At 45.6% G+C, this 288,358-nt stretch overlaps 1 protein-coding gene and 1 pseudogene across 3 annotated transcripts; one reads left to right on the forward strand and one right to left on the reverse strand.

Annotated features, from left to right (window-relative positions):
• Nucleotides 1-38,576: 38,576 nt before the first annotated feature.
• ADCY8 (adenylate cyclase 8) lies at nt 38,577-175,326 on the reverse strand. Of its 2 annotated transcripts, XM_082235492.1 has the most exons (18): nt 173,535-175,326; nt 127,495-127,644; nt 123,061-123,191; nt 121,529-121,640; nt 114,716-114,843; nt 109,357-109,515; nt 101,110-101,380; nt 90,882-91,079; nt 81,876-81,976; nt 77,080-77,281; nt 73,546-73,635; nt 71,919-72,091; nt 66,108-66,189; nt 58,892-59,050; nt 54,773-54,919; nt 45,302-45,394; nt 44,159-44,273; nt 38,577-39,164 (listed from the first exon to the last, which is right to left on the reverse strand). In XM_082235492.1, exons 1-18 carry the CDS (start codon nt 174,405-174,407, stop codon nt 38,677-38,679), a joined length of 3,672 nt encoding a protein of 1,223 aa, XP_082091618.1. In that variant the 5' UTR covers nt 174,408-175,326; the 3' UTR covers nt 38,577-38,676. The 2 variants fall into 2 exon arrangements, with proteins under 2 accessions (XP_082091618.1, XP_082091619.1); XM_082235493.1 differs by lacking the exon at nt 90,882-91,079.
• A 10,627-nt stretch (nt 175,327-185,953) lies between these two features.
• LOC309539760 (zinc finger and BTB domain-containing protein 8A pseudogene) lies at nt 185,954-189,821 on the forward strand (annotated as a pseudogene). The gene is made up of 3 exons: nt 185,954-186,001; nt 188,129-188,291; nt 188,422-189,821. The product of its transcript is annotated as a zinc finger and BTB domain-containing protein 8A pseudogene (transcript).
• The last annotated feature ends 98,537 nt before the right edge of the window (nt 189,822-288,358 follow it).

Genomic DNA, 288,358 nt, shown 5'->3' on the forward strand with positions numbered 1-288,358 from the left:
ATGCAACAAAGAAAAAGAAAAAAGGGTGACAGAGATTAAGAGACTTTGTAGAGTTGGAAGGGACCACGAGGGTCATCTAGTCGAACCCCCTGCAAGGCAGTAATATTTTGTCCAAAGTGGAGTTTGAACCATGACCTTGAAATTAAGAGTCTCATGCTTTTCCTACTGAGCTATCCCAGCTGTCAAGGAAAGCTATCTCTGGAGGGGAGAGCTGGAAATAAATAAATAAATAAATAAATAAATAAATAAATAAATAATTAATACCGTCCTATACCTGGAGGTCTCAGGGCGGTTCACTGAATAAAATCAAGATATAAAACCATAAAATACCTAATAAAAATAAAAAACAACCACCCAATAGCCTCCCCCCCCCATTTTTTTTAAAAAAGGGCATATGATGTAAATCAGATCAACCAAAGGCCTGGTTGAAAAGGAACGTTTTTGCCTGGTTCCTGAAGGTGTGTAATGAAGGCACCAGGCGAACTTCCCTGGGGAGAGCATGCCACAGACAGGGAGCTACTGCAGAGAAGGCCCTGTTCTCGTGTTGCCACTCTCTGGACTTCCTGAGGAGGTGGCACACAAAAGAGGGCCTCAGAAGATGATCTCGGGATCTGGGTAGGTTCATATGGAAAGAGGCGGTCCTTGAGGTATTGTGGTCCTGAGATGTTTAAGGCTTAATAGGTCAAAATCAGCAGAAAACCAAAGAAAGGCAACACCTGAGAGACTTCAGTCTTGTGTTTTTCCCCTCCCACCCCTTAGGTATTTAGCTGGGAGCTAAAGGGCTTTTGACCATCAGACAAGTCAGAAGAACATAAAAGTCAGCTGAATCAGTCCAGAGACCAGCATTGAGTCCAGCACCCTGTTCTCACAGATGCTTGTGGGAAACCTGCAAACAGGTCCCAAGCACAATATCCTGTTCAAGTTAGCCTCTATGATTACCACACATCCCTTGCTCAAAACATGGGAATGTTTTTCGTGCTGTTATTAATGTTGGCTTGCTGGGGAGACCATGCATTAAAAAGGGTCTCAAAAATAACTTAAACAAGGTTTTAATAACAAAAACTCCTTATACACTAAATATATCAACAACAAACCAGACCCAACCACCAACCCCAGGGTAATGGGAGAGCTAGGCACTGCTCCTTATATACTATGCCCAAATGCTGACACAGCTTAATTAACACAACCTAGCAGCACCTGCTATGTTTCACAGCTGTAAGACTGGGTCTCGTTATTTGCCCTGGCCCTGGCCCTTAAGGACATACACAACTTGTGAAGCAATAATGAACCTTCACATTTTAAAGTGACCATTCAACAATTAATGGAAGTCCCTGATGCTGGTATTGTCCATTTAACGGAGCCTTACGACCTTCAACCAGTGATGGTAATGATTGCTTATTGCGTGACGAAGGCTCCTCCATTCATAACCACAGACCTTCAGCAACAAAGAAATAGCCATTTCTCTGTGCTTATGTTGCATTCTGCAGTTTATCTCATAAGCATGACAGGTGCTTTGCGATAAAACTCAGCTACATACAGAATTGTCGCCATTTTCTATCCATTTATCATATGGGACAATATCTCGGAAAACATGTGCGAGGACTTTCCATCTCGGGTTGACGTGCTGGAGGTAGGAAGAAGATATATGCCTGGAAGCCAACAGAAAGAAAGCTGATGCAATCAACATAAATTCTGGGGTTCTGGTTGCCTCAGCTCAGAAAGGATTTTGTAGAGTAGGAAAAGGTTCAGAAAAGGGGCAACTTCCCTATGAAGAATGCTTACCACATGGTATGTGACCACTTTGGCAAGAATTCTCTATGCACAGAAATGGAAGGAGAACACCTTCAAAGGAAGATGGTTGATGAAAACCTTGGAATACAGTGGTACCTCTGGTTACGTACTTAATTCGTTCTGAAGGTCCATTCTTAACCTGAAACTGTTCTTAACCTGAAGCACCACTTTAGCTAATGGGGCCTCCCATTGCCGCCACACGATTTCTGTTCTCATCCTGAAGCAAAGTTCTTATTCCGAGGTGCTATTTCTGGGTTAGCGGAGTCTGTAACCTGAAGCGTCTTTAACCCGAGGTACCACTGTATGCAGAAATGTTGACATTGACAGCAGTGATAAGAGACACAAATTTAGAATCTTTTAAAGAAGACTGGAAACCCATTTTCATTCGTGAAATCCACTCAACCTGGAGGGTAGGACTTGAAACCTCCAAGTTACAAGAAAGGCAATTCCAGCTAAGCAGACAGTAAGAGAAGTTTGACAGTGAAACAGACTCCCTCGGGAGGTGGTGGCCTCTCCTTCCTTGGAGGTTTTTAAGGAGAGGTTGGATGGCCATCTTATCAGGGATGCTTTAGTTGAGATTCCAGCATTGCAGGGGGATGGACTAGATCAGGGGTTGGCAACTTGCAGCCCATGGGCCGGATGTGGCCCACGAAGACCGTTTTACCGGCCCACAAGCTGCCCCCAAACCGAGCAGCCTGCTCAGCAAGTCGCCCCGCGTGCACGGGGACTCGCCCAGCAGCACCCAAAATTGTGTCTGTGCATGTGCAGATACCGGAAATCGCATCTGCGCATGGCCAGAGGCCGAAAATCGCACCTGCGCAGGTGCAATTTCCGGCATCACGCTGCGCCGGACCAGGGACAATCTCCGTGGAAGTGGTCCGGCCCATGGCCGGTAAGCCTTGCCAACCCCTGGACTAGATGACCCTCGGGTCCCTTCCAAGATTTTATGATTCTATGAGCCACCTTGGATAGACATGAATACTTTTTAAATTCTGCATCTCATACTTACCAATCCTTTCCCCCCGGTGAATCATTTCCCACTCACTTTTCTGCCTAGACAAAGGAAGTTCCTCCACTGCATTTAATATTTCATTTCATGTATGCATCGGAGCCTTTCTCTGACTGATGGCTTTAATATTCATCGTTCTCGCCTTTGCATATCTTTTGTCTTAGCTGGTTCACGTGGGACTTGTGTCAGGTGGCAGCAATTTCTCTCTTTGATACAGCTGTTGTTAAGTGACAGGACTTAATAAGATTTGATGAGTGGGTTTCATTTGTTTCAAAGAGCAACGGCGTGGTGATCGACTGCGCTCCCATTTCAACACCTCTGTTGGGTGGAGCGCATGTAAGATCTAATATTTAGGCTACTGGCAGGATGGAGGGCTCCGTCCCTCAGAAGGTATGAATTACTCCTTCTTCTCTTCTTAAAACATTCTCCTTTTCATCCTATCCAAATACGGCTGATTTCTAAGAGATTAATCACTGGTTTTATTTGCACTTAATGGGAAGCAGGCTGTCAGGATCAAGTATCTCAGATGCCTTCTAGGGTCTCTGACGAAACATGGCCAGCTCCATGGGGACATTGGTTTCCGGGCGGGAGTTGATCACGGTGTGGATTTGCCAAGCGTGCCTTCCTCTTAGCACATTTCTCCCTTGCACCCTGAGTTCAAGTATCTTCAAAGCCCAAGACACCTTTGGCAAAGGCTGTTCTCCAACCGGAGCGCTCGCAGGCCAGTGTTTCCCAGTTGTCAGTGTTTATACTACATTTTTTAAAGATTTGCCTTTAGACCTCTTTTGGATGTTGAGTGATAGGCCAAGCTTTTCGTAAGCTTCTGCAAAGATATTTAGGATGGTTTGGAGGTCATCCTCTGAGTGTGCACACACTACGTTGCCATCAGCATACTGAAACTCTATGACGGAAGTTACGGTAACCTTACTCTTTGCTTTCAGCCTGGTCAATCTCCTTCATTATACCTTTCCCAGCAATTCAAGGTCCTTTTTTGAGATCTCAGGCAGGCAGGGTCTCACAGGAAGGGATGTAGCTCAGTGGCAGAGCACCTCCGATTCCATGCAGATCGAAGGTCCCAAATTCAATCCAGGTAAGGCTGAGAGAAAGGGACGCGGGTGGCGCTGCGGGTTAAACCACAGAGCCTAGGACCTGCTGATCAGAAGGTTGGCAGTTTGAATCCCCATGACGGGGTGAGCTCCCATTGCTCGGTCCCTGGTCCTGTCCACCTAGCAGTTTGAAAGCACATCAAAGTGCAAGTAGATAAATAGGTACTGCTCAGGCAGGAAGTTAAATGGCATTTCCGTGCACTGCTCTGGTTTGCCAGAAGCGGCTTAGTCATGCTGGCCACATGACCCAGAAGCTGTACACCGGCTCCCTCAGCCAATAAAGTGAGATGAGCGCCACAACCCCAGAGTCGGTCACGACTGGACCTAATGGTCAGGGGTCCCTTTACCTTTTAAGGCTGACAGAGTCTCCTGCCCAAAATCCTGGAGAGCTGTTGCCAGCCAGTGTAGACAATAATGAGCTAGATGAACCATTGGTCTGATTTAGTATAAGGCAGCTTCCGATGTTGTTCAGTGTTCCAGGCAGTCCTCTCCTGATCCCTCTAACCCAGCACCTTCTGCATGCTACCTGCGATAGCTCAGCTGGTACAGCATGAGGCTGTTAATCTTAGGGTTATGGGTTCGAGTCCCACATTGGGTGAAAGATTCCTACATTGCAGGGGGTCGGACTAGATGATCCTCGTGGTCCCTTCCAACTCTACAATTCTATGATTCTGTGTGATGACCCTCCCCTGGATCTCTCCACAACATCTATCTAGTTGGGTAGGTCTAGACTTGAAACAAAGAAATATAGCTTGCAGCGAAGTTTACAGTAGAACCTCTTGCCACCATCCATTGTGGGCATCTTGGCAGCTCCACAGAACATGGAATTCTTTGCCCCATACAGAATTTCACACCAACAAAGAACCGCGAGATGAAGCTTCCCCCTCTTGAAGCTTCGGAGGTTTGTTTTAGATGTGAGACAAACACATAAATGGAAATACAATGGAATTGGCTTTGGTTTGGCCAATAAAAGGATGTCTGTGGCCTAAAAATTGCACACCGACTGCTTTTGGCTACTCTCCCAGGACTGCTCTTCACAGCACACCCAAAGCATTAGCGATTCCTGTAGAGACTCCATTTTTATTTCCTTGCACATAGTTGCATAGACTTCAACTCCACAAGCTCTGCCAGGGCACCTTCTGTATCCACAAGGGTGACCCACTCCTGTTCTGCACTCAGGTTCCATGAGGCATCTGCCTCGGGCAGCTGAAACTAAGTGTCCTGGAGCAGCAACAAATTGTAAATTATTATTGCGGCATATTTCCCTGTCTCCTCCCAAGACACGATGCTGAGACAAAGGAGGATAAAGTGGACAGCCAGGGCCACACCTTGCACTGATGTCAGGTGTGTGACAGGTGTTCATGGCTACTAATGAAAACACTTAGTGTGCTCCTGATTATGCATTGGCAAAGGAAAGCAAGCTTTGGCTCTCCTGCCCATCAGCTGATGCCCAGTCACTCCAAAGTCTCAGGTGTTTTAAAGTACCACACAGGGCAATTTGAAAACTGTGTGCTGCTTTGACATCCCAACCTCAGGACGTCAAGGCATCCAATCACCTGGCATCGTTGAGATGTCAGGTAACTGACAGCTGGGTGGGTGACAAACGATGGGCAGAGCTAACTAATTCCAGTGTTGTGCCCATCCTCCTCTCTGCTGAGTCCTTCAAGGAGCAGAGCTGAGGAGGAGGAAGCTGACAAGCAGGACCCCTCCCTTGTGTGGTTGTGTAAGCAAGATGGCAGACATGTGGGGGCTGGCTGGGAGCAGACTTGGGTTGGTCAGGCAGTACCCCATTTTCACCAATGGGCCAGCTTCCACTGAAGGTAACCTTGCTCAAATCATGGACCACTTATAAACGCCATCTCCAACTCCTGGAAAGATTCCATCAACGGTGTCTCCGAAAATTTTTACACATCACTTGGGAAGACACGCAAACTAATATCAGTGTACTGGAAGAAGCAAAGATCACCAGTGTCGGAGCAATGATTCTTCAACATCAACTTTGTTGGACTGGTCATGTTGTGCGGATGCCTGATGATAGTCTTCCAAAGCAACTACTCTACTCCAAACTTAAAAACGGAAAGCGTAATGCTGGTGGTCATCAAAAGAGGTTTAAAGACTGCCTCAAGGCAAATCTTTAAAAATATAGTATAAACATTGACAGCTGGGAAACACTGGCCTGCGAGCACTCCAGTTGGAGAACAGCCTTTACCAAAGGTGTCATGGGCTTTGAAGACACTCAAACTCAGGACGCAAGGGAGAAATGTGCTAAGAGGAAGGCACGCTTGGCAAATCTACACCGTGATCAACTCTCGCCTGGAAACCTATGTCCCCACTTTGGAAGGACGTGTGGATCCAGAATTGGCCTCCACAATCACTTACGGACTCATTGTTAAAACTGTGTTTATGGAAGACAATCTTACTTGGCTATGAGTGATCACCAAAGAAGAAGAATGAAGGAGAACCAAAATGATTGGGGAGTTGGGGTGGAGCAACTACAAGGAAAGGCTAGGACATTTGGGCCTTTTTTAGTTTAGACGAAAGGTGAGTGGGGAGGGGACATAGGAGAGGTGTATGAAATATGCATGGTGTAGAAAAAAATGGGTCTCCGTCTCCCATAATATTAGAACCTGGGGTCACCTAATGAAGGCCGTTACCCCCACACCTGGCTTGTGGCCTTCACAGAAGGATCTGGTGGGCCACTGTGAGAATTCTGGATGTATTAATATTGCACAGCATGAAGCAATTGGATGCATAAAAGTTGACTCCTTTTGGAATATAAATTGCACAGACCTGTAAGTATTCTTCAAAGCTTTACTAACCAAACCTTCAAAACAAAAGCATCCATGATACATCCGGAAGTTTTATAAATCATATTCCTATTCAAACATATGTTCTTCTTCTTACATTGTGATCAGAGCACAAATCCAAGCTCCGTGTCTCCCATAGCCTGCATTAGCTTGCATCTAGCCTAAGGCTGTGCAGCTCCTGTAGAGGCATCTTATTATATCCTTTTCTCACTGTGGCTCGGAACAAAAGACAAAGGCTACTCTCTTCACAATGGCAGATTTGCAATTTAATAACCTACTTACATGATCTAAGGTTAAACACTCACTTGAGGGCTAGCAGAGAATCACAACAGTTAATTATCAACGCAGCTAAATGCTCAGAGAGATTCCTTCTAGCTTAGTATACTCCAAAGGAGTTTCCCGATGTTAAATCCTTAGCAACATATATACAGGCATTCTCCGTTTCGGTGTGCAATTAAACAATTATATTTAACAAAATGGGCTATTAGTCTGATCCAGCAGAACTCTCCTCATGGAGTGATTTATTTATTTGTTGCATTTATATCGCACCTTCTCCAAGGAGCTTAATGTGGCTTACATGGTTCTCCTGCTTCTCACTGAATCTCCACAACAACCCTGTGAGGTCGGTTATACCGAGAGGCAGTGACTGGCTCAGGGTCACCCAGTGAGCTTCATGGTCCAGTGGGGATTTGAACCCTGCTCTCCCAGGTCCAAGTCCGACACTCTAACCACTACACCACACTGGTTCTCTTCTTTTCAGTACCACCTAAATCAGCCCATAGTTTCTACTGTGTTCGTCAAATGAAGACATTTCAAAATATTGCTTAGCAAAAACAAAACTCATTCAGCCTGACTTCTGAGATTCCTCTTGCCAGCACTGTCAAGCAGCAATTGTCACAATGCATTGGGTTATTTTGGGGTGGTTGGGTTAAATCTTCAAGGCACAGCAGAGAAAGACATTTTCTTTGCAGCACAAAGAGTGCGCTGGGATTTGCATGTGTTTTTTGTGGCAAGTACACTAAATCCACCAAGCTACTTTTGGAAATGTTTTCTGTTGTTCTTGGGGAAGAAAGGAGAAGGAAAAGACTGGCTTTTCTATCAAAGTTGGAGAATAATGGAGCTAATCAGTCCAGGGAGCCAATTTTGAATTTGGTGTTACGTTTTTGCATCAGGGGGAGGGTGTTGAAAGATACACCGGAAAGTGGTCTTGTCCGCAGAACCAATGCATTAGCAATTTCCCACTGTTCTGTTATTTTATTTCTGACACTAGCTGTGCATGGGTCCATTGATTCAAAACAGCAGAAAAACAGGAACATGATATGCTCATACCCATGATTATATCAATAATAATAATAATAATAATATGACATTATTAGAACTCAAAGCAACTTAGAAAAAAATAGCACATACATGAAAACTAACTTAAAACTGAAACAGAGTGAAAAATGAAAACACATCCGTATTCATAAATATGGCAGGACTAAGACATCCCGCCCTTGGAGCAAGTAATTAAAGGCTACGTAAATGCCTGGCAGAAAAGATAGTAAAGGTAAAGGGACCCCTGACCATTAGGTCCAGTCGTGACCAACTCTGGGGTTGCGGCGCTCATCTTGCTTTATTGGCTGAGGGAGCCGGCATACAGCTTCCGGATCATGTGGCCAGCATGACTAAGCCGCTTCTGGTGAACCAGAGCAGCGCACGGAAATGCCGTTTACCTTCCCGCTGGAGTGGTACCTATTTATCTACTTGCACTTTGACGTGCTTTCGAACTGCTAGGTTGGCAGGAGCAGGGACCGAGCAATGGGAGCTCACCCTGTCGTGGGGATTCGAACCGCCGACCTTCTGATCAGCAAGTCCTAGGCTCTGTGGTTTAACCCACAGAAAAGATACATAGTACTTAAATATAATGATGATGCCAGGTTTGCCTCTCTGGGGAGAGCATTCTGCAAGTGTGGGGCCACCACTGAGAAGGTTTTTTCTTATGTTGACACCACCTGTGCATCCCTCAGATGTTGAATGCAGGTTCCGGTTTTGTTTATCTAAGATATTATGAATGCGTACATTCAAAGGTGCAACTTCATAGAAGCAGCACAATGCCTCCTACTCTCATGTTTGTAAGGACAGTGAGCAAAATCACTAAATAACAATGAGCAAACCCTACTTGTTCCATAGGGAGGCAACCCCAAGACCCAATCCCCTCACAAACATATATATACACAGAATGGGATGTACTACGACATTCTACAGCCTTCACAACCTCCAAACAGATTGACGTCCAGATCTCTTGAGAGATACACTTGACCAATCTGTATAGAGTTCATCTATAGCAGGGGTCAGCAAACATTTTCAGCAGGGGGCCGGTCCACTGTCCTTCAGACCTTGTGGGGGCCGGACTATATTTTGAAAAGAAAGAACGAGTTCTTATGCCCCACAAATAACCCAGAGATGCATTTTAAATTAAAGGACACATTCTACTCATGTAAAAACATGCTGATTCCCAGACCGTCCGCGGGTTGGATTTAGAAGGCGATTGGGCCAGATCCAGCCCCCGGGCCTTAGTTTGCCTGCCCATGATCTAGAGCTTCTCCATCCATACTAGGCAGTGGATACACCTTTAAGCTTATCTTTGAATAAACTCTGAGCAAAAGGTTTGTTCTCTTGGTTCTGAGCAATTCCAAAGTCAGATTTGGAACAGGTTTGGTGTAGCGCAGCCAGCTTCTAAATTCTGTGGTCTTCCCAAATTCACTTCCCAACAGAGCGAGTGCTACAGGAGGGGAGACTGCAGTCTATCTTTCCCCAGCCTAATGTGGTAGGAACACTTGAAGATGGGTCATGCCAAGCTGGTGTTTTCCCTCGGTGATGGAGAGGATGAGCTGGCAATTTGTTGACTGAGGAGTTCTTTGCGGGGTACAAATGGACCTGATAGGTATTTCTAGGGGGTGAGATGCAAGCACAGTACATAATGGCACGACTTGCTTTGGAACCAGAGTGTTGCCTGCAAACCAGAAACAGTCCTTTCAGATAATTAGTTTCTGGAGATGTTGTCACTGATGCAGATAAGCACGGTTTCTCCTTTGCAATGTAATTGAAGTTGAAAAGGTGGCAGCGTACTTCTTTCCTTACCTTCATTAGTCCTAGAGAATTACCTGCTCAAACAGCACCGGTCATACGTTTACGGAGAATTCGGCAGCGGATCTTTGGAAAATATCAAAAGCCACTGCAGCAATGATGAGCTCATTCCAAACCACTCTGTGGAACCTGGCTCTGGCTGTAATTAATTGGATCTTTGCCATCACCTCTCATAGCAGCAAACCTGACGGCTGACTTTTCCCTGATGCACGAGACCTCAGATTTTTCCCTGATGCATGAGACCTCAGAAAATTCATGCTGAGGGAATGAAGAGAAAGTCCTGCTCTCCTGGATATGGAAACTGCCTGTAGACATAATATAATTACCAAACTTTTAGAAGACATCTGAACGCAGCCCTGTGTAGGAAAGCTTTTAATGTTTAATAGGTTATTGTATTTTAGTGTTTTGTTGGAAGCCGCCCAGAGTGGCTGGGGAAACCCAGCCAGATGGGCGGGGTATTAATAATAATAATAATAATAATAATAATAATAATAATAATAATAATAATTTACTCATCAGGTTTGTATTCAGTAGGGTTGCCATACGTCTGGAACTTCCCGGACACAGGCAGGATTAGGTAGTCAGAAACTGTGTCTGGGCAGAAATCACAGAAATGCCTGGGAAAATCCAGACATACAGCAATAATAATAATAATAATAATAATAATAATAATAATAATAATAATTTATTTATGCCCTGCCCACCCTGGGCGGCCTCCAACAGAATATTAAAATACAATAGTCTATTAACATTAAAAGCTTCCCTAAACAGGGCTGTCTTCTAACGGCAATGTTTTTGTGGTGGGCTTCTGGGCAAAGAGTATCTAGGTGGACCAAGGTGTGAAGCAACACACACTTCGCTTTTCTGTCAAATGCCCCAGAGACGGTCCACTACCCTTTCAAGGATTTTGTGCAAAGATCAGCCCCGACAGTAGCAGCTTTGCTTCATGCTGGTTAAAATTGTGCAGCGTTTTGGATGCTCCTGCTGCAATGAAATCCAGAACGAGTGACCTCTTGTGGCAGAACGCACACACAACAGGTGAGCCCAAAGTTCATCCAGAATCCATGACTATTTGTGCTCACAATGGTATTGGGGTGGTTATACGATTGCACATTCAATATTTGTGCCTGCAAAGGTTTTGAGCTGAACCTACTGCTTCGCTTCTGATCGGTGCATGTCTCATAAAGGTAAAGGGACCCCTGACTATTAGGTCCAGTCGTGGCCGACTCTGGGGTTGCGGCGCTCATCTCGCTTTATTGGCCGAGGAAGCCGGCGTACAGCTTCCGGGTCATGTGGCCAGCATGACTAAGCCGCTTCTGGTGAACCAGAGCAGCACACGGAAACGCCGTGTACCTTCCTGCCGGAGTGGTACCTATTTATCTACTTGTACTTTGACGTGCTTTCAAACTGCTAGGTTGGCAGGAGCAGGGACCGAGCAACAGGAGCTCACCCCGGTGCGGGGATTCAAACCACCGACCTACTGATCGGCAAGCCCTAGGCTTAGCATACCACAAATGTTCCCGGGGTGTGTGTGGCCCCACTTCTGTTGCTGTAGTGCAAAGAGTTCCCTTCCAAACAGCGGTAATGGAATAACAATGGGGAAGCATCTCAGAGAAACTGCTAAAAAAGAATGATATGTGGATGGTTCAGCATAAACTATGTGCTATTTTGTTGCATCAATGGTATGCATGCTGCAGAAAACACAATTCTGGAGGAACCCTAGCAGTGCTCTCCCTTCTTAAGGTTCTTTAAATTGGACCTGGACCAGGCATACCTTCAAATAGAGGACCGCCCACTGTAAAGGAGGACACAAGGCCACTCTCTTTGTTCTTCCACCTTCCCTGCCTATTTGCCCATCCAGCTCAGGGCATCTCCCTTGCCTGGCAGCAGTTCTCTAGTACCTTGGGCAGTAGGCCCTTCTCACCAGGCGCTCCCTGATCTTCTCAGGTGGAGACGTCAGGAATAATAATAATAATAATAATAATAATAATAATAATAATAATAATTTATTATTTGTACCCCACCCATCTGGCTGGGTATCCCCAGCCACTCTGGGCGGCTTCCACAGAGATCAAAAATACACTAAAATGTCACACACTGAAAACTTCCTGAACAGGGTTGCCTTCAGGTGTCTTATAAAAGTCATATAGTTGTTTATTTCCTTGACATCTGATGGGAGGGCATTCCCCAGAGCGGGCGCCACCACTGAGAAGGCCCTCTGCCTGGTTCCCTGTAGCTTCGCTTCTCGCAATGAGGGAACCACCAGAAGGCCCTCGGCGCTGGACCACAGTGTCTGGGCTGAAGGATGGGGGTGGAGATGATCCTTCAGGTATACTGGACCAAGGCCGTTTAGGGCTTTAAAGGTCAGCACCAACACTTTGAATTGTGCTCAGAAATGTACTATGAGCCGGAAATGTACTGTCAAGACTGGTGTTACATGGTCTCGGCAGCTGCTCCCAGTCACCAGTCTAGCTGCCGCATTCTGGATTTGTTGTAGTTTCCAGGTCACCTTCAAAGGTAGCCCCACATAGAGCGCATTGCAGTAGTCCAAGTGGGAGATAACTAGAGCATGCACCACTCTGGCAAGACAGTCCATGGGCTGAACCTGGGACCGTCTGCCTGCAAAGCAGAGACGGGGCTCTGCCACTGAGCCATGCGGTCCATTTCCCGTGACGCTGAGCTACCTAGACGCAACCAAGCAAAGGATGAGATATCATTGGGATGCGTTGTTTTCCTTCTGTCAGATGATGTGCTTGGATGGGATACAGTTCTAATTTCGGCTGCAGGTGATTAGTCTGGACTGTCTGCATTAAGAGAGCCTAGTTAAGGGATCCTTATATAACCTTAGCAGCTTTGATGTGGCTATGGTTTATTTATATCAGCTTGCTCTTTGTGAATAATAATTGCTGCTCCAGAGAGCATTTTTACAGCTTGCGGAACTTTCTCCTTCCTGTTCGTGTTTGCCCTTCGGAAACTGAGACAGTGGGGCAGTGGAGAGATGTATTGTTTGCTTGAGCTAGGCTTTGTTGAAAGGTTCTGGGAACAACTTCAGAGTGACAACAGCAGGTATCTCCCTCCTAGCTCGCTGGCTCGCTGTCCATTGGCCAAGGCTCTGAACAAGACAGCCAATCACTGGAGAAGCTCACAGCAGGCTGTTCCCTTATGAGGATGCGTCACTGATGTCCAGAATGACCTTTTCTGTTCTCTTCTGTATATTTTTAGTGGCTCTTCCTGACGGCGCTTGGGATGCGTTTATAGATGAATGTCATAGAATAGTAGAACCGTCGAGTTGGAAGAGACCCTTAAATGTCATCTAGTTCAAACCCCTGCAACTCAGGAATCTCAGCCCTGACAGACGGCCACCCAACTTCTGCTGAAAAGCTTCCAATTTGATGACTCCCTGCTAGGTAAAATGATTGAAGGGGAAAGCAAGACCCAAGTTAGTTTTACCAAAAAAGGAGGTGTAAGGGGCAGAACATTTCTGAATGCTAGTAGGGAGAGTAGCCCCGAGAATGTCGGTGAAGGCATCAGATGCTGAGGGTCTTGATGGTCTTCCCATCTTGGTTGGAGGGACTTTGAGGGTGGAAACTTTATACATGTTACTCTGCACTTTAAGCTCACATCCACTCACCCAAATGCATGCACAGGGACTGAAGAATGTGAGTGTTCAGGGTAGATCAGAGGCACAACCCAGCAAACACAATACCATAGTCACAACCTCATTCCCTCCAACATTTCTCTGATGAAAATAGGGGCGTCCTATTCCATAATAATAATCATAATTATATCCCGCCCATCTGAATGGGTTGCCCCAGCTACTCTGGACAGCTTCCAACATTTATAAAAACACAATAGAACATTAAATGTTTTTTTAAAAACTTCCCTACACAGGGCTGCCTTCAGATGAATTCTAAAGGTTGTATACTTACTTATCTCCTTGGTTCAGGGGCCGTATAACTCCATACCCTCCAACATGAGTCCAGTGAAAATAGGGTCGTACTAAGGAAAAATGGGACATTCCGGGATCAAATCAGAAACTGTGACAGTTTCTGTAAATCCGGGACTGTCCCTGGAGGGTCTGCAACCTTTGATTTAGCTCTGTGGTTGCATTCCACTATCAAAAGTATTCACCATACTATCCCTTCTTCAGCTTTGCTACAATACATTTTTAAAAAAAGAGGTCAGAATCTGACGTTATTGTCTTTGCTATAGGTCATGGGTAGGCAAACTAAGGCCCAGGGACCGGATCCGGCCCAATTGCCTTCTAAATCCAGCCTGCGTACGGTTTGGGAATCAGCGTGTTTTTGCATGAGTAGAATGTGTGCTTTTATTTAAAATGCATCTCTGGGTTATTTGTGGGGCATAGGAATTCGTTCACCCCCCCCCAATATAGTCCGGCCCCCCACAAGGTCTGAGGGACAGTGGACCGCCCCCCTGTTGAAAAAGTTTGCTGACCCCCGCTATAGGTCTTGCTTTCTCCTACATAGGCAGGTAGAAATTTGATTCCGTTTCCATTGAAAGGTGAGCTCACACTTTGCAGAACAGTATATGAACAAAGATGCCACCATTCTTCAAAATTCACGCTACTCTGAATTTTGCAGGGAAGGTAATTTTTACGGAAATGCACATACTTGAGCAAAGCGTACATGCAAATCCATGCATTGTTGAAGAGGAGATTTAGCCTTGACGACTGGTAAACATGGAGGAATTTACCCAGTTCTGGTTGGCCTAGCTAAGTCACATAATGCATGGAAATGACACGTCCCTAAGGGCAGAGATTGGCTTGGGAGCCTTGCTGGCGATGCTTTTATTAGAACACCCAGAGTTACATAAACGTATGCTTGCAGTTCATTGTGTTCGGTGTTAGGTAATGTATAAGAATAGTGACAAAGGGACTCACAGGACCAAGGTCTCTGCGTGAAATGAATTACCTGCACACTGAATCAGCACTTGCATAACAAGAACCACACTTTCCTTGCCCTCTAATCCAACGCAGGATGAGCAGAACGAGCCCAAAGTTCTGTTATGAAACATGGTGAAGCAATGAACAAATCCATGGAAAAAATCCCAGTGGATTGCAGTATCTGCTGCAGCACAAAGAGACCTAGTCTGGCCATTGTTAGAGGACTCCCTTATCAGTCCAGGCTGATAATGATATTGTTAGACCCTTGGGACAGTGGACAACTTGCTCCTTTAGGATATGCCATGGCTGGGCTTTTACTGTAGGAGGGCTCTGTTCCCTCACTTTTATGTGGAATTTGCATGTTGTCATAACCATTACCTCTGCCAATTAGTTTCTGGGTCCTGTTCAAAGTGCTGGTGCTGACCTATAAAGCCTTACATGGCTCAGGACCTCCATACCTTAAAGACCCTCTCCCCCCCTACAAACTGACCTGGACCCTGCGCTTGTCATCTGAGGTCCTTCTCCAAGCCCTCCCCCTACCCAAGAGGTTTGGAGGGTGGCAGCACAGAATGGGCCTTTTCTGTGGTGGCTCCCCACCTGTGGAACGCTCTCCCCAGAGAAACATGCATGGTGCTATCATTACAGGTCTTTAGGTGCCAGGAAAAAACAACAGCATTCTTCTTTATCCAGGCCTTTAAATAATATGTGGCCTGCTAAAGGTCTGTGTGTGTATGGGGGTGTTATTATGATTATTTTTCTTATTATGCTGTTCATTACTTTGCTTTGTTTTATGTTTTCATTGTGATGCTCTGTAAAATATGTTTTTAATGTTGTATACTGCCCTGACAGCTTTTGATAAAGGGTGGTATATAAATTGAAATCATCATTATCATCATCATCATCAAATAATATACTCCCCATGCCTCATTTAGCTTCTGTCCACCCTGTCCCTGAGCTCAGAAAATGCAACTCTTTATATATATAAAAAACCCATAATGAAATAACTGAGTTTATTCATTGATTTTTTAGATTTCTATTCCGCTCTTCTTCATAAGATCTGAGAGCAGTTCACAGAATAAAATACAGGATAAAAACAAATAATAACTAAAATGAAACAGCAACCGCTTCTCACAGACACACTTAAAAGGCTAGAGTATTAGTGAGCCAAAGGCCTGGTTGAAGAGGAATGCTTTTGCCTGGTGCCTAAAGATATATAATGAAGGCGCCAGGCACGCCTCCTTGAAGAGAACATTCTGCAAATGGGGAACCACTGCAGAAAAGGCCCAATCTCATGTTGCCACCCTCCGGACCTCTCCTGGAGGGGGCACACAAAGAAGGGCCTCAGAGGTGTGGGATGTGATACATAAGAACCAGTCAAGTTCAACATTCTTTGTTTTCCTAGAGTGGACATGCCGGGGAATGTTTGGTCCAGCCAGTCGAAAACTTCCTGTTTCCTCCTGGCTGGAGCATCCTTCCTTTGCATGTGATTGAATGTGGATGTGACCTTACCTGTCCAGGTAACAAGAGGACAAGACACGCAGCACATTCGCTCTCTTTTTGACTTCCTCCGTCGTTGGAGCAGCTTTTTAGCTAGAAATGCCCTGTTGGCTTCCAGCCAACAGAGGACACTGGGATTATCCCCATATGGGATAGATCCACATGTATATATCTGTAACTAAGTCTGCCTTCAGGGATCCCACTGTGAACTGATGTGAGTAAACTTCTTTTATATACTTTAAACAAGACTGTGGCATGTTTATTCTTTTAAGAGGGATATAAGGGAACTTACCGGGAACCTAATAGTGAGAGGCTTACACAAACCTGCAACCAGCTATCTGCTGTGCGTTTGAAAAGGGATTGTAAAACTCTGCTAAGTAAAAGAACTAGTGCAAGTTAGGAAGGATATTAATAAACAATATATCCTCTCTTGCCTCCCTGAACATTCCCACAAGAGGATGAACACAGAGCCTGGGATGTTTTATATGGGGAGAGGCAGTCCTTGAATTATTGAAGGATTTGCCCAGATGTAGATTTCAGGTTGCGTGGTGTTGTTCGGTAGTTTTCTTGGCCAGGTGTGGTGTGCATAGGTTGCTCTGGTCATTTCTGTGAGATCACCAAAGAGCCTTCAGGTGAAAGGCCTCTCTAATCCAGCACTCTGCTTTCAGGGTGGCCCACTAGATACCTATAGGATACCCATAAGCAACTGCACATCTCCCCCTTGTGATTCCCTGTCAGTGGAACGTTTAGATTGGTTAGGAACTGGGGATCGTTTGGCGCCAACAGAGATGGGTTTCACCTGAAGGAATAAGATCGTGCTGGCTTTTAACACAGAAAAAGGTTGTCAAGTGGCTTTTAAGATGGGTTCTGAGGAATGCCTTACAGGGGAGCAGCTAGTTCAGGATGACTCATCCCTTAGAGATGCCGGAATAAATGCTTCAGGTCAGCTGAGGTAGAACTTGAGGATGAGCAGGGAGAAACAAATGGTAGCAGATAAAGGAAGAAAATCACACAGAGGGAAGACGTTAGGAGAGGGATGAAAGGGATGCAGCCTGCAGTTTATCCGCCACGAGCTACAATTCCCAGCACCCTTAACAAACTACAGTTCCCAAGATTCTTTTGGGGGAAGTCACAGTGCTTTAAATGTGCACACAGCCCATACATGGATCAAACAGTCCTTCAAACAGAGGATACCATCCAAAAGAAGACTGTTTTCTGATAGCCCTTCAAACAGAGGACTGTTCTCTGTAAAGTAGGATTCACGGCCACCCTGTAGTTTGGGATGAGGGGCACTGGAGTCCAACGCATCTGGAGGGCCACAGGTTCCTCATCCCTGGTCCCCATCCTTCCATGATTTGGGGACACACACACACACACACACACACACACACACACAATGTCACAAGGGCAGTCAAAATCCAAGGTGTCTTTTGTTTGTAGAGAAAACAAAACAAGAACCCCCTATGTCCTATTTGGAGAGAGAATGAAGGCAGGGTCTTAGGGAAATGCCTGAGCTCTTTGAGTGCATTCGCTGCTGCGATACTTTCCTGAATTTGCAAGCAAATGATGTATCTTTGAAAGCCCGTGGGAAGGGGGAAATAGGCCAGGATGTAAGAAGACATGCCCCCTGGAGTTCTCTTTCTCCTTGGCTCCAAAGGGTGGTGAGTGAGAGTCTTCCGAAGCAGTGATTCAGGTGGCCTTAACCAACCAAGGCTTTGCTAAACGATGACATAACAGTGGCATGTTCATCTCTCCTGCAGTCCTCAGGATAATGGCCAGGACTGTCACAACGCATGTTCTAAAAATACTGGATCTGATCTCCCAGCTCCTTTGAGGAGACAGAAAAATTCCACTGCAGGAAGCAAGAGAAGAGAGTTGGATATCATCAAAAGAGGTTGGCTGAACGTTGTCCCTGTTCTCTGGCTCCCCACGTCGCTGGCTGATTTTCGATGTGGATGCAAATCAAAAGGCAGGACGAACTAATTTGTCCTTCCTGAAGGTGGGTGTAGATGAAAGAAAGAAAACAAAACAAAAGGCTCCTAGATTCTGCTGCCTCCTCATTTATGCAAACTTTGATCTCCTATCTGCCTTCTGATGCCCAAAGGCACAATCAACCAAGTGCTATTCCTCTACAGCTTAACTTCCATTTGCTTCAACACTGCTGTAAAGTCTGCAGCCTGAAAATTGCATCCAAAGAGTTTCCTTCCCTGGTTGGAACACCTACACACCTACACACACTTGTGTGCTTTTATAATCATCACCTGCTTTTCCTCCACGGAGCTCAGGGTGACATAGTAGTAGTAGTAGTAGTAATAATAATAATAATAATAATAATAATAATAATAATTTATTATGTATACCCTGCCCATCTGGCTAGGTTTCTCCAGCCACTCTGGCATCTCCCAACAGAATATTAAAAAGATGATAAAAGATCAAACCTTCCTAAGCAGGGCTGCCTTCAGATGTCTTCTATAAGTCAGATAGTCATTTATTTCCTTGACATTTGATGGGAGGGTGTTGCCACTACCTAGAAGGCCCTCTGCCTGGTTCCCTGTAACCTCACTTCTCTCAGTGAAGGAACCGCCAGAAGGCCCTTGGAGCTGGACCTCAATGTCCGGGCTGGATGATGGGGGTGGAGATGCTCCTTCAGGTTTACTCGGCCGAGGCCATTTAGGGCTTTAAAGGTCAGCACCAACACTTGGAATTGTTCTCCGAAACGTACTGGGAGCCAGTGCATGGTTGAGTGAGGACTTGAACCCTGACCTCCCAGGTCCCAGTCCCAAACCCTCACCACTTCACATCTGCAAACAGCCAGAAACAATTCCTTGTTTCCCAGCATGTATGACTTAGTGGTTAAGAGACTTGGAACCAGCAAGTTCCTGGATCAAATTTCTCTTCCACTACTGACTCAGTGGAAGTACTTTGCCAGGTAAGGAACTTCTCAGTCTTGTCCTCATCCCATCCATTAACACAGCTAGGGATGGGGGAAGAGATTTGGCTTGGTTTGCATTTTAACCTGAATTTACCTAATCTGCACTCCTTGAGACAATATGCAAACCAAAACACAGCTGTCATTCAAGTATATAGTATTCTGTGCATTTGGGGACAGTTTTCTACCCCCACAAAAAAAACCCCACCACCACATCGCTGTGTGTATTAGGGAAAACTGTGTACAAGAAAGCACATATTAGTGAAAACAGCATTGCGTTAGGACAGGTATCGCTTACCTTTTCAGTCTCAGGACCCACTTTTAACCCAAAACATGCCTTTGGGGACCCATTTCTCAATGTGGATACTGTTTGTTCTGTGAATGAATTCAGCCTGGAGGAAGAAAAACCAAAAGTGACAGATACATCCAACCCCACCAGCAGTATTATCCATATTCCTCCATCCAAACTTTCAGGTGAGGAGAACTTGGCAATAGTATCAACAAGCTTTCCTTCCTACAACGAATGATAGCTTTCCAAAAAAACATCCATGCTGAGGTTTTGGGCTGCAAATGTGTTTACATTGAGCCCGTTCATTATCAATTGACTAATCAGTTTAAAAGTTAATGGTTGTGCGAGGGCGAGGCGGCAGCTGGCTTTGTCCCAGCCAGATGTAAACACTGGTTGCAAACGATTAAATTTCCCTCTCCCCCTGAACCATGGTCATAGAATAATAGAATTGCACAGTTGGAAGGAATCTCAGGGGTCATCTAGTCCAACCCCCTGCAATGGTTCTGATTAGATTTGCCACCCATGGCTGCTATTTATTTATTTACTTTAACAGTGAGAGAACAGATTGCAATTCCAGTTTTGCCCTGTGTGCAGCTTTCCCCGGATCGAGATTCAGCAGTAAGGAAAGCTTTACCTGACCAACGTCTGCCTGTCAGATAGTCAGCAATAGCACAGGAGTCCGTCCATGGAAGAGAGAGAGAGAAAAAAAGGAGATGTCAACCCTAATCTGAAAGGGGAGGGGAAACGGAATGGAAAGTTCCACAACAGAACTAGTTTGCCATCTCTGAAAAATCACAGCGGCATTTAACATTCTGCAGCAACGGCAGATGTCAAGGTATTCTCTGAGAACAGGCGTGCTTTTGAAACATGCTTTTGAAAGCAGACTTTTGCGTCGGAACAATTTCTCCACGTCCTCTAAACCCTGCAGAAACCATCGCAGACGGAAATAACTGCAGATGTGCTTTTGCAAATGGCATCTGGCTCCCTCCCCCCATCCTTTCTCACTGTCCTAGGTACAATGTCAATTATTTTCATTGTTGATATTTTATTGGAAGGATTTCATTTACATATTAAAAAAAAAAGAATGATAAAGGGGGGGGGGACTGTGAATGAAAAGAAAAACACTCATTTCCATACATCTATACAAATGTTGGGATGCGGGTGGCGCTGTGGGTTAAACCACAGAGCCTAGGACTTGCCGATCAGAAGGTCGGCGGTTCGAATCCCCACGACAGGGTGAGCTCCCGTTGCTTGGTCACTGCTCCTGCCAGTTCGAAAGCACATCAAAGTGCAAGTAGATAAATAGGTACCACTCCAGCGGGAAGGTAAGCAGCGTTTCCGTGTGCTGCTCTGGTTTGCCAGTCATGCTGGCCACCGTCTCCCTCGGCCAATAAAGCGAGATGAGCACCGCAACCCCAGAGTCGGCCACAACTGGACCTAATGGCCAGGGGTCCCTTTACCTTTATACAAATGTTACAAATAAATACCTTTATCAATAACCTAATATATTCTCTTTAAAGTTACTCCAAATATAATTGTACTTGTCCAAAGAAAATCTGCATCTATTAGCAGTAAGTTCATATGTTGCTAATATTATCATGTTGCCAAGCAATGCATTAAGGGAAATCATATCTATGTCCTTCCAATTCATCAGTTTCAGCCTCTTAGCCACCATTGCGGCACGTAGAATCTATTTTTGCTGTCCCGTTAAATCAGACCTGCCAACGCACAGCTAAAAAAACGTCTTGACACTTCTTTCTGGGGTGCCAGCACCTTCAGTAGCTAAGGGTGGATAAGAGGCTCGCTTTCAGAATACATTTCCCCATGTTTTTCTAAAAATTCCCAGGCAGCTGAACTACCTAGCAATCTCAAGTCTCTTATTACAAACAAATGAAGCTCTTGGAGGGGACTTTTGCTTTTCAGTTGAAGAGGCACAACAGGTTTCGGGCATCCAACTTTTTCCCTGGGCAGGTATGTGTAAATATGCAATAAAATGCCAGGGACGGGGGAAAGAACCCTCCATAATTCCAGAGAAGATCTTAATCTGTCCCATATGAAGTAGAGGCAATGTAATTGAAGTTTTCTTGACTGGATAGGAAGAAGGTTAATTGCTGTGGAGTCTTTTTGTGTGAATGGCTGACTTTGCAGATGGCTGGAGTGAGTGTCTGAACAATATAGTGGTACCTTGGTTCTCTTCCTTCTGTTGCGGAAGTCTGTTCCAAAACCAAAGCGTTCCAAAACCAAGGCATGCTTTCCCATAGAAAGTAATGCAAAATGGATAAATCCGTTCCAGACAACAACAACAACAACTTCTTATTTATACCCCGCCCATCTGGCTGGGTTTCCCCAGCCACTCTGGGCAGTTTCCAACAGAATATTAAAATACAATCGTCTATTAAACATTAAAAGCTTCCCTAAACAGGGATGCCTTAAGACGTCTTCCAAAAGTCTGGTAGTTGTTTTTCTCTTTGACATCTGGTGGGAGGGCGTTCAACAGGGCGGGTGCCACTACCGAGAAGGCCCTCTGCCTGGTTCCCTGTAACTTGGCCTCTCGCAGTGAGGGAGCAGCCAGAAGGCCCTCGGCGCTGGACCTCAGTGTCCAGGCAGAACGATGGAGGTGGAGACGCTCCTTCAGGTATACTGGACCAAGGCCGTTTAGGGCTTTAAAGGTCAGCACCAACACTTTGAATTGTGCTCGGAAACGTACTGGGAGCCAATGCAGGTCTTTCAAGACCGGTGTTATGTGGTCTTGGCGGCTGCTCCCAGTCACCAGTCTAGCCAATCTCCAATTCTGGATTAGTTGTAGTTTCCAGGTCACCTTCAAACCCCCAAAACAGCAATTTAACAGGAATTTTACTACCTAACAAGACCATTGATCCATAAAATGAAATCAATAATCAATGTACTGAACTATAATATAAATAAGACAGTACTGTAGATGATAAAAATTAAAATTATTATTATTTTCTTACATGCACTGATGATAGTCCTTGTTTGGATGGGGGGGGGAGGCTTTTATCCATTTCTGCAGTCACATAATCAATCAGTAGCTGAACTGGGTTCCACACAGTCACAAAAACAAAGTCACAAGCCACAGTCACAAGTCAGTTCCATAAAATGAAGAACAAGTCACAGTAAAAAAACAGCCACATGAAACACACACACACACACAAAAAATAGCAAAAACGAAAGCTCCAAATATCACCTCTGTGTTGCGTGGGTGCTCAGGACACAACAGCCGACTGACTCAACATGAAGCCTCTGTTTAGCAGCGGGGGACTCAATTTATGAACCGACAGAAAGCGGAACATGTTCAGCTTCCAAGGCAAAGTTCACAAACCGGAACACCTACTTCCAGGTTTGCGGCATTCTATTTCCAAGTTGTTCAAAAACTAAGCTGTTCTAAAACCAGGGTACCACTGTACTCTCTAGACAACTTACCTTTTTTGCAGCTTTTGAACCTTCGGAGGAGAGAGGACTTTGTATCTTCTTAATTTTTGTAATGTAGTATGTTGAGGAGCACCAGCCCAGAGGTACAGTGGTACCTCAGGTTAAGTACTTAATTCGTTCCGGAGGTCCGTTCTTAACCTGAAACTGTTCTTAACCTGAAGCACCACTTTAGCTAATGGGGCCTCCTGCTGCCACTGCACCGCCGGAGCACGATTTCTGTTCTCATCCTGAATCAAAGTTCTTAACCCAAGGTACTATTTCTGGGTTAGTGGAGTCTGTAACCTGAAGCATCTGTAACCTGAAGCATCTGTAACCCGAGGTACCACTGTATCTGATTTAGAGTTCGTACTGTAGGCATTTTGTCGGGGATGCCACAAGATGGCAGTCAAGGAAAACCTAAAGCGCACACAAATAGGGCATTCGAGGATATAGAGCTTCCCAACTGTGATTAAGAAGCTGAAAATAGTGATGTATGAGAATCTGGCACACTTCCAAAAAGCCACCTGGTGAGAAAGGAATCCATATATATAAAAAAGGGCATTCTCAAGCTGTCATGAGTTTATGGGCAGCTTAATATAATTGAACGTATGATGTTGCTTCATCCGAAGTTAGTCCTTGGCTCTGGATTAGCTCTACAAGGTATCAGGCAGAGACCTTCAAACTAAAGATGCTGGATCATAGAATCATAGAACTGTAGAGTTGGAAGGGACCCTGGGGTCATCTAGTCCAACCCCACCCAATGCAGCTAAAGCACCCATGAAAAGATGGCCACCCAACCTCTGATGAACAACCTCCAAGGAAGGAAAGCCCACAACAGTGGCATGCGGTCCATGGACTAGTGGGACTAGCCTAGACCCCTTAATGTTCCCAGCAGGACTTTTCTGTGTACCTGCTTAGTCAGTGTCTCCAGGCTCCTTGTATGTGTGTGTCTGTCTGTCTGTCTCTGTCTGATTACCTTTGTAAAGGCTGCAAAACTCCACAAGTCACATGAGTAGAAAGCAGCTGCTTGAGGCAAAACTGTGGTCCCTTCTCCATTTTTATTTTTAAGGAAGAGCTGTCAGAAAGCCTGAAGAGCCTATGGGCTGGGGGACAAGATCTCTGCAACCTTAATAGCCTCCCTCCATCCTCTCCTTCAGCCACTGTGTGTGTTTTGAAAGTGTTACAGAAATTATGGGGGGGGGCACATCTTTAAAGTTGTGAAATGTTACAAATATTATGCATAAATGTATCCTTTCAACTTGACAGCTCAGGGAAGTTACCTAGCTTTAAAAATCGTATAAAATCAACTCCTTTGCCCGTTTCCTTCATTCCATCGCCAATTTGCTTCATTGGCCAAGGACTTGGAAACCACTTGGTCCCCGCCATAATCCCTCAAGCGGGAGGTCATGTATTCACAGGAAGGTACTCATAGGTGTCAATCGCTGGGCAAAGGCACTCCTCTGGACTTGCCCAGGTGCCAGACTATGCAAACCAAAGTTCTATTGTCCGTTTGTAGTAGGTGCTTAGAATGTACTTCCCAATACATATCCTGTATCCGCCTGTTGCCCCAACACATTCCTCCTGTGTTAATCATGTATAACCCTCCCCTTTTCTGATGTAGCAGTGATGTAGTGATGATGCTTAATGAACTGTATGCTGGGATAAGATAAAATAAAAAAATTCCTTCCAGTAGCACCTTAAAGACCAACTAAGTTAGTTCTTGGTATGAGCTTTCGTGTGCATGCACACTTCTTCAGATACCTGAAGAAGTATCTGAAGATACCTGAAGATACCTGAAGAATACCTGAAGATACCTGAAGAAGATACCTGAAGATACCTGAAGAAGATACCTGAAGAAGTATCTTCAGAGGTATCTGAAGAAGTGTGCATGCACACGAAAGCTCATACCAAGAACTAACTTAGTTGGTCTTTAAGGTGCTACTGGAAGGATTTTTTTTATTTTGACTATGGCAGACCAACACGGCTACCTATCTGTAACTTGGATAAGATAGAAACTTTTAAAAGTCCTTGTCACCCCATCCTTGGGGTTCAAAATTCCTCTTTGAACCTGTTGCACAATAAACTTTGGTCTACAGCTATTTGCTCCGGTTGGTGGCTGGACTCCTTCCTTTATTCTGCAGGGACCTGCCCAATGTTCTGGGCTCTGCCCAAGGAGCTGGGTGACTGAGCAGCCTCGCACCTAGATTTTTCCATAACAAAGCATGGTGCTTTAATAAGATAAACCCCCAGCCAGAACCTGAAGGATCAGCAGCAATATGCAACAGCCCACAATAACACGACAAGGGCCGGATTTAGATTTGATGAGGCCCTAAGCTACTGAAAGTAATGGGGCCCTTTATATGTCCAGCTGTCCTTTGTCAACAACAAATTGTTGCTTTTTTGTGTTGAATAGATGCTATATGGTAATTTATGGACCTAATAGGTATCTAAAACACTGTTGCTGTATGTAGGTGTTTTTTTTTAATCTTATATTTTGGAAATGTACATCCAGGTTTTTTTGCCTTTAAATATTTTTTTTTAAAATATTTGGGGCCTAAGCTATAGCTTGTTTAGCTTATATGTAAATCCGGCACTGAACACAATCATAGAAAGGGAGATGTTGAAGAAAGGTGTGTTTGTTAAAAATTGTTTTTTAATTGTGGGGGTTTGGGGAGGTCCACCCTTCTGCCTGGGCTTGTCTTTTTTTTTTTTTTTAACGCAAAGCCAAACTTTTCTTCTTTTTGCATGCTGCTAGGAACTGGTGGTGCTGTGGGTTAAACCACAGAGCCTAGGGCTTGCCGATCAGAAGGATTGCGGTTCAAATCCCTGCGACGAGGTGAGCTCCCGTTGCACGGTCCCTGCTCCTGCCAACCTAGCAGTTCGAAAGCATGTCAAAGTGCAAGTAGATAAATAGGTACCGGAGCGGGAAGGTAAACGGCGTTTCCGTGCGCTGCTCTGGTTCACCAGAAGCAGCTTCGTCATGCTGGCCACATGATCCAGAAGCTGTACGCTGGCTCCCTCGGCCAATAAAGCAAGATGAGCGCCGCAACCCCAGAGTCAGCCATGACTGGACCTAATGGTCAGGGGTCCCTTTACCTGTACCTTTAGGAACCGGCAAATTGACCGGGTGGGGAATAGACTTCCTTGGGAGGTTGTGAAAACTCCTTCATTGAAGGTGTTTTTTTTTTAAAAAATAATAATATACTTTTTAAAAATTAATTTTATTTTCTCATAACAAATATTATTTAACATCTATTTTCTAGTTTTCCTCCTCCCTGTTGACTTCCCCCAACTTCCATTTCTGGTTTGTTACACCAAATGTAACATTCTGCTGTTTATACATAATGTTCTGTTATCACTGCTATATTTCTTGTTCTCTGTAAATAAAGTTGTAAATGTTTATTTAAATACTGCCAGCGAGCCCATGTTTTTTTGTTTTGTTTCTGCAAAGAAGTTGTAAAAGGTTCTGATTCTTTTTCAAAACACTATTGTCCTTTTCACACAGTTTGTCCATTAACTTTGCCAACTCTGCATAGTTCATCAATTTTTCTTGCCAATGTTCTACTCCATTGAACGTTTTTAGTTTTTTGCCTTGCAGGTGTTTAGACTAGATGACTCTTGGGGTCCCCAAAACTACATACAGTGGTACCTCGGGTTAAGTACTTAATTTGTTCCGGAGGTCCGTTCTTAACCTGAAACTGTTCTTAACCTGAAGCACCACTTTAGCTAATGGGGCCTCCTGCTGCTGCCGTGCCGCCGGAGCACGATTTCTGTTCTCATCCTGAAGCAAAGTTCTTAACCTGAGGTACTATTTCTGGGTTAGCGGAGTCTGTAACCTGAAGTGTATGTAACCTGAAGCGTCTGTAACCCGAGGTACCACTGTGCAGCCCTAACTTTTCCCCTATGAAAAATTTCACCGCACGCCACTGGTCCACAGCCTCCTGAGGGAGCCCATTTCACTATTGAATAGCTCAGAAAGTTCTTCCTGACGTTTAGTCAGAATTTACTTTCTTCTAACTTGAATCCATTGGTTTGAGTCCTACCCTCTGGAGCAGGAGAAAACAAGCTTGCTCCATCTTCCATGTGACAGTCCTTGAGATATTAGGAGATGAACTCCTTTTGCCAGTCCACAATAGAAAGTGTCCTTTCATATTGTATTACAGTATGGTATGCTGGCTTGACAGCCACGGACAGAAAGTCTCTACAGAGGGTGGTGAATATAACATGTGATATCATGGGCTGTCCCTTGAGTCTGCTAGATGACATCGCAAGGGATCGTTGCCTTAGGGGAGCGAGAAAAATTCTCAGGGATGACTCACACCCCGGTCATCACCTCTTTAATCTTCTACCCTCGGGCTGGAAATATAGAAGTATAATTAGCCGTAAAGGTAAAGGGACCCCTGACCATTAGGTCCAGTCGTGACTGACTCTGGGGTTGCGGCGCTCATCTCGCTCTATAGGCCAAGGGAGCCGGCGTTTGTCCGCAGACAGCTTAGCTAAAATATAGCTTCTATCCGTGGGCTGTTAGGCTGTTGAATGGAAAATAACATAGCAAAATTGACTTGCGAGGTGGTGTGTTGTTTGATAAGAGATTGAGTGTTTGGGTGCAGGGGGGAATGAGGCTTGTTTGATTTCATTGTACACAGCTTGTACAATGACGATAAAGGTATTATTATTATTAATAATAATATTATGAGATGGCTATGATCAACTTGGTTGCCTTCCTCTGCACATGTTCCAGCTTGTCAACATCCTTCTTAAATTGTGGTGCCCAGAATTGGACACAGGACTCCAGGTGTGGTCTGACCAAGGCAGAATAGAGTAGAACTATTACTTTTCTTGATCTGGACTTCTGTTGATGCACCCGATTATAGCTTTAGCTTTTTTTTTGCTGCTGCATCACACTGTTGGCTCATGTTATGCTTGTGGCCCACCAAGACCACTAGATCCCTTTTCACATGTACTGCTAGTAAGCCTTTGACTAATCAGGGCTTGTAGCCTTAGTGAGAACACAAAGCTCTGAACAATTGATAATTTCCCATCAGCTGCACACCAAAGTGGGATGGGGGGGGAGGAGGAACCCCACACAATTTAAGTGTTCCTTGAGCAAGTCAAGTAGGCAGAAAAGGGAAAGGAAGGAAACAAATGCATAAACTGTTGCAACACACTTATAGTGAAGTGTTGCTGCAGCTCTCCGTTCTACAAAGGCTTTGACAAGGAGGCCTTTAATGGTGAAGTGGGAGTTCTGTTGTCTAGGCAAACAGGCACTAAGTGCCGCTCTCAGTTATCCAAGGCTTGTGAGATAATGAAGGAATCAATCAGATCTATATAAGGGTGACACAACATAGATAAATAGCCTTGAAACTGTGGGGGCTCTTTTTCATCTTCTGGGAATCTGGGAGGAAATAGACTCTTGAAGACAGGAAACTCTCTTTACAAAGACAAACCAAGCAAATGACAGGTGGAAATAATTAAGTGCATTTTACCCAAACAAAGCAGCATGCATGCATGAAAATAGGTAAACCCAGTGCTTCCCCCCCAAAAAAAAAATGTTTAGGGGTACTCTTCATAGCTGTCAACTTTCAGATTTGAAAATAAGGGATCAGCAGCCTCAAATATAAGGGATCAGCAGCCTCACCTGTCCGGGGGACAGTCTACGGGATATCTAACAATCTGGGATAACAGTGGGAAGCAGTGGAAAACAGCACTGGAATAAGGGAATTTCCCACAAAAAAATGGAAGGTTGACAGCTATGGTACTCTCATTTTCCTACTCATATTGAAATACTGCCGCTCAATGAGGCCAAACTTAGATTCATGTCCAGCAGTATACTATCATGTTGTTGTTGTTGTTTAGTCATGTCCGACTCTTCGTGACCCCATGGACCAGAGCACGCCAGGCACTCCTGTCTTCCACTGCCTCCCACAGCTTGGTCAAACTATCATACCCTCCAACATTTCTCCGATAAAAATAGGGATGTCCTATTCCATAATGATAATTTTACTATTTATGCCCCACACAACTTATTGTGTTGCCTCAGCCACTGTGGGCAGCTTCCAACGTATATAAAAACAATGAAACATTAAACAAACCTCCCTATACAAGCTTGCGGCTTGCGGGTCGGATATCTCCATACCCTCCAACATTTCTCCATACAGGGAATATGTACTGGAGATACAAAAGAAGAACAAACAAACTGTTTTGCATTCTAAAAATACATGGCCTTCAGGGGGACAGGTGATGTCAAAGGATTTGGGGGATGTGAAGTCCCCTCTCTCCTAAGCACAACCTGTCAGCTGACAGTGAAGGTGAGAGAAGGGGGAGAGAGATGTGTTAGTTTGGCAGCAGGAAAAGAGGACTCTACATTTTCACTGTTTGATGGTGAAAGATGAGAGGCCAGTAGCAGCCTCTGGGGCTCACTTGTTGATGCAAAAGTTATTATGGCTGTCACTCTTAAGCTCTGGCTTCTGAATGTGAAAAGTGCTTGGTGTTTGAATTTCTGGTTCCCTGTGCAAACATTTCACAGCTCTGTTGCTAAGGGGGAAAGTTAACTTTCGGGAACTTGAAATTACTGAATTCGGTGAGAGCTGTGCTATGAATGTTTTTTGGAAGCCCTTTCTTGTAGAACCAATGATGCTGACAATAAATATTATATGGTTATGTCATTATGTATTTTTCTATTTTACTTTTCTGGTAAATCTCTTAGGAGTGAGTTTTTGGTTCTGCGAAGCAATAAACACTTTTCATTTGAGAGGAGACTGAGGAGAGATATGATAGCCACCTTCAAAGATCTCAGTGGCTGCCACATGGAAGATGGAGCAAGCTTGTTTTCTCCCGCTCTGGAAAGGAGGACTCAAACCAAGTTATAAGAAAGGAGATTCTGGCTAAACACCAGGAAAAACTTTCTGAAAGTAAGAGCTGCTAGACAGTTGAATGCTTAATAATAATAGTGTTACAAGCCACCCCAATTTCTACCGTGTGGTAGCAAGATCCCAGGGATCTTGGCCCTTGACCAGGGTTTGTGTTCCTTTGAAGTGAGGCACTATGGAGACCGCAGTGTCTTTAATAAATATGGTTTATCCACACATATTTGCACTGCGGTTTTATGGAGTCAGAGTTCACAGCATTTACATCAGAGGATAATAATAATAATAATAATTTATTATTTATACCCCGCCCATCTGGCTGGGCCTCCCCAGCCACTCTGGGCGGCTTCCATAAAAACCAAAAATACAATAAAATATCACACGTTAGAAACTTCCCTGAACAGGGCTGCCTTAAGATGTCTTCTGAATGTCAGGTAGTTGTTTATCGCTTTGACATCTGCTGGAAGGGCGTTCCACAGGGCGGGCGCCACTACCGAGAAGGCCCTCTGCCTGGTTCCCTGTAGCTTTGCTTCTCGCAATGAGGGAACCGCCAGAAGGCCCTCGGCGCTGGACCTCAGTGTCTGGGCTGAACGATGGGGATGGAGACGCTCCTTCAGGTATACTGGACCGAGGCCGTTTAGGGCTTTAAAGGTCAGCACCAACACTTTGAATTGTGCTCGGAAACATACTGGGAGCCAATGTAGGGCTCTTCCTTCCCAGCAGCACAGTACTGGTTTCAGACGCATCCTAAGTGCCATCCCTATGTTTCTCTGTAACAGCATGCTTCTGCAAGCCAGCATTGCAGCTGCCCATCAAATCCTGCATGAAGTTCTGCTCCCTTCCTCCTCTTCCTTCCCAGCAGCCTTTGCAGAAAACAATTCTTCCCCTGCCACTTGCAACCCATCTCCCCCCTGCTGCCCTGTTGCATACATCAGGCCAACGGTAGTCCTATCCCAAAAGCTACTGGGCAGAGGGGCTTAAACTTGGCCAAAGTCTTTCCCTTATCAAACAACCAGGCCATTGTCAGCAAGCCTTTGCCAGGCTGGCCTCTTGAGGAAGCTATCTGGCCTCCATTTTCCAGCCCTCTCTAAATTCACAAGTTTATGTGTTTGCTCAAATTCTATCCCTTTGCTGAATGTAGAGATTATTGGGGGGGGTGTGTCTGCCCCCCACCAATCTCATAACATCAATAATAATAAATTGTAATTATATAGTGCATTTGAAGCATTCAAAATACCTCACCTGCGTACCTAAATCAGCACTGTCAGACAGCCCTGCGTTATTCTTACCGGAGACTGCAATTGCCTAGTCAACGGGAAAGAGAGTCAATTGAAATTTGGACCAGGGAACTCTTTCTTTAAGATTCATACACTGATTGCTGGTTTGCACATGCACTTACATATCATTTGGTTTGATCGTTGCTCATGTAATGACTGGCTTTCGAATGAACGGCACTGAAAACCCCTGCCTCAGGGGTTAGATGTTCCACCTGCGGTGTGTTATCTAGGACAGGGCCGTCTTAAGCATACCCGCCCCCCATTTCCCAGAGTTTTTTTAGGGAAGACAGCACTGACGGCGGGGCGGAGGAGGCGGGCAGTGGCTGGAGGGCGGCTCCTCTGGTGGGGAAGAGGCATAGGCTGGACGCAGCGCCTCCCAGCTCAGCTGGACGCTTTGTGCCACGGTGGCCACGGCAGATGGAGGCTCCGGGTGTGGCACTGCTTCGGCGTGGCATGACTGAGGCAGGCGAGGGTGGTGAGCTGATGCCGGGAGGCGTCCAGACTCCGCCTCTTCCCTGGCGCCCTCCAGAACTTGGTGTCCCGGCGCCCCGCACCACTAGCATCTATGGGTAAGACGCCCCTGATCTAGGATGGACAATTCACACACCCGTGAGTCCTCACTTGATTTTGACTCCCTTCCTTTATTTACCACATCCCACTTTTCCTCCAAGGAGCTCCAGGTGGCATTAGTGCCAACTCCCTGGGGCCCTGGGTGCCCTAGCACCCACAAAATGCCCCATTAAGGGGCCAGGCACCCAAAAATATCAGTGCCAGAGTACACTGAATGGCACCCATGGCCCTGGGCACTCATGGTTATGGGGCCAAGTTGGCACTCCTGCCAGGTGGCATACATAGTTCTCCCCCTCCCCATTTTATCCCCACAACATGGCACTCTGTCAGGAGCTCAGCCTGCACTCGAGTAGGACCCTGGCAGAGACACTTGCCCGACTGGCATGTTCTCTCCCTCCTGGTTGATCGTTCAGGAGCTTCAAAAGCTTTCTTCAGCTGAACATCACAGCGACTGATGCCAACAGACATCGGCACACTTAGGGATACGCAGAGTCTTCGCAGCTTGCGTGACAGACCTCAGCAACTCAGCATTTTGGCTAATCTACTTTTATTTACATATAAACACACACAGAGCGCTGCAACATGGCTCCCTCTCTCTCTAGCATCAGACAGCAAAGAGAAAAAGAACAAAGGACAATAATCCCACTTCATGGAACACAGTAACACAAACATCCTGTTTCCGTCACTTCCCACTTTGTGGAGTCAAAACATATACCATCATGTGATAGACAAAAATCCCATGACTGCAATCATGGAGCAGGAATTCTAACATATTCATGGTAACCCAGTGTGATTGAGCACTGGTCTCTCACATGCTAGCCTGATATTGGTCTATCTTCCAGGCTTGAAGGCATCTCCAGACCCTCCAAATGTCCCTATTTTCCAGGGACAGTCCCAGATTTACAGAATTCAACTCGGTTTCCGATTCGATCCTGGGATGTCCCAATTTTCCTCGGGACGTCCCGATTTTCATTGGAGAAATGTTGAAAGGTATGGAGTTATGTGACCCCCGCCCCCCAAGCCAAGTTGATAAGTAAGTAGAGTACACAACCTTTAGAAGACATCTGAAGGCAGCCTTGTAGAGGGAAGTGTTTTTTGTTTTTTTTTAACATTCAATGTTTTATTAGGATTTTGTATATGTTGGAAGTCACCCAGAGTGGCTGGGGCAACCCAGTCAGATAGGCGGGGTATGAATAATAAAATGCTGCTGCTGCTGGAATAGGATGTCCCTATTTTCTGTTGTTGTTGTTGTTGCTGCTGCTGCTGCTGCTGTTTTACAAATTTATTTATTTGGTTTTTCAAATTAAAATTTTATAGAGATATATCAAACATAAATAATAAAAACAAGATTCCAAGGAATCTCCTGGACTTACATCCTCCTCTATATGGGTCCTATTATTAATTATTTCCTCCTGCATCTTTTATGATACTCCAAATCCTTTACCTCTTCCATTATTTCCAGAATTCAACCTTAAACTACAAGTGATATTCCAATCCTACTAACGATTTTAATTGTTTACAATGGTCTTAAGATAAGTTATAAACTTCCCCCATTCCTTATTAAAATTTTGGTCTTCTTGATTTTTTACTCTTCTGGCCATTTTAGCCATTTCAGCATAGTCCATTAACTTCATCTGCCATTCTTCTCTGGTAGGGGCTTATCTTCTTTCCATCTCTGGGCTAGTAACATCCATGCAGCTGTGGTCACATACATCAATAGTCTTTTCTGCTCCTTTGGGATTTCGGCAACTAGAATTCCTAAAAGGAAGGCTTCAGGCTTTTTAACAAAGGTTGTTTAAAACATTTTTTTCAATTCATCATATATCATTTCCCCAAATCCTTTTACTACCTTACAATTCCACCACATATGATAATAGGTGCCTTCTTTTCCCTTACATTTCCAGCATACATTAGAGCATGTTTTATACATTTTTCCTAATTTACTAGGAGTAAATTACCAGGATTCCCTATTTTCACCGGAGAAATGTTGGAGGGTGCGCATCTCCGGACCCAGCAAATGCAGCCTTATGTTCTCACGCATCTTAGGTTTAGCTGTTACAGGATTACTGTAATTAAGGCAATTAAGTGGCCATGGAGACTGACAGCACCACCTCCGCTGGAATTTCACTTCCTTCCTTCCTTCTTGAGGAAGGCAAGGCAAAACAAATGTGTTTTATGTTGTGTGTTGAGATGATAACCTATTAATAATTCAAAGTAGTGGAGGCTTTTCGGCTGCTTCGCCCTGTTTCATCCATCAATAAAATATCCCGCCTTCATTGTTTGGCGGCTGCTGCTAAGCCAAGGGAAATATTAGGAGTTAGAAAAGGCAGCATCTGCCTTGAGACGGAAGCAGGCAGCCAATGCAGATCAGAAATTTGGAGGGGGAGATGAGGCCCTGAAGGGAAATAAATTCCCTTTTCCTCCTAATTAGTCTTCATCTAAAGCACAGGAAAGGCATTTTGACTTCTGTGCTGCTGTTGCATGATGCAGTTATTTCAGAACAGCCCGCCCAACATCTAAAAATAAATCTCTCTCAAATTTGAGACTGTGGCTCTCAATTTGTGTCAAACCAAAAGCACTGGAACTATGTGCGTGTGTATAAAGATAAAGGGACCCCTGATCATTAGGTCCAGTTGTGGACGACTCTGGGGTTGCGGTACTTATCTTGCTCTATAGGCCGAGGGAGCCGGCATTTGTCTGCAGACAGCTTCTGGGTCATGTGGCCAGCATGACTAAGCTGCTTATGGTGAACCAGAGCAGCACATGGAAACGCTGTTTACCTTCCCACCGGTGAGGTACCTATTCATCTACTTGCACTTGACGTGCTTTCAAACTGCTAGGTGGGCAGGAGCTGGGACTGAGCAACGGGAGCTCACCACCGATCTTCTGATTGGCAAGCCCTAGGCTCTGTGGTTTAGACCACAGCACCACCCGTGTCCCCTGTGTGTGTGTGTGTGTGTGTGTAGCCCTGTGCAAACTTCCATTCTATGTAGAACTGAATATGCATATATTGTACAGTGGTACCTCTGGTTATGTACTTACGGTAATTCGTTCCGGAGGTCTGTTCTTAACCTGAAGCACCATTTTAGCTAATGGGGCCTCCTGCTGCCGCTGCAGCACAATTTCTGTTCTCATCGTGAAGCAAAGTTCTTAACCTGAGGTTCCGCTTATAAACACCATCTCCAACTCCTCAAAAGAGGCTTGCTTAGCATCCTCATTTTGCATCCTTAGGCACCAGGCAAAAACCAGACCTTTGGCTTTTTCAATGCGTTTGTGGGAGAGGGGTTATTCTGATCCCAGAAGGAAGAGCAGCAAAAGAGGCTTGAGCCCTGGAGTCAGCCTCTTTTCCTTTGGCCTTAGGCCCACCCCCGGCCGGCTGTCCATTGTCCTCCCTGGCCGGGGGCGGGTCAAAGGCCAGCTCAGGCAGGTGGGTGGCACCCGCCCAGGTGAGCCTCGCTTGGTGCCGCAAACCCTGCCCACCTGTGGGGAAGGGAGGGCGGATATTGCTTTGTTTCTGTTTCATTGTGTATTTTGTGTTCTCATTTTTTGTTGCTATGTTGTGAACCACCCTACAATCTTCAGACGATGGGTGGTATAAAATTTTAATAAGTAAGAATAAAAATAAATGACCTGAGACTCAACCAGACCTGAGCTAGCTAGCTGGACCGATTTAAGACAGTTCTGTAGAATCGCGAAGAAATTTTCTCCCCGTGAAATCATCCCATGAAACAATTTTCACTTGCCTCTCTCCTTTCCCCAAGGAGAACTTCTCCTTTAAAAAAAAAAAAAGATTTCAGCAATATTCCCCCTCCAGCGCTTTCTCTCTCAAGGTGAAGTGGGGCTGAATCTCTTCTCCTTTAAGCTGAAGGTAGAGCTGCTTAGAAGTTCTTCAAAGGCGCGATACGCTGTAAATCGGCATGTCTGCCAATCCGTCAACATTAGCATATTTATTAGGCAGCCCCGGCTACCTCCAGCAGGATGAGAGATGCTAGGTCAGGAAGAGCAAAGCGTGAGAAGCATTCTCAAGGCAAGCTCCTGCCATGGGGATTCATAGTGGGCTGTTCCACACCATGGATTTGGATAAATGTAAGGTAAAAAATAGGGATGTGGGTGGCATTGTGGTGTAAACCACTGAGCCTTGGGCTTGCCGATCAGAAGGTCGGTGGTTTGAATCTTCTCGATGGCGTGAGCTCCCGTTGTTCGGTCCCAGCTCCTGCCAACCTAGCAGTTTGAAAGCACACCAGTGCAAGTAGATAAATAGGTACCGCTCCGGCGGGAGGGTAAATGGTGTTTCCATGTGCTGCTCTGGTTTTGCCTGAGTGGCTTAGTCATGCTGGCCACATGACCTGGAAAAACTGTCTCTGGACAAACGCCGGCTCCCTCGGCCAGTAAAGCAAGATGAGCGCCGCAACCCCAGAGTCGTTCGTGACTGGACTTAACTGTCAGGGGTCCTTTACCTTTTTTTAAAAAAAATGTAAAAAACGGGTAAAGGACCCCTGGACAGTTTAGTCCAGTCAAAGGTGACTCTGGGGTTGTGGTGCTCATCTCGCTTTCAGGCCGAGGGAGCCAGCATTTGTTCACAGACAGCTTTCTGGGTCATGTGGCCAGCATGACTAAACCGCTTCTGGTGCAACCAGACACCGTGACGGAAATCAGAGCGCATGGAAACATGGTTTACCTTCCCGCCACAGCGGTACCTGTGGCTGCAGCTACTGCCCAGCAAGGACTGGAGTATTTGGGTGGAAGTTTTGTTGGGAGTTTTTGCTGTTGTTACTGATATTAACTGATATTAACTTTTTGCATCTTTTTTATTTTTATTTGGAAATTGTTTAGTTTGGTTATGTAGTTTTTAATGTGTTTTATTTATTTTTGACTACTTTGCTATGTTTGTAATCATGTAAATCTTTTCATATTGTAAGCTGCCTTGAGCATTGTTGTAACTGTGGAAAGGTGGTATACAAATAAAAAATGATGATGTTGGTGGTACCTATTTATCTACTTGCACTAGTGTACTTTTGAACTGCTAGGTTGGCAGGAGCTGGGACAAAGCAACGGGAGCTCACCCTGTTGCTGGGATTCAAACCACCGACCCTCTGATCAGCAAGCCCAAGAGGCTCAGTAGTTTAGACCACAGCACCACCCATGTCCCTACACCCCGTAAGGAGCACTGGAATACAAGAAGCTGCAGTAGTGGCTGGCAGGGTAGTCTGACAGCACTTCCTTGACTTCCTTGCAGCGGAGTCACAGATGCTTAGCTGGAGAAGGAAGGACAAAGTGGTGGGGAGGTCAGCAGAGGGCAAAGGAACTCTGCTGGTGCACTTGCATGGTGCTGATGCCATGGACAGGCTGGATGCAGAAGAATGGTAGGAGGTACCAGCTGGGGAGTCCCCAAGGGAAGAAGGCTCAGAGCCCAGGGATTGGTGGTGGGATGATGATGAGTGGTCAGAGGGAGAAAGAAGCCTGGGAGGAAGCTGAAGCAGTGACAGGGTTTAGTGAACAGGGAGAATCTGTGGCAGAGAGAAGTCCAGAAGCAGAAGCAGGAGAGAAGGGAGGCCAAGAGGCGGAGATGAGTCAAGCTCAATCCAAGGTGTCTTCTCCTCCTGACGTGACAAGCTCTCCTCTCTGGTCTCCCAGAACCAAGAGAGGCATGAAGAAGGAAGAGCAAAGGCTGGTGTAGTCTCAGATTGCTTGGAAAGGACCTGGGGGAGAAGGAGATTTAGGCAGTTGTGAGAAGGTGGGGGCCTTCAGTCTCCACCACATAGGAGCAAGACCTACCGAGGAGAGTTGCTGTGCTCATTAGGCCTGGCATTCCTGAGCTGACTATGTTTCTCTAATAAAGAGCTAACTTCCCTCAGTGTGATTTATTTCTGACCTGTTCCTGTTGCTTACCTCCTACCAACTCACCTTTCTTGGTAAGCAGCCCAAGAACATAAAAAGAGTCCCACTGGATCAGACCAGTTACAGATAGGTAGTCGTGTTGGTCTGCCATAGTCAAAATAAAAAAATTCCTTCCAGTAGCACCTTAAAGACCAACTAAGTTAGTTCTTGGTATGAGCTTTCGTGTGCATGCACACTTCTTCAGATACACTGAAACAGAAGTTGCCAGATCCTTCTATATAGTGTGAAGGTGGGGAGGGGTATTACTCAGAAGGGTGGTGGGAATGGGAGATTGGCAGATAGCTGAGATGAGCCTGTTGACGACTCTTAATGACTGCAATAGGTATTACAGGAAAAGGCAAGGGGTGAGAAGGTGAAAAATGACTTAGTCATGTATAATGAGATAAGAATCCAATGTCTTTGTTCAGACCAGGTCTCTCCATGGTTTTAAGTTTGGTAATGAGTTGCAATTCAGCAGCTTCTCTTTCCAGTCTATTTCTGAAATTCCTTTGTAGTAAAACAGCTACTTTGAGATCTTGTATAGAATGTCCTGGGAGATTGAAGTGTTCTCCTACTGGTTTCTCTGTTTTACTAGAATCAGTAAAACAGTGCAAGGTAGAACATTGCCACCTTGTAGCCGGTTTCACCTGCCTCATCTTTGCACGTGAACAACATGCTGAAGGAGAGTGGAAGTGTTATGTACTGAGTTGAATAGGATCCAAAATGCAGCAGTCTGATTGGTCCTAGAACAATAGGATTCAGAATGCAGCAGCTTGATTGGTCCTAGAACAATAGGATCCAGAATGCAGCAGCCTGATTGGTCCACAGGAGCCACCCAATCCAGCTCCAGGTGGAACTGAATCCGCGACCTGATTGGTCTACAGGAGAATCCCGGAATTAGCCAATCACGTGGGGCCCATTGTGTAAATAATGTATATAAAGCAGACATTCTGGGGGAACTTCCATTCCTCCTCACCACTATGAGCTGAATAAAGAGCATGAAATCCACTCTCGACTTGGAGTATATTTCAGGAAGGTTTGAGTGTGTCTCTGTGCATGCCTGTGTCTAAAAATAAGCAAACAAAGCAGCCCCGATCTTAAAAAAAATTAAACCATATTTTTATTTATATATTTATTTTTTTTCATATAGAAAAAGAAATTAAAAAATGAAGAGGACGACAAAGAAAAAATGCAGGCTTATGGCAGTTCAGTCTTGTCGGCCCCCTCCGCTTGGGCCGCAGATTCCGATCCTCCGGAAGCGAGCAAAGTCCTCCGGTTGTAGTGTCCTTTGATGATCCCGGAATTGTTGTTCTCGTTCAAGATCTGCTTCTGTTTCTGCCTGTTGAGGGACTGCACCAGCCCCAACACGACAGCCGCCAAGGAATACTGCCCCGTCAGTTTTCTCGGTTGCAAGATCAAAGGGTTTGGCTGTACTCTTCCCAGAAGAAAATAGGTCTTGATCTTCCCTTCTTGTTCGCTGATGCCCTTGACGTAGATCTCCCCCCGGTAGTCGAAGGCAAACCCCCGGTCCTTGAGGATGAGATACGTTTCCTCGGGAACCTGCATTCGGCCGCTAATGCCGGTGCTGTCCATTCGGCTTGCTAAGTTGACTGTTTTGCCCCAGATATCGTACTGGGGTTTCTTAGCACCAATGACGCCCGCGACGACAGAGCCATGGCTGATCCCTAGGAAGGGGAAAAGAGAAAAGATCAGGCTAGAAGAATAGTCATGTTCGTCTGCTGCAGCACAAACAAAAAAGAATGACTGTTTTTGGATCTAACATGGCTGCGGTACCAGATATACTGGGGTCAGTATATCTGAAGGAGCGTCTCCACCCCCCATCGTTCTGCCTGGACACTGAGGTCCAGCGCCAAGGGCCGTCTGGTGGCTCCCTCACTGCGAGAAGCTAAGCTACAGGGAATCAGGCAGAGGGCCTTCTCAGTGGTGGCACCCGCCCTGTGGAACGCCCTCCCACCAGATGTCAAAGAGAAAAATAACTGAAGTGTATCTGAAGAAGTGTGCATGCACACGAAAGCTCATACCAAGAACTAACTTAGTTGGTCTTTAAGGTGCTACTGGAAGGAATTTTTTATTTAGAAAAATAACTACCAGACTTTTAGAAGACACTTGAAGGCAGTCTTGTTTAGGGAAGCTTTTAATGTTTGATGCATTACGGTATTTTAATATCTTCTTGGAAGCTGCCCAGAGTGGCTGGGGAAGCTCAGCCAAATTGCGGGGTATAAATAAATAAATTAATTATTATTTTCACCCCAATGATCACATTCCCCTTCAAAGGTCAGCCTTGCTTACTTGCAGGATGGACTTAAACCCATCCATGGCTGCTCAACTACTTCTGTCTGCAGAACTGTCTCATAATGCAGTCATACCTTGGATCCCAAACGTCTTGCGAGTCAGACGTTTTGGCTCCCGAACACCACAAAGTGACTGTTCCAGTTTGCAAACGTTCTTTGGAACCCGAACATCTGACAGGGCTTCTGCGGCTTCCGATTGGCTGCAGAAGCTTCCTGCAGCCAATCAGAAACTGTGCTTTGGTTTCTGAACGTTTTTTGGAAGTCGAATGGACTTCTGGAACGGATTCTGTTCGACTTCTGAGGTACGCCTTTCTCATTTCACACTTGTAAGAAATCAACCTTTTAGTGTAGCAGCAGCAATGCTCTGTCGATATGACACAGTGCCTTTCCTGTACTTTTTTCAGTGCTTGCTCAAAATGTTTTTGTTTACCTGACAAATACATGTAGTTTTGTGCGTTTTAGCTGCTCTTGATTTTAATAATCTTTTGAATGCTTTCAGCTGTTTTTTAATAAAGATTTTAAAAATATTTTATGTTGTCCTTCTGCAAAACCCTGCTTCGGAGTTTTGCTCCAACCAAAAAGTGTACAATTTATCAAATAAATAAATGCATTCTCACATGGGCAACCTTTGGCTGCGTCTGTGTCTCTTACCTCAGTACAGTAGGTTACTTTGGAACCAGAACAAAAATTAAAGAAGCCCATGTTGTACCACCCAAAAGGGCAGTGGAGATTCTTCAGCCTGCCAGGCCAACCCATTTGGCTAGTGTGTCCCATTTTGACTAAGCCACACTTATCTGCCCTACACCTGAGGTAATATGTGAAGTCAGGTGTCAAGCTGCCAGGGACTGGACTGAGTCACTGGCAGAGGAAGAGGAATGCGGGGGGAGCACACCACCCCTGGCAGCGCGATCCTGGTGGGGTGCCATTGTGGCTGACCCCTGCGGGCAGCGTGCCATGCCCCCAGGACACATGTCACACCCCTGTGGACGGTGCACCATGCCCCTGGGATGCACACCAGCCCCACCCCCACCTGCTCCCCCCCCACAGTGCCAGAGCATGAGGCTCTGCCACTGGACTGAGGAGGAATGGTGGAGACCACCCTCCCCTCCCCCTGAACCTTCCAGAGAAGAGGAAGGTAGTATAGATTTAAAACAGTAGCCTGCAGACAGTCACGGCTCATAGATAGAAGAGGGGCAAAGCTGGGAAATAATGTGTGAAGAGGAGGGGGAAGAAGCAGAGCATTCCAGACCTCCCCTTCTCCCAGAACCCAGTGAGCAGCGAAAGTAGGAGAGCAAAGAGCTATGAGGCAAATGCGGTGGGAGAAGACTGGAAGAAATTTAAAGACTATTTACAGAAATATTGTAAAATTAATGAATGATAGAATGATGTTGGATAGCAACTAAGGGGTTTCCAGCTGTAATGATTTAAGAAAATATGAAAAAAAGGGTTATAAATGGGTTAAAATCTAATGGTAAGGATTTGCTGAACCAATAAATTGAAGTGGAATACAAAAAAGGGAGGTATGAGGAGGTCCGGGAAATAAGTTAAAAGAAAATAAGTAAAAGAAAAAACGTATGTTTTTAAGTGTTTTTATTTTGTATTTTTCATTTTTCTTTTTCATTTTTTCGGTTATATTTCAAAAATTTTAATAAATATTTTATATAAAAAAAGAGCTATGAGGCAAATGGCCTTAAGCGGCCACTGTAAGGGTGGTGGTGCGGGAGACGAGTGAGAAGGGAAGGAGGGGTGGAGATTACTTGGAGCAATGTTATTACTCCAAGAGGCAGCATTCGTAAGCCTCTCTCTGTGAACATTGAATAAAAGACTTGGTAAGAGCTTTTTTTTGTCTAGTTATCCCTGGCAGCTTGCCAGGAGGTGAGGAGGATCAGATTCTCTGAATCAGGTGAAGAGGTAGTTGAAGAGTTTGGATTTGATATCCCACTTTATCACTATCCTAAGGAGTCTCAAAGTGGCTAACATTCTCCTTTCCCTTCCTCCCCCACAACAAACACTCTGTGAGGTGAGTGGGGCTGAGAGACTTCAGAGAAGTGTGACTGGCCCAAGGTCACCCAGCAGCTGCATGTGGAGGAGCGGAGATGCGAACCCGGTTCCCCAGATTACGAGTCTATCGCTCTTAACCACTACACCACACTGTTGAGTTGAAATGATGTTTGCAGGCACCAACAACCCAGGCCTGCATCTATACAGTTCTTTCAAATGGTGTGGTCCAAAATGGATCACCTGATGGAACTGAAAAAAAAAATCTAGGTCCATTGGGATGGTGTAGAAACAAAGTTTGGACTTGCTGGCCAGATCACATTTCTCCACCACAGATCTACAATTTTTAATGGCTCAGAAAGAATGCCCACAGTAATGTAACCATGTTATAGGTGACCTTAAGCACCTGCGGCGGACCTGTAATCAAGCTGTTTATATACCATTATACTGTATCATTATACTGAATACCATTACAGTGGTACCTCAGGTTACATACACTTCAGGTTACATACGCTTCAGGTTACAGACTCCGCTAACCCAGAAATAGTGCTTCAGGTTAAGAACTTTGCTTCAGGATGAGAACAGAAATTGTGCTCCAGCGGCGCGGTGGCAACAGGAGGTCCCATTAGCTAAAGTGGTACTTCAGGTTAAGAACAGTTTCAGGTTAAGAACGGACCTCCGGAACGAATTAAGTACTTAATCTGAGGTACCACTGTATACTGAATGGAAGATGGCAGGATCCCCAACAACGTGCTCTATGGGCAGTCGTCTGGCACTCGTCTGGTTGTGGCAGTAGCGGTTTAGCCATGCTGGCCACACAACCTAGAAACCTTAAGAACTTAATTCATTCTGGAGGTCCATTCTTAACCTGAAACTGTTCTTAAACTGAGGTGCCACTTTAGCTAATGGGGCCTCCCGCTGCCGCCACATGATTTCTGTTCTCATCCCGAGGTAAAGTTCTTAACCTGAGGTACTATTTCTGGGTTAGAGGAGTCTGTAACCTGAAGTGTCTGTAACCTGAAGCGTCTGTAACCCGAGGTAGCACTGTATATGGACAAATGGTATCTCCCTTGGCCTGAAAGATGACCACCGGACCCCATAGTTGCCTTTGACTGGAGTCCAAGGATCATTTACCTCTACCTCTACCTGGCTTTAGGCGCCAGGCCCGTTGACAGACTAACTCTGTGCTACAAAGATGTCAGCAAACATGATGTCAAGGCTGGCAACATCAACACCGCCATGTGGGAATGCCTTGCAGATGACCACAGTGTCTAGAAACAGACAAGTTGTGCATCCACAGCCATGACCAGAGGAGGAATGACCGCTGGGAGGGATGCAGAGAGAAGTAATGTCATGGTGCATTTACGCCAGCAGAACCGGACGCCTTCGTCTGCCCCCAGGCGCTGCAGCCTTCCAACAGTTTGACTTCACACCCAAAGGTGCACTCCTCCAATGTACCTGAGACAAATGGATGGCAGCTCCCAGCTCCCAGGATTATATTGCACATGGCTTCAGTGTAGAGATGCTTGCAAAGGCTTTCTCATTTCCTCCAGGGAAGAATCAGCCTCATGCCTTCAAAGAGAAGCCCATGCAGTGCTACCCTTTCTACTGATGTGAAGCCTACTCACCTGAGAGCTTTAAATGCATCTGAAACTCTACATTCGGGTGACTAATGTTAAAGGGCTCAAAAGGAATAAGAAATATGATTTGGGCTCCGATTTTGAATATGGAGGTCTGGTTGGAAGAAACACAGATCCCACTGGGACAGAGCTTCTCCGAGATTCGATGTCCAACATAAAGGATTACCAACAAAACCGGCAGAGAGGGACTGAGAGAGATTTGAGGGCCTCGGACGTGAGGAATCCAGGCTGAGAACTGATAGACTGATGGATATTTTGGGGGGATCGAAACCGGGAAAGGGGGGGGCGAGAGTTCTGGAATCCAAAGGGCGTATAAATATATTTTGTTTTATGTTATGATGTTCTTTTTTCTTTTAATTAGTTTAAAAATTGGGAAATTTGTGGAAGGGAATGTGGGTCGACCTTAGAAAAGGATTGAATTGATGAGTATCGTGGTTTAATTGAGGTCTATAACTTAAATCTGGTTAATTAAGAAGAATTAAGTAAAATATTAATAAGGTAAAAGTTGGAGATAAGAACTTGCTGAGTTAACTATTGGAATCAGGATGCAAGAAGGGGAGGTGTGGGGAAGTCATGGAAAGTGGTTAAGAAAATAAGGTTTTGAAATTATGCATGTTTGTCCTTGTGTTTGTGTGTTTGTGTGTTTGTGTTATGTCTATATAAACTATAAAAACCCAATAAAAATTTTATATATATAAAAAAATGTTAAAGGGCTCAGCCCATACGTACCAATGCGGAGTTCAAAGTTGTTGAACGAATGCTTGTTGATCTCTTGGATGCTTTCATTCAGCGCTATGGAGAAATCTGCTAGAGCACATAAGTGCCCCCATTTATCTTCGCATTGCTGGGGAGGGAATGAAAAGCAGAAAATTCATTGCACAAGTCAGGCATATAACACCAGTCCTGAGATGACCTGCATTGGCTCCCAGTATGTTTCCAAGCACAATTCAAAGTGTTGGTGCTGAGCTTTAAAGCCCTAAATGGCCTCAGTCCAGTATACCTGAAGGAGCGTCTCCATCCCCATCATTCAGCCCGGACACTGAGGTCCAGTGCCAAGGGCCTTCTGGAGGTTCCCTCCCTGCGAGAAATGAGGTTGCAGGGAACCAGGCAGAGGGACTTCTCAGTAGTGGCACCTGCCCTGTGGAATGCCCTCCCACCAGATGTCAAGGAAATAAACAACTACCTGACTTTTAGAAGACATCTGAAGGCAGCCCTGTTTAGGGAAGTTTTAAATGTTTGAAGTTTTATCATGTTTTTAATATTCTGTTGGGAGCTGCCCAGAATGGTTGGGAGGCCTGGCCAGATGGGCAGGGTATAAATAAAAAATTATTATTATTATTATTATTATTATTATTATTAGGCATAGGTCAGCTGCCCTCCACTCACATTTCATACAATCGGGATCTTGCTCCCTGTACCACTAGAGATTAATTTTATTTTTTATTTGTTTGCCACTTAATTGCAAATAAACACCCAGATAAAATGTTTCTATATCACCAGGCCTTGGGCTGATTAACATTCTAAAGCCTTTTAGATGCAATTGGGGGGGGTATTGTTTTTAAAAAAATGCATTTTGTGTTCTCAATTTGCATTTTTGTTGTTGTGAAGTACCCTGTGATCTTTGGATAAAAGGTATTATACATATACATATACATATATATATATTTATATACATATATATATATATTTGCACACATACACACACCAATATTGTTCAACCAGCATGTAGCCATGACAGGTGAGAACAAATATCTGTTATGTTCCAGGAAAGGCCAAACTGCATATATTTAAAAGCGACTCCAATGTCCTGTACTTTAGACTATGCATTAGAAAATACAAGCTCTCTTTGTTAGGCAACAGAAAACTCCTTACCTGTTTTTCAGGTGATAACCCGGACACAGCCATGTAGGTGCTGCCAATGGTTTTGATTTTTTCAATATCTTGAAACCTTTCTTCACCTAGCAACTAACAAAGAAAAGAGTTCATTGAATCGCATTTTATTGGATGCACAGCTCCCAAACGGGTTTTTATTTTTTATTTTTATTTTTCATCACGTGGAAGGTGTCAATTCAGTAGCACTTTGCAGAAGGGCTAATGACCTGTGTTTTTGTTTTTGTTTTAAAAAAGCATAACTGTTAGGAAACATTTAAGAATGTTAAATTCCATGGAATATGCTGCAACTCAACAGGTTTGCCCCAGTATGTGATTATCCAGATATGCATTTATGTGGTTGCGGATGGGACAGAATGAAGATGATGGTATTTTGTGTTAATGTTTGTGCATTTGCACACACCTGCACTACAGGTGAAGCTGAACTGGCCTTCCTTCCCTGGCAGATTGCGGAGGTTGGAACTCTCTGCTATTTACACAGAACATTCGTATCCTGACCCCATAACCAGAGTTCTCTGGGCATCCAGCTATGAAATTGGCAGCATGCAACCCAGGCATAAAAACACAAATACAGCATAAAACAAAATGACCAAAAAAAGCCTGTTTAGCCCATAACATCATGTTGGAAGATTGGGAAAGGTTATGGAAAATTGATTTACAACTCACAGATTGTTCTTTGTTGAAAGAAAACTATATGAAGATGATGTATAGATGGTATATAACACCAGTGAAGTTAGGAAGAATGTATAAAACCGGTTCAAATCTGTGTTGGAAATGTAAGGAAAAAGAAGGGACTTTTTATCATACGTGGTGGGATTGTAGTAAAAAAAGGGGGGAAAATGATATATAATGAGTTGAAGAAAATGTTCCAATGCTTTCTTGTTAGGGATTGTAGGAAAAGACCTGCCAAGGAAATTAAAAAACATTTTCATGTATGCGACAACGGCGGCAAGAGTCTTAATAGCACAAGGATGGAAGAATGAGGAAATCCTGACTAAAGAACTGTGGCAAGAGAAATTGATGGATTACGCGGAATTGGCAAAACTGACACATAAACTGTGACTTTAAAGAAGAATGGGAACATTTTACGAAGTACTTAAAGAAACAAATAAATGAACTGGACTCCTTGGCGGGTTTTGAATAAACATTCACAAACTCTTTATTGGTAATATACCAATAGAGAAATTGAGGATCTTTACAACTTTATAACATGCAGAGAATAATATGTGCTGGGAAACCAGAGAGAGGAGCTGAGGGAAGTGTGGGGGGTGGGTGGGGTGGGAGGGATGGGTTGTTCTTTTTAGGGGAGGGGGAAATGGGGGGGAGAAATGAGGATGATGGGTTTTTAATGAATTGTTATGTCAAAATTCCTCATTAAAAATACTTATAAAAAACCCTGTTTTTGCACAAACCAGCATACCCTAGCGACTGTTTCCTGACATGAGCCACACAAGGTTGCAGTCACTGCCCCTGCCAGCCCCCAAATATTCCTTTTCCCACTGTAATGGGAAACCTCTCCCAGCGACCAGTTGTGCTAGCAGAGGGGTTTCTATACATTTTATTGGGGTTTTTTTACATATAATTTCCAACAGTCATATAACATAACTTTTCATCTTATACAATGTTTTAGACTTTCATCAACACCTCTGATGATTTTTCGTTCTTTATCACTTATTCTGCATTTCACCATTACTCTTAATTGTCATTACCAGTGACTAATAATTCTCCTCATAGTCTTCCTTGCAATATTTTGAATACAGTGGTGCCTCGCAAGACGAAATTAATCTGTTCCGCGAGTCTCTTCGTCTAGCAGTTTTTTCGTCTTGTGAAGCAACCCTATTAGTGGCCTAGCGGCTATTAAAGGCTTAGCGGATTAGCGGCTAAAAGGCTATTAGCGGCTTAGCGGCTTAGAAAAAGGGGGGGGGGAGCAGAAAAAAATCGGAACAGTCGCAAGACGTTTTCGACTTGCAAAGCAAGCCCATAGGGAAAATCGTCTTGCGAAGCAGCTCAAAAACGGGAAACCCTTTCGTCTAGCGAGTTTTTCGTCTTGCGAAGCATTCGTCTATTAATCTCATCACCTACATTGCCAAGTAAAAATGCTTCTCGTTTCTTGACAAATGTATATTTCAACATATTTTTCATCTCATTATATATAATTTCCTAAGTCCTGTTTCATATTTTTAACTATCATTTTAGTTTTCTTTTTGTTCAATTTAAAACCTGCTACATGTCCGAATCTAATACTTCCTTGGCACTAATTAATGGTTCTTCTATTGTTAATACCAAGTCATCAGCAAAGGCTTTCGCTTTATGTTCCTATGGTATAGAATCATAGAATCATAGAGTTGGAAGAGACCACAAGGGCCACCGAGTCCAACCCCCTGCCAAGCAGGAAACACCATCAGAGCACTCCTGACATATGGTTGTCAAACCTCTGCTTAAAGACCTCCAAAGTAGGAGACTCCACCACACTCCTTGGCAGCAAATTCCACTGTCGAACAGCTCTTACTGTCAGGAAGTTCTTCCTAATGTTTAGGTGGAATCTTCTTTCTTGTAGTTTGGATCCATTGCTCCGTGTCCGCTTCTCTGGAGCAGCAGAAAACAACCTTTCTCCCTCCTCTATGTGACATCCTTTTATATATTTGAACATGGCTATCATATCACCCCTTAACCTCCTCTTCTCCAGGCTAAACATGCCCAGCTCCCTTAGCCGTTCCTCATAAGGCATCGTTTCCAGGCCTTTGACCATTTTGGTTGCCCTCCTCTGGACACGTTCCAGTTTGTCAGTGTCCTGAGGGGTTTCTGGCTTGAATTCTGTAGGGATTCAAGCCTCCCAGATGCCACCTCCCATGTTTGGGAAAAACGCCACACTCTGATTTTGCATGAAGTGAAAGATTGCATTTTTATGACTCTCTCGATCAGTTCGTCATCTCTGCACCCAACAGCAATTGATGACTAGATGACACACTGTTTGCCACACACTCTGTACATCCAAACTGTGCTTCGAAATCTTCTGTTAGCATGACACTGCAGTCCTGTCTACGCTCAAGGTCACTGCAGCCGTGCCCTGAATACAGGACCTGGGCTTCTTAAAGCGTGCTTTGCAGAACGGCATAAATCTACAGACTGCTTGGAAACTTTACATGCCCTGCAAATGAGGCTTAATTCCCCCCCAGTCTTTAATAATAATAATAATAATAATAATAATAATAATAATAAATGTTGCAATGGCCATAATCTGCATTTTGGACCAGGATAATAGATGCCGTGTAAAGCAATTTGATTTCACACTCCCTGCACACAAATCTTTGCAGGATCGAAAGGAGAGAGAGAAATGATCCCTGTAATGGGGGGAAAACTTAAAGCATTTCATGACAATATCAATATTGGTATTACCTGCACTGCAGGAGAGAGGAGGAAATGGAGCAATTAAGATTAGATTGGATAAGCTCAACAGACAAATGAGAGCAAGACTAGTGATGACTGCGTGTGAGTTTGAGAGAGAGGGTGCGAAGAAAGGGAGGGAGAGAAATCACACTGTTTGATTCTTAAGAAAGCCACTTCTGCCCTAAGGAGGAGGTGGGGTTGCAGGCTTCTCGGCCCCTCCATGCGTGCGGTGGGTGGAGGCCAGCCCACCGGCTGCGTCGCCCCCTGGCCCAGCCAATCAGCTGGCTCGGGGGCGTGACCTGCCCTATAAAGGCAGGATCTCCCTCTGTGCCGCCGGCCAGCTGTTCCTGCTTTTCCCACCCTCCCGCCCTATAAGGTTTTTCGTTCCTTGACCTTGCTATGGACCTTGGTTGGTCGCCGTTGAGGGGCCTGGTAGGAATTTTTCCACTTGGCAAATTGGCACCAGCCACTTGGTTTTCGCCTACCTCGTAGCAAATTGTCGCAACTGTCTGGGTATTGGCGGTTAGGCATTGGTATTGTTCTGTAGATGGAAGAGGGGAGGTAGCGCCATCACCTGCCCCACATATTGAAGGGTAGTCTGGTAAAGGATTCCCGGGGGCGTGGCCCTGTCCGAAGCCTAGGGATGCCCCCTAGCGCTGACCCCGGGGGGAGTTCCTAGTTGACGTGCATCAGCAGAACTCCCCCTACTGGTGGTTAACCCTTCCCGGACTTCGAGCGGACGGGCTGAAGTCGGATATGCACTGGTACCTCGGGTTAAGAACTTAATTCGTTCTGGAGGTCTGTTCTTAACCTGAAACTGTTCTTAACCTGAGGTACCACTTTAGCTAATGGGGCCTTCTGCTGCTGCTGCGCCGCCAGAGCACGATTTCTGTTTTTATCCTGAACCAAAGTTCTTAACCCAAGGTACTATTTCTGGGTTAGCGGAGTCTGTAACCTGAAGTGTATGTAACCCGAGGTACCACTGTAGTCGGTTAGGACCAGTGCCTAAGCCAATACAGCTCCTCACCTGTAACCAATAAAGTTGTGGCCTTTTTTTTTAGCCCATTAACCTTAATAATTGTGTCATGTACCATTATTTCCACCTGTGGGGGTGGGGGTGGGAACTCACCGCGCAAACATAAGCCCAGCTGGATCAGGCCAAAGTTCCACTTAGTTGAGCATCCTTATCTCACAGTGGCCAGGTAGATATCTATGGGAAGTTCACAAGCAGGACCTGGGTGCAACAACCATCTCCTATTTGTTTTGGAAGCAGCAAATGGTTCTGGATATAAGTTGCTGGAAACTGCAGGAGGGGAGGGGGGGGGCTTGTTCAGCAGCTAGACTGGTTCCTGGGAGCGGCCGCCGGGACCACATAACACCGGTCCTGAGAGATCTGCATTGGCTCCCATTACGTTTCCGAGCACAATTCAAAGTGTTGGTGCTGACCTTTAAAGCCCTAAACGGCCTCGGCCAAGTAGACCTGAAGGAGCGTCTCCACCCCCATCGTTCTGCCCGGACACTGAGGTCCAGCGCCGAGGGCCTTCTGGCGGTTCCCTCCCTGCGAGAAGTGAGGTTCTAGGGAACCAGACAGAGGGCCTTCTCGGTAGTGGTGCCCGCCCTGTGGAACGCCCTCCCTTCAGATGTGAAAGAAATAAGCAGCTATCTTCTTTTTAAAAGACATCTGAAGGCAGCCCTGTTTAAGGAAGTTTTTAATATTTAGTGCTGTGTTGTTTTAAACACTTGATTGGAAACCGTCCAGAGTGGCTGGGGAAACTCAGCCAGATGCGCAGGGTATAAATAATAAATTATTATTGTTGTTGTTGTTGCTGGTTCCCTGTAGGCATCTGGAAGAGGATGCTGGCTTAAATGGAACACTGGCTTGACCCCGCCATACTATCCTTATGTTCTTATTGGCTCAGGAACATAAGGCCAGACACTTCATTCGCTGTGCGAGGTCACAGCTGCGGCACTTAATTGAACTGTCTCAGCTCCTTTCCTTCATTTAAGCCTGCTGAAAGAGGCTTCTGGTGGAAGTCAATCAACTGTGTCTCCAAATCAAAAGCAGATTAACAACTGGCAAAGGACTGCATCACCTCCTCTTGCTTCCCAAACTGATCGTTATATATACCTAACGATGTCGGGAGTCGCCCCTAATTGGATCCTTTATAAATTAAGCGGTCAGTGCAAGAATAGAAGGTTAAGTTTCTCAATGAGGCTGATGCTTTCTGACTTTCTTGGCACCCTGGGAAAATCCTAGCCAGTGTTGTGCTTATGTGCTGTTGCAGGAATTTATGTATAGGTTGGGGCAGGGGTTGCCCCTCCAGCAGATATCATGCACATGCAGCCCACTACCAAAACCAGCACAATCGCTTTTGTGATTTGTCCCCACAAAACACTTCATCACAGTTTCTTCCTATCTATTCAAAGGGCCTTTGCTGCAGGATACCAAATGTAACAATTCACTGATCAAAGTATCTATGTACTGGCTCACTGGGAAAACTTCAGAAATTCATATAGACATGTAAGCTCAGCTACTCAGTAGCCCCTCTGCCTGAGTGATAATCCCTGGCATCCTGATACCTGAGTGCCAGACAAGTAGCCATTCCAGAAATAACAAACCCAGATGAAGACAAAAGGGTGTGGTTAACTTGGCTGGGAAACAGGGAAATGTAAATATCTCTTTTGTTACACTTGATGGGTGTTTGGTGGAAGGCAAGGAGAACCATAGGGCAGGGTCTAGGATGCTCAGATTACTGCCACCAGACCTCCCCTTTCATGATGTAATCATGATGTATTAGTGATGTAGTTTGGGGGGGGGGTGTAACATGGGGATTCACAGCTAATAAAAGTTTGGGGGCTCTTGTTCGGGGCTTCCATCTTGTCCCACCTTGTGGCAGCTGGGAGTCCTGTCGCGACAGTCTTCAATAAAGACTAAGCCTACTGGCTGCTGTTTTGCTCTGGTATTCCTTGGCTGGTGTCCATGTTTTTTTGTCCAAGGGAGCCCTCAGATTTCTCCGTTAAGAGTGCTCAAATGGAATAAGGGCCAGATCAGGACCAGGTAACTTGAGAAGTCACCCTACCCCTTAAATATCCAGTAGGCAGCTGCGTTCTGCAAGAGATTTTTGCCTTGAAGTCCCCCCCCCCCCCAATATCACAGTAACTCAGAGTAGGCCCGTCAACGTGACTGACCTTGTTCTGTGGAACAGCCTCCCCACTGAGATATGAGGGGAGGCCATCGCCTGTACCTCCTCCTGAAGCAATTGCAGTTGTTTTTGTCTTAGATTTAAAAACAATGCAAAATGAACACTATTTCCAGTTGTTCTTTGCACTATTAAAAAAAACTATTTTAGCTGTTATTGTTATATGTTCGCATTTCACCTTAAAGCACATGTAAAAGGCATTTCATGATTATTTAATATAATTACTAATATTGTTGGATATGACGGGACCTGCTTTGTTTTGAAAGCCTGCTGTTTTGCTCCAGCTGCAGCGCGAAAAACAGAGCCATTAATAAATACACCGATAGCTGGGTAAGAACTTGGGCATAAAATTGAGTTTTTATATCAATAGACACAGTGGGAGAGGATTGCCGGCAGTGTTTGAAAAGCTGAACACCTCTTTGAAATGTCTCTGAGCTGCATTACAACACAAGCTATTGAACGTTCCCGTCTTAAAGGCTACCTCTGTCATGCCCTCGGCTTGTCGATCTATACAGATTTGTACAATTGCTCAAAATGTCACCTTGAAATGAGGGGGGGGGGAGTCAGAGTTTCAGGGAACATTATTTCCTTCAGCTTGAAATGGCAAGCTGGCAAGGATGCCCAGGTAGAGGCTTCAGAGTGTGAAGAGACAAACTGGAACAACCATCCCATCTCTACTGTCTGAAATGGCTTCCTGGCTTACCCAAGGAATTGCACTTTCAAGTAGCTGGCACACTTGTCTCTGGATACATCCTTTGATCTGCATTTCCTGACATTTGTGCACATGTAACCAAGACACACAGCAGCCCAGAATCCATGAGAGGGAGCCCAATGAGAGAGAAACTCAAAAAAAAAAGTCGGTGAAATGCAACAACGGAGACCTAGCAGAGGTGTTATCTCAGGACTCCGAGACACAAACTGTATTTTGAGAAGCACTGCCATATGCCAGCGCTGGACACCTGTGTCGTTTCAAGCACAGGGAAGACGTATTGCAGAAATGAGGAGCCTGAGAAGCAAATGCGGCCCCTTAGGTCTCTCTATCTGGCCCCTGGGAGGCCCCCTCTCCCTGGGCCACATCGCTCCCTGCCCTGCTTCTGCCCTGGCTAGAATGCACCCTTGTGCTCTTCTGATTCTCAGAGCCGCCTTTCCCATATGGCTCAGTGGTTCATTGCGACAGGGCGCCGGCCTCCCAGGGGCGCCCCAGTGAGTGGGGGAGCTGCGCGGCTTTGCTGGCAGCCTCCCCTTTCCCTGCACACCTGCCAGCTGCTCCCCGTCAAACATATGGCTGGCGGGCATGCAGCTTCCCTCCCAAGCCTTTCCCGCAGCAGCATGGGGGAGAGTTGCGTACCCCCTCCCATGGCTGGCAGTGTGCAGCTTTGCCCCCCCATTATCCATGGTAATTTGGGGGTGCAGAGTGGATATTTGCACCCTGGCGCTGCAACTGCTAAAGATGGCACTGCTGATGCTTCTTACTAGCCTGGATGGAGGGCAGAGAGGGGCATGTATGGAAACTAGCCAATTGCACAAGGTGAAATTGCACTACTGATCCGTGGCCCCTGCAGAGTTGCTGGGAAGGGAATGCGGCCCTTGGTTTGCCAAAGAGTCACCTCCCTTGCCTCATTGTTACCAGAATAAGCAGTTGTGTTTGGTGCTATATACAGTGAGGGGGGAAGTATTTGATCCCCTGCTAAATTTGCCCGTTTGCCCTCTGACGAAGAAATGACCAGTCCATAATTTTCATGGTAGATTTATTGTAGCTTTGAGAGACAGAATAACAACAGGAAAAACCCCAGAAACCCAGAAGACAAAAGTCAGGGTTTTCCTGTTGTTATTCTGTCTCTCACAGCTACAATAAACCTACCATGAAAATTATGGACTGGTCATTTCTTCATCAGAGGGCAAACTTAGCAGGGGACCAAATACGTCCCCCCCCCCCGACTATATATATATAGGTATATACAGTAGCACCTCAGCTTATGTTGCCCTCGGGTAATGTAAACTTCAGGTTGCGAAAGTGGCAAACCCGGAAGTGTTTTGCTGTGCGCGCATACACAGAAGCGCTCTACCACACCGCACACATGTGCAGAAGTGGTCCCCTGGTTGCGGAAACCTCGGGATTTGACCGGAGCTCTGGAACGGATCCCATCCACAACTGGAGGTACCACTGTATATATTTACATCACTGGAGTCTGGCAGCCAAAGGTTAGGCTGTGTGTCAGGGATTCTTTAGTTGTGATTTCTGTACTGCAGGGGGTTGGTTTAGAGGACATTTGGGGGATCCCATCTCTACAATTTTATTTCAAATTAATATTCAGAGTTCCTCCACTTTGGGTCTCCTGCTTGCACATTTTTTCTTCCGGCTCTGCCTCTCACATATCCTTCTCTTACGGCTTCTTTTCCAACCTTTGCTTCCCAAACATCCCAGCTTCCCTTGCTGTTCTGCTTTCTTGGGCTGCTGCCTTCTTTCCAAAGCCCTCGACTTTTTCTTTCCTCTGCCCTTCTGTCTGTTCTGTAGGACGCATGCCACTGAGCCAATTGCAATGAGAGTCCTTTCAGAGGAGAGCAGCTGAGCCAATCGGAGTAAGGAAATCTTTCACCCGCCTTCTGTGCCACCAGGGCAGCTCGGCCAATCATTGCCCGATAACTCATTATCAACCCCCACCTCCCAAAACCCCCTCAGCACATTACCATATAGATTGAAATAAAAGCAGCCGAAATCACTGCATGGAGGTTAAACTAATGTAATGACTGAGCTGGTGCAAATGCCAGGCCTCCCGACCCTGACCGCCTGTTTTCTTAAATTTCATTCCACTGCACACACACACACACACCTGCCCAAAAACGCCACCAAGGGCTGCGAAATTACCTCATCGAAGTCTGCAATGATTTCGTTCAGCAGACGCAGACATTCCACTCCCTGGTTGTTCATTTCGGTCTGGGAATAGAAGTCGGCAAAGCCCGGGATGGAAGCAAACATGACGCCGACAGCGTCGTAGGACTGAGAATACAGTTCCTAGGGATAGGGGAAGAGCAAAAGGGAGAAAAATGAACCTCAGTGACATATTGCAGGTAGCAGAATAAAGGGAGCGGGCAGCGAGTTTCATTGCCCGCAGTTAACACATCATAGAATTTTGTGCATCTTGTGAGCAAGAGGAAGGACAGGTGTTTGTTACTTGCTCATCAATTAACCCTAGAGGTAGATTAATAATAATAATAATAATAATAATAATAATAATAATAATAATATTTATACCCCACCCATCTGGCTGGGTTTCCCCAGACACTCTGGGTTGCTCCCAACAGAATATTAAAAACACAATAAAACAAACATTAAAAACTTCCCTAAACAGGGCTGCCTTCAGATGTCTTCTAAAAGCCAGTTGTTTACTTCCTTGACATCTGGATGCTGTTTAGTTGGAATTCCTGCATTGCAGGGGGTCGGACTCGATATCCCTTACGGTCCCTTCCAACTCTACGGTTTTATGATTCTGTGATATTCAATGGTAGATGAAGGACTCAGCCACGTTAGTCAAAATACAGCGTTATAAATGCGTCATAACACTGTGATGCCAGATGGCGCTGAAATCACAACTCAACAATATTTTCAATTGCGAGCTTTACAACTTTTTTTTTTTTTGCAGAGCGTATTCAGAACATTTCTTATAGTTGTTTAGATCTAGCCCTAGGATGCAGGGCTGGCCTCTGGCAACTGGCTTTGGCTGCCATGAAAGGGCTGCAAGGTTTAATGTATGTAAAAGGTAAAGGGACCCCTGACCATTAGGTCCAGTCGTGACCAACTCTGGGGTTGCGGCGCTCATCTCGCTTTATTGGCCGAGGGAGCCGGCATACAGCTTCCGGGTCATGTGGCCAGCATGACTAAGCCGCTTCTGGCGAACCAGAGCATCGCATGGAAATGCTGTTTACCTTCCCGCTGGAGCGGTACCTGTTTATCTACTTGCACTTTGATGTGCTTTCGAACTGCTAGGTGGGCAGGAGCAGGGACCGAGTGATGGGAGCTCACCCCGCCGCGGGGATTCGAACCGCACTTGATACAAGCAAGAGCCTGCATGTGTGAGCCACTTGCCTTGCAGTGGCAGGGAAGCTATTTGATGTGCAAAATTGTTGGTGGGCGGGGTATAATAATAATAATAATAATAATAATAATAATAATAATAGCTTAGGGATTATGCATGAAAAAGTGTTCACTCTTCCATTCCCCTTTCCTGGAGAGCAGTGAAGCTCACATATTACGTAGATGAGCATTTTCTGCATTAAAGCACAAACAAGCCAGTGAACTGATTTGCAAATCTTCAGCAGGCATGATAATGAAAGAGGCTGAGAGAGAGAGGAAAGGGATTATTATGTTGAGAGATCAGAGACAGTCTGAAAATAACAGGCATAAATGGCAAACTATGCAGAGAGTGCTCTCCACACAGCGAGAACAGATGTAGCTTAGCATAACATTGGCCTGGTTCCCAAGTCGCATTAAACCATAGTTCAAAACAAACGATGGGTTGAATGTTCTTGGGTCACCTGGTTACATTTTTGCCCTGCGCATGACCCTCAATTTGCAAGCGATGAAAATAAGGCAGGGGTCATTTTATTTTATTCCTTATTTAATATTCCATTGATACCCCATGTTTCCTCAAGGAAACGATGGCTATCCATCTCACCGGATGGTTCTCACAGCAGGCTGAGATACAGTGACTGGACCAAATTAGCTTCATGGCTGAGTGAGGATTTGAACCCAAGTCTCCCGGGTTGTGGTCCGATACCCTAACCCAGGGGTAGGCAACCTAAGGCCTGTGGGCCGGATCTGACCCTATCGCCTTCTCAATCCGGTCCGTGGATGGTCCGGGAACCAGCGTGTTTCTACATGAGTAGAATGTGTGCTTTTATTTAAAATGGATCTCTGGGTTATTTGTGGGGCCTTCCTGGTGTTTTTGCATGAGTAGAATGTGTGCTTTTATTTAAAATGCATCTCTGGGTTATTTGTGGGGCATAGGAATTCGTTCATTCCCCCCCCCCTTAAAAATATAGTCCGGCCCACCACATGGTCTGAGGGATGGTGGACCGGACCGCGGCTGAAAAAGGTTGCTGACCCCTGCCCTTACCACTATACCACCCTGGTTCATTTCACTTATTTTAAGGGGAGAATGGTCCAAAATTCCCGCATTTGGGACCTCCTTTCATCTTGGTGTCAGGAGAAATCAGTGGCTGTTATTACAATAAAAATAGTAATACTGCACCCCCCAATCCATTGTTTGCAGTGGAGGTGTTTATTATGGTAGTTCATAACAAGGTCTAACAATTAAAAAAAAATATGGGAGGCAATCCAGAGGGCAACAAAATATCACCCCAAGGACCGCCTCTTCCCAGATGAACCGACCCGTACCCTAAGATCATCTTCTGAGGCCCCCCTTTGTGTGTCTCCTCCTTGAGAAGTCCAGAGAGTGGCAACACGAGAACAGGGCCTTCTCTGCAGTGGCTCCCTGTCTGTGGAATGCTCTCCCCAGGGAAGTTCACCTGGCACCTTCATCATACACCTTTAGGTGCCAGGCAAAACCGTTCCTTTTTAACCAGGCCTTTGGTTGATCTTATTGACATGCAACACCCTTTTTTTTGGGGGGGGGGTTATTAGGTTATTGCTTTTGGTTTGATTTTATATGTTGTGGTCTTGTTGTGAACCGCCCTGAGACCTCTGGGATAGGGCGGTGTATAAGTTGAATAAAATCGTCAATCATCATCATCATCTTCAAAACTAAATCTTGACACTAGGAAAACACCCCCATCATGGTCAAAGCTGGATGTTCCTTTGAAAGAACTGTAAGTGGGATAGCTCAGCTGCTGGAGCATAAGATTCTTAATTTCAGGGTGATGGGTTTGAGCCCCACTTTGGGTGAAAGATTTCTGCATTGCAGGGGGTTGGACTAGATGATCCTCGTGGTCCCTTCCAACTCTACAATTCTGTGATTCTGTATGCACAGTGTCAGCAGAATTGTTTGCTGCAATACTCAGCATTCCACAGACGGGGAGCCACTGCAGAAAAGGCCCTTTCTCATGTTGCCACCCTCTGGACCTCTCAAGGAGAAGATACATGAAGGAGGGCCTCAGAAGATGATCTCAGGGTCCGGGTAGGTTCATATGGGAAGAGGCAGTCCTTGAGGTAATATTTTGTTGCCCTCTGGATTGCCTCCCATACATTTTTAAAAATTGTTAGACCTTATTATAAACTCCTTAGTGGTGTTTCATCGCAGCAGGCGGCAGACCGGCAGCTGCCTGTTCAGGTGAGTGGCAGAGTGTAAGGGATTGGCGACAAATTGTGCCTTACCTCTAACACAGTTCATTTCAGACTTGGAATTTGGGTTTTCTTGCTCCATGGTTGAAATATACCCGGAGTGGAGATTGGATTTCATGCTCTTTATTCAGCTCATAGTGGTGAGGAGGAATGAAAGTTCCTCCAAAGTATCTGCTTTATATACATTATTTACACAATGGGCTGCACGTGATTGGCTAATTCTGGGATTCTCCTGTAGGCCAATCAGGTTGTGGATTCACTTTCATCTGGAACTGGATTGGGTGGCTCCTGCAGACCAATCATACTGCTGCATTGTTCTAGGACCAATCAGACTGCTGCATTCTGAATCCTATTGTTCTAGGACCAATCAGACTGCTGCATTTTGGATCCTATTCAACTCGGTACATAACAGTGGTTATTATAAATAAGGTTTTAGAACTCTTGGCTGGGACCCATACATGCATCCATGCACTGAAGACAACAGTGTGTTAAGCCAGAGCTTTGCTTGCTGTTTTCTTTCCACTGCTTCCCCCATTTTGCTGAAGAGGCAAGCCTTTTCAGCAGCTTGTCTCTTCAGCAGCATGAATTTCACCAGCTGTGAAGGCAATCACAAGAGAAGACCCAACTGCACAAGATTTTTAAATGCTGCCCATTCTTAGGTGAAACCAGAGCCAAAATATTACATACTTCATTATCTCGGTCCTTTTCCAAGAAGTGACGGGCAACGTGGCTTGGAAGGATATTGCGCAGCATGTTTTCGTTGTGTTCTCTTAACTCCTTCATCTCGTTGATTTCTTCTTTGGCTTGGCCACGCCACAGGAAGTCCAACCTGGCTGTGTATTCAAGCTGTAGAGGTGAGGAGAGGAAAGGGAAATGAATTAAATGTTAAGCCACTTAGGGTTTTGATTACGTGAGCCAAGGCACGTAAGTCAGGCACTGTGAATCAGATGCCAGTCTCACTTGGAGATGGGCCTTCCCTTCCGCATTTCATCCTCACAACAGACCTGTGAGGTAGGGATGCCATATTTTGAAGAGCAAAAAAGAGGACACATTTGCCAACTTCTGCTTTTAACTACAGATCCCTGACGACTCTCATTTCAACACCTCTACTATATGTGGGCTATAGAAGCTGTGATATATTGCTGGTAGCAATGTTCTTAACTTTCAACAAAATAATAATAATAATAATAATAATAATAATAATAATAATAATAATACATATTTCTCCCTCACTTGCCACATGAAAGTATTTGGGCCCATTTCCCCATCTTTGTGAACACAAGTGTGCACAGAACAATTGATTAAACTGTTGAACAATTGATTAAACTTGACATCTTTCCGCAGGGCCTGCAAGACAGAGCTGTTCCACCTGGCCTTTGGTTTGGACTCAGTCTGACCCTTATGTTTCCCTCCCCCTTATGGCTTTGATCTATGGGCTACTATTAAAATGAGGCTGCATTTTAAATTATATTTTAACCTGTATTTTAATTTTTTTAAATTTTTTTGTCGTTTTACTGGTGTTAGCAGCCCTGAGCCCAGCTCTTGTTGGGGAGGGCATGGTATAAATAAAAATTATTATTATTATTAACAACAACATGTACATTCTATTCATTAAAAACAGTGAGGAGTGGGAGTGCAGTGCGACACATAGGGCTTTAAAAATTGTTTTTATTAAATATACAGTGGTACTTTGGTTTACGAACTTAATCCATTCCGGAAGTCCGTTCTTAAACGAAAGAGTTCTTAAACCAAAGCGTGCTTTTCCATAGCAGTGAGGGACTCAATTTACAAATGGAACACACTCGACAGGAAGAGAAACATGTTCTCATTCCAAGGCAAAGTTCACAAACCAAAACACCTACTTTTGCAGTGTTCTTAATCCAAGTTGTTCACAAACTAAGCTGTTCTTAAACCAAGGAACCTTTCTCTCTCTCCCTCTCTCTCTCTCTCTCTCTCTCTCTCTCTCTCTCTGTGTGTGTGTGTGGACAAAGCTATCAATGGCTCCTAGCCATGATGGCTCTGTTCTGCCTCCACAGTCTGAATATCAGTTGCTGGAAACTACAGGAGAGTAGAGTGCTTTTATGCTCGTGTCCTGGCTATGGGTGTCCTACAAGCATTTGGTTGACCAATGTGAGAACAGAATGCTGAAGTAGAAGGGTCATTCACCTGGTCCAGCGGATCCTCTTCTTAGGTGATCATAGAATCATAGAATCATAGAGTTGGAAGAGACCACAAGGGCCATCGAGTCCAACCCCCTGCCAAGCAGGAAACACCATCAGAGCACTCCTGACATATGGTTGTCAAGCCTCTGCTTAAAGACCTCCAAAGTAGGAGACTCCACCACACTCCTTGGCAGCAAATTCCACTGTCAAACAGCTCTTACTGTCAGGAAGTTCTTCCTAATGTTTAGGTGGAATCTTCTTTCTTGCAGTTTGGATCCATTGCTCCGTGTCCGCTTCTCTGGAGCAGCAGAAAACAACCTTTCTCCCTCCTCTATGTGACATCCTTTTATATATTTGAACATGGCTATCATATCACCCCTTAACCTCCTCTTCTCCAGGCTAAACATGCCCAGCTCCCTTAGCCGTTCCTCATAAGGCATCGTTTCCAGGCCTTTGACCATTTTGGTTGCCCTCCTCTGGACACGTTCCAGTTTGTCAGTGTCCTTCTTGAACTGTGGTGCCCAGAACTGGACACAGTACTCCAGGTGAGGTCTGACCAGAGCAGAATACAGTGGCACTATTACTTCCCTTGATCTAGATGCTATACTCCTATTGATGATGCCTCACTTATGCAGAGAGGCCGCATTTATGTGGGTACCTGCCAAATCAGGATTGGGGATCCTGTACAACATGCATGTATAATAACCAGTGTTATATCTGAACATTCCATACCAGCTTTGAAAATACACGTGCTCAGACCACTCAGGGGACAAGGTTAAAAAAAAGGAATGGGATTGCTTTAAAAACTGCCTGACAAAATATGGTTCCAAAAACAATACTTGGTTGTGCTTAGATTAATCTCACAGATATAATGGGTAAAAACCTGATGTTAATAAATGAATACAGAATATTTGTCACTTAAGTACAGCGGTACCTCTGGTTGCGGACAGGATCTGTTCTGGAGCCCTGTTTGCAACATGAGCAGAACGCAACCCAAGTCTGCCTGTCTGCATGTGCGCGGGTCGCAATTTGCCACTTCTGCGCATGCATGCTGCTCTGTCCCATCTGGAGCGGCCGGGGAATTATGTGAGGCTGCTGTTTGTGGATTTTAGCTCTGCTTTTAACACTATCCTCCCCCATAGACTGGTGTCCAAGCTAGAGACGATTGGACTCCCTAACTCCACCTGTCTCTGGGTTTTAGATTTTTTGTCAGAACGTTCTCAGAGGGTTAGAGTAGGGTCACATGTGTCCACAGCCCTTAGCCTTAACACCGGCTCACCACAGGGTTGCGTGTTGAGTCCCCTGCTCTATGCTCTCTATACGTATGACTGTACAGCCATCTACTCCAGCAACAAAATCATCAAGTTTGCTGATGATACTACGGTGGTGGGGCTCATTTCAGGAGGGGATGAGTCCGCCTATCGGGACGAGGTGGAGCGGCTCTGTGTTTGGTGTGGAGAGAACAATCTGGCTCTCAATACGGCTAAGACCAAGGAATTGGTGGTGGATTACAGGAAAAAAAGGCGGACATTCAGCCCTTGTATATCAACGGGGAACGGGTGGAGAGGGTGGCGGAATTCAGGTTTTTGGGAGTGACTATGGATCAGGGCATGACTTGGAGCGCAAATACCACTGCTCTGGTGAAGAAGGCCCAGCAGAGAATTTATTTCCTCAGACTTTTAAAAAAGAACAATCTGAGTGAGAGACTGCTGGTGTCCTTCTACCGAGGCTCCATAGAGAGCATACTTACATACTGTATTTGTGCTTGGTTCTCCAGTTGTACAGCTAGGGAGAGGAAGGTGCTCCAGAAGGTCATAACCACAGCCCAAAGGATTATTGGTCACCCTCTCCCACCTTTGGAAGAACTGTACGGTTCCCGTTGCCTTAGGAAAGCAAACAACATCCTGCAGGATCCATCTCACCCGGGATACAGTCTGTTTGCACTACTGCCTTCTGGCAGGAGGTATAGAAACATCAAGTCTAGGACAAATAGACTGAAAAACAGTTTCTATCCAAGAGCTGTGGCCTTTTTGAATGCTGTAACTCGATAGTGAGACCTGGGAGTTTGATGGGTGTGGGTGTGGTTGGAAGGTGGTTTGTTTGGTTGTTGCTGTTGTTTTGCTTTTGTTGTTTTTAAGGGTTGGCATCCAATTTCGTTGCACTTGTGCAATGTTGCACTAGTGTAATGACAATAAAGAATCTATCTATCTATCTATCTATCTATCTATCTATCTATCTATCTGCATGTGCGCGGGTCGCAATTTGCCACTTCTGCGCATGCGTGTGCGTCACTTTGAGCATCTGCGCCTGCGCGAGCAGCGAAACCCGGAAGTAACCCTTTCCGGTACTTCCGGGTCCCTGCGGGATGCAACCTGAAAACGCTCAACCTGAAGCAAACGTAACATGAGGTATGACTGTACTGAAGCTGCAAAGAGATAGAGGGAAGTCAACTAATATAGCAGGGATTCAAACTAGTTTTCCGGGACAGAAGAAAGTGACTGTAAAGAAAGGAAGGAAAGAAGGATTACAAATTATTTCTGAGAACCTGGCTGATAGAATATTCAAACTATTGTTTGTACCCTTTGAACAATTTTGTGTACTGGACTGATTCTTTTTCCTTTTTTATTTATTTATTTATCACCCCCTTTTTCTTTTTCTTTTTTATATTTTTACTTTTTCTGTAATTTTTATTTTTATTTTTGGATGTAATGTTAAATTCATGCTTTCTATGTATTTTTTTTTAAAAAATGCAGCAAAGATAACTTAAAAAAAGAAAACACACCTGCTCTGCCCTTGTTTAAACTGAAGTTTACTTGCTTTCCTTTTATTTTTATTTTTTTGCACGGAACAAATACTCATAGCAGATTGATGGGCTGCCTTTTCTTTTAATGCTGTTTTAACGTAACTCTGAAAGCCAGAGCGCAATGAAATTATTGTAAGGGCATATTGTATTCAGCTCCAGAAATCATTGCTTTTATGTTGCGTCAAGTCTCTGCTCCAAAAGCATCTGATTTATACTAATGCCAAAGACGGCTAATGGAACTCCTTTTTTATTATTGTTATTTCAAATTTGGGGCTTAGCAGAACTCATCCTCCAGACATATTGACTATGTGAGATATGTATCTAGGAGAAACCTTATTAGGAGCAAACAGCCTTGGTCATTTCAGGTTTTCCCGAGACAAATTAAGTTAAAGGCATGCCTGCTTAGCGTTCGGATTGGGCCTTGAACAAAAAGGAGAGGAAAAGCGAACTCTTCATAAAGAATTGCTGGTGGACTATAGCTCAAGAATGGGAAGTGTTTGATGCTTGTTTGCTGTTAATCCCCATCGGTGAGGGTTGCCTCCTTTATTCTAGCAAAATACAGGACAGGGGGCATTGGCTGGGAGACATCCCTCCCCCCCAAAAAATCTGGCGCTGAAGTGACTTCAAAGCAATCCATTACAATCTACTGCAGCCTATCTGAATGGTCCTTCTGGAATTTGTCACGCGCACACATACACATGAGTTTGTAAATCTCTCTGTGTTTGGCTACCCAGAGCTTAAATATATGACCTTTCACACACCTTTCAAAGACATGCATTTGGAGATGACCCCTAACTTGGCACAGAAAGAGAGAGAGAGAGAGACCTGAAATACAGTGGTACCTTGGGTTAAGAACTTAATTCATTCTGCAGGTCCGTTCTTAACCTGAAACTGTTCTTAACCTGAGGTACCACTTTAGCTAATGGGGCCTCCTGCTGCCACCACACAATTTCTCTTCTCATCCTGAAGCCAGGTTCTTAACCCGAGGTATTATTTCTGGGTTAGCGGAGTCTGTAACCTGAAGTGTCTGTAACCTGAAGCATCTGTAACCTGAGGTACCACTGTACAGGACAAAACTGTATCAATACAGGACGTAGCATTTTACATTGAAATACAGGACAATCCTATTGTACAGGATTGTATAGGGTGGAAACCCTATGGCACTGTGGATTACTGTCCCAAGAATTGCTAACCTTCACTTTCCCCGAGAACACTTTCTGGATCACAGAATGGTTTGTAGGCACAAGGCACAGCTCAGCACCTGAAGCTCAGAGCAGTCTTGAGACTGAAAAATGCCTGGATGGATGATTGCGTAGCACAGTCCTCTTCAACATGCTACCTTCCAGATGTTGTTGGACTACAACTCTCATCATCCTTGATCATGGCTGGGGCTGATTGGTCTTGCAGTCCAGCATTATCTGAACTTGGCATGATGATCTAGGAGTCCTGCCCCCCAGCTGCTTTAGGGCTGCCATATGTCAGCTCAACAACAAGAACATGCATGTGATTTAGAACAGAAAAAACAGCTAGAGGGGAAAGTATCAAGAAGACTATCTTCCTAATTGTCCTTAAGCCTAGTGGTTCATCCTTTCCCACAAGAGGGAATGGTCACCATCCATTAGCGCAGGGGCTGCTAATTCTTTTAGGCTCCTGGGCACTTTTGGATTTTTGACATTTGGATGCCACTCTCTGGAAGGACAGATCCTGAAGCTGAGGCTCCAATACTTTGGCCACCTCAGGAGAAGAGAAGACTCCCTGGAAAAGACCCTGATGTTGGGAAAGATGGAGGGCACAAGGAGAAGGGGACGACAGAGGACGAGATGGTTGGACACTGTTCTCGAAGCTACCAGCATGAGTTTGACAAAGCTGCAGGGGGCAGTGGAAGACAGGAGTGCCTGGCGTGCTCTGGTCCATGGGGTCACAAAGAGTCAGACACGACTAAACAACAACAACTCTCTGGTCACTTCTCTCTTTTCTCTGCAAGATCAACCCTTCCAAGGGAAAAGAGGGAGAGAGAAAGCGTGTGCACACATGCAGACACTTCCAAGGGATCTGCTAGATTTAAATAGAATTCATCTGAGTCTTGGCAAGCACATAGATCTGAAACAGGAAGTGGGAAAGAGTGTCAGTCTTCTAACTTCCTCCTTCACCTCTATGCACTTTTCAAGGGAGAGGAAAGCAACTAGCATCACAACTTCATGACCAAAGAGGCAGTGTGTGTGGGTTGTGGGCACCACACCCCTGCCTTAACAAAGTGATGCAATCACAGACACCACTGGGATAAATTACCCTGTCTCTGCTGAACTCAACATCTGGGGCACAGATAACCCCCCCCCCCAATTGTGTCTCACAATAAAGACCATTTATATCCACCTCTGCTTTGGCATTTGATTCATTTGGAATGTGTTGCAATGCTGGGAAAGACAGATGAAGAACTGAGAACCTAGATCAGGACTCGTTTATCCGGCCCACGGTGACCCCAGGCGCTGCGCGGCTACCCACATCCGGGTTGGACGAGGCCCGTGCACATGCGCACAAGCTATTTCTGGTGCTCCTCTGACCTGGAAGTGCGCCAGAAATAGCGTGTACACACGTGAATGGGCACACACTCCCCCACCCTCTGGCCCGCTGCATGATCGGCACTGGAGACACCGGCCCGAGACGTGGTAAGTTTGTTGACCCCTGACCTAGATTAGAGAGAGAGAAAGAGAGAGAGAGAACAAAACTGCATAGAGAAGGATACTTTTTCTCCCTAATCGGTCTTTCTTTAAGGTTAATTAGACATCCAATTATTGAAGGTCATAAAATTCTCCCGGTTGATATTTCATTATTTGCTCCAAATGGCAGCCATTAGTTGGAAGGTAATTGCTAAGGAGCCACTGTGGATATTTTCCACTTTTGGGGAGAATGTGAAATAAATAATAACCCTTTGCCTTACCTGTTGGCCGTGGTAAAATACAGCAAGCAGAAACATGGTCATGAGGAGCAAGGAGGCTTCCTTTGTCCCCAAAAAGTCTGTGCTAGAAAAAAGGTGGGGGGAAAAAAGAAAGAGTAGGAATCGCAAAGGTTCAAATACAAAGAAATGAAATAAAAGACCCATTTTGTAGGGTCCACGTGCAGGGAAAAGGTTAACCTTTATCACAGTGAAAGTATCTATCTTGATATTGGTTGATATCCTGACAATAAAAAAAAAAAACATTGAAGGAGAAAGATGGACCTACGAAGATTTACTAGTAAAAACAGAGACCGGTTGGAGGATTAGGCCATATGAAGAAATAAAGAACAAATTGACAGGTTGGATCCAATTTCACCAAATTAATTCCATTTGGACCGAGGATAAAAAAAATGGGATAAGTGAGAAAAAATCTAGATTCCAGATTGAAATACTAGAAAGCAAAACAAAACTCCTATCGAAAATGTATAGCCTGTTGCTTGAATGGGACACCAAGGATGAAGAAGTAAAGGAGGTAATGGTGAGATGGGCAATGGACTTCGGGTATAATATAGAGTTTGACAAATGGCAGGCATTATGGAATAAAGGTATGAGATTCTCGGCATGTACAACACTCAGGGAAAATATGTATAAAATGATGTACAGGTGGTACGTAACGCCCGTAAAACTGGATAAAATATATAAAACTGGTGATAAATCATGTTGGAAGTGCAAGATCAAGGAGGGTGATTTTTATCATATGTGGTGGTTGTGTGAACCTATCAGGAAATTCTGGGAATCTATTTACAATGAACTAAAAAAAATCTTCAAATATACCTTTATAAAAAACCCCGAAGCCTTTTTGCTGGGGATAACTGGAGAGGAAATCAAAAAGGAAGATCAAACACTTTTTCAGTACGTGACAGTGGCTGCCAGAACCCTAATAGCGCAGAATTGGAAGACACCAAAAATCCCAACTATAAATGAGTGGCAATCCAAACTATTTGATTATTTAGAATTGGCAAAAATGACACAGAAAATAAGAAATCAAAAAGACACAAAGTTTAATAAAGATTGGAATAAATTTGTGGCATACATGGAAACAGAGGTAAAAAATCTAAAAATTACAGTAGGTGCGATATAACACTTGTGATGTAAAGAATTGTCTGAGGAGAAGAAACTGCAGATAGAAAAACCTTATAACACATTCCGAAACCAAGATGAAGGGAAGTCAGTCAGTGTTGTGTGTTTTGTAGTTAATGTAGTCAATCTGTTGTTGTCCTATGTTAAGAGATTCTTTTTGATGTGAATGTGTTATGTATGTCTTTTTTGTTTGGTCTAATGTGTGATGTTACAAAATGAATTAAAACCAATAATAAAAAAACAAATACAAAGAAATGAAATAAAAGACCCATTTTGTAGGGTCCACGTGCAGGGAAAAGGTTAACCTTTATCACAGTGAAAGTATCTATCTTGAACTAAGGCTGCCAGGGCCAAACCAACTCTTCTGCTTAACTGCATAGTGTGAAGCTACTTATCTTGCATTATTGCTATTACTAGTTATTAAATTCGTATCCCACCCTTCATCCGAAGGTCACAGGGCAGTCCGCAATATAAAAAATGCAAAATGAGAACACAAAATGCATAATAAAACAAAACAACAACAAAACTAAACCAAAATGGCAAACGCAGGGGAGCCCAATTCTTACTGGGAAGGCAGCGTGCTGGGAGAGGAGGCTGATCTATTCATTCTCCCACTGTGGCGAGAACAGAGATTCCTGCACAGTGCTGGATTTACATATAAGCGAAACAAGCTATAGCTTACGGCCCCATTCTCTTGGGGGGGGGTCCCCCCAAAAAATTAAAGGAAAAAACCTGGATGTACATTTCCAAAATATAAGATAAAAAACAAATAAAATAAAACCTACATACAGCAACAGTGTTTTGTGTTGTATAGGCTCCTGTGATGTAAGTAATGGCCCCCGCCTGCTAGCCTGCTCCCTAAAATATCACTGGTTTGCTCATTTTTATATATATGGTGCCTATATTCTGCATGGACTGGTTGCATGGCAACATGGGCAAATGGCCTGAGATACCTATGAGGTCCATAAATTACCATATAGCATATATTCAACAGAAAAACAGCAACAATTTGTTGTTGACAAAGGACAGCTGGACATATAAAGCGTCCCATTACCTTCAGTAGCTTAGGGCCTCATTAAACCTAAATCCAGCCCTGTTCCTGCACTAGGTAGGCATAGAAGCTTTAGGGGAGAAACCTCAAAACCTCTAAGTGGTTGGCATCAAATGTCCTATCAATATTAAAGTAGGGTTACCAGATGTTATGTACTGAAGTTCTCACCCTGGGCCAGCAGGGGGATACTGTAAATAGTTTTCACTTAGGTCCACATATGCAAATAAGGGATTGAAAGTGACGTTCAGTGATTGGATAGTTACAGAAAATTGTTACAGTTGTGTGGTAGTGGAGCTCTATATAAGCAGGCTGGCTGAACCCTTCAGTTCAGTTCAGTTCTGGCCTGTGAATAAACAAGAGCTGTTTGAAGAATCGCTGTGTCGTCTGATATGTTCACCCACTATTTAACACCAGACGTCCCCGTTTCCTGGGGACAGTCCCCAGATTTGTGAATAAGTCCCCAGACAAATTCCATCCCCAGAATGTCCCCGGATTTCATCTAATGTCCCCAGGAAACACAGCAGCGGCAGTCTCAGCAGCCTGGAGCAGTTGGCTCTGGCTGGCTTCAGGAGCTGCTTGGAAGTCCCCATATGATGGTGGTGCAGGGGGTCTAAGATGCAGTTTCTGGTCTGCCTCCACCTTCCCTCCGAAAGGCAGTGTGAAGCCTCGCTTCCCAACTGAGGGATCACTGCCCCCTCCTGCTTGCACACAAGTAGGAATGGGATTGGGGCTTGATATGTACTGAGTTGAATAGGATTCAAAAGGCAGCGGTCTGATTGGTCCTAGAACAATAGGATTCAGAATGCAGCAGTCTGATTGGTCCTAGAACAATAGGACTCAGAATGCAGCAGTCTGATTGGTCCTAGAACAATAGGATCCAAAATGCAGTGGTCTGATTGGTCCTAGAACAATAGGATTCAGAATACAGCAGTCTGATTGGTCCTAGAACAATAGGATCCAAAATGCAGCAGTCTGATTGGTCCTAGAACAATAGGATTCAGAATGCAGCAGTCGGATGGTCCGCAGGAGCCACCCAATCCAACTCCAGGTGGAAGTGAATCCACAGTCTGATTGGCTTACAGGAGAATCCCAGAATTAGCCAATCACGTGGGGCTTATTGTGTAAATAATGTATATAAAGCAGACATTTCAGGGGAACTTCCATTCCTCACTACTCTGAGCTGAATAAAGAGCATGAAATCCACACTCGACTCCGAGTATATTTCAGGGCTGCTCCGATGGAAAGGGAGGCATCGCGCTGCCCGAGCCTCATCACTGCCGCTGCTCTTGGCCTTCCTTCTCCACCTTCCCCATGCCTGACCCACCGCACATTGCTTCCCCCCCACCACCAAAGAACCAACAACTTAGAGGCAGCCCAGGCTCATGGAGAAAGGAGATAGAAGCCTTGGAGGAAGGGGAAATGTGGTGGTTGAAGTCAAGGCAGCGGTGGCCCTTCTGCCACCGCCATCGCTGCAGCATCAACATCCGAATGTGTAGTGATTAATTAATTACCCTAATTAACTAAAGTGTCCCTGGATTCACTGAAAGAAAATCTGATAAAGGTAAAGGGTCCCCTGACCGTTAGGTCCAGTCAAGGTGGGGAGCTCTCATTTTGACTGCTTCCCTTGCCCGAAACTTCCTGCTATTAGAAATCTAGCATGTCAGGGAAAAGGGCTCAACTTGGGTTTCTCCCTGGTAGACTAGCTTTCTACACTCAGGGATTTTCTCTGCTAGGGGTCTTTTCAAGCCTGGAATACCCTCTTCTTCCCCCTGACTCTCTCCAGTCCTTGTGAGCATATCGTGCTGACAGAAGTGCTGCAGTTCAGGGGAAGGGGAAAAAAAGCTTTGCCATTTCTGCTGGGTATATAAACAGATCCTTACACAATATCCTTTCATTTCTTCAAATAACGAAAGTAAAAATAGCCTTGAGAAATAGAGACCCTTACCCGAGTCATCTCATATCTAGACAAGATAATTCCTTAGTGGTGCTGGGAATATCTCATCAGCTGGAAAACGGATTCATCAGAAATGAAAGAGGGTGTGCTTATTATGGATCCACAAATAGGAAAGCAATACCACGGATGGTTTGAGGTGTCAATCTTTTACTCCTATTACTGTCAAAAAATGCAGTTCTTTTGTCAGTTGCCGGCAAGGCTGTCGCATGGAAATGAGGATGGGGTTCAGGCATCAGGTGTGAATGTCTGGGAGAAGCTAAAGCTGTGCTTTCCTCCCTCTCTCACTTTTCTGAACGTAGAAAAGTGAGGGCAGAACGAGAAATTGCCTTAATTATGTAGCAGGCAGCTTCATGCCTTGCTTTTCCTGAAATAATCACAAGCAGAAGGGAACCCAATTCTTTCTGGGAAGGCAATGTGTAGGAAGGGGAGGCTTATCTGTTCACATCCCCCTGCAATCCTCACTCCCCTGCCCCTCTCACAGCTGAGAGCCTCACAAACACAGCCTCGTGAGGAATTGAAGACCACAAAACCCATGATGGAGTGTGGCTGTCAATGAAACACTCATGCACAAGAATTGTAGAGTCCTTCATGGAACTGCCTGGGGCCTTTAATATAAGGTTACCAGAATTTTTTTCAATGAATCCGTGGGACGCAAAAAATGCGGTATCTTAAACCAAGTCATCCCATAGGTCCATCTAGCTCAGTACTGTCTACACGGACAGGCAGCAGCTCTGCAGCTTTTCCAGCCCTAACTGGACATGCCAGGGACTGAACCCAGTACATTCTGTATTCAAAGTCCATGCTCCGGTGCGGTTATGGAGGTGAAATGAAAAAATTAAGGTCTTATAGATATAATAAATGTTCATAAATGTACCAAGCAAACAAGTACATAAATATATAAACCACATGTCTGAAGCAGCACAGGAAAACAGCCCTGAAACCATTTTGACTCCCAAACTGACCAAATGATTTCTCTGCAAGGTCATAGAATCATAGAATCATAGAATCATAGAGTTGGAAGAGACCACAAGGGCCATCGAGTCCAACCCCCTGCCAAGCAGGAAACGGGTCAAGGGAAATGGAAAAGCCTCCCCATTGTCTTTTCATTCACAAATCCTGTCTTAAGGGTATGTCTGTGTATGAATAGGGTGAGCCTGTGACCTGGCTCAGGAATGAAGTATTTATCATGACAAAAGACTGGCCAGGCTCCCCAGGGTATCCAATCAAGTAAGCATTAACAGGTAACCTGCCAGACAGGAGGGAAACAATGCACTCAGATTTCTGTTGTAGACCGCCCTTTCTGTGATGTAGGTATGATGTTTCTGGGGGTGGTCTTGGACTCCGGGGCTGGCAATTTAAAATGTCTATATAAAGGCGGGCACACCTTGGTTCGGGGTCCTCCTCCTTCTCCTGCGTGTGAAGGGGGCACCCTGTTGCAACAGTTCAATAAAAATCAGGCTTACTAGCTGCTTTGCCTCTCAATATTCTCTGGTTGGCCTCTGTTATTTTCTCTGACCGATGGAGAACCTACAAAGGACTCTATAAGGGCTCTTGTGTCCCCCATAAGGGAATAAGGGCAGATTTTCGTTTATTATAGAGGGAAGAGGGGTAATTCAATGCCATCAAAGATCCCGGGCTGCAGGCGTTTAAAGCTGCGTTAAACACTTACTCTCCATTGTGATTGATGTCGTCGTATCGCAGGAACAGCGAAGCGTAAATGGTCTCTGTCAGGAAGCAGTAGATGGCAATCATAATGAGCAGCACCGCGAGCTTGAGGACGGAATTGAGACGGAGGAACACGGCACAGGTCACCATCGCCAGGATGCCGGTGAAGACGAAATACTTTGGAAAGGAGATTGGGATAGGAATTCGTTTCAGCTTCCAGCGCTCATGAATCTGCATTTCGTTCCCCCCAACTCTGGCTGTCTATTTCCAGGCTGCTACTGTTGGCCATACTTGCAGCCCGGGTTGGAAAGTCCTCCGGGAAGGATTCTTCATTAAATTATCTTTCCATTGATATATAATTTTATGGCATTACTCTGAAAAAAACCTGGTGTTATGAGCCTCAAACCTCAGAAATATACTTTCCCCAAAAAGTTTCCACAATTTTGGCCACTGGTGTAGAATTGCAGCCTCTGATCATTATCACATGTCTGTATATCACCTCTCTGCATATAAGGTCACTCAGCTCCACTTTGGACTCTGTGAGGCAGGTTATGCTGGGCTACCCAGTGAGCTTGACGGCTGATATTTACCTACTCAAAGGCCAACTGTCTATTAAACCACACTGGTTTCAACCAGTAAGGAGGCAGTCCTATAGCAAGATCTGCAGTTTGGACATGGCAGAACTTCGGTTGAGCTTGAACTGGGGCCTGTGTAAGTCCCCAGTGTGGTGTAGTGGTTAAGAGCGGTAGACTCCTAATATGGTGAACCAGGTTCGTGTCTCCGCTCCTCCACATGCAGCTGCTGGGTGACCTTCAGCCAGTCACACTTCTTTGAAGGCTCTCAGCCTCACTCACCTCACAGAGTGTTTGTTGTGGGGGAGGAAGGGAAAGGAGAATGTGGCTCCTTCGGGTAGTGATAAAGCGGGATATCAAATCCAAACTCTTCTTCTTCTTCCCCCCCCAAAGTGGTGTTCTGAGACTTAAGCTGGATCCTAACTCTGTTCAGCTCAGCCACGCGACCTGAGGGAAAAAGGTGATGCAAGCCAACCTCTATTTTAAAGGCTTGCTTTGTGTCTGACAGGTTTGGAGCTCCTGAACAGGGTTTGGATCTAGTGTACAGTGGTATCTCTGGTTAAGAACTTAATTCGTTCTGGAGGTCTGTTCTTAACCTGAAACTGTTCTTAACCTGAGACACCACTTTAGCTAATGGGGCCTCCCGCTGCCACCGGGCCACCGGAGCACAATTTCTGTTCTCATCCTGAAGCAAAGTTCTTAACCTGAAGCACTATTTCTGGGTTAGCAGAGTCTGTAACCTGAAGCGTATGTAACCTGAAGCGTATGTAACCTGAGGTACCATTGTATTTGTAACAAGAACACCAATGTGATCGAGTTAGATGTAGCTCAATGACTAGCAACACCTCTCCAGGATTTCAGCCAGGGCACACATTTCCCAGTCCTATCTGAGATATTCTACATGAAAAGTGGTCGCTGACTTCAGTGATGGGGTGGGGTGGGGGAGACCTCAGCAGTGACAGTCTCTATTGCATAAGCACTCTCTTGCGGAGCCTTGGAATGGGAAGGTTAGTTGTGAATAAATGTACTGCCCTTCTAAAACAGTCCGCTCAGAATTACCTCTGGGTAGGAGCAAAGGTCCGTTAAATACACAGAAGAGTTGAAAGTCTGGTTCTTAAAGGGCATCGGTTTGTCAAAATCACACCATAGCTGCGGACACAGAAGGAGGAGAAGAAGAATTTTTATTGCAAAAAATCAAGTCATTTATGGGTCAGCCATATGAGAGTGATTAAATACTGGCTTTGGGTAACATCTGGTGGTAGAGTAAAAGGTAAAGGTAAAGGTACCCCTGCCCGTACGGGCCAGTCTTGACAGAATCTAGGGTTGTGTGCCCATCTCACTCAAGAGGCCGGGGGCCAGCGCTGTCCGGAGACACTTCCGGGTCACGTGGCCAGCGTGACAAAGCCGCATCTGGCGAGCCAGCGCAGCACACGGAAACGCCGTTTACCTTCCCGCCAGTAAGCGGTCCCTATTTATCTACTTGCACCCAGGGGTGCTTTTGAACTGCTAGGTTGGCAGGCGCTGGGACCGAGCAACGGGAGCGCACCCTGCCGCGGGGATTCGAACTGCCGACCTTTCGATCGGCAAGCCCTAGGCACTGAGGCTTTTACCCACAGCGCCACCCACGTCCCGATGTTAGCGTAGACTCACTCAAATCAATGGTTCAACATTGACAAGGGATATTACCTTGTGTGTGTATGTGTATTTTAGTTGATAGGTCCTTTTTGCCTATCAAAAATCCCTCAAAGTAGCTTAAAAGGTAAAGATAAAGGGACCCCTGACCATTATGTCCAGTCGCGGAAGACTCTGGGGTTGAGGCGCTCATCTCGCTTTATTGGCCGAGGGAGCCGGTGTACAGCTTCCAGGTCATGTGGCCAGCATGACTAAGCCGCTTCTGGCAAACCAGAGCAGCGCACGAAAATGCTGTTTACCTTCCCGCCGGAGTGGTACCTATTTATCTACTTGCACTTCGATGTGCTTTTGAACTGCTAGGTGGGCAGGAGCAGGGACCGAGCAACGGGAGCTCACCCCGTTGCGGGGATTCGAACTGCCAACCTTCTGATCGGCAAGTCCTAGGCTCTGTGGTTTAACCCACAGCGCCAGCCACGTCCTCAACAAAATAGCTTACAACAGAATAATAAGAAATTAAGAAAATAATGAAGCATCACTAGCAAATCTCACTGATAAGATTAAAAATATTAAAATGGCAGGTAAAATGAAAATTCTCATAAGGTTTTGGGCAGAAGGAAGGTGCAGCACTGGCCAAGAACAAGCCTCCCTGCTTGGAAGGGTAACGAATCAGAATTGGTGTGGGAAGAGAATTAAAGGATTATTAGAATATCACTATGACAATTAATTTATTAATTGCCTTCTACACCAGCGGCGTAGCGTGAGTTGTCAGCACCCGGGGCAACGCAAGTAATTTGCGCCCCCTAACCCGGGGCAAGGCAAGTAATTTGCGCCCCCCGCTGCCGCCCAAACGACGCCGCTTGCCCGGAGGAGGAGGGGGGCAGAGAGGCGAAAAATGCAACGGCCCAGCAGCTGCAGCAGCACCGGCGGAGGCCGGGCTGTGAGGAGGGGCTGCCTGGCGCGTCCTCCGCGGCGAGCGCTGAGAGCCGCTGCCTGCCGGGCGCCTTCAGCCCGGACGCGCGCACAGCTCGTCGGTTCCGCGAGACATGCGGCTCCGCTACAGCCTGCGCCCGAGGCTCTTCGGCGACTCCGGAGGCAGCGAGCGCGCCCCCCCAGATGTTGCGCCCGGTGCGGCCGGCACCCCTGGCACCCCCCACGCTACGCCACTGTTCTACACCAACATTTCAAGGTGATTACCACGATCTTAACTGTATCCACTGGTTTTGTTGTCTTCAACTGTTTTTAATTATTTTATGTGTAATAAACCCTTTTATCCAGGCAGACGCTTTTTGGGTTGGTGGAGCTAAGCCTATACAGTGGTACCTTGGTTTACAACCATAATCCATTCTGGAGGTCTGGCTGTAAACCAAAACAGGTTGTAACCCAAGGCGTGCTTTCGCCAATGGGGCCTCCCTCCCAAAATTGGTTGTAATAATAAAAAAGAGGATTGCAGTCCAAAAAAAGGGACACACACTTCCGGGTTTGACGTTGTTGTAATCCAAAACAGTTGTAATCCAAAGCAGTTGCAAACCAAGGTACCACTGTATGGCTTACCTAAAAGTTGGAGAACTTCCGGAACCAAACAGTGAGAACCAATTTCCTGGTCGTGAACAGTTTAGATGTCTGAGAAACAGGAACGTGTCAAAGAATTAAGGCTCTTTGCTAATTCAGTCAAATCTGATTTGGGTTATATTTATACATCTTAGCCTATGGGAAGCTAAATTATCACAGCTGACTATATGCAGTTGGAAAATAGATTGGTACTTTATTTGCATTAGCCACTAGACGTAGCAATAAGATAAAATATACCAGGGATAGAGCTAAGCAGTTAGCTGTACAAAATACATTTTTTTATTATTATAAAGAAAGGTAAAGGACCCCTGGACGGTTCAGTCCAGTCAAAGGTGACTATGGGGTGCGGAGCTCATCTTGCTTTCAGGCCGAAGGAGCCGGCATTTGTCCGCAGACAGCTTTCCAGGTCATGTGGCCAGGATGACTGAACCGCTTCTGGTGCAACGGGACATCGTGATGGAAGCCAGAGTGCACAGAAACACCGTTTACTCTCCCACCACAGTGGTACCTATTTATCTACTTGCACTGGCGTGCTTTCGAACTGCTAGGTTGGCAGGAACTGGGACAGAGCAACAGGAGCTCACCCCGTTGCGGGGATGCGAACTGCTGACCTTCTGATCGGCAAGCCCAAGAGGCTCAGTGGTTTAGACCACCCACATCCCTACAAAATACCTTTACATCAATACAAATGACAGAATTCATACACGTTCCTTCAGCTGCAGATCAAACATGTGAGCCAATAGGTTTTCTTTTGATTTCTTTTCTTAAAAAGAAAATGTTAGAAAGTTAATCAAATAATAGATCTTATTCTAATTACCCCTGCAAAAAAATTTGCAGTTTTTGCTGTCACCTGGTCATCTTAATCTGCCAAAAGAAAGGACAAGCGAACTGATATGAATAGTAGAAGAGGGGTAAGTAATAACTTCACTCCTCAAATCTTTATAAAGAGTACAGTCCAGCAGTACATGAGCTACTGATTTGATACTGCCATCTTCACATGGACATGAACTGTTTTCAGTGGATTTTTTTTAAAAATTCAATCCTCCAGTATGGGTCTATATGTAGCCGGAAATAGCAACATATACTGAGCAGAATAAAGCAAGAGGATTTTCTTTTTCTTTTAAAAAAGATTATCTTCGCAAGGGACAAATCAGGCTCTATGTAATCCCACACTACAGCAGACTGATTTCCCCTGATGTTCGACAGCTCTGGCTTGTCTGTGTGACAACATTAAAATCCTCCCTTGTATACACGCATTAGAAGCTCCTGCGGCTGCAAAAGAAAAAGAAAAAGCTATCCGTTGAAATAATTCATAAATCTTCTTCCTCTCCCCCAGCCCTGCCCTGCCCTCTGCCCATCTTCAGACCCTTCCCGACCCCCTTGGCGGCTTACGATGTTGATGATGGCTCCCAGGAAATTAATCATAATCGAGGCAAAGATGATGACGTTCCTGGCCAAGTAAGTCTCGTTGATCCAGCAGCACGTTTTCCGGAGCACGAGAGGCAAGCATTTATAATCCTCCGCGGTTGTGATTAAGACGAGAGCCGAGTGCAGCATAATCAGGATGGAAAACTGGACGATCATGGGTACCATCCTGAGGAAGGGGAGGAAAAAGAGGATATCGTGAGAATCCAGGCGGAGGTGTCTTGAAAGAGGAATAATAAAATAATAATAAAATTTTATTTATATCCCACCCTCCCCAGCCAAAGCCGGGCTCAGAGCAGCTAACAACAATAAAAGTAACACAACATTCTAAAATCAATTCATTTTAAAATCAATTCAAAATCAAATTCATGGCAACCATTGGGCTAGAGTTCTGTGAGGATTACCAAAGGAGGGACTAGATTGTGCCTCAGCCAAAGGGCTGGTGGAACAGCTCTGTCTTGCAGGCCCTGTGGAAAGATGACAAGTCCCACAGGGCCCTAGTCTCTTGTGACAGAGTGCTCTACCAGATCAGGGCCACAGCCAAAAAGGTCCTGGCTCTGGTTGAGACCAGCCTAACCTCCCTGTGACTCAGGACCGCCAAGATGTTTTTGTTTGAAGACTGTAAGGTCCTCCGTTGGACATACCAGGAGAGTTCGTCCCATAGGTACGAGGGTCCTAGGCAGTATAGGGCTTTAAAGGTTAAAACCAGCACCTTAAACCTGATCCTGTACTCCACTGGGAGCCAGTGCAGCTGGTATAGCACTGGGTGAATGTGATCCCACGGCAAGGACCCTGTAAGGAGTCTCGCCAGGGCATTATGCACCCACTGGAGTTTCTGGGTCAGTCTCAAGGGCAGCCCCACGTAGAGCAAGTTACAATAATCCAGTCTGGAGGTGACCGTGGTGTGGATCACAGTGGCTAGGTCAGGGCGAGAAAGGTAAGGAGCCAACTGCTTAGCTTGGTGGAGATGAAAAAATGCCGCCTTTGTTATAGCTGCAATCTGCACCTCAATGGAAAGGGAGGTGTCAAAGATCACACTCAAACTCTTAACGGACGGTGCTGGCACTAATTGTGCCCCTGCAAGAGATGGGAGTTGCCCCCCCCCAATCCCATATCATCCCAACCCAGCCAGAGGACCTCTGTCTTCTAAGGATTTAACTTCAACCAGCTCCCACGTAACCATCCAGCCACAGCTTCCAAACACCTGATCAGTGTGTCTGGGGCCGAATCAGGATGGCCATCCATCAACAGATAGAGTTGGGTGTCATCGGCATACTGATGGCAGCCCAGCCCAAAACTCCAGACAAGCTGGGCGAGGGGGGGCATAAAGATGTTGAAAAGAAGAAGAAGAGTGCTTGGAGGACACAATTTTGGGATATGTGGGAGCAGGGAGTTCAAGGGAGCACGGGAGGCAAAAGCTGGAAGAGGGATAGAGAAGAGGGTGGAGGGCGGAGGAAAATAGCTGGGTGGGAATAAGAATTTAAGGAGAGTTTGCTGGATCAGACCAATGACCCATCTGGCTGAGCATCCTCACAGAGGCTGACCAGATGACTGGAGGAAACCTGGAAGCTGGACATGAGCACAACAGTACTCTGGCCAACTCCGGTTTCCAGCAACTGGTATTAGGAGGAACTGGTTTAGGACAGTGGTTCTCAATTGGACTTGACATCTTTCCGCAGGGCCTGCAAGACAGAGTTGTTGCCCTGACCTTCGGTTTGGACTCAGTCTGACCCTTATGTTTCCCCTCCCCTTGTGGTTTTGATTTATGGGCTACTATTAAAATGAGGCTGCATTTTAACTTGTATTTTAAGAAACTGGTTTTGTTTGTTTGTCCCCGCCCCATTATGCTTTATTGTAATTTTAACTGGTGTTAGCCGCCCTGAGTCCGGTTCTGGCCAGGGAGGGCGGGGTATTAATAATAATAATAATAATAATAATAATAATAATAATAATAATAATAATAATTTATTACTTATACCCCGCCCATCTGGCCGGGCCTCCCCAGCCACTCTGGGCGTCTTCCAACAAAATATTAAAATACAGTAATGCATCAAACATCAAAAGCTTCCCTAAACAGGGCTGCCTTCAGATGTCTTCTACAAGTCTGGTAGTTGTTTTTCTCTTTGACATCTGGTGGGAGGGCATTCCACAGGGTGGGTGCCACTACCAAGAAGGCCCTCTGTCTGGTTCCCTGTAACTTGGCTTCTCACAGCAGGGGAACCACCAGAAGTCCCTCAGTGCTGGACTTCAGTGTCCGGGTAGAACAATGGGGGTGGAGACGCTCCTTCAGGTATATTGGGCCGAGGCTGTTTAGGGCTTTAAAGGTCAGCACCAACACTTTGATTTATTATTATTATTATTCCGCAGACCCCAGGGGGTCCGCGAAACCCACCCAGGAGGTCTGTGGCACAGATCTGTCAACTGTCTGGGGCATCTCATTTTGCGGGCCCGTTGCTCTTAGATAAGAGCATGGTACCCCAAAACACATGAGATAGTGGCCAGGCACATACCTCGCATGAGACCGTGGTTCTAAAAAACATGTGGTTTGGGGCTCTGTGTTCTCTTCCCAGTCATGTGACTCACACGAGAGGATGGTCTGGTTTTGTGCTGGGATGTGTTGGAAGGCATGGTGACACTATTTCACATGACAAAAACTACCACAGAAAGCAGGAGTCCATGGCCAGGCTTTTGAAAAACGAGTCCATGGTACTTAGTTAATTGGGGACCACTGGTTTAGTAGATTGCTAGTTCTAATTGTATTCCTGAGAATTTGTTTTGATTTTTCCTCAAATAAAAACACTGTTTTTAGCCCTGTTCAGGGAAGTTTTTAATATTTGATGTCGTATTGTGTTTTAATTTGTTGGAAGCCGCCCAGAGTGGCTGGAGCAGCTCGGTCAGATAAATAATAAATCATTCTTATTATAAACCCTAGGTACTTGCCAGTGAGATTCACATGTTCCCTGAAAAGAGGCATAGATTCCTGAACAGCTCTGAGAATTGCGTGGCAAGACCCTCAAGCCAACCCCTCATTAGAATAAATAAATTCACAAAGACACAGATATTTTGTTTAAGGTTTTTGGGCAAAATTTTGGCCACAACTTTATTGATTACAGGAATGAGAGCGGTATTGGCTTAGGCATTGGCAAGACTATATCTGAGTCTTCTCCCCTTTGCAGGAAGTCTGTAAGGGTAAACTCCCCAAGGGAAACTGCTTGGGGGGAACCCCTGGAAAGCCCTAGCCCCTCAAGCGGACTTTGGACATGATACAGGCCCTGGATTCCTTTAACAGAATACCCTTGAAATGGAGGGGCAGGCGATGGCTGACCTCCGTTCCCCCATTCTCCATAAGCCAACGCCTAACCGCCAAACCTTACAAAGTTGTGACGATTGCTAAGAGGTAGGCAAAAACCAAGTGGCCTGTTGCCAATCTGCCAAATGGAAAAAATTCCTACCCGGTCCCCAACTCAAGATGGGCAACCAACCGAAGTCCAAAGCAAGGCCAAAGGACACTTAAATCAAAGGGAGGGTGGGCGGGTGTTCGGCAGCGTGAAGCAGGTGATCGGCACATGTCGCGCTGCCGCTTTTCAGTGGTGTAGCGTGGGGGGTGCCAGGGGTGCCGGCCGCACCGGGCGCAACATCTGGGGGGGGGCGCGAGTCCAGAGGGAAGGGACAAGTTCCTTCCTCCGCCAGGCTCCCCGCCGCCACCGCCAGCCTTGCGCCCTAGCGCGCGCGCGCCCCCTGCCGCCGCTGCGGCTGCGCTCCACTCACTGCTCGCAGGAGGAGCAGCCGCTGCAGCAGCGCCAACGCCGCCACCGATGCCTGGCCGGCACGGGCAGCCTCCGCACCCCGCCGCCGCCGCCATCCCACAGGCGGCTGCTTCTGCCGACTGGGAGGGAGGAGAGCTCCAAGGGGCCTCGCCGCACCCTGCGCTCCCCAAAACCCTCCAAGAGGAAGCCGGCGGGCGGGCGAGGGTCTCCCGGCAGAAGGGGGCGCCGCTGGCTCTGGTTCTCAGCGCAAGTCTCAGCCGCGGGGGGGGGGGGGCGAGGACGGAGCACGGCTGGAAGCCCCCGGACCCGGCCGGGAGGAGGAGAGGCGCTCGCCAAGCCCGGATCTGGAGCTCCACCTACAGCCCAAGGAGAGGAGGGGGCGGGAAGGTGCCCGAGGGGAGGGGGCTTCGGCTGCCTCGGCCCGCGGGGGCTCCGCAAATAATAAATTTAATAAATTCCTGCTGAGCCTTTGGGGGGGGGGTCCTTGGCTCCTTCGCTCACCCCCAGCCCCAGTGGCGTAGCGTGGGGGGTGCAGGGGGGCCGGGCGCAACATCTGGGGGGCGCGCGCTCGCACTCGAGTGCTAAAATCCACAGGTTAGGGGGCGCAAATTACTTGCCTTGCCCCGGGTGCTGACAACCCACGCTACGCCACTGCCACTTTTATACCTTCCCCCACAATCACCCTTCAAAATGACTGGGCAATAGCCCTGGGTGATTGCGGTGCCACGCCGGCGTAAGGGTGATAGCTCCACCCACACCAGGGTGGGGAGGGGAACCAGGTTAAGATTAAGATGATCCCACTTGTAGCTCTGTGAATGGAAGGATGGGAATCTCCTAACAACTCCCAGCACCCTTAACAAATTACATTTCCCAGGATGCTTTGGGGAAGCCATGACTGTTTAAAATGGAATTATACTCCTTCAAATGTACTGTTCATATGAGGCCTGAAACTATTCAGACGGCTGCCTGCAATACCATTCAAGAGAATGCCTTTACCTCGAAGAAGGAAGCAAGCTTTGGATCGCTGTGATAAAGACGAGGACCATGAACGCACACACCAAGTTCGACTTGAACACTTCGTCCCTCATTTGGGAATACTGAAATAGAAAAGGGAACACAGAGGGGAAAGAAATAACTTTAGTCTGCTTTGACAGCTCTGCGAAGAGAGCAAGACAGCTTTGCGAGGCTTCTGGGAAATTAGCAAGGCGATCCGGTAAATTAATTAGCTTCCTAGGGTGAGATTTTTTTTAAAAAAAAATAGGAATTATATATATAGAAAAATCCCCTCAGAAGAAATATGCAGTGGAGGAGATTGTAAATCACCCTCACCAGGGAAGCAAAAGCCGACTGCTCCATCTTGCAACGAACTTTTCCTCGCCTGCCTTTTTTCTTTTCATATAATGAGTCACATTAAATGTGTTTTCTGAAAAGGCAACTTCTGCCACTTAAGCCAGAGGCCGGGGCTGATGGATTGAACGCAAAATGAGCGGCAAGGAAGGAATCCATTTGGTGAGATATCTAGAGAGCAGACGGGTGTATGTGTTTGAGTTTATGTGATGCAGCCACCACTCACTGGAATCCAGGGAGCTCAGGATTGCACCTTCTGCATGTGAGCCATGTGTCTGACCCCTTCCTTCGGAAGATAGGTAGCACTAGAGCAAATGGAGGTGATTCACTCCAACAGGTAAAGGGGGCTTACCAGGTCTGGATTTAGGTTTGATGAGGCCCTAATCTACTGAAGGTAATGGGGCCTTTTATATGTCCAGCTGTCCTTTGTCAACAACAAACTGTCACTGTTTTTTGTGTTGAATATATGCTTTTATGGTAATTTATGGACCTAACAGGTATCTAAAGCCATTCGCACATGCAGAATGTAGACACCCTATATATAGAAATGATCAAACCAGTGATATTTTAGGGAGCAGGCTAGCAGGCGGGGCCCATTCCTTACATCATAGGAGCCTACACAACACAAAACACTGTTGCTGTATGTAGACTTTATTTTATTTGCTTTTTATCTTATATTTTGGAAATGTACGTCCAATTTTTTTCCTTTAAATTTTGTGGGGGCCCCCAAGAGAGCGGGGCCCTAAGGTATAGTTTGTTTAGCTTATACGTAAATCCAGCACTGGTACTCTTTTCTATGATTGAGCTGCCTGACTTGAACACTAGGCAAGCTCACAACCTGACTGCAGCCGCGACTTATCTGGAAGTCCTCTGTCTTGGACTTCTGTAACTTACATATCATGTTGGGTCACATTATCCCAGGTGGACCCAGTCTTGGAAAAATAGTTTTTTAACCTTCCAGGCTGTGAGCTGAATTAGGCCTGCCAGGCATCCTACCAGGCTGTTCTGGTTGAGTGAGGCCCACCTGCCCTACACCTGAGGCCAAAGGGGGTTGGCAAACAGCTGATAGCTGTGACAAAGTGCCACAGGTGGAGCTATGCAAGCCCTGACCACCTCAGGAGGTTGCAGACTCTCCTTCCTTGGAGGTTTTGAAGCAGAGGTTGGATGGCCATCTGTCATGGTTGGCTTAGCTGAGATTCCTGCATTGCAGGGTGTCGGACAAAATGATCCTTGGGATCCCTTCCAACTTGACCATTCTATGGTTCTATGATCAGTTGATTGCCAGGGCTTGCGTTGTCTAGTTCATGACACTTTGCAAGCCCCAAAGATCAGCTGATCATGTGCATGGACGAAAGTGGATCACTTGATGTCATTGTGATATTCAGCGACTGACAGGTGGATAGCTCCACCCATCTGTCAAACTCGGCCCATGGGGTAGGTAAGGATGTAGGACTCCAAGGACTTTTCAGAAAGATGGCCCAGGCTTGGAAGCAGAAACAGCTGGGTTGGTGTTGTGTTACTAGGTGTGCCATTTGCTCCTCAACCTCAGAGCTGAGGCTTGGACAGGTTCTGGTCCTACTAGATTAGACTGGAGTCCACCTATGCTCATTTGTGCAAATTAAATTAATGTGCTTGAGCATGGTATCTCCACCCCTCATCCCTGCCACCTTCTCTGTGTTCATCAGGGATGGTCTACAGAGGTTCCAAAACATCTAGGAGCCTCCACAAGTGCAGAATCTTACCCTGAGGTACTTTTGAGAGGGGATGAGAGGTCAGAATGTGCACACTCATGCACACTCTTCCTTTCTTGCACCTCAATATAATCACTCTAAATGATTGTGTTTATAGGGCTATAGGTACAAATAATGCATGTCTTGAGACCAGCTTGTTACACGGATTTCTACAGGACCTACTCACTGCTGGATCCAGAGCTGCATTATTTACTTATCAAAACTATCTAGGTGATATACAATATCTAGAAAACATGGGTCCATATCAGAAACACCCTTCAAAACCAGAACAGAACTGTCATTAAACCTCAAGTCAGGGCATGAACAGAAGAAGGACTGTTAGCTCAGTGGTAAAACATTGGCTTTGTATGCAGAAGCTCTGCAGGTTCAATTCCTGGCATATGCAAGTTGGGCTAGGAATATCTGCAGTCTAAAACCCTGGAGAGCCACTGCTAGTCAGTGCAGTAGGCAATACATGGACCCGTGGTTTGACCTTTCTATGCTTCTAAAAATCTATTGCGCTTGTCAACTGGCTTTCAGCATGATGCCACTTCAGAGTGTGAAGCCTTTGTCTAACTATCGTGGCGACCAAACCATCATGAACCTGTCCAAAGGTCCTCCTCCTGCCCAAGGCATCTCAACTACTGGTAATTTCCATACCTTGTGGCAATGAATTCAATACATTAACCATGTGTTATGTGCAATGCTTCTTTATATCTGTCCTAAACCTACTGGCAATAAGTTGCACCAGATGACTCTACATTTGTGATACACCACTTTCATCAACATCAAAAAAGGGGACAAAAGAGGAGGCAGATTTGCATAACATTTTGAAATAATTAGCATTAGTTAAATAGAAATACAATGGGTGGTAGCCAACTTGCACGCCCCATCAGTGCAATGGGACTTCCCCTCCTCTTCTGCACTCTGTTCCTTCCCCCACTTTGCTCTGGAGGGCTGGGGGAACCCGCAGAACAGATTTAGGGGTGGGGTGAGGAGAGGGTGAGAATTCTGTTGGGCAAGCAGAAATCCTTGATAGCGATGGATACAACCCATTCACCAAGTGGGGAAGGCTACAACCAAGTGATGAGTGTCTCTATTCACTCCATCTTCCACATGCTATTGATGGGCAACTCTCCCTCTTTGGTTTCTTTATCTATAAAATAGTTATGTACCTTTAAACAGAGGATGCTTTCAAGAAACAACTGTTTCCAGTAGGATACATGGGTACCCGACGCAACACTCTAAATGTTCTGAGAGATGGATGGGTGATATCTGAACCTACTATCTGTACATCATTCATAATTCTACAATAAAATCTCTGGCACAATATAATCCTAGGCAGTGTTTAAATTGCAAACTGCCTTGGGTACCTTCACAGGAAGGTATTACTTAAAGACAATAAATATAGAATCTATAAATATTCAGAAGATGGCTGTTCATGAATGATTATTAGGACAACAACAAAACAACAACAAAAACCTATCGCTGTTGGGAAATTAATCGTGTCAACATACCCTAAACACACTGAATGATGACCTCTGTTTTATTGGCAGCTGCTATGCTGGAATGGGAAAATCTTTAGGATCCCAAGGTGTAAGGAAACAAGAAGTCTGTCAAATAGTAAAGTTCAGCCAACTAACTAGAGCCAGTACATGAAGGGACAGCCATAAGATTAGACAGAAATCTAATCTTATGGCTGAGAGGCAACCTTATGGTGACCTTTGGAGGGCCAGACATAATTTTAATAGCAATTGTTTTGCTGCACTGTAATACACTGCAATTTAATGCACTGTAATACACTGGGACACGAGTGGTGCTGTGGGTTAAACCACAGAGCCTAGGGCTTGCCAACCAGAAGGTCAGCGGTTCGAATCCCCGCGATGGGGTGAGCTCCCATTGCTCGGTCCCTGCTCCTGCCAACCTAACAGTTCGAAAGTACGTCAAGTGCAAGTAGATAAATAGGTACCGCTCCGGCGGGAAGGTAAACGGTGTTTCCGTGCGCTGCTCTGGTTTGCCAGAAGCGGCTTAGTCATGCTGGCCACATGACCTGGAAGCCGTATGCCGGCTCCCTCGGCCAATAAAGCTAGATGAGCGCCGCAACCCCAGCGTCGGCCACGACTGGACCTAATGGTCAGGGCTCCCTTTACCTTTAATATACTGAACCTTAACACACTTAATATGTTAATTGTCTTGGCATGATGTTGTTTTTATGTTGTTGAGTTTATATAGGATGTTGGCTTGGTAGAAAGAAAAAAGAAGAAAAAGAATATTGCATTTCTGGGGCATGGGATGGGTAGAGATCTCTGTTGGGTAACATCAAAGTCCAGAATCCTGTTCCCACGGTGACCAACCAGCAAGCAGGACCGGAACTCAACAGCAGTCATCACTTGTATGTAACTCCCAGCCTATTGACATCAGGCAGGCAGGCACCCTCGACTTTTTGGTGCCTGCTGAGACAAGCCTACCCAGATATGTAGAACGTTGTCATGTGCTTAAATAATGGAATTTGGGGAAATTGGCAAAAGGTCTGGATTTTTGAAATTTTCAAAAAAAAAAAAAAAGGTCAACAACCTTTTCGTCTGGATTTTTACTTCTTGAAATATGGCAACCCTAAAATAGCTGTTTTTAAACTGTTTGCACTGATGATTTTGTTGTTTGGTCCTTTATGCAAACCACTTTATGGTCGCTGTTGTTTTAATAGTCACATAGTCTGAGAGTGGTGGGACGCGGGTGGCGCTGTGGTCTAAACCGCAGAGCCTAGAGCTTGCCAATCAGAAGGTCTGCAGTTTGAATCCCCATGATGGGGTGAGCTCCCATTGTTCAGTCCCAGCTCCTGCCCACCTAGCAGTTCGAAAGTACGTCAAGTGCAAGTGGTGGGAAGGTAAACAGCGTTTCCGTGTGCTGCTCTGGTTCGGCTTAGTCATGCTGGCCACATGACCCGGAAGCTGTCTACGGACAAACACCGGCTCCCTTGGCCTATAGAGCAAGATGAGCGCCGCAACCCCAGAGTCGTCCACAACTGGACCTAATGCTCAGGGGTACCTTTACCTTTACCTAGTCTGAGTGAAGGGAGAACCCAGCTCCCATCCTCTCTGAACAATGTTTGTGCAGGCTAGGGTGAATAACCAGGAATCATGGGAACTGTTGTCCAACAACCTCTAGAGCAGTGGTTCTCAACCTGTGGGTCCCCAGATGTTGTTGGACTACAATTCCCATAATCCCTGAGCTCTGACAGTGCTAGCTAGGGGTGATGGGAGTTGTAGTTCATCAACATCTGGGTACCCACAGGTTGAGAAAGGCTGCTCTAGAGGGACACAATATCCCCACCCCCAGAGCTAGGGCAACATTTTTTTCCTGGCTGTGGTGCATATAAATTGACTAGGAGATGCTTCCCCCACCATTTAGCTCTTTGGGCAGATCCTAATCCTATATTTAAAGCACATCCAATGCACATATAAAAAAATGTGACTTTCCCCTGCCCTGAAGAATCGTGGGAACTGCAGTTTTCTTCCTTACGGGGGTTCAATTCCCAGCTTCCTTAATAAACTACAGTTCCCAGGTTTCTTTGGGGGAAAAGTCATTTTCATTGGATGTGCTTTAAACATATGGTATGCCAGAGAAAACTGCATTTTTATGTGCCAGCAGGCTCCTGTTTAGATACAGAGGCTAGAGGGGGAAAGCTGGCGACCTTAGGACAGGCACTCCCCACCCCCAGGAAAAAAGAGCATTGCCAGGCAATGAAAGCTTAATGCAGCCAGTTTACAACGTGGTTCAGCATTAAGTGGTTTGAAGCCTTGTCTTTTCTGATGGGCAAGTACTGGACTGATGCCAAAATAACTTGGCTCCCAAGAAAGCTGTTCTATTATAGACATTTAACACAGCTAAGCTTTCAATTGCTATTTACGGTTTGTCCTCCTTCTTAAAAAAGAAAAGAAAAAAGTATCATCATTATGATCTGGCCACTGCAAATTGAATTGCAGTCATACAAGGAAGCGGAGAAATTAGATGAGCTGACATGTTTGCAGAAGAAGAAGAAAAGAAAGCGCTGTTATTTGATTTTCTTCAAGGTTGCTTTCCCTATTCAGCTTGTTTCCAGTATTTCGGAAAATAATGGGATTAAGTGGGCAGGGGGCACTTCCGACAAGGAACGCCTCTTGGAAACCCCCACCGAAGCCAAGGGAGCTGTGTTCAGCTGGAAGATGCTTGGACAAGCTATGGGGGAGCTGCAACTCTATGAGTCTGCCTACATCAGTCTCATAAGCCTTAAATTAAAGGTGTATTGCTGCTCATGTTTGGAGCAAGGACTGGAGAAAGATGCTCTGGTGTGAAAGGATTGTTAGCTTCATCCAGTTCCGCTACTAAAAAGCAAACTCCTAGGCTCAGCATGCTCTCACGGAAGCACCACATTCAAACCAAGTCCTACCCAGAATAAAACCCACTGAAATAAACAGGCTTGAGTCCATGTATGACCATTGTTGGATATCACCTTATCCCCATTACTCCTAGCTTGGGATTCTAAGAATATGCCAGCAAAATAGACCCAAAATCATACACAACACACAGTTCTATATACCAGCCATGGGAAGGAGTGATGGGAGGCAGAGGACTGGAACAACAATACATTAATGAGAAGAAGTTTACAATAAAATAGACAAAGATATATGTATTATAATCCTGTTTCAAATATCTTTCTCGTCTAGCCTGCCTATAAATTTGGACTCCTTGCAGTGGTATTAAGCTCTTGGAATTGAGTCACTTCCTTGGAAAGAATTGATTCCCCCTCATTCTCCTGACCTCCATGACATAGTTCCTCCAATCCCTAGAGCCATCCAGACTGGCCTGTCATTTCAATCTCAAACCTTTATTGGCATATAGACAAAATTCTGAAAGGTGCATTGCAAAAACAACCACTCCACAAAATCTTCATCAAACAATTAAAATTCTGTAATTTGCACCTTGGGCTGTCACACTCAATTTGCATTGCCCTTTTATTATTATCACCATTACAGTTGATTTATTCATCACCTTCTAAACCACCGCCTCAAGGAGATTTTCACATACAAGTACAGTGGTACCTCGGTTTACGAACTTAATCCATTCCGGAAGTTCGTTCTTAAACTGAAACCATTCTGAAACTGAGGCACGCTTTCCCTAATGAGGCCTCCCACCACCGGTGCCCTTCCACTGTTCGGCTTCTGTTCTTAGACTGAGATAAAGTTCGCAAACCGGGACATTACTTCTGGTTTTGCAGAGTTCGTAATCCGAATAGTTCATAAACAGGGTTGTTCTTAAACCTGTATTACAAATTGTTAAAAATACAAACCCAACAGATACATTTAAAACAACATTAAAACCCTACCCAAAACCCTAATAAACGGACACGTGTTGTAAAGACTCATTTACTAAGCTGGGAACACCCACTGGGGGAAAAATGTATTTAACAGACTGTAGTGATTTACTCAGCACTTAGGACCTTAACATGAAGACTCTGGGCCAATGGCTCAGAGGGGCATTAAGAACATAGGGAGCTGCCTTATACTCAGTCATACGATTGGTCCATCTAGTTCAATATTGCCCACACTGACTGGAAGTGGCTCTCCAAAGATTCAGGCCTTACGTAGAGAAGCCAGGAGACCAGAGACCTTTTTTTGCATATAAAGCATGTTCTCTAACCACTGAATCACAGCCCTTTCCCAAATCATCAGGGCACTTCCCCAAATAAGGAGCTGATTATCACCAAGTAAGGAGGGCCTGTCATTTCCTAGCTATAAATCATATACTTGTTGAGTATAATTGTTTAATTGATGCTGAAATGGGGAATGCCTAAATGTGAATTACTGAATGTTTAACATGGGAAAACTCCACTGGATTATACTAAGTGGTCTCTGAACTCCTTGATGGGTTGACAATTAACTGTTGTTGTTCTCTACTAGCTAACATGTGAGTGTTTAACCTTAGATCATATGGGAGGCTATTGAATTGCAAATTTGCGATCTTGGAAGGGTGGTGGTTGAGTCTTTGTTCCTAGGCTCTGTGGAAGTCAGGATGTGTAAATGACCATCCCCAGTGAGTGACTGCAATTCCAGTCAAAATGGAAGCAGTAGGGAGAGACAGACCTCTGGTTTTACATCTGCTGGGGGTATTTCATATTTTATAAGAAGCTGAGCCTGTGCTGGACTTGTACATGATCTTATGCATATTTTGGATGTATCATTTACTTTGTCCTGTTTTGAAGAAAGCTCTGCAAGTAAATCAAAATTATGGGCCGTGGCAATGTTTTATTCCCCAAAGGAGTCTGTTTTTATGCATCCTGTTGCTTTAAGCTGCACAATATTAATATCTGAAATAATTCTCAAGCGGCTTATTTGCAATGGTTTTTTGCTTTTATGCTCCTGCTCACCCCTTCCAAAAGAGGGTTCTGAATCCTCTCTCCACCCTTGAAAAATGGCCACCAGACTACAGTTTCATACATTTGTGGTAAATATACGGTTATGGCCCATTGACTGTTGGTGAACATTCCTAGGCAGCCAGCTGTCACAAAACCCCTTAGCACATTGTTACAATAAAGGTGTCTCCCGACTTTCAGAGCAGAAAAGCAGAGATCTGCTTGTTTGTTGGTTGGTTGATTTGTTTAAGCCAATCTTTGTCCCTCCTCCCCACTTTTTTATATCACAGTGCTTTGGTTGTCTTGAAAAGCTTAGTCACTTCTTCCAGAAGGGGTTTCCTGGCTCTTAAACTGAGTCATCACACTTATGCAACTACAATAACTGCAGTGCTTTTGAATGGCTCTCAGATCAGTCTGGGGGAGAGAGAGAAATCAGAAAAGAAAACCTAAAGCATTGTCATCTTATTCACTAATTCCAAGACAGTTTTGAGTTGGCAAAAAAAGAAAAGAAAAAAGCATCTATCAAGACTCAGCTACCTTATGCTCCAGGCTAGAGTCTTTAAACATCAGGGAGAAAGGCTTGATATGCTCTCTTCGCAATTTATCGCCACTCCGCAAGTCGATGGTGTGCTCTATTCGCTTGTTAATTTCCTCGGGCCCAGACTGGACATGCAAAGCTTGTGCAAGATGGTTTGGAAGCAGATTTATTGAATTTCTTGTTAGGGCAGCCAGAGTCTAGGGGAAAGCACATGCAAAAAGAATGAACTTGCTAGTCCCCTTTGGATTAAAAATGCAATCTTTATTTTATTTTTTGCTGCTTCTCTTTTTTTTTAATGACAGCATCCCATGCAATTCATTCACCCCGCAAAGTTTTAAATGTAAAGGTCCGAACCACAAAATCCACACAAGTAAAATAGGCAGAACTGCTTTGATGGCATGTTTTCAATGGGTTTTGAAGCTGGCAATTCCATTTGTCCATCCGTCATCTGTCCATTTATTATTATTATTATTATTATTATTATTATTATTATTATTATTATTATTATTTGCTGTTAATAATTTTTGAAGGAATACAACTGCACATCATCCAATAACAAGTTAAACCCATCAAAACAATTTCCAAAGCAGAGGAGTGGGGAAAGATCATGTGCTGCATGGAATATATGGTCTGACCCGGTATAAGGAAGCTACCTATGTTCTTATTCCTTTTGGAATAAGACAACATCTAGCTTGGTGTTGTCTGCACTAACAGCAGCTCTCCAGCATTTCAGAAAGCAGCCTTTTCCCAGCCTTACCTGAATATGCTGGGGATTGAACCTGGGTCAAGGGAGAACAAGGTAAGGTGACAACCCTCAGACCATCTCATGATCATGGAGGAAGTGGGAAAGGCCTCAGGTGCTTCATGGGCAACAGGGGAAAACCTCATGGGCACCACTGCACCCAGGTGCACCAGGTTGGTGACCCTTGTGCTGAAGTCTCCCCATGGACTGCTATTGTGGCTACAGCCATATGGAATGGGAAATGTATAAACCAGCAAGATTGCATGGCTGCCCAGTGGGGATTTGCTTGTACACAGGGACTCGGGTTTCTCCTCCCCCATGTACAATAATATTTTCTGGGAAGCTGTGTGGTCCCAGCCACTTAAACATTACTTCCTTCACAGGGCTGCATTCACAGCAAGGCACTCTGGTTTGGGGATTTGACTGTTCAAGATGAACCAGGTCTACAGAATTCATGTATACTTATGAATTTCATACTTATCACCACAGCCATATCTATCTCTACTGCTCAGATGTACAGTATTTTTCGCCCTATAGGACGCACTTTCCCCCCTCCAAAAATGAAGGGGAAATCTGGGTGCGTCCTATGGGGCGAATGCAGGCTTTCGCTGAAGCTTGGAAAGCGAGAGGGGTCGGTGCGCCCCGACCCCTCTCGCTCTCCAGGCTTCAGGAACACATCCGCAGCCTACTTCCCAGAGCGCCGGGTGCGCTGAAAGCAGAGGGCCCGGCGCTTTGGGAACGCATCTGCAGCCTAGGCAACCCTGCGGGAGGTCCCGCAGGGCTGTCTAGGCTGCGGATAGCAGTTTGCTTCCCGGAGCGCCGGGCGCGCTGAAAGCAGAGCGCCCGGCGCTTCGGGAACACATCCGCAGCGTGGGGAGCCCTGCAGAAGTTCCCCGCAGGGCTCCCCACGCTGCGGATAGCAGCCTGCCACCCGGCGCGAGGGGCGCCCTGAAGCAGAGCACCCCACGTGCCGGGCAGACATCGGCCAGCCCCACAAGCTTGGGGGACAGCAGGGAGGCACAGCACCGCCATCCCGCTGTTCCTCAACCTGGTTCGGTTTCCCCGACCTGGTTTTGGGGGGAAAACAAAGGAAATTTTTTCCCCCTTTATTTCCCCCCCAAAAAACTAGGTGCGGCCTATGGGACGGAGCGTCCTATGGGACGAAAAATACGGTAAGTCTAGCACTGAGGACCTACTACTAAATCAGTGTGTGTAGGGTTTCAGCGTACGAATGCCGCTATTACAGAACACACACACACACACACCATACACTGAAAAATTAATAGTAGCATTAAAAAGATAAATTGCTACAATATATGTGCTTGAAGCTGAATCTCAGATATCAACACATAGTGTTCTGATGGTTCAAAAAAAGATGCCATCGAGTTCAGCATCCTGTACCAGGTGGTCACTTTACAGAGAGCTTTCCAGTCCATGTCTTGTTTAAAGAGATAGAGAATTCTATGAAGGGGCATCAACAGGGTCCTCAAAATCACCCAGGTGCCTACCTGCCCACCAGGATAGAAGGCTGAGCAGGCAGAAAGGCCACCTGGTCACAATCTTCCCACCACGGTGAGATGCATGCATCATATTTCTATTTCAATAATAGCCATTCTTTCTAAATCTGCATCTCCGTGTATAAAATTAGCATGTGCCAATTTCATGCAAACCAGCATCTTTTCTGAAGGGCGCATTGCTGTGAGTAAGAGGCTACCCTAATTCTGTTCTCAGAGGCAGTCTCTGGTGGGCTGAGAAGCAGTCTATGGAACATTTTCTCTAGTCTTTGTCCCTTCCTTCCAGCCATTGATATTTAAAGCTACACCCCCTCTGAACACGGAGACTTCTTTTGGTTATCATGGCCAAAGCTGCTCATAGATCCAACTCCCCAGTCTATCAGTCCTCATGGTATTAAATGGTAGTGAATTGCATTACTTAGTGTATGATAGGAAGGCAACTGGCAATTATTATTTTTCATGGTTTCTGCTCTCATCGAGGGTCCACCTTCTGTGTTAAGGTTACCAGATTTTTTTCAATGAATCCGGGGACACTTTTCAACTTCAATGGATTTTGCATGGGGACCAATTTGCAAATCTGGGGGCTGTCCCTGGGGAATGGGGACGTCTGGTAACCTTACTCTACGTACCATTGTATGTGTGTTGGCTGCATCTTCACCTTTGAGCAAATTCTTGTGTGGGTTTGTGGGTGGAGGGAATATACGGAATTGTAGTTCCCATCATACACATTGGCAGAACATCTGAAAAAGGTTCCGCTTGAGATCAGGACTTCCGGGGTGGCGCCACCGGCAATGGCGGACTCCCTCTGAACCGGAGGGACCAGCTCCGCAAGAAACGGGTCTTTCCGCTGCGGCGTAGCGGGGACCCTCCTGAAAATCACAGGCGGATGAAGCCTGTGACCGTGGGACTCGGCGGGCACCTTTAGCGCCCCCCAACCCACAAAGGAACCCATAAACGGGCTCTGAAGTGAAGAGGGGGAAGCGGCGCGGTGCTGTGAGTTTACTGCTTTTCTATGGAGCGAAGCTGCATAGCCGTTGCCGGAGAGCACTGCCTTCTTCCTGGGACAATTTGGCATTTAAAATAACTAACCGTGATGATCTTTTCAAGGGCTGTAGATCATCTGCTTTGCATGCAGAAGGTCTCAGGTCCAGTCCCCAGCATCTCCAGGTAAGTCTGGGAAAGATGCTTGCCTGTAATCCTGGGGAGCTGCTGTCAGTGCAGACACTACTGCGCTAGATGGATGAATGGTCAGTATAAGGCAGCGTTATTATTGTTTTGTCTCTATGAACATACCTCACAGGGCTGTTGTGAGGACAAATGGAGGGAGTCCATATTTTTCACCCTCGGACAACAGGGGGGAATACAAACGTAGTAAGTAAATAAGGCAGGCTGTAGCTAGGTTGTCACACAATGGGAAGAATAGCAGCTGTGTGTTACTTTTCCATGTGATTTATTGCAACTGAGAAGCACGTGGAGCCAAAGAGCATAGCTGTTAACAGGTATGTTCTCTACTACAGCTACTGCCATGACACTGGCATGGAGCGTGCTAAAATGGAGGGAGAGTACAAAAAAAATATTTAAAAATAACTGCATATGCTCAGAATGAACACACACACAAACTGTAACACTGTAAGACAGAAGTTTTGAACAAAGAGAACCCCAGTGTCATGCTCAAAAGGCCTGAGGTATTTCCCTCCAAAAGCAGAGACATCACCTTGCCAACAAAGGTCCATATAGTTAAAGCTATGGTTTTCCCAGTAGTGATGTATGGAAGTGAGAGCTGGACCATAAAGAAGGCTGATCGCCGAAGAATTGATGCTTTTGAATTATGGTGTTGGAGGAGACTCTTGAGAGTCCCATGGACTGCAAGAAGATCAAACTTATCCATTCTTAAGGAAATCAGCTCTGAGTGCTCACTGGAAGGACAGATCGTGAAGCTGAGGCTCCAATACTTTGGCCACCTCATGAGAAGAGAAGACTCCCTGGAAAAGACCCTGATGTTGGGAAAGATGGAGGGCACAAAGAGAAGGGGACGACAGAGGACGAGATGGCTGGACAGTGTTCTCGAAGCTACCAGCATGAGTTTGACCAAACTGCGGGGGGCAGTGGAAGACAGGAGTGCCTGGCGTGCTCTGGTCCATGGGGTCACAAAGACTCGGACACGACTAAAGAACAACATTTCCCTCCATCAATGACTCGTGGGGTTTTCTTATTCCCAGTCATAAGCCTGAGATGCAAGGGGCACAGTTGGCAAAGCAACATCTCTAGGTAACAAAGCAATTGTGTTAGACATTGTGGACGTTTGGGACGAGGAGGACTAAGCATGAGCAGAAACGGGAATGAGGTATAGTGTCATTACGGATCTACCCAGCAAAGAGGGAACGGCGACTTGAGCTGACCTTCTTCCACAGTGACTCATCAATCTTTTAAATGTGGTAGAAAGACTGGTATCTTAAGGCACTTTAACCTTTTCCTCTTTAATTTCTTTAAGCAGACAGCCTTCACAAGGGATCTTTTGACAGCTAAAAATTCAGATCCTACAAGCCTTGAGGCAATGGCTGCTGAAGAAGAAATGCAGGCAGTAGTCCAACAAAGTCCTTTCTTTCTGGCTGTCAGAAATCTGTGTTTTTCAGGGTTCGGCAATCTATGTATACAAGTGAGACCTGCAACAAATTGTTGCAGCTGTGGGTTAAACCACAGAGCCTAGGACTTGCTGATCAGAAGGTCAGCAGTTCGAATCCCCACAACGGGGTGAGCTCCCGTTGCTCGGTCCCTGCTCCTGCCAACCTAGCAGTTCGAAAGCACATCAAAGTGCAAGTAGATAAATAGGTACCACTCCAGCAGGAAGGTAAATGGTGTTTCCGTGCGCTGCTCTGGTTCGCCAGAAGCGGCTTAGTCATGCTGGCCACATGACCTGGAAGCTGTACGCCGGCTCCATCGGCCAATAAAGCGAGATGAGTGCCGCAACCCCAGAGTCGGCCACGACTGGACCTAATGGTCAGGGGTCCCTTTACCTTTATCTTTAGACTGATCCTATGCAGGGTTCCAGTCACCCACCCATGCCGTCTTCCAAAGCATACCATCCATTCTTCTCCCCGACCCTGTTTTCCATTTCCCTCAGCTCCCAACAGGTAGACTATAAGAACCGCCTGTAGGATCAGGCCAGTGACCCATCTAGTCCAGCATCCTGTTCTCACAGAGGCCAACAAGATGACTACTGGAAGCTCCTACTGGAAGCATTCTCCTCACCTCTGGATTCCACCAATTCAGAAACATGCTGCCCGCAACAGTGGAGGCAAAGCATAGCCAATCAGCATTGATAGCCCTTGATATAGACTTACGCTCCATGAATTTGTCCAATCCCTTTTTAAAAGCCATCCAAGCTAGTGGCCATCACTGCCTACTTGGGGAGCAAGTTCTATAGTTTAACAAGGTGCTGCAAGAAAAAGCGTGCTCTCTTTTGTTCATCCTGAGTCTTCCAACATTCAGCTTCGTTGGAGGGAGGTCCCTGGGTTCTAACACTAAGGGAGAGGGAGAAGAACCTTTCTCTGTCTTCTTCTTCCATAGCATGCATTTTGGAAACCCTTCTGTTACGTAGTTCAAAGGATGGGGAAATCCAGCCCAAGGTCAGATTCCCTTCTGGGCAACTTTAAGGGCCCAATGTGTCATTGGTGGCAGGACCATAGGCAAAAGTGGGAAGAGCAACAAACACAAATTATACTTTTGTACGATAGGCTAGCTTCCACACACACTCCCAAATCTCTCTGTCTACCATGCAGGCAAGGAAATGGCATTTTCATAGTGCAATCACTCATTCCAGCCATGCAAGGATATTCAATGGCAGTGCAAAGCAGGGCAGGCAAGGGGTGTGGCCTAGCATGGCTGGGGAGGGGGGTTGCTAGATGGGGGCTAGACGTAGTATTTGGCCCTAAGCCTGAAGTTTTTTCTGCCCAGCCAGCCCTAATGAGACCAAGAAACAGAAGCCAGGATGGGACATATGCAGATACAAGCAGCCTCGATTTACAATGTCCAAGGAAGCTGTTGGTCAACAGGGAGAGGAAGCACATTTAGCCTAAACTCAGTGGGTATCACCATATTTCAAGCCTTATGAGGAGCGGTTGAAGGAGCTGGGTATGTTTAGCCTGGAAAAGAGGAGACTGAGAGGAGATATGTCAGCCATCTTCAAATATCTCAAGGACTGTCACATGGAAGAGGGAACAAAATTGTTTTCTCCCGCTCCGGAGAGTAGGGCTCAAACCAAGGCTTGAGGTTGCAAGTAGATTCCAACTAAACATACAAAAAAACCTTTCTGACAGTAAGAGTTGTTTGACAGTGGAACCGTCTCCCTCAGGAGGTTGTGGACTGTCCTTCACTGGAGGTGTTTAAGCAGAGGTTGGATGGCCGTCTGTCATGGATACTTTAGCTGAGATTCCTTCATTACAGGGGGTTAGACTACAGCAGGCACCCCCAAACTTGGCCCTCCAGCTGTTTTGGGACTACAACTCCCATCATCCCTAGCTAACAGGACCAGTGGTCAGGGATGATGGGAATTGTATTCCAAAACAGCTGGAGGTCCACATTTGGCCATGCCTGGACTAGAGGATCTTTGGGGTTCCCTTCTAACTCTAGGATTCTCTGATTCCAGCTATATAGATCCCCCCCAAGCACTTCGAAGGAATGCTTGCAATATGCACAAAGTCCCTCTAAAAACACCCCACCTGTTATCATGACAGCCATTTGGAAGTTAATCTGGGTTCCATCTAAGCTTCTTTCTTTGGCTGGGGCGGGGGGCACCCTGTGAACAAGGGCGAAGTGTCCCACTTATTGTACTGCATGCTCTGATTGCCTTCAACTGATAATCGCAATAATCATTATGATGTTGCTTTCATCACAAAAGGGACCCAAAGCACCTTACAAAAGCAATACAAGCACTAAAACCAATTATAACAAACAAACCAATAACCACCCCCAAAACATCTGTACAGGCCTTGCAGATCCCACCCCATTAAAAGGTGCCACAAGACCTCCAAACCCTTCCAGTCAAGGGCCAAAAGCCCTAGGAAAAGGGAAAGTTTTTGCCTGGAGCCTAAACATAGATTAAGATGTGTCCTTGAGGAGAACATTTCACAAGCAAGGAACCACCAGACCATTCTGCTCACTCTGACTTGACTTCATGACAACACACAGCCAATGCGATTTGGCTACACGTTTGTGGATGAAGCCAATTCAAAGTGAGGGCCAACAGCAAGGGGGAGTGCAACAGCCATCGCCATTAAGACCACAAATGGTGGGCAGAAGGTGGTGAGTCAGGGAAGCAATGTGGGAGAGCCTTGACCCTACTTGAGGCAGCACGTTCCAGCACATGTGTATCAGGTGTGTTTGTTCCATCTGCTCTCCACAATTTTTCACAGCTTGCCATCTCTGCAGCACAGCTGCATCACGAGGCAGGCTGAGGGCCTTGTTTTAGCTGGTGAAGTTATAAAAAATAAGGAGAATACTGTGCCTCAAATAAACCATAAGTTCATAGATGGGAAGAGGATGCTCCTCAATGAGATGTGCATTAGAGTAAGGTTACCAGATTTTTTTCAAAGAATCCGGGGACACTTTTTTTTAAAAAAAGGGGGAAAAATATTTTTTAAAGTTATCTTAAAAAATAAATAAGAAGAAATATCTTCTCTTCTGTGGTCTCCTCTGTCGCATAGCCTTCCTCTGGGTCCTGGCCTGCTCTCTTGGAGCGCTAGCTGCCACGGAGTAGGCTCGGGTTGGGCTTGGGCTCAGCCACATGTCCTTGCTCTCCCGGTGCTCTCCTACTTCTCCTCCTCAGCGGTGGCAGTGGCAGCAGCAGTGTGGCAAGGTTAGGGCTCCCCTCTTTTTTCTCCTTCCTCTTTCTCTCTCTTTCTTCTCCTCTCCCCCTTCTCCCTGTGTCAGCTCCGGGGTTTTCCTGGCCCCAGAGTGCCACTGGTCGGTCTGCCGAGTGGCCGGGCGCTCTCGCTCCCAACTCAATTTGGGTCATGGGGGATCAGCAGTTCCCCCAGTTGATGCGCCAGGCATCCCCGGTTCCCCCTCGGCAGTGGCGGCCGCAGTCTCAGCAGCCCAGAGCCAGCCTGGTAGCGCAGTTGGCTCTGGCTGGCTTCAGGAGCTGCTTGTTGCCGTGGCGCCCGCCATTTTGCCTCGCCAGAAGTCCCCACATGATCTGTCTTGTGCCGTTGAACCAATCATGCAACATTCATTCCCTAATAAATCTACAACACTTAAAATATAAAACCGGGGACATTAAATGACTGTCACCAGGAAACATCTGGTAACCATACATTAGAGATAGCAATTGCAGTTGCCTTACGCTGGGCCAGATTATTTCACACACAGCCACGCTGCTTACTCTGAGTAACAGCAGCTCCCCAAAGTCTCCCACCATCTGCTATCTCAGAACCTTTCACAAGAGACACCAAAGATTTGAACCTGAGATCTTTTGCATGTGAACTGGTACTCCACTATTGATCTATGACTTCTCCTTAAATGTTGTCTACATTATCACTCCATGAGAAGAGCTCTGCTGGATCAGACTAATAGCCCATCTTGTTAAGTATAATAGTTTAACTGCACACTGAAATGGAGAATAATGTAATTTATTATTTATACCCCACCCATCTGACTGGGTTTCCACTCTACCTATGTATGTATGTTTTTAGGGATTTAGCATTGGAAAATTCCATTGGAGTATACTAAGCTAGAAAGGGCTCTCTAAGCCTCTAGCTGAGTTGATAATTAACTATTGTTCTCTGCTGGCCCTCACACTGAGTGTTTAACCTTAGATCATGTGATTAAGGCATTCAATTGCAAATTCGCCTTTTTGAATGGTGCCTTTGCACAGTCAGAGAAGAATGTGATAATGATGCCTCTTCAGGAGCTGCAAAACCTTAGTCTGGATGCAGGCTAATGTAGGCTATGGGAGAGAGAGAACTTGGATTTCAGCTCTGGTCATAACTGAGTAATATATTTAAGAAGAAGGACCTATGCACATGCTTTATAAAACTTTCTGCATGTATCATTGATTACTTTGTACCTGTTTTGAAGAAGTTCTCATTAGTAAAGCTCTGAAGAATACTTACGAGTCTGAGCAATTTTTATTCCAAAAGGGGTAAACTTTTATGCATCCAATTGCTTCATGCTGCACAATACTAATATGTGCAATATTTTAAAGTTACCCTGTGGTTTGTAGCAAGTTTTGCATCCTTTATTTGCAATACTGAGCCACCAACACAGCATGTTCCATCTCACATATTGGAGACTAAGTGGCAAACCTGTCTCCTGACTGCACCACTTCAGAATAGGGGGCTACATTGCTGAGTTCTCTTGCATACAAAAATAAATAAAATACATCCTTGCACATAGCAAATCAGAAGTCCAGAAATCAAGACCCCCAACCTAGCCTTCACCCATCATGCTGTTTTCTATGTGTAGACGGGTTTTTTTAAAAATAAAATAAAATAAAAACATTTTACAGAGGATGATTCCCCTCCCACAACACCTGCAACAAGAAGTGGTACATTCCAGACACAACCCTGCCGTGTCACCTGCTGTTTGTGAGAACTAAGTCCCGGGCTGAACACACTGCACTGATAACTAGCAAAATCTTAGCTGCCTGATGGTTGCTTGCAGCAATTTAAGCAGCTTTCAGGTCTTCTTCTCATACCCATAATGAACTTGTCTGAGGCTCTGATTCAATTAACACTCAGCTGTGTGCAACATTTAATTTTGGCAGGGAGATGGGAGGGAAACCTTAGCACTTCCCGAGATTCTGATGCATAGGTTAATTCTGACCTGTGGGGGTTTGTTTAATCATCTGCAGTTCGTGTTAGAGGGAAAAGGTTAGAGAGAAATTTGTTTTCCTCCAAGGCTTTTGTTATGGAGATGCATTAAAGGAGCATGAGCACAAAGAGGAGGACAGGAAGGAAGGAAGCTGGGACTTACATGCTGCTTCCCCACAATGTTATCAAAAGGAAGCTCCGGGCTCCACGATCCTTCAGTGAGCATCACCCCACTGTTCCTCCTGTCTGCAGCGGCCACCGACTCCTTGACAATGTCCTCGGGCAGAGTCAACAGGCTCTCCTCGGGCTGCTTGATCAAGTACGTCTCGATGTTGTGCTTCCTCAAGAATTCATTGCGTTCCTTGCCATGCCCTTCTTCCACTTTGTAATCCCCGTTGAGGCAATCGAGCGTAGCTTTGGATATGTGGATTCTCCTGCGGAAGTATAAAGGAGTGGAAAGAATCAACACACATGGTGCCTGGGTAAAACAAGCCAACCAACAAACCAACCAACAAAAAAACACACCCAAAAGATGCAAGGGGGAAACCCGCAACAAAACGTTGCGGTATAGGAGTGATTCAGTTCAGAGCCCCAGTAAAAGGTAAAGGGACCCCTGACCATTAGGTCCAGTTGTGACCGACTCTGGGGTTGCGGCGCTCATCTCGCTTTACTGGCCAAGGGAGCCGGCGTACAGCTTCCGGGTCATGTGGCCAGCATGACTAATCCGCTTCTGGTGAACCAGAGCAGCGCACGGAAACACCGTTTACCTTCCCGCCGGAGCGGTACCTATTTATCTACTTGCACTTTGACGTCCTTTCAAACTGGTAGGTTGGCAGGAGCAGGGACTGAGCAACGGGAGCTCACCCTGTTGCGGGGATTCGAAGCCCCACCCCACATAGCTGATCACAAGACACGGCACACACAGACCCATTTGAATGGCAATGCTCATCAACTTGGGGGGGGGGCAGCCCTCTCAAATATTTTATCAGGGAGCCCGAAGGGACCTTGGCCCCTAGGAGTTGGCTCCTATGGTGGCTAATGAGCATGCTCAGTCCTCATGGACTATTTTTTTTGGGGGGGGGAGGGTTCAGTCTCTTTAGTCTTTATAAATACCGTATTTTTCGCCCTATAGGACGCACCGTCCCATAAGACGCCCCTAGTTTTTTTGGGGGGAAATAAAGGGAAAAAATTATTTCCCCCCCAGGCGCGGGGCTGGGGCAGCCCGAGCTTCCCCCGACCCCAGCCCCCAAACAGGCAGCTCTCTGCAAGCCGTGGGAGCCCAGCGGTGGTTCCCACTGCTTGAGGAGAGATCCGCGAAGCCTGGACGCGCTGAGATCAGCGCACGCAGGCTTCGGGATGCCGGCAACTCTCCCCAAGCAGCAGGAACGTTCCCGCTGCTTGCGGAGAGATCCGCGAAGCCTGGACGCGCTGAGATCAGCGCGCGCGGGCTTCGGGATGCCGGCAACTCTCCCCAAGCAGCGGGAACGTTCCCGCTGCTTGCGGAGAGATCCGCGAAGCCTGGACGCACTGAGATCAGCGCGCGCAGGCTTCGGGATGCCGGCAACTCTCCCCAAGCAGCGGGAACGTTCCCGCTGCTTGCGGAGAGATCTGCGAAGCCTGGACGCGCTGAGATCAGCGCGCGCAGGCTTCAGGATGCCAGCAACTCTCCCCAATCAGCGGGAGCGTTCCAGCTGCTTGAGGAGAGGTCCGCGAAGCCTGGAGAGCGAGAGGGGTCGGTGCGCACCTACCGCTCTCGCTCTCCAGGCTTCAGCGAAAGCCTGCATTCGCCCCATAAGACGCACCCACATTTCCCCTTCATTTTTGGAGGGGAAAAAGTGCGTCTTATAGGGCGAAAAATACGGTAGCTTTTTTGTATTTTACTTATTTGACCACCTTTAGTTACATCAATAGCAATCAATAGCAATCTAAGATTATCTGTAACATCCGCAGTATAAGATTACAGTATCTGTAACATCCACAGCCCATTAGAATTACAACCGAAATTCTCAGGTTTACCCTGAACATCCCAGTATCTCCCTTTAATTTCTCAGTGGCTACATAACTGTTGGCCCTCACCATCTGAGTTTGCTTCTACAGACATTCCCCCAAGAGAGATGAGAAAACTTAATTCTCAGCCCTGCTATATTTCAGCCCAGTAACTCAACTCCTGTGAAGAGAAACCAACTTTTGTACTGATAGTTAACCCTCATGAAATGGTTCATAAGGACATCAGGGCTAACATGAACTCAGGGCATTTGAGGGAAGGGGTTAAGATTTTCAGAGGCACACCTAAAGCTATCATGCTTGACTGAGCGAACCTGTGTCTGAAAATGCATGCGTCGGGCCACTGAGAGCCCCGTTTAGCTGCAGATCTGTCAAGCATATAATTGCCGCTGTCATGCAATGTCTAGAATAGCTTTTATTGTCTGGTCTGGAGACGATTGCTTTGCTTAGGGTTTCTCTTTGCTTAAGCCACAGGGACAATTTATCTTCTGTGTTTTCCAACCCATATCTGTAATGATTAAACGTTAATGCTAAACGTCTTAAACAAATGCCTACAAAAGGAATCCACAATGGAGGATCATCTTGTTGATAAAACATGCCATCTGCCTACATGCTAATCACTTTTGAGTGCAGCAGCTGCAGTTGTGGGTTCCTTTGCCAGATTCACTGAACAACTCATGACGTTGTTGATGATGAAGATGATTTGTAAGATTCTTTGACCTGTCCTTCACCACGAGGTCCCAGGACCTCATGCAATTTAGAAACACAGTATTAAAATCCCTTTAAAACAAATCACAGTCCAGAGAATGGTGTGGGACCCCCGAAATACATATCCCGGGTGTCAAAAGACTCATCGTTAGACAAAGATACATCATGAAGTTGGCAGAACACACCTCTGTGAGGAAGTGTGGTCCAGATTCTTCTGCTGAGGAGTTAATGAAAGAAACAAAAGGAGACCAGTCACTGTACTCTTCCATGTTGTGCTAGCTGGTCTACAAGAGAAGCCTTGCAAACCGTATCACACCAGTTTTGCGGAGGTTGCATCCTAAGTTATTGAATACTTGTGTGAAATTGTGTGCAATTGAAATACCCCATTCTGCCGCTGCTCTGCCCCATTCCGCCCCCCACTCTGCCCTGCCCTCTTAGTGACATTTTTGTTACATTTCCAGGTTTGGCGCTGTGTGTGTGTGTGCAATCGTGCACATATTGGTCATCCCTAAAGTGAGGGTTGCCTGTAGTACATTCACTTCTCCATAATAACACAATCTCCATCTGGGCTTCTAAGAGACAATGGATTATTAATGGCTTATAATATAATCATTTGCTCCTCGAAATAATGAGAGCAAGACAAAGCCTGGGTCTTCAACCAATGTAATATGGCCCCATTATGAGCAGACAATGTGCTAAATCCTTTATTTACTTGTGCCACTAATTTGTGTTCATCCTTCATAATCTCCAGTGACTGGTTTTCAGCCTTGTAGGCCTACTATATAGTGGGGGCATTTGAAGCAATGAAGAACAGGTGGATTTCAAATGGGTAATTCAAAGCAGAATATTGCATGAGATTCTGTGGTGCAACAGATGACATGTGTGACAAAATGTGATGGGAACTTGGAGCACACAAACAGCAGCCAGATGCCAGAAACCTTCTTTCCTTCTGCCTGCCTCTATTTAATGATGGAGTTGAAACTTGTAATTAGTTGGTATGTACCACGAGTCTAGCTTGTTAATAATTCCTGCAGGTATAACGACTCCCGACTCCGATGCACCAGAATGTTAATATTTTTGTAACTGGAACCTAGATTAATCTCAGGCACCCTTGTTATTACTGCCTCTGTGGCTTGTTCTCTCACAGCCACTATACCTCCGCCTTTTGACTCCTCCATTTGCAATCAAAGTATACGTGACGCTGACCAATGACAGATCGACAACCCAAGAGGTCATTGTGCCACCCAGAGTCACAAAAGGGCCACTGCACTAAACGTGCCACAAACCCAACAGACATTTCAGTGGTGTGCATGTGCTCAAATCTGGCCATTATTCAAGAGCTTGGGATATGGAAGACCTTTCATCCAAATTTTCAGTCAGATGCTCCATAGCCGCATGCTCTTTTCCAAATCACAATGGAAGAAGAAGAGGAGTTTGGATTTGATATCCCGCTTTATCACTACCCGAAGGAGTCTCAAAGTGGCTAACCATCTCCTTTCCCTTCCTCCCCCACAACAAACACTCTGTGAGGTGAGTGGGGCTGAGAGACTTCAAAGAAGTGTGACTAGCCCAAGGTCACCCAGCAGCTGCATGTGGAGGAGCGGAGACACGAACCCGGTTCACCAGATTACGAGTCTACCGCTCTTAACCACTACACCACACTGGCTTTCAATGGAGTCACCCTCACTGGCCCTATTTACTCCCACAGGAAAAAGAGATAACTGATCTTCCATTTTCTGGGGACCCAGCAGAAGCTAGAGATGAACTCTGTTCCTTCTGGAAATCTGACAAGGTAAGAGTCCACCTTCCAGGATACAGAGGTGAGAATGAGGCAGCTGTATTCGGTATGCCTCTGAATACTATTTGCTGGAAATAAGAAAGTAGGGAGAGTTCTGCTGCACTCAAATCCTGCTTGAAGGTTTCCCATAGGCATTCCCATTGGCCATTGTGAAAACAGGATTTCAGATTAGATGGGTCTTGGTCTGATTCAGCAGAACTCAGTTTAACTTCTTATAATGATCCTTCTTACCACATCTGATTTTCAGTGATGGAGGAGAAAGGCCCAGGGAGTTGCTGAGATGTTTGTCTTTTGCCTTCATCCAGAATCCTTTGCACCTACTTTAATTTTCTAGAGGGATTCAAATGATGCTGAAACCAGAGTCCATTTCAATAAAATCAAAGTTTTGTTTTAACTCTGTAGACCTCACTTAGGTTGGCATGTTAATGGGAAAAAATCAAACAGCAACGTTAATTGGTTCCATCCATTTGATTAGATAGAGGCAGCGAAAGAGAGACATTGACTTCCATTAAAATGCAAATGTACAGTCAATCCATGACCCAGTTGAGCTGCCGTGTTTGGATATACCTAAGTTTCAGCAGGCAATGGCAGGGGAGGAAACAATCTGCTGAAACCTATGTATGCTACCTTTGCTGGCTTGCAGATGGGTTATAAGGGCCAAACTATATCTGATATAGAAGTCCCGTGATCAGATCTCCAGACCTTGTTTCTGTTTGCTTTAAAGATGCGTATGTGTGCTCTCAGCATCTTAAAAAGCAGAGACATCACCTTGCCAACAAAGGTCTGTATAGTTAAAGCTATGGTTTTCCCAGTAGTGATGTATGGAAGTGAGAGCTGGACCATCAAGAAGGCTGATCGCCAAAGAATTGATGCTTTTGAATTATGGTTCTGGAGGAGACTCCTGAGAGTCCCAAGAAGATCAAACCTATCCATTCTGAAGGAAATCAGCCCTGAGTGCTCACTGGAAGGACAGATCCTGAAGCTGAGGCTCCAAGACTTTGGCCACCTCATGAGAAGAGAAGACTCCCTGGAAAAGACTCTGATGTTGGGAAAGATCCCATGACTGCAATCATGGAGCAGGAATTCTAACATGCCAACTTCAGCAATAATGAGATTATGGAGAAGGAAGCTGATAGTCACAGCTGCCTCCTGGTCTGATTGTATGTCAGAAGATAGGCAAGTCAGGGTTGTTGAGTGCAGATGAGGTTAGTAGAGAAGTGCCCCATTTTCTCTTTTTTAAAAAAATGATATTTATTAAAATTTCAGAGAAAAGAATTACATAAAAACAAGAAATACAAAAACAAAAAATAAAAATACAATATAAAATACAAAATACAGAATAAAAAAATAAAAACGCTTACAAAGGAAAAGAAAAAAGAAAAAAATGAACCAATCTTTCCATGCCTTACATTCATATCCTTGTTTCCCTGACCTCCTCATACCTCCCTTTTTTGTATTCCAATTCAATTAGTTAATTCAGCAATTTCTTTCCCTCTTTATTTTCTCCTAATCCTTTAACTTAATATAGTATAACTTTAAATTTTCACCTGTTATCAATCCATTTTTACATACACCTTTATAGCATTACTGCTTAAACCACTTAACTTCATTCTAACATCATTCTAACATTCATTAATTTTACAATATTTCTGTAGATAATCTTTAAATTTCTTCCAATCTTCTTTCGCCAACTCTTCTCCCTGGTCTCGGATTCTGCCAGTCATTTCCGCCAATTCCATGTAGTCCATCACCTTCATCTGCCATTCTTCCAGAGTGGGTAGGTCTTGTGTCTTCCAATACTTTGCAATAGGTATTCTTGCTGCAGTTGTGGCATACATAAAGAAAGTTCTATCCTTCTTTAGCACCAATTGGCTGACTATGCCCAGGAGAAAGGCCTCTCGTTTCTTCAGGAAGGTATATCCAAATACCTTTTTCATTTCATTATAGATCATCTCCCAGAAAGCCTTAATCCTTGGAAGAAGTGCCCCATTTTCTCTAGGGCACCAACCTTCACTAGTCTGTCGTGTGATTGTGGGGAACAGGAGAAGGGGAGGGAAATAATGGTTATGGGCAACCGATGTGCAGGCTCTGCTTCTGATTTTGTTCCTAAATACAGGTGGGAGCAGAAGCCATGACTTTCCAGGAGCAAAGAATGCGCTCCCAGTGTTCCTAGAGCATCTCTGTCTCATGCTAGTAGAGGAAACATACCAGTCAAAATCGGCCGATAAGTAGCTGATATATGGGCTGGGAGGATGAGGACTTGACTGGTAGGTTTCCCTCCCTCTCGCAAGCTGTCAACGTCACCCTTGAGAAACGGCAATTGCCTTATCCTGTCAAAGGAACAAGCTGTGCTTCTCGGAATGTGTTGAAAAATAGGCTATGTCAGGTAGAAACAACATTTGTACCCAGCAGTTAGTGCAGCCACTTTGGATGAAGAAACAACTGGGCAGATGGGTGGAAAGAAACTGTGCACATCTCACCTTAGATGCAGCGATGCAAAGGTTATCAGAAATACATGTTAGCAACCCACAACCTCATATTAGTGTGAAGATCGCCTGCAGGGCATGTTTTGCAAAGCGCCATGTCATTATGTTGGCAGATGATAAAAGAAGCAAGAATACATTTGAAATAGACATTTTTTAAAAAACCAGAACCATTTTTACTTGGTATTATAGGTCAGGACATTAATAGGCAAGATGTTAAATTGTTTTTATATGCAACAACTGCGGCAAGAGTGTTGCTAGCCCAGAAATGGAAACAAGAAGAAATTCCGATGAAAGAAGAATGGCAGACGAAATTTATGGACTATGCAGAATTGGACAAAATGACAGGAAGGATTTGAAACCTGCGGGACCAGAAATTTATAGAAGATTGGAAGAAGTATATGAATTATTTGAAGAGCAACTGTAATCAACAAATAATAATAATAATAATAATAATAATAATAATAATAATAATAATAATAATATCTTTATTGTCATTGCCCCCTTCGGGGACAACAAAATTACTTGACTGCTCCATAAAAACACTAATTAAACAATACAGTATGCTAGTAGGACTACAAGAAGTTTTGTAAGGAGAAATATACAAAGTGTTACAAAGTAGAAAAAGATAGAGATATTGGTTATGAGTTTGAAATGTAATAGGGAAGATAAGAAATGCATACTGAGAGATTAGATTGGAAAATTTTCAGACAGGATTAATGGAAGTCAAAAATTTGAATAAGATGTAAAAGTATGTTTAATTACTGTTGAAAATGGTATGTTAAAAAAACTAATAAAAAATTATATACCAAAAAGAAGAAGAAGAAGAAGAAGAAGAAGAAGAAGAAGCAGCAAGCAAGTTTATCTAAGGAAATATAGCAGGTGGAGCCAGTGTGGAGCCCTCGAAAAGTTGTTGGGCTCCATTCAGTCCCAGCCGGCATGTCAAATGGTCAGGGACAAAGTTAAACTATGGAACATGCTCCCACAGCAGGTAGTGATGGCCAACAACTTGGATGGCTTTAGAAGAGGGTTAGATAAATTCTAGGTGGACAAGGCTTTTAATGGCTACTAACCACCATGACTGTGTTCTATGTCTTTTCCACTTTTAAAGCTATACATGTTGGGCTGTCAGGCTATCTTAGGCACTGCCTTTGGAGACATCAGCCTGCCCACATTGCTGGCCCTCAGTGACAGTGGTGGCATAAAGCACCAGTTCAGGCAGTAAGCAGACAAACAAGCCCAATACCATTTTGCCTCTCTCCAATGGATGTAATGGAGGCAGCCATCTTGATTCCACGTGGATATGACTGAGCAGAATTCAAAATGGCGGCATTTATGCCATGATGCTTTAAGGATACATGACTCAAAACAAATTGCTCCAGCTCCAGATTGTAGACTAATGCAAGCAGATACTTACCCAGGGATTCCACCTGACTCGAGTTTGTTTGCAATATCAACATCCCAGGACCAGACATCAAACTGCCACTTTCGTAGACCCAACACACCACACAGCACGGATCCAGAGTGTATTCCAATCCGCATGTCGACATCGTGCTTCGTTCTTGACCTAACATACCTGAAAAAGAAATTTAACTTAAAATTTATCTGAAAGATTGAAGAAAATTTATCGAAAGATCGAACTCCTGGACCACCGCCTTGCCGACGTGGGGATCCAGGGCACAGTCCTTCAATGGCTGTGCTCGTTTCTCTCTGGTCGGGGACAGAGGGTGGCGCTTGGGGGGTAATTGTCATCGCGCCACTCCTTGGTGTGTGGAGTGCCTCAGGGTTTGATACTTTCCCCGATGCTTTTTAACATCTTTATGCGCCCCCTCTCCCAGCTTGTCCGGAGTTTTGGGTTGGGTTGCCATCAGTATGCCGATGACACCCAACTCTATCTGTTGATGGATGGCCATCCTCACTCGGCCCCAGACACACTGACCGGATGTCTGGAAGCTGTGGCTGGATGGTTACGTGGGAGCCGGTTGAAGTTAAATCCTTCGAAGACAGAGGTCCTCTGGCTGGGATGGGACGATATGGGATTGAGGGGGCAACTTCCATCTCTTGCGGGGGTGCAATTAGTGCCAGCACCGTCTGTTAAGAGTTTGGGTGTAATCTTTGATACTTCCCTCTCTATGGAGGCGCAGATTACAGCTATAACAAAGGCAGCATTTTTTCATCTCTACCAAGCTAAGCAGTTGGCTCCTTATCTCTCTCGCCCTGACCTAGCCACTGTGATCCACGCGACGGTCACCTCCAGACTGGATTATTGTAACTCGCTCTACGTGGGGCTGCCCTTGAGACTGACCCAGAAACTCCAGCGGGTGCAGAATGCCGCGGCAAGACTCCTTATGGGGTCTTCGCTGCGAGTTCACATTCATCCGGTACTATACCAGCTGCACTGGCTCCCGGTGGAGTACAGGATCAGGTTTAAGGTGCTGGTTTTAACCTTTAAAGCCCTATATGGCCTAGAACCCTCATACCTCCGGGACCGCCTCTCCTGGTATGTCCCACAGAGGAACTTACGGTCTGCAAATAAAAACATCTTGAAGGTCCCAGGCCTCAGAGAGGTTAGGCTGGTCTCAACTAGAGCCAGGGTTTTCTCGGCTGCGGCTCCAATCTGGTGGAATGCTCTGTCACAAGAGACTAGGGCCCTGCAGGACCTGACATCTTTCCGCAGCGCCTGCAAGACAGAGCTGTTCCACCAGGCCTTTGGTGAGGGTGCAGCCTGACTCCCTCCCCTGGCAATCTGCACAGAATTTTGCTTAACGGTTGCCATCAATTTGATTTTAATTAATTTTTAGAATGAAATGTTTTTAGAATGTCGGATTATTTGATTGTTGTTAGCCGCCCTGAGCCCGGCTTCGGCTGGGGAGGGCGGGATATAAATAATTATAATAATAATTATTATTAGAGTCATGTTCCATCTTGACATGGGACGCTCTCTGAAGGCCATTTATGTGCTAAGCCAGGATTCCAAGGGTGATGATTAATTCCTCAGTCCTGGAATTAATTCCCTTGAGGAATTACCAAGTGTGGTATGGGTGACTTCAACTGCCCTTGCATCTGTGTTTCAGTCGAAACAATGAGGAAAAGAATCCTTGATACCCTAAATGACTGTGCCTGTGCTGGTCATGGAACTGACCGCAGTGTGTGTGTGTGTGTGTGTGTGTGTTGTAGTATGGGGCAGAATTAAAACTGAAGTGTATATCTGATGGCAGTAATGGGGACTTTAAATTACACACCTTTTTTTGCTAGGTTCATACAATTAACACCTAACACTATTAGCGGAAAATATAAGAAGCAGTAAAATAACTCTGCAATGTGGATTATCACAGGAACACTTAATTGCATTGCACGGTCTGGTGGTACACACATTACTGCTATTAAACAGGAACATAAAAGAAAAGAAAAAAGACTGATGGAGGATATTTGGATGGAAGAAGCTACAAGCTCCATTAAACTTGCTGAACTTTCCCCCATAGAAACCAGAGCAGGGATATTTATTATAGCACCCACAATTGGTTTAATTAAGAAGTTCCCTCAACTTACCTCCTGTTTCAAGCAATTAATGGCTTTGTACAAAGGTTTCTACTTTTTTTTAAAAAAAAAAAAACATTTTCAGAATATTACTTGCTGGAATTATTATTAATTTTTGCAAACTTCTAATCATAAATAATAGAGGCAGGAGCATAAAAATGTGGTTGAGAGAATATGAGGTGAGCTCCAGAAAGCTGTTTTGTAGATCAAGGCCTAGCCCTGAAATGTGTTAAATAGCAATGAAGAAGAGCATGTGGAAAGAGCCTTTCTCCAACTATGAAGTTGTGGCAACTAGTCTCAAAGCATCCTCCAGCTTTCTGTTATTTGTGTAAGTTCATCAAGTGTCAAAAGCAAGGCCTTGTTAGAGTTGAACCACAGCTATGGAAATCACATTGCTTTCCATGGGGGAAATCCCTGCTTACCAGGGAGAAGAGCAGACACAAAATAAACATCTGTCCTTGTCTCCCTTGAGCCTCAAATTTCTTAGGGTAAATAATAATAATAATAATAATAATAATAATAATAATAATAATAATAATAATTTATTTATACCCCACCCATCTGGCTGAGTCTCCCCACTCTGGGTGGCTTCCAATGAAATGTTAAAACAGTACAGCATTAAATATTAAAAACTTCCCTAAACAGGGCTGCCTTCAGATGTCTTTTAAAGGTAGGATAACTGCTTATTTCCTTCACATCTGAAGGGAGGGTGTTCCACAGGGTGGGCGCCGCTACCGAGAAGGCCCTCTGTCTGGTTCCCTGTAACCTCACTTATTGCATTGAGGGAACCACCAGAAGGCCCTCGGCACTGGATCTCAGTGTCCAGGCTGAACGATGGGGGTGGAGACGCATGTATAAATAGTTGAAGGATCAACTCTTTGCCTCTGAACCTGCCATGCTTAAGTGATATCTGCTGAGTCCCTCACCTATAACCTCCAACGTTTCTCCAATGAAAACAGGGACGTCCCATTCCTTAATGATGATTTTACTATTTATATCCCACCCATCTTACTAGGTTGCCCCAGCCACTCTGGGCAGCTTCCAACGTATAGAAAAAGCATAATAAAACATGAAAGTTCTCTATACAGGACTGCCTTCAGAAGGCTCTGGGGTTGGATAACTCCATACCCTGCAAAATTTCTCTGATGGAAGAGATAGGGACAGCGTGGGTGGCGCTGTGGTATAAACAACAGAGCCTAGGGCTTGCCGATCAGAAGGTCGGTGGTTCGAATCCCTGAGCTCCCATTGCTCGGTCCCTGCTCCTGCCAACCTAGCAGTTTGAAAGCACATCTAAGTGCAAGTAGATAATGTTGGGATTTTGCCTATGTGCTATCTGATGCAGCTTCCCTCAGAAGCAATTAAAGAGTTGGCCGAAGGCCAAGAAGAGGTTAAGGGGTGATATGATAGCCATGTTCAAATATATAAAAGGATGTCACATGGAGGAGGGAGAAAGGTTGTTTTCTGCTGCTCCGGAGAAGCAGACACGGAGCAATGGATCCAAACTACAAGAAAGAAGATTCCACCTAAACATTAGGAAGAACTTCCTGACAGTGAGAGCTGTTCGACAGTGGAATTTGCTGCCAAGGAGTGTGGTGGAGTCTCCTACTTTGGAGGTCTTTAAGCAGAGGCTTGACAACCATATGTCAGGAGTGCTCTGATGGTGTTTCCTGCTTGGCAGGGGGTTGGACTCGATGGCCCTTGTGCTCTCTTCCAACTCTATGATTCTATGATTCTAAGACTGAGCAGAGGGAGTTATTCTGCCTAGAGATATGGAACCTTAGATACAACTCTGCTATTGGTTGAGGTCTCCACAAAGGCATGATGACTCATGACCTTCCTGCTTGGTTGGTTAGTTGGTTAATCAGCATGTGGTTTGAGAGGTCACTGGAGTTTGTTCTGTGAGAGAGTTAAGATCCGTGTCTGTATCCTGTATATAGTAACTTGTGATTCTGCTGTAAATAATAAACCTATAAGTAACCAAGTTACTGGTAGCAGCGTCTTGTTCCTGCTTCATCCTGCCTGCAACTGACTGATTCTGGACAGTCTGCATATGCTCTGCTATATTCAACAGGTTCTGGCTAAGGGTGAGCCAGTGTGGTGTAGTGGTTAAGAGCGGTAGTCTCATAATCTGGGGAACCGGGTTCACGTCTCCGCTCCTCCACATGCAGCTGCTGGGTGACCTTGGGCCAGTCACACTTCTTTGAAGTCTCTCAGCCCCACTCACCTCACAGAGTGTTTGTTGTGGGGGAGGAAGGGAAAGGAGAATGTTAGCCGCTTTGAGACTCCTGAAGGGGAGTGAAAGGCGGGATATCAAATCCAAACTCTTCTTCTTCTTCTTCTTCTTCGACCCTTCAACAGATAAATAGGTACCACTCCGGTGGGAAGGTAAATGGCGTTTCCGTGTGCTGCTCTGGTTCCCCAGAAGCGGCTTAGTCATGCTGGCCACATGACCCAGAAGCTGTACACCAGCTCCCTCAGCCAGTAAAGCGAGATGAGCGCCGCAACCCCAGAGTCATCCATGACTGGACCTAACAGTCAGGGGGTCCCTTTACTTTTAAGGAAAAGTGGGACATTCCGGGATCACATCAGAAACTGGGACAGCTTCTCCAAATCAGGGACATCCCTGGAAAATAGGGACACTTGGAGGTTTGCCTCATCTAGGAAACATCACTGCCCTGGTTCACACTTCAAAGTGAATGACCCATGTCTTGATGCACACGAAAGCTCATACCAAGAACTAACTTAGTTGGTCTTTAAGGTGCTACTGGAAGGAATTTTTTTATTTTGACTATGGCAGACCAACACGGCTACCTATCTGTAACTTGATGCACACTGTTGATATCATGAGTGCTTTGCTTCTCTCTCATACCAGGAGGAAACAAACCAGAGACTGCCTTCTGCATGTTGTTTGCTTGGAGAAAAACAATCCACGAGCGCTGCACTGTCTCTTCCCCGGTGCAGCAGGAGCAGGAATGGGGAAGAAGCAATTTCAGGAACTTCTGCTCTCCCCCCCCCCCATCAAGCCAAATTTGTCCTCTCTCTCTCATGTGTGTGTGATGAATAGTCCATTGAAAATGGGGAGGGAATCTCAGCTTACTGGTACCCCAAAGAACACAACAAAGCAGCATGAGAGACTTTGAGGCTATTCTGCTGTCTTGCAACAAGGAGCCAGCACATCACAGACTGAGGCACAGTGTGATGGCGGCAGAAGAAATGAGAGAAGGGGGAAAACAAATTACCTGATTGTTTTGATCATGCTGAGTCCCATTTCAACGCAACAATGAGCATGGTCTTGGCGAGGTTCCGGGAGCCCAGATACGCAGTAGTAGCAGTCCCCTAGGATCTTAATTCTAAGGCAGTGATGTTCCTGTAACCAAAAGGAGAATGATTAGAAGCAATGAGATTGGGTGTGATGGAGCAGGATGGGTATAAAAATGAGCAGGGTGGGAAATATGGAAAGCAAAATCTGAAAGCTCTTTGGGAAAGAGATGTTTGTGTGTGTAAAGGACAAGCAATATCTTGATTTTGTTCTGATCTGTGACAAACATTTGTTTTATATATATATTGCATCCTGAAAGGGTCAGTGATTTCCTGGAAAGAAAGAAAAAACATCAAAGAAATACTGCAAAGATCTGAGCACCGCAGGCAAGCTTGGCTGTGCTTGCCAAATTACCTAAATCAGAAGACAAGGCAAGACGTTGCCATTTACTAGAGACTACAGTCAGAGGAGAGACGCGGGTGGCGCTGTGGGTTAAACCACAGAGCCTAGCACTTGCCGATCAGAAGGTCGGCGGTTCGAATCCCCACGACAGAGTGAGCTCCCATTGCTCCGGTGGGAAGGTAAACATTGCGAGCGGTACCTATTTATCTACTTGCACTTTGACGTGCTTTCGAACTGCTAGGTTGGCAGGAGCTGGGACTGAGCAATGGGAGCTCACCAGAAGGGAACTGCAGTACTGTGAGTTTTTAGGAGACCACAATTCCCCTCATAGAGCTGCAATTCCCAGAGTGGTTTAACAGTCAATCCCTCTTCCCATGGAACTCTGGGAATTGCAGTTTTGTGAGGGGAATATGGGACTTCTAACAACTCTCAAGGGTGCTGAGAGTTATTAGGAGTCCTCTATTCTCCTCACAGAATGACAACTCCCATAGTTCATACTGCAGTTCCTAGGACTTCAAAGCACCCTGCACCTGACATTATTGTGATGTCAAGTGATTGACAGGTGTATAACCCAGCCCACCTGCCATATTTAGCATGCTGGTCCTCATAGGTATTTGGCCAGTGGAGCCAAAAAGATTCTCTACCTCTGTGGCAGACAGAACCATCAGGGTGGATTTCAGCCTGTTTGTCTGGATGGGTGTTTGAAATGTGGCAGGGAGATGAGGAAAATGCACTGGATTTAAAAAAGAAAGAAAGAGGCAGGCCCTTCATTTTCAGGTCTTGGTTCCACAAGGAGCTCTTGGGAATATTCTGAAAAACTAGAGGAAGCCACAACGGCTTGGATCTTGATGCCTCATTAAATGCTGCATGTCAAACCATCTGTTTAAGAAAATTGCCAGAAAGAATAAGAGCAATGCAGAAGGTTGCCAGGAGATAAACATTTCTAACTAGGACGTCACAAAAAAAGTACTGCAAGCAAAGGATTGGTTGTATGCAACTGTTGAGATATTTTTGCCAGGATTAACATTCCAAAGAAATACCTATCCTTCGATATAGCCTTGCTCTGCAGTGAAAAGCCCAAAGTAGCCAGATTGCCTAAGAGCTTTGAGAGCCTGGTACACTCACAACACCACAAGCTCTATGCCAGGGGTCAGCAACCTAAGGCCCATGGGCCAGAAGCAGCCCATGGAGGTCGTTTGACCGGCCCCCAAGCTGCCCCTGAACCAAGTTGCCTTGGTTGTGCTAAACCAGTGCAGCGCAATGCAGGGACTCACTTCTGTGGCACCAGAAATCGTGTGTGATCCAGCCCATGGAGGGATCTCCATGGAATCGATCCGGCCCAGACAAGATAAACCTTGCTGACCCCTGCTCTATGCCATCTGCTTTCCCGTGGATCAAGAGAGCTTATATTAAGATTCACCTGACTTTCCGAAGAACATTTCTGCAATGGGTTTGATTGTAGCCAACACGTTAGAGGGAGATCAAGCCACTGTCATGGACTATCAGGGCTCTGATGAGTGTGTGGCAGGGGAGTTGGAGGCTGACCCAGGAGATGGGGGACAGCTATTTATGGGATTGTGTGCTGCCCACGAGGCTGGTGGATGGGGAAGAGCCTGAGCAGTCAGAAGCGGGGAAAGGTGTACAGGATGTATTGGACGTGGAGGAAGAAGCTGCTCAGGTGACAAGAGCGAGCCAGCAAGAAATCACACGATTCAAGGTGGAATAAACTCTTTATTAGCAAGAACATGATGTGCAAAGACTTGGCAGAGTGTTAGGCCTAATGAGTGCAGTGGCTCATACTTGGTAGTTCTTGCCCCATGGATCAGTTGCCGAGACTGAAAGTCCCTGCCTCTCCACAGCCTTCTAAGTTCCCTCCTCCCCAGGGCTTTCCCCAAAGAATCGGAGACTGCACCTGCATGAAGCCAACCTCTCCTCTGCCCTTTTCATGCCTCTTCTGGTTCTGGGAGACAAGCAGGGAGGAGAGCTTTAGACCACAAACAATGATCAGATGAGACATCCACTAGTATGTGTGGTATGAAATCCTTTAGTTTGTCTGGCCAAGCTTAGAGAGGCTTCTTGGCTCAACTCAGCTAAAGGTTAGGCAGAATTTCATGATATATCCTCTGGATATATCCCCATTCAGCAGCTGTTTGGTTAAAAGAGATCATAGTATTGTATGGATTTGCTTTACACTGCCAGTCCTCAAAAGCAATGACAAACCTAGACAGCATCTTAAAAAGCAGAGACATCACCTTGCCAACAAAGGTCTGTATAGTTAAAGCTATGGTTTTCCCAGTAGTGATGTATGGAAGTGAGAGCTGGACCATAAAAAAGGCTGATCACCAAAGAATTGATGCTTTTGAATTCTGGTGCTGGAGGAGACTCTTGAGAGTCCCATGGACTGCAAGAAGATCAAACCGATCCATTCTTAAGGAAATCAGCCCTGAGTGCTCACTGGAAGGACAGATCCTGAAGCTGAGGCTCCAATACTTTAGCCACCTCATGAGAAGAGAAGACTCCCTGGAAAAGACCCTGATGTTGGGAAAGATGGAGGGCACAAGGAGAAGGGGACGACAGAGGACGAGATGGTTGGACAGTGTTCTCGAAGGTACCAACATGAGTTTGACCAAACTGCGGGAGGCAGTGGAAGACAGGAGTGCCTGGCGTGCTCTGGTCCATGGGGTCATGAAGAGTCGGACATGACTAAACGACTAAACAACAACAGCCAGTCCTCAAGCAACCCTCTCAGGCAGACAGTAGTACCAGCCTTGCCTGAAGTTTTTTATAAACTGGAGAACCTGAAAATTAAAGATTTAGATGCCATAACTCTGTCCTTTGCTTGCAGAAAAATCTTAGGTTCAATCCTTGGCATCTCCAACTGAAGGAGAGGGCATTGGCTTCCACCTGAGGTACTGGAGAGCTACTGTTAGAGTAGACCAGTTTTCCCCAAACAAGGGGACCCCAGATGATGTTGGAATACACATCCCACCATCCAAAGCCATCCATCGTCAAGGCTGATGGGAGTTGTAGTCCAATAATATCTGGGGACCAATGGCTGGGGGAATGCTAGGGTAGACATAGGTAGGGTAGATGGTCTGAAGCAGATTCATATACACTCAAGGCCTTCTGAGTGCAAAGCAGAACTCTGTCACTGAGCTATGATTGCTCTGCACAGAATGACATTTGACTGAAGCTTTTGAGAGAGATTTATGCATAAGTTACTTTACAAAAACAACACACCATGGTGACTCAAAGCACGAAAAAATTGGCACGAGAAAGAGCTAAAGAAATGAGCTGCTCAAATATCCATCCACCAAAAGGCACCAAATAGAAACTTCATTAAGGTTTCTCCCCCCTCCCTCCTCCCCCCCCCACTTCCCAGGGCAGGGAAATGATGGATTGTGTTTTCTAAGACCCATGCTGTGCTATCAATTCCACCCACTCTTCAAATAAGACCGATATGCTGTGTGCCTAGCAGAAGTTTGGAGCTCGCTATTCATCTCAGTTTGGAAAACAGGTTTTGGAAACAGATGGAGAATGAAAAATCCCAGCAGGAACTAGGGAGAGGGACCTTAGCTTATGCTCTTCTCGAGACTGCTAAGACCCGAGCTGGTGATGGCATATTCTACGTTTCTGTGCAACCAAGACACACAAGCATAAGTGGACAGTAACGTGGGACTCCAGCATTTCTAGAATCTCAGTTTTACTCGCCATTTCTATTTCTATTTCATTTTAATTAATGGTCCTGAAGCAGTAAGCTTGAACATGTGTGGACAATGCCTGCTGATATCTCCTAAGCCCAGGACAGAACTTGGGACTCTGAATAAGATTCCCAGTGGGCAGGAAGAGGGGGCTAGTGGTCAGATGGATGGAGTGGTAAGATGGACGGAGACAACCTTACAGGTACTTCATGGATCCCAATTCTCCCTACAGAAAAGGAATTTATCACAGTAAGCAGCGATGTTCCCTTCTCTCCCTCACCTCCCCAGATTTATGATCAGGCAGAACAAAAAAAACATTAGCAAAGCTTCTGACATTTGAGGAGCTCCCTCCTTTGGCTCCGAATCCTACCAATTTGTTTCCCTCCCTCTCCAGCCATGCCTGTTGCTAAGGACCATGGAAGTATATCAGGCATAAGTGGTTGGGGGAGGAGAGTTTTGCAATCACACATTACAGATAGATATACATCTGAATACAGATGGCACCCAAGGGAGAAGTTGAAGGGGTGTGTGTGTGTTTCCTGTGAATATCCATGCTTTCCCACTTCCACAGGAAAGAGCGTGTTTTAGCAAATGCAGATAACTGCCCTGAATGGTCATGTATATGTGTGTGTCTGAATGTTATCACTAGATCTATGCCAGGGCTGGATTTAGGTTTGGTGAGGCCCTAAGCTACTGAAGATAATGGGGCCCTTTATATGTCCAGCTGTCCTTTGTCAACAACAAATTGTTGCTGTTTTTTATGTTGAATATATGCTATATGGTAATTTATGGACCTAATAGGTCTCTAAAGCCATTTGCACATAACAAAATATGTATTTTATCAAAGTACATCCAGGTTTTTTCCCTTTTTTGGGGGGCCCAAGCGTGGGGCCCTAAGCTATAGCTTGTTTAGCTTATATGTAAACCCCGTACTGATCTATGCAGGAAGAAAGAGACAGAAATAACTGTGCTAGTCGTGGGAACAATCCCATGCTCTAGCAACACTAATAACATACATTTAAAGTGCAGGTGTATCACTTTGACAATCACAGCTTCCGCCAAAGAATCCTGGGAGCTTTATTTTGTTATGGGCTCTGGTATTGTGGCTCTGAAGGGACGCGGGTGGCACTGTGGGTAAAACCACAGTGCCTAGGACTTGCCGATCGTATGGTCGGCGGTTCGAATCCCCGCGGCGGGGTGAGCTCCCGTCTTTCGGTCCCAGCTCCTGCCCACCTAGCAGTTCGAAAGCACCCTTAAGTGCAAGTAGATAAATAGGTACCGCTTTATAGCGGGAAGGTAAACGGCGTTCCGTGTGCTGTGCTGGTGCAGGCTCACCAGAGCAGCGATGTCACACTGGCCACATGACCCGGATGTGTCTGCGGACGGCGTCGGCTCCCAGACTCTAGAGTGAGATGAGCGCACAACCCTAGAGTCTGACAAGACTGGCCCATACGGGCAGGGGTACCTTTACCTTTTATTGTGGCTCTGAATGATGGGGGTGGAGACACTCCTTCAGGTATACTGGGCCAAGGCTGTTTAAGGCTTTAAAGTTTAGCACTAACACTTTTAATTGTGCTCAGAAATGTACTGGGAGCCAATGTAGGTTTTTCAGGACCAGTGTTATATGGTCTCGGCGGCACTCCCAGTCACCTGTCTATCTGCCGCATTCTGGATTAGCTGCAGTTTCCGGGTCACCTTCAAAGGTAGCCCCACGTAGAGTGCATTGCAGTAGTCTAAGTGGGAGATAACTAGAGCATCCACCACTCTGGCAAGACAGTTTGTGTGCAGGTAGGGTCTCAGCCTACATACCAGGTGGAGCTGGTAGACAGCTGCCCTGGACACAGAATTGACCTGCACCACCATGGACAGCTGTGAGTCCAAAATGACCTCCAGGCTGTGCACCTGGTCATTCAGGAACACAGTTACCTCATTCAGGACCAGGGAGTCCCTTATGCCTGCCCGCTCCCTGTCCCCCCAAAACAGTACTTCTGTCTTGTCAGGATTCAACCTCAATCTGTTAGCAGCCATCAATCTGTCTGTGAAATGGTAGGGGAACCAAACACCTGTCTTTGTAAGAAAATGTTGCCATGTCAAGAACAACAGGACAAGTATAAGTAAGGTTAAGTTATGTAGAATCTCTTATAGACTTGAAAAACTGGTGAACTAACAAACCCAACACAATCTACCAGCCATGGCCCTCCAGGGACATAATAAGTTTTGCTTACCTGGGACTACAATGACAGGCATGTTGTGAAGCTCCTACCAAGCCACAATTCAGGGCAGGTAGACTGCATGCAGCATGGTGGGTCACAAATCAGATTTGGGCCAGTGTGGTGTAGTGGTTAAGAGCGGTAGTCACGTAATCTGGGAAACCGGGTTCGTGTCTCCGCTCCTCCACATGCAGCTGCTGGGTGACCTTGGGCCAGTCACACTTCTGTGAAGTCTCTCAGCCCCACTCACCTCACAGAGTGTTTGTTGTGGGGGAGGAAGGGCAAGGAGAATGTTAGCCGCTTTGAGACTCCTGAAGGGGAGTGAAAGGCGGGATATCAAATCCAAACTCTTCTTCTTCTTCATCTAACACAACAAATTTCCACCCTTCACAGCACCACACAGGGTTTTTGAAGCGCCGAAAATGAACAGGCAGCTTGAGTCTTGCGTGCTAAATGAAACAAATAAACCTCTTGACTCACATGTGCTAGGCGATCAAATCTGGCAAAGAGTTCATTCAGCATTCGGACTAGTTCCTGGGCTGATAGTGTTGTGGAGAGGTTGGTGAACCCTTTCACATCTGCAAAAAGAATGCTGGACACCAAATGGAGAAGAGAAAGAAAATCAGGACTCCTGAGTTATAGGTAACAACGGTGACAGTAATACTTTGCAGAAAAAAACATGCCACAGTCCACCTTCCATTTTAGGTGGAACCTCCATTAGATAAATAGAAATTCAACAATGTCTTCAAAACCATGAGAAGTGTCCATGACAGGGTTGGGGAACCAATGGCTCTCCAGATGTTGTTGGGCTCTTATTCTCATAAGTGTTTCTCCTTCAAAGCATATTCCAATGAAGCTGAAGGTCTGGCTCACACATGTATATTCATCACTCCATTTGCTGGAAGTGCAAGCTGTGATTTAGTGTGTGAACGACCCAACAGAGACTATGTATTGATGTCAGGGCATCACCGCCAATGGGGGCACTTCATGCTTTGAGTTGAGGGTCATTCTACTGGACGTATGTATGATCCAGCCCATATGCTTTTAATGAATGAAAACAAGAAGATGCTATGCTATGATGGACAATGTATCAATATCAATATCAATATCAATATCAGCAGTTGAGACAAGGCAAGCTCTAGTTGAGAGACATCACCCAGAACACTTGGACCATTGTTGGGTTTTCAGTACCCTGACTCTTGCATTTTGATTTGCATATTGTTTTGGGAAATGCAAATTAAGTCATTTGCCTTTAAATGCAAACTGGATCATATTCATCCCCCATCTTTCAAGGTACACAACACCCCACTGCTTCTTCCTGGCCTCCTTCCTCTGCAGCCGAACTCAGGTGGCTCCCTCTGCCTAATGATATTTTTGGGTCCTCATTCAAGAAGATTGTTCTTTTCCCTTTGGATGTTGGCTGCCTTTCTTTCACGGACACTGGCCAGGAAGGAATAGATTGGTTTTCCCCCCACGTCATGAATAATGCTACCCTAGGTGGTTGTTTGAACTGCCTATGCAGCACGACAGATGCTGCCTGTATCAGAAAGATTACACTCTAATCCTAATCATGTTTACATGGAAGAAAGTCCCATTAATTCCAATGGGATGTTCTTCAAAAGTCAGTACGCTTGAGATGGTGGTCTCGGTGGATTGCGGTGAGAAGCTGGAGCATTGTGTGTGTGTGTGTGTGTGTGTGTGTGTGTGTGTGTGTGTGTTGGATGGAAAATCCTACGCCCTGTTTGCATGCACTCGAGCAAGCCGACTCAGAAATACTGCGGTGAAAGAGCAGTCGCCAAGGAGCTTTGATGAATTAAGGGAGAAAAAAAACGCTACTGTGAAATGTTTGTCTGCTAAAAGGGCGTGGGGAGAGAAAAAGCAACATCTCCCAACATTTCAAACCCGTGATGAATGAAGTGATCAAAAGACTCCACGCAAAAGCCCCCAGCTGACATTCAGCAGAGGAACAGATTGTTAAGAGAAAGAGAGAAAATTGGAATGCATGCTCTCACCTGACATTTTCATAGCGGTGAATATAGATCTTGTGGAACTGGTGTTGAAGATGCTCGTCTTCCACGTTGGTCATGTCATTAATCATTTCTAGGACTACAAATCGAGGTAACACAGACAGAACCAGACGTTCCTGAAACAACAACAACAACAGGAGATTGGAGAGGCAGGTACAGGAGAAGAAGAAGAAGAGTCTGGATTTGATATCCCGCTTTATCACTGCCCGAAGGAGTCTCAAAGCAGCTAACTTTCTCCTTTCCCTTCCTCCCCCACAAAAAACACTCTGTGAGGTGAGTGGGGCTGAGAGACTTCAGAGAAGTGTGACTGGCCCAAGGTCACCCAGCAGCTGCATGTGGAGGAGCGGAGATGCGAACCTGGTTCCCCAGATTACGAGTCTACCGCTCTTAACCACTACACCACACTGGCTCTCAAGAGGTCCTTGGCATGTTTCCTTCATGGTGAAACAATGACAGCAAACCGCAACAGCTAACCCTCTTGGGGCCACCTCCAAAACACTCAGTCTTAGGTCCTTAAACACTAATGTGAACACTTTAAATTGTGTCTGGAGGTGTAACAGCAGTTCCAAGTGGAACCCCAGCCAACAATGGCGACCACCTGAGAGGTGGCCAAACCCACCAGAGAAGTGATGGAACTGAGTTCCGGCTGGAAAAAAAGCCCCGATTATAATGTATCATATAAGATTTCATGTTCAGTAATTATCCATCACATATCTATACAGTGGTACAGACGCTTCAGGTTACAGACTCTGCTAACCCATTAGTGAAAGTGGTGCTTCAGGTTAAGAACAGTTTCAGGTTAAGAACAGTTTCAGGTTAAGAACGGACCTCCAGAACATTAATTTCTTAACCCGAGGTACCACTGTACAGTCATACCTTGGAAGTCGAACGGAATCCGCTCCGGAAGTCCATTCTACTTCCAAAACATTTGAAAACCAGGGTGCAGATTCCAATTGGTTGCAGGAAGCTCCTGCAGCCAATTAGAACCCACGGAAGCCCCATCGGACGTTCAGCTTCCAAAGAACGTTCGCAAACTGGAACACTCACTTCCGGGTTTGTGGCATTTGGGATCGAAAATGTTTGAGTCGCATGGTGTTAGACTTCCAAGGTATGACTGTATATGCCTGTGTATTATCATATCTGATAATTACATCATATCCAATTGTTGTATGTTAATTTGGGTTTCATTTCATTTCATTTTTCTCTCTGACAAAATACTTCAAATTTTATTCTTTTTCTTTTTCTCAGAACAATACTTCATCTCCAATCAGAAGGTTGGAGATACCAGTGTATAATCAAACCAAATTAGTCCACAAACACACAAACGCAAAGCACAAAGTCTATAATAAAGTATCACCAAAGTATGAACTTCCTCTGAAGTTGAGCTCCTTAAGGAAAGATCATAATAAGCAAATATGTGTGACCAGTGATTTTTACCAGCTTTCCTCTCTTACACCTCTGAAGTGCAAAATCCATTTCATGCCCTCTGCTATAGACACTTGCCTTCTGGTTTATGAACCTATGCACACATCACTTTTGACTCCAGAGAGAGAGAACCACTTCACACATGAAGGACTTTATCTGTCAAGATCCATTTTGTTCATCTCAGCAAACTTTGCCTAGAAAAGTATAGACTCAATTATCTCTGAGGAGAGGGTGAAGTTAAACTTCCTGCTCTGTGCCTGACTGGCAGAATATAAATAGCTTTATATGGCCCTGCATTTTAGCTCCAAGTGACATGTCTCATATTCCAGCACCTAGAAGTCTTCCGTTCAATGACTAGTTGTGGCAGCTGTCAAACATATAAAAGAATGCTCAGAAGAGATTACCTATCTTCTCAAGAATCCATTTTCCTTCAGGATTCTTCATTAAAAGAATAGAATAATCAACTCAGGAGGTATCAGACTCCTACATTAATTACAAAGGATTCTGGAGAAAACAACAGCAAAAACGATATCACTTCTTACTTAATTTAGTGCAGCCAACTCCTTTATTTTCCCCATTTTGAAACCATTTCACCTAGAGCAGTGGCTGTAGGAGATCATCTCAGATTCCTCCACAGATTGGGGTCTTTTGGGAAAGGGGAGGGGGCTTTATCTATGGATGGATGGATGGATCAGTCTATTTTTCATGTGGCACTCGTAAGTTCATTTCATCCTGTTTCAAGTATCAACTTGTGATTCCCCCCCCCCACATGCAAGAAAATTCAAATTATTTCCACTGTTCCTTCACAAAATATTCATTGTCATACATTAAAAATGTGCTTTTTTTGTATGCACTTTCTTCCAAAATGCACGTTCCTACTGAGTTTGAATGGATTGGAAAGATCTGGCCCATTATGACCATGATCAAACTAACCTACTATATTTACACATGTAAATAAACTCAAAATTTTTATGGAGAGATGGGAGTCTTTTGTGATCTGGAATAATAGCTTCAGTGACAATGTACAACCATGTGCTGTCTTTAACTTATTGCAATGTTATTAGTTTATTGCAATTAGTTTGCGTTTTTGTTGATGTACTTAAAAAAGTATGTATGTATTTTAACAAAAATATGCATTTTAACAACAACAACAACAACAACAGTAATTTATTATTATTTATACCCCGCCCATCTGGCTGAGTTTCCCCAGCCACTCTGGGTGGCTCCCAATTGAGTGTTAAAAACAATACAGCATTAAAATATTAAAAACTTCCCTAAACAGGGCTGCCTTCAGATGTAATAATCTGCTCCATTCTGCTCCACTTCTTGAGCTAAGAACTGTATCACAAAATCTGGAAAAGTGCAGAAATGTAAGGGTACCTATGCTCAGATCTAGGGTATTAGTCTAAGGAATGCAAATCAGGTTGGCACACTTTAAGATGTGGACCAAGTCAAATCCTTGAGTTCTCCATGCAAAATAACACTTTGGCAAACGTGGGCTATAAACACTGTTACAATCTGTAGCTTGCAAATTGTTGAGCGTTTTGCCTCTGACTGGCTCCTTATCCTCCCACACAGGCAACATACTTTTCATATTCTTGGTGACTTTGTTTAGATGAGTTGAAACAAACTTTTGATTTAAAGCTTGCTCCCATTGCTGGCTCCTGATTAAAAAGGAGAGATGCGAGGTCTTGATAAATATGGATAAGCAATTTTTTATTTGCCTGCACTTCCAATCTTTTCCACTTAGGGACGGCTTGATTATATAGCCTACAGAAGATGTGAGAATTGCTGGAGAGGGAATGAGAACATTCCTGAGAAATCAGGAGTGATAGGCTAGACCTGCAAATCACCACAAGGAGAAAAGGGATTGACTGATTCTGAGAACTGTAACTCTGCAAGATGAATGGTTGGGATCGTCTCCGAACAACTCTCAGCATCCTTAACAAACTAGTCTCTGGGATTCTCTTTCCAGGAAGCCATGACTCTGTTAAGAGTTTGGGTGTAATCCTTGACGCCTCCCTTTCCATAGAGGCGCAGGTTACAACAACAGCCAAGGTGACATTTTTCCACCTTCGTCGACTCAAGCAGTTGGTCCCTTACCTTTCCCGGTCCAACCTGGCCACAGTAATCCATGCAATGGTCACCTCCAGGCTTGACTACTGTAATTTGCTCTATGTTGGGCTGCCCTTGGAGCTGTCCCAGAAACTCCAGTGGGTGCAGAATGCTGCAGCGAGGCTCCTCACAGGGTCTCTGCCATGGGAGCATATTCACCCAGTGCTTTTCCAGCTGCACTGGCTCCCAGTGGAGTACAGATTTAAGGTGCTGGTTTTGACCTTTAAAGCCCTTCACGGCCTAGGACCCTCGCACCTACGGGACTGCCTCTCCTGGTATGCCCCACGGAGGACCTTAAGGTCCATATATAGCAACACCCTAGAGGTCCCGGGCCCTAAGGAAGATAGATTAGCCTCAACCAGAGCCAGGGCCTTCTCAACACTGGCTCCGGCCTGGTGGAACGCTCTGTCTCATGAGACCAGGGCCCTGCGGGATCTGATCTCTTTCTGCAGGGCCTGTAAAACAGAGCTGTTCCGCCTGGCCTTTGCTCAGAATCAGTTTGATTCCCTCCTGCTCTATCTTTTTCCTTTCTCGTCCTATGAAGAGATTGCTCTCTAATTGTTTTAATGTTGTATCTTAATCTTTAAATTGTATTTTAATCACCTTGTTTTTATTATTGGTTGCTAGCCGCCCTGAGCCTGATCTTGGCTGGGGAGGGCGGGATATAAATAAAAAATTATTATTATTATTATTATTATTATTATTATTATTATTATTATTACCGTTTGAAGTGGAATAAGACCATTTTCAATTTGTAGTGCAGATGGGGCTTCAGCTGGATATTGACCTCATTCTTTAATGTACAATTCATGCGTTTGGTTTTGTTGCAACAGTTTGACACGGCTGCATTTCACAACTTCATTTCTTCCATTACCCTACCTGCCTCTGGTTTTCGGTTTCCAGCCTCAACCGAGCTTCTACACATCTCCGGGTCTCTAAGAAGGCTTGGCGTTGGGCTCGGTCTGATAAGTAGCTAATGAAGATCCCAGCGGTATTCATGCACATAAATAAAACCGCCTGAGCTGCTGTCTGAAAGAAAGAAGAAGGAGGAACATTAACGGCATGGCTGTATCGTAGAAATAGAGGCATGCACATACCGATAGAAAACAGAGCTGTGAAGTGATAAAAATTCTGATATACACTGCAGTCCCCAATGTGTTAAATGGAACTTACTTCCAGGAAAATGTGCATCCGATTGCAACCTCAGCTGATGAATTATCTTCCCACTAACCAATCCATTTAAATAAATCTATGCAACCAAAAACGTACTACATGGGACATACTGAGATGCTGAAGAAACTGTATGATAATAGCTTAATAAACGATACCTAGCAATCTTTTTTTTTTTACATAGTTACCATTTAATAACACCCTCGTTCAGTAGCATACCAGAAACGCAGCAACAAAGAAAGCCAAAATCAAGCCTGCTTTTAAATGATAGTTGCACTGTGTAAAGCTGACATTCTGCTGATAAAAACTGAATTTTTAGTTGATTAATCTACCCAGTGGAGAAGGATAGAATTCTAAAGATAAAGGCAAACTGCTTCTTGAATTCAAATATATAAGTATAAATATAGCATAAATATGGACAATAGTTTTTTCTATGTAGTAAAATATTGTGTATAGTATACTTACAATGATTTTTTAAAACATGCATTTTGCTGTGTGTGTTTGTGTGTGTATAAAAAGTAAAGGGATTTAATCAAGGTTGTTTTGAACTTTTAAAACAAAGGAAGAAATTTGACAATCAGAATCTCAAAGGCACTGAAACATACAATACTTTCTGTGCCAGGAGGAAGAAATAGACAGTGTTTGGGGGCATTAAACTCTCAATGAACCACAGATGATGCTTGCTAGAGCTGAGTCACAGCAGTGGAGTCAGGAATGATTACAAACATAATTAGCCATTTTTTATTTTTACTTTTTGGGGGCAGAATGTCTTCTGAAGCAAATGATGTTGTTGTGACTCACTGAACAGTTTAGTGTGTAAGGAGAAGGAGATCTGGGGAAAGTATGGATTGCAATCGGCATTTGTCATTATTATTGTTGTTGTTTGCCACCATCGGATTGTTTTGGGTGATAATGAACGTCTTGAACGAAATCACAGAGCAAGTTTGCATGGATTTGTTCCTTCTCAAAGTGCTTATGTCTCACTCTGTTTCTTTACTCAGTGATCCTCCTTCCTTCTAATGCTGAAGCTATCAGAGCTGTGTGTCCTGTATTTACACAAGTAGGGCAGAAAAGTCAAAGCAACTGGTATCACCCTTAATTTCATGAATATTTTTGCTCTCTATATTTAAAGCAATTTTTAGACTCTCCTGCAAAGGTTGATTTACACTGTGAAATATCTGAAGCTGGAGGATTTCCGGTGCTCAGGGATTTCATACACTCAATCTGTCTTTATTTCCTAATATTTTAAATTTCCATTACATATCCCTGGTAAATCGCTCTCACTCTGCTGTCCGTTTTTGCCTTGGAGGGGAGGAGTGTGCCCTGCTAAAATGCAGATAAGTGTGATTCTTACCGTTGTAATCCTTATTTATTTTAATTCCATTTCTGAATCGCTTCCCATAAAATAACTCGTGCGATTTCACAGTCAAAAGAACAACTAATAAAACCAATCCCATATGCACAAAAAACCAGCAACAATTAAAACCAATTTCATATGTAAACACCGTTACAAATCCAATGCAGATATAGGATAGGAGAAAGTATTTCACTTAAGAAACTTGGTGTGAAAAGAAAGATCATCAACAGGCGACAAAAATACTGTATAGACAGTGTCTGGTTGACACACAACAAAAGAGAGATTCAAAAAGTCCAGATTCCATATTGTATGGAAGGGATCATTTGATGACCATAGTAATGAATAGGGAGCTATTGCACAACTCTTCACTGCCCTGGTCTCTAGACGTTTTTTACTGACAACTCAGACCCATTGGTTGATCTAGCCTGCTTCCCTAAGTGCAGTCCTGTCTGTTAAAAAGCAATGGGCCAGATCACAAATGATTGGCTGCCAATACAATCTGCAGCAAAGAAAGTTGGGAGCTGGTTGCCAATTCTGAGTGGAAAGTACAGGGACAAATCACAAATATATGTAGAAATATACTTTCTTTTTTGTATTTGTCAGGGAACTGCCATCAGTGCCGGAGGGAGAGAGCAAAATCCAGAGGGATTCCAGAGAGCGTCCCAGGAGTGGGAGAGGCAGCCCATCTTCTGGGAAAGAGAATCAGCGTAGCACCAGTGGAGAAGGGGGGCAGATGGGGGAAGCGGCGAGGCGGTCCCATGACTCCTTGCCGGGGACCAGCGGGGAGAGTAGAGGTCCTCCGCTGCCTACGCCCTCCTTGCGCAGAAGGCTTTTGCGCAGAGAGAGTAGGAGGAGACTAGGCGTCAAAGAGCTTCTTTGCTGGAAGAAGTTTAAGAAACGCCCACTGACGGATTCTGCCAGCGATTGAGACAGCCACGGGAGAGTGGCTGTCCAGACAGAAAAGGTTCACTCAGGCAACGCAGCCAGGTGTTTGCACCGGCTTACGCACGAGCAATCCCTAGAACCATTACAGTAATGCACTGTTGTCTGTGAGGGGTGTTAGGGGAGCAGTTGGAGGATGGATGTCAGGTTGAATCCTGACAAGACAAAAGTACTGTTTTCGGAGGACAGGAGGCGGGCAGGTGTGGAGGACTCCCTGGTCCTGAATAGGTTAACTGTGCCCCTGAAGGACCGGGTGCACAGCCTGGGAATCATTTTGGACTCACAGTTGTCCATGAAGGCGCAGGTTAATTCTGTGTCCAGGGCAGCTGTCTACTTGTTCCATCTGGTACACAGGCTGAGACCTTACCTGCCCGCCAGAGTGGTGCTTGCTCTAGTTATCTCCCACTTGGACTACTACAATGCGCTCTATGTGGGGCTACCTTTGAAGTTGACCTGGAAACTACAACTAATCCAAAATGCAACAGCTAGACTAGTGAATGGGAGTGGCCGCCAGGACCACATAACACCGGTCCTGAAAGACCTTCATTGGCTCCCAGTATGTTTCTGAGCACAATTCAAAGTGTTGGTGCTGACCTTTAAAGCCCTAAATGGCCTCGGCCCGGTATACCTGATGGAGCGTCTCCACCTGCATCATTCAGTTCGGACACTGAGGTCCAGCTCCAAAGGCCTTCTGGTTGTTCCCTCCCTGCGAGAAGTGAGGTTACAGGGAACCAGGCAGAGGGCCTTCTTGGTATTGGCGCCCGCCCTGTGGAACGCCCTCCCATCTGATGTCAAGGAAATAAACAACTATCTGACTTTTAGAAAACATCTGAAGGCAGCCTTGTTTAGGGAGGCTTTAAATGTTTGATGTTTTATTGTGTTTGTAATATTCGATTGAGAGCTGCCCAGAGTGGCCAGATGGGTGGGGTATAAGTTTTAAATTATTATTATTATTAGATGGGGGACACATTGTGCTTCTTCTGGAGTAGTTTGGCCCCCTTTGGTCCCCACCCTTCACTCAACTCTCATCTTTGGCTCCTAGAAGCTGTAAGCATGGGACAGCAGCCACACCCCAGGAAATGGCTTCAACAGGCCAGCTAAACCAGGTGACTGCTGGGTCTCAAAACCCTTGGTAAGTTAAGGACTTCCCTTGCATGCAAAAGACAGGCTCTAGCACAATTGAGTAATCGAGACCAAGAGTGGGTCCAACAGTCAAGAAGGTGGTTTCTGTACATGTGATAGAGTCAAGTGAGGGGCAGATGGGGTCCATCAACCTGGGAAGGTGGCCAATCAAGGAGAAGGAAACCTCTGATCCTAAACTCCCGCTGCCTTTCCAGACATCTATAGGAGAAGAAAAGGCTAAGGAGTAAACTGCACACAAATCCAGAGGGGAGTCCCTAAGACAGCTGGGTGGCACCCTGCCCTCCTACCCCAGCCCCATCTCTACATCTCACAGGAACTTTCCTACTGCCTCTTTTCTCCCAAATTCCAATAATGCTGAAGCTCAGAAGCCTGCAACACTTTCCTTGCGAGGCTTACCCCGCTCCCCTGAGTGCAAGCTATTAGAACATAAAGAAATATTGCACGATGAGATCATTATATAATTGAGTGGACCACTTTAGGGGCCCTAGGGAGACTACAGAAAATTAAATACAGTTGTCAGGATGGTGTCAGTGGCTTCCAGCTGGTTGCCCAAGAAGGTATAAAGACAAGGAGAAGTTTCTTACAATCCTTTTTTTATTTCAGACTTTACAGAGAGAGGCTATAAAACCCAGCCTCTTGGATAATGGCATTGTCCCGAGTGAATCGCCACCCACGTCTCTTTCACTTCCTCATTCATCATCATCATCTTCTCTATGGGTACTGCCCTCTGTCTTTGAGCTCTTTGCTCTCCTACTTTTAAGGCTTGCCAGGTTCTGGGAGATGCTTTCTGGTCTGGAATGCTTTCTAGTGACAATGTGTCAGCCAGCTGCTGCTCTGGCTCTGCCTGCTCCTTCTCTCCCATTATTTCCCAACTTTCCCCTCCATCTGCCTCTGAGCTGAGACCTTCCACAAACCACTGTTGTAAATCTATACTGTCTTCCTCTTCCTCCTCCCTGGAAGGGTCAGGATGTGGAGGCAGTCTCCACCACTCCTCCTCCTCTACCCAGTCCCTGACAACAGTATTAAATTTTTTAATAAATTGGGCAGAACACAGAGGAACTGCGGCATCAGCCGTTCCGCTGCTGAGGGTTATTCTGTTTTATCATGTTCCAGGTTTATGCTCTCCTCATTAAATCTAAAATTGGTTCATCACCCCCTCTCTCAAGCATCTTTGCTGTACGCCTCCTTCGCCTCTCCCACCTCCAAATTGGTAAAATAAATATTAACTTGTTCCTTTCCCCCTAATTTAGTGCTCTGACACATACATGGAGATGCATATCATATAAATAGCTCTTTATTACGGCATGTCTGAGATTTTGCTCTGCACTTGTGACTGGAACATTTGCTGTGCATTCATCAGGCCAGGAAGAAGACAATGAGTGGAATATTGGATTTACTCAGGACAGAAGAGCCTGCACAACAAACTGGTGACCCACTAGTGAAGGGGTCATAGCTCGATGGTAGAACATCACCTTCACATGCTGAAGGTCCCAGGTTCAATATTTGGCACCTCCAGGTAGGGATAAAAGAGGCACTTGTCTGGAACCTGATTCAGTATAAGGCAGTTAGCACATTTGAAAGCTAAGCAGCAGCTGCTATGGTTTCAAAGAGGATGGGAGACCGCATGTTGAGATTCTGCATTGCAGGGAGTTGGACTAGATGACTCTCAAGGTTCCTTCCAACTCTATGATTCTATGTTCCAAGGAATATTAGATTTTAGATCCTCAGTGTTTCCGGAGCATCTCAACCACCAAAGAAGCTCACAAATGTTGAGGAAAGAGCATGGCGCACTTTTACATGCTGCATGCTGCACTTTTACAGTCTTCTATTTGGTAGGTAAAAGAAACACGGGTAGCGCTGTGGGTTAAACCACAGAGCCTAGGGCTTGCCAATCAGAAGGTCGGTGGTTCGAATCCCTGCAACGGGGTGAGCTCCCGTTGCTCTGTCCCAGCTCCTGCCAACCTAGCAGTTCGAAAGCACGTCAAGGTGCAAGTAGATAAATAGGTACCACTCTTGTGGGAAGGTAAACAGCGTTTCCATGCGCTGCTCTGGTTCTCCAGAAGTGGCTTAGTCATGCTGGCCACATGACCCGGCTCCCTTGGCCAGTAAAGCGAGATGAGCACAGCAAACCCAGAGTCATCCGTGACTGGACCTAACGGTCAGGGGTCCCTTTACCTTTATTTGGTAAGTTGGCCTCTGTTTGAAGGACTAAGGCTACTATAAGACTTCAGATTAGGAGCTCAAAGGGCAAACACTTCCTGTTCAAAAAGCCAGATCCCGTTTTCAAGGTGGCTCAGGCAGGGGCAGAGGAAAGGGGGTGTGATGGGTCGCCTGCCCCGGGTGTCACCACTGAGGGGGGGTGACAAAATGCTGGGCAGCACTCACTGCAGGGCCTGCAGCTCACCTGAGCCATGCATCTTTCCTAGGAGAGCTGCGGTGGCTTGGGCGCATTTCAGGCTCTGCGCTGGCCAAACTGTCCGCCAGCTGCCTCCACCCCAGCTGTAGGGCGACTGAGTGGGAGAAGGCAGGCAGACTCCAGAGGCCCTGCCCCTATGGGTGGCTTGCCCTGCCCCTGGGCGCAAGTGGCTTTCTCCTCCACTGGGCTCACATTGTTTTGAGCTAGTCTGGACACCCTTTCTCAGCCTTCAGGTAAGAACATAAGAACTTAAGAAGAGCTCTGCTGGAGCATACCAGTGAGCCATCTAGACCAAAATCTGATACTCACAGTGGCCAATCAGTTGCCCAAGGCAAGCTCACCAGCAGGACCTAGGTATGGCAACCCTTAATCTGGGTACCAGCTTACTTTTGAGAATGGCTGCAGCATAGCTGTGTGTCCTATTTTACAGAGGACAGTCCTCTATTTGAAAGCATCCTCTAGTTGATGGGCTATCCAGTTTAAAAACAAAGAAGTGTCAGAATGAAGAGCAGGTGCCTACCTAGACAGCAGACTAAGAGGCACACAGGTCCGCTGCTGACAGTCCTCACCACTTGGGTGAGATGTCGTTTTTGATTTAAATTATAGTATTTATTTCCAAATTTGAATGTATACATGTGATTTGTTGTTGTTGTTGTTGTTGTTTAGTCATTTAGTCATGTCCGACTCTTCATGACCCCCTGGACCAGAGCACACCAGGCACTCCTGTCTTCCACTGCCTCCCGCAGTTTGGTAAAACTCATGCTGGTAGCTTCGAGGACACTGTCCCACCATCTCGTCCTCTGTCATCCCCTTCTCCTTGTGCCCTCCATCTTTCCCAACATCAGGGTCTTTTCCAGGGCGTCTTCTCTTCTCATGAGGTGGCCAAAGTATTGGAGCCTCAGCTTCAGGAACTGTCCTTCCAGTGAGCACTCAAGGCTGATTTCCTTAAGAATGGATCGGTTTGATCTTCTTGCAGTCCATGGGACTCTCAAGAGTCTCCTCCAGGACCATAATTCAAAAGCATCAATTCTTCGGCGATCAGCCTTCTTTATGGTCCAGCTCTCACTTCCATACATCACTACTGGGAAAACCATAGCTTTGACCATACGGACCTTTGTTGGCAAGGTGATGTCTCTGCTTTTTAAGATGCTGTCTAGGTTTGTCATTGCTTTCCTCCCAAGAAGCAGGCGTCTTTTAATTTTGCGACTGCTGTCACTATCTGCAGTGATCATGGAGCCCAAGAAAGTAAAATCTCTCCCTGCCTCCATTTCTTCCCCTTCTGTTTGCCAGGAGGTGATGCATATGTAATTTCGATGCAAACCTGAACCCTATTTCGTCCTCTTTTTGGGTGATGTGTAAGCAGACACTAATACTTATACCACTAATACTAATACCACCTAAACATTAGGAAGAACTTCCTGACAGCACCGAGGGCCTTCTGGCGGTTCCCTCGCTGCGAGAAGCCAAGTTATAGGGAACCAGGCAGAGGGCCTTCTCGGTACTGGCACCCGCCCTGTGGAACGCCCTCCCACCAGATGTCAGAGAACAACTACCAGACTTTTAGAAGACATCTGAAGGCAGCCCTGTTTAGGGAAGCTTTTAATGTTTGATGTATCATAGTATTTTAATATTCTTTTGGAAGCCGCCCAGAGTGGCTGGGGAAACCCAGCCAGATGGGCGAGGTATAAATAATAAATTATTATTATTATTATTATTATTATTATTATTATTATTATTATTATGTCTCTGCAGCCTAAACTCACTACATGCTGCACCAGTAATGAAGACTGGCCACCCTTAGATCTTTAGCCCCCATTAAAAATAAATAAAATAAATTTATACAAGCCTGAAAAATGAATTTTAAAATCAGAATTTGAAATCTGACATTCAAAATTTGATATTAAAATATTTTTTAAAATGCCCAAACTTTTAAAATATGATTTTCTTGTTGCAATTAGGCGGGCGGGGGGGGGGTTTCAATTCAATTTAATGAAAAATGCCTAATTTTCAGTTCTCAAACCAATATGCAGAGTGGAGCACAAATATCTTTCAAAATTCACACGCCTCTGAATTGTGCAATGCTGTTCTTGAACCACATAAGGATAACAAAAATGCAGATATTAGGGAAAGTGTGATTAAAAATACAGATATCAGAGGAAAGAACACACACAAATTATTCAGGCAAATTGTTTGCAAAATGTGTATATGAAGAGAAAATTGCATAAAAATGTTGATGGGTATTTTCATGAATTTTCAATATTTTTTATGTAATCGCAAACTTCTAAAAGGTGGAAAACTGAATTTAAGATTGGAGATTGTGAGAAACTGGAATTGACAGATTTGTCCAAACCTAGGTGTAATTTTCTATTATGAAAACTATTCCCTCCCCAATCATCATCATCATCATCATCATCATGCATAAATCTTGGACTGCCTTTTCAAAGACCATAGAATGCAAGAGAGCGATCTTCTTGCCAGACTCATTTGACCTTCATGCGTCTATTTCAGACAAAATCAGACACTTTCAATACTTTTCATTCTTTTGCCATATACTTGCATAGCTGTCAAGTGTCCCTTATTTGAAGGGACAGCCCCTTATTCCAGCGCCATGTCTCGCTGCTGTCCCTTATTGATGGATGTCCCTTAAATGTCCCTTAAATGATGTCCCTTAAATTTCAAAGGAAGCTGCTCCTCTCCTTCCCTCCCTGCTGGCCAGGGAGGAGGGAAGCTCCAGCTGTGTTGCTTGGCTGTGTTGCTCACCCAATAAGAAGTCTAAGAACGACTGGGGGGTGGAGCTTGCATGCCTTGTGTGTGGCTAGTTAATGCAAGCTGAGGAGGTTTTTGAATGCTGGACGCCATTTTGTTGCACATGCTGCTGCAAACTTTGCAGTGCAAAGCCAGGCCGGGGAGCCATCTTAAGTTGAGGTTGCATAGGCCTTGTGGTGCATGTGATTCAGATTCTATTCAGTTGAACCTCTGGTTACAAAGTTGGTTGGACAGTGTTCTCGAAGCTACCAGCATGAGTTTGACCAGACTGCAGGAGGACAGGAAGACTGGAGTGCCTGGAACAGGTGAGGCTGCAGGTCCCTTATTTTGGCTGCTGGTCTCTTATTTTCAAGGCTGCTGGTCCCTTATTTTCAAATCTGTAAGTTGACAGCTATGTACTTGTGGAGGCATTAACTATTTGAGAAATGCTTGCCCTCTCTAGAGGATTAATGGAAACTAACCAGATCGATCGTATCAAGTCCTGTTATCAATTTCCTGGAAGCCAAGAGCTCTTATCTCCTTTGAATCCACATAGAAACCAAATGTCAGATCAAATCAAATTTACATTTACAAGATATCCTACACGCTGGGACCTTGAGGCACTTGCCAGAGTCAATATTAAAAACAAACCACAATAAAATAAAATAAAAATCCACACCGAAGTCAATGAAGCATGGGTGAGCCACAGTCAAGCAGGTAAGATAATTTCATATTTGAAAATGGACCTTAATGCAATGCAATTCATTTTTATCTGCCTGCTGTCAGGCAGCATAAATAGTAAGAGGTTTTGCTAGCTGAGATCACAGGAAGAAAAAGATGGAGGTGGTGGCAGTGCTTTGGATAGATCAGAAAGCAGCAACTCTCTGGCATTATGTGAGCTCACACAAGCATTTGCCTGGCTCACTTGAAACGGAGACATTTGCCCCAGATTCAGAAACTAGTTTTCCTCCTCCTCTTCCACCACCACCACACGAAAGTTGAGCTCAAAAAACAGAGAAGATCTGCTGTGCTCCTGATGGAGCACAGCACAAGAAAAATGGGACCTGAATGTGTTTTCCGCCTCTAGAATCCTCCTACTTGGGATGGAGAGATCTGTTTCAGACAAATTCCTACATGGGTTTTGGTGGTTCCAACCCAATCTCATCAAAACATCTCTTGCACTGAGCAGCTTCTTATTATCTCTGATCTGCTGGTACATTCTTGGGTTTTCTTTTATAGACTTCTCCTCACACCCAATCATCATATTTAGGTAGCTCCATCCAACACCACCACCACCACCATCATCATAGAAAGCTCTTAATGGAATGAGTCTATATGTTTTAGATGCTGAGATGTTATAGATGCTCCTAGAAAAGAAATCGGTCCAATATATAAACTGTACATTTCCTCCTGATGGGTATCTGTCTTAGTCTCTTGAAGCAAAACAACAACTACACGGAGTCTTTCATCATCATCATCACATATTTCTTCTATTATTATTGTTGTTGTTGTTGTTGTTGTTATTGTTATTATTATTGCATAAGCTTTTGCATATACAGTGGTACCTCGGGCTTCAGGTTACAAACACTTCGGGTTACAGACTCAGCTAACCCGGAAGTAGTACCTTGGGTTAACAACTTTACCTCAGGATGAGAACAGAAATTGCGCGCCAGCAGCGCAGAGGCAGCAGAAGGCCCCATTAGCTAAAGTGGTACCTCAGGTTAAGAATGGTTTCAGGTTAAGAACAGACCTCCAGAACGAATTAAGTACGTAACCAGGGGTACCACTGTAGAGCTCTGTTCCACTTCATTGGAAGCATCACACCTGGAATCATCTCACCTGGCAGAGACCTAGAGATAAATCTTAGAGAGATGGTGTAGGGGTTTGGGCCAGGGCAGGTACGAATTCCAGTCAACTCACTGGGTGGTCTTGAGCCAGTCACCTAGCCTACTTCACAGTGTGGTTGAGGAGGAGCAGGGGCATAGCCTTAGGGATGCTGGGGGGCCATAACCCTGTGCGCACAATTTTTGAGAGGGTGCAAACCAGGTGCCCCAGTGCTCCTTCCCACCCCCCAAGGGCTATGCCAACTGGCCGGGCTCTCTCCTGTGTGGGCAGGCAGGTGGCACAGTGGAGCCCCAAGGTGCTCGGGCGGGGGGGGGGATATCACTCGAACGGCATTGGCAGCAAGGGCGCATGCCCCCACACCCACCCTACTCATTGGCAACTGATGCTATGCTGCTGTGTGGGAAAACCATGTACAGTGGTGCCTCGCAAGACGAAATTAATTCGTTCCGCGAGTTTTGTCGTCTTGCGATTTTTTTCGTCTTGCGAAGTATGGTGTCGGGAAAGTTTTGGAAAAGCTTCAAAAATCACCAAAGTCTTTAAAAACCTCAAAAAAGGCTACCACACCGCGTTCTATGAGTTGCTCCTCGAAGTCAAGTCACAACTGTATTAACGGTGTTAAGAAAAAGGAAACAAACTTGCAAGACGTTTCCGTCTTGCGAAGCAAACCCATAGGGAAAATTGTCTTGCGAAGCAGCTCAAAAAACCCTTTCGTCTAGCGAGTTTTTTGTCTTGCAAGGCATTCGTCTTGCGAGGTACCACTGTATTTCACCTTACACTTCTTGGAGGAAATACCATTTTATTTCTGAATCCAGTTGGCAGAAGCTTATACCCCGAGAAATCTGTTTGTCTTTAAGGTACTCCTTGCTGTGAAAAATATCTGTGACAAGCCTTGGCCACTTGACATTCAGCCCATGCCCCCTGGCAATACTGTGAAATTTACATCACCACCAGCCACGATGCTTCAATGCAATTTTGTCCGATAAGGAAATGCCTCTTGTATTTCATAATCAAATAATGTGATTAGGCACCTGTGATTACACAGTGGTTGCAACAAGGCTCCTTCTCTCCTACTTGATTGCCCCCATGGACCTTAGCCCTCTTCAGAAATGATACCCAAGTGTTCAATCAGAACATGAGGCTGGTTAGCGCCACTCTGTGGCATCTGCTGCAAGCATCTATGGAAAGGAAGCATTCTTGTGCACCTCTCTTACACAAAGCCTTCCCTGCTCAGTCCACCTGCATTTTATGTGTAGGTGCCAGAGGTGGGGATAGCTATTAAAGCTGATCCATCCTGTCAGAAATCAAGCATTATCAGAGGAACTGGCCACTCTCCAGGCACCCGGCTTGATCTCCTGGTTGACCTCCCTGTCTGCATTCCCAGCAGGATACAGGCTAGGTCACTATTGGCGATCCTCCTCAAGCGTGAGAAGAACACACCACTCTTCCCTGCTCCCTGCTCCCCCCCAGGGAGGGAAAAGAGATAGACAGAAATGTATTTACATGCCTTTATTTCTGTCTTTGCAGCATTACAGAGAAACGCGTCTGCTCTCTCCAAACTCCAATAGCAGAGAGACAAAACTCCACCTCCTGTACTTCCTGTACAGGTCAAATGACACTCTGAGCTAACATCCGGTGCTCAGCACAGTGAATAGACTGCTCCTTTGTTCTCACGGTACAGTCCCAAACATTCCCATAATGTTTTGCTTTCCAGCCAGCTGCAGCTCGCTGCTGCATTGCTCCTTTTCTGTAACACTCTACCCCCTGCTCAGGTGATGATTGGATGCCTAGGCATAATTTGTAAAGTGAGCTCTTGCTGAATCCCCTTTAATTTACCAGAGTGAGGTGAGATCCTTATTTATACCCCACCCACTTGGCTGGGTTTCCCCAGCCACTCTGGGTGGCTTACGGCATATATAAAACATAGTAGAATATCAAACATTAAAAACTTTCTGATACAGGGTTGCCTTCAGATGTCTTCTAAAAGTTATGTAATTCTTTATCTCCTTGATATCTGAAGGGAGGGCGTTCCACAGGGCAGGTGCCACTACCAAGAAGGCCCTCTGTCTGGTTCCCTGTAGCTTTACTTCTCGCAGTGAGCGAACCACCAGAAGGCCCTCGGCGCTGGATCTCAGTGTCCGGGCTGAACGATGGGGGTGGAGATGCTTCTTCAGGTATACTGGGTCGAGGCCGTTTAGGGCTTTAAAGGTCAACACCAGCACTTTGAATTGTGCTCAGAAACATACATGGGGGTGGTGATGCTCCTTCAGGTACAGTGGTACCTCAGGTTACAGATGCTTCAGGTTACACACACTTCAGGTTACAGACTCCGCTAACCCAGAAATAGTACCTCAGGTTAAGAACTTTACTTCAGGTTGAGAACAGATTCGCCCGGTGGTGGTGTGGTGGCAGCTGGAGGTCCCATTAGCTAAAGTGGTACCTCGGGTTAAGAACAGTTTCAGGTTAAGAACGGACTTCCAGAATGAATTAAGTTCTTAATCCAAGGTACCAATGTATACTAGGCTGAGGCTGTTTAGGGCTTTAAAGATCAGCACCAACACTTTGAATTGTGCTTGGAAACGTACTGTTAAACCATGCCTGAGATTGCAAATATGAGGGATGGAGTCAGAAACACAGGAGGGTGAAATTTCAAAATGCTATGTTGTTGTTGTTGTTGTTGTTGTTGTTGTTGTTGTTGTTGTTAACCTGTCCTTCACCCTAAAGTCCCTGGGCAGGTAACAACAATTAAGACAAAATATTTAAAAAAGTTGAATGCAACTTAAAATCACTAAAAGAAGGTAATAATAATAATAATTTTTTTTATTTATATCCCGCCCTCCCCAGCCGAAGCCAGGCTCAGGGCGGCTAACAACAATAAAGCAGTACAAAAGTACAGCACAAACAACACTCTAAAATCATTCATTATAAAATTAATTAATCTTAGAGGTAGGCTCTAAAAATACACATCTCAAGTGTCAAAAGCTACGGCGATGTCAGCCTTTGCCAAAAGCTATATAATGAAGGTTCTTGTCGCACCTTGTTGTGAGGAGGGTTCCACAACTTAGGGGCTGCCACAGAAAATGCCCTCTCCCAGGCCACCACTCTGAGCTTCTGAGGCAGTGAAAGAACCAGCAGGGCTGATCTTAATACACAAGAGTTCTTTTGCTGTTTCTGTTTAAAGGTAAAGTGACCCCTGATCATTAGGTCCAGTCGTGGCCGACTCTGGGGTTGCGGCGCTCATCTTGCTTTATTGGCTGAGGGAGTCGGTGTACAGATTCCGGGTCATGTGGCCAGCATGACCAAGCCACTTCTGGCAAACCAGAGCAGCGCATGGAAACGCCGTTTACCTTCCAGCCAGAGTGGTACCTATTTATCTACTTGTATTTTGACGTGCTTTCGAACTGCTAGGTTGGCAGGAGCAGGGACCGAGCAATGGGAGCTCACCCCATCACGGGGATTCGAACCGCTGACCTTCTGATTGGCAAGTCCTAGGCCCTATGGTTTAACCCACAGAGCTTTTATCTCATGTTTTTATCTTGTGAACCACTGCAAGACTGGAGAGTGAACGTCTCAAGGTTGGTCACCAGTGGTATACAAGGTAGATCCATTGCACTTAACGAATTTGTTTCTCTTTCCTGATGAGAGTTGCTTTAGGCGACAATAAATGTCGGAAAAGCAGGATAAAGAATACAACAGGTAAATAAGTCCCAAACCCCATGGGTTTCAATGTGTCTGCTCTAAGTCTGGATCCAACAAAATATATTGAAATAAATGCCACCGCTTTCAATGTGCATTAATGAAATTTGCTGAAGGCTGTGATGTTAGAATTGGCATGCGAATGAGAAATATATCAGCCATACACAATTCAAATCAAAATATGCAATTACTTGGATCAGACACAACAGGAGAGGAGGAGATGTAAGGTGATATAGCTGTCCTTGGGGAGCTAAATGAAGCAGCTCCATTAAAGAGAAGAAAAGAACCAGGAACTGATTACATTCGGTAACAATCTGCAGATTTATTTTACATAGGGTTGACGTATTTCAAAAAAGTGAAAATCCGGACACAAAGGTTGTTGAGCTTTCTTTGCAAAATCTAAAAAAGAGAGAGAAGTTTTTGGGCTATTTTTTTTTGAAATTTGCCAAAACCAACACTTCCGACTTGGGTGATATACATCCGGATTTTCCTGGACATTTCAGCGATTTTCACCCAGACACTGTTTCTGACAGCCTAATCCTGGCTGGATTAGAGTTAGAAAAAACTAACTCTAATCACTTGCACTGATCCTCTTTGGCCAATGACAATACAGCATTTTTTTAGCAGCAGCATTTAGTCCAAACCATAGGGAATATGAAGTTGTGATACTCCTCCATACAGCATATTCAATATGTGTTGCCCAAAGCATTGGTTGCCATGGAAATTATTAGTTAATTAGGCCTGAATAACAATTTTGAATCATCATTAGCTATTAAGCTAAAAATATCAGCTTGTTTTCTTTAATAAGTTGAACATGCACATTTTCTTTTGCACAGATTTGCAGGGAGCGGGGAGAGCAAAAATAATTCATTTGTGCTAATTCTTTAACAGCTCAGATAATGGCTAGTTCATTATTCACTCACTAGCAAATTGATTCCATAAGGGCTGTGATGGAAACATGCCTGCTTAGTCGTAGAACCTGAAAGTCCTCATTTGTACTAAATAAGAACTTTCTGAAATACTCAGAGAGAAAGGAGTCCAAGATGGATGGGAGTTTCTTAAAGGTGAAATATTGAAGGTACAAAATGAAGACAATTCCTACAAGAAAGGTGGTAAGCATCTAAAGAATTGATGCATTAAGGCAGGCATGTCCAACTCCCAAGAGACTGCCATCTACTCCCAGTATAAAAATACTGGCAGTGATCTACCCATTGTCAATGAGTTGTTGTTGAGCTTCTTGGGGGGAAACCAGAGTTGTTGAGTTGTTTTTTTAGGGGGGGGGGAGGCCAACCATTAACCAACAATGCTAATGTAGCAAAAATGTACAGAATGAGTAGCAAAGTATGTTGGAAATGTAAGGTGAAGGATGAAGAGTTCTTTCACATGTGGTGGACATGTGAGAAAATGAAAAATTTTGGGGATATGATTTACAATGAATTGAAAAAGCTGTTTAAATATGTTGTTGTTTAGTCGTGTCTGACTCTTCAGACCAGAGCACGCCAGGCACTCCTGTCTTCCACTGCCTCCCACAGTTTGGTCAAACTCATGCTGGTAGCTTTGAGAACACTGTCCAACCATCTTGTCCTCTGTTGTCCCCTTCTCCTTGTGCCCTCCATCTTTCCCAATGCCAGGGTCTTTTCCAAGGAGTCTTCTCTTCTCATGAGGTGGCCAAAGTATTGGAGCCTCAGCTTCAGGATCTGTCCTTCCAGTGAGCACTCAGGGTTGATTTCCTTCAGAATGGATAGGTTTGATCTTCTTGCAATTCACGGGACTCTCAAGAGTCTCCTCCAGCACCATAATTCAAAAGCACCAATTCTTCGGCGACTAGTCTTTATGGTCCAGCTCTCACTTCCATACATCATTACTGGGAAAACCATAGCTTTAACTATACGGACCTTTGCTGGCAAGGTGATGTCTCTGCTTTTTAAGATGCTGTCTAGATGTTTAAATATACTTTCCCCAAAAAACTGGAAGCTTTCCTGCTAGACTTGATAGGTGAAGAAATAGGAAAAGCAGACCAGAGATTATTCATGTATGCCACGACTGCTGCCAGAATCTTGGTAGCCCAAAAATGGAAAACACAGGAATTACCAACATTGGAGGAGTGGCAGGCAAAAATGGTAGAGTATGAGAAATTAGCAAAACTGACCTACAGGATCCATAACCAGGAGGAAACAAAGTTCAGAAGAGAGTGGAGTAAATTTGTGGAGTATATAAGTAACAACTGTAGAAGTCTAAAAACTGTAGTAGGATTAAAATAAATCTTTAAAATAAATCTTATGATGTGAATAGGATGCTATCAAGAATCTTTGAAAAGGAAAGTGTAACACGAAAACCTGCTGAAGGGAGCGAGGGAAGTCTGTGCTCGGCAGAGCATTGAGAAAATAAGTGATATATGATTGTGGAATTTTATTGTATTTGTTTTGTTTTGTCTATGTTAAAGAAAATTCAATTTAAAAGCATTTTTTTAAAAAAGCAAAAACAAAACGAAAACAAATACCACCCTTTTGACGCTGCTGCGTTGGGACAGCGTGAGGGGGGGCGGGGGGCAGAAACATTCATTTTACATTGCTTTTAACCCAGCGATCGATAAGGGTCCTGCAATCGACAGCAGTTGACAGTGATCATCTGGGGATCTACCTGTCGATTTTGGTCGACCGGCTGAACATCGCTGCAATAAGGAAACTGCAGCCCAAGAAAGAAAAATAGGTGGTAAGGGAGCCCCCAGCTACTTTAAATGAATTCAAATCCCCAGGCCCTGATGAGCTGCACCCAAGGGTACTATAGGAAACTTCAGATGTAATCTCACAGCCGCTGTCTATAATCTTGGAGAATTCTTGGGGAACATGTGAGGTCCCTGCAGACTAGATGCAGGAAAATGTTCTTCCTGCCTGAAGGTGATTTGCCTATAAAATAATTAAAAGCAGTTGAACTCACAAAGGCACATAAAATAAGACTGAAACCCTAACAAGTGGACACTCATGATAAAGGCTCTGTTTAGCCAGCTGGGAAATAAAAAGTAATTAACACCCTTTATATTTGGGGGGATCTAGTGAGTGGTCCAAGATCCTTCAGTGAGCTTCATGGTTGAGTGGGGATTTGAACTTAGGTCTCCCCAGTTCAAGTCCAGGATGTCAATCACTCCTTCATACTGGTCCATATGACATTCAAGGATAAAAGCCTGACCTTGGCTCGAAACAACGGATGTAATTTTCAGCAGAGATGATGCTCATCAAATAAGAGGCAGTATCAGGCAATTACAATAGAACAAAGCCAAACTTTGACATCCCTTTCCCTCCAAAATAGCCTTTATGCTATTTCTGGAAACATAAAAAGCAGCTTAAAGGGTGTGATGTTTCATTGAGAGCGTAGAAAAACAAAATCACTCTCTCCCCCTTCACCAGAATAATGTCATCTGCATATATATAAAAAAGTGTCTCATCTCAATGCAGAAATGTGTTAGGCTGTTTATTTTTCACAATCACACAGGGGGGGAGGAGAATCCATATTGCATTAAGAAGATGACAGCTATTCCCCTCCCCTTCCCACACAATTAAATGCCAGAACAAAAATGTTCATAGGTGATTGCAAACATATAATTTAGCACACCAGCCCTCCATTTTGGCCTGGGTATCTGTGACTCACTGCGGCACACCAGAACTTCCAGCAAATTATGGTACATCAGAGACAAAGTGACAACCAGAAAAGGCCATTGAGAAATGCAAGCAAGCAAGCTGAAAATGTTACCTATTAGTGCCACTGGTCAACTCTCAAAATGCCAAGCAGCTTCCCCCAAATCACCACTTACATATCTTGAGCAAGTCCAATGCTTGCAATGTATCATCGCCGAAACACAAAATGCAAAATCAGGATGGGGAGAAATTTGATTTTGTTTGCATTGAAGGGCAAATCTACTTAACCCACACATTCCAAAACTGTACAAGAACTGAAACGCAGCTCTCCTTCAAAATTCCCACTTATCCAAATTCTGCAATGCAGTTGCGTGTCAAGGTCCCCAGGGCCACCCCAATAACTCACACATCACACGGAATTTTTGTTTAAGGTTTTTGGCATAATTTTGGCCACAACTTTATTAAAATACAAATTTGTGAGTGGTTGCTTAGGCATTGGTTGCGACTATCTGCCCCCACCATGGGGGACAGACTGACATTCCACACGATGCAAAAGTCAGAATAGGGGAATACACTTGGGGGTAGCGATGGAGCAGGGAACCTGCCCTCACCCCAAGTGCAACCAGGAACTTATTGCTATGGCCCGAGCCCCCTTGACAGAGTGGACAAGCAATAGTTAGCCCCCAATTCCTTTAACGGAATCTCTTGCAGCAACAGCATTAGAGGGGCAGGCACAGCCAATCCATGCCCCTCAACCAACCAAACCATAAACCAATGCCTAACCGCGAACCTTACAAGTTGTGACGATTTGCTATGCAGTAGGCAAAAACCAAATGGCCCCAGCCAATCAGCCAGATGGACAAAATTCCTACCAGGCCCCTGCTCCAAAGCAGACGACCCCATGACAGGCATAGCAAGGTCAAAGCAAACAACCCTATTCTAGGGAGGGAGGGACGGGCAATCCGATACATGGGTGAAAAGAGGAAGCCCTAGCCTCGTGCAAGCAGTTTTAGCATTTCTGGCTGTCAATCAACAAATGGCAACATTAACTTCATCCCAACAACAAATGAAGCCCCAATCGCATCAGTAGCCAACGGTCAATTAGCCCGCCCCCAACTTTGGAGTGTCCTGGTGGCCCCCACCGCAACACATGCTCTCCATGAAGGAGAACACGTCTTTTCCAACTGAACAAAATTTACAAAAATGTGCATAAAAATGAATATGTTAGTGAGAATAACATACAGAAATGCATTATGATGGGGGAAATTGCTGTCAAAAGCATGTCCCTTAGTCAAAGGTGCTTGCGAAAATGTGTTTATTTGGAAAGTCGCACTAAAGTGCTAACACATTTTCATAAGGATTTCTTTTTTAAAAAAATAATGCAAATTGCTACACAAATGTGGGGAACCGAATTTAAAGGAGATACTCAAAGAAATCAGCATTGACAAATCATTTGATCCCTATATTGAAGTTCAGGACTCAGCAACATTTCACTGTAGATCAGAGTAAATGAATACAACATACATTATAACATGCCCGCCAATATTTCTCCGATGAAAATAGGGACGTCCCATTACATAATGATAATTTTACTATTTCTAACCCACCTATGTGACTGAGTTGCCCCAGTCACTCTAGGTGGCTTCCAACACATATAAAAACACAATAAAACACTAAACATTAAAAAAACCTTCCATATACAGGGCTGCCTTCAGATGACTCAGAGGTCGAATGACTCCATACCCTCCAACATTTCTCCAATATTTTCTTAACAAACTAGATTGAATTGGGGGGTGGTCTGTGCCTACAGATCTGTGCGCAGAATCTGATAACAATCCAGGTCATCTTGTGGTCTTTGCCTAACTTGAGAAGATCGAATTTTTGCTTTACCGGGAGGTCAGTAAGCCTCACCAGCAGGGGGTCAATGGTTTCTCTACGTGCCTCATTGTACAAGGGACATCTAAAAAAATATGTGTTCAGGGCTTCCTATATCCCCCAATGGACAGGCGCAAATTCTCTGGCCATATGGGACTTTTTTAAAGGATCCTTCCAAGACTGGCAAGGGCAGAGCCGAGCTTCTGGCAAGTGTAAAAGCCCTTCTTGCATTTTTGGATACAAGAAAAAAGAGATATGCTGCTGGAGCAGCTATATATATCTTGATTTCTACAATTTTGTAGTCGGGACACCTTAAGCAGTCCTGTTATCTCTTGGTATCTATAATTCTTTGCCTAACCATAGCTTTTGCTTGGCCCAAAATCCAGGCTCAAATCAGAAACGTCTGGCTTCTCTAAATCAGGGATGTCCCTGGAAAACAGGGACACTTGGAGGGTCTAGTATAGCATACAATATGAGCTTAAGAGACCCTACTTGTAGAGTTGATTTGATTAGCAGGTACGAGAGACAGGGTCTTCCCTGTGGTAGCATCATAGTTCTTCCAATTCTGCAACATAGCCTGAGCATCATTTCTAGACATAGAGGGCAATCTTAGAGCAATCTCTTATGGGGTGAGCAGTTTAGGATTCAGCAACTCTCTTGCTCAGCCAGCTGGTTCCTGGTTCAGCTGGAATTAAGTGCCCAACCCCAACCCAGCCAAAGATATGGCCGCAGAACATGTTCAACTCAGCTCAGCTGGAGCTCAGACATGCTGGCTGAGTCATGCCCAGTGTAAGTCCCCCCAAAGTAGAGTGGTGGAGCAGAACCACGCTGGCGTGACTTACAATGGATCTGAACTCAGTTCAGCTCGGTCACGTGACTTGGCAAAATAAAAATTTAAAATGGTAGTGTTAGTCACACCCTATTTTAATGACTTCTTTTGCTTCTGACAGGTTTGGGCTTGTTCAGCCAGCAATAGCCTTGCTCCTCAACAGGGTTTGGATGTGGAGTAACTTTCTGCCATCTAAATGCCAGCTTGCTTTACATCTGGTTCTTGTGTATAGGATTCTTCCCTTAGCAGTTAAGGCTCCTGAGTGCAAACTCGTTGTCCACTATCCACAACATTCTGGAGCCAAGCCTAGGTAATGGAACTTTTTCTTTCGCAATCTAAGAACCTCATCTCCAAGTTTCAGAGTTTGCAAGGACAAGCTTGACCTCTAGGGAGTTTATTCCATTTACCTTTGTTTGGGAGGTAACCTCATTTGGAAACTGTTTAGTATTCCAGGCAAATACAAGTGTAATTACATGAAGCAGAAGGCACCTGCCATTGAAAGCCACAGGGGAAAAAAGGAAAACATTGCTTATAATAGAGGTGATCTTCTGAAAATAAGGACATGTATGACAAGTGTGTCCAGACTTCGAGATCAGGAGGCAGAGCAGAAAGTGATTGTCAAAAGGACATTTGAAAAAAATAAGGTCCTTGATCATTTGTTGAAGATTTAGGGGCATGGATTTCAGGGAGGTACATTCAAAGCCTTTCTCAACCATGAAGCTCACTAGATGATTTTAGCCAAACCACAATCTTTCCATCCAACCTACTCCATAGGGCAGTTGTGAGGATAGAACAGGATCATTTCAATCGACCTTCCCTCAGATCATTGGAAACAGTGCTGGATTTTGGCTGGTGTGGGTGGTTCCCCTCCTCCCGGACATTGAGACAAGGGGGCACAAAATTGAGAGGATCCATAATTGAGAAGATCCACTTGGGGGCACCACATTTTGGCCTCACACAGGGCACCATATTTTGAAAGATTACCTAAGTCTGCCCCTGCTTGGAAGAACTAATGCCACCAGTAGTGATTATGAGTCCAACTGAGACAATCGAATGGCCATTGATTCTTTAGAGTGGATCCTGATTGTGATCAATGTATCCTGGCAAGAGGATGTGGTCACAGCCATCTTGAAAGAGGCAGAGATCTGACCACTCCTGAAAAAGTCTACTCTGGACCCATTGCTTTGTGACAACTAGCACCCTGTCTCAAGCAGGGAAGATCATCAGTAGGGTCCTGCTCTAACAATTTCAAGTTTTCTTCATCAGATTATCTTGATCCATTTCAATCTGGGTTCAGGCCTGGTTATGAAATTGAATTGGCCTTGATTGCTCTGGCGGATGACCAGGGCAGGTTTCAACAATTTTAAAATACAATTTTAAAATAAGTTAAAATATGACAGTGAAGAGGATATATACCATAGGCCTGCCCTATGTCCAGAATTTCCCAAACATAGATGGGATTTGACCATCGGAAATAGTGTCCCAACAGAAATCACTGAAATGTCTGGCTCAGCAACCTTGGGCAAAACTTTAAAAAAAGCTCAACAAATACTTTGTGTCCAGATTTTCACATTTTGAAATATAGCAACCCTACCATAGTGTCAAAGGCCAGGGTAATATGTCTTCAGCATATGACGAAAGCTATATAATGAAGGGGCCAGAACTACCCTGTGGGGTGGGAATTCTGCAGCTTAGTGGCTGCCACCATTCAAATCTGTCATGGTGGTAGAACTACCAAGATGCCCCTCTCTGCCAATCTGAATACCCAAGAGAATCTATTGGGAAGGAGGTGGTCTTTCAGATATTTTGGATCAGAATTTGTTTATCCATGACCTGGACTACCACTACCCTTCGTGGCTGCACACCACAGGCTCTCCAAAACCATTTTGATTTAGAAACCATAAATAAATGGCTACCCTTTGTGCCATTAGGAACTATTCATGTCCATTAGAAGCCATTTATAAGTTTGAAAACATTAGCGTGCTGTAAGCCAACAATTTCCAGGAACGCATCATCTTCCCATCTGGGCCCTGGGCCAAAAAAACCAGACCATGTCCTGCCAACGTAATATGTAGCCATTTTCAATCTCATTTTGGGTCTTGTTTTCAACCATGAAAATGGGATTTCCAGTAAAAAATAATTGCCACAGCAGGTCTGCCAATTGCATGCAGTCTGTCTTACAGTGCATATATCCAAGGGGTATTTGTTGTTTTCCGACACCTCTATCCGGTCATTCCAGGAGTGGCTCCAGCTATAAATGGCCCCTTGGCATCTATGGTGGTAACAGCAGCAGCAATGTATCCAACGTAGTGGTTTATTCTAGGGCAGGGGCATTCCCTCCAACATTTCTCAGGTGTAAATAGGGACATCCTATTGCACCCCCTCCAATGTTTCTCTGATGAAAAGAGGGACACCCTTCAAAAAGGACAAGCAGGAAAGTTTGGGATCAGAGTCCAGAGTGCTAATGTTTAAAAAAGAGGTTTTAGAGAGGGGATATTCTGAAAAAGAATCTAGATTTCAACTAGAAATCTTAAACAATGAAGTGAAAATTTTATCCAAAATGTATAAAATATTGTTGGAATGGAATACTGTGGACGAAGAGGTTAAATCTGTTATGATTAGTTGGGCTAGAGATTTCGGATATAATACTGAATTTGAGAAATGGACTAAATTATGGAAGGATGGGTTAAAGTTTACAGCTTGTACAAGCTTCCCAAATATATAAAAGCAGAATAAAGCATCAAACGTTTTAAAACTTCCCTATACAGGGCTGTCTTCAGATGTCTTCTAAAGGTTGCATAATTACTTATATTCCACCCAGTAGGAAGATCTGTAGCACAGACTTCTGTAGCATGAACATATTCCAGGATATTGGCAAATCATGGGCTAGAAGGTTTTGGGTGGATTGCTGGCTTCTACCAAATTAAAGCCATGGTTTTCCCAGTAGTGATGTATGGAAGTGAGAGCTGGACCATAAAGAAGGCTGATCGCCGAAGAATTGATGCTTTTGAATTATGGTGCTGGAGGAGACTCTTGAGAGTCCCATGGACTGCAAGAAGATCCAACCGATCCATTCTGAAGGAAATCAGCCCTGAGTGCTCACTGGAAGGACAGATCCTGAAGCTGAGGCTCCAATACTTTGGCCACCTCGTGAGAAGAGAAGACTCCCTGGAAAAGACGCTGATGTTGGGAAAGATGGAGGGCACAAGGAGAAGGGGACGACAGAGGACGAGATGGTTGGACAGTGTTCTCGAAGCATGAGTTTGACCAAACTGCGGGATGCAGTGGAAGACAGGAGTGCCTGGCGTGCTCTAGTCCATGGGGTCACGAAGAGTCGGACACGACTAAATGACTAAACAACAACAACCAATAAGCATTATTGAATGGGGGTGTCACAAATGAGTGGAAAATGCACTAGGATTGATGCCCCAACCTTATGCATTGCAAAGAGATTGTGCTATATGACCCTCAAGGTCACTTCCATCTCTACAGTTTATGTTTCTATGATGCTATACATTTTTGGCTCAACCTTTCAAGCCAGCAGCCTGCACACATTTCACTGTCCGACATCTTTAAAAAAGTGTGTGTGTTTATTCCTGTACACACTCCCCAGTGCTGTATAAAAGCAAATGCGCGCACAGCAAACAGTTATATCTTCCTCATTGCCTCAGCAATTAACTGCATCAGTTGAATTACACCAGCAATTAATTTGTCACTTACATCTATTAGCTGAAAGCAGTTCTGTTGAAAAACAAGAGGCTTAGCATATCACAACATATCTCGGCATTAAAAAAAACAAACAAAAAGCCACACGTTTCAGCCAACACAGAAAAGATCTAAAAAAGTCAAGCTGTAATAAGGAACGAAAGAATTGGTGCAATAAGTTGTCAGCTCTGAATAGATGGTCATCCTGGCAAGGTTCTGCAATTGAATGCACACATTCGTTTTCAGCTGCAACAGAAAACCTCAATATTTTATGGACTATATAATCATCCAAGTTGGCCAGTAAGAAATAAATCTTAACCAGAATCTGTAAAGTCTGCAGAAGGAGGAATATTTGTGGTAATGGTGTTCACTGCCTTCCACCACGGTTTGGGGGGAAAGAAGGATGCAAAATTAAGGGTGGGGGAAAATCAAAATCAAATTACAAGCACCTCTCTCTGATTGATGTATATAAAAGACAATATAGAATGCAATGCCTTGCATCTTTAGTTATAGCAACAGAAGTATATAATCCAGATCAAGGGAAGTAATAACATTACTCTGTTCTGCCTTGGTCAGACCATACCTGGAAGACTGTGTCCAATTCTTGGCACCACAATTTAGTAAGGATATTGACAACTGGAAGGCGTGTAGAGGAAGGCAACAAAGATGATCAAGAGCCTGGAAACCAAGCCTTACGAGGAACGGTTGAAGGAACTGGGTATGTTTAGCCTGGAATGACCACCCAGAACTGCTCTTTCATGTACATGTGATTTTATATTATTTTACTTTGCCTTGAGCTTTGAAATTTATAGGATGGTCTATAAATTCAATAAATAATAATAATTGGTGTTTTTCATTTTGATACTGGTCATTGACTGTAAAGAAAAAGAACTTGACATGACTTGTTGGATTGTAGCTCTACTTATCTCTGGCCATTGACCATGTTGGCTGGGACTGATGAGAGTTGGAGTCTGACAACATCTAGAAGACCGTTTCATCATCCCTGGTGCAGAGACAGTGTTGAGTTAGATTGACTAACAGGCCGTCTCTGCATAGGGCATCATCAACATTGGTTTATTCAGCAGTCAATTGCTTAATGCAGCAATTAAATTATCAGCATCAATTATTCGGCTCTTGGCTGAACTGGACTTTGAACCCAAATGTTTTCTCGGCACTGGAATCAATTTTCACTTTGACACGTTGACACTTTGACACTTCTTACGGAAGCCTCCTCCTTCTCAGCAAACTTAAATAGCATTTTCTACAAGAGGGGAAATCGCCTTCAGATCTCGAGTGATATTAATGGAGGTGAAGGATGGCTGGCATTCTAGAGAAATGCCAAGCCCCTTCCATGATGACAGCGAGGGAAAGTCTTCTGAGTCATAGCCATGCCCAATTTATTTATGTGCTGCTTTATCCACAGATCCCTTGGACCTCAAAGAGGGTCACAGGAAACCAACAGTCTACATACAAAAATCACTTTAAATAATACAAATGAGATTACTGCAGCGTAACACGAATATTTCAGCAATTATCAGCTCATTTAAAATACATAAAACACTGGAGTATAAAACTTACTTATAGATCAGTTAGTGATATCCACACTCCAAAGCATAGGTGCCAACTCTATAGGACTGAGGTATTTTCAGCCTCCCCTAAGTCTGTTGGGATAGGGCTGAGTCCCATTCCCACCCCCCACAATCTTGAGGGGCCAGGCCTCATGGCAGTGGCCTCCTCCTGCCATTGGCCTCCTCCCAATGCACGTCAAGTGATGCGTGTCACATCGTGCATGTGTGATGGGCCCCCTCAATGTTGGGTGCAAACTTGATGCCTCTTGTGGTGGCCTGGGATTCGGACTCAGATGCTGAAGCTGAGGGATCCCAGCCTGCACAGGATTCCCTGATTCCAGGACCAGCTGAGCCAGGGCTGGGGCCTGAGCCTGAAGGGTCCTCACCTGTGCTGGATCCTCAGGTGCAGGCACCAGCCGAGTCTGCTCTGGCTCCAGAGGTGATGGAGGACCCATTGCCTGCAGGTGCTCCACTCTCAGCCCCGTCAGGGGAAGCTGAGGTTGCCTCTGGGTCTGGTAACCCTCCAGCCTCTCCTAAGCCGAAGAGGCTCAGGGCAGAGAGGCGGAGGGAACTAAGTTCCCGCAGGAGGAGTGCTCGTCTCCAGGCCAGGAGAGGCGAGTCACCAGAGGATCGGGGCTGTCCTATGCCTCGGGGCAGATAAAAGCCGGCCAGCCCCAGTCCCAAGTTGTGGGAGCAACATTGTTGGTTCCTGCCTGAGCTCCTAGAATCATAGAATCATAGATTCATAGAATCATAGAGTTGGAAGAGACCACAAGGGCCATCGAGTCCAACCCCCTGCCAAGCAGGAAACACCATCAGAGCACTCCTGACATATGGTTGTCAAGCCTCTGCTTAAAGACCTCCAAAGGAGGAGACTCCACCACACTCCTTGGCAGCAAATTCCACTGTCAAACAGCTCTTACTGTCAGGAAGTTCTTCCTAATGTTTAGGTGGAATCTTCTTTCTTGTAGTTTGGATCCATTGCTCCGTGTTCGCTTCTCTGGAGCAGCCGAAAACAACCTTTCTCCCTCCTCTATGTGACATCCTTTTATATATTTGAACATGGCTATCATATCACCCCTTAACCTCCTCTTCTCCAGGCTAAACATGCCCAGCTCCCTTAGCCGTTCCTCATAAGGCATCGTTTCCAGGCCTTTGACCATTTTGGTTGCCCTCCTCTGGACACGTCTGGACACGCCTGAACCGCCCTTGCTCCCTGCTTGCAAGCCTGTTCCTGACTTCACCCGACTCCCTGCCCTGCACCCAGTTTCAGCTACTATGGACTGTCTCCACGTTGCACCTTTGACCATGGATCAGACTTGGACCTCACCTCTTGGGTAACCCATGGGACCAGCACACCTCTGCTCCTAAGTAGCTCTGAAAACAGCAGATCTCTCTCTCTCTCTCTGCCTCTAACTTCTTCCTAATTCAGAGGCAGGAGATGCCAGACAGTTGTAATCAAGTATACAATCTGTTCCCACATATCATTTCCCTGATGATCCATGGGAACTTATGGCAGGCCAGTGTCAGGTAGCAGAGGAACCAACCTGCACGGCAGGTTGTCAGGAACGGATAAGACAAAGAAAAGTTCTTACCATCTGTTTTTTATTCAATATTCACAGAGAGAGGCTTGGGAAAGCAGCCTCTTGGAATAATGGTGTTGCTCCCAGTGACTCTCCAACCCCTTTTCTCCCACTTCCTCATTCGTCACCTTCTCCCCTACGGGTGGCGCTGAAGGCCCTTTGCTTCTGAGCCCCTTGCTATTTTACTTTCAAGGCTCGCCGGGTTCTGGGAGAGTGGGGTGGGTCTGGAATGCTTTCTAAAGACACTGTGTTTGTCAGCTGTCACCCCCCACCCTGGTGCTACCTCTTCCTCCTCTCCCATTATTTCTCAACTTTCCTCATCATCTGCCTCGGAGCTGTGATCTCCCCTCAAACCCCCGTTGTAATTCTGAACTGTCTTCTTCTCCTTTGGAAGGGTCAGGCTGGGGAGGTGGTCTCCACCATTCCTCCTCTGTCCAGTCCCTGACAGCCAGACTAAGTGTGCATCCAACCTATCTTCTCTCTCTGACTGCAGCTTTCCAAGATCTTAAGCAAAGGCTCTTTTGCATCACTAGCTACCTGGTCCTTGAGCTGGCAGTACCAGAGTTTGAACCTGGGATCTTCTGCATTCAAAGCATGTCATCTACTACTTCTACTACAGTTATTTGTTTCTTTTTTCACAGACTGGCCCCAAAACATCAAAAACAACGAAGAACAACCAAAAAACCCCAAAAGAGCAGCCATACAAGTGGTGGTGGGGAATGAGTGTTCAGACCCCTGGGCTCTCTCTTGTGGGGTGCCTCAGGGTTCTGTCCTCTCCCCCATGCTTTTTAATATCTATATGAAGCCACTGGGAGAGATCATCAGGGGGTTTGGACTGGGTGTTCATCAGTATGCGGATGATACCCAGTGCTACCTCTCTTTCAAATCGGAACTAGTGAAGGTGGTGAAGGTCCTGTGTGAGTGTCTGGAGGCGGTTGGAGGATGGATGGCGGCTAACAGATTGAGGTTGAATCCTGACAAGACAGAAGTACTGTTTTTGAGGGACAGGAGTCAGGCAGGTGTGGAGGACTCCCTGGTCCTGAATGGGGTAACTGTGCCCCTGAAGGACCAGGTACGCAGCCTGGGAGTCATTCTGGACTCACAGCTGTCCATGGAGGCACAGGTCAAATCTTTGTCCAGGGCAGCTGTTTATCAGCTCCATCTGGTACGCAGGCTGAGACCCTACCTGCCTGTGGACTGTCTCGCCAGAGTGGTACATGCTCTGGTTATCTCTCGCTTGGACTACTGCAATGCACTCTATGTGGGGCTACCTTTGAAGGTGACCCAGAAACTACAACTAATCCAGAATGTGGCAGCTAGACTGGTGACTGGGAGTGGCCGCCAAGACCATATAACACTGATCTTGAAAGACCTACACTGGCTCCTAGTACATTTCCAAGCACAATTCAAAGCGTTGGTGCTGACCTTTAAAGCCCTAAACAGCCTCGGTCCAGTATACCTGAAGGAGCATTTCCACCTCCATCATTTTGCCCGGACGCTGAAGTCCAGCGCCGAGGTCCTTCTGGCGGTTCCCTCGCTGTGAGAAGCCAAGTTACAGGGAACCAGGCAGAGGGCCTTCTCGGTAGTGGCACCCGCCCTGTGGAACGCCCTCCCACCACATGTCAAAGAGAAAAATAACCAAACTTTTAGAAGACATCTAGAGGTAGCCCTGTTTAGGGAAGCTTTTAATGTTTAATAGGTTATTGTATTTTAGTGTTTTGTTGGAAGCCACCCAGAGTGGCTGGGGAAACCCAGCCAGATGGGCGGGGTATAGATAATAAATTATTATTATTATTATTATTATTATTATTATTATTATTATTATTATACAAAGCCTAGGTAAAGATAAAGGTTGTTGTCTGGTGCCTAAAGATGGATGAAGATGGGTTTAAATTGCCACCCAGCCATGAAACTCACATGGGGTGAGAACCTTGGGCCAGTTGCTGTCTCTTAGCCCAACCTACCTCACAGGGTGGTTGTTAGGATGAAATGTGGAGGTAGGAGAACCTCCTTGGAGGAACAGTGGAATACAACTGTGATAAAAATACAAATAGGTAGCCGTGTTGGTCTGCCATAGTCAAAATAAAAAATTTCCTTCCAGTAGCACCTTAAAGACCAACTAAGTTAGTTCTTGGTATGAGCTTTCGTGTGCATGCACACTTCTTCAGATACACTGAAACTGGCAACTTCTGTTTCAGTGTATCTGAAGAAGTGTGCATGCACACGAAAGCTCACACCAAGAACTAACTTAGTTGGTCTATAAGGTGCTACTGCAATGAATTTTTTTATTGTGATAAAAATAGTAATACTAGATTCTGTAGACTTCACACAACGTAGCAAAACCAACTGTCATAGGCAGGGAGCCCTGCTCCCTCCCCACTGCAGGAAGAAAATGTTCACTTAAAGCTGAGAAACATTGAATGCTCAACATTTTCAGTTAATCATGATGCGGACAGACAGCTCCTAGTAATGAACACTGTTCTCCAAGAAAGGAGGTCTTATTCATCACATTTGCTGAATAGGGAGAGGCACCCGTGATGCTAAACTCTTCTTTCTGACAAAGAGACAGGTACCTCCAAATTGAACAGATGTAAAATCCTGTGTGAGTAATGAACTTCTCCCAAAATATAAACACATTTTGTTTGGAGCCCCTTTTTTGCATTTCTCAATCTCTCCACTGAACATGTCGCTTTAACACCTAAACCCTCTGAAGCCGCTGTTTATTTTACATCCATGTATTTTTGCTTCCAAAAAGCTTGATCCTTGACAGGCTTGACTCAGCTGCCTCTATACCAGGGGTTCCCAAATGTGGGTCTCCAGCTGTTTTTGGACTACAAGTCCCATCATCCCTAGCTAGAAGGATTGGTGGATGATGGGAATTGTAGTCTGGAAACAGCTGGAGACCCAAGTTTGGGAAATCTTGCCCTAAACAGACTATACCAGGGACAAAGAGTTCCATGCTGTGCTTTGAAGTCCTGTCCAACAGCTGATAATTGGTGCGTCAGAAGCCTAGCAATTGGCTGGTCTTTGTGTTTCAAATGCTTGCACTTACAAAGTGCTGATGATCAGCTGATTGACAGCAGTTCAGAAGCTCCTTTTGGCTCAGCTTGGCTGCCTTTTTACCTGTCCATACCTGGTGTCATATATGACATCAGGTGATTGGTGGGGGGGAGTAGGTATGGCTTGGGCAAAATGGCTTGGCAAATCCAATTCAGCCCATGGGCCAGAGGTTGTATTTCACATTATATTTATCACATGTGAAGAAGCAAATACAGTGGTACCTCGGGTTAAGTACTTAATTCGTTCCGGAGGTCTGTTCTTAACCTGAAGCACCACTTTAGCTAATGGGGCCTCCTGCTGCTGCCGCACCACCAGAGCACGATTTCTGTTCTCATCCTGAAGCAAAGTTCTTAACCTGAAGCACTATTTCTGGGTTTGCGGAGTCTGTAACCTGAAGCGTATGTAACCTGAAGCGTATGTAACCTGAGGTACCACTGTATATATGGAGAGAAGCGTGGCTGTTCTTTCCTACGGCAAACTTCACCTTTAAGCCAAAGTCTTCAGTGGGTAGAATTTGACATTTTCAATTAGTTCTGTCCAAGCAGAACCCCAAATATGGCACAATATGCAGTTTTCTGTGGGATTTTACAGCATTTGTCTTCAGGGCCATGCTGTCATTGTCTTAAATAGGGAAACCGCATATTAAAATGTTACACACACACACACAAATGGAAGGGCATGCCATTTATGTAAACAATCTCATGAATGTGTGCAAACAAATGGATAGCATATTATGGTCACTATGGGAGTGGCAGTAACAGAAGCCAAGAATTGCATGGCCCAGCCACTTTCCCATTGCTAGGACTTTGTAACACATGCAATAAATACACACAGAGGGATTCCTGATTCATTGCAAGCCAGAATTCAATACAGCATACTGGTTAGGAAATGTGATCTGAAATATGAGCCATTATTTCTTTACAATGTCCTTCATTGCAAACAACGGGGAAGGAACAGAAAACTAGTCTTTGTAAACATCTGTCAAGTTAGACCACACTGAGCTTGGTTTCCTAGGAGCTGCTGCTATGGATAAAATCTACTAGGAAGCCTGAAGTTTGATGCTCAAACTCTGTGTGGTCAGCTGCTTGGGACTGTGCATGCTCCGGTGGTATTTTTCATTTTGGGGGCAAGACAGCCCCCGTATTTTTTAAATGATGGACTGACTGTAATTGACCTCTCCTACTGAGGCTGCACAGAAAAAGTTCCTGAAATTCATTTTGATTGTGCAGATAAAATATAAGTGATAGAATTCCATTGGATGGGGGTATTAGTGTGTGAAAACAGTCTAGATTCAAGGCACTATCCCAGTGCCTTGGGTCGCAAATAGTCAAAAGCCAGATGCAAAATGCACCTAAAAGGTAAAGGGACCCCTGACCATTAGGTCCAGTTGTGACTGACTCTGGGGTTGTGGCGCTCATCTCACTTTATTGGCCGAGGGAGCCGGCGTACAGCTTCCGGGTCATGTGGCCAGCATGACTAAGCCGCTTCTGGCGAACTAGAGCAGCGCACGGAAACGCCGTTTACCTTCCCACCAGAGCAGTACCTATTTATCTACTTGCACTTTGACGTGCCTTCGAACTGCTAGATTGGGCAGGAGCAGGGACTGAACAACGGTAGCTCACCCCGTCGCAGGGATTCGAACCGCTGACCTTCTGATTGGCAAGTCCTAAGCTCTGTGGTTTAACCCACAGCACCACCCGCCTCCCTAAAATGCGCCTAGTGCCTGGCTAATTTCTAACACTGCCGTCTATGCTCCACCTTGCAATTCCACTATTTCCAGGGCCCCTGCACTGGAGGGGATGTGTTCCCAGTGTAGATTTGGATACTGGTGCCCATGACCTCAACCTTGACTTGAGAAAGTGGAGAGTTGATGCTCTTTAGACTTTCTACGTAGCAAAATATTTTCAGGTAAGGACAGCATTTTTACTAGTTCAGACCAATTGTTCATATAGATCAATTCCAGCCCTCCTACCCAAGATGCCCTTGACTGGACAGAACAGGTACTGATGCCCACTCCCCCCCCTCTTTTGCCTGCAAAGCCCTTCAGAAACTTTGCTTCTTCTCAATTTTCCTTGACGCAGAAACATCTGAGTACAAATAATGTGGTCTATAACCAAGAAATGCAACTTTCAGTCCCCAGGTCCCAATATCTATACACCTTTAAGTAATGCTCTAAATACGTATTTCTGAATGAAGGAAACACGCAGACATTTCACACATTGGTTCCCTCAAAACAAGCAAACTAATGAAAAAGATTCCATAAAGAGCTTCCTTTTGCTTCAGATACAACAGATCCTATCTAATATTTCCCTTCTGTGAGACATCTGCTCTTCAGATTAATTGGGGGGGGGAGAAATCTAGAATCAAAGCTAAGCAGAGAATTCAAAGGCTGAGCTTGTGAGAAGTGTAGAGGTTTCCACTAGAGGGAGCCAAATGAAAATGCTGCAAGTCTAACAACTTGCACATTAACTTTAGAATAGAAAACATTTCAGAACCATGACATGTGGACAGCTCCCCCAGTATTTATTTACCAGTGAGTATAGCTGCTTTTCCACCTCGCTTTCATTTCTCTAAGTGTATATAGTTTTCATTTTTCTACTCTTTAGACCTGGAAAGTGAGATGAGCGCGACAACCCCGTAGTTGCCTTTGACTGGACTTAACCATCCAGGGGTCCTTTACCTTTACCTGACTGTAGCAGTAAAGGTAAAGGTAAAGGGACCCCTGACCATTAGGTCCAGTTGTGGCCGATTCTGGGGTTGCAGCTCTCATCTCGCTTTACTGGCTGAGGGAGCCGGCGTACAGCTTCCGGGTCATGTGGCCAGCATGACTAAGCCACTTCTGGCGAACCAGAGCAGTGCACAGAAACGCTGTTTACCTTCCCGCTGTTTACCTTCTACTTCCATTTTGACATGCTTTCGAACTGCTAGGTGGGCAGGAGCAGGGACCGAGCAACGGGAGCTCACTCCGTCGCGGGGATTCAAACCGCCAACCTTCTGATCGGCAAGTCCTAGGCTCTGTGGTTTAACCCACAGCGCTACCCGCGTCCTGACTCTAGCAGTACCTTTCCCAATTTGCAATATACATCCTAGCTTACATTTTGCACCATGTTCTGGACAGTTTATGATTAAGTTCAGTGTTGGCTCCCCTCTGGTTAGATTGATGAGAAACTGTTGTAGAACACAATCATTTAGGGCAGCTAGAAACTTCTTGTTGTGACCAGAACGTGCACTTACCCATTTTATGGGTAACTAAAATGACCCATTACTCCAACATTTCCTCCTGTGGATGCCTCTTTGATTTCATTCTCTTTCTCAAGATCATCCTGGACATTGGGGTCAGGTGGCCAAAATATAGCATGTTGCCAATGCTAAAATTACTCTGCGGTATTCCCACCCACAGTAATTCTGTGGAGGATCCTGTCCCTTTGTAGTTTGTTGGTCTCTATGTCCTCTTTGATGTCTCTGAGATCATCCTCATTCTGCATCTGTATTGGAAGTGCTTTTATATCTTTCTGTCATTGATGTGATTGCTAAATAGATAGATAGATAAATAAATAAATAAACATTTCCCTGTTCTTCCTGTACAGTTTGTATCCAGAAATGAAGAAGAAGAAGAGTTTGGATTTGATATCCTGCTTTATCACTACCTGAAGGAGTCTCAAAGCGGCTAACAATCTCCTCACTACCTGAAGGAGTCTCAAAGCGGCTAACAATCTCCTTTCCTTTCCTCCCCCACAACAAACACTCTGTGAGGTGAGTGGGGCTGAGAGACTTCAGAGAAGTGTGACTAGCCCAAGGTCACCCAGCAGCTGCATGTGGAGGAGCGGGGAAGCGAACCCAGTTCACCAGATTGCGAGTCTACTGCTCTTAGCCACTACACCACACTGGCTCTCTATAACCTGTTTCTCTATCCCACCAGGTTTCCACCATCTATTCCACCATCTAGGATCTAATTCAGTGCTGTTTTTAAACTTTAAGGTCCTTAATCAAGGGCAGCCGAGGCAGAACCCGCCATAGGTTGAATCTGGTTGGCCTCTGTGAGAACACAATGCTGGACTAGAATCATAGAATCATAGAGTTGGAAGAGACCACAAGGGCCATCGAGTCCAACCCCCTGCCAAGCAGGAAACACCATCAGAGCACTCCTGACATATGGTTGTCAAGCCTCTGCTTAAAGACCTCCAAAGTAGGAGACTCCACCACACTCCTTGGCAGCAAATTCCGCTGTCAAACAGCTCTTACTGTCAGGAAGTTCTTCCTAATGTTTAGGTGGAATCTTCTTTCTTGTAGTTTGGATCCATTGCTCCGTGTCCGCTTCTCTGGAGCAGCAGAAAACAACCTTTCTCCCTCCTCTATGTGACATCCTTTTATATATTTGAACATGGCTATCATATCACCCCTTAACCTCCTCTTCTCCAGGCTAAACATGCCCAGCTCCCTTAGCCGTTCCTCATAAGGCATTGTTTCCAGGCCTTTGACCATTTTGGTTGCCCTCCTCTGGACACATTCCAGTTTGTCAGTGTCCTTCTTGAACTGTGGTGCCCAGAACTGGACACAGTACTCCAGGTGAGGTCTGACCAGAGCAGAATACAGTGGCACTCTTACTTCCCTTGATCTAGATGCTATACTCCTATTGATGCAGCCCAGACTAGATGGGCCATTACCCTGACCCAGCTGGCTCCTCTTACTATCTTATCTTCTTACCCCTAAATGGCCTGGGAACTGGAATGTCTCAAGGGCAGCTTTCTTCCAGTCAAGTCAACTAAAATGTTTAGACAATTTCCACCAGCCCTCCCTGTATGGATCTGAAGTCGGTAGCGGGTAGCAATGCAGAATAGGGCTTTTCCACACAGGTACTAACTTTTTGGAACATTCTCCTCCAGTGCTCTTCAACTTTGGCTCCCCAAATGTTGTTGGACTACAACTCCCATCATCCTTGAGCTAAGCTGGCTGAGGATGATAGGATTCGTAGTCCAACAACACCTGGGAGCCCCAAGCGGAAGAACACTGCTCTTTTCTAAACTTACCTTGCTGGCTTTCCAGTATAAAATTAAGACAGTACTTTTCTGGAGGGCTGTGAAATACTGGTGTTGCTTATCTTTCTGCATTGTCTGGTGGGAACACGTTCCTTTTATCTGCCAGCAGTACTTTCATGTCTTGGTTTTTATATAGCTTTATTATGTCTGGTATTTTTAACTTTTTGTAAGCTATCCTGTAGGTCCATGCTGAATAGAAGGATAGGATGACAATATTTTAAATAACAAATTAACCAATCAATCACAATTGCAGAGGGATTAGAGCTGGCCGTGGCTGAGAAATATTCTCTGTACATTCTTACAGACACTCCTTTAATCAATTTACCTGCAGACCAGGGATGGGTAACACAAAACACATTTCTTATGCATTTTGTACTAGTTCTGTGGATGACATTTTACTGTTGATTTTATGCCATTCACAGCCAAAATATCCCCCCCCCCTTTTAAGGTTGGCAATATAGACATTTTTGCAAATAAAAAAATAAACCTGCCCTCCACCCAGTAGTTGCTGGATTCCCAACTCCCATTAGTCCCAGCCGACATGATCACTGGTCAAAAGTGATGGGAATTGTAGTGCAACAGCACCTAGTTCTTCCCCAAGGTGCCTTGCACCATTCACAGTTTTTATAAGTTCCTGTACAGTGGTACCTCTGGTTAAGAACTTAATTAGTTCTGGAGGTCCGTTCTTAACCTGAAGCACCACTTTAGCTAATGGGGCCTCCCGCTGCCGCCGCACCGCCGCTGCACGATTTCTGTTCTCATCCTGAAGCAAAGTTCTTAACTGGAGGTACTATTTCTGGGTTAGTGGAGTCTGTAACTACAGACGCTTCAGGTTACAGACTCTGCCAACCCAGAAATAGTACCTCGGGTTAAGAACTTTGCTTCAGGATGAGAACAGAAATCGTGCAGTGGCAGCAGGAGGCCCCATTAGCTAAAGTGGTGCTTCAGGTTAAGAACAGTTTTAGGTTAAGAACGGACCTCCGGAACGAATTAAGTACTTAACCCGAGGTACCACTGTAATTGTATGTATGTATTTATTTAAAAATCAGCTGCTTGTTTAAATGGGGACCCCTATCTAGTTAATCAAAAGTTTAATTTATTAAATCAGCCCACTGACTGACTAAGCCAGGGATGGGGATTCTGTCGCCCTCCAGACGTTGTTGGATTCCAACTTCCATAATCCCCAGCCAGCATGGCCAATGGTCAGGGGTGATCAGGAGCTGAAGTTTAGCAACATCTGGAGGGTCAAGACTTTACCATCCATGCTGTAGTCCAACAAGACCTGGAGGGGTGCAGGATCCCCATCCCTGGGCTAACCGTTGCAGACACACATCTCCTTTAGCATGAACCCCCAGTGTTGCACTGCAATTATGCTAGCTGTTCAGAATTGCAGGTGAGGGGGAATGCTGTGACACTCATGTCCAGCTTACCGACTTCCCATCTGGTCAGTCCCTGTGAGAGCACGATGATGGACTTGGTGCGCCATGGACCTGATCCACCAGGCTTGTCTTGTGTTCTTATTTTAGGCATGTCTGTCCCACTCAGTTCACTGGGCTTTACTCCCAGGTAATTGTGCACAAGATTAAAAATTAATTCCACACCATGCCTGCCTGCCTGCCTTCTTCCCTTATACAGTGGTACCTCGGGTTACATTCGCTTCAGGTTAAAGACGCTTCAGGTTACAGACTCCGCTAACCCAGAAATAGTACCTCGGGTTAAGAACTTTGCTTCAGGATGAGAACAGAAATCGTGCTCCAGTGGCATGGTGGCAGCAGGAGGCCCCATTAGCTAAAGTGGTGCTTCAGGTTAAGAATAGTTTCAGGTTAAGAACGGACCTCCGGAACGAATTAAGTACTTAACCCGAGGTGCCACTGTATGTGTTTATTTTCATCTTATTTATCTCTCTTCCTTTTTGTCCCATTTCTCTTCTTTCCTTCTCTTAAAGAAACAAGCAAGGGACAGGGATGGCGGCCGGGGCAAAGGTAAGGCTCCCCTGATGTGGTTCTTGCAAAAAGTATTTCTTTTCTTTTTATTAATGATCTGCGCGTTTATTTGCATCAAATAAGATGCAAGCACTTTGACAAATATACAGGAAAAAAAGGTAGAATCAGAACAGAAATCTAGCTTAAACGGAGGGAAAGCTTATGACAACATACTCCCAAGAGGAACTTTCTTCTGCAGTTAAGTTACTTATGTCAACAAAATAGAGGTTGTGATAGGTGCAAGAAGGAACTCAGTTTGTGCATTTTTCTTAAACTTCAAAATGTTAATACATGCCAGTTAAATACTACAACTAAAATTTACAAGTAAGCATGATAGGGAGTTGAGTTTGTTAGTTACCTTTCCTCTTTGGATAATCCAGAATAAAACAATTACTATAGTTGCAACTTGCTGTTGGACTGGTTGATAAAGGATTGAGTAGTGTGTTGAAAAAGGGACACAGGTGGCGTTGTGGTCTAAACCACTGAGCCTAGGGCTTGCCGATTGGAAGGTCGGCGGTTTGAATCCCTGCGACGGGGTGAGCTCCCGTTGCTTGGTCCCAGCTCCTGCCAACCTAGCAGTTCGAAAGCATGTCAAAGTGCAAGTAGATAAATAGGTACCGCTCCGGCGGGAAGGTAAATGGCATTTCCATGTGCTGCTCTGGTTTCGCCAGAAGCGGCTTAGTCATGCTGGCCACATGACCTGGAAAAACTGTCTGCGGACAAACGTCAGCTCCCTCAGCCAGTAAAGCGAGAATGAGTGCCGCAACCCCAGAGTAATTCGCGACTGGACTTAACTGTCAGGGGTCCTTTACCTTTACCTTTAGTGTGTTGAAGTCCATCTGAAGTTGTGACCACTGGCATTTAGAGTGTTGCCAGCTTTCAAGAAGCAATGATCATACATGAAGCTGAAGTGTCAAAGCTATTCTAAGTGTCGAACCTAATATTCAACACAACCCCCTTTACGATTGTTCATTTCAGATATTTCCGAAGTGCCTTTCCAGACTACAGCCTGCCCAAGGTGGCTCACATGAATAGCAAATGCGCAATTTCATTAAGAAGAGAAGCATCAAAACATGAAGCTCAAACCGCTACAAAAACATCCCACTGCGGTACAAGTCAGTAAATGCTAACAACCCACCAGCAGTAACCCTCTAAATTAAAAGGCAAGGAAAACAGATGAGTTTGTAAAGCAGGCTTCCTCAACCTCAGCCCTCCAGATGTTTTGGGACTACAATTTCCATGATCCCTAGCTAGCAGGACCAGTGGTCAGGGATGGTGGGAATTGTTGTTTTAAAACAGCTGGAGGGCCAAGGTTGAGGAAGCCTGTTGGAAAGCTTTCATAAATACTTGAAGAAGACTGAGGTACCCTAACAGAATTCTTGCCAAGGAAATGTACCAGTGTCACAAACTGTTTTGTCCAATGGGGGCAGGTGGGAAGAGGGACCATGCTCTAAAATTAGGAGTCTGTGATTCTAAATACAAGGATGGATGGACATTAAAGCATAGCAGCTTATTGAAAGGGTACAGGAATATAAGAACTTCCATGCAGGGTGAGATCAACCACGTGGTGAGTTGTTTTGTTTCCACCCACTGCCAACCAAATGTCTTTAAAGCATCACTTTGGGGTGATGGACTTTCCCTGTTGTTTCTTCCCAGCAGCTACCACCTCTGTACCTCTTGGTGTGGGTGGACAACCTAAGCTACTGACCGCCTCTGCATCTTAGGAACATTAGAAGAGTCCTTCTGGATCTGAACAAAGGTCTGTCTAGTCCAGCCTCCCATTTCCAACAGTGGCCAAGGAGATGCCTCTGGAAGGCTACGAGTCAGACATGTGTGCAAAAACAATCACGACCCCCAGCACCTTGCAATTCAGATGTGTGTGGTCTCTGACACCAGTGGTAAAACCCTCCCATCTCTGCTGGTAGCCATTGATTGCCTTAACCACCATAAATTTAAAGCCATCCAAGTTGGTGGTCATTCCTACATCATGTGGTATGGCATTCACTATGCATTGTGTGAAGAACTTCCTATTGTCTCTCCTGAGCCTTCAGTTTCACTGGATGACCCTGGGTTTCTAGTATTACAAGAGAGGGATATATATGTTTTTGGAGGGGAAACCCTATGAGAGTAAATTCCGTAAGTTAGTTACATAGTCTGTGTGCAGGAATGCACACCCACCCAGATCTACTGCCTGGAGAAGATGGGTTGAAATCTAGAAGCTAAGAGTTATCAGGAAACGAATATGTACAAATTACTCTGGGACTGAATCATCACTTACTTTTCCTTGGGAAATGTCTGAGCTGTGGGTGTGGGAAGACATTGAATTCAGACACACCGAGACAGCTATCTACCCCAGTCTAGTCATAATAAGATAATCCTATTAAGGTTTATGGGAGTCACAACAGCGGCAGGGTGGAGCAGAGGCTCCCAGCGCCGCCTCCTGAAATCAGATCTAGCCTGATCAAATCTGCTGAGTGGTCCGGGGAAATAAGCTGGGATGAAACACAGCATGCATCCAACTTGCTTGTGCAGTTCCTGGTGCAAGCGACTATGAGGATAGTCCAAGCTGTATTATTATGAAAACCAGGTTTGGCATCAGGCTGATAAGAAACCAGTTGTACCAAATTGGCTAGAAGTTACTAAAATTTGTGGCACGCTGCAGGTGTTTCCTAAGAAATGGTCTTGCCCCATCAAGGACATGGGGACCTCTACCCCCAAGAGACATTTTAAACCAAGAATAGCATATGTGGTAGTCTCTTCGTGTGGCTGGACTGCATGACTTAGCCCTAGATGACTTAGGCCCCAAATACCTGAGAGACCTCATCCTACCCTACAAGACCTTCCTGGGTGTTAAATCAGCAGACAGCAGACTTGGTTCAGGTGGTAGCAGCCCAGGAGAGGACATTTGCTCTGGCAGTCCCTTAGTTGTGGAATTCCCTCCCAGCATCTGGCATCTTCCTTATATAGAACTTCTTTACCAGGGCCTTTGGCACAAATACTAATAACATCTCACATCACCTTGGCTACCCATGTTTTGTTATCTTCATCACTCAGCAGCCAATCCCACTCTGGCAACTGCCAGCAGCCAGAAAGGGCAATGTTTGCACCTGCAAATCCTCTCCAAAGAGCCTGTCTATATCCTGCACAATCCTAAAGCATTTAACAGAACAAAAAAAACTAGGCACTTCCAGTAAAGGCAAAGGGACCCCTGACCATTAGGTCCAGTTGTGGCCGACTCTGGGGTTGCAGCGCTCATCTTGCTTTACTGGCCGAGGGAGCCGGCGTACAGCTTCTGGGTATTGTGGCCAGCATGACTAAGCCGCTTCTGGCGAACCAGAGCAGCACACGGAAATGCCGTTTACCTTCCCGCTGGAGTGGTACCTATTTCTCTACTTGCACTTTGACGTGTTTTCGAACTGCTAGGTTGGTGGGAGCAGGGACTGAGCAACAGGAGCTCACCCTGTCGTGGGGATTTGAACCGCCGGCCTTCTGATTGGCAAGTCCTAGGCTCTGTGGTTTAATCCACAGCGTCACTTGCATCCCGCACTTTCAGTACTTCACAACGTATCATCCAAGCTTGATTGGAGCCATGTGCTTTCACTCAGGCAATCCAGAGTTACAGAAGGTGTTGAAACCCCCCAGAATAACCAGGATTTGATACCACATTTGATACCACCTCTGCCAGCTCAAAGGGTGGAAGGGTACTATAAGAACTTCAGCAGAGCCTACTGGATCAGACCAACCGCCCATCAAGGCAGAGGTCCTGAACTCACAGTAGCCACCCAGATACCCATGGGAAGCCTGACAACAGAACCTGAGCACAACAGCGTTCTCTGCTTTTGTGTTTCTCAGCAACTGAGATTCAGAGGCGTACTGCCTCCAACAGAGGAGGCAGGTCATCTGTCCAGGATTCCAACCAGCCATTCCTTCCAGTGGGTTTTTTTCTGATTTGCCCCTCTCAAATCAAAACAAATGCCCTTTTAGATACACAAGAAGAGCAGGCTGCTCTCAACATGGCCAACCAGATTCCTGTAAGAGGGACCCAAATGCAACAGGGCTTTCCCACTTGTGATCCGAGCAACTGATATGGACAAGTATAATTCCTCTGACAGCGGAGATATTGTAAGCAGTCACTTCTCTCTGGCTGGACAGAGAGACGTTCAAATCGTCCCTGCCACACCACCCGAAAAGAGAGGGCGAGCAAGCAATGTTTGCTATGGTGGTGGGAAACTGGGCAAGCGGCAGCCACCACTGCTTCTCTGAGCCCTCTCACTGCATCCCAGCAGTGGCAGGGTATCTGCCTTGTATTTAGAAGGTCCCTGGTTCATTCCCCAGCCTGTTCTCTGCTAGCTAGCTAGAGCAGGAGTCAGGTGTGATGTATGGCAGATTTCTACATCCCTGTGCTTGCCCTCTCTCTGTGCAGCAAGCAGAAACCTAGAATCATATGAAGAGCCTGCTGCTTCGGCCAAAGGCATATCTAGCCCAGAACTCTATTCTTGCAGTGGCCAACCACTGCGTCTATGGAAAACCTGCAAGCAGGACTTGTGTGCAGCAGTACTCTCCTTCCTTTTCATGTCACCCATGTTGGTATTCATCACTGCCTCCGGTGGGGGTGAGTTCCATATTTTATCCATGCACTGCAATAGCAAGAAGTGCTTCCTTTTGTCTTTCAGATTCATTGGTTGTTTGTGAGTTCCTGTCTTCAGACGCCAGGTAAAAAGGTAAAGGGACCCCTGACCATTAGGTCCAGTCATGGCCGACTCTGGGGTTGCGGCGCTCATCTCGCTTTACTGGCCGAGGGAGCTGGTGTACAGCTTCTGGGCATGTGGCCAGCATGACTAAGCTGCTTCTGGAGAACCAGAGCAATGCACAGAAACGGCGTTTACCTTCCCACTGGAGCGGTACCTATTTATCTACTTGCACTTTGACGTGCTTTTGAACTGCTAGGTTGGCAGGAGCAGGGACCGAGCAACAGGAGCTCACCCTGTCAAGGGGATTCGAACTGCTGACCTTCTGATTGGCAAGTCCTCGGCTCTGTGGTTTAACCCACAGCACCACCTGCATCCCCAGATGCCAGGTAAAGACACTCAAAATTCGTACTGCTAAACGAGGTATCGGATCACAACAAAAATGGGCAATGCCTTCTCTGACCCATCAGTCAGGTCTGGACTATTGTGGACTGAAAGACCAGGTGGTCAGTCTAATGCCATCCAGCTCACCCACTTTGCATTCCACCCTTGGCATTTGCCTGACTTGGTCAGCTTCTGTTGCTAGCCCTGGCTATAACTATCACAGAGTGCACAAATGCTGCGGAAAAACGACTGTGAAGGAGTAGAACCAAGAAAACTAGAAATGAGAATAAGGGAGTAAAGTCTCAAAATGATATTCTTATTCTTATATTCTAAGTAAGGGGGATATACCTAACCGATTCCTAAAAGGCTGCCGAGTTATTGCAAGCTGCTGTGTTCGGTTGAAATGAGAGTTAAATAAGACATAGGAGAGATTGATCTGAAGGTACCAGCTTTGATTTGAGAGGTTGCTAGAGCATAAGAAAGTTAGTCCCATTTCTGATCCAGTTTGTAAAAATGACAGAAATGGGATCACAATCCTAATGAAAAAGCCTTTCCCCTCTGAGCTGTACTGGACTCCATTTTCTCAGATGTTTGTAGGCTTCCAGGGCTCAGTGGTAAAATACACTCTGAACTTGCTCAGAGGTGCCTTCTTCAAAACTGCTGCAACATATATCCCATTGCTGAGCCCTTGGCACTGAAAACAGGATCTAGGATCGGAGCTCTAGCAATCTTAGATGTCAATAAACTATTAGTCCATAAATCATTTCCATCTCCCCCTCCTCCAATGCTTCCTAAACCAAACGATCTGTTCTGGGTTCTCTCTTCGGACTAAAAGGCATGTGTCCAAGGGGTTGCCAACTATGTCTTACAACAAATGATGAGGTTTTCTCATGATTGTAAAAAACAACAACACCACCTTTGTTTGTCAATTTGTGCTACAGGTCAAGCTGCTACTGGAGTCTTTTGAAAAAATGGGGACTGTGATCCTAAAATAATCCGAAATTGTGTATCAAAAGACAATTGCTAAGTATTTAAGGACTCGCCCCACCCGCAAACCTGTTAAGTGCACAAAACATTTCTGTTGGATTTTTAATAAATAAATAAATAAATAAATAAATAAATAAAGTCAATTCCTATCAGCAAGACAATTTCTAAAGCAGATGAGAGTTTCCACTTTTTAGATCTCATGCCCCTGTAAAATGTTGGGTTGCATTGTGTCACACAGCAAAATAATCCTTAGACCTGCAAGCTTTCCAGATTGTTTATTTTATAAATACAGCTGAAGTTATTTATTTACTTGAGGGAAGACTCTTTTTTTTTAAAAAAAAAAAAGTACCACGTATATCTTGAAACTTGTAATAAAAGAAAATGGATTTTTGTTTCAATTTTTAATATATTTCTGCCTTCAGAAAACAAATTTAGGAATAGTTAAAACTGATTCATTTATGTATTATATTGTTACATTAATATCCCACCTTTTCCCCCAAGTAGCTCAAGGTGGTGAATGTGGCTCTCCTCTCTAATTTTTTACTCACAACAGCCCTGTGAGGGGGGTTAGTCAGAGAGGCTGTGACCATCCCTAAATCAGCGAGTAACTTTCATGGCTGAGTGGGGATTTGACAGTCCAGCACTGTGCTGAAGCTGACTCTCTCGTGTATGCCAAATAAATGACAAAAGTGACTGATCTCTCCCTGTTCACCATCATTAATCCCTGATAAATTAGAAACTGGCAGGAGCCAAGACCAACATAACAATTACTTCTTTTGAGACCTCATCACTCAAAACCTTTGTCCAGGTGGCAGAAACAGAGAACCGGACCCCCCAGCAAAAGCCATTTGGCATGATCTGCATTTTTTGTTTCTGTTTTTTTTTGAGATTGAATACTGTTTTGCAGTGGGTTGGGGGAACAAAACACCTCAGCGACAGCAGCCCAGGAACTAAGAAACCAGCACTACTCAATGAACACTCTCATTTAATGGAGAGATGATCTGATTTACTTTTCAGAGACTAAGGTTCGATGCTAATTCAACCACAGACCCATCAGGTGGCTCCAAGCATATATTGCTACATTCCCTGCTTCATTCATCATGGTATGCAATCAGGACAGATTTGAAGGTGTCAAATGCAGATTGTCAAGCCCATTGAAAAGTGTGATATGCACAAGTGCTAGGGATTTGCGAACTGACACCTCACCCACTGCAAGGTGAGGTGGTATTCCAATATGCTCCATATTAGCATGATACAGACAGAAACCAAGAATCCAAAAATAAGAAAAGGTACAGCATATCCAACTGAAACAGTTCTCCTTCTTGATTAACCTTGTCCACTGAATGGTTGCCAAAATAGCTCCAGGGATTGAAAGCAGCATTTTAGGGTTGCAATGAGCTTGTGTGTGTGTTTTGCAAAACATTCAGGTGCATCAATATATCTACCGCCTTCTAAATTCTGCTTCCAGGTAGATTCTTTTAACTCCAAATCCACTCCAGATCACCCCTTGGTACAAGTATCAACTAAACATGAGAATATTGAGTGGAGGAGAATATGGAGGACCCACTAGGGAACTTTGCAGTGGACACAGCTGGTCTTGGACCAGGAGTGCAGTGGTGGACTTGGGAGAGGAGACCTGCATTCAGACTCCTCAGACCTGGAGAATTTTGGACCAGATGCTGCCTCTCTGCCTAACCTACTACACAGAGATGTGGTGAGGATGACATGAGACAAGCTCATGAGCAATGAACGTCCTGAGGTCCATGGAGGAAGAGTGGGATACATATGTGAGAGGTCAGGATGCAGATGGGAGTTGCAATCCAACATCTGGGTGCCAGATGTTGGATTGCAGATGAACATAAAGATTAAGGATGGGTGCTCTTCAATATAGCCTCCCATTTGCATCTCCATCTAAGTGACTAAAATATGGATATGAGGAGGACATTAGATTTCCATGACATGGGTTGTTTGATCATGACAAAAACCCAACTTTTATGTGTCATTCCACATAAGGTCTCACTGCCTCCTCCCTCTCCCCAGCCGAAACAGAGCTAGATGTCTGAACCTGTAATTCCTCTTGCATTAATCAGGATTATGAATGCACCAGCACATCCTTGCTAGGATATAATCAACCCATTATGAGAAAGGATAGCTTTACTCAGTGATGATGTCTAGCTGCCTTAGTAACCCAGCTCATGGAGGAGATGAACATGTGTCCTTACAAGCTGCCCCACTAAAGGTGACTTCGGAGAGAAAGAACGATGATCCCCCGGAAATACCTGGTTGATGGAGGTCATGGTTTGCCTCGGGATCACCATCTGCATGACGAGTTGCAGAACGGAGGTGACTAAGCCGGCCAGGATAGCCCAGGTGAGGGGCAGAGGCAGCATGCTGTAGGTGGCGAAGAGCGTGAAGAGCACATAGCCAATTCCATCTCCGAGAAGACCACAGCCAAGGCCGGCAGCCAGGATCTGTGTGGCCATGGCCACCCAAGTGACCACCCCACTGTACTGCAGGTAGGTGTAGGAGGTTGTATCCTTCCTGACCACCACTAAGGCACAGATGACCACCTCGATGCCCGTGAAGAAGCCCAGCAGGATGCCCTTGATGGGGTCCATAGGGGCTGAGGCCAAGGTGAGGTGGAGCAGCAGGAGGGTCAGCTTGGTGAGCACATCCAGGATGTTCACCACCACCTCGGATTTGCGCCTCTGGCCCAGGAAGTAGCGTTGGTAGAGGCGCTCCAAGTCCCGGGACTTGAAGGAGTTGCGCAAGGTAGGGAAGATCACGCCGCGGTACGTGTAGCCCCAGTTGAGGAAGAAGTCCGAGTTGCTGGGAGCACAGTCGAGATGCAGGAATCCCAGGTCCCCACTGCTGCTCGTGCGCTCCGGGAAGACTTTGGTTCCCCCATTGTTGTGGCCGCCAAGGCTCTTGCCTGCCGACCGCGGATGGTGGGAGTGGTTGGAGCAGAAGGACTCCTCCGAGCCCAGCACTTTCCCTCCGCTGTGCTCCTGGATGAAGCGCTGCTCAGTGATGTGGCGGACTGCCGTCTGCCACAGCAGGCGCTGAGAGCGAGCGCCGCTGCTAGGGGGCGTCTGGTTGATGGTGTACAACTCGTCGCTGTCGCTCAGGCAGCGCACCTCTGATAGCTCCATCGTGTGGCTCGGAGTGGTGGCAGCAGCAGCGGCGGCAGGAGAGGGAGGGTGTATCACATTGAAAGGCGGTGGCTGCCCCCTACCCCCTTGGCCAGCGGGGTGGGGGGGAATCAAGGGTCAGTCAATTATTGCAGAAGAAAGGGGACTCCCCATGCCTTTTTGGCACTGGATAGACCTTTGCATGGGGGGTTGGCTTTGTAAAGTGCATCTGACCCTGCCCCCCAGGTTATTATTACAGCTGGCGGTGGGGGGGGGGAGAGAGCAGATTGAGATACAGAAGGCCCTTTTTGCTAACGGCGTGGTCAAAAGTCCAGTCCAGTGCAATCAAAGCCACATCCTTGTGGGCCCCTGCTTGGCGCCGCAGAATCCAAAGGCAAAGAGGGGAAAGATACCCACAGAGAGGCAAAAAGTGCCCTTCAGACTGAGCCAACAAAAGGAGGGCAGGTTGGTGGCTCCCATCCTACATTCAGAAAACATGGTGTACTGCTGGATATTGGAAGTTGCCTTAGGACAAGCCAGACCATTGGTCCATAAAGCTGAGGACTCCCTCCTCTGATTGGCTCTCTGAGGTTCCAGGTTCAAACCCTTCCCAGTCCTGCTGCGGAGATCCTTGCAACTGGAAATGGCAGGGACTGAATCCAGAGCATGTGGTCTATCAATTGGATATGACTTCTTGCAGAAGAAAAATGAGAGCCCTGTGCAATAGTGATATAGGTGGGTGGTTGTTTCCCTTAAATATATATATATATATATTTGTATATATTGTAGACTATTACAGGTGCATTAATAACAGCAACAACAACATCATGCAACTTCTTAGGAGAGGGAAGTGACCATCTGGAGGGTTCTAGGAGCTTGATGGAAGATCTGTTCCTTTCACACGGGTACTTATATTTATATATATCTGTACAGCTGCAGCTGTGAGGGCGAGAGAGAGGTGATCGCTGGTTTGCTATAATCCGCGGCGCAGTCGCCTATCAGGATCAGCCATCCGTGCCACAAAGAGGAAGAACCGAGAGGATTGAAACGGGAAGGAGGTTAGAAACCGAAATTTCACTCCTGAAATTGACAAGGCTGCCGGTGGTCCAAGCGGGAGGCGAGGTGCGAAGCTGACAAGGTCAAAGGAGCTGGAGCTGGCGGCTGGCCCGGAGTCGCCTCTTCCCAAGCGCGCGCCGAGAGCGATCCAGGGAAACTCCAGCCGCGCAGGAAGATGCAAAGAGTTTTCCTTTTCTTTCGGGAGATCGGAGACTTGCAGCAGCGAGACATGGCCGGCTTGGAGATGGGAAGGGAAGCAGTCGGGGTGGGGGGATGCAGTGGCTGGCGGCTCACGGATCGGCGACTTCAAGTTTCCCCGCAGGAGGAGAGAGGAGCCGTCGGCGGGATGCCTGACTGGACATCTCTTTGGCGCGCGGCGCGTAATGGTTAGGCGACGGTCCTCATTACGCTTCCCACGCCGCTTTAAACCGATCTCCCTCCCTCTCCAAGCTTCCTCCTTCTCCCTCTCCCTCTTCCCCAAAGCCTAACCGGAGCCTTCAGTCTAACATGCCGCTTCCTCGAGGGGAGGAGATGCTTTATGAGATCCAAGGAGCGCCCCCCCCCAAAAAAAAAGAAAGAGGGGCTGCCCTTCCGAGCAGCTGCCCCGGGATGGCAGAAGTTTGGGGCACCCGGAAAGTCAGAGGGCTCCTCCTACCCCACCCGAGGGGGCTGTTTACTCCTCGCTGCTCCGCGCGCCCCCCATCCGTCCATCCGCCCCTTGGGCAGCAGCTGGGCTAATAGCAGCTCCGCCGACTGGGCATTTCCGGCGCCCTCGGGTCCTGCTCTGGCCCACCGCCGCCGCGATTTCCTGTTAGCCCTCCGAGAGTGGAATCAGAGCAAGCGAGCGAGGGAAAAGATAATCCGGGGCGCAGGAGAGCTGGTGCCGCGGCGGGCGCTCCGCTTGCCGCCACCGCCGCCGCCTCTACTGGGAAAGGCAGAGCCCGGCTCGGTCAGCTGATGGCCCAGTGACGTCAGGCTCTACTGCTCCCGCTCCCCTGTGCGCCCACTTAAAGAAGTACCATCTCTCCCCCCCTCCCCAACAACAGCAGCCCCAAGACACGCGCATGGTCCCCAAAGGGATGGATCCGAATTGAGCCAGTGGCTAGGGAGTTCCTCTTGGATTCCACTCACCCTGCTTAGGACCACAGGCAACCAGTGCGAGCTCACTTGGAAGCAAAGTCCGCTTTCTATCCAGAGGGTGAAGACACACTGACGTGGAGTCTCTGCTCTCAAATTGATTCCAAAATCACTACTAATACTACTATTTATTACAGTGGTACCTCGGGTTACATACGCTTCAGGTTACATACGCTTCAGGTTACACACTCCGCTAACCCAGAAATAGTGCTTCAGGTTAAGAACTTTGCTTCAGGATGAGAACAGAAATCGTGCTCTGGCAGCGCAGCGGCAGCAGGAGGCCCCATTAGCTAAAGTGGTGCTTCAGGTTAAGAACAGTTTCAGGCTAAGAACGGACCTCCGGAACGAATTAAGTACTTAAACCGAGGTACCACTGTATCAATATTAGTACTACAAGCATCAGCACACCTGGCCTATAGCTTGCAGGAAACAAATGAAGTCTTCTTTGTTTTTGGATTCCATTTATTCTCCCTGCTCCCAAACTTCAGGGTGAGTTATAGGGCCTGATCCTGTCCACCATGCCACACATACAGAGGAGGTCAGCTGTTCACTCTTTCTAGCTAGGTAGCTCTGTTGGCTGTAAGAACTTACGAAGAACCAGCTAGATCAGGCAGTGCCCCACCTAGTCTAGCAGCCTGTTCTTACAGTGGCCAACCACTGGGAAACCTACAAGCCAGACCTGAGCCCAGGAGCCCTCTCCCCTCCTTTGGTTTCTAGCAACTGGTATTTGGAGCATCACTGCCTCCTATTGCCTCCAATGTTGGAAATAATAAGTGTTAAGTTTTAATTCAAAGGGTGAAAATATGCTCAGGTTTTGGGGTCACTGCTGCTGTGCACGACATCTCACAGTCACTCCTCTTGGAGCTTAGAAAAAGGCAAGCATCCATGGGTGGGGGAACATTTCCTAGGCTAACAGCATCTGTGGAATTGACTTCTTCTGACTTTGAATGGTCACTCATGATCCACTAATATAGGGATCAGTAAACACAGAACTGTGCTTTTAAAAAAAGGACAGCATGTGCTTGGGTACAAAGAGTAATAGAGCTACAGTCTGTGATGACAGAGATCACATTATAAGGTACATAGCCTCCACGCTTTATGAGATACATGGTTTTTATTCATGTATACAAGGAACATGGGGAGGGACTAGAGAGCAATGGTACGGCATGTGCTTTTCATGCAGAAAGTCTGAGGTTCAGTACTCGGCCATTCAACTGGAACAGGGATGCAGGAACCTATGGAACTTCATAAACTGTTGGACTCTAACTTCCACCAGCCTCAGTCAACATGGACAGTGGTCAGGGATAGTGGGAGATGTGGTTCAACAGCATCTTCAACAGCCCGTCTTGGCTGATTAGGGAGTGTCCAGATGTTGCGCGGACCCCCCTGGTTGAAATTATCAATTTGTCCCTTGACACGGGGACATTCCCAGGGGAACTGAAGGAAGCAGTGGTGCGTCCACTCTTAAAGAAAACTTCATTAGATCCCTTAGACCTATCCAATTACCGCCCAGTTTCAAATCTTCCATACCTGGGTAAGGTAATTGAGAGAGCGGTTGCTGAACAGCTTGGTAGGTTTCTGGAGGAAACATCGGCATTAGATCCATTTCAGTCCGGTTTCCGTCCTGGTTTTGGGACGGAGACGGCTCTGGTTGCCTTAACAGATGATATCCGTAGACAACTGGATCGAGGCGGGTCAGGACTGCTGATCCTTTTAGATTTGTCAGCAGCCTTTGACATGGTCGATCATGATCTTCTGGACCATCGCCTCGCAGACGTGGGGATACAGGGCATAGCCCGTAACTGGTTGTGCTCTTTTATCTCTGGTCGGGGACAGAGGGTGGCACTAGGGAGGGAAATGTCGTCATGCCACTCCTTGGTGTGTGGAGTGCCGCAGGGCGCAATTCTCTCCCCAATGCTTTTTAACATCTTTATGCGCCCCCTTGCCCAGATTATCCGGAGCTTTGGGCTGGGCTGTCATCAATATGCTGATGACACTCAGCTCTATCTGCTGATGGATGGCCACACCAACTCGGCCCCTTACACACTGACCAGATGCTTGGAAGCTGTGGCTGGATGGTTTCGTGGGAGCCGATTGAAACTAAATCCTTCGAAGACAGAGGTCCTATGGCTAGGTCGGGATAGCATGGGGATGAGGGACCAACTCCCTTCTCTTGCGGGGGCCCAATTAGTGCCATTGCCTTCCGTTAAGAGTTTGGGTGTAATCCTTGACGCCTCCCTTTCCATGGAGGCACAAGTCACAGCAACAGCCAAGGCGACATTTTTCCACCTTCGCCGCATCAAGCAGTTGGTCCCTTACCTTTCCCGCCCCGACCTGGCCACAGTGATCCATGCGACAGTCATCTCCAGGCTTGACTACTGTAATTCGCTCTACGCGGGGCTGCCCTTGAAGCTGTCCCAGAAACTCCAGCGGGTACAGAATGCTGCAGCGAGGCTCCTCACGGGGTCTCTGCCATGGGAGCATATTCATCCAGTGCTTTTCAAGCTGCACTGGCTCCCGGTGGAGTACAGGGTCAGATTTAAGGTGCTGCTTTTGACCTTTAAAGCCCTTCACGGCCTAGGACCCTCGTACCTACGGGACCGCCTCGCCTGGTATGCCCCACGGAGAGCCTCAAGGTCCATAAATAACAACACCCTAGTGGTCCCAGGCCCTAAGGAAGTTAGATTGGCTTCAACCAGAGCCAGGGCCTTTTCAGCACTGGCCCCAACTTGGTGGAATGCTCTGTCTCATGAGACCAGGGCCCTGCAGGATCTGATTTCTTTCCGCAGGGCCTGTAAGACAGAGTTGTTCCGCCTGGCCTTTGGATTGGAGCCAATTTGATTCCCTCCCCCCCCTTTTTCTTTTTTCTTTTCCTTCTCCTGCAATGAGGCTTCATTTTAATATTTTAATGTTCCATTATTTTAATGTTGTATTTTATTTTTGTTTTTAAGTTGTAATCACTCATCTTGTTTTTATTATTGCTTGTAAGCCGCTCTGAGCCCGGCCTTGGCTGGGGAGGGCGGGGTATAAATAAAATATTACTATTATTATTATTATTATTATTATTATTATTATTATTATTATTATTATTATCTTGAAGGCCACAGATTCCCTGTCCTTGAACTAAAGGAAAGGAACTCCAGTTGCAGGAGATGTCTCCAGCCTTTGATCTTGGAGAACAACTACAACACCACCACAAATACCTCCTTTTCAAACAAGTTACTAGGGAGAATACAGTCATACCTCGGGTTACAGATGCTTCAGGTTGAGTTTTTTCGGGTTACAGACCCGCCGATACCCGGAAGTACCGGAACGGGTTACTTCTGGGTTTTGGTGGTTGTGCATGCGCAGAAGCGTTGAATTGCAACCTGCTCGTGCGCAGACGCAGCGCTGTGGGTTACGAACACTGCAGGTTGCGAATGTGCCTCCCGCACGGATCACGTTCACAAACTGAGCGTCCACTGTAGAGTAACTGGTGATGAGCTGCAAGCATTTCTGGAGGAAACTGAGCATCTAGATCCATTCCAATCTGAGTTAAGGACTGAATCTTCCTTGGTCTCCTTCTCTCTTCTCTCTCTTCTCTCTTACTAGACCTGTTATATATTCTCTGGGACAGTTTATGAAAGATGTGTACTGAGGACACAGTTCTCTTTGGGAACATGGCACAGCAGAGACTGTGGTGTCTTTATGATATATGGTTTCATTTACACATACTGTATATAGAACCTGCAGCTAAATCACAGAGCTTTCACATCCTATGGGGGTCTGGCTTCCCCCACAAGGACAGCATTGGACAGGCAGATTTCATCCCTTGAGTGCCCTCTTTGTTGGACAATATCTTACATGTTTTTGTGTGGGACTCAAAGGTCAGATAAGCAGCCCAAGATAGGAAAATAAGTAGTAAGGGAACACCTAGCTCCTTTAAAGGAATTCAAATCTCCAGGGCCTGATGAGCTGCATCCAAGGGTACTAAAGGAGCTTGTGGATGTAATTTCAGAACCTTTGCCTATTATCTTTGAGACTTCTTGGGAAACAGGTGAAGTTCCTACAGACTGGAGGTGGGCAAATGTTGTCCCCATATTCAAAAAGGGGAAGAAGGAAGACCCAGGTAACTACCAACCAGTGAGCTTGACACTGATACCAGGGAAGGTCCTCGAACAGCTAAATCAACCGTCGGTCTGTGAGCATTTAGAAAAGGATATTGTTATTACTAAGACCCAGCATGGGTCATAAGTCATGGCAGACCAATCTGATTTCCTTTTTTTTTTTTTTGGATGGAATTGCAAACTTGGTGGATCAGGGGAATGGTGTGGACATAGTGTATCTTGATTTCAGTAAGGCTTTTGATAAACTCCCCCAGCGACGAAGCTGGTAATATGCGGGTTGAATGAAGTAACTGTTAGGTGGATTTGGAGCTGATTGACCGACTGAACCCTAAGAACATTCATTAATGGTTCCTTGTCATCCTGGAAATAAGTGACAAATGGGGTGCTACAGGGTTCTGTCCTGGGCCCATTGTTGTTCAACAGCTTTATAAATGACTTGGATGAAGGAATTGAGGGGATGCTCATCAAATTTGCAGATGACACCAAACAGGGAGGGGTAGCTAATGCCGCAGAAGACAGAATCAGAATTCAAAATGACCTTAACAGATTGGTGAACTGAGTGCAAACTAACAAAATGAATGCCAATAGGGACAAATGTAAGGTTCTGCACTTAGACAGGAAGAACCAGATGCACAAACATAGGATGGGGGACACCTGGCAGTACATGTGAAAAGGATCAAGGGGTCTTGGTGGACCACAAGCTTAACATGAGTCAACAGTATGAGACAGCAGCAAAAAAGCTACTGCTATACTAGGTTGCACCAACAGAAGTATGGTGTGCAGATCAAGGAAAGTACCATTCTGTTAATCCTTAATAAGACCACACTTGGAATACTGTGTCCAATTTTGGGCACCACAATTTAAGAAGGATTTGACAAGCTGGAATGGGTGTACAGTGGTACCTCGGGTTAAGTACTTAATTCGTTCCGGAGGTCCGTACTTAACCTGAAACTGTTCTTAACCTGAAGCACCACTTTAGCTAATGGGGCCTCCTGCTGCTGTGCCACCGGAGCACGATTTCTGTTCTCATCCTGAAGCAAAGTTCTTAACCTGAAGCACTATTTCTGGGTTAGCGGAGTCTGTAACCTGAAGCATATGTAACCTGAAGCATATGTAACCCAAGGTACCACTGTACAGGAAGGCAACCAAGGTGATCAAGGGTCTGGAAACTAAGCCTTATGAGGAATGGTTGAAGGAGCTGGGTATGTTTGGCCTACATGAGGAGGCTGAGAGGAGATATGACAGCCATCTTCAAATATCTGAAGGGCTGTCACATGGAGGAGGGAGCATGCTTGTTTTCTCCTGCTCTGGAGGGTAGAACTCAAACCAATGGCTTCAAGTTGCAAGAAAGGAGATTTGGAAAACCTTTCTGACAGTAAGAGCTGTTCAGCAATGGAACAGACTCCCACGAGAGGTGGAGAACTCTCCCTCCTTGGAGGCTTTTAAACAGAGGTTGGGTGGCCATCTGTCATGGATGCTTTAGCTGAGACTTTTGCATTGCAGAGGGTTGCATTAGATGACCCTTGGGATCCCTTCCAATTCTATTTTTACCAGGTTTCATTCATTCATTCATTCAAATATTTTAAAATATTATCCTTTTGCATTTACAGGTGCTGCTGCTGCTTTTTATCAGTATATCCAACACAAGAAGAGGAGGTTAAGGGATGATATGATAGCCATGTTCAAATATATAAAAGGATGTCACATAGAGGAGGGAGAAAGGTTGTTTTCTGCTGCTCCAGAGAAGCGGACACAGAGCAATGGATCCAAACTACAAGAAAGAAGATTCCACCTAAACATTAGGAAGAACTTCCTGACAGTAAGAGCTGTTCGACAGTGGAATTTGCTGCCAAGGAGTCTGGTGGAGTCTCCTTCTAAAGAGAGCCAGTGTGGTGTAGTGGTTAAGAGTGGTAGTCATGTAATCTGGGTAACCGGGTTCGCGTCTCCGCTCCTCCACATGCAGCTGCTGGGTGACCTTGGGCCAGTCACACTTCTTTGAAGTCTCTCAGCCCCACTCACCTCACACAGTGTTTGTTGTGGGGGAGGAAGGGAAAGGAGATTGTTAGCCGCTTTGAGACTCCTGAAGGGGAGTGAAAGGCGGAATATCAAATCCAAACTCCTCTTCTTCTTCTTCTTCTTCTTCTTCTTCTTCTTCTTCTTCTTCTTTGGAGATCTTTAAGCAGAGGCTTGACAACCATATGTCAGGAGTGCTCTGATGGTGTTTCCTGCTTGGCAGGGGGTTGGACTCGATGGCCCTTGTGGTCTCTTCCAACTCTATGATTCTATGATTCTATGACATGGCTCATTCTTTGTTGAATTACAGCTCCTTTTATGCCAAGCCCTTTCCATGTACATAGTGCAGAGACCACCCAGGAAGACTAAGGCTGAAATGTGTTTGTGCTTTGTGAAAGTCCATTGGTTATATAGAGGTACCTCGGGTTACATACACTTCAGGTTACAGACTCCGCTAACCAAGAAATAGTACCTCGGGTTAAGAACTTTGCTTCAGGATGAGAACAAAAATTGTGCAGTGGTGGTGCAGCAGCAGCAGGAGGCCCCATTAGCTAAAGTGGTGCTTCAGGTTAAGAACAGTTTCAGGTTAAGAACAGACCTCCAGAATGGATTAAGTTCTTAACCCGAGGTACCACTGTATCTATTTAGTCTGGTGACTTTTTTGTGTTTTATGATTTACATTTGTTCAGTCTGAAGATTGTTTGTTTGCTTTGGATATAAATAGCTATAGACCATTCATTCATAACTGCCATTAGATTTATTTAAATTATTTTTAATATATTGCATGCATTTATACCAGGGGGCAATCCCGTGACAAGATCCATTGGGATGAGCAGATAAGGATCCATCTGGTCTCTGGCTCAGCCAGCCAGTGGCGTAGCGTGGGGGGTGCAGGGGGGGCCGGCCGCACCGGGCGCAACATCTGGGGGTTAGGGTTAGGGGGCACAAATCCATGGGTTAGGGGGCGCAAATTACTTGCCTTGCCCCGGGTGCTGACAACCCATGCTACACCACTGCAGCCAGCTGATTCCGAGCTCTGCTGTGCTCAGCCAGCATTGAGACCCGCAACCCTGGCTCAGCCAAAGATACATTGACATAACATGCTTATTCCGGGTCAGCTGGGGCTCAGATAGTACAAGTCTTCCAAAAGGGTAATGACAAAGGTGTAGCACAGGGGTCAGCAACCTAAGGCCCATGGGTGGGAAGCAGCTCGCGGAGGTCATTTGACTGACCCACGAGGTACCCCTGAACTGAGCCACGCACTTGTGCTCTGTGCTAAACCGGGGCAGCGCGGCGCAGAGACTCGCTTCCTCGGTGCCGGAAATCACGTCTGTGCACACACAGGGATCTCCGCAGGACTGATCCGGCCCTGGCAAGATAAACCTTGCCGACCCCTGGAGTCGCAGAACCAGAGATTGGAGAATTAGGTTGGATTGCAAGCCTGTTCAGCTTGGTTCCATGACCTGGCAAACTGGCATAGAACACTATTTTAAGACTTGTTTTCCCTCTGCCAGGTTTAGGCAGAGCAGTAACAGCAACCCAGCTGCTGAACAGGGTTTGGATCTGGTGCAATTTTGTGCTGGCTCAAGTTACACCTCATTGCTTTATTCCAGCTTCTAGTGCATAGGATTTCTCCCTTAGTTTGCCGTTGGCTTTTGATCCCAATCTTTTCTTATGCCTTAATTTTGTTGAGGTTTATTTCCATTTTTGTACTGCATGGTTGTTCCTTATGTACCTGTTCAGTCTATGATGGCACTCCTTCAATTATCAGTCTCTCTCTCTCTCTCTCTCTCTGTGTGTGTGTGTGTGTGTGTGTGTTGCAATCTATGCTTCCTAGATTCCACCCTCCAGGCTAAATGAGTTGGCAATAGCAGTTATGGAGAACATGTATTCAGAACGGTTAATTCAGAAGTTTAATATATTCAAACTTTCCTAAGAATGCCTTATTCTAGTCTTCCATCTTTTGAGACAGGAAGAGAGAATTGGACAATGTATTCCGATGTTGTCTTCTTATCTGAGTAATGAAGAAAATTAGCAAGTCAGTAAAGGAAAGACCGTAACGACTCTTTCTATATTAATGTTTTGTAATTGGATAGAGTATTCCTATCCATGTGATCCGTGATGAATCACAATGATTTCTGCTTGGTAGCTATCCTGCCAAAAAAATAATAATGACAGATTGTTCTGATGAAGGTGGCTTCATTCGACACTTACACAGAATGGCAGCATTTAAAGCAAGCTTTTTTTGCCACACACCAGCTATGCACTTAAACTTTGGAGTTCACCAATGCAAGCATTTAAGCAGTAGGAAGGATAAAAAGATGCTTGCATGTTGAGATGGAGGGCTGATCTAGTTCAGAATCGAATAATAATAATAATAATAATAATAATAATTTATACCCTGCCCATCTGGCTGGGTTTCTCCAGCCACTTGGGCAGCTCCCAGCAGATTAAAAACGGAATAAAACATCAAACATTAAAAACTTCCCTAAAAAGGGCTGCCTTCAGATGTCTTCTAAAAGTCAGATAGTTGTTTATTTCTTCGACATCTGATAGGAGGGTGTTCCACAGGGCGGGCGCCACCACCGAGAAGGCCCTCTGCCTGGTTCCCTGTAACCTCACACTTCGCAGAGAGGGAACCGCCAGACTGATAGCAGCTAGACCTATGCCTCTGGAAAGGAAGCCCACATTGCAAGAGCCCTTCCCTGTTATATGCCCCTGGCATGGGGTGTTCAAAGGTATAGTGCCTTTGAACATGGCATTTTCATCCAGCTGTTCTGGCTAATATTGATTGGCTGACCCAGCAATGCAGTGGTTAAATTTAAGAACGCACGAGCTCATTGTGACAGCTCTCCTAGCCACACCCCCAAGGAGAGTCCAAAAACACGAGACAATCCATCGTGATGGACCCACTAAAGATCAGCAGCGAATGGTAAAAAGCCTGATTATTGCCACCACGGTGACTGTGAGCCTATGTGCTATTTCCTGGGAATGAGAAAAGGAAACCAGCTCAGCGGATCTTTAAAAATTCTAAAATCAGGATGCATCACATAACAATCATCTGCTCGGCATGACAAATGAGAACTGGCATCAAGGATTGGTATGGTTAGGGAACAGACAAAGCCCCCACACCAGCAGAGGGGGGCGGACATTGACAGGCACCTATTGCTCTTCTTCCCCATTGTGGCCTGCCTTCTTTTCCACCCATTTTCCCCTCTGGCCAAGGTGTGGTGGTCAGAGGCAGGCAGGTAGGAGATGCTGTTGCTCGATTGCTCCTTGGCTCTCTACCTGATGAGCAAGCAGGTAGGAGAATCATGAGGAAGAAGGTGAGCAGCTTGTGCAGCTTGTAGTAAGGAGGTAGACATACCCAGGGAGAGGACCTCTTGCACAAGGGCTCTCCAGAATCTGGAGCCAGCCCTGAGACAAAGGCTTGCAGGAACAGGAAAGTTTTAACCAGTTAGTGGGAAATTCAGAAGAGCAGTGTTACTTCATGATAGTCACAGCTATGCTCCATATAAGAATATTCAGCATCCTAAAGGTTATACATGGGTGGCGATGTGGGTTAAACCACTGAGCCTTGGGCTTGCTGATCAGAAGGTCGGTGGTTTGAATCCCTGCGACGGGGTGAGCTCCCGTTGCTCGGCCCCTGCTCCTGCCAACCTAGCAGTTTGAAAGCACATCAAAGTGCAAGTAGATAAATAGGTACTGCTCCGGCGGGAAGGTAAACGGCATTTCTGTGTGCTGCTCTGATTCACCAGAAGCGGCTTAGTCATGCTGGCCACATGACCCGGAAGCTGTACGCCGGCTCCCTCAGCCAATAAAGCGAGATGAGCGCCGCAACCCCAGAGTCGGCCATGACTGGACCTAATGGTCAGGGGTCCCTTTACCTTTTAAGATTATACAATAAAAATAAATAGGGATGCACTGCAACAATCATTGCAGATCTCCATGGTTTTGCTTTTCAGATAGATCTACTATTTTCTGTGCACATACTTGGGACATTATTTGGAGTGCTCTATGGGACCGCCTCTCCTGGTATGTCCCACGGAGGACCTTATGGTCTTCAAACAAAAACATCTTGGAGGTCCTGGGCCACAGGGAGGTTAGGCTGGCCTCAACCAGAGCCAGGGCTTTTTTGGCCGTGGCCCCGATCTGGTGGAACGCTCTGTCACAAGAGACTAGGGCCCTGTGGGACTTGACATCTTTCCACAGGGCCTGCAAGACAGAGCTGTTCCACCAGGCCTTTGACCAGGGAACAGTCTGACCCCCTCCTTTGGTAATCCTCATAGAACTCTTGCCCAATTGTTTCCATTAATTTGATTTTGAATTGATCTTAAAATGAATTGATTTTAGAATGTTGTGTTACTTTTATTGTTGTTAGCCATTCTGAGCCTGGCTGGGGAGGGCAGGATATAAATAATTTATTATCATTATCATTATATTACCATCTTTTGGAATGACTTAAGTTGTGCTTTCTGGGATCTTGCACACCGTTCTTTTGAAACTGAAGCGCTCTGTAATTTTAGTGCCCCAAAGTGCTTAGCTTTAGAGAAGACAGAACAACAGGTCCTCTGTGTTCTTCCCATGAACCTCTTCACAATGACCCTAGGAGTCAATCCTTCAAGGCCCATTCCTTTCATTCTGATTGGCTCCAATAAGAAAAAAGGGCTGAGAATTACTTATTTTCAGTGGGACAGAGACCAGCTTAGGATCCAGTGGAACTAGGACAATGCCAGCTGCTCCCCCCTTAGAGTGCATCATTTGGGGCCCTTTGGTTGGCTCCTGCTAATGGCGATCCCACGTGCCTGCTCATTTGGCAACCAGTGGGAGGTCATCTTAGCCACTCATTCCAATACTACCACACTCAGCCTGGCATAAGGTGGTGGTGGGGTTTGAATTAATCTGCCCCCTGTCTGCCCAACCCCATCTCTCTGTGACATAACAGCAGCTCAGCCCATCACTGCCACAGAAGCCACCTCAAAATGGCAGAGTAAATTCACATATAGGACAGAGAACATGGATGTGTGAATCAGCCCATCTGTATATTGTTACTCCATTAAAGTCAGCCCAAGCATTGACATGATGAGTCAACTGAACTTCGTTGCACAGGCAAAACCAACTCATTATCTTAGATTCACGCTAGAGACAGGCTGCCTTCAGATTTTCCTGGGTACCAGTTTGCATTTCGTTTCCTTCCGACTAAACCTAAACTTCCCACTTCCTTTTCTTTCTCTTCTCCTACCTACACCCTCAGAATACAACCAGCTGTTTTGCAAGCCTCCCCACCTGTCAGTTTTGATTGGGCCAAGTGATATCTATTTAATTCTCTCCCCCCCCCGCCACCCGCTTTGCTCCCAAGTCAAGCTCAACAGCTCTTTAATCATTTTGCTGCCCTTCTCTTTCAATTCCCACGTCTTCCCTTGGCTGCAGACTCTAGAAAACCTTCAAGTGGAGTCCCTGGACAGCGGAGAAGGCTGCAGAAAAAAATTAATGCACAAATCCATTCCGATTACTGAGTACAGGCCTTCTTTGGTGCCGGTCTTCTTTGCTATTTCACCAAAGTGTGACAGGAGGAGCCAAGGCAAAGCAGCAGGTCAATTGTGGTCAAGACTATGCTTTATTTATATCCCAGTGTTAAGAAGAATCAATGTAAAATCTGGGATGCATGTGCAACCATTTCCCAGAACGAGACTGAGAAGAAGGACACCTTCTGACGTTATTAGTGACTGACGTTATTAGTGTTTGCAAGACATTCATTAAATCCTCCTTGGACATCAGCGAGAAGGAAAAAGATCGCTATTCTAGTCTCTCGGACAAGGAAGTGAACTCGAATGGCGTGGAGCGTTTATGCCTGTATGGGACTGGGTGGAGAACGGAGAGCAGTCCCCCTCATTCGCACTTAAGCCCAGATCAAGGCACATGTATAGTGGGTGGAAATTCTTGGACCAATTTCAATTATTACCCAGCCACTCAGAGAAATGCCCAGCAGCTGTCCAAGCATGACCAAAGGCAAGAACCCATGAAGAAAACCAGTAGACATATAGGGCTGCCACAACCCTCTGATGTTCCTCACTATAAGGCAAGTAAACTTGAAGAGCGAGTTTCAGAGCCTATAAGCCACACTTCTCCATCTGAAGAGGACGTCCAAATTGATTCAGAAGGTGACTCTGGCCATTCCAGCTACCAGTACAGCCAGGGATCCGACACCGTCCCCAGAGGCTCGGCTGTGTCACAGCAAGAGCATGATTCTCCACACCCTGCTGGCAAGTCAAAATCTTCCAAAGGGGACGAGCCATACCCTAGCATGCCCTCGGTACTGGGTGTGATGGGGAACTGGGCAGATGATGATCTGCCTAGGATGAGGTTCAAATGCCCCTTCTTCACGCATGTGGTAAGAACGGGAGAACGGCCGTATCCGTGTGAAGCATGTGGAAAGAGATTCAGCAGGCTGGATCACCTGAGCAGCCATTTCCGAACAATCCATCAAGCTTGCAAGCCCATCTGCAGAAAATGCAAGCGTCACGTGACTGAGATGACGGGGCAAGTGGTCCAAGAAGGGACGAGGCGCTACAGACTTTGCAATGAGTGCCTCTCCGAAGCTGGCATAGATAGCATCCGCATTGATTTGGACACTGAGCCACCACCTGAGTTCCCACTAGAAGAGGACAAGGATTCTAACTGGAATTACGGTGAAGACAACAGATCCGATGTGGAAATTGTAGAGGACGGGTCTACCAATTTGGTCATCCAGCAAGTGGACGATAGCGATGATGAAGCTGAGGGAAAAGATATAAAACCAAACATTAGGTAGTTATGAATGGACTGGATGTTAAATAAGAGTTCCCCCTTTACGTTGTCATTCCTTTGTTTTGACCATTGACTCCCAACCAGCCTGTGGTTAACATACAATCTATTATATAGGCTTTCTATGACTTGGGCTAAACTTGCATGCATTTATGGACATGCCATTGTGTCTATATTGAATTTAGTTACTCAAGGGTATCAATATTTTGTTCCATAAGCAAGCATCCATCCTGAGATGGTACCATGTATGAACAATTACCTGCTGAAGTGCGACAGTGATAACTTTTGATAGAATAAAATGGATCTCTTCTCAAACCTTTTTCAATGTTGGGGAGCACTTCAAAATAAAGAAGAAGGACACCATTTGAACTCAGGGTGGCATACCTGGTTCTTCTACATTGGCTTCCAGTGCATTTCCGAGCACAATTCAAAGTGTTGGTGTTGACCTTCAAAGCCCTAAACAGCCTCGGTCCAGTATACCTGAAGGAGCATCTCCACCCCCCATCATTCTGCCCGGACGCTGAGGTCCAGCGCCAAGGGCCTTCTGGCGGTTCCCTCATTGCGAGAAGCAAAGCTGCAGGGAACCAGGCAGAGGGCCTTCTCAGTAGTGGTGCCCACCCTGTGGAATGCCCTCCCACCAGATGACAAAGAGATAAACAACTACCTGACATTTAGAAGGCACCTGAAGGCAGCCCTGTTCAAGGAAGTTTTTAATGTGTGACATTTAATGTATTTTTAATCTTTGTTGGAAGCCACCCAGAGTGGCTGGGGAGACCCAGCCAGATGGGCGGGGTACAAATAATAAATTATTATAATAATTGCTGCTCCTCCCACTTTATCCTCACCACAATCCTGTGAGATAGGTTTGGACCAGGCATGGCCAAACTTGACCCTCCAAATGTTTTGGGACTACAACTCCCATCATCCCTAGCTAACAGGACCAGTGGTCAGGGATGGTGGGCATTGTAGTCTCAAAACATCTGGAGGCCCAAGTTTGGCCATGCCTGGTTTAGACAGTGGTATTTTAGGGCAAGGGTGGAGGAGTTGGTGGCACTCCAGATGTTGCTGGCTTCCAACTCCCATCAACCTTGACCATTAAGTCATGCTGGCTAGGGCTGGTAGGAATTGGGAGTCCAGCCACATGTCTTAGCCATCCCTAGGCTAAGAGGCAGTGAATGGCCCGAAGTTGCCTACTGAACTTTTAATGACTAGGGATTTGGGTCTGGACTTCATCAGTCCTTGCCCAACACTCCAAGGAATGGGAACATGCCTCATTCCAGATGTTGCTGAACCTCAACTCCTCCAAGATCATTGGCCATGTTGTGTCAGGGAGCAGACAAGGAGAGCAGGTCATTCACAAATCAGAGAAAGAGAGTAAAACACTTAGCTAACTTACAGCTAGTTTCTTTATTGAGGAAAGCAGAACAGAGAATACCAGAGACTTCGAAAAGTTGCTCTTGTCTCAGTGAACCATGGAAAGAAAAGAAGGGAAGTCATTAATATCTTAAGGATTTAAAAATGAATACTTTAAATTGTAAAACTGTGTGTGTGTGTGTGTGTGTGTGTGTGTGTGTGTGTGTGTGTGTGTATATATATATATATATATATATATATATATATATATATATATATTGTGTGTGTGTGTGTGTGTAACCCTAAGAGTCATGGAAGACAGATACAAATGTTAAAAACAAAAAACCCTGTAACCACTCTTATTTACTCATGTAAAAGGCTCATATAAAAAGCCTTTTACATGGGGAAGGAGATGGATTCTTGCCCATTCTTCCATGAAAAGGTATGGGATAGAGCAGACCTGCAACAGTAGCAATCTTTCAAGATGATGTTGTTGTTGATGATGATGATGATTAATTTTCTTATTTACACCCCGTCCCTCCTGCTGGGTAGCCCCAGCCACACTGGGCAGCTTCTAACGCACATAAAAACATAATAAAAGATCATTAACTCAAGAACAAAAACATATGCGTGCACACACACACAATGAAAACAATATTCTGTTTAATTGATTGACATTGATTCAAGCCACGGCAGGGGTATTTCTCAACCTTTATAGTGCATTCCTATGCATGTCTTCACTGAGCAAGCCCATCTGAGTTCAGCAAAACTTCTGCCCAGCTAAGTGATAGGATTGCAGCAGTGATAATCACTCTTCAGCCTAATGGTGTAAAAGTGCAGATGAATGAGTGCTTTGAGGACGTGGCGGATTAATTAATCTGATCGTCCCCATCTCTAACACCACAGAGAGATTTCTGGCAATCAAATTTCCGACCTGCCTTTTCAGAGGCTTCCTCCTCATATATTTCAATTTGGTAAGTCCTTAATATGATCCCTTGGGGCCAATTATGTCAGATAAACACAAACTATTATGGCCATTTTATTACAGATTAATTGGCTGTGCCTTGGAAACAGACAGAGATCTTTCGTTCCCAGAGGCTTGCTTTCTCCTCCTTCAGGTTCCAGCTGCAGACCTCAGTGTCATTGTCTGCACATTTAGTTCATGACAAAGTATGCTGTTACATCTTTTCTATCAAAACAATAAAGATAGCTGTGTTGGCCCATTAAGAAATTTCCAAACCAAATAATTGGGCAATACTCTTGCTATTCATTTAGGTTTCTTACTCTCCATTCACTATGAGGTCCCAGTTGATAGGATGGGTCCTAAAAAAGAAAGTCCAACAACTTTTGTGTCCGGATTTACAATTTTTGAAATATGTCAACCCTATGCAAAACTCAGTCTTTTGTTTTCTTTATCTTTTTAGGTAAGTTCATGAAGATACCAACAAAGGGAAAGTTTGGTGTTGTTCACAATACTGAGAGATGCTAGTGAAGTTGTAAAGTAAAGGTAAAGGTACCCCTGTCCGTTAGGTCCAGTCACGGACGACTCTGGGGTTGCGTGCTTATTTTGCTTTATTGACCGAGGGAGCTGGCGTTTGTCCGCAGACAGCTTCTGGGTCATGTGGCCAGCATGACTAAGCCGCTTCTGGCGAACCAGAGCAGTGCATGGAAACGCTGTTTACCTTTGCACCGGAGCGGTACCTATTTATCTACTTGTACTTGACGTGCTCTCAAACTGCTAGGTTGGCAGGAGCTGGGACCGAAAAATGGGAGCTCACCTCATTGTGGGGATTCGAACCGCCGACCTTCTGATCGGCAAGCCCTAGGCTCTGTGGTTTAGACCACAGCGCCATCCGTGTCCCTCAGTGAAGTTTGAGATTGATGTTAATGAAGTTGTAGACAAGGTGCTGGCATTTTGCACCTGTTTTGCCCTGGCAGTCCAAGTAAGGCTGCTGTTCGCTCCTGATGGAGCCCTTTTACTGGGGCTTGCAGGCAGCAAACTCCCAAGGTAGTTTCCGGGCTTCTTCAGTCTTGTTACATATATTGATATTAAATTTCATAAAGAATACTATTCCTTGGCTTGAGCTTAAGAGACTGGTTTGTTCTGATTCAGCGGCAAACAGCGGGTTTTCCCAGGGAAAGTGGCATGGAATAAAACAAAAAAACCTGCTCAGACACAGAAGACCTGGAAAGTGCAGAGCTGTTCCTGGAAAGCAAGGCACGTAAAGGAAGCATAGATGATCCCTAAAGTGTTAAGGGCTTTAAAAACTAAGCAAGCACCTTAGTTTCTAACATTTACTTAACTCTTTTCCCTTCCCCAGGCTGGATCTGCACACCCAACTTCTGTTTGTTTCCCTTTAGAAGTTCCTGGCGTGATGTTTTGCCTTCAGGCTACTTCCCTATTATTGCAGCTGCTGTGTTTTCCACAAAACTTTCCCCAGTCACTCTTTGTGTTTTCTTTGCTACCTTCTTCCGCTTCTGGTAGGGCACACTCAGGTGGTTCCCTCACTGCCACCCGGCTCCTTCCCAACAACAGATCTAAACAGATCTCCCAAACCATCTATGGTCAGAATCTGGTTCTGGATGGGTGGTGCCCCATGGAATATAGGGCAACGAGAGGAGGTTTGAAAGTGGAGAGTCAAAGTCCAAGACAGTGCTGAGCTGCAGGGCTCACTAGACAGCCCTGGGCAAACAGTTGTTTCTTGGCTGAACCTAGACTTGCACAAGATCCGATGCACCCAAGCCCAAGGCAGTCCATCAAGGACTTCATAAATCTCTGCTGTGTGTCTCCCTGGCTGGAGCTGTCAAGTTTATGGGAAACCACAGAGCAGAAATAAATAAGGGGTTTATTTTAACACACTCTGAGCTCCTTGACGCAAGCAATGGAAAGTAAGGCAAATAAATCAATAACGCAAAGCATCAGGAACATCCTTGTGTGTCTCTTTTCATCTTATTCCTTCCCAAGGTTCAATTTCTTCCATTTCCCTACAATCATCCTAGAGCTTCACGTCACCCATCCAGAGGTGGCTTGAGGGTGACCTGACTGGTGTGGTCACAATGGACGCCATGCTGCAGGGGGCGCCAAAACCACGCTGTAGTTTTGGCTTGGGCTTGCTGATTAGAAGGTCAGCGGTTCAAATCCCTGTGACAGGGTGAGCTCCCATTGTTCGGTCCCAGCTCCTTCCAACCTAGCAGTTGGAAAGCACGTCAAAGTGCAAGTAGATAAATAGGTACCGCTCCAGCGGGAAGGTAAACGGCATTTTTGTGTGCTACTTTGGTTTGCCAGAAGCAGTTTAGTCATGCTGGCCACATGACCCGGAAGCTGTACGCCAGCTCCCTTGACTAGTAAAGCAAAATGAGCGCTGCAACCCCAGAGTCGTCTGTGACTGGGGTCCCCTTACCATTACTGCCACCTATACATCATCTATCATCTATCTATCTATCTATCTATCTATCTATCTAGCTAGCTAGCTAGCTAGCTATCATCTATCTATATCTATCTATATCTATCTATCTATCTATCATCTATCTATCTATCTATCTATCTATCATCTATCTATCTATCTATCTATCATCTATCTATCTATCTATCTATCATCTATCTATCTATCATCATCTATCATCTATCTATCTATCTTTTAAAGTATAACAGGCAGGGAATTTCATATCAACTGATAGGCTTTTAATATGGATTTTGATTCTTTGGATCTTTTTAAGCACCCAGAGTATATAGGGCTTCCAAGAAATCATTGGAACATGTACCTTGAAGCAAGAAGAATCTTTAAGGTCCAGTAAGCTGTGGGTTGCGGGATGCGGGTGGCGCTGTGGGTTAAAGCCTCAGTGCCTAGGGCTTGCCGATCGAAAGGTCGGCAGTTCGAATCCCCGCGGCGGGGTGCGCTCCCGTCGTTCGGTCCCAGCGCCTGCCAACCTAGCAGTTCGAAAGCACCCCCGGGTGCAAGTAGATAAATAGGTACCGCTTACCAGCGGGAAGGTAAACGGCGTTCCGTGTGCTGCGCTGGCTCGCCAGATGCAGCTTTGTCACGCTGGCCACGTGACCCGGAAGTGTCTCCGGACAGCGCTGGCCCCCGGCCAATAGATGTGAGATGGGCGCACAAACCCCAGAGTCTGTCAAGACTAGCCCGTTCGGGCAGGGGTACCTTTACCTTTACCTTTAAGCTGTGGGTTAAACCACAGAGCCTGGGACTTGCTGATCAGAAGGTCGGTGGTTTGAATCCCAGCAATGGGGTGAGCTCCCATTGCTCGGTCCCAGCTCCTGCCAACCTAGCAGTTTGAAAGCACGTCAAAGTGCAAGCAGATAAATAGCTCCGGCGGGAAGGTAAACGGAGTTTCTGTGCGCTGCTCTGGTTCACCAGAAGCAGCTTAGTCATGCTGGCCACATGACCCGGAAGCTGTCTGTGGACAAACGCCGGCTCCCTCGGCCTATAGAGCGAGATGAGCACCGCAACCCCAGAGTCGGTCACGACTGGACCTAATGGTCAGGGGTCCCTTTACCTTTATCTTAAGCCATACAGTACATTGTTTCACAAAAGATGCTTATAAAGACATACAAGGAAGAAAGTGAATAAGAGCATATTTTTTAGCACTTGGTTGTGTTATGTCTGTACAGTGGTATCTCGGGTTACAGATGCTTCAGGTTACAGACGCTTCAGGTTACAGACCCCGCTAACCCAGAAATAGTACCTCAAGTTAAGAACTTTACCTTAGGATGAGAACAGAAATCGCGCACTGGCGGCGCAGTGGCAGTGGGAGGCCCCGTTAGCTAAAGTGGTACCTCAGGTTAAGAACAGTTTCAGGTTAAGAATGGACCTCCAGAATGGACCTACAGGTACCACTGTATTACTAGAAGAATGCCATTTAATCCAGCCTTGCAGCCAGTGATTTCTAAAACACCTAGTGTTTTCCAAAGCAATAGATATCTTGAGCAGGAAGAATATATATTTAAATGTGGCAGTACATCTCGCCAGCTTTGTCTTTTTTTTAATAGGAAGAAATGAATTGATGGTGGTTTACTTCTGCTGTTAATTTGCCTCTACAGAATCAAATCAGTTCATGCTAATGCGGTGAAAAAAACACCAGCAAAATTGAAACATAGAAATCCCCACGGTCTGCATTTATTCAAATGCATTGCAGTGTCAAGACTTCCATGTAAAGCAGACATGGGGGGCATCAGGTTTGGGAAGGGGGTGGTGTGGGGTGAGGTGGGTATCTTGCAGGTGCAGCAGATTGGCAGTCCCACGGGTTCAACTGCACAACCCCAACCTGGATGGAGCCTCATACAGGTAAGTAACAGAGACGTCAGATTTTCCGCTCTAAACCACCATACCTGCTGCTGCTGAACTGGACTGTACCACCTCAGAATGCAGGTGGGAAGAATCACATTTTTGCATACATAAAGAAGAAAGTCTCAGGAAAGGACAAAACTAACAAAGAAACAACACACTGTGCTAGGACTGCTCCCCTACCACACGGGTAAGTTATTGTTTAACAGCTGCGAGCATTGGAGACTTCTCCCCAACCTGCAGTATGGAGTGGTACAGTCCATAAAACCCCCCTCAGGATTCAGGCCACATTCACAGCCTACATTTAAAGTGCCATGGTACCACTTTAAACAGCCATGGTTTCCCATAAAGAATTCTGGGAGCTGTAGATTGTTAAGGGTGCTGAGAGTTATTAGGAGACCCCTGTTTCCCTCACAGGGGGGTTTAGCAACCCATCCCTCATCACAGTCTGTGTCCCATTGAAATCAGTGGGGTTTTAGTGAGCAACTGGCTGCTTTTAAAGGTTGCCTTGAGGAAGCATCTATTTTTGTTGTTGTTGTTTAGTTGTTTAGTCGTGTCCGACTCTTCACGACCCCATGGACCAGAGCACACCAGGCACTCCTGTCTTCCACTGCCTCCCGCAGTTTGGTCAAACTCATGATGGTAGCTTCAAGAGCACTGTCCAACCATCTCGTCCTCTGTCGTCCCCTTCTCCTTGTGCCCTCAATCCTTCCCAACATCAGGGTCTTTTCCAGGGAGTCTTCTCTTCTCCTGAGGTGGCCAAAGTATTGGAGCCTCAGCTTCACGATCTGTCCTTCCAGTGAGCACTCGGGGCTGATTTCCTTAAGAATGGATAGGTTGGATCTTCTTGCAGTCCATGTGACTCTCAAGAGTCTCCTCCAGAACCATAGTTCAAAAGCATCCATTCTTCGGCAATCAGCCTTCTTTATTGTCCAGCTCTCACTTCCATACACCACTACTGGGAAATTTAACTATACAGACCTTTGTTGGCAAGGTGATGTCTCTGCTTTTTAAGATGCTGTCTAGGTTTGTCATTGCTTTTCTCCCAAGAAGCAGGCATCTTTTAATTTCGTGGCTGCTGTCACCATCTGGAGTGATCATGGAGCCCAGGAAAGTAAAATCTCTCACTGCCTCCATTTCTTCCCCTTCTATTTGCCAGGAGGTGATGGGACCAGTGGCCATTATCTTCATTTTTTTATGTTGAGCTTCAAACCGTATTTTGCGCGTTCCTCTTTCACCCTCCTTAAAAGGTTCTTTAATTCCTCCTCACTTTCTGCCATCAATGTTGTGTCATCTGCATATCTGAGGTTGTTATTTCTTCTGGCAATCTTAATTCCATCTTGGGATTCATCCAGCCCAGCCTTTCTCATGATGAATTCTGCATATAAGTTAAATAAGCAGGGAGACAATATACAGCCTTGTCTTACTCCTTTCCCAATTTTGAACCAATCACTTGTTCCATATCCAGTTCTACCTGTAACTTAGTGCCATGGTACCACTTTAAACAGCCATGGTTTCCCACAAAGAATTCTGGGAGCTGTAGTTTGTTAGGCTTCTGAGAGTTATTAGGAGACCCCTGTTTCCCTCACAGGGGGGTTTAGCAACCAATCCCTCATCACAGTGTGTGTCCCACTGAAATCAGTGGGGTTTTAGTGAGCAACTGGCTCCTTTTAAAGGATGCCTTGAGGAAGCATCTATTAGGATGAAGGCTAATGCCATTCCTTGAGCCTGGCAGCTCCAGATTTTCATGAACCATGCCTGTTTCTATGTGTCTGGCACCATCTTTCAGACTCGCTAACGGCAGGAGTTTAGAGACTGGCTTATATCCTATACTGCCAGCTTTTCCGGGAGTTATGTGACCACCACACTGTGCAGTGTGATCAGGGCCATGTGCCTTCCTGGACCCCCTGGGCTTTGCCAATCAAGTAAATGAAATTTGCACACCAGGCTTGAACTTACTCTCCTTATTGAAGAGGGGAAGAGATTTTTCTGCCAGCAACCGCAGCTGTAATCTGCCGCCTCTCTCAAAGATTACAGCTCAAACATCAAATGAAATCTTTATCAGCAATAAGGGAGGAATAAGCCGGTGTGTTTGTGTGTGCGGTCTGGGCAGCTGCTCAAAGGCTGATATCTTTGCCCAGGAATGCTTGGTAAAGGAGCTTGGAAGCAGCTCAAAATGTTTGGGGCTGTGCCCTGGGCATCTTGAATGCCTGACCACACTTTATGGTGGAACACAATGTCCCTAACGCCAACACCGCAAAGTTTGTTCCTCAAACGGTCTTATCATTTCCATGGGTGGCTAATGATTGTTATTATATACTTGTCCAGCTGCAGCTGCCTTGGCTAAAAATGGAAGATTCTCTGTGTGCGTTGGTGTGCGTGTTGGTGCGTGAGCAGGAATGTGTGTGAGTGCTGCAGTTTGACTGCTTGCTCTGAGAAACAAGATCCACATAGCTGAGCCTGGAGCATTAGAATAATAGCATGAATTCAGCAAATGATGAAGCTGGCAGAACCTGATTATTTACCTTTATTGGTTTGGAGCTATGGTCATACCCCTGACTTCTCTATGCAGTCCAGAAATATTTGCTCTGTGCCCTGGTATCATTTGACAGATACATGTACTGTACATCATCTGTACTTCAAGGCTGGGGAATCTGCAGCCCTCTTGATGTTGATGGAATCTAGCTCCTGGACAGCATGGCCAATAGTCAGGGGTGATGGGATTTGTAGTCTAGCAACATCTGCCACAGCCAGCATGGTCAATAGTCAGGGATGATGGGGTTTGCAGTCCAGCAAGTTCTGGAGGGACACAGGTTCTTTGCTGTAGCTGATTGCTGGCAGCCATCATTATTTCAGAATTAGTTCATAATTATTTCTGCAGTTAATGATCTTCTGCAGAATGCATTCTGGCTCTGAAAGGCACAGAGAAGGGAAAAATTCACGTACAGGACTCAAAAAGACAACATAGGAGAAATCTCTGTCTTCTGAGATTTCACCAGGCCTGGTCTGTTTTTTTGTAACAGTGAAAGCTCTAACACTGGTTGACTATCCCAGGAGACAATGGTGGACTGCATGTTTTTGGGTGAAGTCAGACTGTTGGAAGGCTACGGTTCCTGCTGTGGCTGTAGAGACCGACATGGGAGAAACATGTTTTGTTGCAGCTGGAGAAGATGAAGGAGTCTGATTGTGATGCTGCAGATGCATCAAGGCGTTTCTTCTCTCTGCTCTTCCCCAAGCAGTCATTCCTCCTCTGGTCACTGCTATGGATGCATGACCTGACAGCCCATCTCCAGGCACTGTGGTCATCTGCAAGGAATTCCCATTTGGTGGGGGTGATGTTGCCAACCTTTGTGTCATTTTAACAGACATCTTTGTAATGCAGAGTTGGTCTGCCAATGGACCTGGTACCTGAAGCCAGCTCCCTGTAGACCATGGGGATCCTGCCATCTTCCATTTTGTGGTCATGACTAGGAATGTGGGCTTGGGAGAGCACATCTTTGTTTGAGACTCTGTCCAAAATCTTCCTGACACGGCACATGTACAAGGCATTGAAGCATTGCTCCCCCCCTTTCTAAAAAGAATTTGAACTTCAGAAGTGGAACTGCAATGGGAATGTGCTACCTCCGGTGCAGTCTGTTGTGGAAATGTAGAGAACTGAACTTAAATTTGGATAAATGAGAAACAGAGAAAACTCACAATTGACAGATTTGCTCATCTGTGATCATGACTAGTAGGGAGCTATTGATAGACTTAACTTACATGAATTTGTCTAATCCTCTCTCAACAGCTCTAACCTTCTGATGCACTTTGCAGAACCCTTATCCACTCCAACGGGGAAAATGTATTTGACGCTTTCTCATGCCGTTCGTTCTGTGAGATTTTTCATTCTTCGTTTTGTACACAAAGTTTTGGCTTGGGGACTATTTGTGTGTTCTTCACCTTCCTTTTCAGAAAGCCAAGAATAACACGACCCGTTTGTAGAAAGCAAAGGCCAGCCGTAAGAACTGGGGTGAACCTTTACACAACTCTAATTGCAAAATTCACACAGACATCCCCAAAGAACATTACAGTTTTGACAAACAGGGAAGTGATCTTGCGTAGCTATGAACTACCTTAGGAGTCATCAAACTACCCCTGACTGTTAGACCTTGCAGAGCTTTGGCTGACTTCTGAAAGGGGACAATGTCTCTGATGGTTGACACAATCACTCCTAGATGTTTTCTCCCATTGATAAGAGCTCAGTCAACTCCCCATTCTATTAGGATGCCTTAGGGCAGGCATGGGGAATTTATTTATTTTTACTACAGCTCCTATCACCCTTGATCATTTGCCATGCTGGCTGGAGCTGATGGGAATTGGAGTCTGACAACTTAAAGAGGAACACAGGTCTCCTAACCATGCTTTAGGAAAGATGGCAACAGGTCTAGAGGACCAGTGGCAAAATACAGAACTCTGTACAAAATTAACAATGGAGGATCCCTAACACATGGTTTCCCTTCAGAAAGCAGACAATTCTTTCAGAACTCTAAAATCTGAGGGTGGAAGAATCCAGATCAAGAGAATTCCAGGAGGGCTGCACCGTTTGTGAACTTTGGAGCTTGATACAGCTCACTGTTTCTGTACGGTGGAACAATGGAGCATCCATAAATATACTGGGTTTGCTGCTTTGTCTAGAACAGAATATGGGTTTATCAAGAAAAGGCCCATTCATATGAGCTGCATGAGGCTGATTTCCTTATGATTAGTCCCATGTTAATTCTGATTTTCTTTCAAAGGGCTCAAGACAACGTAATGCAGTGGAGGTGGGACATAGGGAGCACAGATTAAACACATTTTTTAGAACAGGAATGCAAACTTTGTACTTAGGACTCTCCAGGTTCTCCACCCTGCTGCAAAAAATATATGGTTGACATCCAACTAAACTGTTCCCCTAGAGCACCCTTTCTCAAACTGTGGGTCCCCAGATGTTGTTGAATGACAACTCCCATCACCCCTAGCTAGCAAGGCCAGAGCTCAGGGATGATGGGAGTTGTAGTCCAACAACATCAGGGGAGCCACAGGTTGAGAACCGCTGCCCTGGTGCAAAGAGTTTTACTTGCACAATTGTACTTCCCCATCCTCCATCCTCCCTTTGGGCTTCCCTAGATCTGCTCTGGAGGGTTGACAGAAATCCATAACAGATTTAGGTGTTGTTGGGGGTGGGGTTGCACGGGGAGAGGAGAGGGCAGGGGACCTGCATAGCCTAAATACCTCTCACTAGTGCAACTGTGTAGCTGGATGCCACCCAGGCCATCAGTGGCTACTAGTGATGAAGACGATGATGATGTTCTGTCTCCATGAATGGATGCTGCATGCTTTAGAATACCAGCTGCTGGAAACTGGCGGATGTTAGAGCGCTGTTTTGCTTGGATCCTGCTTGCGAGCATCCCATAGGCATCTGGTTGGCAGTGGTGTCGCAACGGGGGGGGGGGGCGATGAGCCCTGGGTGCCATGTCTGGGGGGGTGACAAGAAGGCACCCAGCAGGTGCTCGCAGCCATTGCGCCACTGCAGCCGCACATGGAGGATCCTTCATTTGTGGCTGCAGTCGCGAGCAGAGGATTCCAGGGCCGGCAGCAAACCACTATGTACAGTGCATGTGTGCCGCCGCACGCATGTGCTGTACATAGCGGTTTGCCCCTGGCGCCGCTTGAGCGCCATACGGACGGCGGTGGGATCCTTCCGTCGCCACTACAGCCTCAAGCAGAGGATCCCGGCACCATCTGTACGGTGCTGGATCAGTGCCAGTGGCAAACCACTATGTACAGCCCATGTGTGGCGTCGCTACGTACGGTGCATGCACTGTAGATAGCGACGCTGCACATGCACCGTACATAGTGGTTTGCTGCCCCGGGTGTCATGACGCCTTTGTTCGCCCCTGCTGGTTGGCTACTGTGAGAAGTGAATGCTGGATCAGGTGGGATATTGGCCTGATCCAGCGCGTTCTGATGTTCTTACATTTTGTTGGTCCTAGTAGAGACTGTATAACTTGTCTGAGGTTGGGATGCTCTCCCCCTGAATGTTCAAGTATGCATTTTGGATCTTCCACTGGTCTCAGCATTGCCCCCTGGATGTCTAAAAGATGTTGTAGGAATCGAGAGCTATTATCAGCTTGGGCTGGTTTGCCAAGTGTCATCTCACTGGGAGTAAGAGAATCTGGTGCTCAGCTGCTCATAAGTCACGTAATTTTCAGCGCTCGCTATGTCAGACTGTTTTATAAAACCACAGCTTGCATAACATGCAGCAGCCAGAATGTTGGTGGGTGGGTGGCAATCCGATCCCATCGCAGTGATCATATACCAGCTGCAGTGGTTACCTGTTCTTTTCCAGGCTCAGTTGAAAGTGCTGGTGCTTGCAACCTTTAAAACCCTCGCGATGCACTGTGTTCTAGAACGTGACTGGATTCGAGGAGGCAAAAACTTGGAGGACGTCCCATTAAGGTAATATAATAATAATAATAATAATAATAAATTTTATTTATATCCCGCCCTCCCCAGCCGAAGCCGGGCTCAGGGCGGCTAACAACAATAAAAATAGTTCAACATTCTAAAACATTCATTATAACATTAATTAAATCAAATTAAAATCAAATTAATGGCAACCATCAAGCAAATTTTTGTGCAGATTGCCAGAGGAGGGGGTCAGGCTGCGCCCTGACAAAAGGCCTGGTGGAACAGCTCTGTCTTGCAGGCCCTGCGGAAGGATGCCAGGTCCTGCAGGGCTCTAGTCTCTTGTGACAGAGCGTTCCACCAGATTGGAGCCGCGGCCGAGAAGGCCCTGGCTCTAGTTGAGGCCAGCCTAACCTCTCTGAGGCCTGGGATCTTTAGGGTGTTTTTATTTGCAGACCGTAAATTTCTCTGTGGGACATACCAGGAGAGGCGGTCCCGTAGGTACGAGGGTCCTAGGCCGTATAGGGCTTTAAAGGTTAAAACCAGCACCTTAAACCTGATCCTGTACTCCACCGGGAGCCAGTGCAGCTGGTACAGCACCGGATGGATATGATCTCGCAGCGAAGACCCCGTAAGGAGTCTCGCTGCGGCATTCTGCACCCGCTGGAGTTTCTGGGTCAGTCTCAAGGGCAGCCCCACGTAGAGCGAGTTACAATAATCCAGTCTGGAGGTGACCGTCGCATGGATCACAGTGGCTAGGTCAGGGCGAGAGAGATAAGGAGCCAACTGCTTAGCCTGGCGGAGATGAAAAAATGCCGCCTTTGTTATAGCTGTAATCTGCGCCTCCATAGAGAGGGAGGTATCGAAGATTACACCCAAGCTCTTCACGGATGATGCTGGCACTAATTGCACCCCCGCAAGAGACGGGAGTTGCCCCCTCAATCCCATATCGCTCCGTCCCAGCCAGAGGACCTCTGTCTTCGAAGGATTTAACTTCAACCGGCTCCCACGTAACCATCCAGCCACAGCTTCCAGACATCTGGTCAGTGGAGGGCAAATCTCCCTGAAGGTGGAATGCTGAGAAGGAAAAGATTTCTCAGTTAAAGCAGTTACTCAGTCTGGGATCAAGAGAGTGGATAGAGGGTAATTAGGAGCAGATCTAGAATTTGAAATATCCTGCCTTGGAATTTTCTGTGCAAAAACTAAGTGCAAACACACACACACACACACACACACACACACACACACACACACACACATTTCATACCATAAATAATATGGCTCGCATTGTTTCTTGCTTGCTTCCATCCCCTATGAAGAAAATCTGTTAAAATCATTCATCATCATCTATCTTGGGTGGAATTCGTATTTTAAGGGTTCCCACCATCACTCCGTCGTCAGTTCCCCAACCGAGTAATGTGCACAAAATGCATATATTAGGGTAAAGTGTGCATAAGAATGCAGATATTACTGATGCAGGCAAAAAGGCATTATATCGGGGGAAATTGCTTTGCAGAACGTCATACCAAAAATGTGTATATTGGGAGAAATCCATGCTACAATGCTGATGCATTTTCATGAGGGCTTTAAAGATGATGATGATGATCACAAATTGATGTGGAAATGTGGAGAACTGAACTTTGGAGTGGAAAAATGAGAAACTAGGAGGAACTGAAATGGAGAGATTCACTCATCCTTAGATGCCACCCAACGATATTTATACTGATTGGGGATTTGAGTCCAGTTTTCCTGCCCATGACCCACTTGACACTACAGTGGTACCTCGGGTTAAGTACTTAATTCATTCCGGAGGTCCGTTCTTAACCTGAAACTGTTCTTAACCTGAAGCACCACTTTAGCTAATGGGGCCTCCCGCTGCCGCCGCGCAGTCGGAGCACAATTTCTGTCCTCATCCTGAAGCAAAGTTCTTAACCTGAAGCGCTATTTCTGGGTTAGCGGAGTCTGTAACCTGAAGCGTATGTAACCTGAAGCGTATGTAACCTGAGGTACCACTGTACACTGCCTTGCTGAGTTGTAGCAAGTTGTGCAAACCTGCTGTGGATCTTAGTCTCTGGTTCCAGCTCCAGTGCAGGATTATCACGAGACTTCCTTTAGTCTGGAATCTGGAAACTACTGGTGATCGTTTTGCCCTAGCGGCCTCTCATCTGTTGAGCACTAATCCTCCAAATATCTAATTGTTGCCCTTGAATAGTGAACAGAGTCTGACCTCAATCTGTCACCCTCAGATTATTAACATGACCGGTGCATGTTGATTGGCAAATGTCAACAAGACAGTGCGGGGGGAAGTGTCATTTCCTGCACTTTGCATTTGAAGTGACATTAATAATTCCAATGCACACTGAATGAACTAATTCAGTTTTTGATTCCTCTGAGCACCTACTAGGGAATAATAGATTTATTTGTGATGCTTGTGTTTGCTGATTTAAACCTAGCTTCCGGCTGCTGGATCAGAAAAGAAAGGGCTTATGCAACACCAAGACAAATAAACACAGGATTAATCTGTACTTAGCGACTTGGCTACTTTAGAGACTATTCATTCATAGTCAAACTTGAATGTCAGAGATATCCTGTTGTGTGTCTACACACACAAAGCCTCTTGAAATCAGGATTCTTGGATTCCTGTAGGTCAGGGGTCTGCAACCTTTAAGACAAAAAGAGCCACTTGGACTCGTTTCCGAAGGAAAAAAAAACTAGGAGCCGCAAAACCATTGCGACATTTAAAACAAATATATCTCTGGAGGCGCGATCTGACAGCAGGCGGGAAGGTGACGTCGGGACGGTGCGTGACTAACGCACGCACCGCCCCCATGCGACGTCACAGCCAGTACAGTGCCTGCCACAGTGGGGAGTCTCGGGGCGCACAATGCGCCTCCTCCCCTCACTAGTATCCGCCCCGGAGCCGTGGCAAAGGTGTAAAAGAGCCACATGCGGCTCCGGAGCCGCGGGTTGCAGACCCCTGCTGTAGGTGGGATGAGCAGGGATGTTGCTTAGCAAACAGGCTGAGCGGTGTGATCTTCAATGACCTAGCTGCATGTCCTCTGATTGCAGTTCCAAGAGAGTTTTTCTCTGTATTTTTGGTTGTATATCTCCCTGCTATGTACAAGCCCCATAGCTGTCAACCGTCCCTTATTTGGCGGGAAAGTCCCTTATCCCAGTGCTGTGTCCCGCTGCTGTCCCTTATTGATGATGTCCCTTAAATTTCCCAGGTTTCAAAGGAAGCAGCTCCTCTCCCTCCCTCTCTGCCGGCCAGGGAGGAGTGAGGCTCCAACTGTGTTGCTTGGCTGGGTTGCTCACCCAATAAGGAGTCTAAAAACGACTGGGGGGTGGAGCTTGCATGCTTTGTGCCGATCAAATCGGCCACGTTGCCTGGGGACTCGCCTTTGCTCAGCGCTTCCCAGCGGAGAGGTGACGGTGGTTTTCCTTGCTGCATCCCCTTTACCGGGTTGCTGCGCTGTGGGAACCGCCACTTGAGGCTTTGTTTGTCTGCTGGCTGGGCTTTCTGCCTTTGGCTTGGAGGGGCTCAGAAGTTGAACATACCTATGCTCTGAAAATCCCCCTTTTTTTGGCTGCTGATCCCTTATTTTCAAATCTGTAAGTTGACAGCTATGACAAGCCCTGAATTGAGAGACAGAACCTCTCTGCTTCTTTCTCCTTAGATCATACACTGCTTTGGTTTAGTTTGTTCAGTAAAGACTTATCAGGACTTTTCTCTGTAGACTCCACCTGTGTTATTTAAGTGATGTTTCTTAACATACCGTGGTGCTAAGTTTGACATCCAGGCAGGGCCACTAACCTTTCAATCACCTCACATCACAATGTCACCAACCGATTGGTGGCACCTGCAAATCCACTCTCAGCCCAGTCATGACACTACATGGTATACAGTGAGACTCAAACAGAAATCCATTTTACCTGCTTGCTGCTAAACAAATAGAGTTCTTTGCCGCAGAAGGTATGAGGGAAGCATGACAAAAGGGTTTTGAAATATGCTCCCAGGGAGTATCAAGGCTCTTTAGTTGCAACCCAACATGTTTTAATTGTTACACTAACCAATTAATATGCGTGTTTGATCAGGAAATATGTGATCTCCGTAAGTGGGGGACTTGATTTACATCAATGGCATTCTCCTTTAGTTTTGATTTGATCAGGTCGTTCACCTTGATTTAAATCAGAGGTTTCCAAACGTATTTGGCCTATCAGGAAAAAAATAAAAAATACTCAGTACCCCCTGGAAATCAACCTTCTTTAAGCAAACAAACAAAAAGATGCAGTGACAAATTTGTGTTCTTTTATGTATCTACAACATAGTAAAGATGTTGTTGTAAATAAAACACACTGAAGAATGAAATTATAAAATTAGTTATTAAAATGTACCATACTAACATTTAACGCTGTTTTACATCTGTAAGTGTCATCACAACTGATGAAACATGTATGAACATTTTTCTTTTCTTTTCTTCTCTTTTCTTCTCTTTTCTTCTCTTTTCTTCTCTTTTCTTCTCTTTTCTTCTCTTCTCTTTCTTTTCTTCTTTATGCTTCCACTGCCCCATTACTTCTATTTAGTTACTCCCCTAGTTGCACCCGGGCTACTACCATACTGCCTTGTTGGATTGTTCCAGCACCCCTCCCCAGGGGGCAGTATCACCCACTTTGAGAAAAACTGATTTAAATCTAAATCTCTCCTCAAAGCCAGTTCATTCTGCATTCAGCTAATTTACATGCTGGACTAAAAAAATAAGCTGTGAAAGACTTATGAACTCAATAGGCACACTGACCTGCTAGGCATTCTGCCACCTATAGGAACTGGGTGAGGGTCAAAACAAGTGCCCAAATTCTGATATTCCTGTGTATTATAATTTGAATTTTTGGAGGCAGTGGGTTCCAGTTCTGACTCAATCACAACATTAGTAGTTGGTTTTGAACAAGCTACGTTTAGTCCCTCCGGTCCCAACTTCTGGACCACGATTTCAACTCTTGTAGACCTGTATTAAAATCCAAAGCCTGCTCTCAAAATGGCAGTTATCCCATTTTGGCCTCTGCATTTGGTGACCCTGTGAGGTTTTCTTGTACTATTAGATATTTCATGTTGCTTCTTGCTGTGCAACATAAAGCCCTCCAGGATCCAGTGAGTGTGATGTGCAATGAATTTTCCAAAGAAAGAATCCACTCACACACAGGGCTGTCTTAAGCATATGAAGTGCCAGGGTGCAAAAATCTGCCCAGCGCCCCCCCAAGCCTTCTGGATAGAGCTGCTGTGGCCAGAGTTCGGTAAATGCCAGGTGTTGGCGACAGGGAGGGAGTTACAAATCAAAAAAATGGCCAGGGACTCCGCCAAGCCGATTTCTCTGTTGTCTGCGTTGTCCTCCCTGCTCTCATGTTGCCCTCCGTCTATAGCAAGGTGCCTATTGGGAGGCAAAGAATGGGAAGAAGGAAAGTTAAGGCTGGCAGCCGCTGGGCACCCAAGTGGCAAGCCTCTGTGGGTGGCTCGTGAAAGCCTGTCCGGGGACCTGCTCACCTTGATCAGACGCTGGGCAGGAGTGCGGGGGGTTGGGGTGGAGAGCCGCCCGCAGCAGAAGAGCCCGCCATGATGCTCCGACCAATGGACAGGCTCTTCCCCGGGCTCAACTCTCGGGACCTGGACTCCTGGCCTGGTGCCCCTGAGAGCCTGGCGCCTGGGTGCTCCGCACCCCTAGCTCCTATGGGTAAGACAGCCCTGCTCACACAGTGTGCACCATTTACTCCCATAAGATGTAGGCCACCACCCTGAATGAGTTTAAAAGAGGATTAGGCAAATGCACAGAGGACAAGGTCATCAGTGGCCACTAGCCACGATGCCTAAGTTCTACCTCCATTCTCAAAGGTGAGAGCCAGTGTGGTGTAGTGGTTAAGAGCGGTAGACTCGTAATTGTTACGGAAAAGCAGCAATGCGGGAGCGAGCTGCAGGTGGCTGGAAAGCAAAACAGGATGTGAATGTTTGGGACTGTACCGGGGAAACAAAGGGGCAGTCTATTCACTGTACTGAGCACCGGATGTTAGCTTAGAGTGTCATCTGACCTGTACTAGAAGTACAGGGGTGGAGTTTCTCTCTCTACTGTTGGAGTCTGATGAGTGCAGACGCGTTTCTCTGTACTGCTGCAAGGACAGAAATAAAGACAGGTAAATACATTTCTGTCTGTCTCTTTCCCCTCCCTGGGGAGGCAGGGAGGAGAGAAGAGTGGTGTGTTCTCCTCACGTTTGAGGAGGATCGCCGATAGTGACCTAGCCTGTATCCTGCCGGGAGACGCAGACGGGGAGGTCAACAAGGATCTCAAGCCGAGTGCCTGGAGAGTGGCCAGTTTCCTCTGATAAGGCTTGCAGAATCCAACAGTAATCTGGTGAACCGGGTTCGCGTCTCTGCTTCTCCACATGCAGCTGCTGGGTGACCTTGGGCTAGTCACACTTCTCTGAAGTCCCTCAGCCCCACTCACCTCGCAGAGTGTTTGTTGTGGGGGAGGAAGGGAAAGGAGAATGTTAGCTGCTTTGAGACTCCTTCGGGTAGTGATAGAGCGGGATATCAAATCCAAACTCCAAAGGTGGTAGGCCTCTGAATACCAGCTGCTGGGACTCACAGGTGGGCAGAGTGCTGTGGCATTCATGCCCCGCTTCTGGGCTTCCCAGAGGCATTTGGTTAGCCTGATCCAGCAGAGTTCTTCTTATGTCCGTACGTCATGAGGCATGTGCTATCACAAACGGGCCGGTTGCATTTGTCCAGTTCCAGCAGGTGCAAATAATAAAGAAAGATGAAAGAATCTGCTCCCATTGTGTGGTAAGAGCCACAAGCTGCTCCCATTGTGTGGTAGACGATGGCTAGGATGTTCAGAACAGTTGGTTACACTGGAGAAATAGGGTAAATTTCCCCCTTAGGGGGAAAAAACCTTAATATTTTTTTCCACACTGTGTGAGAGAAATATGCACCAGGAGGAGCTGAGCAGTACAAAGAAACTTGCTTTTAGCAAGATTTAGAAGTGTGACAGTTTAAGCCTCCCTGAGCAACTGAAGCAAGAGACATCATTATATATATATATATTGTGGACAAGCATGGATTTTTAAACATAGTTTTTATTACAGCCACATGCAGTGCAGCAATGTTCTTTGTTCAGTTCTCCAGCACTTTCCCTCAAATAGAGCTTTTTTTTCCTGCCCAGCAAACACTTTATGTGAGGGAAGTTTCTAAATGAAGTGTGTGTTGAATAGTCACTCGTTTCAATATTTGCTTCCATTCAATGCAGCATTTTAGGCACAGCCACGCAAATGAGTGGAAGGAGGGGACACAAAACCACTCATCTCACCAAGCCTTTGTGCCATCTCAAGTGCTGTTTTGTCCCCCTAGCTATTTGTGATCAGCAGCGTTTTCCATCTTTGCCCTCGCTGTCCTTGCCTTCATTTACCAACACTGACATTTAATTCAATTGACTCTTCCCAGGGCCAACTCTAGGGTTGAGGTGGTAAACCCTTCTCAAAACGGTGGCCTAATATTTGTGGGGAGCCCTTGCGGCTTCGCTTTGTTCACACCGGCTCATGGCAACTGCCATGTCCTATCCTCCAGTCCCTTAGAACTTGTCTCATCTTTGGATACAAAATATATATCTGCTGTTCTCTTGATTTTAGCTGCTCAACAGTTCTACTCAGAAGTAAGTCTCTTTGCGTTTAATGTGGGTCACTCCCAGGTAAGTGGGCAAACAATTGTGACCTAGGCTGTAGTTTAGGGTTGGCTGTTGTCCATTAAACTTTAATTAGTTTAATGTTAAGTAAACGTCCAGTGCACTTCCAATGCCATAAATCTTATCTCAGCAGAGAATTTCGTGCAGCGGTTGAAGAAGGCAGGAGAGTCAGTACCTTTCAATGAAGAATCCTGGAGCAAGCACTTTGGAACTCAGGAAAAAAACTTTATTTACAAAAGAAAAAACCCTGGCGATAAAGCACACATGCTTTTATCTCCGGCATAAAGAAAACTTTAAACTTAACTCATATTAGCAAACACGGGGGGAGAGAGAGAGGAAGAGAACACACGGGTGAACTGACTATTTATACAAACTAACTCACATTCCTGGATGCTTAATGACTTCCAGCTGCTCAGTGATTAGAGTTACCTCTTAGAGTTAAAGTTACCTCTTAACCCTTTAGTACCAACAGCTGTGGGTTTTTTTTTTTGGGGGGGGAGCAGGGTTATCATGCCTTTAAAAGCTGTGTGCCAGACAGAAATTCAATGGGTCCAACCCCTTCCAGTTCTGGGGAAAGCTTAGCCAGCTCCCATTCTGTTGTCAGACATTTACTCTGTGTGTGTGTGGTCACTGATTTATTTTTGGGCTCTCCACTCCACCAGCAAAAGAGGACATGCATTTGCATATGCAAATTTGCGCCTTTTTCGCAAGTGGGTGGAAGGACCTAATCCATATACAGTGGTACCTCGGGTTACATACACTTCAGGTTACAGACGCTTCAGGTTACAGACTCCGCTAACCCAGAAATAGTACCCCGGGTTAAGAACTTTGCTTCAGGATGAGAACAGAAATCATGCTCCAGCAACACGGCAGCAGCAGGAGGCCCCATTAGCTAAAGTGGCGCTTCAGGTTAAGAACAGTTTCAGGTTAAGTACGGACCTCCGGAACGAATTAAGTACTTAACCCGAGGTACCACTGTACACCCATTCCAGCTTGTCAAATCCTTCTTAAATTGTGGTGCCCAAAATTGGACACAGTATTCCAAGTGTGGTCTTACTAAGGATTAATAGAGTGGTACTTTCCTTGATCTGCACATGATACTTCTGTTGGTGCAACCTAGTATAGCAATAACTTTTTTTTGCTGCTGCCTCATACTGTTGACTCATGTTAAGCTTGTGGTCCACCAAGACCCCTTGATCCTTTTCACATGTACTACCAGGTGTCCCCCATCCTATGTTTGTGCATCCTGGTTCTTCCTGTCTAAGTGCAGAACCTTACATTTGTCCCTATTGACATTTGTTTTGTTAGTTTGCACTCAGTTCACCAATCTGTTAAGGTCATTTTGAATTCTGATTCTCCCTGTTTGGTGTCATCTGCACGGCAGCAGCAGGAGGCCCCATTAGCTAAAGTGGTGTTTCAGGTTAAGAATAGTTTCAGGTTAAGAACGGACCTCCGGAACGAATTAAGTACTTAACTCGAGGTACCACTGAACAGTGCACTGGGTCCAGATGTAGCCCTTCATAAGAACAAAGCAAACAAGCAAATCTATTGTGCCGCCTGCAACAATTTCCTCCCATCTGAGGACTTTTCCTTCTCTTACATCGTCAACAGAATTTAGGAAGGATGTGCCCCATCTCCAGTTTTACGACTGATTGAAAACTCCCTTCCAATTTATTAGGGCTGTCTTTCCCTTAATAGTGCAGTTGCTCAAGCTTTCTGGCACCAAATCTTCCTATGCAAGCAGTGCTCCTACTACGGTAGGATCCCATCCAAAAGATAATTTTGTTTAGGAATATTCCATGTCTTTTGTTCCCAGCGTTCTTGATTACTAAGACGATTTGCATAAACACAAGTCTCTTTGTGTCTCAAGTGTTTACTTACGCACCTGATGGAATAATTGTCTGTTTGTCGTATAGTAATTGCTTGCATTGGAGTCATCATTATGAACTTTGCATTAAAAAAGAAAGATAGATCCCGGCTGAATTAGAAAAATAATCCACTCTAGGCAAGTATCCTGTTTCCCGCAGTGGCCTGATAGATGCCTTGGGGAAGGGCAGAAATATGAAATGTGTGCACCTTCCCTCTTGCACTCTTGCCTCCCTGCAACAGATATTCAGTCACAAAATCTTGATATTTGTATGTGACATTTTATCCGACACATCCAAACAAGCACATTCAGACAAGCCAAATGTATGTAGTTATAGCTCTCAGTCTATTATCACAACCACCCTATGCTTAGGGGTGCATTACTATTTCAGTTTTAGGTTCTCTTAGTTTCTCATTTATCCAATTTTAAGTTCAGTTCTCCACATTCCCATGCTTGTTTGTGTTAATGAAAAAACAGCCGTCGAGAAAATTCACAAATTTCTCCAAAAAAATACATTAGTCTATGCAATTTTGCATAATACACACATTTATTTATTTATTGCAAACCAATTTCCCCTAATGGAAAGCATTTTTGTATGTTATTTTCATTAATATGAAAATGCATTTTCATGCACACTTTACCGCAATATATGCATTTCTGAACACATTTCTTGGCTGGAGAACTTCATTGCAAAATTTGGAGTGCAAATTTGTAAGGGTGGCTGTGCTTTGGTTCTCAGATGTTTTCGGAAATTGCAAATTTGGCATGTTCACCTTTCAGTGTGAACTGAATCAAATTTCTCTTTCGTTCCTACCTATGATACATTAGGTCAAGAGATAATGCCTGGCCCAAAATCACCTAGTGAGATTGATGGCTGAATGTGGATTTGAATATAGGTCTCTCCAGGCCTGGGCTGCCTATGAGGTGTACTGAGGAAGCTGCCTTTGGTGGCTGCCCCACCAGCCCTGCCACCACCAGAGAGGTAAGGAGCACCTGCATAGGTAAGTGAGGCTTCATCAGAAGGGTGTTGGAGGTGGTGGGAGTGGCAGAAGAAACCTTCATGCTTTGCTTCTGGCAGTGAAACAGGATGGGTAACCTCTGGGTCACCCAGGGCTATGAAATACCTATGTCTGAGATCTTGCAGAGCTGCAGTCAATCAGAGGGGGCGGCACTGGCTTCATTCCATCAGGCTCCAGAAGAAGGAGAGAAGGACCACCATCAGTTCTGCTGAGAGTCCAACACCATCAAGCTCCACTCCCCAGGAACTGTCAGCTGGCAACAGTCATTCCATCATGCTGTGGCAGAGAGGGAGAGAGCAAGCAGGGCGACTCCATTGACTCAACTGAGAGACTAGCTTTACCAGGTTCTCCCCTCCATCATCAGCTGCAACCTGGCACCAGTCATTCCTTCAAACTACGGCAAAGGTAGAGAAAGTAAGCAGAGTCACTCCATGTGCTCCAATGAGAGTTCAGCTTCATCAGGCTTCTCCCTTCATCAACTGTCACCTGGTGGATAGCTCAGCTGGTTAGAGCACGGTGCTGATAATACCAAGGTCCCACACTTTCTCCTTTTCACACTTCCTCTCATTGAATTCTTCCCATTCCAGCTGTTTGCAATCACATCTTTGCGACAAATAACTACTGTCTGGGTCTCCTTTTCTAAACCTTTTCCTTCTCAATCCCTTCTCATTTTGTGCAGTGTCTTGTAAACTACAGTGGTACCTCTGGTTAAGAACTTAATTCGTTCCGGAGGTCCATTCTTAACCTGAAACTGTTCTTAACCTGAAGCACCACTTTAGCTAATGGGGCCTCCCGCTGCCGCCGCACAATTTCTGTTCTCATCCTGAAGCAAAGTTCTTAACCCAAGGTACTATTTCTGGGTTAGCGGAGTCTGTAACCTGAAGCGTCTGTAACCTGAGTCAGTCTCATTACTGATCTTTATAAGCTCCTTCATAGGACTTTCTCAACTAACTGGGGAAGGACCATGGCTTAGAGGTACAGCATCTGTGTGGGTGGTGCTGAGGTCTAAACCACTGAGCTCCTTGGGCTTGCCGATCGGAAGGTGGGCAATGCAAATCCCCACAACAGAGTGAGCTCCTATTGCTCTGTCCCAGCTCCTGCCAACCTAGCAGTTCAGAAGCATACCAGTGCAAGTAGATAAATAGGTACTGCTCCGGCAGGAAGGTAAACAGCGTTTCTGTGCGCTCTGGTTTCTGTCACGGTGTCCTGTTGCGCCAGGAGCGGTTTAGTCATGCTGGCCTCATGACCTGGAAAGCTGTCTGTGGACAAACACTGGCTCCCTTGGCCTGAAAGTGAGATGAGCGCCGCAACCCCATAGTCGCCTTTGGCTGGACTTAACCGTCCAGGGGTCCTTTACCTTTACCTTTTTTACCTTTGCTAGCAGGAGGTCCCAAGCTGAACCCCCAGCATCTTTAGGTAGGGCTAAGAGAGAACCCTGCCTGAAACCCTGCAAAGCTGCTGTCGGTCAGTGTAGACTGTACTGAGCTACGTGGACCAATGGTCCAACTCAGTACAGGGTGGCTTCCTATAAAGAGCAAGAACCCACAACCAGGTGATCTTCAGAGATTGCAGATTCTGATGCGTGAGGCTTTGCAAGTCCTGCTGATCAGCTGGCACCAAGAGAAATAGGGCAGTATCTTGCCCAAGTCCCTTCCTAAAACCACTACAGGAATGCTATTTTCAGTGACACATGAGAGTCAGGCATGGTGTGCAGTCAAGGTGGCCATGGACTCCTGAGTCATTCTGATGGAGAGGAAAGCAGCTAAAGAAAAGAGCTTAACTAAGTGATCTACAGTTATTTAATACATTTCCAAGATTTCTTCTCTCTCATCTTGCTTCTGTGCTGACAAAATAGGTGATTTTCTATACAACTCTCCACAGTTTGGGAGCCATTTACAATCACTGCAATTTACTGACAAAATACCTCTTGAATATCCACAGAGAAGCGTCAAATTAAGTATAGTCCCCATCAGAAGTTTGGTAAAATTTGAGGAAGGATAAAGATATGATGTTCCAAAAGAGGAATTATTTGCTGACAGCGAGTTCTTGTCCTGGGGATTTCTTTATGCTGAGTTTGTCTTGGCTTTGCCTCAATTTCCTCGCTCCATAATTCTCCTGCTGACGCATTCCGAGCTCCTCTGATGTCAAAGCACTCCACTAGCAACACTTAACAAGGAGCCATAAAAACGCCAGGGCACTTTCCTGCGTCAGCAAAGGGAACTCAGTTTCTGCTACCAAGGAAAACCATGGAGGCTTTTCACTGCCATCTGCCATTGAAGAAATGAAATGAGTTGATAGGCCAGGTCTTAAGAACTGCAAGTCATTGTTAGGTAGCCAGGTTAGCATACCCTCCAACATTTCTCCAATGAAAATAGGGACGTCTCATTCCCTAATGATAATTTTACTATTTATACCCGACACATCGTATTGGGTTGCCCCAGCACTCTGGGCAGCTTCCAACATATATAAAAACGTAATAAAACAGTAAATTTTTTTTTAAAAAAATCCCTATACAGATTGCCTTCAGAGGGCTCGGGGGTTGAATAACTCCATACCCTCCAACATGTCGAATGAAAATAGAGACATCCTAAGGAAAAGTGGGACATTCTGGGATCAAATCAGAAACTGGGATGGCTTCCTATCATCAGAGTTGGAGTCCAAAAACATCAGATTGCAAGTTCCTTGCCCCTGATGTAGAACTCAGGGATGGGAACAGAAGGAGTGAACTAGTTAGCTCCGCCTCCATTGCTGATGATCACCCTCCAGTTCCTGGCAAGGAGAGACTGGGGGCAACACCCTAACCCTTGGTTTACTTGCTTGCATGCTCACAAATCTACATCTAGTTTGGCCTTACAATGTGCAGCACTCAATGTCACAGTCCGGTTCATGGGTGATCAAAGTCCTGGCTGAGGACGTCGGGACCGTGGGCAAGATGGCAGGGTGGGAGCAGGAACGGGAGTCCAGAAGCCAGGAGTCAGAAAGCCAAGAGTCCGAGGGTCATAGAGCCGGGAGTCAAGAAGCCAAGGGCTTGAGGGTCAGGAAGCAAGGAGTCCCAAAGTCAGGGGTCCGAGGATCAAGAAGCAAGGAGTCAAACGCAGCAAGGCAGGGAACGTGTTGCTGTGGCAAAGAGCCGAAGGGAAACTGCTGACCTTATTTCCCTCCCCAGCTCTTGCCACCAGGTGCTGTGAGTTACCAATCGGCCTCACCTGTGTGGCCGCACCTTGCCTCTTCAGAACAAACTTAGGAAGGCCCCAGTCCTGCAAAGTCCTATTGGTCACAGGGCCTGGCTCCTGCACGCACACCTGACACTCAATGCCTATGCTGCAGTCCTGACTCCCCTCATTTCCTGCAAAATCTGGACCAGAAAGGAGCTTAGATGGACCCAATGGTCTGACTCACTTCAAGGCAGCTTTCTTCCATTTTCTTTCATTTAAGAATGTGTTCTAGCCTTGAGGCAGAGAGGGGCTTTCCCTCTGGTACGAGACTAAGACCCTTAAACAAAAGTTGCTTTGTTGTCATCTGTGCAACAACAGATGATGACCCCATAACCATGCAGCCTTAGACCTGCAAACAACTCTGGAGCTGTGAATCAACTCCATTGCTCCAATATTGAAAACTTGTGAGAGCCGGCCGATTTGCAGTTAACACAGCTTCCTGCAAAGTCATTTCCAGTCCATCTTCTTCTTTTCCTTCCCACGCTGCTACGGAAAAATAAATTGTTGTAGTTGACTGTAACAGTCTCCTCGACACAGGTCCCAAATTGCCTTCAGCTATACTTTTCATGACCTAGTTAAGTCATTTATACAGAGAAAAGTGGAGACAGAAAACATCAGAAATTACCATAACGCATTTCTTCCCCTCTCTGGAGAGCTCAGCTTGAAAGAAAACAACAACAGCGGGTGGGGCCATTGGATGCAGGTAGTCAAGATCCGAATCTCCTTGGCTTCTCGGGCTATGGTTCAGATCCAAGATGTCATCAAACATCAGGTGTCAACCTCAGGAAAGTTTTTCACACTTGACAGTTGTAGCTTCCTAGGCCTTTTGTCAATAGCCAGTGATCTAGTTAAGTCGCTTCCTGTCGAGAACCATAGTGCCACACAGTTCATAGAATCATAGAATCATAGAATCATAGAGTTGGAAGAGACCACAAGGGCCATCGAGTCCAACCCCCTGCCAAGCAGGAAACACCATCAGAGCACTCCTGACATATGGTTGTCAAGCCTCTGCTTAAAGACCTCCAAAGTAGGAGACTCCACCACATTCCTTGGCAGCAAATTCCACTGTCAAACAGCTCTTACTGTCAGGAAGTTCTTCCTAATGTTTAGGTGGAATCTTCTTTCTTGCAGTTTGGATCCATTGCTCTGTGTCCGCTTCTCTGGAGCAGCAGAAAACAACCTTTCTCCCTCCTCTATGTGACATCCTTTTATATATTTGAACATGGCTATCGTATCACCCCTTAACCTCCTCTTCTCCAGGCTAAACATGCCCAGCTCCCTTAGCCATTCCTCATAAGGCATCGTTTCCAGGCCTTTGACCATTTTGGTTGCCCTCCTCTGGACACGTTCCAGTTTGTCAGTGTCCTTCTTGAATTGTGGCGCCCATTTGTGACACAACTCTTTTGTTACCATCAAAGGATTTATTTCAAAGGTTGGATGGAGTGAAACTTCAGCTCTGCTGAACTAGAAGCAATGACCTTGGGAGTCGTGGCACATGTCCTGGCCTATGGTTCATTTTGGGACAAGACCAGGGTTCATTCAGCCATAAAACTCACTGGGTGACCTTGGGCCAGTCTAGCCTACCTCACAGAGTTGTTGTGAGGATTACACGAGGAGAGGGCAAGCCGTGCATGCCAATTTGACCGCTTTGTGGGAGGAACCATACCCAAGTATTCTCTTTTTAAGACAATTGCCATCAGATCTTGTAGAGGGTGATTAGACCAGGTTTTCACTAGCTCACGGTTCAAAGGCTGGCTGGGGCTCTGTTTCAACTATCAAATCAAGCTGCCTCTAATGGCATTGCGATTTCTAAGCCTCTTAATGAGTGACACCCAGTTGGCTTCTCTCAAGCCTTCAGGATTCTAATCTGATTAACCTGGAAGAAAAGCCAACAAAACCTTCCTATGACCCAGGATGGGTGTAGGTGTGATAGGCAAAGCTTTTCGTTAGCTTCTGCAAATATATTTTACACATCGCTTGGGAAGATAGGCGAACTAATGCCAGTGTACTGGAAGAAGGAAAGATCACCAGTGTCAAAGCAATGATTCTTCAGCATCAACTTCGTTGGACTGGTCATGTTGTGCAGATGCCTGATTATCGTCTTCCAAAGTAACTACTCTATACTGAACTTAAAAATGGAAAGCGTAATGCTGGTGGTCAATAAAAGAGATTTAAAGACTCTCTCAAGGCAAATCTTGAAAAAATGTAGTACAGTGGTACCTCGGGTTAAGAACTTAATTTGTTCCGGAGGGTCCATTCTTAACCTGAAGCTGTTCTTAATCTGAGGTACCACTTTAGCTAATGGGGCTGCTGCTGCCACACGGTTTCCGTTCTCATCCTGAAGCAAAGTTCTTAACCCGAGGTACTATTTCTGGGTTGGCAGAGTCAGTAACCCGAAGCATCTGTAACCCAAGGTACCACTGTATAAACACTGACAACTGGGAAACACTGGCCTGCAAGTGCCCCAGTTGGAGACAGCCTTTACCAAAGGTGTCATGGACTTTGAAGAATCACGAAGTCAGAACAAAAGGGAGAAACGTACTGTAGCAGGAACCCCCCCACCCCAATCATTCTGTTTGCACAAACTTCACACACACTCACACTCACACACTACATACGCCACATTTCTGTTATAAATTCATAGAAAATCAACCATACATCGGATTTGCACTGTTCCATTTTTTACTCCATGTGACAAGGACTATCAAAGGGGGGTGCTTGGTTTCTGGTCAGCCATAATCCCTTCACCATCCCAGCACATCCACAGGAGCCCTGCCCAGTTGCTATGTCAACCCTGATAATCCCAGACAGAAGACAATCAAAAGCACAAAGAACAGTGGATTCACCGCAGGCTGAAACAAAGGACAATGATCAGATCTTCCCTCTGGGGGCAGGAAACTGCAAACTCCCCATTGTCACCTGGAAAGTACTCATGGGGAGGGGGAAAGGAGGAACCAGCTGGGTGACTGGACACTCAGGTTACCACCACAACTCCTCCCTCAACCCCTCCTCTCTGTAATGTATGCATGATGTCAACCCCTCCTTTCTGTAATGTATGCATGATGTTTCTGGGGGTGGGCTTGACCTAGAGGAGGGGAATTTCAAAAGTTTTTATAAGGTCTTGCAGCCCATTGTTCTGGGTCTTTCCTCTCTCTTGCAAGGGAAGGGAACCCTGTTGCAACAGTTCAATAAATGCCAAGCCTACAGGCTGCTGTTTTGCTCCAAGTTATCCTGGTTGGTGTCTTTACTTTTTGTCCAAGGGAGCCCTCAGATTTTTCCGTTAACAGTACTAAGAGGAAGGCATGTTTGGCAAACCCTCACCATGATCAGCTCCTGCCCAGAAACCTATGTCCTCACTGTGGCAGGACGTGTGGATCCAGAATTGGCCTCCACTGTCACTTATAGATTCACTGTTAAGATCGTGTTCATGGAAGACAATCTTACTCGGCTACAAGTGATTGCCAAAGCAGAAGAGGAAGAAGGAGAAGGTGTGAAAGTGCAGAGGATTATTTTGTTTCACACTTTGTGTCACGTGCTCTTTCTTCTTATTCTGACTATGCTTTGACTGATTTATTCCTGTAGAGCCAGAAGTGTCCATGTGCTGCCCTTCAGATGTTGTTAGATTCCAACCCCCATCATTCCCAGGGATGATGGGAGGCGTAGACACCATCTTGACTACCCCTGCTGTAGAGCAAGCACTAGGACTACGTACATCTAAACACTGGAAGGTGACTTAATGAAGTTGACTGGTCTTCTTCTATGGTGATCACTCATAGCCGAGTATTTGGAGTATTGAAGGGAATATTGGAGGCCAGAGGAAAAGTACAGGCTAAGCTTTCTTTCCAAGCCAGGTTCTCACCTGGGATAGAGGTATTCAGATGACAAAAGGGGTTGATGGTCCATCTGAGAGCCTGGGTAGACAGAGTTTGCCATGGTGATGGGTGTGGATTTGAAGTGACAGTGAGTCTATAGCAAGGAGTACTGGGAAGAAGAAGAGACGCAGGTGGTGCTGTGGGTTAAACCACAGAGCCTAGGACTTGCTGATCAGAAGGTCAGTGTTTCCAATCCCCGCTATGGGGTAAGCTCATGTACCTTGGAAGCAAGAAGAATCTTTAAGGTCCAGTAAGCTGTGGGTTAAACCACAGAGCCTGGGACTTGCCGATCAGAAGGTCTGCGGTTTGAATCCCAGCAATGGGGTGAGCTCCCATTGCTCGGTCCCAGCTCCTGCCAACCTAGCAGTTTGAAAGCACGTCAAAGTGCAAGCAGATAAATAGGTACCGTTCCGGTGGGAAGGTAAACGGAGTTTCTGTGCTCTGCTCTGGTTCACCAGAAGCAGCTTAGTTATGCTGGCCACATGACCCGGAAGCTGTATGCCGGCTCCCTTGGCCAATAAAGCGAGATGAGCGCCGCAACCCCAGAGTCGTCCATGACTGGACCTAATGGTCGGGGTCCCTTTACCTTTACTGGGAAGAAGAACAGGGGAGAAGAAATACTGGGATCCATCTTGGGCAGGCTGGCTGAAGGCTGGTTGGGGGAGATGCTTTGGACTGCTGTGGGGAACGGACCCTCTTGAAACAACCATGCTATAAGATCTGGACTCCCTCCATGAAGGCTGAGGGTGTAAATAGGTGAATAAACCATATTTCTTAAAGCTATGACAGTCTACACCGTGTCTCAATTCTCCAAAGGAACAGAGATTCTGGGACCCGCTGTCTTGCTACCGCTCAGCAGAGAGAGTAGGGGTGGCACCCAACTTTCATAACAATATGGAGAGCAGGTCTATCAGTAGCTGCTAGCCATGACAAGTGGCACTCGCAGCAGAATATTGCAGTGTACCCTCTATTCCTAAAAGGAGTACATCTGTTGGTGGTTTCTGCCAGCCAGCCAGACCTCCACGCCCTTCTCCAGGATACTTTAAGTGGTAAGGTGCTCAAGCAGGGCACTCCTCTCTCTCCCCATCCACTTGCCTAATTCCTCCACTTTCTTTTCCAGCTGACATCCAACATCTGATGGCTAATGAGAATTCTCAATCCCCATTGGGCAGGTTTTGTTTATTTGGGGAGAAGTTGCTGCCATCATTTCCTAAAATAGATTTTTTTACCTCCTCACTGGTTTCTCCAGCTCTGTGTTTCTGTTGGCACTCACCACCCAGGGTCACTGCTAGAGGGAATAATAGCTCAATGGAATCCTACCGTGCTCAAATTAAGATAGAGATGCTCGGAGTACCAGATGCTTGGGGGGGGGGCGGTGGGTAGCAAGAGTGACTTTCTGGAAGCAGCTGCCTGGATGCTTTTGGAAACAGAATGCTAACTTCAAGGCATCATGGCTTGCTCCCACTCCAACAAGGCAATTGCTATGCTCTTATGATTTCTTGTTCATTATATTTGGGTACCGTTGACATTTGTTATGTTTTCTGTGTCCTTGACGTATCCCATCTGCCTAGGTTTCGGTTCAGAGGTTTGGATAAATGATCATTCATGTCATTCTCATAAAGAACGGGGTTTGGGGGGAAGGAATGGAAAGTTAGTTCTATAACACAAACCCAAATATGAGCTGAAATCACTTAAAAGTAGCCCAGGAACATCTAGTTCTCTCTCAGTGCCCCCCAGAGTGCTTTCAGGCTAGGAAGTCACTGTTGCCCTGTCCTGCAAGAGAAGGTAATGAGTTCCCGAGCAGACAATTTATGGCTAGGATGTCCATTCTTCACAGCCAGAGCATGTCATCATTTGCAATGTTGTGACCCTGGAGAGGGAGGGGAAATAAACTGTCAAAGGATGAGGAGGAAGAATGGATGGCTCTCCAGCCTTCACTGCAGTTCAGGAGAAGAAGATTATAGAGCTCTTTGCAGGTGTGTTTAAACTAAGCTGTCTTGGGGAGAGCTGTTGTAGCTTAGTGGCAGAACAGGGCTACAATGCATGCCTGCATGTGAACATTTTCAAGAGGAAAAGTATGCTCTAACGCAGCAGTTCTCAACCTGTGGGTCCCCAGATGTTGTTGGACTACAACTCCCATCATCCCTGACCACATCCCATCCCTGGTCATGCTGGCTAGGAATGATGGGATTTGTAGTCCAACAACATCTGGGGACCCACAGGTTGAGAAACACTGCTCTATTGGAAAAATAAAGTGGTACCTTGAACAGCTTAGTTGACGATCAAATTGACTCCCGAATGCCAAAAACCCAGAAGTAAGTGTTCCGGTTTTTGAACATTTTTTGGAAGCTGAACGTCTGACACAGCTTCTGCTTGAGTGCAGGAAGCTCCTGCAGCCAGTTGGAAGCCACACCTTGGTTTTCAAACAGTTTTGGGAGCCGAACGGACTTCCGGAATGGATTAAGTTTGAGAATCAAGGTACCATTGTAGTATGTTTCCTGAACAAGCCCCGCTACTCTTCACCATGGTAATCTGTTTGTGGCTGAGTTCCTTCCTCCCCCACATTTTTGCCCCTGGTATTCTTCTTAGTAAATGACCCCTCCCCAACCAACCAATCAGGAAATGCACCATAAGCATAATATGAGGGGTGGGAGAAAGCTTGGGAAAAAATGTGCAATATTAGGCAGTACTGAGTGCACAGATGTGGATGTTAGAAGAAATACATCTCAAAATGTGAACACATTTGTGTGTGTGTTTAACTATTTGCAGAAACGATTTGCAAAATGATGAAGAAATGGGGTGAACTGAACTTCAGATTGAAAAAAGAGAGAGACTGAAGAAAACTGAAAATGATGGATTTGTCCATCCCGACCAACTGATGGAAGCAATGCCATATTGACCTTGGCCTCTTTCTGCAAAGCATTTTTCATGTTTTTAACACTGAATGTGCCTGGGAGGAAATGTTGTGGACCTTTAGCTCATGTAGCAGACTCCATCTGCTGAATTCTCCAGAGAGAGAGAGAGAGAGTTTCCTATGGCTTCATCAAGAGCTGCTGGTCTCAGACTCAGAGACCCGGCTTGCTTGCACATTAATTTGGACCACAATGAGCTGATGCACCTGCCAAATTTAGCAGCAGAAACCTATAGCCACTGCTGGGGACCAGCTACTGAATCTTTAACATTTGGTGGCTTCCAGATTTGACACTTTTCTGAGCATGCTGTGACTGTGCTCTCAACTACTGCCTCCTTATGTTTCTCTGCATTATGCCCTGCTCAGTGTTTCAGCCTGCCCCTCAACATCCCAAGATCCTACAGCTACAGTGGCCAAAGTGAGCTCCAAGACTACAAGTTGTTGCGGCTTCTGCATTGTTTGCAATCTAGGACCTGGAAACTAAGCCTTATGAGGAACGGTTGAGGGAATTGGGTATGTTTTGCCAGGAAAAGAGGAGACTGACAGGAGAGATGATAGCCATCTTCAAGTATCTGAAGGGCTGTCACATGATATTCAAACCATCTTAGCCACTCTGGGGAGGGAGAAAAACCCACATTAATATGGTTTTGTGGAAACAACAAATGCCCAAAGAATGCTTTTCCAAAAGGTCATATTTTACCGTCATTACTTTTTTGCACTTTATAGCTTTGCAGAATAGAAGTTTGCTACAGCTCAGACAAATCTTTCCGAATGAATTTTCAAGGGGTGTGGGAAACCATCAACCACAATGACAGAATGTGCAATTATCATTATTTTAGTCTTCTGGAGAAAAGGCTGCTTGCTTTGAGAGGAAAAAATGCTGTTTTTTTGTGTGGGTTGTTTATGTAGCCTAGGATCAATTCCTGTTTTAATTTAAAAACTGTGCTTTTGAATAATGTTTAGAAGGCAAACAAAAAAGGCAAATCAAGACTCTGCCCCATTCCATACATCATGGGTGTCTTATTAAAACTGTAGTCATTTTGCCAAATGTATGTTAATGGAATCATTAGCAATCCCTTCTCCTCATGAGGATAATATTTTATTTACTATTGGACAGTTCAATTTTATCACTGCATGCAAAATATTGACCTGTTCCATTTTGCTTTCTCACTGTGTTCTGAAACAAATAAAAAAATGTGATAGGCTTGTTGAGGTTCTCTCCTAATCCCCATTTACCAGCTTTCTGAATAATGGACATGCACATTAATACAAAGAGTAAGGCCATTGAAATAAACCAAGCTATTAATACTGAGGTTGCTTGCTGGCACAAACACACTGCATTTCAACTGGTGTGAATTTTTCTGAGCCTATTTCCTTATGTTGAGGAGCCTGGCTTAGCCAAAAGTCATATCAGGTATATTGTTATGCAGGGACGCTGACTTGGGCCCCATGACAGAGCATGACATCATGACATTGGTGTGCCATAGCGGCACTTTTGAGGCCTCACGGTGTGCTGGTCCTGTGGGCTACCTGAGAGGCGAGATCCAAGTCTGGTCCGTGGTCAAAGGTGCAATGTTGTTTTTTTTAAAAAAAGATATTTATTTTTTTTTTATAATAATTTTTATTACATTTTTTACAGAAATAACAAAGAGATCAAAAAGTAAGAAGAAAAAAAAAAAAAAAAAAAAGACCAGAAAAAAAGGAAAAAGAAAAACACGACCATTTCAATAACTCATTTCAAATTTCCATTGGACTTCCCCCATCCCTCGCAGAATGCATTTCTTAACAATAAATTTATCAGCAAATTATATCCTTATTTCGTATGTTTCTTTCTATTTTCAATTACAGTTTAAATTTAAATCTCTTGATCAATATATACTCTGAGCAATATACCATAATATCGTTTTTACCCATTTAAACCTTGATTCTTTCATAAATCTTGTCAAATTTCATAAATAATTAAGTTTTGTTACTGGGGCTAGATTCCCAATCACACGACATCTTATGTTTCATATAACTTATAATACTTTTGCAAATAGTCTTTAAATTTTTTCCAGTCCTCCTCCATTGCTTCTTCTCCCAAGTCTCGAATCCTTGCAGTCATCTCGGCTAATTCCATGTAGTTCATCAGTTGCGTGTGCCAGTCCTCCAGTGTGGGCAAATCTTGGGTCTTCCAATGCTTAGCGATAAGAATTCTTGCTGCTGTTGTAGCGTACATAAAAAAAGTTCTATCCTTTTTAGACACCTTCTGGCCGACAATGCCCAGAAGGAAGGCCTCTGGTTTCTTGGGAAAAGTGTACTTAAACACCTTTTTTAACTCATTATAGATCATTTCCCAGAAGGCCTTCAGTCTTGGGCAGGTCCACCAGAGGTGAAAGAATGTTCCCTCAGCTTCCTTGCATTTCCAACATTTGTTATCGGACAAATGGTAAATCTTAGCTAGCTTAACCGGGGTCATGTACCACCTGTATACCATTTTCATAATGTTTTCTTTCAAAGCATTACATGCAGTAAACTTCATACCGGTGGTCCATAACCTTTCCCAGTCATCAGACATAATATTATAACCAATGTCCTGAGCCCATTTTATCATTGCTGGTTTAACTGTCTCATCTTGAGTATTCCATTTAAGCAGCAAGTTATACATTCTCGATAATAACTTGGTCTTTGGTTCAAGCAACTCTGTCTCAAGTTTCGATTTTTCCACCTGGAAACCTGTTTTTTTGTCTAGCTTAAAAACCTCATTAATTTGGGCATAATGCAGCCAATTTTGCACCTTATCCTTTAGTTTTTCAAAGCTCTGCAATCTCCAGTTACCTTCAATATTTTCTATTATTTCCCATAGCGGCACTTTTGAGGCCTCACGGTGTGCTGGTCCTGTGGGCTACCTGAGAGGCGAGATCCAAGTCTGGTCCGTGGTCAAAGGTGCAATGTTGTTTTTTTTTAAAAAAAGATATTTATTAAAGTTTCCAATTTTTTTACAAACAAAAAGAAAAAAGCAGGCATAAAAAGAAAAAAGTTAAAAACACATAAATTTCACAACTTATTTTCTCATAACATATTTCCCTGACCTCCCCATACCTCCCCTCCTTGTATATCCAGTTCAAATTATTTGTGCAGCAAATCCATATCTCAAAGCATTACAGCTTTAAAACAAAAAAACACACTTTATTTTCTCTCCAACATCTTAGGCTATTATAACCTTAAATTCTTACTTATAAAAAGAAAACCATTTTATCATATTCCTTTCTACCATTACAGCTAGAAACCACTTAATTTCAATCCAACATCATTCAACATTCCTTAATTTTACAGTATTTTTGTAAATAGTCCTTAAATTTTTTCCAATCTTCTTCTGCCGACTCTTCTCCCTGGTCACGGATTCTGCCAGTCATTTCTGCTAGTCCCATACAGTCAATCAGCTTCATCTGCCATTCTTCCAAAGTGGGCAAGTCTTGCATCTTCCAATACTTTGCAATAAGTATTCTTGCTGCTGTTGTAGCGTACATGAAGAAAGTTCTATCCTTTTTTAACACCAACTGGTCAACCATGCCCAAGAGAAAGGCCTCTGGTTTCTTCGAGAAGGTATATTTAAATACCTTTTTCAATTCATTATAAATCATTTCCCAGAAAGCCTTAATCTTAGGGCACATCCACCAAAGGTGAAAAAATGTACCCTCATTTTCTTTACATTTCCAACATTTGTTATCGGGCAAATGGTAAATTTTTGCAAGCTTGACTGGGGTCATGTACCACCTATATATCATTTTCATAATATTTTCTCTTAAGGCATTGCATGCCGTGAATTTCATCCCGGTGGTCCACAACTGTTCCCAGTCAGCAAACATAATATTATGTCCAACATCTTGTGCCCATTTAATCATGACAGATTTAACCGTCTCATCCTGAGTGTTCCATTTCAACAGCAAGTTATACATTTTTGACAAAATCTTGGTTTTGGGTTCTAACAGTTCTGTTTCGGCCATTTGGCCTCCATATTGAGCTTTTTCTGAGCCTTTGCTTCCATCGGTAACAACCACCTTGGGGTTTTATTTTCAAGTAAGTCTTTATATCTTGTCCAAACATTAAACAATGCTCTTCTGACAATATGGTTTTTAAATGCTTTATGTGCTTTAACCTTGTCATACCACAAATATGCATGCCACCCAAAAATGTTATTAAAACCTTCTAAATCCAAAATGTCTGTGTTCTCAAGAAGCAGCCATTCTTTCAGCCAGCAAAATGCCGCTGATTCATAATAAAGTTTAAGGTCTGGCAGGGCAAATCCACCCCTTTCCCCTTTCAAAGGTGCAGTGTGGAGGCAGTCCATAGTAGCTGAAGCTGGGTGCAGGGCAGGGAGTCGGGTGAAGTCAGGAACAGGTATGCAAGCAGGGAGCCAGGGCAGGTCAGGAGCTCAGGCAGGAAAGCAGGACAGGGTTCAGGCAGGAACTAGCAACCAACAATGTTCCTCCCGCAACTTGGGACTGGGGCTGGCTGGCTTTTATCTGCCCTGAGGCATAGGGCAGTCCTCAGGTGACTTGCCTCTCCTGGCCTGGAGGCGAGCACTCCTCCTGAGGGAACTTAGTTCGCTCCGCCGCTCTGCCCTGAGCCTCTGCAGCCCAGGAAAGGCTGGAGGGTTACCGGACCCAGAGGCAGCCTCAGCTTCCTCTGACGGGGCTGAGAGTGGAGCACCTGCAGGCAATGGGTCCTCCATCCCCTCAGGAGCCAGAGCAGACTCAGCTGATGCCTGCACCTGAGGATCCAGCACAGGTGAGGACCCTTCAGGCTCATGCCCCAGCCCTGGCTCAGCTGGTCCTGGAGGCAGGGACTCCTGTGCAGGCTGGGATTCCTCAGGTGCAGCATCCAAGTCCAAATCCCAGGCCATCACAAATGAGACCTTGGAGATCATGTCCAAGGCCTTGAGAGACCTCCGAAGCAACATCTGGTTTCTACCAGAAGTCAATTTGAAGGCCTGGCAGGGCCTCAGACATCACTTCCTAGGCCTCATGGGGCCTCAGAGGTCATGTCCAAGGCCTCATGATGTGACTTCCAGTTTTTTTTGCAGGGCCTCGGACGTCGCCTCAGACATCATGTTGGAGTCTCATGGTGTGGGTGCTGGGCACCCACAAAAAAAACTTGTGGGTACCTGGGTGCCAGTTGTTGGTGCCAGTGTTGTTATAGGTCTTGCAAAATATCATAGGAATATCAGCCATCAGCAGATGGTCAAGGGTCTGGAAACCAAGCCTTATGAGGAACAGTTGAAGGAGCTGGGTTTGTTTAGCCTGGAAAAGGGGAGACTTCCTCTTAAAAGCAGAAGGCCTCTCTGCAGAGTGACTGTCAGGAGTGCATGCAGGAGCCAGGCCCTGTGACTGGTAGGGCCTCGCAGGACTGGGGCCTTCCTGAGCTTGGCCTGGAAGGGCAAGGCGCGGCTGCGTAGGTGAGGCTTGACAGAAGACTCATAGCACCTGGTGGCAAGGGCCAGGGGAGGTATATAAGACCAGCACTTCCCTCTGGCTCTTTGCCACAGCAACACGCTACCCACCTAGCTGTGCTTTGGCTTCCTGACTCCAGGTTTCCTGACCCTTGGACTCTTGGCTTCCTGACTCCTGGTTTCCTGACCCTCGGACCCTTGGCTTCCTGACTCCAGGTTTCCTGACCCTCGGACCCTTGGCTTCCTGACTCCAGGTTTCCTGACCCTCGGACCCTTGGCTTCCTGACTCCTGGTTTCCTGACCCTTGGACCCTTGGCTTCCTGACTCCTGGTTTCCTGACTCTTGGACCCTTGGTTTCCTGACTCCTGGTTTCCTGACCCACGGACCCTTGGCTTCCTGACTCCTGGTTTCCTGACTCTTGGACCCTTGGTTTCCTGACTCCTGGTTTCCTGATTCATGGACTCTTGGCTTCCTGACTCCTGGACTGCTGATTCCTGCTTCCCGATCTCTACCCCGGTCCCGACGTACCAAGCCAGGACTCCGGCTGCCCGTGACAGTGACTCCCTAGCCCCACCTGGCTCTTTCAGAGTGACTAGTTCTTATACGTATATACACTGCATAAACAAATTAGGGGCAGAACCTTCCTCAGTGTGTGATGGCAGAGGTTGCGAGAGGCCAAGGACCCTTAGTGTAAGACCAGGGGTGTCACTATTACAAGTACCTCCCTATTTCAATCTGTGAAATGCTGGAGTTATGTGATGCCCAACCCATGCCATTTGAGCTCAAGTTTCTTTCCATTTGATATGGATTTTCTGCTCATTATTAGTCTGAGTCCACATGGGCAGACTCCTCTTGCAAGGAGCACCTTTCATTTGCTCCCCCCCCCTGAACCTTTTGTGCGCAGGCAGGAAGAGTTTCAATCCTGGACGATGTGCAAGAGCATTTCTCTAATGAGGTCCTGCCCATTAGCTGGTGCCCGCTCCTGCCACTCAGAACGAACGATCCCTAACCTTGGTATGAAGAATGGTGGAGAACAGAGGACTTTCAAACAGAGGAATAAGAACCAGCCCATGATCTCCACTCCTTCTTATGACGAGGGCAGCCAAGAAATATGCCTTGGCAAAGAGAAGTGGATCAAATTAAAGATCGGAACAATGGGCCTTTGGAAGGACGTGCAGAGGGAAGCAGCAATTTTTTATTATTTTTTTAAGAAAAAGTAAGAGGAAGCAGCATAAAGTTAGTTTGGAGAGGAAACCAGACAACATAGAAGATTCACTCCAGGACAAACCACAAACTCAAGGAGGGATTTTCACCAGGTGGGCAGGAGACTCCAACCTTGCGTCTCCATGAATTGCATTCTCAGTACAGTCATACCTTGGGTTACAGACACTTCAGGTTGCGTTTTTTTGGGTTACGGACCCTCCAAAACCCAAAAGTACCGGAATGGATTACTTTCGGGTTTCAGCGGTTGCGCATGCACAGAAGCACTAAATTGGGCTTTGCACATGCGCAGAAGCACCGAATCACAACCCGCGCATGCGCAGATGCGGCACTGTGGATTGCGAATGCTGCGGGTTGCGAACGTGCCTCCCGCACGGATCACATTTGCAACCCGAGCATCCACTGTACTGGCCAACCTCACCGTGATGACTATTTTAAAATAAATATCAAAACATGGATCTGCTTATTATTATTGTCAATTCACTTTATACACCACCCTTTATCAAAAGATCCCAAGGCAGTGTACAACATAAAAACACACACACACTGCAGAGCATCAATAATAAAAGCATAATAAAAGGCATACTGACAGACAGACAAATTGTGATGGCCTGGGAATCCGATTCAGAGGCTGAACCGGAGATAATCCCAGCCTGCACAGGAGTCCCCGCCTCTAGGGCCGGCTGAACTGGGGCAGGGCCTTGATTCTGAAGCACCTGCACCTGTGCCAGATCCTCAGGAGCAGGCACCAGGTGAATCCACTCTGGCTCCGGAGGTGGTTGAGGACTCAGTGCCTACAGGTGAGTCTCCCCCTGGGTCCAGTAACCCTTTAGCCTCTCCTGAACTGCAGAGGCTCAGGGCAGAGAGGCGAAGGGAACTGGTTTCTCCTAGGAGGAGTGCTCGCCTTAAGGCCAGGGGAGGCGGGTCTCCTGGGGGCCGGGACCACCCCTGGCCTCAGAGAAGATAAAGGCCAGTCAGCCCGGTCCCAGGTTGCAGGAGCAACATCGTTGAAGAGCTGTTTCGGTCAGCATCCAGTCCTGTTCCCCCAGAGTTCCTGTCCTTGCCCGGCTTCTCGCTGTGGACCCCGCTTCACCCGTGGAGGACTGTCTGCCGACCCTCGACTCAGGTCCTGGACCTCGCCCCTCGGCAACCTCCCCCCTGGACCAGCACACAAATAATAATAAAGTATTTAATAACAGTTTCTCTCCCCCACACTTTCACAGGCCATAGATTATTGAATAGCCATAGGCCTGGCTCCTACAGACATGTAACAATGACGTCAGGCAAGTTTCTCTGGGGAGAGCATTCCACAGATGGGAAGCCACCACAGAAAAGGCCCATTCTCTTGTTGCCATCCTCTGAAAGTCTCTAGGGGAGCCTTTCTCAACCTGTGGGTCCCCAGATGTTGTTGAACTACAACTCCCGTCACCCCTAGCTAGCAAGGCCAGAGCTCAGGGATGATGGGAGTTGTAGTCCAACAACATCTGGCGACCCACAGGTTGAGAACCACTGCTCTAGGGTGTTAAGTGTATGCATTTGTTTAAGGTATCATCGCATTGGGCCCTTGAGCTTAGTTGCACTAGCACAGTGTTTTGCAGCATAGTTGCCCTCCAATGGTTGTTGGACTTTAGCTCCCATCAGCCCTAGGCAACCACAATCACTGGTCAGGGATTTTGGGCACTGAAGTCCCAGAACATCTATAGAGGGCACTAGGTCAGGGGAGGTTGGATATGGGCATGAGAAACAGGGGTTTGTGCAGAAGGCTTTGTAGAAATGGTGAGTTGCAAAAGCTCAAAATCTATTGCCCTTACTAGCTGGTGATTTATTTATTGCCCAGGGTCACTCAGCAAGCTCCACAGTCGAGTGGAGACTTGAACCCAGGTCTTCCAGGTCCTTGTTGGACATGATAACCACACCAAACCTTTTATATGCATGCATGCATACATTCATACCTGTGTTTAGAATTGCTGACCATTTAGAGGAGTTTCTTGGGGCTATTTCCATCTGAGCTGGCTCTTCAAAGTGGATGTAATTGAGTCTGGGTTAATATAAGCTTCATTGTGAATGTTATAGTTTGGCTCCGAAATGAGGTCAGCTGCCGTTTCTGACACGTCTCTCCACCTACTTGATGTGCTGCTGATCAGATATTTGGTGAACTGCCTGGGCTTAAAACTTTTCCAAAAGAGAATTAACGTCTTTCCTTTTAAGCATCAGGCTCCAGCCAGCGGCACTGCATTAGCAGGAGATGTGATAATTAGATCATAGCAGAAGAGAGGATGCATCCTGCATGTGAAATGGATTTGGCGCACGGGAGAAAGTGAGAGTTTAACCCAACGGAAACAATAGATAGCTGTGAAAGATTGGAGGAAGGGAAGATTTCTGGACATTCGCTAGCATTAACAATTAAAATAATAAAGCTTCAACACGAAATTCATGTATTTATTTACTGCGCACCCCTATGTTGCACACCACTGTAATTTGTAATCTGCTAACCACATTTTAGGGACGTGGGTGGTGATGTGGGTTAAACCACAGAGCCTAGGGCTTGCCGATCAGAAGGTCAGTGGTTCGAATCACTGCGACGGGATGAGCTCCCGTTGCTCGGTCCCTGATCCTGCCCACCTAGCAGTTCAAAAGCACGTCAAAGTGCAAGTAGATAAATAGATACCGCTCCGGCGGGAAGGTAAACGGCATTTCCATGCTCTGCTCTGGTTCTCCAGAAGCGGCTTAGTCATGCTGGCCACATGACCCGGAAACTGTACGCTGGCTCCCATGGCCAATAAAGCGAGATGAGCACCGCAACCCCAGAGTCGGCCACGACTGGACCTAATGGTCAGGGGTCCCTTTACCTTTACCTTATGACTCTGTGTATGCCTCCTACCTTTCTATTTTAACACAAATACCTTTCAGGAATGCAGATCACCATCTATACGTATATTGTCATAGCCTTGCAAGCATGCCATGGAAAGAAGAAAAAAACTACAGTGTGCATGGTGTGTTGGAAAGGAACAGAAACAAGTTTTTGCCCTAAGGCACTTACAATCTAATGCAGAGACTGGAGAAGACAGCAGGAGAGGAGAAGGGGGGGTGAGTTGATTTCCTCCTCCCCTCTTCCAAGAGTAACCAGTCAACTTCAATTCAAATACTTTGTCTCTCTGGGCTTCAAATCACCAGTCGCAGTGATCAATGAGATGCTCCGCCTGCCACCTCCCATTCACAGAAAACAGTGAGGGAAGCTGAGAAGCCTGGATGTTCAGCAGGGAGAAAGAATTTGGCAAATCTGGAGCACCGTATGAGCAGAAGGAAGTCGTAATGATAAAAGCACAACAACATAGTAGGCTTTTAAAAATGTTATTAGTGTGTACTGGGTGATCTGTAATGCTGGGCTCTTTGAAGCTGTGTTGAGAAGAAGAAGAAGAAGAAGAAGAAGAAGAAGAAGAAGAAGAAGAAGAAGAAGAAGAAGAAGAAGAAGAAGAAAGCTAACTACATCCCAGGACTGAATGTTGCACATGAGCCAAGATTTGTTTCCAGTTTCCTTGTTCTGCATAAAATGACCCCCCCTTCCATTCAGAGCTCCTAAGCTGTCATAAATGCATTCTAATGATTTCCTCGGTTTACTGCACTGCAGTGGCATTTCTCCTTCTGCCTGCAGCTCTAACGTCTGTTCAATCCAAAAAAACAAAAACAGACCAAGGGGGAAGAAAAAGAGGATTGGAGGAGAAAGGGGAGGGGGGAGGGACCCTTTGCCCAGCACCACCACTGACGTCGGCCTGCATTGCTGCAGAATTTCATTCAGAAGAAACGACCCCTCGGTGCATGTGACCAAATCCAATCTTCTCATGTTGCTGGGGGAATCAGATGCTCTGGTGCCTTGCCTCCTCCTGCTCTCTGTTTTTAAGGAAAGCCTGTTGGGTGACTTTCTCAAACAAAATCGACTCAGATGCTTAAAAATGTGTTTGGGGGGAGTGTAAGCTGGAGGGGGGGGTGTTTATGAAGCAAAACAGTGTCATTTTCTCAGGTGCAGAAACTCCAGTGCATAAACGCATCACACATGACTCCAGTGGTACCTCAGGTTACAGACGCTTCAGGTTACAGACTCCGGTAACCCAGAAATAGTGCTTCAGGTTAAGAACTTTGCTTCAGGATGAGAACAGAAATCGGGCTCCGGCGGCACGGCAGCAGCAGGAGGCCCCATTGGCTAAAGTGGTGCTTTAGGTTAAGAATAGTTTCAGGTTAAGTACGGACCTCCGGAAGAAATTAAGTACTTAACCTGAGGTACCTCTGCACTTAACACAGACCTGTTCTAGGGGAGCGTAATTTGCGTGAGCTAATGTCACAGCTTTCCTTATGCAGGTGGCACTGTCGTCTAAACCACTGAACCTCTTGGGCTTCCCGATCAGAAGGTTGGTGGTTCCAGTCCCCACGACGGAGTGATCTCCTGTTGCTCTGTCCCAGCTCCTGCCAACCTAGCAGTTTGAAAGCACACCAGTGCAAGTAGATAAATAGGTACCACTGCAGCAGGAGGGTAAATGGCATTTCTGTGCGCTCTGGTTTCCACCACAGTATTATAAGCCAGGGCAGGGACAGCCATCATAAGCTTAGCTACAGGAGTTGAAGATAAGTAAAGGTAAAGGTACCCCTGCCTGTATGGGCCAGTCGTGACCGACTCTGGGGTTGCGCGCCCATCTCGCTTAAGAGGCCGGGGGCCAGCGCTATCCGAGGACACTTCTGGGTCACGTGGCCAGCGTGACGAAGCTGCTCTGGTGAGCCTGCACCAGCGCAGCACACAGAAACGCCGTTTACCTTCCCGCTAGAAAGCGGTACCTATTTATCTACTTGCACTTAAGGGTGCTTTCGAACTGTTAGGTGGGCAGGAGCTGGGACCGAACGATGGGAGCTCACCCCGCCGCGGGGATTCGAACCGCCGACCATGCGATCGGCAAGTCCTAGGTGCTGAGGTTTTACCCACAGCGCCACCCGCGTCCCGGAGTTGAAGATAACCCCTCTTAATTGTGAAATTAGGTTAGAACAAACAGGTGGGTTTTCAACAGCTATTTAAAACATCTAACCAATGAAGCCTCCCCAGATCTCTTCTTGGGAGGGCAAGTTCCTTGGTGAAAATCAAAACCTATTCTAAAATATCGGCTCAGCCCTACTTAAATTATGTCTCTGGGAGTGCAAGGGAGAACAGTGCTGTTGTTCAGTTGCCTCTGGCAGATCTGGATTCAGTTTAGGTCACTGAGACCTTCTCCACATGCTGAAAGTCAGCTGGTGAAATATTCCCCAGCATGCAGATGCGGTGAAGGTAAACATTTAACCTTGGAATTCTGGTGGTTGCATGGCTGTTAAAGGCACAGTAGCTCTGCCAAGAGAAACTAGCAACTCTGAAGAGGGGGTGTTTTCGTTCTTGGCTTAAATGAATGATGCCAAAGCCATTGGTTCAGAGACCACCCTGGCTCTGCAGGACAAATGGAAGTCTTCATTCCAGAGGATGCAACATAGCTTAGTAGTATACCATGTGCTTGGGATGCAGAAGGTTTCAGGTTCAATCTTCGTTTAAAAAGATCAGGTGATGGGAAAGAGAACTGCTACCACTGATTACCGTATTTTTCGCTCTATTGGACGCAGTTTTTCCTCTCCAAAAATTGAGGGGAAATGTGTGTGCGTCCTATAGAGTGAATGCAGGCTTGTGTCATAGCTGCGCGCAACCCCTCCGGCAGGGAGAGGCTGCATGGGGCTATGGCTTCTTTAGCCCTGCGCAGCGTCTCCCAGCAAGGAGAGGCTGCACGGGGCTAAAGGGGAAACCAAAACAGCGAGCGGGATGGATCCCGCTCGTTGCCTTGCCTTCTTCCATAGCTGCGCGCAACCCCTCCGCAAGGAGAGGCTGCACGGGGCTATGGATTCTTTAGCCTCACGCAGCCTCTCCCAGGAGGTAGAGGCTGCACGGGGCTAAAGGGGAAGCCAAAACAGCGAGCGGGATCCATCCCACTCGCTGCCTTGCCTTCTTCCATAGCTGCGCACAACCCCTCTGGCAGGGAGAGGTTGTGTGCAGACTGTACGCTGCTCTTTGGGGCTGGGGGAAAAAATATTTTCCCCCTTGATTTCCCCCCCTAAAAACTGGGTGCGCCCTATGGTCCGGTGTGCCCTATGGTGCGAAAAATACGGTATATTGGATGAGATGAGATAACTGTCTGGCTGGTGTATAATGATGCATGTCAGTTTACCAGGGATACCACTGATCTAATTCCTCAAGCAATTTTTTTCTGCCCTCCCACCATCCAAGACCTTGCTACTTTAGCTGTGGCAACCAAAGGAAAATCAAATAAAACAGGCACAGAGTTGGGGTTTGAACCTTTCTGCCCAGGTCACCAGGTCGGGATGCAAATGGTCCTTCCCTTGGCCATAAGACCGGTCATTTGATGTTCTGGGAGGGAGCAATAATCCCCTTATTTTGCTAAGCAGCACAAAGAGGGATGCAGGTGGTGCTGAGCCTAGGGTTTGCCAGTTGGAAGGTTGGTGGTTCGAATCCCCACGATGGGGTGAGCGCCTGTTGCTGGGTCCCAGCTTCTGCCAACCTAGCAGTTCAAAAGCATGCCAAAGTGCAAGTAGATAAATAGGTACCATTCTGGTGGGAACTTAAACAGTGTTTCCGTGTGCTGCTCTGGTTTGCCAGAAGCGGCTTAGTCATGCTGGCCACATGACCCGGAAAAACTGATGACAAATGTCGGCTCCCTTGGCCAGTTAATCGAGATGACTGCCGGAACCCCAGAGTCATCCGCAACTGGACTTAACTGTCAGGGGTACTTTACCTTTTTACAAAGATGGAACCCTCCTCAGCTTTGGACTAAAGTTACAGTTGGTTTGTGGCCCTCAGAGCATTGGCCAAGGGAGAATGTGGCCCTCCAGTCAATAAAGGTTAGCCATCCCATTTTAAGGAATGCATCCCTTAAAAAAAAAAAAAATTCCACTTTCAGGCACAAATTCCTGGTCTCTTTGATGCCAACAGCAGTGAGCTGCTTTGGGATGGAGGGGCCAAGAGAGCCAGTGTGGTGTAGTGGTTAAGAGCGGAAGACTCGTAATCTGGGGAACCGGGTTCATGTCTCTGCTCCTCCACCTGCAGCTGCTGGGTGACCTTGGGCTAGTCACACTTCTCTGAAGTCTCTCAGCCTCACTCACCTCACAGAGTGTTTATTGTGGGGGAGGAAGGGAAATGAGATTGTTGGCCGCTTTGAGACTCCTTCGGGCAATGATAAAGCAGGATATCAAATCCAAACTCCTCCTCCTCCTCCTCCTCTTCTTACTGGTGTTTCTGCCAGCTATCCCAGTTTCTCCACAATTGAGTATATTTCCATTTAATTTCACTTCTTCTCCCATTCCTTTATGCCATATCTTTATGCTTCAGTCCTCACCTTCACCATTCATTTAGATCAGTATTATACAACAGTCATGTCTTCCCTCGAAAGTATCCTGGGAACTGCAGTTTGTTGAGGGTTTGTTGATAGGAGACCCTTATCCCCTCACAGTGCCTCATTTTCCAAAGTGGCTGAACAATAAATTCCTCTTCCCAGGGAACTTTGGCAACTGTAGCTCAAGGGCAGGTGGCCAGGGGTCTTCTAACAACACTCAGCACCCTTAAAAAACTACAGCTCCCAGGATTCCTTAGGGGGAAGCCATAGCGGTTCTTTAAATGTCTGGTACAGATGGGATCGAAGGGACACAGGTGGCGCTGTGGGTTGAACCACAGAGCCTAGGACTTGCCGATCAGAAGGTCGGCGGTTCGAATCCCCGCGACGGGGTGAGCTCCCATTGCTTGGTCCCTGCTCCTGCCCATCTAGCACTTCAAAGTTCAAGTAGATAAATAGGTGCTGTTCCGGCGGGAAGGTAAACAGCATTTCCGTGCACTGCTCTGGTTCGCCAGAAGTGGCTTAGTCATGCTGGCCACATGACCCAGAAGCTGTACACGGGCTCCCTCAGCCAGTAAAGAAAGAGGAGCGCCACAACCCCAGAGTCGGTCACGACTGGACCTAATGGTCAGGGGTCCCTTTACCTTTTCCTTACAGATGGGATCTAAGTTGTAAGCCATGACATGGAACTGTGCTGTTTCCCACTTTCATACAGCAAATAGCTGGTTTTTATTATGATTTTTTCCCCTTATAGCAGAATAATGAAACCATCGGGGCTCCTTAATTTTGAAAGGTTGGCCTGACACCAATCCTCGAGAGAGTTTTTTCTTGCTGTAGTCCAGACTGGCCTGCAAAGATTGCCGACTTTCTCATGAATATTCAAAACCCAATTTGTTCCTTGAAGCATTTCAGTGTCAAAAGAAACAAGCAAAAAAGCATCTGCTAACTTTTAATTCTGTCGGCTTTGTTCGTACTGGTTTGTACACAATCTGGACTAACACCAACATAATATTCAAAGAGTCTAGCTATATGTTACATTAAACATGTAGCACACAGGTTCACGTGTGTGTGTGTGTGTGTGTGTGTGTGTGTTTAGACAATCCAAAGTAGTACAGTATTGTAGTATTGTCTTCCTGAAACCTGTCTTCCAGTTTTATTCCCTTGCAAAAGAGGCTTCCATTTTTCTACCTTGTTCTCCTGGGACTTCAGAAGTTCTTCAAGATGTTGATGGGTGCTGGGATTTGAGCTTACCTTATCACTGAAAAGTGGCTGAGTGTGGAATCACGGAGGAGTTCCGCAATATCTAGTGGACCACAAGTTCCTGGTCTTGTAATAAGAATTTTAAGGTCTTAGATATATATTAAATGTTCATAAATGTACCAACCAAGAATGTACATAGATCAACACAGGAAGACTGACCTGAAACCATTTTTGATTCCCAAACTGACCAAATGTTTTCTCTGCAAGGGGGGAGGGGGGTCAGGGAGCCTTCCCATTGTCTCAGGAATTGAGTAATCAACATTTTAATGGGCGACAGACTATCATGAAAGGCAATCAGGAAAGGCAATCAGATAACCTGGCAGACAGGAAAAACAACATTCAAATTTCTGTTTTAGACCACCTTTTCTGTGATGTAGGTATGTGGGAGGTTGTCTTGGGTTACACCCCTTTTTTGATGTATGTATGATGTATGGAGGGGTGGTCTTGAGCTCCAGGGCAGGGAACTTAAAATGTCTATATAAGGGCAAGCACACCTTGGTTCTGCGTTCCTCCTCCCTCCTGCGTGTGGTGAGTGAGGACCTGTTGCAACAGATCAATAAAGATCAGGCTTCCTAGCTGCTTTGCTTCTCAATATTCTCTGTCATTTTCTCCTACCAATAGGGAACCTATGTAAGGACTCTATATGGACTCTTGGATACCCCATAAGGGAAAAAAGGGCAGATTTTTGTTTACAACAGTCTCCATCCAAATGCTCAGCAGCTGTTCTCCAAAGAAGACAAAAAATCCCAGCTCGATTGCTGAGATCATCTGCAGAAATCATCGCTGGCCATTTCTTGAGTTGGCAAGGTTCATGTGACAAGAAGAAACCAAGTCTTTAATGTCATTGGCCCAGTATTGTAGAATACGCTGTTTCAATTTTTAAATGCCTGCTAAAACCTTTCCTATTCCATCAGGCTTGGACAGGCAATTAAGAACACATCTTTCCACAACATTTAGCTGATTTCAACTTTTTATATGCTTTATATTGCACAATTGTTGTAAACCGCGCTCATTTCTTTTTATGGCTAGCAGTATATAAATTTTCTTCCTTTTTTGCTAAATATATAAAAAATAAGCGAGCTGCTTTTGAAAGCCACCACCATCCTTCTTTCAAGCAAGAAGGCGAAACGTTTTAGAAAACATTATTGTAGGCACTTACTGGTTTACAGAAGGTTAAGAGAAGTTAAGATTCGCAAAAGGAAGACAGGAAAGAACATGAAAGCTTTTGAAGATGGAAAGAGTTATTTATACCTTGCACTTTTTCTACCTGTGGTTCCTTTCTTCCTGGTTTCCTTTTTTAAGAAATAGAAAAAGGAAAGACACCTCAAGAAAGAGTGCTTCTTTCTTTCTTTCTTTCTTTCTTTCTTTCTTTCTTTCTTTCTTTCTTTCTTTCTTTCTTTCTTTCTTTCTTTCTTTCTTTTCCTTCCTTCTTTCTTTTCTTCTTTCTTTTCTTTCTTAAATTATTTTCTATTAAAGATGGCTCTGTGCTACAAAACAAACAAATAAACAAGGAAAAGTACATATGGCGTCTCCACTTTCAATTCATAGAGTCTTTTTCACAGTTTGTTTACATTCAGTGTGAGATGCTATTGTCACAGACATTGGGGGGGGAGAGAGAGGGAGGGCGGAAAATGGGGGGGATATAATGATCTTTCATTCTACTGCATAGTGTTTGTGCAGGGTTTTTGTGTCAGCCTCACATGGGTAGGTCCTTTACTTATATATTTATTTTTATCGGCATTGTGAGAGATTGGGGGGAGGCGGTCCAGAGCTTGGTTGTTTGCATTTGGTTGTTTGCAGTATGGTTTGTTTGCTTACGTAAGGAAAACATGAGGTATTGGGGAACAGCAGCTGAAGATTTGGATGACTAGCTTAAATCACTATGCTTAAGTCAGATCTTCGACCTCACACCTGCACAGTTTCCTCTCAATCTCACCGAGAGTCAAAACAGATGGGATCCTGAATGCATGAAAGCATTTAAAGCATCCACTTCTACTATCAAAACAGCAGTTTTGCATATGGGCAGAGAGCAGGAGTATCTTAAATCCAAGGTAACATCGCAAAGCCTGAAAAGACCTCAAGGTCATCTGTCCCCATCCAACACTTCTCTGGTTAGTATTGGTCTGCCAATCAGTAGATGAATAGATGCTGGCCCTTTATGAGAAATATTTCTTCATGCAATTAACATTGCTTGAGTGTACCAGAAAGGGGTTGTGCCTGCTAGACGGCGGCGGAATTAGGTTTGATGAGGCCTAAGCTACTGAAGGTAATGGGGCCTTTATATGTCCAGCTGTCCTTTGTCAACAACAAATTGTCACTGTTTTTAAAGTTGAATATAAGCTATATCGTAATATATAGACCTAATAAGTATTTAAAGCCGTTTGCACATTTTGCCATGCAACCAGTACACGCAGAATGTAGGCACCCTATATATCAAGCACCCCCAAACTCAGCCCTCCAGATGTTTTGGGACTACAACTCCCATCATCCCTGACCACTAGTCCTGTCTGGAGGGCCAAGTTTGCCTATGCCTGCTATGTATAGAAATGAGCAAACCAGTGATATTTTAGGGAGCAGGCTGGCAGGCAGGGCCCATGACTTACATCATAGAAGCCTACACAACACAAATCACTGTTGCTGTATGTACCGTATTTTTCGCCCTATAGGACGCACTTTTCCCCCTCCAAAAATGAAGGGGAAATGTGTGTGCGTCCTATGGGGTGAATGCAGGCTTTCGCTGAAGCCTGGAGAGCCCCAGTGCCAGCCCCACAAGGTCGGGGGACAGAGGGAGGCGGAACGCCGCCATCCCACTGTCTCCCGAAGTGGTTTGGAGGCTGACGGCGGGGAGACCCTGCCGCCAGCCCCGCAAGCTCCGGGGACAGCTGGGAGGCGCAGCGCGTCTCCCCGCTGTCTCCGGACCTGATCTGAAGGCGGGCGGCGGGGAGAAGAGCGCTTCTCCCTGCTGCCTGCCCCACAAGCTCAGGGGACAGCAGGGAGGCGCAGCGCGTCTCCCCGCTGTCCCCGGACCTGATCTCAAGGCACTTCTCCCCACTGCCGGCCGCACAAGCGCCTGGGGGGAAATAATTTTTTTCCCTTTATTTCCCCCCCAAAAAACTTGATGCATCCTATGGGCCGGTGCATCCTATGGGGCAAAAAATACGGTAGGTTTAGCTTGTTTAGTTTTTACATAAATCTGGCACTGCTGCTAGACCTGCCATTAGACAAAGGCAAAGGACCCCTAGACAGTTAACTCCAGTCAAAGACGTCTATGGGGTTCAGTGCTCATCTCGCTTTTCAGGCCAAGGAAGCCAGCCTTTGTTCACAGCTTTCCGGGTTATGTGGCCAGCAGGACTAAACCACTACTGGTACATGGAGGACTGTAATTATCTGCCCGCCCACCCCAGCCAGACTGGCTATGTGCACTAAGGTCTGCAATGGAGAACCCTGCTAGATGTGCATAGGCTCTTCCTAAGGGACGTGGGTGGTGCTGTGGTCTAAACCTATTTGGCTTGCTGATCAGAAGGTTGGTGGTTCGAATCCCCGCAACGGGGTGAGCTCCCATTGCTCTGTCCCAGCTCCTGCGAACCTAGCAGTTCGAAAGCACACCAGTGCAAGTAGATAAACAGGTACCACTGCAGTGGGAAGGTAAATGGCATTTCCGTGCACTCTGGTTTCTGTCATTGTGTTCTGTTACGCCAGAAGTAGTTTAGTCTTGTTGGCCACATGACCCAGAAAGCTGTCTGTGGACAAACGCCGGCTCCCTCAGCCTGAAAGCAAGATGAGTACTACAACCGCATAGTTGCCTTTGACTGGACTTAACCATCCAGGGGCCCTTTACCTTTACCTTTAACCTAGGCTCTTCCTGAGAGCAGGAATCTTAGCAGAACCAGCTAGTAACTATCTAACCAGATTCTAACATATTCTCTAGCATGCTCGTAAAACCCAAAGATTCTGTCTCCGTCTAACATCTAGTAATCAAATCATCTTTGAAATCGAGCTAGGTTAAGAGACTCGTATTCAGAGGAAAATCAAACAGAACACCCATTGAAGTGTAGGTTGCTCAGGTGATTTTGCCAGGAAGGGAAAAAGAGTGAGTGCAAAAATCTGGTTTGAAAGTTACAGCTACAATATTTTGATTGAATTGTTTTCATCTGTTTCTTAATAATGAGTCACGCACTCCCGAGAGAGATCGATCTGTGGAGCCTGGCATTCCCTTCGCAAAAGGAGCACACTTGGAAAGACAGCCATGCGCTAGCGGAGCCAATGGGCCGTGGCGTTTTCTAAGCGACTGCATATTTATGGGGAGAGGCGGCACTGCAGCCACAGCCAACGCAACAATCGATTGATGCTGAAGAGTCTGAAATCAATCACAAGCCGATGGGGAGATTTGGGAGTGGGAATCGAGATTGTAAAGAGGGAGGCAGAGAGAGAGAGAGAGAGAGAGAGCGCTCACATATTCAAGAAAAGAGAGTAAACTAGGTTTTCGTTATGGTGGGGGAAATATATACATCAAATGACCCTAGTGCTTAGTGAATATTCAATATGCTTTAGGTAGAAGGAGAGTACCTTTTCCAGAACACCTGTTCCAGTTCTCTCTTTTGCTAACATGGGTGGCTTGGCCCCAAGAGTAAGAAGCGCATTCATGGTGCTACTTGCAGTCTTACTTTGGCTAGCAAGAGTCCTGGAATAATAATAATAATAATAATAATAATAATAATAATAATAATAATAAATTTATACCCTGCCCATCTGGCTGGGTTTCCCCAGCCACTCTGGGCAGCTCCCAATCAAATATTAAAAACACTATACAGCATTAAACATTAAAAACCTCCCTAAACAGGGCTGCCTTCAGAAGTCTGTTAAAAGTAGGATAACCAAAAAATGTGTGGGGTTGAATACAATAACATTACAGCGCCCGATGAGTGTTTTCTGCTCATGCAACAGAGCCAGGGTGACATAATGGCTAGAGTGTTGGACTGAGACCTGGGAGACCTGGGTTCGAATCCCCACTCATCCATGAAGCTCACTGGGTGACATTGGGCCAGTCATCAATTTCTACATATCCGGAAAGGCTTGCCTGAGCAAAAAATATATTTTAAATGGGCACTAGGAAGAACACAGTTCAGGTGCTTGACTGATGTCAATAGGCAAGGAGTTCCAAAGTTCAGGTGCTGCTGCACTAAGGGAGCAATTCTGTGCACAAGATGCTGGTGCAAATGTGGTCTAAACCACTGAGCCTTGGGCTTGCCGATTGGAAGGTCAGCGGTTCAAATCCCCATGATGGGGTTGTTGGTTTCTGCTCTCTTCACTGTGCAGCAAAGTGCTTGTCACAAGACAATGTTTACATTCCACAGTCAGAGTACTGTTGGGTTTTCCCACGGGAATGGGAAGCTGGATGTGACGTACACTGGTTTCCTGTTTTTCACTGTTCTCTCGGTGTTCTTCATTCCGAGGAGAAGGATGGTTGCTTCTCTGCTCCAGCAGAGGCAAGATGCATGTTTGTAATTTATCAACTCTGAACTGAAAATAAAGCAACTTTAAGCATGTGGCACGTACTGTTCGTCATTCCATTGTGCAAAGGACTCTGCAATTTCAACATTTTGGTTCCGGGCCCAGAAAGACGTAAATCAAACTGAGGAATGCCGGCAGAGGTACAGAGGAACGGATCGCGTTATCTGCTCTGCGCGTCAAGTTTGATTGATGAAGGTATGTGCTCATGCTGCCCAGAGCAGCCTGGCAGCCTGCCAGTTTCTAGTTTATGGTTTTATGGCTGGACTTTGAACTTTTAAAGCCGTTTTGCCGCGATACAGGCACAAGCTCACAGGCTTGGATGGCTGAGAAAGCGAAAGTACTTTTTACAAGTGCTTTTGGAAGCTGTACTGTGACGCAGCTTGTATAAAGCAGCAATGATGGCTAATGCAAAGCTGGTTGATGCTTTTGGGATTCCTAAGCTCAATAAGAATAATTACGCGAACTGGGTGCTATATGCAGAGGCAATTCTGCGGAAAGAAGGTCTGTTTAATGTTATTACAGACAACCCCCCAGCTCCAATTACAGCTCAATGGGCTGCTAAGGATTCCAAAGCAAGGGGAACGCTTACGTTGATAGTATCCCCAGAAGAGCTCTGTTTGTTGCGTGGAAAGACCACAGCCAAGGAAATTTGGAACTCTTTAAGAGAAGCGCACTTGAGGACAGAAGCTGGTTCCTCAATGTACTACTATGCCAAGCTGCATGGTATGGCTCTTGCTGAAGGTGGAGATGTGCGTACACATCTGATGGAGATGCAGAATCTGAGACATGAGCTGCAACAGAGAGGACTCAACTTTCCAGAGGCTGTGTATTTCTTCATGATACTACATTCTTTGGGTCCAAGTTGGGAGTCCGTTGCCACTCAGATTGCTGTTCAACCAACTGCTCAACTCACAGTAGCCTATGTTACTGCCGTGATCCAGAATGAAGCAGATCGCCGGGGTGCTAGCTGCATGGGTAAGGGGGAGTCTTCACAGACGTCATCCCAGAGTGCAGTGGAACCACCAGAGGGCGCCAAAGCTTTGAAGGCAGTGAAATGCTACTTGTGTGGACGTCTAGGCCATATGAAGAGGGAATGCAGATATCCCAGGGCCAAGACAGAGCAGCGCAGCGGAAGTTCATCGCGTGGAAAAGGCCAAAGCAAAGGCAAAGGTCCAGTGTACAGGACAACGCAGCACAAGGCAATGGTCTCACGTTTCACTCCAAAGGTTGCAAAGGTCCAGAAGACGTCTAGATCTTTCTTCGTTGTTGATTCAGCAGCTACACACCACATGTGCAACGATAAGAGACTGTTCGTGTCTTTTACACCGCAGGAAGGTGCGAGTCACCAGGCGGATGACCACACGATCCCCAGTCAAGGCTACGGAACTGTTGTTCTTCACAGTTTGGACTTAGAGATACATGATGTACTTTATGTTCCAGATGCCACACACAATCTTCTCAGTGTGATGCAGCTGAATGAACGCAACATTGACGTTTCCTTCAAGAACAAGAAATGCACCATCACAAAGAAAGACGATTATGTATTGCATGCTGAATGTGTTGATCGTTTGTTTGTTTTGTATTATGATGATGTTGTGCAGAATGATACTTGTTGCATTGCAGGTTCTAACAAAAGTTTGCATGCAGGATGTATTCATGATTTTCACAGGAAATTTGGTCATTTGCATTTTGAGGCAGTATCTAAAATGCCTGCCTTGGTTGAAGGTATGACTATTAAACCCTGCAGGTACCACATGAAGTGCAAGGCATGCGCAGCAAACAAGGTGAAAATGGCTGCGAAAGGTAAGGTGTCTAGTAGGCAAGCTACAGAACCATACCAGGTTTTTCATGCTGATTTAGTTGGTCCGCTATCGCCCTCTTTGGGTGGCAATAGGTTCTTCATGGTTCTCATTGATGCATTTTCTAGGTATATTTACGTGTACAATCTCAAGCAGAAATCAGAGGCTTTTCCAAGGTTCAAGGAATTCTGTGCTTGGTTGGAAAATGTGCATGGTAAGAAGATAAAAATTCTTTTCACAGATCGCGGGGGAGAATTCACTTCTCAGCAGTTTGAAGCTTTTCTGACTGAGAAAGGAATTCAACACGATTTGTCCAGCCCTCGCTCGCCATGGCAGAATGGGCTTTGCGAAAGGGCAAATCAAACATTGCTTCAAGGGTTAAAAACCTTGCTGCATGATGCCAATCTTCCAGAGAGTTATTGGGCTGAAGCTCTCTCGTGTTTTGTTTACAGTTACAATCGCAGATTATCTTCAGCGATTGGTTGTACCCCGTATGAGAAGATGTTTGGTAAGAAACCATACATCAAACACATGAAAATTTTTGGTTCTGACATGTGGATTCACTCACCACAAAGCTCCAAATTAGGCAAACGTGGTTTGCATGGTATCTTTCTAGGTTATCAGAAAGGTTCTTACAGAATAATGATGACTGACTCTAAGACAATTAGGCTCACAAGAAGTGTTGAGTACAATGCCAAGTGGGGGGAGAATGTGGGAATTTTCCAATGTTATCCTGATGACAGTGATGAGACTGAGGATAAGCAACAACAACCCACACCCACTGATGAAGGTTCTGATTCTGAGTCTGAAACTGAATCGGATAATTCAGAGGATTTCAAGAGTGCGAAAGCCTCTATGCGACCCTCTGAAAGCTCTGATCAGGAATTGGAAGAACCATTGTTCACAATAGGTCACTTTTCTCCTAAGAAGGAAGAGGAGAGTGTTGAAGACCAAAGGCTAATTCGCAGGTCACAAAGAGCCACAAAAGGCAGACCTCCAAAGAGATTTGCTGATGAATTTGCTAAGACAGCAGTAGCAGCTGTTAAAAGCTCCAAGAAGGTATTTGAACCTTCAAGTTTCCAAGAAATCCAGGATTTGGATTCTAAGGAAGCTGTGCCATGGTTGAGTGCCATGAAGGCTGAGCTTGATTCCTTGGAAAGGAACAAAACTTGGGAGCTAGTTCCAGTAGTTCCAGGAATGAAACTGCTTGGAAGCAAATGGGTCTTCAAAGCGAAGACTGATCAAAATGGCAAGATAGTCAGACACAAAGCCAGATTGGTAGCCAGAGGTTTTGCACAGGTACCAGGTGAAGACTATCACGAGACCTACTCACCCACGGTGAGATATGAGAGCATAAGGCTTATGCTCAAGCTAGCTGCAGAGGAGAATCTACACATTAGTCACCACGATGTGAATACAGCATTTTTGTACGGATCTCTAGGTGAATCACTTTATATGCTTCCACCTGATGGCGTACAGGTAAAACAGGGATTTGTTTGTGCTCTGAAGAAGTCCCTTTATGGTCTCAAACAAAGTGCACGGTGTTGGCACACAAAACTCACTGAAGCATTGTTTTCTCTAGGTTTTCAGCAAGGGAAAGCTGATCCATGTGTATTTGTCAAAGAGGAGGGGCAAAAGAAACTGTACTGTTTGTTTTATGTTGATGATATTTTATTCTTTTGGAAAGATGTTACAATGTACAATAACGCCCTAGCTCAACTGAAAGAGCACTTTGACATGAAAGATCTTGGTGAGGTAAACAACTACCTATCTCTAGAAATAGAGAAAGATCAAAGTGGTAACATTCTAGTACACCAGTCAAGGAAAATTGCTGATGTGTTGAACAAACTGAACCTGATGGATGCTAACCCTGTAGACACACCGATGACAACAGGTTATCAGGTAGAAGACACTGAAGAAGCATTTTCTGACACTACACTGTACAGAAGTGTGCTAGGCAAGCTAAACTTCATTGCCAGATGTTCAAGACCTGACATTGCTGTTAGCTGTAATTTGCTAAGCAGACAAGTTAACAATCCTACTGTTAAGGATTGGAAAGCTCTGAAACGCATAGCACGCTATTTGAAAGGCACTATGCATTACAGACTGAGATTTAACAATCAGAAGTCTGGTGGTCTTGAGATTTTTGCAGATGCAAGTTTTGGAAGTGACACTACAGACAGGAAAAGTACGTCTGGAGTTTGCTACATGTACAATCAGGGTCTATTTGATTGGTCATGCAAGAAGCAAACAACAATTAGCTTAAGTACTTGTGAAGCTGAACTGAATGCACTGTCTTATTCACTTAAGGATTGTGAATGGTTGTTACAATTGTGCAAAGACATGAAAATTTCTGTCAAATGTCCAATCCAGGTTTACCAGGACAACAAAGCATGTTTGGCTTTGCTGAATTCGGAAGGTTGTAAGCAAAGCACGAAGCACTTGCAATTGAAGGTGCAACATGCTAGGGAACATATTCAGAAGGGACTCGTAACGGTGTCCTTTATGCCAGGTAATGAAATTCCTGCTGATGTATTGTCCAAGATTGTATCAAGGGATCAACACTGTACCTATGTACAGAAGTTGGGTTTGTACTGATATTGTACGAACACGCTGCCCAGTGATGTTCACAGAAAGGGGGAGGATGTTGGTTTCTGCTCTCTTCACTGTGCAGCAAAGTGCTTGTCACAAGACAATGTTTACATTCCACAGTCAGAGTACTGTTGGGTTTTCCCACGGGAATGGGAAGCTGGATGTGACGTACACTGGTTTCCTGTTTTTCACTGTTCTCTCGGTGTTCTTCATTCCGAGGAGAAGGATGGTTGCTTCTCTGCTCCAGCAGAGGCAAGATGCATGTTTGTAATTTATCAACTCTGAACTGAAAATAAAGCAACTTTAAGCATGTGGCACGTACTGTTCGTCATTCCGTTGTGCAAAGGACTCTGCAATTTCAACAGGGGTGAGCTCCCGTTGCTCAGTCCCTGCTCCTGGCAACCTAGCAGTTCGAAAGCACGTCAAAGTGCAAGTAGATAAATAGGTACTGCTCCGGCGGGAAGGTAAATGGTGTTTCCATGTGCTGCTTTGGTTTCACCAGAAGTGGCTTAGTCATGCTGGCCACATGACCCAGAAAAACCATCTGTGGACAAATATCGACTCCCTCGGCCAGTAAAGCGAGATGAGCACCGCAACCCCAGAGTCATCTGTGACTGGGCTTAACTTTCAGGGGTCCTTTACTTTTACCTTTTTAAAGCTACACCAGATCCAAACTTGGTTCAGCTGGCTGAGCCCCAAATGAACGGGATAAGCAAGTTATGCAACCCTGGCTGAGCCAGGGTTGAGGACTTAATGCAAGCTGAGCTTGGCTGAGCTGGGACTCAGCCTGCTGAGCTGGAGATCCACTGCATCCTAAGGTGACCCCATCAGCTCTTGTCATAGGATTACCCACAATCCTGGATGTGGTTGAGTGGGTGTTCTTCTCCTGCTTCCCATTTCAAGAGGGGATCTAGAAACTACACACCTTGTGAACTTACAAACCCTTCTCCAGTTTCTCCCATTTGCATGGGATGTTGTGTCCATTGGAGAATTCCTGGAGATAAAAAGATGAAACTATCCCTCCTCATCAGTTTCACTTTCTCTCTTCCTCTCTGAGTGTAGGCACTATGGAAATGGAATACGCTAGAGACTAAGAACCGATTTACCAAACTATAAATATTCTTCCTGGGGAATCACAAAAAAAATAATAATGATGATGGGACATGAGATTACGTATTTTTAAAAAACATCTTTAAGGAAACCTCCACTATAAGTGTACCAGATATTATCTAGGGTTGCTGTCCTCCATTCTTTCTTCAATCTGCCTGAATTTTGGCACCATTAGGTGGGGCTGTTGAGGATGAGCTTTTGTCTTTGTTTTTTGTTTCCAAGCCATCGTGGGAAACGTAAGCACTCTTCTTCTTCTTAATTTCCCCACGGTTGCCCATCGCAAGGAAAATGTGCAGCCATCAAGCTCTCGAAATGATATTTTAAAAGTTTGTCGATTTCATTTTTTTCCGCCACGCAAATGGAAATAGCTTGAAAGAGATCCTGTAGCGCTTCTAATTAAGCACTTCCTCCGAGGATGCGAGCCGTTACAGGATGCTTAACGTATGCTCAATCGGTGCCAAAAGCTAATTAAAAGATATGCTAATTTAAGTGGGCCGGGAAGCTCAGGGGGATTGGTAATTATTATTATTTACTTAGCCCCACGGTGTTTGTTATTGCGCCATGACAGCATGGCAATTTAGGTACCATGACTTAAACACAGAAGGGGGCTGGGGGGGCAACCAGAGGCTGGTTAAGTGCTTGGGAGGAAGGAAAGCATGGGAGCTGGTCCTGTTGGACAATGTGGGAGAAAATCCCATTTAAGGGTTTGATATGGAAGCTCACACCCAGTTTCCAACTGTTCAAATTTTATTCAGTGACGCATTACAGGGCAGACTCTGGAGATTCTGTAACAGCTCTCCATTACAACCTGAACTATTCATCACTAGCGCTTTCCAGACAAAGGAATGAGCACCACAGATAGTTAACTCTTTATTGCCAATGATAACATGTACTGCTATAGCTCTGGATACTTGGGCATGCCAATCAAGCATCTAGACAGCTGCTTCCAGGTCTACACCCTATGAATCAATTGCAGCAACAGGAGACCACCAGTTTATGTACCTTCCTCCAACAGGCTGCACACACGCAGCTGGAGTCCACACCTGCGTGGCGCCTTCCTCTGTTCAAAATGATTTACAGATGGCATTTACAGCAGCCACGAAATTAAAAGACGCCTGCTTCTTGGGAGAAAAGCAATGACAAACCTAGACAGCATCTTAAAAAGCAGAGACATCACCTTGCCAACAAAGGTCTGTAGAGTTAAAGCTATGGTTTTCCCAGTAGTGATGAAGTGAGAGCTGGACCATAAAGAAGGCTGATCGCCGAAGAATTGATGCTTTTTAATTATGATGCTGGAGGAGACTCTTGAGAGTCCTATGGACTGCAAGAAGATCAAACCTCTCCATTCTGAAGGAAATCAGCCCTGAGTGCTCACTGGAAGGACAGATCCTAAAGCTGAGGCTCCAATACTTTGGCCACCTCATGAGAAGAGAAGACTCCCTGGAAAAGACCTTGATGTTGGGAAAGATGGAGGGCACAAGGAGAAGGGGACAACAGAGGACGAGATGGTTGGACAGTGTTCTCGAAGCTACCAGCATGAATTTGACCAAACTGCGGGAGGCAGTGGAAGACAGGAGTGCCTGGCATGCTCTGGTCCATGGGGTCATGAAGAGTCAGACACAACTAAACAACAACAACAACAAAATACTTGCTAAGATGTATAAGACTGAATCAGATAAGTGCTGGAGATGCATTGAAGTTGAGGGAATGTTCTTTCATATGTGGTGGACCTGTAAACGGGTAAAAGAGTATTGGGAAATAATCCACAATAAATTTAAAAAATATTTAAAAGTACCTTTCACACACAAAAAAACCCAGAGTCCTTTTTTGTTGGGGATAATTCAGATGGAAATTCCCAGGTGTCAAAAAAGGTTATTTATGTATGTCACTACTGTGGTCCATGTTTTGTTGACCCCCAAATGGAAAACGATCGAGGTCCCAACTAAAGAAGAATGGCAACTTAAACTGGTGGAATATGCGCAGCTTTCGGACTTAACATACAGAATAAGAGAGCAAGAAGAACATACATTTAAAGAAGATTGGAAAATGTTTATTGGATATATGGGGAAAAGTTGTGTACACTTGAAAACTTTGGCAGCGTTAAGGTAAATTCAACAGTGTAAATAAGTTTTGATGGATGTAATAATGGAATACTGAATGGTTTAGTTTATGTAAAATGTGCAGGGATTTATGGTATGCAAAATGAACCATGGAAAGAGAAGAAGGGAAATCACTGGTATTTTAAGGTTGTTTAAATAAGTATTCTAAATTGTAAAACAGAAAATCTAGTAAAAATTCACTCACTCTCTCTCACACACACATCCTCTGATCATCCCTTTTTGGTGCTCTGATGCTTCCCTTGTCTCTGACTTTTGCCTCCTGGCTGGTACAGTTCTCCACAAATCACTCAGCTCCTCTCCTGAGTCAGACTCCAGACCCTGCCTTCCTCATAGAATCATAGAATCATAGAGTTGGAAGAGACCACAAGGGCCATCGAGTCCAACCCCCAGGGAAACACCACCAGCAGGAAACACCACCAGAGCACTCCTGACATATGGTTGTCAAGCCTCTGCTTAAAGACCTCCAAAGAAGGAGACTCCACCACACTTGTGGTCCTCTGGTGCACACTTGTCACCATCCTGCCAGTCCCTAACACTATTTAAGAAAAACAAAATTAAAAAATTCCTTCCAGTAGCATCTTAGATGCCAACTAAGTTTGTTATCGGTATGAGCTTTCGTGTGCATGCACACTTCTTCAGATACACTGAAACAGAAGTCACCAGACCCCTATACAACACCATTACTGGCCCCAACAACATCAAACATACCATCTCAAGACTAGTTAATTGCTCATCTTCTAACATTGTGTATGCCATCAAATGCCGACAGTGCCCTTCAGCTCTCTATATTGGACAAACAGGCCAAACCCTACACCAAAGGATAAATGGACATAAATCTGATATCGGGAACCACAAGACAGAGAAACCAGTAGGAGAACACTTCAGTCTCCCAGGACATTCTATACAAGATCTCAAAATAGCTGTCTTATTACAAAAGAATTTCAGAAATAGACTGGAAAGAGAAGTTGCTGAATTGCAACTTACTACCAAACTTAAAACCATGGAGAGACCTGGTCTGAATAGAGATACTGGATTCTTATCTCATTATACATGATATAGCCATTTCACCCCTTGCTTTTTCCTGTAAGACCAATTGCAGTCGTTAACAGTCGTTAACAGGTTTACCACACCAATCAGCCAATCACCCATTCCCACCACCCTTCCGAGTAATACCCCTCCCCATCCCCTCACTATATATAAGGGTCTGGTGACTTCTGTTTCAGTGTATCTGAAGAAGTGTGCATGCACACGCCTACCAATAACAAACTTAGTTGGTCTCTAAGGTGCTACTGGAAGGAATTTTTTTATTTTGTTTTGACTACGGCAGACCAACACGGCTACCTACCTGTAACCAGAACTATTTAAGAAAACATACATCACCGTGACAGTTCCATCCTATCTCCAACCACTTTCTACCATCCCATTGTCCTAACATCTGTCATCCAGCCACAGTCCTTGAGATTTAACTTCACTCAGCTGAGTGTTTAATTACCTGGGTCTTCTTTTTGCCCCCCTTTTGGAAGACGAGGACAACATTTGCTCACCTCCAGTCCACAGGAACCTCCCCTGTTCTCCATGAACCTGGGTGAAGTTCATCTGCCCTGGTATCACCCATGGGTACCTGCCCTGGCAGGAGTGACAGTGAGCCAGCACATTCCAGTTGTGTTATGTATTCAGTGGTCTGTGTTTGCCTGAGCTTGAGTCTGGACTAATGATTCTGAGCGCCTGTGTTCTGATTCGATACAAGATGTCCAATCACAGAACATTTCAGGATTTGGGCCTCTGCCATCGGCCCTTGAACTCTGAGTCATGATTCACAGCTTGGAAGTTTAGACGGCCAATCACGTTGGGAGTGGGAGTGGCCCAGGCTTTCAGGAATGTATATAAGCAGTAGTTTTGCCCCTGTTCCCCAGTTATGTAGTTCAATAAAAGTTCTTGCTGTATTGCTGTGTTTTGCCTTGTGGGAACCCACTTACACTTCAAGTTGGACCTGAGAAAACAGAGGCCCCATCCTGTAGGGTCATAAACCTCTGGTTGCATGTGGGGCCATTTACATTTGGCTGGGTCAGATTTATACAAGTCAGGCCCTCCTGGTCATTTCTTTGCAAGCACAGCTCACATTCAGCAATGTCCAAATTTGGCAGCCCAATGCAAACTCTGCTGCTTTGAAGGCTGGGCCCGGAGCTCCCAACTGGTGCTGAATGCAAGCTGTGTTATGCAAGCCATGGTTGTTTTCTGCCTGGGTCTGATCCACTTGGGAGCACCCAAATGGGAGCATGGCTTGCATTTGATGCCAAATTTAAGCAGCACCAAATGCAAACAACATTTGCAAGAGAACAATGGGAAGTTAGGGCAGCTTCTTAAGTTCAGATGTCTAGAAATTATTCTGTTTCCCCTTGTCATTTGACATAACACAATAGCATCCCCATTGCTTCAAGTACTCCATGACGATTCCTCTTTGGGGATTTGGAGATATGTTTTAGTCTGGTAATTATTAAATTCCTAGAGCTATAAATTCCTGTCGTAGGCTGTACATGCAAAGAGATGTCTTTGTTTCTATGGGTATGTCTTTTTCTTTCTTCCTGATAGGGGAAAATATTGATACGGTTTGCTGAAACAAGGGGAAAACAATAGACTAGTCTGCAACAGCAATTACCCAGTCTCCAGCCTCCTCAAACCACATGACTTGGATTCAGGGGTCAGCAAACTTTTTCAGCAGGGGGCTGGTCCACTGTCCCTCAGACCTTGTGGAGGGCCGGACTATATTTTTTGGGGGTGTGTGTGAATGAATTCCTATGCCCCACAAATAACCCAGAGATGGGTTTTAAGTAAAAGGACACATTCTACTCATGTAAAAACATGCTGATTCCCGGACCATCCGCAGGCCGGATTTAGAAGGCAATTGGGCCAGATCCGGCCCCTGGGCCTTAGTTTGCCTACACATGGCTTGGAATCTCATCTGTCCTTCCTATATTCATCAAATCAGACTAGTTTCCCATTCTGACCTTTCAAAATCTTTTCCTCCCCAATGTTATGTGTATCACTGGAGGACTTTAATCATGTCTGGAAATATACAATTTCCAACACAATAGAACGCTTAGCGGAGAAATGGGTCACTAGAGAGGAGAGGGGGGGGGGGAGAAAGAAATTAGCAAGTGAATTTGTGAACTCGTCTTAAGCATGTAAGAACTGATCAAGTATTTTGGTTCCTTCTAGAACTCCCGTCCCACTTTCTCTTGCAAATGGTGAGCCTCAGGTCTGGGTAGCACATGACTTTATATAGCCTAGCATTGCTATATTTTTCAGGGTTTAGCTGGGGCTGTGGGTGGCTGAACCCAAATCTAGATTTAGAGAATGTGCTTTCCAGCTTAAAGGTAAAGGTAAAGGTACCCCTGCCCGAGCGGGCCAGTCTTGACAGACTCTGGGGTTTGTGCGCCCATCTCACATCTATAGGCCGGGGGCCAGCGCTGTCCGCAGACACTTCCGGGTCACGTGGCCAGCGTGACAAAGCTGCATCTGGCGAGCCAGCGCAGCACACGGAACGCCGTTTACCTTCCCGCTGGTAAGCGGTACCTATTTATCTACTTGCACCCGGAGGTGCTTTCGAACTGCTAGGTTGGCAGGCGCTGGGACCGAGCAGCGGGAGCGCACCCCGCCGCGGGGATTCGAACCGCCAACCTTACGATTGGCAAGCCCTAGGCGCTGAGGCTTTTACCCACAGCGCCACCCGCGTCCCTTGCTTTCCAGCTTAGCATACCCCAAAGGAAGTGAAGTGATCTGGTGCTTGATATGCAGCTGGGAGGTGGAACTAATCTGTTGGAGGGTAGGAGCAGGCAAATATTTCTACTCCCTTTCACATGTTTTTACCCATAATCAGTGGCATAGCGTGGGGGGTGCAGGGGGGCCCGGCCGCACCGGGCGCAACATCTGGGGGTTAGGGTTAGAGGGCGCAAATCCACGGGTTAGGGGGCGCAAATCCACGGGTTAGGGGGCGCAAATTACTTGCCTTGCCCCGGGTGCTGACAACCCACGCTACGCCACTGCCCATAATTCTGTTCTACTCCATTTCTGCATTAATCTGCCTTTCCTATATCTCATCAAAACACATAATTGAAGCCATCTTTACTCACAAAGTGCACATTGAAAACGTAAATTTTCTTTTCAAAATGGGTGTTTAATTTTGTATTTTCTCTCACAGGGTTATTAGCTCTCTCGCAATATGTAAGTAAATGTGTGTGTTTTTGCACTTAAGATGGGTATTTAAATACATAGGTAAAGGTAAAGGGACCCCTGACCATTAGGTCCAACTCTGGGGTTGTGGTGCTCAACTTGCTTTATTGGCCGAGGGAGCCGGTGTACAGCAGGACTATGCCGCTTCTGGTGAACCAGAGCAGCACATGGAAACGCCGTTTACCTTCCCGCTGGAGCGGTACCTATTTATCTACTTGCACTTTGATGTGCTTTCGAACTGCAAGGTTGGCAGGAGCATGGACAGAGCAACTGGAGCTCACCCAGTCACGGGGATTCGAACTGCCAACCTTCTGATCGGCATGCCCTAGGCTCAGTGGTTTAACCCACAGCGCCACCTGTGTCCCATTTAAATACATAGTCTGATGCAAATAAACTGCTGAAAATACATCTGTCTTGGGAGACAATGGAGGCGTTTGCCTTTGTGTGTTAGGTCAAACTGTTGGCAGGTTGCAGTGCCTACTGGTGCTATAAAGACTGGTGTGGGAGAGACATGTTTTGTTGCAGCTGGGGCAGATGAAGGCGTCTGGTTGTGTTGCTGCAGTTGCACCATGGGCTTTCTTCTCTCTGCACTCCTCCCAGCTGTCATTCCTCTTTTGGTCACTGCAACTGATGCACAGCCTGACTGTCTCCTGGCACGGCCGTCACCTGCAAGGGATTCCCACACAGTGGGGTTGATGTTGCCAGTCTTCACGTCACGTTTGCTGAAATCTTTGCAACACAGAGTTGTTCTGCCAATTGGCCTGGTGCCAGAAGCCAGCTGCCCATTGATCCTTGGTGATCTTGCCATCTTCCCTTCTGAAAAGTAAGCCACAACAATCATGTGAATTCAGAATGTGGTGGATGGTTAAGCCACGACTTGCGCATAAACCTCAGAGGTGTTGAGCGTGCCGTTTCATACAGGAATTAGCAAAAGATCTAAATTCCTAATGCATCCCTAGTAGAAAGCCAGGATGCTGCTATTTACACCAGTCCTGCCCAACCCAAAGACTTTGTCCTGCCTGCTAATCACAGAGGCTAATGTTGCATGACTCTGATTCTATTGACAGCCAACAAGAGTTGTGATGCTTCGCTACACACATCTTCAGATAGCGGGCGGAGCTCAGTTCTTTGCTCATGTTCCAGAGCCCCTGACCCCTCTAAACCCAGTGATTTGCATGATTGGCATTCACACTTAATAAATCCAAAGGAAGTATTTCAAAATGAAACTTTAGTACAACATTAGCATCAGTGCTAATCAGATATATCTTCCATGCACATGGAAAAAGGGGTGGGAAGGAAGAGATAATGACCTCCTTAATTTGTGCTCCTGAAAATGTCACCATTGCTCTATGTATTGCTTTCATGTGGTATTATTTGTGTCTTTATGGAAGATTTATGAGAGATTAGCAAATCATTTATGTTATGTGACGGGCTCAGATCTCTTCGTTATTGTCACTTGAATCAATTGGTAATTCAATTCTTGGCGTCAGAAGAATATTACATTCAGAATCCCTGTGCGAGAAGTTGTTAATGAGAGCTATGGTTCGGGTTTCCATAACAACATGTTGCCATCAGCCAACAAAAGGAATATTAGAACCAGTCTTGGCACAAAATGGACTCAGGTAGCATTAAGTGGCAACAAGAAGAACAAGGGACAAGTAGACAAAGGTGTGAGGGACACACAAACTCTGCTAAGGTGAAGTTGTAAGAAAACCTTCTCAGGTATATTTGCCACCTAATTTCACCTCCAGGCAAATTGTGTGGTGAAATGGCAGCTTTTCTCTCTCTAGGGTGAAACATATGAAGAATCTCAAGGGTAGAAAAATGTCTGACGATGTGTTCAGACACAGTGAATAAACCTTTCACTTTACAAACATCTTTTTTCCCCCAAATAATTTTTATTAACAGGCCAATCAAATGACATTAATTCCCAATCACATTAATTGCAAATTACACAGCCAAATTTTTAAATTTTGTTGGGGGTACCCATACTTCGAGCTCAGAAAGGGATCCAAACATCTCTCTTGCTGCTGCTTTAATGTACACAGTTCTGTCAAAATAGTATTCACAGTTCTGTTCAATCTTCTCTTTGTTATTTTCCTCATCTTCTTGTTGTTATCATATATTCCTTTCTTTGTGATCTCTGGTAGTCTCCACAAGCGGGTTGAAAACAAACGTTGTTATATCCTGTGTGGATTTTACACTCCTCCAAGAGCCATATCAAAATAGACAGACGCCATTTCCGTACCTCCGTACAAAACATTCCCAAAGTCCGTCCGTTAATTTCCACAGGCCTGCCAGTCTCTCCTCAATTTTTTTCAGGGGGCTCTGCCAGGTCAAACTCACAGTCCGATATAATAACAAACCATGGTCCTCCGCCCCCTCGATCATCCTGTGGCCAGGCCTGCTGTAGGAAATCTCTTTTTAACTGCATCACAAAGAGCTTTCATTCCTTTCCCGATGTTCCCACAAGCCATGTCTTTGATTAGTAATTTATTTCACACAGTTCTTAATTATCCTGCTTGTAATCAGTAATTGCAACGATTCTTTCTTGGGGGGGGGTTATTAGGTACTCACATAAGATAAAAAAAGAAAAGTCCCCCCCCCTTTCCAGTTACAAACATCTTTTTAAAGTACCTGAGCTACCACACTCTGTTATTTGGTCCAACTCATAGGCCAGGAGACACTCTGTGCAGGGCAGTTCCCCGATCAAATTCCAGGCCTAGGGAGTATAGAAGGGTCCAGCCTAGGAGTGGATGAGAAAGTCAATGCAGTTTGCATTTAAAGGAAAACCCATCCAATTTGCACTTTCCTGAACAATACACAAACCAAAACGAAATTTGCATGCCTCTGAATCTTGCAATGCTGTTCTCAAACCAATTAATGTGTGTGAAAATAGATATTCAAGGGTAAGGACTAATTTAGTTAATACCAGTGCTATTTTTCTAGAAAAAGAGGTGCCGGAACTCACCGTGAATGCCCCCTTATTCTCTTATAATGGTGCCTACCTGAGAGGTGCTGGAACTGAGTTCTGGAAAGTTCCAGCTGAAAAAAAGCCCTGGTTAAAACATTTTGGGAAGGATGGAATAAATTAAAACAATTCTTTAAGAAGATAGTTAAAAAGACTCTTCTTAAAAACCTAAAAACTCCCTTAAAAGAATCAAGTCTTCAAAAAAGTTATAAGATCTAAGAAAGTCTTTAAAAGAATCCTTCCGAAAAAAATTAAAAATTATAATATAGCACCTTAGAGACCAACTGAGTAGTTTCAGGTATAAGCTTTCGTGTGCATGCACACCTGTTCAGATGAAATTGTATATACACGAATCTGTGTGTACACGAAAGCTTATACCGAAAACTATTCAATTGGTCTCTAAGGTGGAGAAATGTGAATATTACAGTTCAATCTGAACCCAATAGGAAAATTATTGGTGTGAAGCATGAAACAGTTCTAAAAACCAATTAAATTTCAAAACATGTTTTTGAGCTCGATATAAGCCACAGCTCTAAAGATAGCAGAAAGCATGAATTGCAAAAGCACTGTATTTTCTCCCCAAATGAAAATTGGTGAACATTCTTTGAAATATTAGAAGGTAATCTAAATTAGAGATGGAGTGACCCCTTTTATATTGGTCTCATCTTACTGGCATGAATGCGAACAACCAATGCTTTTTTTCTATTAAAAAAATGTTTAGGGGTACTCTCATTTTCCTACTCATATTGAAATACTGCCCCTCAATGAGGCCAAACTTAGATTCCTAAAATGTTTAGGGGTGTACGTACCCCTGCGCCCCCCCAAAAAGCACAGTTTTTTCAGTCTGCAGATTCCATTTTTTGTGGGATGGTCGTAAATGCTTTGGGCTTGCTCAGTCTCAAACCCCAGATGCACTCACAGTTTTGAATTTACACTTACAGAAAACTATCCCCTCTTGCAACTAATTAGGACTGCGACAAGAAACGTTATTTGGTTAATCGCATGTCTCTTAAATGATTGATCTGTTGAGTAAATTTGCATATGGAAAAATGTTTCTGAAGCAAGAAGCATGCTTCCTTTATTATTTCAACGAGGCATAAATGAGGCACAGAGCAGGAAACATAACAAAAGTCTGTGATAGAGAAGAAGCAAGGAAATGCCTCTTTAAGGAGGCCACCCTATGGCAAGATCCACTGTTTAGGATGGAAAGCATCTTAGCTGGAATCATCTCCAGAGCCACTTCCGAACTGGAGAGGGGGGGTTGCGGGCCCACGCCCTCCCCACGCACGTGGGGGGCTGACTCACAGCCCCCGCGAGAATGAGGGAATCCTCGGGGGCGTCATCTCCGTGCTTAGGTAATCGGCTGGTCAGGGAGGTGTGGCCCAGGCTATTTATGCCCGGCACGCCCGAGGACCGCCCTCTCTTCGCCTCTCCAGCTGATCAGGTTTCCAATCCGCCTACCCTTTAGTTTACTGCTCTTACCTTGCTATTGACTCCGGTTGGTCGCCGTCAAGGGGCCTGGTAGGAATGTTTTCCACTTGGCAAACTGGCACCTGCCATTTGGTTTTCCGCCCACCTCGTAGCAAATCGTCACAACTTCTCGGCATTGGCAGTTAGGCATTGGTAGGGGTATTGTTATGCAAATGAGGGGGAAAGGAAGTGCCATCACCTTCCCCCAAAGCAAAGGGTGGTCCGGTAAAGGATTCTGGGGAGCGTTGCCCTTTCCGAAGCCTATGGAGGTGTGGGCCTAAGGCACGCCCCTGAGCGGTGAGCCCGGGGGAGCTCCTAGCTGATGTACATCAGTTGATGTACATTAACCACCTCCTAGTAGTTAACCCTTACCGGTCTTCACGCAATTGGGCTGAAGCCGGTTAGCTGATAGGACCAATGCCTAAGCCAATACCGCTCAATTCCTGCAATCAATAAAGTTGTGGACATTTTCGCCCATTAACCTTAAATACCGTGTTCTGTGTCTTTATTTCCTAAGGGGGGAAGGGGATTTGCCACGCAATCCCTGCTTAGCCAAAGATAGGCTGGCATAAATTGCTCAACTTGGCTGAGCCAAGGCTAGTGTAAATCCAAACTGGGCTAGTAGTAGTTCTGGGGGCACAGTGAGGGCAGGCAGGGATGGGGTGGGACTTCATTTGTATCCTAACTCTTTCAGATCAGCCACGTGACCTTGCAAAAAGGTCAGTGTAAATCCACTACAGTCATATCTTGGATCCCAAACGCCTTGTAAGTCAAACCTTTTGGCTCCCAAACGCTGTAAACATAGAAGTGAGTGTTCCGGTTTGCGGACATTCTTCGGAACCCGAATGTCCGACGGAGCTTCCGTGGCTTCCGATTGGCTGCAGGAGCTTCCTGCAGCCAATTGGAAAGCATGCCTTGGTTTCTGAATGTTTGGAAGTCAAATGGGCTTCCGGAACGGATTCTGTTCGACTTCCAAGGTATCACTGTACTATTTTAAAAGCTAATCTCCCTGCTGGTATGATCAGGTTGGCTTGTATGGGGTTTATGGCAGCTTGTCTTATGCCAGCTTCCTGGCACAGGATAACTCACTAAGATGGTGCTTGTCATTTCCAAATGAATATTGTTACAAAAATTGGACTCTACTGCTATTCTCTGCTGAAGAATAGCAAGATTGTAAAAGGTAAAGGTAAAGGGACCCCTGACCATTAGGTCCAGTCGTGGCCGACTCTGGGGTTGCGGTGCTCATCTCGCTTTATTGGCCAAGGGAGCCAGCGTATAGCTTCTGGGTCATGTGGCCAGCATGACTAAGCTGCTTCTGGTGAACCAGAGCAGCGCACGGAAATGCTATTTACCTTCCCGCCGGAGCAGTACCTATTTATCTACTTGCACTTTGACGTGCTTTTGAATTTCTAGGTTGGCAGGAGCAGGGACTGAGCAACCCTGTTGTGGGGATTCGAACCGCCAACGTTCTGATCAGCAAGTCCTAGGCTCTGTGGTTTAATCCACAGTGCCACCCATATCCCTTAGCAAGATTTTAGGGAGGTTCTATTAAAGATCCCCAGCTCCGGCCACAGAACTATAGCTCCCAGGGCTTACCATGAAAAATGAACGAGAGTTTAAATTTGTTGTCTAGACTTACACGTTTCAAGGATGTTAGCCTCTTCGTTGTTAATCAACATTCAGAACGGTACTGGTCCAAATTCAAAGAATCAATACGAGGAGAAGAAATCCTATCAATAATTCCACCAAATGGAGACAAAGTGAGAGGAGCTGCAGGGGAAGCATCATTAATTTTGGCGAGGTTAATGCTATGAACACATCTCTGTACAAGATGCAATTTATCTGCTGCGTCAATGCAACAGCAGGAGTGTTAAAAAATAGTTATTAGCAACATTTCTTCAGGTGAAAGCAGCAAATCTTCTGCACTCCTTAAGACAGATGGAGGTGAGGTGATGTTGCAGATCTTGCAGTTCTTGAGGAATAATCCTAGAATTGTAGAGCTGGGAAAAAATATGAACAAATTCCTACGCCCCACAAATATCCCAGAGATTCATTTTAAATAAAAGCACACATTCTACTCATGTAAAAACACGCTGATTCCTGGACCATCCGGACTGAGAAGGCGATTTGGCCGCATACAGCCCCCGGGCCTTAGTTTGCCTACCCATACATTGGTGTATCTTTGACTGAGCTGGGCTTGTGGACTTAATGTTGGCTGAGCCTGACTGAGCTTGGAATCAACTAGCTGAGCTGGAGATCCACTTCATCTTAAGGTGCTGATCCCAGAAGATCTCCGCCATTGGATTGCCCCCTGTCAGGGGTGGAGGAAGGGGGTGTGGTGGGTGTGGGTACCCCGGGTGTCACCACTGAGGGTGTATGTGACAAAATGTTGGGCGGTGCATGTCTCCTGGGAGAGACATGGTGGCTTAGTCATGCGCAGGCTCCGCCCTGCCCTGCTGCGCCCCGCCCCCAGCCATGGGGTGGCTGAGTGGGAGGAGGCCGGCAGACTCTGGAGGCCCCACAGTGTGCCCCACCCTCACCCTGCCCCTATGGGTGGCTCGCCCTGGTCCTGGGCGTGCCGCCCCAGGTGCCCTAGCGACTTTCTCTGCCGTTGCCCCCTGTGTCCGTCAACATGACCCATTCCCTGTGAAGATGCTATTCTTCATCAAAGTGAGTGTCATTTCAGCCACTGGGACAGGTAGCAAAGAAATGTGTCCTCGTTTGGGGTTATATTTAATTGCAGTTTTTAATGTAAGCTGAGGTCATTTGATCTTCCAATAACTTACAATATATATATATATCACAAAGTACAGTGACGATTTGGCACTGTCCTACTTCTTTAATCCTTTTCCTCACACAGAAGCGTGGGAAGTCTAGCAAGATTAAAGATAAGAGAACTAATAAATGTTTATGATTAAGTGCTGAAATTATATATATATATGAGAGAGAGAGAGAGAGAGAGAGAGAGAGAGAGAAACTACTATGTTTGCAGCAGACACATAATTAATGCAAGATTAAAAACTTCATTTTCTACAGAATATAATGAAGGCCTAAAGCAAGAGCTCACATTATTTGATAATTAAACTGCAGACTTCACTGTATCCAGAAATACTGCCTGAAATTCTATATACTCCATGTTGGTGTAAATTGGAAAAAAATGGTGAAATTGCACCAAGGCTGTATCTAGACACATCCAAACAGTTTTTCAGAAAAACGCATTGTAAACTTCATAAAGGGAAATCATGTTGGCCAAAGACGGAACTCCACAGCGCCACCTGGTGTCACGGTGTTGTAACGCACATGAAGCGCTTTTTCTTTACCAATGTAGCTGCTTCCTAAGTGCTTGGTCCATGCCTGGATTCTGTTTAGAGTTACCATGCCAGCTGCCCTGGGTGGTTTAGAAACAATGCAAGGCTAAATGCCTGGGGCGTGACTCATACACCCTCCCTTTCTCTAAGGAATGTGTGTAGATGCAGAGGCAGGTATAAAGCCAAGGATGAATTCAACAGCAATAGTGTGAGGTATTCATGAAAAGAGGTTTTGCAGAGTATCGGAGAAGCTGAAGGTTGCATGCTGTATGGTTAGGTTTGTGTGTTCAGACCCAGAGACCTCCCCCCTAAATAAATTCACACATGACTCAAATTTTAGTTTTGGTTTTTGGCAGAATTTAGGCCACAACTTTATTGATTACAGAAGGTGAGTGGTTACATAGGCTCTGGTTCGACTAGCTCCCTGCACTCTGACAGGCAGCACTGACCCAGGGCACCAGCATAGGTCAGCCAAGGGTGAACACCTGGGAAGGTGAAAAGCCGGGAACAGACTATGTTCACCACCCAGATGCCCCCCTGGACTCAGGCATGGGCACAACCCCCTCTCAGGGGTTGACCAAACCAGTTGAGTCCCTGGATTCCTTTAATGGAATACTCTTCACATAGGGATGGCGAGAGCGTTCTCCCATCCCTGTCACCTGACCCAGTGCCTATCCGCAACCTTACAAGTTGTGACAATTTGCTACGTGGCAGGCAAAACCCAAATGGCAACAGCCAATCAGCCAAGTGGGAAAATTCCTACCGTGCCCCTGTCCCAATGACAGACGGCACATGACGGCATAGCAAGGTCAATTGCACAAAGCCCTAAAATTAGGGAGAAGTGGGCTGGTGTTCCAAATGCACGAGCCGAAAGAGGAAGCTCTGGGTCATGTGCATGGGTATAAATAGGTCCCTTGATCCATTGGTCAGATTGAACCCAACATCGAAGGAACTACCAATCGGGTGTTGTGGGAAACCAATCCAACCCACCCACATCACAGAAGATCAGTCTCCAGGTCTCACCGCAACACGTGCCCTCTTTTAGGGAGGACACGATATAGTATCGTGAGCTAGCATGTTGAGGTGGTAGTTGATCTTTCTGTATGCAGTCATACCTCTGGTTATGTACCGCTCTGGTTATGTAACTTTCAGGTTATGAACACGGCAAACCCAGAAATGTTTACTTCTGTGTTCGCTGCATGCGCACGTGCAGAAGTGATCTGTGTGCTTCGTGCATGCGCAGAAGCGATCTGCACACTTCGCGCACGCGCAGTAGTGGCGCTCTACTTATGGACTTTTCAGGTTGCGAACAGCACCGTGGAACAGATCGTGTTCCTAAGTAGAGGTGCCACTGTACAAAATTTACTTCTAAGACCATAAGAATGGTATTATAGTAGGTTAGTTCATGACACACCAACATCTCTTAAAGTTTACGTCGCTAGTGTGTTTATGCTTGTCTTGTGCTACAACAAACACATTATACTCTAAACTGAACTGAGTGGGAAAGGAGTTTTCTTTACTGGGAACTCTGGAAATAGTTGGCTACTGGGAAGCAGGAAAACCAGTGCTTTATTTCTGGAGGAATGCAGGGGTACACATACCCCTAAAAGTTTTCTGAATCTTTGTACTTTTGTCCATTTCCTGTATTTATTTTCCCCGATTTGAACTGTTATTTATTTAAAACACACACACACACACACACACACACACACACACAAATATCATTTTCAAAATGGATATATATTTTTTGAAATTATTTCTAATATACCTGAAAGCACCATGAGAGGCATTGTTAAATTGCTTCCTAAGAAGAGGGGTGTTTTGCAATTTTGGAAGCCTCTGGGAAAAGGCCCATTGAAATGATGGCTGTGTCGGTCGGCATGTCAGATTTTCAGCAAAGTTGAGTGACGTGTTTGTTCCCAGATGGATGCATGTCAGGCAACCAGGAGACTCCTAGAGCATTTGCCATCCAAACCAACAGCATGACTGATGGATGGAGCAAGTAGCTTGAAAAGAATCACTGTGCTCAGAGTTTGTCGCGAGAAGCTGGCCTAAGATGCGGTGCTAATTCTCAAAGCCTCAGAACAGCAGGCATATAATCTCAAATATTATTACAGAGTCATAAAGGTTGGAGGAGAGAGCTGGTCTGCTAGCGACAGAATGTGCCTTTCGCCTCCGGTTGTAACCAAAAGGATATAATGTACAACTGGCTGCCCATGTGTAATCATGAAACAGTGTGTATCTAAGCTATTTGCATGCACACGTGCTGAACCCTGTCCATGGAGCCTACCCCCCTCCCCAAAGAATGAGACAAGAGACCAAAGTATGGGTTCAAATTGGCCACAACTTTATTCAACTTCAGAATGTGGGAAACTTGGCATAGGCCTTGGCATGTAACCCTCTCAGCCTGACTGGGATTGAGGATGTGCAGGACAATGAGGTGTAGTGGGAAGGGAAGAGGAGGAAACTGTTAGAATAGTCTGTTCCATCTTAAGAGGAACAGGCACGACTATTGTGTGTCACATGCCTGTTTACACTCCAGCACAGCTTGCTGGGAACTTCCGTTTTGTGTATAGCTATTGCTTATGCTGCTTGCTTGGATATGAAAGGGAGAAGACATGTTTTCCCCTTTTGTCCTGATGTATGCTGAATAAACTGCTTGTAAATATGCTTTACACAGCCTCTCCCTGCCACTTCTGTTGTGCGTTGACTCTGCTGAATTGCGTGCCCAGCTCCTGAAGCTTCTGAAGCTCTGGGTCACAGATTCATGCTGCACCAAGGACTGGAGTTTGACCGGCATGTTGGCCAGTGGGCTGGAGCCAGCTGGGGGCCTGCCAATTGCCTCTGATTCCTTAGCAGCATCCCAACAGAAGCAAAGTGAGGTTTGGCCGAAGGGGTCAGACGCTTTCCTCTTGGCCCTTGCCCCACCCCAGCCGACCATCCATTGTCCTCCCAGGCTGGGGGCGGGACGATGGCCACCCTATGCAGGTGGGAGGCACCAGACCAGGTGTCACAAACCCCACCCACCTGTTGGGAAGGGAGGGCAGAAATTCTCTCTCTATCACTCACTTGTTATTTTAGTTGTATCACATCCTCCTGCCCTCCAGCCATTATCGTCATCGACATCACCATCCCAAGCCAATGGATTTAAGTTACAAGAAAGGAGATTCCGACTAAACATCAGGAATAACTTTCTGACAGTAAGAGCTGTTTGTCAGTGGAATGGCCGCTCATGGGAGGTTGTGAATTCTCCTTCATTGGAGGTTTTTAAGCAGAGACTGGATGGCCATCTGTCAGGGATGCTACAGTTGAGATTCCTCCATTGCAGGAGGTTGGAATAGATGACCCTCGGGGTCCCTTCCAACTCTACAATTCTATGATTCTATCATCATCATCATCATCATCATCATCATCATCATCACCATCCAGTTCTCGTTTCCCCTTTGATTTCAGGATCAGAATCTATTGTTTTCTATTCTCTTGGAGCGAATGCTAAAACACATGTGTGCTTACATTTTTGAAGATAAAGAAATGAAAGCCAGTGTGGTGTAGTGGTTAAGAGCGGTGGACTTGTAATCTGGTGAACTGGGCTCGCGTGCCCGCTCCTCCACATGCAGCTGCTGGGTGACCTTGGGCTAGTCACACTTCTCTGAAGTCTCTCAGCCACTCACCTCACAGAGTGTTTGCTGTGGGCAAGGAAGGGAAAGGAGAATGTTAGCCACTTTGAGACTCCTTAGGGCAGTGATAAAGCGGGATATCAAATCCAATCTCCTCCTCCTCTTCTCTTCTCTTCTTCTACAACTGGCTTTGTGACACCAGTAAGTGGCAGCATGATGGAAGCATATAAAGTTAGACAAGGAGAAAGTGTGTAGAGAAAAGCCTTTTCTTCCTCTTTCATAACACTAGAAGTCATGGGCATAAAATGAAGGCGAATGTTGGAAGATTCAGGATGATTTTCGGGAAGCACAGAAGGGGCAATGTATCTTTCTAGGTAGGTGAGCTGTGCCCCACATGTTAAGATATCTGAAATTAAAAAGTAACAGTATATGTTAATAACAGGAGTCAGCAATGGGCACTAACTCCTTGTTTTCTACAGTGGGTGGGGTTTTTGCCTCCTGCCCCCCCCCCCCCGGTGCCCACGATGCTAATCAAGACATTGGCACATCTCTGGGATGAAGAACTTCATCCCAAACCGTAGCAGCCACATTAAATTCTTCCCAATGTTTGAAACAAAAACGGGGGTAGGGAAGCTTTGTCAGGCTTGCCATATGATCGCATCCTGCTACATTACCTCATTGACAATCACATTTGCCTCTGCTAAAGCATCTGTTGTGTTAGAAATTCTTTCACCAGTCTCTAAGCACTATTAATATGTTACTTAACAAACACCACAGAGTGTGTGACTCTGACGGGAACATTTTGAGGGGAAGAAAGCGCTATGACGCCCACTCTGTTGCCTCACCAGCAGTTTCCTGTAAGGGAATAGATATTGTCTTTTGTTTAATTTGATCCCTGGCGTCAACAAAGCTCACTTCTCTTAATGCGAGTTTCCTACACTGAGATAACATTGCATGTATATGCTAGACTATGAATGGCGAACCTGTGTTGACTGTAGAATTTGTCGAACTTCAGTTCCCATCAGTCCTGACCACTGGCCATGTTGGGTGGGGCTGATAGGAGTTGTGGTCCTACAACACCTGAGGGCCACAGGTAGACCAGCCCTCCACTCTGTCATCTTCCCAGGAGTCCAGGCGGTTACCCAGGGTTTGTGTCTCCTTTGGAAATGAGGAACAGCAGAGACTGTGGTGTCTTTATGGTATCTGATTTATTTACCCACATACACAACCAGAGCTGGCTCCTTTGATTCAGACTGTCAGCCCCCACTCTCCAGCTGGAAAAACTGCTTGCGAAAATGCAACCAACTCACCTTCCATTTACATCACTGCCCACTGCAAGTCTGCCTCTCTTCAAACTCCTGCTAACTATCTCTCTGCTCAAGGTGGTTCTGGTTTAAAAGATTTTCTTGGGTAAGAAAAGTACACACAGTGTCTCTGCTTTCAATACATAGAGTCCTTTGTACAGATCAGTTACATTTTCAGCGTGAGACACTGCTGTTATAGGCCGTATAGCAGTTATAGGGACGTGGGTGGCGCTGTCATCTAAACCACTGAACCTCTTGGGCTTGCTGATCGGCAGGTCAGCAGTTCGAATCCGTATGATGAAGTGAGCTCCCGTTGCTCTGTCCCAGCTCCTGCCAGCCTAGCCATTTGAAAGTACAGCAGTGCAAGTAGATAAATAGGTACTGCTGGGACGGGAAGGTAAACGTCATTTTCATGTGCTGTGGTTTCCGCCACGGTGTCCTGTTGTGCCAGAAGTGGTTTATTCATGCTGGCCACATGACCTGGAAAGCTGTCTGTGGACAAATGCCGGCTCCCTCGGCCTATAGAGCGAGATGAGCGTACAACCCCAGAGTCGTCCACGACTGGACCTAATGGTCAGGGGTACCTTTACCTTTTTATAGTAGTATGAGGTTAGGGGAGGAGAGAGGTGGGAGGAGAGAGAGCAGAGAAGAAAAAAATGGGGGTCATAAATGTTCATTATTTTACATAGTGTATGTGTGAGGGTTTTGTGTAAGCAGTACACGGACAGGTTCTTCATCTCTTCGCTAATTTGTTTTCGTTGGTGATGAGAGAGACTGGGGAGCCCAGGGCTGGTTATATTCACTTGCCTGGCTTGTATTTTTAACATAAGTTGAATCCAGAGGTTGAGTTTATTTTTTTAAATACATTTTTATTAACATTTAAACAAACACAAAAACACAAACAAACACAACACAAATAACAAGTATAGTTTCAGATCCTTATTTTCTTAACATCTTCCCCTGACTTCCCCACACCTCCCCTTCTTGTATTCCACTTTCAATAGTTAGCTCAGCAAGTTCTTGTCCCCAACTTTTTCCTTATTATTATTCATCTTAATTAACCAATTTTAACTTATAGACCTCAATTTAAACAGCAATACTCATTCTTTATACCCTTTTCTAAGGTCGGCCCCAATTCCCTTCCACAAATTTCCCAATTTTTATATTTATTACAAAATAAGATAACAACAACAACAACAACAACAACAACAACATATAGTTATACACCCTTTGGATTCCAGAACTCTCACCCCCCCTTTCCCGGTTTTGATCCCCCAAAAATGTCCCTCAGTCTATCAAACTATCAGCCTGGAGATCTCACGTCCGAGGACCTCAAATCTCGAATCCAGAGGTTGAGTTTAAATCCCCAAACGTTGATTAATTCTGACTTTTATTGGAACCAGGAATTTAGGGTGTCTTTGTGGATTTGTCTCACCTCCACAAACCCTTGACAGAATAATAATCAGCGTAGGCAATGCTGAGCTACATGAACCAATAGCCTTACCTCTGTATATGCAGTTTCCTGTGTTCCTAACCAGCACATGCCCCATTATCATGCAGTTCCAGTGATAGACCCACTTCTCTGACCTTGTCATCACTAATACAAAGCCTTTAACAGCAGATTGTAAAACAAAAAAAAAAACACCAGAACTTTAAGCCTTGCCAGATGAAAGTCTCTGCTGCCTGCAAGCTTTTCCCCAGAGAGAAGATGCGAGGGAATTGTGGAAGTTCGTGGAACAGATCTCATCTATCATATCCCTTAACATCCTCCCTGTCATTGAGCTAAATAGGTCCAGTTCTTTCAACCTCTTCTCATAAAATATGCCTTGTTGACTTCTTTTTTTACTGTCGTGTTCTCCTGGCCTTCTGCTGGCATGTTAAATACCAGCCATAGGGGAAATGGCACAGATTTCACCACATGACTCTTTTCCAGAGCTTCAGTAATAAAAATACTCTGAGCATCAGCCAGCCATGACATAGCTTCCCTTTCCTCTGTCCCAAAAAGGTGGGAAGGTCTGGGAAGCAGCATATGGTAGGAGTGACATGGGCCCCAATATTTATCTGAGCATTTTTTAAAAATTCTGACTGGTTTGCTCTATGTTTTCCCCACTTTGATCTCCAATTCAGGTTCTGAGCCACTCTGCATATAACAAAGCTTTGGATTCCCCATTCACTATAATGGGGAATCTTAAAGTGGCTATTTCCCCTTTTGGCCAAAGTGGATGAAATTTGCCGGCAGATGAGCCCCTCCAGTGTGAATTAAGACTGCCAAAATGCAGACTAAGAGTTCCATGGGCTTTTTGCGGAAGAAGTAAAAGGGATTCACCTCCCTCCATAATCCCTTATGAGGAAGTGTGGGGTCTACTACTTGCTCTTATCTTAAAATTAAGAGGTGATATAGTGGTTTGTTATCTCTACCTTAAAGGGTGGGGGGACTTCACACTGGCTTTTCTGGTGCTTTTCTATGTCCTCCAATGGACCTTACAATATGAGGCTGTCAGTAATGTTGCCTGAAGAGCTCAGTCTTTTCTTGTTAAAGGAGAGCCATGTGGGATTTTCTAAGAATCATAAAGGAAACTTGTAATCACTTTTTTAAAAAACCCACTGCTATTGTGATGATGATGATGATGATGATGATGATGATGATATAAAACAACAGCAGCCCAGAGGTCTTCTGTGCTCTGTAGGCAACATTTTTGGCAACTTCCCTTATTGCAAAGCCCATGAAATTGGAAAAACATAGTTACAGAATGCACGAAATTAAAAGACGTCTGCTCCTTGGGAGAAAGGCGATGGCAAACTTAGACAACATCTTAAAAAGCAGAGACATCACCTTGCCAACAAAGGTCCGTATAGTAAAAGCTATGGTTTTCCCAGTAGTGATGTATGGAAGTGAGAGCTGGACCATAAAGAAGGCTGATCGCCGAAGAATTGATGCTTTTGAATTATGGTGCTGGAGGAGACTCTTGAGAGTCCCATGGACTGCAAGAAGATCAAACCTCTCCATTCTGAAGGAAATCAGCCGTGAGCGCTCACTGGAAGGACAGATCGTGAAACTGAGGCTCCAATACTTTGGCCACCTCATGAGAAGAGAAGACTCACTGGAAAAGACCCTGATGTTGGGAAAGATGGAGGGCACAAGGAGAAGGGGACGACAGAGAATGAGATGGTTGGATGGTGTTCTTGAAGCTACCAGCATGAGTGTGATCAAACTGCGGGAGGCAGTGGAGGACAGAAGTGCCTGGCGTGCTCTGGTCCATGGGGTCACAAAGAGCCGGACACGACTAAATGACTAAACAACAACAACAACAACTAGTAAGAGATTCACCAGGAGGTGTCTGGAGGTAAGGCACACTTTGGAGCTCTGAGGATCCTGGGGGAATTGGACAGGGACAGGGTACTTGTCACAGGTTGCCACACCCACTTTTGGCCACACCTACTGCTGACATGCAGCCCTCAGGGGGTGAATGTGATCCTTGGGCCAAAAATAGTTAGCTCACTGACCTTAAGAGTTTGAGCACCGCATTAATTTATTTTCTTACATCTATATCCCACCTTTCTTGCAGGATGCTGAAGGCAGCATCCATGTGATTTCTGAAAGGTGGTCTCCCATCCAGACACAGACCAGAGCCAGGTCTCCTTAGCATTAGCAAAGTGGTGACCTCATGTTCCTTCAAACCAGGCCTTCAGACCACATCACAAAGGAACCTAATCTTCTTTGACCTGAAACACAAATAGTCCACTCCACCATGTTCTGGCCCTATTGTGAAGCACAGCCAAAGCTATGCCATAAACCTTTCTTATGCTCCTGTGTATTACTGGTTGCTCACAGACAACCAGCTCTGCATGGGTCAGGCTGAAAAGTACATGCAGTCCCAACATGGAATGGACAACTGCTCAACCAGGCAGATAGTAGAGCAGAGCAGGCATTGGAAGTGCAAGCTCATCATTTTGTCTAGTATATACTGTGGGAAGAGAAACCAAGATTAGTAATGATGAGCATCGTCCCACCTGCTTGCAGATTACCTTCCATGAAGGATAGAGCTGTCAATGGCTACTGGTAGCCATGAGATTTTATGCCTCTGAATATCAGTTGTTGGGAATCATTACTGGGTAGAGTTTTATTGCACTTGGTTTTGGGCTTCCCACAGGTGTCTGGTTGGCGATTGCAAGAATAGTATATTGGACCAGATGGGCCTTGGGCTTTTCTCTTGCTCTTGTTCTTGTGACTTGGTGACAAGTTGAACTCTTCTTCTTTGGTGATTACTCATAGCCGAGTAAGATTGTCTTCCATGAACATGGTCTTAACAGTGAATCCGTAAGTGACTGTGAAGGCCAATTCTGGATCCACACGTCCTTCCACAGTGGTAACATAGGTTTCTGGGTGGGAGTTGATCATGGCGAGGGTTTGCCAAGCGTGCCTTCCTCTTAGCAGGTTTCTCCCTTTCGTCCTGAGTTCAAGCATCTTCAAAGTCCATGACACCTTTGTTAAAGGCTATTCTCCAGTTGGAGCTCTCGCAGGCCAGTGTTTCCTAGTTGTCGTGTTTATATTACATTTTTTAAGATTTGCTTTGAGAGAGTCTTTGAACCTCTTTTGTTGACCACCAACATTACGCTTTCCATTTTTAAGTTCGGAATAGAGCAGCTGCTTTGTAAGACGATCATCAGGCATCCGCACAACACGACCAGTCCAACAAAGTTGATGTTGAAGAATCATTGCTTTGACACTGGTGATCTTTGCTTCTTCCAGCACACTGGCATTAGTTCACCTGTCTTCCCAAGACAGTCTACTCCCCCCCTCGAAAAAGTCTGGGCAATAGCATGTATTATTTCTGGGACAGTTCAGATTGAGTCAACCCACCCACCAGCTCTTCCAGCATGCACTGGGGAAGCAGACCCCAGCAGGATTGCACCATCTGTTCAGCAGCTGGTAAAGAGATGAAGCATCTCCTTTGCTAGCCCACCCCTTTAGACCCCCAATCCACCCCAGTTAAACACTAAGCCCACCCCTGAATTGATTCAGTGGTGGGTGGGGTTAATCTGGGTCCCTGGATCAGGGCCTTGGATTGGGTTATGGGTGCTGGTGTGCACAGCTCTAATTAAAACTCAGTTATTTTGGATTAGTCCTCTTCTAATCAAACACATCCTCTTTCAAGCATTGATCCTCAAGCTTTTGAAAAGATCAGCATGCCATTATATTCTTTCTGAAGGACTCTCCCTCCTCCTTTACATCCTACTAGTAAAATCATTAAGGAAAAAATTGTTGCCAGATGGCCTCAATTGTGAGGTGTATTGGAATATTATCTGCAGACATATAAAAACAGATTTACTAAAGTATATTTAATTCATTGTGGTGACGATGGATCTAATTGCTCTTTTTAAAAAAAAAAAATAGCAGTAGGAATAGGAATAGTAATGAAAGCAGCAGAAAGCCGAAGAAACATTTCTTGAGGGGTGAGAGAGGGAAATGTTCTATTATAATCTAAAGAAAAGAGAACTCTGTAAGATAATTGCAGCCAGCCAAATGGACTGCATTGTGTAAGGACAAAAACCCGAACAATTAAATTAATAATTATTGGAGGAATACAGGACAGCGAACCCAAGCAAAGGGCAGTCCTCAAATGAAATTAAAAACTAATTCAGCAAACTGGATTTTAAAAATTATTATTGCAGCAATAAATCATGTTGCCTGCCAACAGAGGCCTAGGATGATTTATCTAGTCCTGTCTTTTTGTTGAAAGTGTATCCATTTCCCCCCTCTGTGGTAGGAACTGGCAGGTTTATCCTATCATTTTGCTTTATTTATATCCCATCCTTCCTCCAGTTCAGAGCAGCATGCTAGCTCAGGGCTCCAGTTCAGAGCAGCATGCTAGCTCAGGGCTCTCTTAAGCATATGCGGCACCGGGTGCAAAGATCCACCTGGTGCCCCACCCGGTTGTCCAGTCCCAGGCGTGCAGGAGGGAGGAGCCGGCTGGCTGCCTCAGTGTCTCGCTGGCTCGTTCACCCCCGAACTCGTGGCGCTCCTGAACCCGCAGCAGAAAAGCCATGGTGCTCCGACCGACAGGAGGACTCTTCCCCGGATTCAACTCTCGGGCCTCGGACTCTCAGCCAGGCGCCCCTGAGAGCCTGGCGCCCAGGTGCCCTGCACCCCTAGTGCCTATGGGTAAGACGGCCCTGTGCTAGCTTCACAACAACACAAGGTTTGGTTACACTGATATCACCGCTGGGGACCTGCAAATCTGAGGGGTAATGCAAATTTCAGGTTTTTGCAAAGAGATTTCGTCTCATGTTAATCTGGGACCCTGCTAGGCCTGTGGTTATGGGATGTTTAGCTCATTCAGGCTTAGGCAGAGCAGCAACAACAGCCCCATTGATGAATGGGGTTTGGATCTAGTGTAACTTTGCATCTTCTTAACTTACACTGTCTTGTTTCTTGTGCTCCCTGTTCATTGATTGATTGATTGATTGATTGATTGAATGAATGAATGTATAGACCACCCTATACCCGCAGGTACATTCTTCAAAATACATATTTTCATGTACTGTCAGATGGATGATGCCACTCAGCTGTCAAAGCTGCTTCATGGGGTAGGAGCAGTGGTGGACTTTGGGCTTTCAACTTTCAGTGGCACCAAAATTCAATGCCCACCCCACCTCTCACCTTCCATTCTAAGTCATTATTTTGGCACCTTCTGCCATGCCCCTGAGGCTCCATACCCAGGGATTGTGCTCCCCTATATCTGCCTCTGGTAGGGGAAGAGAAAGATCTGACCCCCCCAAGTCAAAAGGGTTCCCCACCCCTGCTATAGAGAATATAGGAAGATCATCCCTAAGGATGATGCCTTGAACTCCTTAGTAGGAGAAAGAGACAGAGATCTAGACAGAAAGGCACATGACCATACTTATACAATTCAGGATTCTAACCAGATTTCCTGTTTTACATTGGATGGCACCGAGATGATTGGTTTTATTTTTGTCCCTACCATAGGTGGACAGTGGAAGGGCTGGAGAACCGGAGGCATTTATGGAAAAACACCTGATCTCAATACCCTAAAATGGCATATGTAGGAATATGGTATACAGTGGTACCCTGGGTTACAGATGCTTCAGGTTACAGATGCTTCAGGTTACAGACTCTGCTAACCCAGAAATGGTACCTTGGGTTAAGAACTTTGCTTCAGGATGGGAACAGAAATCGTGAAGCCAAAATGATGAGCTTGCACTTCCAATGCCTGCTCTGCTCTACTATCTGCCTGGCTGAGCAGTTGTCCACCCCATGTTGGGACTGCGTGTACTTTTCAGCCTGACCCATGCAGAGTTGCTTGTCTGTGAGCAACTAGTAATGCACAGGAACATAAGAAAGGTTTATGGCAGAGCTTTGGCTGAGCTTCACAATAGGGCCAGAACATGGTGGAGTGCACTATTTGTGTTTCAGGTCAAGGAAGATTGGACTCCCTTGTGATGTGGTCTGAAGGTGTGATCTGAAGGACATGTGGATCCAGAATTGGCCTCCGCAGTCACTTACGGACTCACTGTTAAGACTGTGTTCATGGAAGACAATCTTACTCAGCTATGAGTGATCGCCAAAGAAGAAGAGTACAGTGGTACCTTGGGTTCAGGTTACAGACTCCGCTAACCCAGAAATAGTACTTCGGGTTAAGAACTTTGCTTCAGGATGAGAAGAGAAATCGCACGGCGGCAGTGAGAGGCCCCATTAGCTAAAGTGGTACCTCAGGTTACGAACAGTTTCAGGTTAAGAACGGACTTCCAGAACGAATTAAGTTCTTAACCCGAGGTACCACTGTATCTGTATCTTTCTCTCTATCTAGTCATTTGCTGACTTGCCGAAGATGGTAGCCTTTTTTCTTCTTTCATCAAAGCCCAAAGTGGCTCTGTACTCTCCTTACAAGTCCCAGTCGTGGGGGAGGCTTGCTTCAGGGAATAGGCGGGTGTCAAGAAGCAGTGTCTGATCAAGTCGGATAACAGACAGCCTGGTTGGAAACTCTATTATCAGACGTCCCAGAGGTACTGCTGTTCATCCTGGAAAAAAGGTGATAGTATACAGGTTTGAATGCTGCTCGCAATAACAAAATGTTCTGTTTTGTTTTGAAGGACAGCAGGAAACCTGTTGCCAAGAAGCAGGATGACATAAACACAATGTTTGAATCAGAAGTCATTAGAAGCCCACCACAGGCATCTTCTAATCAAGTTCACTGAGCTAAGTGTCCTTCAAAATCTCTCCCCCTACCCAGCTGCAGACTAACTTGGTAACTCTGTGTATGTCTGTGTGTTTCTCTGTGTTTTGTGTTATAAGAATTTCAATGTCTTATATATAGATATGTTCATAAATGTACCAAGCAAACACATACATAAATATACAAATCACATGTCTGAAACCCACAGAAAAAATCCTTAAGCCGTTTTGTCTCTCCCCAAATTGACCTCATATATTTCTCTGCAAGATTGAAGTAAATGGGAAGCCTCCACATTGTCTCTTTGTTCACAAATCCTGCCCCAAGGGCACATTTAAGATATGAATAGGGTGAGCCTGTGACCTATGACCTGGATTCAGGACTTAAGTAGTTATCGTAACAAAAGATTGGTCAAAACCCAGGTATTGCAGTCAGGTAACCTGGCAGACAGGAGATAAACAACACAATCAGGATTCTGTTTTAGACCGCCCCCTGTGATGTATTTCTGCTGGAGACCATCTCTATCTGTGATGTACGTATGATGTATTGGGGGGTGGTCTTGGGCTCCAGGGTGGGCAGTTCAAAAGTCTATATAAGGGGTTGCACACCTTTGTCCTGGGTCCTCCGGACACTGACAAACTGGAGCATGTCCAGAGGAGGGCAACCAAAATGGTCAAAGGCCTGGAAACGATGCCTTATGAGGAACGGCTAAGGGAGCTGGGTATGTTTAGCCTGGAGAAGAGGAGGTTAAGGGGTGATATGATAGCCATGTTCAAATATATAAAAAGATGTCACATAGAGGAGGGAGAAAGGTTGTTTTCTGCTGCTCCAGAGAAGCGGACACGGAGCAATGGATCCAAACTACAAGAAAGAAGATTCCACCTAAACATTAGGAAGAACTTCCTGAGAGTAAGAGCTGTTCGACAGTGGAATTTGCTGCCAAGGAGTGTGGTGGCGTCTCCTTCTTTGGAGGTCTTTAAGCAGAGGCTTGACAACCATATGTCAGGAGTGCTCTGATGGTGTTTCCTGCTTGGCAGGGGGTTGGACTCGATGGCCCTTGTGGTCTCTTCCAACTCTATGATTCTATGAGTCTATGATTCTCCTCCTCCTCTCTCCTGTGTGTGTGGGGGGGGCACCCTGTTGCAACAGTTTTAATAAAGATCAGGCTTACTAGCTGCTTTGCTTCTCAATATTCTCTAGTTGGCCTCCGTTATTTTCTCCTACTGATAGGGAACCCACTTAAAGACTCTATATGGGCACTTGGATACCCCATAAGGGAAAAAGGGCAGATTTTGTTTACAACATTGGCAAGATTGTAGCTTGCTTGTTCTATTTCATTTAAAACATTACCTGGTATATACCTGTAGATACGGCAATTTACCGGTATTTATTTTTTAAAAGTGGTTTACAACACCCCCCCAAATAAAAACTATGTAAAAAAAAATCAAAATGACAGATCGTCAGCTGTTTCGGAAGACCTTTTCTGAACTGTGTGCTCAAGCTTGGCAGAACAGAAGAGTTTTCAGGTGTCTTCTGAATCTCTATTGGAAGAGCATTCCAAAGGCCTGCCCTTTGGTTGGTGACAATGTCAAATGAGCCCTGCCAGTGCAGAGGATGACCAACAAAACTCCTGCTATGATCTTAGTCGATCAGGTGATCCCAGGAGCAGAGGGATCCTCCGCTTGAGGCTGTAGTGGCGACGGAGGGATCCCACCACTGTCTGTACACCACTGTCCATATGGAGGATTCTCTACATGCAGCTGCAGTGGCACAATGGCTGCTCGTGCCACCGCACCCGGGGGCAGCGGGTTGAGCACCCCATGGGGTGCCTTCTTGCCACCCCTCCAGACATGGCACCTGGGGCACATTGCCCCCCCTGCCCCCCTTGTGACCCCACTAGGGGATCCCTAACATGTCTTGTTGTCTAAGTTGTTCAGGGCTGTGTAAATCAATACAAGGACCTGCTCTGTAGCAGATGGGCAGGCAGTACAGATGTTTTAGCAATGGTGTCAATGTTTTCAACCATGTGTCCCTATCAGCAGTCTGGCTGCTGCATTATGTACCAGCAGAAACCTCTGGACTAGGGCTATGCACCTTTTAAAGACACAATACAGTGGACTCTCGGGTTGCGAACGTGATCCGTGCAGGATGCACGTTCGCAACCTGCAGCGTTCGCAACCCGCAGCGGGGCGTCTGCGCATGCACGGGTTGTGATTTGGCGCTTCTGCGTGTGTGCAAAGCGTGATTTAGTGCTTCTGTGCATGCGCGACCGCTGAAACCCAGAAGCAACCCGTCCCAGTACTTCCGGGTTTTGGCGGTCTGTAACCCGAATAAATGCAACCTGAAACGTCTATACTCCTCTCCAAAGGCAACAGGAGAAAGGTATGGGAGTTCTTCTTAAATACAAACGGCATAATCTCTTTTTCTGCCAGTCCAGTGTTCTTAAAAATACTTGTCTACCCTCTGCCCCTCTAGGAAGAAAAGTGAGCCCTTTCTTAAATTGAATCAGAGAAATAAAGAGTGATTTAAGAGCTGCTGGGGGAATATTATGCAGTGCTAGTTTTCAGCAAAGGCCCTGAGTACAATTTGAAAACCACATGGCCCTTCTGCTTCTTTTGTAAATATACAAAAGTGAAGATTAGCCAAGAGGTAGAATGGCAGGTGTTTCAGCAGACAAATAGGCTACCACAGCGTAAATAGTGCCTCCAAATTCATGGTTCCTGAGGCAGATTGCAGCTAGCCTAAGTGAGTTTGCTGCTCATTCCGAAGAATGGCTAAGATTTCCTCCGCTGTGCTTTTGAACATGCTGGATGCACACCCCAAGCGATGCGCATGAGAAGTGGTGGAGGTGGCGGATGGGAATTCATATTCCTATACACCCTGCGAAATGGATGGGGACACTCACCTTTGATTCCACAGCAGCTATTTTTTTTAAAAAAAATAATTTTTATTGAATGGTTTTATGTTACAAAAAACAATACAGCCATACTACCACTAAATATAATTAAGAAATAAAAAATACATACATCAATATTTAGTTTATTATTTGTTATTTACCATCTTCTTTCCTCCCAAACATTGCATACAACACACATATGTACACACACACCCACACCCGCACAGAAAATGATAATAATGAAAGTAAATATTTTTCCCCATTTTATCTTCCAAAATCTTTTCTTCAACTTTGACTTCCTGTCAAGTCCCTTTGCATATGTTTTATCTTACATTTGAATGTACACAAAACAATAAACCTTTCTATATAATTTTTCTAATACATTCTGAAAACATAATAAATCCTTAATTGTAGTCTACCTCCTTTTAGTTCCTTTATCACTCGAATGCTAGCACGGAGTCAAAACTATTATTGTATTTTTGAACATATTTTTTTATAAACATCCCATTTTTCTGCTAATTTTTGCTTTGAGTTTCCTCTGAGTTTACTAGTCAGTTGAGCTGTCTCCACCAATTCCTGTAATTTGATTTGCCAATCTGTTATTTTTGGAGCCTCGTGATCTTTCCATCCCTTGGCCACAAGTATACGAGCTGCTGCGGTTGCATACAAAAATACCTCTCTTAAATTTTTGGGGATCTCTTTATCTAAAATACTTAATAGAAATAGCAGCTTAGAAGTAGGACACCCTCATCTGATGAGTTTCAGCTGGGACCTCCACACATATTCAATCTGCATCCATGCAGTTCCAGGAAGGATATTGTAATAGGTATGAGTTACTTGTGCATAAACTGGTGCCTTTCTCGGTTAATTTGCCTTGTTAAACCTTTCTGACTGCACGGCCCCTTCTCATCGTGGCTGCCTCAGTCACTGGCAGAATCCGTCAGTGGGCGTTTCTTGAACCTCTTCCAACATAAAAGTTGTTTGACACCCAGTCTCCTCCTCTTCTCACTGCGCGGGAGTCTTCTGCGCAGGGAAGTCGTGGGTAGCGGAGGACCTGGGCTCTCCTCACTGATGTCCAGTGAAGAGTCCTGGAGCCCTCTCTCCAATTCCCCCGTCTGCCCCCCTTTATCCCTGGTGTTGCGCTGATCGGCTTCCCCCTCTACTGAGCTGTTTCTCCCCCTGCTGCTGGGTCCTTCGCCAGCATCATCTGGGAGCCTCCCCTTCGCCTCTCGCTCCGATGTCAGTTCCCTGACAGATATCTATGCACAGAAGATGTCAGCTATATGGGTGTGTGGTGGCTTGTTATTGCCTCACGACCCTGCTCACAATACTGATTCAAATAAGAAAGCGCGCGCGCACACACACACACACACACACACACGTGCAGTAGCAAGACCCTATGGGGTTCCAGGCACTCCCCCAGGGTCTGCGTTCCTTTGGAGAACTGAGACATGCTGGAGACTTGTCGTAGCATTAAGAAATATGGCTTATTCACCTATTTACACCTTCAGTTTGCATGTAGGGAGTCCAGCCCCGGAGTCCAAGGCATCTTGCCCAAGACAGCCTGCCCAAGATGGATCCCAGATGGTTTTATTTCCCCATCTTCTTCCCAGCACACCTCTCTAAAAGACTGTGTTTTCCTGTCACCTCACACCCAGTTACCCTGGCAACCTTCCAAATACCCAGTCTTTGCTTACATCGCAAGGCAATGGGGAAAGGGGTGAGTGGGAAGCATAGTTACCTTGTATTGCCAATGGCCCTCAATGGCCCTGTATTGTTTCATAACTGGCCTAGCTAGACAGCATCTTAAAAAGCAGAGACATCACCTTGCCAACAAAGGTCTGTATAGTTAAAGCTATGGCTTTCCCAGTAGTGATGTATGAAAGTAAGAGCAGGACCATAAAGAAGGCTGATCACTGAAAAATTGATGCTTTTGAATTGTGGTGCTGGAGGAGACTCTTGAGAGTCCCATGGACTGCAAGAAGATCAAACCGATCCATTCTGAAGGAAATCAGCCCTGAGTGCTCACTGGAAGGACAGATCCTGAAGCTGAGGCTCCAATACTTTGGCCACCTCATGAGAAGAGAAGACTCCTTGGAAAAGACCCTGATGTTGGGAAAGATTGAGGGCACAAGGAGAAGGGGACGACAGAGGACAAGATGGTTGGACAGTGTTCTTGAAGCTACCAGCAAGAGTTTGACCAAACTGCGTGAGGCGGTGGAGGACAGGGGTGCCTGGCATGCTCTGGTCCATGGGGACATGAAGAGTCAGACACGACTAAACGACTAAACAACAACAAGCTTGGCCAGGTCCTTTTGCCTAAGCTATCTCACAAATTCCTCCTTAAATTTGGTCCGTTTGCCTTTAAATGCGATATAACTTCTCCCCCATCCGTACCCAAGGCCCATTAAGGCACAAATGAAACAGGAGAGAATGTTATTATTATTTTATTGTTATTTATTTAATTTATAGACCATCCTGTACCCGCAGGACACAAAACTTCCAAACAGATCTCAAATTGATTAGGGGATGGAAAGGAGATTTATAGATAGCTTCTTCCATAAATAGGATTTCTGCTTCCACCGGGATTTAACATTCCTTTAAATGTGAGGAGGTGGGGTATTTGCCGCATCAACAAGGAAAGAGCAGATCTCTGCTTTCAGAGTACAAGCTGTATACACACCCTCCTTTCTTTCTTCTTTAATTATTTGCTGTTGCCTTCCACCCTCTTTGAAATCAACATGTTATAATTACGGTTGAGAGCACTCAGGACAAACAAATCTAAATTTAAACTCCAGAGAAGGTCTGTAGGTTGATGTATTAATTGGATCAGACTTCAGCCCAGCTGGTACTTCAAAAGTTTCCCTTTTGAAATGTACAGGAAAGATGGTCACCTGACAAGGGTGCAATTTCAAAACGCCGCATCTCCCCCTCAATCAGAATCCTAGCCTCTATTTTTTTTGCTTAGTAATCCCAAGTTCTGTCTAGCAAGAGCTGCAGTTTGAACCTTTAGAAACTTCCACCCTAGTCCAGCCCTACAGTCTGTTGTGCAGTGGCAACAGGAGCTGGATACTAATGAGAAGGCGAAATTATAATTGGAGGGAGACAAAATATGAAGTCTCCCAGTTTTAAAAGCTGGATCCCATTATTTATATTTGGGCTCTAGATGGACAAGTGGTCTAACTCCGTATTTGATGGTGCCTTATGGTGGTTTCTTCTGGAGCAACGAAAGCAAAAACTGTCAGGATTCTCAGCCGCAGTCAGAGGTAACTGGCCTCACTCCAGGCATTCGGCTTGAGATCCTTGTTGACCTTCCCGTCTGCGTCTCCCGGCAGGATACAGGCAAGGTCACAAATCGGCGATGCTCCTCAAACGTGAGGAGAACACACCCTCCTCCCTGCTTCCCTCAGGGAGGGGAAAGAGACAGACAGGAGTCTATTTACATGTCTTTATTCCTGTCATTCCAGCAGTACAGAGAAACGTGTCTGCACTCTCCAGTCTCCAGCAGTAGAGTCACAACTCCACCCCTGTACTTCCAGTACAGGTCAGATGACACTCTGAGCTAACATCCGGTGCTCAGTACAGAGAATAGACTGCCCCCTTTTTCCACTAGTACAGTTCCAGACATCATTCCAGCCACCTGCAGCTGGCTTTTGCATTGCTGCTTTTTCCTGACAAAAACTCCCTTGCCAGGGTCCTCCTATCATGAGTCTGACGCTCATGGGACAGGTCAAAGGCCAATCTTAGTCCAGCATCCTGGCAGGATGTTGTCAGCGGCTCCCGGCTGGTTGCCCAGGAAAGTATAAAGACAAGGGAAAGTTTCTTACAGTCCTTCTTTATTTCAAATTTTATAGAGAGAGGCTATAGAACCCAGCCTCATGGCGTTGTCCCAAGTGAATCTCCACCCCCCTTCTCTCTCACTTCCTCATTTGTCATCATCATCTCCTCTATGGGTGCTGCTCTTTGCTCTCCTACTTTTAAGGCTTGCTGGGTTCTGGGAGATAGTGGGTCTGGAATGCTTTCTAGTGACAACATGTCAGTCAGTTGCTGCTCTGCCTCTGCCTGCTCCTCCTCTCCCATTATTTCCCAACCACTGTTGTAAATCTATACTGTCTTCCTCTTCTCTGGAAGGGTTAAGATGGGGAGACACAAGCCAAACCAGGTAAGGGAGCCATTGGGTCTCAAAACCCTTGGTGAGTTAGGGACAATGCATGCAAAGGACAGGCTCTGGCGCATTGAGTAAATGAGACCAAGAGTGTGTCCAACAGTCAAGAAAGTGGTTTCTGCACATGCGGTAGAGTCAAGTGAGGGGCAGATGGGGTTCATCAACCTGGGAAGGTGGCCCATCTAGGAGAAGGAAAGCTCTGATCCTAAACTCCCGCTGCCTTTCCAGACATCTTTAGGAGAAGAAAAGGCTAAGGAGTTGGGTGGCACCCTGCCCGCCTATCCCAGCCCCATCTCTACATCTCACAGGAACTTCCCTACTGCCTCTTTTCTCCCAAATTCCAATAATCCTGAAGCTCAGAAGCCTGCAAAACTTTCCTTGTGAGGCTTACCCAGCTCCCCTGAATGCAAGCTATTAGAAGATAAAGAAATAATGCATGATGAGATCATTATATAATTTGGTGGGTCATTTTAGGGACCCTAGGGAAGCTACAGAAAAATTAAAAACAGTTGTCAGGGTGGTGTCAGCGGCTTTCCGGCTGGTTGCCCAAGAAGGTGTAAAGACAAGGGAAAGTTTCTTACAGTCCTTTTTTTACTTCAAACCTTATAGAGAGAGGCTATAGAACCCAGCCTCTTGGGTGATGGTGTTGTCCCAAGTGAATCTCCAACCTCCGTCTCTCCCACTTCCTCATTCATCATCATCGTCATCTCCTCCTCTATGGGGGCCGCCCTCTGTCTTAGAGCTCTTTGCTCTCCTACTTTTAAGGCTCGCTGGGTTCTGGGAGATGGAGGGTCTGGAATGCTTTCTAGTGACAACGTGTCAGTCAGCTGCTGCTCTGGCTCTGCCTGCTCCTCCTCTCCCATTATTTCCCAACCTTTCCCTCATCTGCCTCTGAGCTGTGACCTCCCGCAAACCACTGTTGTAAATCTATACTGTGTTCCTCTTCTCCGGAAGGGTCAAGATGAGGAGGCGGTCTCCTCCATTTCTCCTCCTCTGCCCATCCCCTGACTTTACCCCCTTCTCCAGTGTCCTTCTCTTTTGCCCAGTCCCTGACACATTCAGTTCTCACCATGGGCCATCAGACGCCAACGAAACATCAGCAAACAGGACACAAGAACAACAGCGCCATGCCACTTGTGTTCCCCAGCAGCACCGACTTCAGCCCCAGACTGTGGGCTCCCCAGTGCAAGTGCTGAGTGCCATGACATAATGACGTCACATCATGTTGTGACATTATGACGGCATGGCGCAGCGTGTTCAAGCACTCTGGCAACTGGCTGGGGCCTGTGCCTCCACCGTGGGGTCTCTGTTGGGCCCCAGGCAGTCACAGGCGCATCCCAGAAGCATATCTGCAGCCACAGTGGACCTAAACAGAGACCCCATGGTGGAGACGCAGCCCCAGCCCAGTTATCACTGTGGCGCCGGAACGCCAAAGGTAAGGAAGCGTCCAGCGGTAGCAGTACATGGCACATGGCAGCAGTGGGGGGCGGTGGAGCTTGGGCGCCCACAGCGAAAAAGTTCTGGGTGCCTGGGCCCCCAGGGCCCCCTGGAGTTGGTGCCCGTGTTCCCCAACAACTTTTGCAAAATGTTAACTGAGAAAGAGATTTGCATGCAAAGCAGTCTACACCACAGTGGCTGCAGAGGTGGTTGTACTGCCGCCTTCCACTCAAAATTCCAGAGGATTGTGATGTTGTTCACATTTAGCATCCTCTCATTAGCCTCATTTTTAACTGCCAATGTACGTTATTTGACGATACGGATAGTATTACCAGATTCAGATCAGGGGTGTCAAACTGAATGGAATGGATATGCTGATAAAGTGATGCCTAGGAGCAGAGAGCTTCTCATCGAGACTAGAAGATGATTAGATGCTATCTGTCAAATACAATCAAAATTCCCAGCTAAATTGTTTTTTCCCCTTCTTTCAAAAATGATTATCCCCAGATAACCTTCGCTAGTTTTACAATTTGCATAAGAGTTTTAATTTCCACAACTTTCCCCCTTGCATCTCTTTGCTTCATTCAAGCTCACAGCTACAAGACTTCTTCATGGAGATTAATGCAGACCAACTTCCATGTTCTCACCAACAACTTACAATCAAGTACATGACAGCACAGACAGAACACGAACCTAACTGGCACTAACCGAACAGCCAGCTCATGTTGTTTGACATGAATCAGTTTGGTCACTGCTCCTTGTAAGTGACATAGTCTGGAAGTTCTCAGACTATGTTGAAGTGGAGGTCATTTCTTGAGGACCAAGATCTGTTTTAGGAAAGTTGATTCTGAGACTAAGCAGGTCTGAATCTGGTCAACAACTGGATGAGAGACTAGCAAAGAACGTTCTGTGTTCCACCTCAGCTTCCATCCTTGAATAAAGGTCGGATGTAAATAAAATATCAGTAACTTATGCGCAGAAACATAAGCATCTTGCTGTGAATTGTGTAAATATCTGTAGGGATGGATCTCTCTCTCTCTCTCTCTCTCTCTCTCTCTCTCTCACACACACACACACACACACATTAATGAATATTTTATTATTTTTCCATATTGGAAAAACATTTGTTACTCAACAGTTATAGTCCAGTTCAACAAAGCTAGTGACTTCCTGCTTACCAAACATCAATGCTTATAACCCAAATTACATACAATTGCACTTTAAGGTTCCATCTTATCTTATTTCATCCTCTTTAACATGTTTCTTAATATAGTTTGCTATTTTCTTAAACTGCAAAGCCTTTATCGACTGACAAAAGGTTCGTTTTGCTCTTTGTATCCCAATGCTGCTGCTTCTTGAGGAAATGTAGGGGTCTGTTGTGGAATCTCTAAACCCACCCCCCTAACTCAGGCATAGGCAAACTCAGCCCTCCAGATGTTTTGGGACTACAGTTACCATAATCCTTGACCACTGGTCCTCTTAGCTAGGGATCATGGGCGTTGTAGTTCCAAAACATCTGGAGGGCCGAGTTTGCCTATGCCTGCCCTAACTATTCAATTCTTAGACAAATCATGCCCCCTACCCCTGGCTGGCACTTTCGGTTTCTCTCCCTCCCCCAAGTCTGGGGCAGGCAACAAAAGCAGGAGAGCTCCCAAGGCCTTGCTGGTCCTTCATACAAGGTGTGATGAACTGCATTCGGCTTAGCAGATCTTGAGTTTTTACAAGCCTGCCTTACTACCGTGCAACCTCAAAGAGGTTGAGATAAACAAATAAAACAAAATGCGAGCTGCAAAAATCAGGTTTAAACATTTCTTTGGCATAGCTGCTGGTGTGTAAACCCTCCTTCCCTTCCCAGTTTACGCACACAGTGAGTCACTCCATCATCACAGCATCTGGGCTACATATCCTAAGTATATATACAGAGATCATGTCTAATTACAGGTGATTTGCCCAGGTTGGCTCCTCAGTGGGGACTGTCGTCTTCAGGTACATGAAAGTGACTTGTGGACTAATTGGAATTTACATTGTGTGGCCATTTGCTGCCATTTGCCTCAACAATGACTTCCAGCCTTCCTAATTAACTAGCTAGCGCATTTAACATTTGGCACTTTTCTCAAGCAGAAACTAACAAGATCGGAGTGAGCTTATTATGTTGTCAATGTGTCAGTTCTCAGCAATTTGAATCCCTCCCCCCTTTGATTTGTCCTCCATTCATATGATATAAAATGACTTGGTTCTCCATCTCTCCTACTGTTATTTCGAACGACAAAGTGGACAAGGGCAAAATGTTAGTGTCCTGAATAAAATGTGGCCGCCCTTGGTCTCCCATTAACACAAATAGTGCTTATTAGAAGCCATTTGCTCACACAGCGCAATTTCTCTCTATTGGTTATTATTCTGTGTTTATTTCAAACACACACAACCAGAATTCTCACATAAGTAGCTTTGTATATTTATGGCTTACTATCTGCCGAGTTGTGTTATTCCTTTTGTACATGGCTATGAAGCTGTGCTCCCTTGCGATTGACAGGTTATTTCTCTAGCAGAACTGTGGCAGCACACACAAGGAATTATCAAACCAATCTTCCACAAGAAGAAGAAGATGAGTTTGGATTTGATATCCTGCTTTATCACTACCCTAAGTAGTCTCAAAGTGGCTAACAATCTCATTTGCCTTCCTCCCCCACAACAAACATTCTGTGAGGTGAGTGGGGCTGAGAGACTTCAAAGAAGTGTGACTAGCCCAAGGTCACCCAGCAGCTGCATGTGGAGGAGCAGGGAAGTGAACCCGGTTCACCAGATTACGAGTCTACCGCTCTTAACCACACTAGCTCTCACAAGCAGTTTGGAGTACTGGCATCTTGGTTCTGTTATCTCATGGTGCTGGTCTGCTACCAAATTTATGACTCTGTAGGAACATGGGGACCATGAGGCAGACTCAGGTGGCAGAATCCAATGGGTGCTTACGCCAACATGCCCGCCTCCTTGCCAACACTGCCAGAGAAGTGAGGAGAAGCAGATGTGGTTCTGGTGAGAACTCGCAAGATCTTCCAGGTTCTGGTGCAATCTCGCGAGAGCTCCATAAGATCCCCATGAAATCACAATGAGGTCTCTGGAGGCTGCTGCCATGTGACC

The sequence above is a fragment of the Podarcis vaucheri genome (genome assembly GCF_965113315.1).
Source record: "Podarcis vaucheri genome assembly, chromosome: 8".
NCBI classification, from domain to species: Eukaryota; Metazoa; Chordata; class Lepidosauria; order Squamata; family Lacertidae; genus Podarcis; species Podarcis vaucheri.

Coding starts and splice junctions, on each gene's coding strand:
- ADCY8 (XM_082235492.1), bottom strand. CDS start 174,407: ATGGAGCTATCAGAGGTGCGCTGCCTGAGCGACAGCGACGAGTTGTAC. Junction 123,192..127,494: donor AAACCGAAAACCAGAGGCAG/GTAGGGTAATGG, acceptor TTGTTGTTTCAG/GAACGTCTGGTTCTGTCTGT. Junction 66,190..71,918: donor GACATCAATCACAATGGAGA/GTAAGTGTTTAA, acceptor CCTTTTTTCTAG/CACAGACTTTTTGGGGACAA.